We start from the raw sequence: 288,358 nt of genomic DNA, 5'->3' as shown, positions 1-288,358 counted from the left end.
TCTGTTGCATCTCCCGCACTGACAGCAGAACTGAGGCAGAAAGAGATGCTTTTTCAGAAAGTACCGAGGACCCCTGTAGGCTCTTATTATTACAGTGAAACCTGACTTAAACATCCACCATCCAAAGTCACCTAACAAAGGCTATGTATATACTGCAAATGCGTTCTTTTGAAAAAAATCAAAAGAACAGAGGGGTTTTTCCGACATTGGTAAACCTCTTTCTACAAGGAAGAAGCCTTTTTTCCAAAAGAGTTCTTTCAGAAAAAGGCGTGTATGGACTGGGAAGAGGGAGTTCTTTCAAAAGAAGAGGAGAGAGGAAAAAGCACAGGTGCCCTGGTGGCCACTCCATCCATAGTAATCACAGCTGAAATGTGAGATAGCGTCCATTCAGTGTGGACACTATCCTTTGGAAAAGCAGATCACTTTTTTGATGCGCTTTGGCAACATGAACGCTTTCTTTCGAAAGAAGTTTTTTCAGATGATCTCTTCTGTAAAAGCTTCTTTGGAAAGAATCCTGCAGTCTAGATGTGGTCAAAGAGAGTTGAGTTGAAGGGTTTGCATGCACGCTACTCCATAATGCATGTGCAATGTCATAGTCTTTAATTACATAGACACATAGGCTACGTCTACACTGGCCCCTTTTCCGAAAGGGGCATGCTAATTTGACAGGTCGTAATAGGGAAATCCGCGGGGGATTTAAATATCCCCCGCGGAATTTAAATAAAAATGTCTGCCGCTTTTTTCCGGCTTTTAGAAAAGCCGGAAAAGAGCGTCTACACTAGCCCCGATCCTCCGGAAAAAAGCCCTTTTCTGGAGCTCTCTTATTCCTACTTTGAAGTAGGAATAAGAGATCTCCGGAAAAGGGCTTTTTTCCGGAGGATCGGGGCCAGTGTAGACGCTCTTTTCCGGCTTTTCTAAAAGCCGGAAAAAAGCGGTGGACATTTTTATTTAAATGCCGCGGGGGATATTTAAATCCCCCGCGGATTTCCCTATTACGACCTGTCAAATTAGCATGCCCCTTTCGGAAAAGGGGCCAGTGTAGACATAGCCATACTGTTTCTCTAATAATACAGTAGAATATTTTTTTGTGCAGCCTTTTGCTACAGCATGTGTAACATCCTGTTAAACTATTTGATACATTGTATATGCGAAGAAGTGAAAATCTCATATGGCAGTACTGAAAATGTGATATGTTATATTATTTCTCAGCTAAAGCGGGATTTTAAAGAAATTTTTACTTCTTCATTTGCATTTTATGAAAAGTTTTGCTGTGGATTGCCCAGAAGATATGTACTGCATGGATATTAACATTATTATTAAATTACATAGCTTAGAGAAGAAATTATCATATTAAATCTACACCTCACTGCATCAATGTTAAATTTGTGGAATTCCATTGACTGCAACAGAATGATTCCAATGTAATGGGGGTGGGAGGGGAGAGAAGTAGGCTCTACATGAACAGACTTACTTTAGGTCAGTGGTCTCCAACCTTTTAAAGTATGAGTTCACTTTTTAAATTTAAGTGCAATCCAGGATCTACCTCAAACCCGAATACCCTTGCCCCACCTCCTTTGTGACCCTTCTCCAAGGCCCCGCCTCTACTCACTGCATCCCTTCTCCCTCTCCCTTCCTTCCTCCCTTTCATCAGGCAGGGGCAGAGGGTTGGGGTGCAGTTGGTGGTTCAGGGTACAGACTCTGTAAGGGAGTTTGGGTTCAGGGGGCTCAGGGCTAGAGAAGGGGCTTGGGGGGTAAAAGGGGTACATGACTGGGACACAGATTCAGGATACAAGCTCTAGCTGGACACTGCTTACCACAGGTGGCTCCTGTGTGATGGTGCAGTGGGGATAAGGAAAGCTCACCCCTGCACCTCTCTCAGAAGCAGCCTGCAAACTCCCTCTATCCCAAGCCCTGATGTGCACCCCCTCTATTCTGTGGAGATAGAATACAGGGTGGGAGAGGGAAACATCATGGCAAAGGGCAGGAGATGTGCAGTGGTGGGGAGAGGAGGCAGCTGAAGTGCTGCACTTGATAGCCTCTTGGCCAAACCAGTCAAGATCACCTGTCAGAGGCTCCAAGATCTACCAATAGATCCCAATCTACTGGTTGGTGACCACTGCTTTAGGTCATTGGGGATAACATAGCCACCCATGTCTACTGTTTGTAGAAGAAATTGCATGATGTTATATTATGTGATTTGAGATATAATAAGTAACCATGTAATTAAACAATGTAGTGTAATGCATATACCTGGGTGCACAGGATTGGGGTTGCATAAATATACACATACATTTTATTAATTATTTAGATTATGGTAGCACATCAGAGTCCCAGGCAAGTATCAGGATCTGATTGCAGGAGCGCTTTGCTATTATCTGCCTTAATGCTCTAGGAAGTAGCTTTCTGTATAGAATATATATTGAAGGTGTGTATAAATTCATCTGACCAGCATTTAAGAGCAGGATGAGCTTGCTACAGAAGTCCTAGGATGAATACCCAGACCCTTGTGATTTATAAGGATTCTGCTGGTTTTTGTTTTACATTTTTATACAGGATGATAGTTTCTAATCAAACAGAAGTGCCTGTGGTGGTCTGTGGTCGGAGAGGTGAGAGGCTATGTTTGTGTGTGAGGGGGAGTTTTAACTGTTTTCATCTTTTTTTAAAACCTTATTTGACGAGGCTTTGACCAACTCTGTGGTATTCATGTTCTACAGTGAAAGAACTCCCTTGCTTGTCATAAATTGCTGCCTAAAAGCAGTGCACCAGACCAGTTCAGATCTTTTGCCCTTTTAAAGTTTGATTTGAGGAACCAGAAGGGCAAAATAAGCTGTAAGATGATATGGCCATCTACTGATAGAAAACTGCATAACTGTAAAAGGCATCTGGAAGGAATGAAATACAAATTTCAATGCTTGATTAACTCACTAACTCTTATAAAGTCTGCAAAAGGGATAATGTGGACAAGAACAGATAAGATTTATGGAAGATCTAATTCATTTTTAAAAGTGCATTTAAATGGTTCATCATGGGATTGCTTCTTAGAGCTTATCTACAGATGAGAATTTACTGGAACAACTTTTTCAGTGGATATTCTTATTCCAAAATAAGATTGTCCACATGGAGAGTTATACCAGTTTAGCTATTACAGTAGAATTAGACCAGTATAGTTATCCACATACATTTTCTTGTGCAGACAATCACTTGGAATTATTTATGCATCTGTAGAAATTCAATAATTCAATGGACGTGTGAGTGTTCACCCAAGGATGTGGAACAAGATCTGCATTAGGCACAACTATCTGTGACCCGTGTAGTTCTGTGTGTACTCTGTGACACATGGCCCATTCAGTTCTTTTGGGAGAGTGTGCACAAAGAGGGAAATTAATATTAATCAAAATAAAATACATAATAGTAAAGACTTTTCCAAAATGGCTGCCTGTGTTAGGTTCCTCAGTCCTTTTTTAACATCTTTCAGCACCAACGCATTGAAAATAAGATCTTGGCCATTATCACGATTATGCCAATACTGATATTAAGACAACACTCTGAAATTAGCATAATGAGGCACTGGCCTTCAGTGTAAGCACTGTACAAACCATGTACAAAGACAGTGGATGGGATTCTGACCCTATTGATGTCCCTGGAAAACATTCGATTGACTTCAATGAGCCAAGATTTCACCCACAGTACCTGCCCCCAAAGAGTTTAGATTTTCCCATACTCTGTGGAAGCTTGAGGCTCAACACGTTGCACGGGTAACCTTGAAAGAGAATATTTAAAGGTACAGGACCAACGTAAGAGAACAAATTACTCATATGATGCTTCAATCAATTCTCTATTCAGTGTCCTATGGGATATCCCAAGGTGGCTTCCTTTGCTCCTGAAGAAATGTTAAATGCATGAGACTGTTCCCAATATCATTACAAACAGCTCAGAAACAGATGCAGTGTTCAGATACTACCACGGTGAATATTATATCAAAACCCATATAGAAACAGATGTGGAGGGAAAGAAATTTTTTTTTATAACATTTAATAGGTTATCTGTCAGTGTTGTTCATGACTCATGCAACTGTACCTTTATTGAACCCCAACAACATTACCATAATAATATGCAATATCGTAATTATCTTCAAGATTTTCTTTCTGATTCAATTCTGACAGCACAGCATGATGCATCATTCTCTTTTCTTTTCTCCTGGACTGAGAATCCATAGAAACCAAATTGCAAAATTTCCATGATTCTTGCTTAAAAATAATTCTCCTGGAGATGGGTCATGTCTCATATTTCAGGGGAGGTAGTTTCAAACATATCAAAGTTGCAGCTTGAAAAAAGGTAGCATCAGTTAGCACAAGATTTTAGCTATCAGCATTTAGGCAATTAATAAGAGTGGGGGGGGAAGGAAATAGTCTCTTTCAAACTCAGCAACAATGTGAGAATTATCAGAAATGAAGGTTAAAATCGGCCAGTTAGGCAGAATTTAAATGCCAGGCAGAAGATAAAAATGTAATATTTAGATAGATAGAGGCAGGCATCTGCTGTGACAGAGTGAGAGATGGGTATGGTATCCTTCAGTGAAAAGTGACATACTACGCTGACATGGGAACAGAAACTTACAATTTTCACACTGCAATGATTGGGGGCATTGTTCAGTTTTGATCATGCCTGAATATTATAAATATATACCAAGAAGTCAATAGACACATATATATTGAATATATTAAAAATTTTATATCAACAAATGTGTGTTCATAATAGAGTAGAAACACTTCTAAACAATTAAAACATACATTCTTCACTTTAAGATAAATGTCAGAAAAGAAACTGATTATGTAATATGGGCCAAATCTTGATGTTTAAGGTGCGTGTGATATTCCATTTATCTGAAATGTGCAAACTCATATAAGAGCTGAATTTGGATGTGTGTGTTGCTGTATAGCTTAGCTTTTGTATTAACCTGGAGGAGGAAGAATGAGTATAGTGAGAGTGTCCACAAACTGGAAAAGACTCAACTTTGGAAGACTGAGGAATTATTACTTCCATTCAGATCTATTTTCTGGATAGCTAAGGAGACCAAAGCTAAGTTCTGCTTTTTATATTCTATAAGGCTTTGTCAACACTATGAGATCATTTCAAAATAAGTTATTTTGAAATGGTAACCCCTGAAATAACTATTTCAAAATAGGCTTTATTTCTCATTAGTATCAAGGGTTATTATTTTGAAATAACAAGCATGTTATTTCAAAATAATTTCAAAATAATGGACTTAGTATGTGTAGATGCTTACTTTGTTGTTTTGAAATAAGGGGAGTTTTGAAATAACTCCCTGGTGTAGACATGCCCTATGTGTAGTCTGTGCTCTTTCATACACAGCAGCTTTTCGAAAGTATTGGAATGGGAAGTCATACAAATGCATATTGTATCGAGATACTTACTCATTTCCTAGCTCCCATTTGGAAAAGGTGGATAGGTATTTAGTTTTCAAGTGTTCATTTCCCAGCTGACCTGACTATACTCCTGCGCCAGTTGTTACTGCAGCCCTGTATTAGGAAATTCCCCATTTTGATAGCATACCAATTGGGCTGAATCCTTCACCCATTGAGGCTATATCTAGACTACACTGATCTAGTGGAAAAAGGTACGCAAATTGCACTCCGCAATTCGTGTACTTTTTTCCGATAGTTTTTTCAGAAGAGGTTTTTCCAAAATTTGGCCCATCTATAAATTTGGGCCAAATTTTGGAAAATCCTCTTCTTTTGGAACAGCTCTTCTTCCTCGTGGAAGGAGGAAGACAGGGCTTCAGAAAGAGAGCATCTGCTTTTCTGCAAAAAAAAAAAAAAAAAAAGCAGAAGAGCAAACTCATTCCCTGGACAAGGTGGATTTTTCCAGGATACCTCTGGTATCCCAAAAAAAACCCGTAGTGTAGACATAGCCTGAGGCCTTTTGAGTGATAGTGCCTTTAGACTCAGATTCTCAGCTGATGTAAATGTTCATAGTTCAATTAAAGACAATGACAATTTACACCCACTGCAGCTACAAGCCTTTAGCAATTCCTTTGCTCTGTCTTGTGGGTTTCTGTGATTTAAAACATTTATTCATCTAGTTTATTTGAAATACCTGTGGTGCCTCAATCATCCAATCAGCAAATAGGCGTGGAAACTACCAGAGAGTGGATGGCACTGGCCCAAGAAATGTTGTGATATGTATTATGGCAGATGTGGGTAACCAGGCTCACTGATAGGTAGGGCAAAAGGGGCAACTTCCCTATGGCTCAGCAATTCAAAAGGGCCCGTGGCTTCTGCCCACCACTGCCATTATAATGACAGCAGCAACAGCTGGAGCTGCAAGCCCTTTAAACACGACAAGAGCCCCACGTGGCACAATCTGGGTAGAGCTGAAGGCTGGCTGGAGGGGGGTGGTGCATTCCAAGTGGTGCTGAGGGCTGGCTACTCCTAGTCTTGCCCCTTCTGCCCGAGGCCCACCTCTTATAGGAGTGTAGAGCCCTTTCCCCTGAAATTCCATTAGCCCCCTTGTGAGCAACCACTGGCCAGCACACTCTCCATGAGTGAACAAAGAACCCCGTAGTCTTCATACCCCATGGACTGTCCCCCTGTCTGACACTAGGAAGGGAAAAAGTCTTCACTGTCCTTTTCTTTGGACTAAAAATGTTCGTCTCTACGGTGCTGCAGGACTATTTGTTGTTTTTTAATTTTTTTCAGTTACCAACTAACACGGCTACCCCCTCTGAAACTTTTGTTGTTGTTCTTGCCTGGCTAGGACATTAACACATCTTCCAGAGTGAGCTTTTTTGATTTTTTTCCACAACTTTGGTGAGATCTCCAGATCTGCACCTCAACCCAACCCAGTCCCATCCTTATGCACCTCTCCACTTAAATACTTTAAGAGGTTCTCTAAACTTGTTCTGGCTTTCTGACCCAGGACAAGCTGCATGGTAATTCATTTATTGAGCATAGTGGATTGATTAGATGTAATAAAGAGTGGCTGTCTGCAGTGACTATTTGGCACTTGGTTTGCATGCTTACTCCTCCAAACTCTGCTCCATAATTTTTGCCGCTGATGGTACCATACATATAAATATAGCCACTTCAGAACATTTCTGTTTTACGAGAACTTCCTCAAACACTGGAACTTCTACCCTGAAAATATAAGGACTGAGATTTGTCTGAGTCTCGCTAAAGAAGAATCAACTGGGACAAACACTGACATGAACAGCGTCCCTTTGTCTTGCCATCCTTCATTTCCTCTCAGACAAAGAAAAATCAAATTTGGGGAGGGGGGGGAAGTGTAAATTGACTCTCTCCTAGAATAATTAAAAGTGTAATGTGATGCCACATGGCCAAAGCTGTTGAAGTTCCCCAGTGCACCTACTGCATGATATAAAGCAGCTGGCTGGCTTTCAAAGATAAGAAACTGGCTGTTCAGCCTGCAGGGAAATTAGGGATCTGCCAGCATCACCATTTAGGAAGGAAGTGCCATCTTGTTACTGAGTACATGTTTGTTCACGTGGGGACAGTTTGCTCACAGGGGCCAGCAATTCAAAACAGCCATAGTGGCTGACCACAAAGATGTTCAAATATTAAAGCTAGTTGAAAAAAATTTTTTGAGCAGGGAACAAAATTGATGAAAAATGCTGCTTTGATTAAATCAAAATGTTATGTGTTTTGAACTCTGGAAAAGATCTATGACTAAATACTGTCTAATTAAGTTGCATTGTCCAGAGTACCTAACTGTAAACCAAACCCAAATCAAAGTTACTGTCAAATTTAACTTGAGCGATAGGGTACATCTACAGAGCAGTGTTATTTCGGAATAACGTTAGCCAGTGTCTATACTGTAAGCAGTTATTTTGACATAATGTCAAAATAATGTCAAGCTGGAGGACTTCTTACTCTGACTCCTGTAACCCTCACTTTACAAGGAATAAGGGAAGTCAGAGGAAGAGTGCTCTTTCTCAGACTTCCTGCTATGTAGACTGCGCCAAAAGCCAAAATAAGCTATTTCGACTTAAGCTACGCAATTGACATAGCTCAAGTTGTGTATCTTATTTAGGCTTTAGCCCTGTTGTGTAGATGTGCCCGTAGAGATGAAGGAGCTATCACTGTGTATAACACAACAGGGAGCCATAGCAAACACTTCACATTCATTTTCACCAGTAAATTATAAAATTGACCATATAAATTCAACTGTCATACAACTGTCAGCAGCATCTGATTAGCTGTCGAGAGTGGATAGAATCTCTGTGAGGTCTTGTTCACTGTCTTCCTGATTACATGCAGTATGTCTGGTGGGTCATTTTGGAGATGTACCTAAATATCGCAGGGCGGCAATAGCTGCCCTAGGGTTAAGGTTGTATAAAGACTTTCAGCATGACAGTGGAAAGAATGGGTTAATGTGTCTTTGAGTTTTAGTAAACATGAATTATAATCCTTATCAAACTCTGCCTGTACTATTAAGAAATCATAAGTACACATGAAGACCTTAACTTCCAGAAATCTAAAATCTTTGGGGAAATGTAATTAAACTACAATATATTTTAATATATGTAGACAGAACATACAAATGTAACGTTTACTAACTATCAACAGTGGATCAGAATTCAGTCTGGAAATATATTGTAAATAATTAGTATCATTAAATAAAATGTAAGTATATAAAAACAAAAGGGAGATTTCCTGAAATTGATTGAAATATTTGGTGACAATTACCTGACAGTTTCCCAGATTTTAAGAGTTTATTTATTTGATTAGTTCTACCTTAATTGAATATAAACAAAGCTTGCTTTCCTATTAATAATACAGAATTGACTATATTTAAAAGTCAGTTTTATTTTCAATAAATTGAGTCTATTTTTCATTTAGTTTGATTTATAGCTTTAATATTCCATTTTGGAAAATGAATATGCTCATTGCTCTGGTTATTTTCTAGTGTGATATTTTTCCCCCAGTAAGTTTGTGCTTTATACAAATGCAGTGGATGTAAATCCATTCTCCATTTAATTATATCTCATTGTATTGTATGTGCTGTTCCTGCTTGTAAAATTAGAGATAAAGGATGTGATTATTTACATCCTAAAGATCAGCGAGTCCTGTTCTTCAAATTATTCTTTTAAATATTGAAAATTAGATTTTTTGTGTGTGTGGATGATTTGAGCCTTTTTTTAAGGTACCCAGTGAGGCTGAATTTCACGTTAGGATGCTGGTGTGCATAACATGGGAATTTAAGAACTGAAATAACAAACCATTTAGTCTCTTAAGCCTAGTATTATGTCTTGGCCATTTTTTTTCTTTTTCCACACCCTTGAGCAACATAAATTTTGCTGACATAAGTAGTAGTGTAGATATGGCTTAAATGTTAACTCACCACTCCAGGGCATTCTTTGATTTGGGGTTAGATTTGTTTGGGTTCTCCAGAGGCCTTGAAGCCTTTTGGGCTCAGGTAAGGAGGCAAAGCCTCACTGCCATTCCATAAGGCTGCTTTATGGAGGGGAAGGGAAACAGACTGCTGTGCTGCTTTGACATTCATCTGCAGGGAGAGCCCACAGAGCTACTCATGATGCTTGGCAGCTGAGGTGGCTGTGGGAGAAATCGGAGGGAATTGCAATATGAGCAGGGATCAGCTCTGCTTTCCCACAACATTGTAATGTGGGATACATACCCACAATGCATTGTTCACACTGTTGATCATGGTGTGCCTTATGTGGACACAATCTGTCAACAAAGGGAGCAAGTGATTTTTGGATTTTTTTTCTTTTGGCTTTTGGGTGTGAACATAAACGTTGTCAACAAAACTTGGTAGTGTAGACAAAACCTTAAGCACCTTCTGTTGCATCTGTCTAGGGTGTATTTGCAACAAGGCTGTCAGTAATGATGGATCCACATAGGGATAAGCATAGATGATACAATCAAAATTCATATAGTGTATAGACATATTCCCAGATCATCACAGTTGCTCTACAATCACTTATCCATAGTTTGACCCAGAACTCTTTCCTGGAAGGATGCTGCTAGCTCAAACCTCATCCGTGAATATGAGTTCAAATTATATTCCCCAAAGTGGCTTATTTTTCATTTTATTTAAGCTCATATGTAGTTGTGCTTCCCAATCCTTCTGTTTAATTAGATCCGTCTGGATGTTCTAGGGATTTTTTGACATTTGGATAAGTTCTCGGAGATACATCAGTGTGTTTGAGTTTATGATATTAATTCTACTGGATCGAAAAATATTTCTATTCAAATATTCCTTTTTAATTAGCGATATAGAAACCTTGGCCTCAATCCCATAATGACTTCAAGAAAGGAAGCGTCTGTGAGGGTATCACTGAAGGATCAGGGCTATTGTCATACATATTATTTTAGTGTTTTTTGCTTCCCACTAAAAACACCTATTTTCATTTAAAAAAAAAAACCAAATTCCTGCCTAGTAAATATGTTGCTTGAATCTACTGCTGACCCAACTTTATATTGTAATATTATTATACATTTTATACCATATTATTATGCTTTTTCATGTGTCATTGGGACTGGAAAGCAACTAGAAGAGATTATCCTTAATGTTTAAAAGCTCAAATTCATCACATTAGCACAAATGTGCCTTTATTTCATAAGCAAGGAGCCAATATGAAATCAATTTGTTTAACTGTCCATTGTACGTTTGTATAAGTGACAAATAATGCACATGAAACCTATAAAAATGATTGCATATTTTTAAATAACATAATCTCATTTTTTTAATCTAGATTGAATTCCTCCTGCATAAATATTCAGAGGCAAGGTGTGGAGGGGCAAGTGAGGTCACATGTCCTTCCTGCACCCCCCAATTTCTGCCAGGATTCATATGCTCTGCTCTGAACCCTGCTGAATACCATTAGAACCATTCAATTATCCTCCCTCCCATCCCACTATCAACTATTATACTTCATCTCTGTAAGTATGTGATCTTTCAAATTGGCTAACTTAGCACTGTGGTTACATTTCTTATTGCAGTAAACTCACATTTCATAAGTCATGTAAGAGGACAAAATCCCAGCCCTCAGTGAACTTACAATTCATTGCAGTTCTGCTGTTGGGATACCTGGAGATACTGAAAAACAAAGTGTTTCTGCGAAGAAAAATGAAAGTAAAATAAATCAACTTTCATTCAAATTCCAGTCACAGTTAGTGAACAAGCACATATGCAGTTAGCGCAAGTTTCAGTACCCCACTCAAGTTGTCACATAATATGGCAACATCTTACAATCTACAAGTCTGATCCCACACAGTTGGCTCATACAAGTAATGGTATTGGCTTCTTGCATGAAGAAAGATCATAACCTGATTAAGGATTGAAAGATTGAGCCTTACCCCAGACATATATAAAAAATAGCATCAGCATGATATAATTCTGAATACAATGATAAATTGCAGTATGATTATTCTGAGACAGCTGCATACCTAAGATATGCTGTAGTTCTACTACATGATCTTTGTTTGTTTTTGGCTCTGATACTGACTTGCTCTCTGATGACACAAATGGTTTAACTTCTCTCTACATCAGTTTCTTCATCTTTGAGTGGGGAAAATAGAACTTCTCTGCATTACAGGGATGTTGTGAGGCTAAATGAATTCATTTCAGGGAAAAATTTGGAGATCCTTGAATATGGTCAGTTTAGAAGCCATAAAGTCAGAATAGTACCTAGCAGTTAGTAACTATGCCTAATACATGGAAATATTAGTTATGAGTGAGAATAAACACATTGGCTGTGTCTAGACTGCATCCCTTTTCTGTAAAAGGGATGCAAATTAGACACATCGCAATTGCAAATGAAGCGGGGATTTAAATCCCCCCCTGCTTCATTTGCATAAAAATGGCTGCCGCTTTTTTTCTGGCTCGGAGCTTTGCTGGAAAAAAGCGCCAGTCTAGACGCAGATCTTTCGGAAAATAAAGCCTTTTCCGAAAGATCTCTTATTCCTCTTAAAATAAAGAATAAGGGATCTTTTGGAAAAGGCTTTATTTTCCGAAAGATCCCCATCTAGACTGGCGCTTTTTTCCGGCAAAGCTCCGAGCCATTTTTAAGCAAATGAAGAAAAAAGTGGCAGCCATTTTTAAGCAAATGAAGCAGGGGGGATTTAAATCCCCGCTTCATTTGCAATTGTGATGTGTCTAATTTGCATCCCTTTTACGGAAAAGGGATGCAGCGTAGACATAGCCAGTGTTTATTTTACACTTAAAACAATCAGAATTGTTATTGAAATGTGTTCCCTTTATTTTAGGATGCCTCCCAGGCATCAGTTTCAATGACTACACACAACAAAAGTCACAGTAAAATTAAAATTTGGATTTGGCGGAGCCTGGAGCTCAATGGACTCATCCATAGGAAACAAGCAGACTACACGCGGAAAGAAGAGATATGAGTTGAAAGCCAGGAGCTGATCTTACACCGTTGTGTACCATGTAACTTACATTGAAGACAAGTGGAGTTGTGTTTGTGTAAGGCTGCAGGATCAACCAGGATCAACAAACATTTAGATGAATTTCAGAAGAAATGGAAGCATAGTTCAGACAAAGATATGTCCTGCCTTCTATTGCATAGAAGCATCTGGAAACCACAGATTGAACCTGTCTAGTCTTGCACTCTCTGGTCCAGCAACATCCATGGTCTGGCAGAATTTTATTTTTCTGGAGGTCCACTTATCATGGGTTTGGCCAACTTTCCCACAGCCCTGTGGTCCCATAAAGTTTGTTTGCTCTCAGTGTTCTGTGCTGTTATTTAGCTCTAATTTACCCCAAATGTTTTCTAAGAGCCCAGCAAGCAGTGGAAGGGTTGGTAATGATGCTAGACAATATTGACTTCCTGTGTTTCACAAATTCTCTGGTTCAAAACCAGTTAAGTCCCGAGGTTGCTGGATTAGAGAGGTTCAACCTGTTCACTCCTGTGAAGCAGCAGTGAGGATTTTTTCCCTAATGAACTAAAAAATGATGGAATTGATGCCAGATTAGCAATGCAATTTACATCCTAAAGAGTATGAAGTCCTCTGATTATCGGGGGATAATTCTCTGTCTTGCTGTAGAGCAACAGCCTGATCCAAAGCCATTTGAAGTCAACAGTGACATTCCCATTTGGAACAGCCTCCAGATGCATCTGATCACAAAACTACTTAGCCTGCCTGATACACTCCTTCCCTGGCTGTCAAGAGTGGGACACATTGCTGCTCACTCTCGAAGAAATGGCAGGGATGAAAATAGGGCCATGCAACAGGTCAAATGTTTGCTTTTTGGTTTTATATTAAGTACTCATATCAATAAATGACAGTAAAATAGCATCAAAGTAGGGAAGTTAATTACAATATTTTCTCTTTTTTTCTTTGTAATTAACTGCATCAAAATGAGGCAGATTGAGGATGCTGAGGACAAATTCAAATGTACAGTATGAACCACATTAAAACAGAATGTTGAGCCGTTTTAAGAGAAAGCAGGAAATCTACAATGTGCAAATGGAATCACGAAAAATTTCTGTCCTGCAAAGTTTCCTTTGTCTCCTTGTAGTCTGATCAAAAATAACACAAAACAATTTTAAAATGATGAACACTCTGTGCTCTTTAGTCCTTTGGTCATATAGCCAGTTAATTGGTTCTGTTACAAAATTCTGATAAGAAAACTGCCTGGTTTCCCAATCTGTTCATCTTGAAAGATTTCAGGTATTTTTAATGAAGAACATCTGTTACTTTTTTGCAGTCTTCACAGTGTACAATTCACTACATCTGGTTTCTTCACATTCTCACTATAGTAAATGTAAAAGTTGGCCATCAGTCCTTGCAGGCAGGTGATTTAGTGATCCTAGAGAATGAATTGACCTCACTTACCTTGAGCTGAATGGAGTGATAGGAAGCAAGTGACTGTATGGACATGAAGTAAGGAAAGCAGAGATTACTTAACAAGTATAATGTCAACCAGATCAAAAGTTAAGTATCAAGATAGTGAGGGTTTGTGTTCATCTCAGTGCAGAGAATCTATTTCTTCAGAGTTTGGAGATGAACTGTGTCCTTGGAGAACAATCTGTAGTCCTGTGGCACCTTAGAGATTAACAAAAATAAATAGTATCATGAGCTTTCGTGGCTAAAACCCACTTCTTCAAATGTGCTGGAGTGGAAATTACAAAACCAAGATACTTATAACAGGGAGGGTGGAAGTACCTGTCAATTGTAGGACCCGTGCTAATGAGGCTCATTAAGTGGGCTGAAAGTGTCCCATTAGCTTTTGATATAAAATGCAGTTGTTAGATGCAGGGGAGACTGGGAGACTCACCCTTGAAGAATAGCTGCTTTGTGGTTAATGGTTGCACTGAACGGGACTTGGAACAGTTGGAATAAATTCCTAACTCTGCACCAAATTTTCTATGACACCTTATGCATATCACCTCATCTTTCTGACTCAATTGCAAAATGGGGATAACACCAACTCCTCTCTCCCATCTCGTCCATTTGGGCTCCAATCATACAACTAGCTCTGCTATGAAATCCTTGAGCTCTGCAAAGATGTAGGGATCTGCCCATTTTTTGATCAGTTACAGGATTGTCAACTCCTTAGGGCGGGGACTATTCTTCACCATATGTAGATATATCACTTAACTCACTGGAGCCCTGAGCTTAGTTGGAGCCTCTAGGAACTTCTGTAATACCAATTTACATTGAATAGAATTTTCTCTCTCCATGGAAGAGTTTGAGTTCCATGATTTTACAAGTGAGAAATTTGTAGTGTCACAATCATCCTCAAAATACAGCAGTGATGTAGATTTAGGTCCTATTCTGGGTCTTCCACCAGCCTTTCAATGTCCTCTTCATTCAGAAATTCACTCTGGTCATACCTGACACCCCATAAAAAAATAGAAAAGCTCAAATGGTGACAGTGTCATAAGAACAATTGAAAGGCAAAGACTTAAATCTGATAAGACAGTTGCAGGATTTACTCAAGCAAACATCCCCTTTAAGGTGTCACAAAATGTACAATTTTAAATCAGGTGACTTTATTTTAGACTAGATTTATCCAGATTTACATTCAAATAATTTTATTTTGTCTTCATTTAAATCGTTGTTCTGGGGTGCAGTTGGGATGAGAAGTTCAGTATGCCAGCTGCCCTAGGGAGAGAGGACTACCCCAGCCCTCTCACACCATAGCAGCATGGGGCCAGGTGAGAGGCACCTCTCCATGGTCACTGCAGCTCTAGTGGGCACAGCTAGGGAAGGGGTGCATGTTCCCCTCCCCCAGCTGGGTCAAATCCAGGTTCATCTGCTCCCTGTGCTTCCCAGCCAGAGTGAGGAATACAACAAACTGTGCATTTTCCCTGGCTACCTTACAAAAGAACAGCCAGCAATGTCCCAGATGGGGGGCACTGCCAGTCAGCCTCTTTCACCTCTCTGGAGATTCTTTCTCTCTTTTGTATAGTATTATGCCTCCTGGTACAAATGTGGCTGGGGGGAGAGAAGAGCTTCAGACCCCCACCCTCCCTTAAGGATTAACTAGCTGGTAGTCCAAAGCTAGGAGACTAAGCATTGCCAATACAGATTAAATACAATATTGATAGATGAAAGTTCCAGCAAAAGTTTTATTGAACCTTACACCATGTATTTGCTATGAACATAGCCATGGACTACTACAAGATCACATCATTCTACAAGCGGGCTAACTAGTGTACCAGAAGACAGCCCTCACTCACTTAGAAAAATGAGTGTGTGCCGACATGCACGCATGCAGCATGCACACATACTTAGACTGAAGAGCAAGAATAGAAATGCTCCTTCCAAAGGGCTTGATGAATAGGTTATTAACAGATGTTGCTGTCAGAGGATTGCAGCCAAAAATGCTCTACCAGAGAAAAAGACAGGGTAGCGCTTCATCAGCATGCTTTTCCCTATCAGCTCAGGTCTGAAATCCCCCATCTTCCAGCCAGTAAAAGCTTTAAAATGTCCCCTTTTTCATATATGTAACCATGTGTAAATTGATAGAAGTGCTGCAGAAAAAGAAGTGAGGTCTATGAACCTTTCCCTCAACCTTTATTGGCTAGTAAAGGCCAACTAACAATGGAAAAAACATGGTGAGACAGAAAATTGGAACTGATATGAAACACGTGAATCTAGAAGTAAAATTGACCTGGCAACCACTAGAATGCAAAAATAGAGAGGGACTTGGTAAATCAATAACTGGCTCAAAGTCATATAGCTTCAGCTTTGTATTTGTAAATGGAGAATGTGGCATGATTTGTACTTGAATAAATGCAGTGAGCTAGAGTCTACTGTCACTTACATTGGTTTAAACTGCCATTGAAGGTGTAAGGTCACTGAAGATCAAAGGTGTTAGTCCTGAATTTATACTCATATAATTTAGCAGAATTTGGCTCAGTGAGCTTACTAGACTCAGAAAATGACGTTCGTATACACATTAGCCATCAGGGAAATGATATTTTCCTCATGAAAAGCAAGGTTCTATCCAAATGTACTGTTGTGTTCAAAACCAAGCTTTCTGCAGTGACTGCCAATCTGTCTGAAATCTAGCAGCCCTCCTCCCCTCTGCTTTCTCTTTGGGCTCTTCCCACCAGATCAGGAGAAAATACTGCATATTAATCCAATTTATCTGTCTTGTGCAAGAAGGATACAGCACTGTTGTTATAAATTCTGTCAGCACAGTCCAACACTCATAAGGTGAATTGATTTTTCATTCTCTGTCTCTGAGAGGTGAGCTTATTTCTTTAAGAAGAGAAGTCTGGATGCAACCTTGGTAAGCACTAAATCCAAAAAGCTTCTTGTTCTACAGTTGGATTGCTACCATTGCTCTTGTTTTTCTTTATATTTTGAATGGGTTTTCTTAATAAAAGTACACAGCAGGGCCAACAGCCACTGCAGATCCCCAGGCAAGATGTGGGGGCGGGGAGGCTAGCTCTGCAGCCCCGTAGAGGGCGAGACCTCAGGCAGAAGGGGCAGGGCTGGGGGCAGCCAGCCCTCAGCGCAGCCTGGACTGTGGCATATTCTTCCCTTTCTTCAGAGCTGCACTCGATTTGAAGGGCCCAGGACTCCTGGCCACTGCTGTTACTGCCACAGCAGTGGTGGCCGAGAGACCTTGGGCCCCTTTGAATTGCCAGGCCTTGGGGAAGTTGCCTCATTTTTCCTCCCCCTCTGCTGTCAGGATTGAAAGTACGTAGACCAAATGTTACCTAAGGGCTACTGGGCATAGCCAACAAGGTTAAGAGTGCCAATATTCAGTGAATAAGTTCACGTACTATAGGTGAGGTGCCACGTTAGAGACACGATACCTTTAAATCAGTTATAGTTGGGCATAAACACTCCCACTTCTGGAGTCTTTAGGAATAGTATACATTCTTCAGGTGTTTCTTCTATTTATGCTTTCAAAAGTCTAATGCATTTAGAGTTTGTGATAAGTGCAGTTGAAGTTTAATCATTATTTGTTAACACGTGTCAGAAACCAGGACATGGGCAATTATGCCCAGTGGTGGGAGCAGGAGTCAGTAGCCAAGAATAGGAGCCCAGGTTCAGAGCTGGAGTCAGATGCTAAAGGTCCAAGGCCAGGAATCAGAACTGAGCTAGGATACCTAAAGTGAGCAGATCTGAGACCAAGCAGGCACTTGAGTCTTCACAACCATAGACAACAAGGGTGCGTCTAGACTGGCAAGATTTTGCGCAAAATCTTTCTGCCTGTCTACACTGGCTGTGAGAATTTGCGCAAGAACACTGACTTTGTAATGTACAAAATCTGTGCTTCTTGCGCAAATACTTTGATGCTCCCACTCAGGCATAAGCCCTCTTGCGCAAGAATACTTGCGCAAGAGGGCGAGTGTAAACAGGAACATTAATTTCTTGCGCAAGAAAGCCCGATGGCTAAATGACCATCGGAGCTTTCTTGCGCAAGAGAGCATCTATACTGGGCACGGATGCTTTTGCGCAAGAGCAAATCTTTTGTGCAAAGGCACATGCCAGTATAGACGCTCTCTTGCGCAAATACTTTTAATGGAAAAACTTTTCCGTTAAAAGTATTTGTGCGAAATCATGCCACTCTAGACACAGCCCAATTGTTCTGGATAGTCACTAAACTGATGCTGCTGTTGGGTTTAAGAGCTAGTTTGCTGACTCTTCCCACCAATCTGGTAGTGTAGCCAATCACGCAGCCTATACAAGGTCAGCTGCACTTATTATTGTCCATAGACTGCTGCAGGTCCTGAGTCCTGACAATACCAACGAGTCTCACTGAGCATAAAAGAAAGGCCTCTGACTCAAGGTACGTGAAATCTAATTCATAGATAGCAAAGAGGGTGGAATTATGTAGAGTGGCAGAATTGAAAGATTGAGAGATATGGTTATGTTAGCTAAACATCTTGTTAGTTCTGTTTCTAATGATAACAGAATTATTTGAATTTGGAGCACTGTGTCTCTAGAAAGCAATTCTTATACTGGGAATAAACCTGGATGGCTGTGAGTACACTGGCACCCTTTTCCGGAAACGGGATGCTAATAAGACACTTCGGAATTGCAAATGCCGCGGGGATTTAAATTTTCCCCGCGGCATTTGCATGAACATGGCTGCCACTTTTTTCCGGCTCGGGGCTTGGCCGGAGAAAAGCGCCAGTCTAGATGGGATCTTTTGTAAAATAACGCCTTTTCCGAAAGATCCCTTATCAGGAATAAGGGATCTTCTGGAAAAGGCTTTATTTTCCGAAAGATCCCGTCTAGACTGGCGCTTTTCTCCGGCCAAGCCCCGAGCCGGAAAAAAGCGGCAGCCATGTTCATGCAAATGCCGCGGGGGAATATTTAAATCCCCCGCGGCATTTCCAATTCCGAAGTGTCTCATTAGCATCCCTTTTCCGGAAAAGGATGCCAATGTAGACACAGCCGATGGGAATGGGGAGGGGGGTCATATTTATTTCACCTGAGGAAAAACAGATCAACATCCCAGTTTAAGTAAATCTAGTAATTACACTAAATAAAGATCTTGCAAAACAGTCTGGACAGATCTGGGACTTGATCTAGGAAGCACATTAGGGACATGAAAAAAATCTCATCAGCCCAAAGTTGCTTCCGAGGACAACCTAAGATGTTTAGTTTCTCAAACAAAACATGAGATCTTGGTCAACTTAGCTACCAAGCATTTTAAATTCCATCAAAGTGGTGACAGTCAACATAACTGAAAAGGAACATGGCTTGGAGTACCTTGAAAATCATGAAAACTTTATTTTTTTTTCTCTTAAATTTGGCTTCAGAAAGCTTCACAGCAGCTTTGAGTTTCTATTTGGTACAATGCAGCATTCTCCTATGTAAGCATCATTTCTGCAACATCTTGAGAGCCACCTGTTTCATGCTGTGCCCTGTCCACTCCCATGGATTTCAGTGGGAGGTCCAGGTGCAATTATTCTGGGGAATTTCATCTTTTCCCCTCTGAACTCACTAAACATTTTTTCCCCAAAAAAATCCACGTGCTGTCTCCTTTGCTTCTTCTAGCATGGCATGTTTCCAACAAAACCAAAAATCCCCTCTCTCACACAACCCAATGAACATAGTAATCACAGATCCCCAAAATAAAATGTCTCCTTTCATACTACAATTGTCCTTATAAGATCACTGGTACCAAATAGATACATGCATTTCCACTCCAGTGAGTCAAATCATCTCACAGTAAGTTATTACCTATGTTTACGTAGCTTTGTTAGAGAGCTTGTACCCCGTTGTGATAAGTAACTGAACTAGGTTACAAGCTTTTCTAACTACCTTACTTATTAGCAATACTGGACTAAATCCTAATGTATTGGTGTAACTTACAGCTGTTTGAAATTTTTTTTATAAAATATAATTTTTCTGAATTATACAGTTTTGTCAAAGCCAAAATATGTTATAGGGACACATTGATTTTGACAAACTTTTCATGGAGAAGGAAGGAAGGAAGGAAGATTCGCTCATTCACTCACTCACTTTCCTTAAACTGGTTGTATTGACACTGGCCTGGGCTGAAAGAGATCCAGTTCAGATCTCTGCTTGAATTTTGGTCTCCTATAGCCTACAGCAGATGCATATTTCAGTCTGAAAATGGACATGTCAACACAATTCCATTTGTGTGAAAACGTCTGAAAGGTTTTGTTTTCATTCCCGTGTGGAACGAAAACAAATTCTGAAATCTCTAACGATACAGCCAAACTGAATTGTCATCCTTTGCTCAGCTCTAGTATCAATCCAAAATATCTCCACCAAAGCCAATAGAATTACTTAATACACATACTGAGACCAAAAAGAATTTAGCCCTTGGCATTGAGTTAGCTGCACTGTGCTAACACACACAGCACTGTCATTCCTCAATTTGAGTGAGGATTTCTTGGTCTACTTTTTGTCTGTGTCCTTGCAGATTTATGTGTGAGTTGTTAATGATTCTGTATGTTTCTGTATGTTCAGTATGAAGCTATTTAGTAGATGATAATTGAACAAACCTTGAAAATACAATAGCAGTCAGACAACAGAAGAAAGGGAGAGCAATATATCTACTGAACTGTAACTTGGAAAAGTGTGAGCTACTTACTGTTGCTACGAGTGACCTCTAGTGGTTCAAATTATCAACACTCGCTATCAGTGTGCACTATTGTAGCCACACTGGTCCCAGAATATATAAAATAAGGTGTGTGAAGTAATATCTTTTATTGGACCAACTTCTGTTGGTGAAAGAGACACACTTTTGAGCTATGAGGTGCTTTTCTTCTGAAAGCTTGAAAGTTTGTGTCTTTCACCAACAGAAGTTGGACAAAAAAAGTACTACCTCCCCCACCTTCACTTGCTATCAAAACATTTTTGTCAAATTAGAATCATAAGGACAAATTCTCCACATACTTACACTCTGCAGAACCACACAGAGATCACTGGAATTGCAGTAGGAGTAATTCAATGCATGATTAGCCATATACACAACTATACCTCATACATACAGTAAACTTCCGATAATCCGGAACCTATGGGACCCTAGGTGGTGCCAGATTATCGGATATGCTGGACTATCAGGAGGGACTATAAACTTGTTATATATATACTCTATACATTATATACTGTATATAAAGTGTTCATAACCCTTTTTATTCTACATACAGTATACTGTAATGTTTTAGTTTTCTTAACCCTTTTTTACCCTTTTTTCGCTCAGTTCAACTGCTGCTACTGTTACCTTGTGACTTGTTTTTTGCCGAAGCTCACTCGCTAGGCTCTTGTCATTTTGATGCCGGACTATCAGGAGTGCCGGACTATTGGAGTTTTACTGTATATTGAAAAATAGTTTCTGTTAAAGTCCTGACAGCATTTCCATGATTAATCTATCTGATATTTAGATCTTATCTTTAACCAGTGGACCTAATCCTGCACTGCCTTGCCCCTTATAGTTATTTATAACTATGCAAAAGGAGTACAAATTAGGTACAAAATGTTACTAAATCAGAATCTTCCTTTCACAGAGGCAACACACTTTACTCTTTTTTTTTTCCTGCACTTTACACAATGTGCAAAGCAGTGGAGAAGCAGATTCCTTATTTAGGTGCAAATGGGATACAATGGATCCAATCCTAGCAACATGAATAATTATTTCTGTGCAATATACATGAGCTGAACAAGCAGCTTTAAATCAGTGTTGTGTATATACAGAAACAGGAATATGTCAGGGTGAAAATCATAGGCATGGAAAAATGATCAGAGGATCAAGCCAGCTTTCTATCAGGAGCACAACATGCCCCCATTTAGGAGCTTAGGGCTTTGATCCTCAGCTACACATAGTTTGATGCAGCTGTGATAAAAAAGGAACAAAAGAGAATGTTAAGGTATTTTACTGTCTCCCTAATCCTAGGGCCAGCCATGAGCTGAATTGACCCCTCACATCAACAATGAGGGCTAGAATCATTCTGGTTTTCCAGACCACTGAAATATAGCATGCCTTCAGCCATCTCCTCTATCATAACTAATCCTTTTGTAAAACCTGCTAAGAAGCAGTTGGCCTCAGTGATTATCACTGGCAGTAAACGCTCTATATAATTTAACATGGTGGTTTTATTTTTAAAAAAGTTTATTTTTCTCAATTTTAAATGTGCTAGCTTTTTTGGTAGGACACAATAGAGGTATCTAAGCTATGGGTGAGCTACAGAAAATAAACAAAGCACTTCTGTTTTCTCCTTTCTCATAATATGAGGAGATGTTCAATAAAGTTAAAAGGTGAGCCTTTAAGAGGTTCAAGTGCCACTTATGGCACATCATATGCCTGGATTCTGCCCCGTTCCCTGTTGATTCACATGACTGTGAGCCAGGAGCTATGTCCATTGGGTAGAAGGAAGTGGGATAAAAAGCCACAGTAATAGAGTGGGACTATAGGAGTAGCATGCTTTCTTCTCCAGTCATTAGGAAGAAGATGGAGTGTGTCCTATATTAACACAGAGGCAAGCTGAAGAAGCTTGTGAAGGATCTGAGTTGCTCCCTACAGGCAGGGAACTGGGATTAGTATCTACCATATGCTCAATTAAAGAAGGCAACAGGAGGCAGGCAGTATAGAAGAAGCCGGAGGGGGCAAGGGGGAGAGAATGAAGAAGGGCTTTTGAGTGAAGAGGATAGTTGCTTCGTGGTTTGAGATCCTTAGGTTGAACCCTGAAATAGAAGGTGCTAGAATATTCTACCCCTCAGTGGTGTTACCTTAAGAGGCTGAACACAGAGTCCTGTGATGAAAATGAAAAGGACTGACCAACAGATGAGAGCAATACACCTAGATGGTGAAAAGGTGAGACACTCTATCACATCTCCCCTGATTCATTCCTTCTCTAAACAGTCCCAGTTTCTTCAGCCTCCTTCACCTTTCCATGCCTTTATTCACAGGACTTAGCTGCGTCTGGACCTCTTCTAGTGCTATTAAATCTCTTTTGAAATGCAGTAACTGAAACTGACCTCTCCTGTGTCTCTTTTCTGAGCAGTTACAGTTTACTTTAGGACCTATCAATATCAGAGTATTTCAGGAGAACCCCTTCAAGGTGCAATATTATCTCAGCTGAACCAGGATAAACAGGAGGAAACTTCTCAAAATCTTCTAGTGTAGAGAAGGCCTTAGAGATCAGCAACTGGCCTTAGTGTATTATTTTTAACCAGTCCTGCATGCATGGTGCTTTAGAGACAAATGAAAGACAACAACCCTGGGTCAGGAATATTTCTAACTGCTGTTGCTGTGAAACCTGTGGAGAGATGACTACACATGAGCGGTACAGAAGATGTACATGGTATAAATTCAAGAGCTTCTTTGGCTTCACATCATGGCAGTTCAGTTTTTCCAAATACTGTAAATGTATACCTTTGGTGCAGGAGTGTAAGTCAGCTTTGTGGAGGAGAGGGAAGCTGTTAGTTCATGACTTCAAGGATGCATAAGAGACTACAGGAGGTAATGTGAGAAAAAAACTGGAGCAGGGAGTCTTTTATCTATTGTAAGAAAAGCTGCTTCCATATCAGCAGAAGTGTGAGGTTCATGCATGCATTATTCAAAGCAGGAAACACTAAGCATTCTGCCTGACAGTATTTTATGTGTAATTTTTGTACAATGTGGTGATAGGTACCTTAGAAATACAATGTATTAAATTGAGATGCTGTGTGTGGTCCTTGCATTTATGCATGATCCTTATACATTTGCTGGTGGGAAGCATAACACTATTTCAAACTATACAAAAAACAAAATAAAATACAGGCAGTAATTCCTACCCTCCTGGGAAGTGGAGGGTTTATTTGATTTGGTAAGTTTTCTAATTAAGGAATTAAGTTCTTTGGACTCATACTTCATTGGACCATGTACTGGGTCCAGGTATAGGAGAAAGATGACATTGTCCTAATTCCTAAAAGCTCATAAACTTCAGTTAAACCAACTTTCAGTTCCACAAATAGGGTCTTTATCCTTGTGTCCTTACTCACTGAAATCTATGGGGAAGGCATGTCCAAAACTCCACTGTTCAACATGGATACAGGAACTTGTTCAACTGAATTTTGAAAATATCAGCAAAATAGCTTTAACCTTCTCTTAGTTTTCTGGGTTAGCCTCTAAACATTTCTGGCTTTTCAAATTTGGGCTTAACTTAGATTGCAAACAGGAGTAGGTGTCTATAGAGCAGGGGTGGGGAACCTTTTTTGGGTTAGGGGCTGCTGATCCACAGAAAAATCAGTTGGGGGCTGCACACAAGTGAGAAACAAAGAAAAAACCAACCAAACAACAACAACAAAAACCCGAACAAACCCCTTACTAATGTGGCCCTGATGGAGAAGGAGAAAGACACTCCCTACATTCCCCTCACACACCAGATCCTAGGAGGATTCAGACCGGTAGATTGTGTATGTTCCAGTCCCATGGGGTGGAGAGCAGGGGGCTGAAGCACCAGCATGGGCTCCCCAATGTTGAGGGGGATCCCTAAGGCTCAGGGGCTGGATCAAGGCAAGCAAGGGCTGCATCTTGCTCCCGCGCCTTAGGTTCCACATCCCTGTTATACAGTTTCAAGCATACTGCCAACAAATTAAAAGGTCAAACCTAAAAACACTTGCCCTACTTGTAAGCAAATATTCTTTATAAGGGTAAGCTAGCAGCTTCCTCTTATTGTCGGGGCACATGTCACAGGTTAGTTAATATACTACCTTTTCAGTCTAACTCTATAAGGCTGTACTTCACATTGACAAAGTATAAGGACCATATACAGATTCAAGAGTTAAATTGCTCTTCTTGTGTAAGGATTGCAAACTCAGACACTAGTTAGAGCCAGTTTTTACCTAAATTCTAAGTTAAGATTCCACTTTTCTGGAAGGTGATAGAGACCATTTCCTTGGCCTAGGGCATCCTATAGCTTCTTGGTACCCAGAAAAGGCTATCAAATATGCTTTCTCCATGTCCAAATGCCTAAATCATGCAGCATGTTGAAGAGTGCACTGAAGATGCAGCTGGTGATATGTTGGCTCACTCCAAAAACATATAGATGTACCTTCCACATCCTAATGACTTAACCAACTAACCTAACAATAGGTACTTATACAAATGCAAATTGTTCTTATTAGCCTCTTTTAACTTGAACAATCTAATTCGCTATTTTTTCTCTTTTTCCCCCTTTATTCCTCCCCCAACCCTCCCCTGCCTTCCCTTATTTATTCTTGGATCTGGACTTTTAATACTCCATTCATCTGAAGAAGTGTGTTGTGCCCACAAAAGCTCATGATACCATCTACATGTTTTGCTAGTCTTTAAGGTGCTGCGAGACTATTTGTTGTTTTTAAGTTTTTCCAGTTACTGACTAACTCAACTACCCCTCTGAAGCTTCCAAAAACATAGTCACATTTCCATTAATAGAACCCAAATGTATTTATTTTTACTAATGATGCTATTTCACCCTTAGAAAGCTAGCAGAAGATTAAATCTATTTTGCCTGATACTTTCAAAATTTAGTTGAATAAGTTGCAAAATTATTGCCCCATTTTAAGGTATGGGGACCATGTTTGTTATCTGGATGTAGTACTATGCCTTTAAATGCATTACATCAGGTTAATCATAAGATGTCTATATCTAACACAAAAGGAGTTGGATTTTTCTCACCCCACAGCTGCAGCTAATAAAAGCTGCTTGCTCTAATTGGGAGGTGACAAAATAAGGCTTATGGCTTCATCAAATCCTGCTGTGTTCCTTTTGAGTGCCTTAGGACTTTTCCTGTTGAAACACATTGTGCTGAACGTGATGGCATATGTTGGCTTCTGCAGGTGTAATAACTTCCCATCTGAGCCCTTAGCAGGGGTGGGCCAGCTACTTGCCTACGTTTGTTTCCCTTTATATTAGAACAAATTAAAATGTGTTTGACATTAGGGCAGTACTTTTAGAGAAAATAATGGTACTTTATGCTAGTTCCCAGGAAAGGAGGCTATTGCTTCAAGTGCCTGCTTGATGGAAGGTAGGAAAGAAAAGGCTTGTTTTCTTTCTGAGAATTTTTGACCTAAGATTCAAACAATATTGAGAATTGGGGGTGAAATTTAAACTGAGCCAGCACAAGCCCTAAATTGCACAAGCATAGTTGGTCCCTACTATTGAGAAAGGCACCATTTTGTTACAAAGCTGCCTTCTGGAGCTGAACAGCCTGATGTGGGATGCTTAAGTCTATATATGGGAATGCTACCCAAACTACCTTAGTCCTTTCCTCTTCACAGAGAGTATTCAAGGAACCAAGAATAGCGATTGATATTATTATAGGATGGAAACCACAGAGTACCTCTCCTTGTACTTCAGAGCAAACTGTGGGTTTGAAAGAGTAACTTCCTCTCACCCCCTCCTCCCCGTATATTGTATTGCTAACTTTGTTTTGAAATATAACTTGTAATATTTACATCAGTTTGCTGTGCCTGTTGAATGTTAACAAGACAAAGAAAATATGTACTAAAGGGATGCCTGAATAAATCCTGTTGCTGAAGACTTTGCTGATCTCAGATGAGCTTGGTTAGCTCTGCTACAGCCTCAGAAAAGATGTAAAATCATAACAAGGGAATCAAATTATTAGAATAACTTATCTTCCAGGGCTGAAATCCTGTTAACATCAATCCTTCCATTGATTTTTTTTTTTTTTTTTTTTTACTTAAATGGGGCTAGGATTTCATCTGAGATGTGTAACTGGGATAAATGAGTGTCTTTCTATAAATATTTGATAATACTACTAAAGAAAGTGGAATGTCTGAAAGCTTTTGGGGGGGAAAAATAGAAAAAAATGACTCGATAGGGGGATGGGGACTCACTCAGGCTGTGCTTTATCCCACATCTCTCTTGTTTATATTGGTTTCTCTTCTCTCTTTTTCAATGTAAATTTTGCACTGCTATTATCTCACTTTAGATCAAATCTTCCCTTTATGAATATGTAAGACAAGGCATAGTATAATGATGGTTTGCCACTGGACACTTCTAGAGTTCATATAGTTTCCAGTAAACAAGGGCAGATCAACTCAGAACATGAGCTGAGGGGGTCTCTTTGTGGCTGTAACTAACAGCTGTTTTGTATAATAATATCTCCTGTTTGAGAGGCTGAGAAAGAAGCCTATTCTGTGTAATAATCTTATTTGGAAAGATGGGAGAAACTGGTAACAAGTCACTACAGAACAATAAAGAAATAAAGCAGTTGTTCTTGGCCTTTTTGTCCCCTTCAGTCTAAAAACATTTTAAAGGAAAAAAAATTCTAGATGAATCTCAATCAATATACTATCTAAAAGCAGATGCAAATATTCAGCAGTAATAAAAACGATGGATATATCCACGCTGCAATAAAACATCTGCAGCTGGCCTGTGTCAGCTGATTTGGGCTTGCAAGACTTGGGCCATAAAGTCTCAGAGTAGATGCTCAGGTCAGTCTTACTGTAGTGTAGATGTACTATACTAAGGTCTGAACTTTGCCATCAGATGCCTGAGCAACAAAGTAACACTGATGGCTGTAAGAACTGCAGACATATCCAAATGCACAGTTTGTCCTTTCTGTCAAAATAAGGTATCCGATCCGATGAGGCCACTCTCCACTTAGATTAGTCCTGTCTCCTCACAAGAGGAGCTTTCTGAACAACTTGAGGCTCTGTCCTGGCATAATTCCATGAGTGGACATCAAGGTAGTCACCGTTGTATTTATTTATTAAAAAGGCTCTAAAAAGTCTTCCCCCCCCCTTTTTTTTATGGTGGAAATGCAAATGTAACACAGACAGAAACTAAGTGCAACTTCAGGCCAATCAATCCCTATCCTTCCATTTTGAACATGGAAGTCTTGTCAATACACTGATTAATTAAATTTCTTAATCAACACACTACTTTGCATCCACTACAATGCAGGTTTAATTTATATCATTGTAGAACTACTGTGCAGTTCAGCAAAACCAATGTGTGTTTAGTTTCTCTAATTAAGCAGTGCACTGACTGAAGGTTTTTTGTAGGGTGTTTGAGAGAGCGCGTGCGAGTGATTGGATGCTTTTTGGAGACCGTTGGAAAGTACCCAAGGAGAGTGACTATTCTAAATTATTAAACAATAATTTACTCCTTAATTTAGATAACTTCTGTCCTGTGTTTCACAATCAAATTTGCTTGTTTCAATCAATATTTGCAAAACACTTAGCAATCTCTACAAACAGCCTAAGTTTGCTCTGATACATGTGCACATTTGATAAAGAAATCAACGAGGCAAACATGGAGCCTAACAATGATATTTTACTGACAATTTTTTTTTCAGAGTAGAGCCAACATTGAATTACTAAAACTTCATTTTTAGAGATTTGTCAAACAGTAATTTTACAAGATCTGCTGATAACATTCAGTTACACAACTTATTTTGCCATCTCTTGGAGTTAAGACACTTCTATTGCAGTTATCATTGTGAGTTCCTTATGTGTGTTAAGGCCAAATTCTGATCTCATGCTGACTTTTGACACTGGAGTAATGAACTTGACAGGAGGTACTCTTGGCATTCCCCTCAAATGAGAGCAAAAAATTTGGTCTGTAAATGAACAATCACAGATTCATAGAATGCGCTTTTCTTTTCAGAAGTGTAGCTTACAGTACAATGCTTCACAATCTATTAATACTGTCATTATAATTTTGGTAATGTGTACCAATAAACTCACAGTTGTGTTGTAATCACGGTGGTCCCAGTATATTAGAGACCAGATGGGTGAGGTAATATTGCTTTTTAAACCAGTAAAAGAGATTAACTCACTCATCTTGTCTCTCTAATATAAACACACCCATTTAAAATGAGGTATCTTTTTTTTTTTTTCCTTTAATGAGCTCTGTCTCCTGTATCTTGCAGCCAAATCTTTACTGGAGAGCTAGGATACAGTCCCGTTTTTTCCCCTCCCTTAAAATGTATACCTAAATGTTTGGAAAGTCATGCTCTTTGTACTGTAACATTAGTTTGAAAATAAATTGCTAGGATTAAAGTGAAATTGTGGATGCTGTCCTGGAGCTAAGTGCCTGCCCCTTGTAGAATCAGTGCAAAGAGATGCTGCACTGCAGCTCATTTTGCCTTTTGTGTGTGCCTGCAAGAGACAGCACATGCTATTGCCAACCCCAGGTCGTCAAAAATCATCAGACCGGTTTAAATAGTTTTAGTCTTTTTTAAATTATTTTTACATGCAGTTTGGGTTGTTTGCCCAAATTACATGGTTAGTGACTAAAGCAGTGACGTGGGCATTAGATGTGGGATCCACGGAAGTACTTAAGGGACTAAACCATAGACTTAGGTGCCTAAGATGGGCTGCAGGTGACTTGGCTGTTGAGCCAGGGACTAGCCTCCTCCCTCCCCCTTGTGCTTGAGGCACCACTTCTTTTGTCCCCTCTCCTGCAGGAGACCAGAGCACCCCCCACTGCAGCCCATAGGCCCCAGCACTGGGCAGTGCAACCACAGTATCCCAGCCCTTGGAGCGCCAGCCAGCAGCAGCCCTGTCCTGATACCCTGGATGGCCACATGGGCATGGTCATGCACCAGGCGGGAAGCACATGCCTTAGCACCAGCCATCCCAAGTCTCTGAGGCAGGCTGCCCAGCTCCAGCCAGCCTGGGCCAGGGCAGAGCATTAGGAACTGGAAGAGGAGATCTGGGGGAGGAGTACTGGTGGGGCCATGACAGGCTGTTTGGGGAGACACAGCCTCCCCCCGTCTCTGATACCTGCTGCCCATAGCGCCTAAATTCATTTTGGCCCCACTGCGATCCACTATTCCCATCAAATCCTGTAGGGGCCTAAACTCTCTGATCACCCAAGTTTCCAAAATAAAAACCTCCACAGCACCTACGGTCTGCCTCTGGGAATGGGAACTGCTCCCTCCTTCTAGGCATCTCTGGATGCCTACCTAAGCCTCAGAGTGATCCACAAACCAGGGGTATGTCTAGACTATATGGCTTCATCGACGGAGCCATGTAAACTAGTTTACCCGGCATATGCAAAGAAACGAGGCTTACAGGATCGGTCGGCAAAGGTCTGCATCTAGACTGCCGTGCCGGATCAGCTGATCGTCGGCACAGCGCAGCGGCCATGTTTATTTTAATGAAGCGGGGATTATTTAAATCCCTGCTTCTTTGCCCATGCCAGATAAATTAGTTTACATGGCTCTGTCGACAGAGCCATGTAGTCTAGACATACCCCAGGGGATTTGCCAGGAAGGTGTGCTCAGAGTGCCTTCGGCATTCAAAAGCAGGCTGGAGGAGGGTGGTGTCCACTTAATAACTTTTAGCCCAATTACTGATGTTCTCATCAGGGGAGTACGGTTCATCATCAGTGGGAGACTTTGGTTCAATTTCACTTTTCGATGGCAGAGTGTGAGGACTTTAAACCGGGGTCTTCCACTTCTCAGGTGAATAATCTAACTTCTGGGCTAACAGTTATAGGGTTGACATGATCACCTCCTCCTTCTGGGTTTTTTTTTTCTGGAGCAAGGCAAGCACCTAACTTATTCCTACAAGAAACAAGGTGTTTAAGCCTGGAGAAGAGCTCCTGTTTGTGGATCTCTGAGACCTCGACACCTCATTGCAGCAAAGACATTAGGCATTTATTTTTGAGGAAAAAGCCAGGGTTTACAACATCAGTGTCCCCCACTGGCTAGCTTAGTTGTTGTTCCCATCCATTCCTAGGTGCCGTGATATACAGCATTGCAATGCTTACGTCTCTTTTCAAGATTCCACCCTTAGAGTCAATCAACACAAGACACATGATTCTTGGCTAACACATGATTATGATAACACATGATTCTTGGTAATCAGTGTGTTTCGCTCAACTTTCCTCAGCTGAAGTAAGAAGAAATTATATAACTTCTCTAGATGGCTTTCGGTCATTTTCTGCAATGATTTGACAATAATTTTGTCACATCTACAGTAGCAGTTAAACATTTTAACAGTTGATGAGGACTAGATGCGACCCATCATCATCAGTCATTAGTGTTTGAAAAAACTTTATTTGCAGGGGAAGGGCTTTTAAGGGTCTCTTTCAATCACTGTGTCTTATTGCTGTGACACTGAGGGTTCATTGACACAGTAAAATTTGGAAGGGTGAGTAATCTGAACTAAAGCCACTTTTATTCTGGAATATTGTGTTCAGGGGGTGACGTTTATATGGGCATAGATAAAGTTACTCCACTGTAGTTATGCCAATCACTTTTTTTCCTGTGTAGACAAACCCTAAAACCAAAATGAATGCTAAGAGCTAGGTTTCCACCAGTCTAATTAAATTAAAACCGTTAGTTAAACCAGAGGAACTTTCTTAGTTAAACCACGGGAAGTTTCTTATGTAGACAAGACTTGAACCTCTACAATTACTTTTAAGAAACCTCTTCCCATATCAAAATCTTTACCAGACTGTCCCTTGGACAAGTTTCATTGTCAACAAGCTCCAAGGAAAACAAGAAGAGTTACAAGAACGAAAATAGTCTGGAAAGGTTGAGAACCACTGCTTTAGTGCATTTAATAACAGAGCCAGATCCTCAAAAGATATTTAGGTTCTTAACTATCATTGCAAGTAATGTGGATTACTGTCTTAGGGCATGTCTACACTAGGAAATTATTTCAAAATAACTTATTTTGAAATAGCATGCCCACACTACAGAGAAGTCTTGAAATTAGTCCAAGGCAGGCTCCCTTAATGTGGACATGCTACCTTGACTTAGAGCCCCAGGAAGCACTGAGGAGTAATTACGTTGAATGCCTCTAGGGAATAGTTATTTCTAAATTGCAGTTGTGCGGTCACTCCACTACTGCTATTGTGAAATAACTATTTCAAAATTAGCATTATTCCTCATGGAAATTGGAAGTTATTACTTCGAAATAACCAGCTTCTTATTTCAAAATAACAGGCTTGATAGCGTTGATGCTCCACTTGTTGTTTCAAAATAAGGGAAGTTACTTCAAAATAACTTTCTAGTGTAGACCAGAGTATAATGACTTCTGTTCATCTGGGTAATCCTGACATTTGTTTTTACAGCTTTTCTGGCTTTTCCTAGAGCCTGTTGGCAAAAAAAAAGATACAAGATCTCTAGAAGACTTTCTAGCAAAATAATATAAAAATTAAAATAATTGATTTTTGCTGAAAAAAATACTGACATAACTTTCTCTAAAAATTTGTAGACAGAGAAGCAAGAAAACTATGATTATGAAATGTGCTTTCCTATAATGACATAATAAAAGAAGATAAAATTAAAATCTTGTCAAGTCCAAGACAAATTACTAATGTATGGAACTAGATGTGTTGTAAACTTTTGTTGAAAAGGAAGAACCCATTAAAATCAGATGTAAATTATTAGGAATGAATTATAATTGCACATCTGCGAAGAACACCCTGGACTAGTTTCACTGAGATTTTCCTGCGAGATCTGAATTCAAATGAAACCGTTACTAACATTGCAGTCAAGCAATAAAGTGAGCTAGAGAATAAACCAAACAAATAAAAATAAACTTTTATACTGGACTTGAAGTTCCATTAAAAAGGAGTAACTTGGGGTCTCCTTGTACATCTTCACTGGTCATGATTCAACTCTTCAGACCAGAGATGTCTTTTGATATGCCGGTGAAGTGGTCAGCAATGCTTGTGCATGCTCTAAAAGATCTGTTAATCACTATTTTATGTACTTATATGGTGAAAGCTTGGCCCATTGCAGCATTTGCAGTTTGACTATATCATTGCAGAGGAAAAGGAGGGGGGGAAGGGGGAAAGCAACCCTTCTCTTAGGGTGAAACTCAGCCTCTCCTACACAAATCTGAAGCAACTCTCTGTGGGGAGATTTACAATGCTGGTAGAAGAGAATGGACTCGCATATGCTACTGCTCTCCCCTTTGCACATCCTCCAAAGAGACTTGGGATAAGTGCATCTATAAAAGTTCAGATCCTGTACATTCTACTCATTTCTCAACCAGCAGAGGACGAGGAGGCTGAACTGAACACGATCCTTCTCCCACATCTTGATGGGCCTGAGTACCACCAGGAGCCTTCCATGCAGAACTATTTAGCAAGGAAATTTTTCACAGATCTATACTATGTTCCATCCACTGGAGGTGTAGGCCTAAGTATTCTTGATGATCCTTATAAAATTTAAGTATTTAAACACAGAAAACAGTTCTCCTTTCCTATGAGTTTTACATTTGGGCCCTGGTCTCACCAAAGGAGGATTGGAAAGTTTTGCAGGAGAAAGACCTTCAAAAGGCACTTCTGTTAATTGTTCATGGATCTGTTGAAATTAAGACTAAACACTCTTATTTCTAGCTTCAACGCTTCTATGGTGCTCAAACAGTTGAATTGTTGGATTTTCTTAGGAGTTTATGGTGATTAAATTCACTTCCTCTGAAGAATTATGTGGTGCAAAGACTTGAAAAAATGCTTCTGCTTGCCTGTGCTGCTTTCAGATGATCAGTGCATGCTGTGGTTAATACGCTGTCTTGCAATACTTCCCCTCAAACTTCAGCTTTTACCTCTGTTTCAGAAGTGAGACACTGAAGGCCTATTTTGCAAGGGCACAATTTGAGGGGAGGAGGAGGAATGGGGACTGTAGCTGCTCCCCCTAAAGTTTGACTCCTCCCCCCCCCCCCAATTTCATACTTGAATTCTGCTTAAAGCTGCATGCCCTAGCTCCAGAAGCAGTTCTTAATTGCAACAGAGTTTGAGCTGCTTACAGCTTTGCCTTTGGGGCAGGGAGTTTGTTATAAAAAGAGGATGGTAGGTGATTAAGAATAACAAAATACCGGGCATTCAAGTAATTGAAGGATCATTAGATCATCATGAAAATATTGCTAGGTACTTAAAAGATGGGGCGGGAGGGGGAAGTAGCAATGAGTGATAGGGCAACACAAGGGCAGATGGAATTCAGTATTGATAAATGCGAAGTAAAGCACTGTCAGCCGACGGTCAGGGCAGTGAGTCCCTTATGACCGGCTGAAGTTCTTTTAAATTGTGCTTGGTTCTGTTACAGCAACTGAAGGAGTCAGGTTAAAGCTTAAACAGTTACTATTTTATTGTTACAGGGTAAACTTAGCTGTTAAATGCTACTACTGTGTTACAGATAACACAGACACTACAAAGGACAGGACAGAAATTACACTAATAAGTTACTTACAGTCTCACCCCTGCGTTCCAGACTTGGCGTGGCCAGCGTCTTTCTCTCAATCCCTTGGGAAGAAGTAGGGCGAGGTTGGGCGTCCCACAGACCTCGGGAGACAATCAATACCTGCCAGCAGGTATAGATGATTGGAGCTCAAATTGGGTGGGCAACTCAACCCTCTTTATACCCCTTGGGTCACATGGGCTTCTTCCTGGTCTCAAGTGGCCAATCAGGAAAAATGGCTTTGAATGCCAAGTTTCCCACGAAGGGTGCAAAGCATAATTCACACCTGGGAAGATGCAGACAATGGGCACCTCTGGTATGTGATGGGCGAAGATTCCTCTCCCGAGACAGTGCAGGCGTGTCAATTACTGATACTAGCCATCACGGCGACGGGAGGCCTCCCAGTCGTCAGCTAGCCCATTTACTGTCTGGTTTTTGTTTATGGTAGAGTTAGGGACAGGCACCACACCTGCGTTCCCAGGGCATCAAAGGCTGACTGCCTTTCTCTTGCTCTCTGGGGGGGGAAAAACAAGATGGGGCTCGTGGAAAAACAAGATGGGGTTTTGTGTCTGGCTACATTGCACATGAAAAAATGTCAACTATATTGTACATACAAAAATGATGGGGTCTAAATTAGCTGTTACCGCACAAGAAGGTGGTCTTGGAATAATTGTGGGTAGTTCCCTGAAAATATCTGCTCAATGTGCAGTGGCAGTTATAAACGAAAAAGCTAACAATGTTGGGCATCATTAGGAAAATAATAGATAATACAGAAAATATTATAGTACAGGCAGTCCCCGGGTTACATGGATCCGACTTACATCGGATCCCTACTTACAAATGGGGTGAGGCAACCCTGCACTAGCTGCTTCCCCCCAGCAGACCAGGGAGACGCGAAGCTAGCGCCCCCTCCCCCCCCCCCCCCCCCAGCAGACCAGGGAGATGCAGAGCAGCTTTTCTCAGCAGACACCTCAGCTTGAGAATAAAGGACTGAGGGAAGTGAGGTGTGGGAGAATAAAACTGAGCTCTGGAGAAATGTTTGGCTAGAGTTTCCCGTACAATATGTACCAGTTCCGACTTACATACAAATTCAACTTAAGAACAAACCGACAGTCTCTATCTTGTACGCAACCCGGGGACTGCCTGTACCTCTATATAAAGTCATGGTATGCCCACACCTTGAATACTGCATGCAGATTTGGTTACCCCAATACAAAAAGTTATTTTTGATTTGGAAAAGGTACAGACATGATTAGGGGTAAGGAACAGCTTCTATATGAGGATAGATTAACAAGTCAGACTGGGACGTTTCAGCTTGGAAAAGAAATGACTAAAGGATTAGGTGTGGGATATATTAGAGGTCTAGAAAATAATGAATGTTGTGGAAAAATAGAATAAGGAAATGTTATTTATTCTTTCACTAACACAAGAAACTGACCCAAATAAATTTATAGGCAGCAGATTTAAAATAAATTATTTCTTCACAGTCAACCCAGTGGAACTTTTTGCCAGGAGATGGTGGAAAGGCCCAAACTATAACAGGGTTCCAATAAGAACAAAATGGCTGTGTCTACACTGGCACATTCTTGCACGAAAATGGCTGCTCTTGTGCAAAAACATGCCGCCTGTCTACACTGGCCGCACGTTCTTGCGCAAGTAAACTGATGTTATAGTATAAAAAATCAGGGTTTCTTGTGCGAGAACTCTGACGCTCCCTCTCAGGAAGAAGCCCTCTTGCACAAGAGCTCTTCCAGAAGAGGCCAGTGTAGACAGGCAACATGAATTTATTGCGCAAGAAGTCCCTGGTTAAAATGGCCATCAGAGCTTTCTTGCGGAAGAGAGCGTCTACGCTGCCATGGATGCTCTTGCGCAAAAGCACGTGCCAGTGTAGACGCTCTCTTATGAAAGAGTTTTTGCGCAAGAAGCTGCCAGTGTAGATGTAGCCATTAATAAGTTTGAGGATCGGTCCATCAATGGCTACTAGCCAGAATGGACAGGGATGGTGTCCCTAGCTTCTGTTTGTCAGACATTGGGAATGGATCATTTGATGATTGCCTCTCAGTTAATGCCTTCTTAAACACATGGCCACTGTTGGAAGATAGGATCTAGCCAGTCCACGGGAGAGGCAAATACCCCTCCTAAGGGTAAACCCTGCCTAGATCCACACCTTGTAGCTCAGAGCACTTTCCTAGAGGTGGGAGATCCTAGTCCAAATCTTTTCTCATGCTCAGTCAGAGGAGAATTAAACTTCATTTTCCTACATAACAAGCAACTGCTCTAACCCCTGAGTTGAAAGTTATAAGGAAGGTAGCACCTCTACCACTGCCAACTGGATTTGGGGTCCAGTAAAAATCTAGCCAAACTCTGAGCTCACCTACTGGACTGATCCCACACAGGAGATAAGCAGATACACACTTATTTAGAATGTGGGTAGGACAGTGTGCTGAAAAGCATGGGATGGACTAAGGTCTGGTAAGGTTAATCAATTTACGCGGCTTAGGTGTTGAGGCAGCAGTGTGCTTGTTAAGATGCAGACATTTATGTAGCAAAGGAACTTCCAGCCTGAAAATTTAGGCCCTCAGTGAACATTGGTGTCTACAGGGTTCGATGCAAGTTTTATAGATCACAGGGAGTGTCTAAATGCCCAACTCAGATGTCTACATTCCTTTGTGGCTATGGCCCCTAAATTGGCTGAAGCAAGATCTATCTAAAATTTCAGCTCTATTCATTATTCTGAACTTATATTTTAACAGCTTAACTAGGGTAAGTTGATTTTAAATCACCAAGCGGAAACTAAATCAGTGTGTGTGTTATTTTAAAAACCTCTTCCATTTATAATTACCTTCTGAAACAAGGTGCATTCTCATTGGTTGATATAACCATGTAACATTGTTTTTCAACTAAATGGAGCCTTCCATGTAGTTTTAGAACATCTCGCTGCTACCTAGGAGAGTATACATTGCTCTTAAATGCTATCCATTTAAGAAATTATATAGATCAATATTCAGATGATTAATTGTACATCTTGGTATGTTAGACATGATGATATATTCCTTATTTGCTAGATAGTTAACTTTCCCCCTCAATGTGTCAAGCTAATGTAAGAGGCATTTAATTAAAAAAGGCTGTCTTTTGTTTATCTAAAAGTTTGAAGAGGTAAGCAGTTTAGGCCTTAACATATTCAATTTAGGTTTCATTTTAAACAGTTTTATTTAACAACATTAAATAAAAATCCACTCTGAATTAAAAAAATATTTTTATCCTCAAGAGAAGAATCCTCTAATCTTGATATGCCCTACCTTTTGCAGATTGAATTTGTGTGTTTAGCAAAAGTATGGTCCTCCTTCCTTCCTCCCCTGCTTTGATTCTGGGAGAGCCCCAAATGAACAAGATGCTCTGCAAACCTAGAGGATAATACAGCCTCTGTCCCAAAGCACAGAACTCTCATCTGGAGACCAGCTGAAGGTGGGAAAGGCATGTGCAAAATAGGCAGGCGTGTCTCTTGAGAGAGCATTATGTTTGAGTTTTAAATTCAGAGCCACCTTTTAAAAATAAACTAGCTTTCTTACAAGCCTAAAGCCAGCTAGCTTTACAGAAGTTCCAGATCTTTCAGCCAGCTTGTGCTGCCTGGTTTGAGGAAAACTGACACCCTTTTGCATGTTTTCACCCTGAACACTATCTCTCCCAGTTTCCAGAGTTTTATTCTGGTTTCTGGGTCATTCAGCCCTAAAATAAGTCAGATTTGAGGACTGAAGATCTCCAGAGACTGCTTACACATAACACTGCAGATCTAAATCTCTGGATCTTGTACACATCTTGTGGTATTGAGCAGCTGTGGCTACTAAAATGTGGTGATGGTTTTTCAAAGAAAATGTAGGGTTTTTTTTTTAAGACAGGTAATAATCTAACACTCCTTCTAAAATCAAATTATTATCAGTTGTTGCCTGATAATCTTGTGGGTTTTTAAAATTATTTTAGGAGGGGAAATTTGACCGCCTTGATCAATGCAATTTAAAATTAGTCTTCTGAGTCCAATTTAATGTCTCTGTTCCCATTCCTCTTTCTCTAGAACCTTACAAACATCCTTAAAGGTGGTTTTGCATGAAATGGTTCCATGGGGACTTGTAGGTGAATAGCCTTTCTTACTCTGATATGTGGCTGCTAACCTCCTGGGCATGTGAGTGGTAATTTTTTTTCTTTCTTTCTTAAAATATCTCCAGCTGGATGTTCTTTTTAGCTGTGCCTGAGCAACTTATAAGGGGAGACCCACACAAGTTCTACTGGAGAAATCCTGCTTCAAGAAGGAGAGAAGAGAACAGCAGAATTATCATTGTAAGCAACTCCCATAGCATGCTAACTTAAGTGTGTTTCTGCGCTATACAGTTTTTAGCTACATGATTATGTCGACAGAACTCTGTCGCTAAGTCAGTGTGTGAGAATGCTGTTTGTTGGCATTTGCCAAAAAAATACATCTGCCCCAATGGGTGGGTTTCACTTTGTCAGCAGGATAGCACTCCTGCCAACAAAGAAGCATTTGCATGTGCACTTTGCTGTGGCAAAACTTTCTTGTTCATATTGTGGGGTTAAGCACCCATGAACAAGGCTAAGTCTAGACTGCAGGCTTTTTGCGGAAAAAATCTTCTGTGTAAGCTCTTTGCGCAAGAGCGTGTCCACACTGCAAAAGTGCATCGGAAAAGCGATGCGCTTTCGTGGAAGAGAGTGTCCAAACTGCATGGGCGCTCTCTCGGAAGAACGCTCTGATTTCCATTAACAGAATGGCCACCAGGGCACCTGTGCGTCTTCCGATTGGGTTTTTTGTGCAAAAACAGTCTTTTCCCGTCCACACACACATTTTTGTGCAAGAGCTCTTGTGCAAAAAGGAGTTATTCCTCATAAAAAGAGGAATACCTATACTGCAAAAACACATCTGTTCTGTTGATTCATTGTAAATGTTCTTGAACAAAAATGCACTTGAGGTGTGGACGCTCCACGGGTTTTCTTGCAATACTGGCCATTTTTGCACAAAACCCCTGTAGTGTAGACATAGCCCAACAGAAATTTTGTCTTAGTCTGTGTCTACACTGCTATTAGCGAGTTGGACAGCGTAGCTGCTGTTTGGCTCTTTTGCTGACAAAATACATTCACTCCCAATCGGTGGTTGTTAGCTTTGTTGGCAGGAGGGTGCTCCTGCTGACAAACTGCTGTTCACAAGTACTTGTCAACAAAAATTTGTCTTTCGGGGGTGGGGGAAGGGGAGAGGAGGGTGTCATTTTAATACCTCTGATAGTTTTTGACACAGCCTCCTTCAATGTAGATGAGGGCTATTGTAGCAAACGAGTTGTCCAGGTGCTGTTAGCTGTATGGCTAGTTAACCACAATCATACGCAATGTAGAACAGGACAGACCTTTGTCTGAGTCATACTTAACCAGTGTTGTTATGCTGCCATTTCCTCTATACTTGAAAGGAAACAACATGACTCAACAGTTTTATAGAAGTGGAAACGTTCATGGAGTGATGTAGGTCAACAGAAATACTCTACAATTCTCTGATTTGAGTTCCTTCCTCTTCCCAACTTGTATAAGATATTGCCAAGCTTTTTGCTTTAAAATTTGTGATGTTGGAACTGCTCAGCTTGCTAATACACACAAAATAAAATACTTCTCATAATACTTCATGACAGAATATATTAAGTACTTCTCAGCATAGTCAATTGGCTTGACTAAAGCTGTTTAAAAGCATCCTTCTACTGAAATATGTACCTTCCATCGAGTATTTTCACATTAAGACTGAAAAGTAGTAGTTCAACTTACTTTTGCCAGCTCTATTGAATACACTGGAACAGACCATAACTTCAAGTGTTTTAAATGGTTTATTCAGATTATGCAATCTTCTCAATACACTTTTGGTTTAATATAAAACATTTTCAAAAACTTTTCAGCTCTGAGGTAAAGTACTTTAGAGAAACACAAGAACACTTTTAAAAAATAAAGCAAAAGATCAGTAAATTTTTTTGGCAGGATAAATAGGAAAATATTTCCCCCTTACTTCAATGCTAATGATTCCAACACCAATACAAGTCAAACAGCAAAGTAATCCAGTCAGAAAGTTGAGTTTATTTCTGGGGCAAAATTCTGATTCCAGAGGCAATTTTGCTCAAGGAAGGATTTCAGGATAGGGATATTAAATTTTCAATTAATCAGCTAATCGAGTAGTTGATGGAATTCCATTGACTACTTAATTAGTCAATAAGGGGTGGGATGGGGCACTCACTATCCTGGCTGCGCCTTTGCCTTTTAAATGTATTAAGAGCTGCCTGTGGCTCTCACTACATTTAAAAGGCAGAGGCACAGAAGTCGGACCAGCGTGAACTTCAGTCTCCGCTCGCTCTCTTTTCCTGCTGCGCTTCTGCCTCCCCTGCCACCTTCTCTCTTCCGCAGTGACGGTACTGGGGAGGGAACTGGCTTTTAAGCCAGCTCCCCACAGCACCAGCTCCTGTCTCCCCCCCCTCCCCTTGCTGCCTCTGATAAAGATGTCACTTACATCCCTATTTCAGGATTGGATCTATATCAGTAAAAAAGGAAACTGCTCAGAATAGCTATTCTCCTGCCATTCTACCTCACCCACCCTCTACCATATAGAGGAAATAAAATCAAGCCTTACATTATTTCTTCCTGCTTTGTGGAGGAGAGAATGATCGTTCACCGCTGCATCATCCCATCTCTTACCTGAAGGGGGTCCCCCATCAAGTAATGCTCATCCTGCCATTTGAAGCAGGTTCCCTACCCATCCAAAAGAAAGCGCTCTCCAGGAGGTGCTTCGGAGTGCTGCCAGTAGAAGAAGAACTATGCTGATGCAGAGGATAGCTAAGATTGAGTGCATTCCAGAGATACTCAGTACCTGCTGGGATAGCTTGAGACACCGTCATGTTTAAAGAGCTAAGTCCCTTGCAAGATGGGGAAAGAGATCAGAATAGAATCTGAGGATTTCAAGGGAACTTTGATTTAAAACTTGGCAATTCATGGCTTTGGTGGGTTCTCCCTATACAAGAGATTTCACCCTCTGTTTACATGTTCTAGTAAGAGATTGCAAGACTGCATTACTCTTCAATATATTTATTTTTTTTACAGTTGCAAAGATATGATTTGGGAATGACAGGCAGCAGAGGTTATAGTTCTTAAGACATTATGAAGGAAGTTAATCGGAGTCTTCATCATCCAGGTATTCCTCCGCATTACTTATTGTTCGCATTGTATCTGAAAAGAAACCATTCTGCTTTAGCCAGGGAGAAAATCAGGCATAACACTAAACTTTTCAGTTTCAATTTTGGTGCTGTGGGTAGACACACTTAAACTCTAAATTAAAAAATGTGTGTGGAATTTCCTAGGGCTTAGGATATTTTTAAGTGAGTGCCTAGCCAGGAGCTGGTCAAATGGTCACATTTCCTACAGATGAAACATCCCATATACAGGGCTGGTGTGATTATCTGAAAGACCTAGTTTGAATGGGGCACTGCAGCCCAGGCTGCCGGCAGCTGCACAATGGGCCTAGGGCTCTGGCTCTGCCCATGTGGGGCTGCGATGGCTGCTCCCTCAGTTGTGCCCAGAGCTCCTGAGCTCGAAGTATGGGGGGCTGGGGGCTCTCACCACTGGAAGCCTCCTCTTCTCCCACAAGCAATGGGGGTGACTGCCACCATGAACAGCCTGTAGGTTTGTAATGTGCCTCAGGTAGGACATGCCACCCGGGCAGGTGGGGCCAATAATAAAGCATGGGTCTATGTGCAGGGGACCTGACTGCACACTCCTCACATTGGCCCTGTGCATCTATATATTGGTTGGACAAAGTTCAGGAGTTGGCATGCCCATTCAGCGCTCTTCATATGCAGCTCCGGGAGCCTGGCTGCCTGAAAAGCTTTGCGTGCCAGGAAGAGAAAGCTGGACACAATTTAAGTCTCTGTATTGGGAATGTAAAGTTTTGCACACTGAATATATGATTGTGGAACTAGAAAAGCTAAAATGGATGAGCTGTGGGAATATTATATTTTGACTAACAATACAGAGCATGTGTGAGCATAACTCCCTTTCTCAAGCCAGCAGGAGTCTGGGGAATATGTGAGGAGAATGGAGCAAGATGGTGGCGATAGGAGAAAAGTGATTTCTGTTTCTGGGGTCAACTTATGTATTTTGGGAGACACAGAACAAAGAAAGCAGGAAACAAACAATACCTTTCCCTTGTTTCTTTTTAAGCAGGGAAGCACAGGCAGCATTGGTAGCCATATCCAGAGCCAATTTCTTCTCATTGTTTTTTAAGTCTGTTCTTGCCCCTTTGGGAAAAAAAATTCCAATTATGTTCAGAAATACTGTCCTAGTAACCTACTATACCTATAATGCAATATAATAATATATATAAAATACAATAATAATATAATATAATATAATGAAACCACTCCTCGCACAAGTAGTCTGGTCAGAATGACCAGTGGTAAAAGGCTAATGGGGGGATTTATCCAAAGTCAACTGAAAGACATCTGTCAGGGATGGTGTAGGTGGAGCTTGGTCCTGCCTTGAGGGCGGGGGGCTGGACTCGATGACCTCTTGAGGTCCCTTCCAGTCCTATTATTCTATGATTCTATGCCCAGTGAGCTTCTATTTAGATGCTGTGAAGCTCTATTAGGTACTCTGATGCTCTACTAGGTTTATAAACCAATATTTGACTGCCACAGCCAAGTGAAATTTTACCCTGCATAGGTCATCCTGTTGCACAGACTAACTTCAAGGTTTGCATGGTTTACTGAGACACGCTGGACTAGCTAGGAACCATGACCAGGTTATAGATAACAAATTTGTAAAATATGCAAACTACAGACTCAGCAGTGATTTCCACACAGAAAGCAGTTTTGCCACACAGAGTACTGACATTGTGGTGAAGAGCTTTACCCTTTGCCAGTAGCATCTCTACAATATCTGCATAACCCTTCCAAGCAGCAGCATGCAAAGCTGTGTCTCCCAATTTGTTCTGTGGAGATAAAGGGAAAAGTAACAGGATTAGAACATAGGGGAAAAAAATCAGCTTGCATTAAGAAATAACAATAGCAGCACTGTAAATGTATGAACGGATACAGGATAAACTTCCTACCTGTTGATTTAGTTCTACATTCGGTTGGGTAAATAACACTTCCACTATATCTATGTAAAAGGAAGAAAAAAAGGAGAACTGCATGAAACCAAAACTTGCTTTCTTGTATTCCAAATCCAGTACTGAAGTCAGGCTTGCACAGAGAAAGGAACCAAACCTAATCAGTTAGAAAAAATCCATATCAGTAAAGCCTTTGATGACTTTGAGAAAGCACTATAGATTAGACCTCTCTGGTCCAGCACCCTCGGGACCTGACCTGTCCCAGATGAGGGATTTTGCCAAACCAGGGAAGGTCACTTTTGGATACCCTGCTGCTGGTCCAGTTGCCTGGCTCACTGGCCTCCCAGCCCGCTCCTCACTTCCTGCTGGGCAGCCATCAGGAGGAACCACCAGGCAGTCATGCGTGCTGTGCTGGGGCTCCAGAAGCCACCAGGCAGCCATATGCCGTGAATCCCTCCAGGCAGCCACACATGTCTCCCAACCCCCCTGGGCAGACCTGCTGCCACACGCTAGACAGCTCTGCAGTCAGCTCGCAGGGTTCCTTGCTACTGGTCCTCCACTGGGACATTCTGGTCCTGCAACATCCATACTGGACCATGGATGTTGCTGGACCAGAGAATCCCAGTTAAGAGCTTCAACCAGTACAAACAGATTTAGAAGTGGAACAGTAATGTAAACTTCAGTGACAAATACCACTTCCCCTCAGCAGCCTGCATTTCATCTCTCATTTTTGTGATTTAAGAATGTCTGTCTGCTTTTACAACTAAAGGATTTAAAGATGTCCTATGTACTGTATATATTAAAAAACCCTCTGAGATCAGCTCTCCTGACTTCAACTTTTGTTTGTTTTGCTATCCTTAATTACATTAAAGTTATAGACTTGGATACCCAATGCAACGTTAAGTAGTCACTGGTCTATTAGCTGAACAAAAGGAGAAACTAGAACATGATCAGTAGAGTTGAGTGTTATACTGTACCTTTGTGCCCACCATGGCAAGCCCAGTACAGAGCTGTGCTTCCAGCTTTGTCTAAACCATTGACACCAACTTGATTGTCCAAACATTCTCGCAACCAGCTCAAGTTGCCTGAAACAAATAGGAAAAAATACCCTGGTTTTTTTTAATTTGTTTTTGTTTGTTTTTGTTTTGCATAGTCACTGTTTCCAATAGAGATTTCGTTTTAAGAACTGAGGAGCAGAACCTTTAAGGGCATTTAGTTCTGTATGTATACTATGTTATGTTAGAACTTAATTTCTGTTTCTCAAACTCATTAGAAATAGTGGTGGATAATAATACTTATTGCTACAGGTTATGGGGCAAAAATAATCCAGCTACCATTAAGCATCTTGTTCAAAAGACAATATTTCCCCACCTTAAAGCTATTACTAATGGAGTACACATTACATATTGGCATTTACAATTTGACAAACTGTTCTTCTCCCCCTGCCTTTTTTTTTTTAAATTCCACTACTAAATTCAGAATGTAGATGCCAAATAATTTATTCAAAATATTCCAGTTAGTCAGCCAAAATATGCAGCGCAGCACATGGTCTTTGAAATTCAAATGCTTTTTGTTGGCATGTGCACACACATGCACCCCCCGCCCCCATTCCAGCATTAAAAAATTTAAATTCTCTAAATCATAAATCTAGGAGCGTCAGATTCCAAACCACTCACCCACCTCTTTTGGCAGCTTCATGCAATGGGTTATCAATGGACTCAGCTTGTTCAGCCACTGAAATGAAAAAACAAATTAGTTTCTGGTAAAGATTGGCTCTCTCTTTTTAAAAAAAAAAAAAAAAAAAAAAAAAGACTCTTGCTAATTAAGTCCGAGAGGCTAGTGTACAAAAGTGGATTTTGCACTTGTTCTGAAGGGCTGAGGTTAGTGGTCTTCCTGTCTCTTGTGAAAGTGGGTTCAAGAATAGTGGGTTAGTCAGAGACCGTTCTACTTCCTGAGTATATAAGCTCAATTCAAAATGTGATACCGAAGTTAGAGGACCTGGGATGAAATCCTGACCCTAATGGAAATCTACGGGGGGGGGGGGGGGGCAAATACCTCAAGATTCAAGTAGGCCAGAGTTTCATGGTTTTTTTTTTTTTTTTTCCTGAGCCTAATATAAGCTTGTGGAACGACAGTATGACTGTAATGAGCTGAATACCAGTATCTAGAGACCTGCACTATGAAGTCTGCATTTTTTGTGAGGCTCTCTCTCACTAAGGCTATGTCTATACTACTAGGCCTTTGCGCAAAAACGGCCCCTTTTGTGTAAAAACTGCAGAGTGTCCACATCTCAAGCGCGTTTTTGTGCAAAAAAACCCCCCAAACAAGCCAACCAATAAATCAACAGGATAGAGGGCTTTTGCGGGTAGAGTTAGTCCTCTCCCTCACAAGGAATAACTCCTTTTTGTGCTACAGCTCTCATGCAAAAAGGCTTGTGTGGATGCTCTGCAGAGGTTTCTTGCGAAAAAAGAGCCTATCAGAGAAAAAACACAGGTGCTCTGATGGCCATTCTGTTAATGGCAATCAGAGCTTTCTTGCGCAAGAGCGTCCATGCATGCCTTTTTGCGCTTTTGCGATGCGTGTTTGAGGTGTGGACGCACTTTTGCGCAAGAAGTTTTTGGGGAAGATCTCTTTTGCAAAAAGCTGCTTGCGCAAAAACCATGTAGTGTAGACAAAGCCTAAGACTTGAAATGAGGCATTGACTGGTGTTGGTGAAGATCAGCGGGTGGTGAAGAATGAACTCCAGATGCCCAGGTTAAAGCAAGTGTGTTTGGTGACCCTGGGCAGTATGTTGTTGCTGTGGGAAATGGCTAAGCTCGTGAAACTCCACAGCAGAGCAGCAGGAAGTTGGTTTGCAAATGGAAAGTGATTCAAACATTAGGCAATTTTGGGGAACATGACAATGGCATTCTATGGAACCTGGGGCTAGCAGTCTCCACTCTATATGAACGTTCTTTAATTCCATTGTCAAATCCTTGCCCCCATCCAAACCTTCTTTGGTCTTTCCCTTTATAACTGCCTTGTTTCCTATGCCAAAGTATTTAATTAACCTTCAGCAAAGCAAAAGTGCAAATCTGATTGTGCACGTAAGTGTTAAACAATGAATCTAGGGAGAGAGAAGCAAAATTTGATCATTGTAACTTAGTCACTCTGCAAATAGAATTTCTTAATTATACACTACAGCAAAGGAACTATAAAACGTGATCTATAACTTTACTTTTATATTCTATGTGGATTATATTTCTCCAAAAGCCTGATTTTTTTTTTTTTAAACCCCCATTATATTTTACTATTTCCATATGACCCTTTTTTTTTTTTTCTCAATTCCTGGTAATGATACAAGTATTCTGGCACTTAAGATCTCCCTATCATCAGTACTCTCAATGGTTCATTTCTTAAAGATACAGGAAGCCCAATTCAAAATGCAGAGTATCAGTGTTTTTGCTCCCTATTCGTTATTGGAGAAACCTAGAAATTCTAGTGTTGATTTATAAATCTCTTTCAAGCAATAGGCTCATGCTATCTCAAACATTTTCTGAGAACCGTCACAGTAGTTGATTATCCACCACAATTTATGTAAAAGATACATTTTCACAGTGACTGGCTCCTGCAAGAAAGGGAACAGGGCTCACAGTACCTAGCCCAATTACCTGTTGGCCTTCTAGGACAGCATATGGACTTCACAAAAGAGGGAGACAGCTGCAGATTGGTTCTCAGATGTCTGCAGAAAATCCAGTGAGTAAGAAGACTCCTGCAGGACCCTGAGTTAACAGGGAAAAGGCCTAACTCCATACAAGAAGTACTGGAAAGCAGGAAGACAAACCCTCCGGGAGGAAGGGCTGTGCCCAAATTGTGACTGGGCTGAAAGAAGGGAACTTTTAAGAGAGGACAGGCACTAAAGGATGAACTCAGGCTTACACAGTCTTCTATTTTTGAAGACTTTGTGTAGGACTTAATAAACTAGACTGCAATCAGGGATTTTTGTTCTTGCTTTGTTTTTATATATAAACTGCTTAGCCTTAATGGAGCCTGAGTTAAGAAGAAACTCATGTGAGCCTTTGATGAGCCTCTTGGTCAGAAGGGGGTGCTATAAGGCAGGTGTCCTCTTTGACAGATATGTATGGACTGAAGGTGTCAAAATAAGTCAGCTGTAGCCTTTAAACTCTTCCACAAAGGGCTATATAGAATAGTCACTCCTATCCAGGACAGGGTTAATCTTTTAAGATCACATTAGTTACGGCATTCCCCAAAGTATCAGAACAAAACCTGACAGCATACTCAAAGAGGGGGAACCAATAGTTAAAGCAAGAAGTAGGACAGAGAACTGTCCCCCTGTCTAGATAGTCTCACACGTTTGTATTTTTGTAAAATCTACATACAGTGTCTCCCTATGGTGTTATACATACTTGAGAAATGCTGATTAAATAGGTTGATGTACTTTGGTACTGGAAAACTTAATTGCATCATTGTTACCAGTGTCCAACAAAAAATTCTCTCTCAACATTTCGGCTGGTTCTACATTGGCACCCTTTTCCGGAAAAGAGATGCTAATGAGGGATCTTCCAGAAAAGGCTTTATTTTCCGAAAGATCCCATCTAGACTGGCGCTTTTCTCCGGCAAAGCCCCGAGCCAGAAAAAAGCGGCAGCCATGTTCATGCAAATGCTGTGAGGGATATTTAAATCCCCCACGGCATTTGCAATTCTGACTTGTCTCATTAGCATCCCTTTTCCGGAAAAGGGTGCCAATGTAGACACAGCCTTCTACTTTAGTTTCCTTCATATCTGTGACTGTTAGTGACATATCAACTAAAAGAAGAATAAATTCTAGACTTTACCATAGTTGCTTGGAATAAGTCCAGTCCTGCCTTTGCAGGTTCCTTTCCACCAATTTGTGTCGCTCTGGAAAGAAAGGGGGAGACAATTAAAAATGGTCTATTGTATTTTAAGTTTAGTCTACATGTGCCACTGCTACATGTAAATAATGCTACTCACCATATCTGAAATGTAGATGATATCCCCTTCTTCAAAATACAACTCATCTGGCTGGAAAAAAAACATGAATTTGTGTGAAGAAATAAAGCAAGTACAGGCAGTCCCTGGGTTACGTACAAGATAGGGATTGTAGGTTTGTTCTTAAGTTGAACTTGTATGCAAGTCGGAACTGGTACATATTGTAGGGGAAACTCTAGCCAAACATTTCTCCAGAGCTCAGTTTTTATTCTCCCACACCTCACTTCCCTCAGTCCTTTATTCTCAAGCTGAGGTGTCTGCTAAGAAAAGCCGCTCCGCGTCTCCCTAGTCTGCTGGGGGTGGGCGCTAGCTTCGCGTCTCCCTGGTCTGCTGGGGGGAAGCAGCTAGTGCGGGCTTGCCTCATCCCATTTGTAAGTATGGATCTGATGTAAGTCGGATCCATGTAACCCGGGGACTGCCTGTACATGAAAGGAGCACAGTATTTTTTAAGTTTTTGTGGTAATGTCATATCTCCTCCCCAAAACTCCAGTTTCAAGTCAACAGCTTGATAGTTATTTATATCCTCGGCAAATTAACCTATACTAAATGAGAAACTATAAGAACTGTGACAGTCAGTACTGGGTGAAGCATGTACACCTGATCACCTGCATAGCATGGATCGAGTGCAACAGTTCAAATAAGTTGGATGAGAGTAAACAGCATATAGACTTTTACAAAAATTCTTGTACACAATAAAACTTGGGGAAAATAATCTGTCACTTATTTGTACGTACAAATGACATTTTTTTTTTTAAACTCTGTGGATAAGGAATCTCTAAACTCGCTAATGATCTCAACAACTCACCACCTGGCTTGAAATGGTTTCCATTAGATGCCGAGATTAGTTTAGTTCAATGTCTCTGAGCAGCCTTACTATGAAAAGTGTTCCAACACCTCTGTAACAACTTCACTTTGTAAGGGAAGGAAAAGCAGAAGTAGGCATATGTGTGAAATCTTAGGGTGCTACATGAGCTGTCTCACCCTTATCATCAAAGATGACAATAGCTTACCATTTAATAGCCAGTTTCTTAAATGCTCTAATGATCACTTGCACTATTTTGGAAGCTGAAAGGGATTCTGGGTTAAATGAAGGGGATCCAAATTTGAGGTTGTTTGAGTAAGAGGTTTCTGATCTCTGCTTTCTTGCTCTCTCTCCTCTCCCCTGCCCCCCCCCCCGGGGGGGGGGGAATCACATGACCTAAAAGTGTTATGGTTCCTAACTTTTTGTGCATACCAGGGGCTCAAACTGTGGCTGTGTTCTTTCTTGCTCCCCCTGTCCGGAACAAAAATCACATGACCTAACAGTGTTATGGTTCTTAACTTTTTGTGCATACCAGGGGCTCAAACTGTGGTTGTGATCTTCCTCAAATTGATAACCATCCAATCAGGATTGATCTCAACTAGGATTTGGAGACCTCTGCCCAGTTGGAAAGCAGTACTTAAATACTTTGCATAAAAATTGGATCTTTAATTTGGCTTGAACCAAGCTGCTAAGCTACAGATGGCCATCTGTGTATATGCTGCAGGCAGGGATTCTATTGCAAATCAATGTATGTGGTTTAGTGTGACATCACAGTAAATGGGTGGCAATTGGACATGCCCAAGTAGCACCTATATAGTAGGAGTTTAGATGTGGATGTGGGCAGGTTTCTGAGAATGTGAGGTGTAGTTGCTCTCTGTTTGCATTCTTCAGCGGCATCCCCTGTAAGTTTCACTCCTACCCCCCCACCCCCACCTCAGCAAAAATTCTGGTTTTAAGAAACAATATATCAAAATGCTCTTAAAATCCACATGCATATTTCAAGTGTTTTGAAAATTGCTATCCTGTAACACTCTTGCCTAGTTTTCAGAGGCTTGAATATAATGACACTTAACATGCACTGTGAATGAACTTTAGTTCCCTGGACTTGAACAACAAATTTTATTCCTATTTGCCTGTTAGGGACCTGACACCTAGTCTAAGGCTTTATCTACACTTGCAATTGCTTGACAAAACTTTTGTTGTTCCTGGGCACTTAAAAAAAAAAATCTGTGCCCCAAATTTTGCTGCAGCAAGTGTGAATGCTGCTTTGTGAGGAACACTCTCCTACCCACAAAGCAAAAGCTAGAGGCTAGAAAACTTGAGGGCTAGAAGTATTTTGTCGGTGAAAGTGCCTACAAAGAGAATACACATGCACCAACTTTTAGGATATGTCTACATTACACAGCTTTTAGCTATGTCACTGACAATCAGGCACTGTAAATAAACACTGTTTGTTTGGCACTTTTGCTGACCAAAAAACTTCCACCCCTAAGAGTGATGTTTGCTTTGTTGGCAGGAGAGCGTTCCTGCTGACAAAGCACTAGTTACACTAGTACTTGCCATGGCAAAGCTTTTCCCATTCAGGGGAGGAGTTCAGCCTTGTCACTAAAAGCTGCAATGTATAGTCTAAAGAAGGCAGACTTCAAAAAGACAACTCACTCCTGTATTATCACCTTACTTATTGTAATAGGAAACCTTTTCCAAAAATACTCCTTTTATCTGGGGGGTTCTGCTACTGAAGGGCACCAAGTTCTTTCCAGTTCCCAAGTTCTTTCCAAGTTCTTTCCAGAGTCCCCGCTGGCCCCTCGCTCCCTGCCAGACTTCTGCTTTTGAACTGTAGCAAGAGCCAGGCAGGGCTTTTGCTATAGTTCAAAGGCGGAGGCACACACATAAACTAATCAAATAGTTGATGGGATTTCCATCAACTATTTGATTAGTTAATTGAAATTTAACATCCCTACTCCACAGTAGCCCTGCTGACAAAGGCTGCTTGGAAAATGTGTTTATTCAGTACATATACCAAATGAGAAACTTTTTAGGGGAGGTTTGGTTTGTTTCTCTCAGCTATCAATCAAAATAAACTAATTAAATGGGTACAGACAAGGAGCAAAAAATGTTAGCCCCTCAAACCTGCAACCATAATGGAGGGACAGAAGTTTAGCATTCATGGGAAAACGTGCTGTTTTTATTGTACACAAGTTCTATGCAATAACCCCAGTGGGCAACATAAATGCTCACTAGTCCCCTTTGGGAGGAGGGAAAAATTAGTGAGCTCAAGTCTGAGAATCTGCTAATCTTCTCCTGTAAACATGTGATATCAAGATGACACAAGCACTCACTGCATTACCTAAAAGAAGTTGAATATAAAGGCATCTGTGCAGGAGAAAGAAATAGACAGTGAATTCTTATTCAGTGCAGGAAACTAGTTATAGCTCTTAGACCTATAATTTCGTTTTTATTTATGCGGCAGTGTAATGAGGCTGTTTTTAGAGGTGAATGCATGAACCCACTTTGTTCTATGAGTGATCTAAAAACCTAAATACTTACAGTTCTGGGTTCAAACGTATACAGAGCCCTGAACACTTTGACTTGTCCTAAAAAAAAAAAGAAAACGTTAATGACAGAAAGCTGAAGATACTTTTCCCTTCTTTAAGGCAGAATACAGCATTACTGATATAGCTCACAAGAGTCAGAGTTGCACTTCCTCCCCCAGTCATATGCTGGTTTATTTTAAATTAAGAGCTCTTTATGTGATATTTTGTATCTATTAACTTTAGAGTCATGCTAAGGCTCTACGCAGTAGTATGGCTTTCATGATCAGCAGCTAGTCTGTCAGCTAAAAAGAACCTGCCCTCTCTGGAAGGACACAGGGCTCTCATTCTGCACTGTTACCGTCAGCTGGAGTTTTGCCATTGACTTGGAGGAGGTCCCCAAAAGCAGGTTCTGAGTCTGATCAAAGCCCATTCAAATCAATAGGAATCTTTCTCTGTCCTGACTCTCATGACGGTTGGATTGGGCCTTAAAACGCTGTGCAAAGGATAGAGGAATTAAGTCCCTAACAACATGGTGTTCTCTCACTCGCAATTTTTTTTAACAGACAATATATTTTTTTTTTCAAGAGCCTTAGAGAGAGAGAGAGAGAGAGAGAGAGAGATTGTGTACTATTGCATCTTTCCCCCATCCCACCAGGTGAGTGGTGGGGGAGGGGGAGATTCAGGTAGGGATTCTGCTTGGAGATTTAAATGAAAATGTTCAATATTATGATTGTTTTAATAGTAAAGTTTTGAGACAATCAAGACCAGAGCCTACCATGGGTGATTCTACTGCAGAGTATCCCAATCTAAATTCATAAAAACTGTAGAGCAAGCTCCTAACAAGACATGACAATTGCCTATACTGCATTACTTTTAAGAAAACAAAGTACAAAATAAATTATAGCAGAGGGAGTAGAAATCTTATGTAACTTATCAATGGTTCAAAGAATTGTTGAAACCTGTAGAACTCGCTGAAAAAAACACCTTACACTGACAATTATACAGTGGTTAGTTTTACACACTTGAATTTTTGATCATTAGTACTTTTACATAGTATTTCCAGTTCCTAAAATTATGGTGTTTCTCGTGTAGTGAATCAGAACAATTTGCACCCAAAATGCGGTGCAGTATGGTGTTGTATAATGGGAACCATGTTCTATGTTGTGCATCCTCACAAGCATTCATGAACTTAAAGCTGAGGTTTGGCACTGTAAAATAAACTTTGTTTACACATATTTCAAAAGAGGATCTTAAAACTACAAGCCAACTTGGAAGAATTAAACTATTTCCTTAGATGCATTACCCATATGTCCCCTCAGCATCTATAAGGAAGTAGGGATGTTAAATTTTGATGAATCAGCTAATCAAGTAGTTGATGAAATTTCCATCGAGTACTCAATTAGTCAATGGGGGGAGGGTGGTGCTTGCTATCCTGGCTATGCCTCTGCCTTTTAAAAGTAGTAAGAGCCACCTGCGGCTTTTACTACATTTAAAAGGCAGTGGCGCAACAGGGAAGCCAGGGTGAATGGGAACGGAAGCAATCCCCATTCGTGCTGTTTTCCCCTGCTGCACCTCTGCCTCCCCTGTCCATCCGCAGAGACGGTGCTGGTGGGAACTGGAAAAGCTCTGTAGTTTACACATAGCCTTTGAGTCCTGCTAGTAGGAAATAGGGGTGGTTTAAGTTGCTGTGTTTTAATATGTTAGGCATGCAGTGATGTGTGCAAGGAGTTTGTTGGAAATGGGTATTTAGCTGTGAAAGTGGCGAGGTTGATAGTCAATCTTATTTCACCTGGCAGTAAGCTCCAAAGTCCTGAATTAACTTTAAATATACACACACCGCTCAGGCTCTCACCAGATGCTATTCAGAAGAACATACTTACTGAGCTTCTGTTTTTAAAAGCCTACAGAGGCGTAACCTCCAGGACAAGCCTGTAGCACAGTCTTTCAGGCTTTTCATGGGATAATTATATTTAAAGGGCATATCTTCAGAAATAAACTCTACAAGCTTTGAGCTGCTAAATGCATATAGATACTGAAGGATATGACTTTTTTCCAATACAGTAAAACTCCATTAGTCCAGCATCCAATGCTCCGGGACTCCTGATGGTCCGGCACCATCAGGAACCCGGAAGTGCTGGGGCAGCCGGACAGGCTTCCCCCATTCAGCAGCTGCTGAAACCGACCAGCAGCTGAATCGGGGAAGCCGGGAGCAGAGCAGCTGGGGTGCTGCTGGGTTGGTCTCGTAGCGCTGCCCCTCGGGGCTGCGGGACCAACCCGGCAGCACCCCAGCTGCTCTTGGGGATGCCTGGGGCAGAGCAGCTGGAGTGCTGCCGGGTTGGTCCCGCAGCGCCAAAGGACGGGCTGATCTGTTTCAGCAGCGGCTGACTTGGGGACCCCTAGGGCAGAGCAGCTGGGGTCCTGCCTGGTTGGTCCCGCAGCGCCGAGGGGCGGCGCTACGGGACCAACCCGGCAGCACCCCAGCTGCTTTGCCCCAGGCAACGGGATTCAGCCGCTGCTGAAACTGAGCAGCAGCGTCAGTTTCACCAGCAGGCTGAATCTGGACGCCTGGGACAGAGCAGCTGGGGTGCTGCGGGGTTGGTCTCCTAGCACTGCCCCTTGGTGCTGCGGGACCAACCCGGCAGGACCCCAGCTGCTCTGCCCTAGGGGTCCCCAAGTCAGCCGCTGCTGAAACAGATCAGCGGCTGATTCCAGGAAGCCCCGGGCAGAGCAGCTCTGCCCCGGGCTTCCTGGAATCAGCCGCTGATCTGTTTCAGCAGCGGCTGAATCGGGGACCCCTAGGGCAGAGAAGCTGGGGTCCTGTCGGGTTGGTCCCGCAGCGCCATCCTTTGGTGCTGCGGGACCAACCCGGAAGCACTCCAGCTGCTCTGCCCCAGGCGTCCGCAAGAGCAGCTGGGGTGCTGCTGGGTTGGTCCCGCAGCCCCGAGGGGCAGCGCTACGGGACCAACCGGGCAGTACCCCAGCTGCTCTGTCCCAGGCGTCCCCAAGAGCAGCTGGGGTGCTGCTGGGTTGGTGCCGTAGCCCCGAGGGGCAGCGCTATGGGACCAACCCGGCAGCAGCTGAATCAGAGACGCCTGGGACAGAGCGGGACTATCGTAAGGGGGGGCTATGAGGGGTCTGGGCTGGCATCCCCTCCCACCCCACTCCAGACCCCTCATAGCCCCCCCTTCTGATAGTCCGGCATATTTGATAATCCGGCACCCCCTGGGTCCTAAAGGTGCCGGATTATCGGAAGTTTACTGTACATAACTTTATTCCTTTGCAGGGCTTGCAACAGACTTTGCTGGTCCCTGGGCACTGTGTGTGGGTGGGTGGGAGCTAGACTCCAGCCCCTGGAAGAAATGGAACTAACTTCCTCCAGTGAGCCCTCAGCACCACCTGAACCATGCCACATGGGGCTCCGGTGACAATTTATAGGGCCTGGGATTCCAGCTGCTGCTGCAGTAACAGCAGTTGCAGCCTGGAGCCCTGGGCCCTTTAAATTTTTATGCCCAGGAGCAACTTGCCACCTTTGCCCTCCCCCATCCTCTCCGTTGGTGGCCCTGCCCCTTAGCTGCATACACCACAACTTTAAAAATGTGAATAGGAAAGTAATATGGGACTTGATTAGACACATGAAAACTCTCTCACTCGTGAAAGTTCTCTACAGTCATTCCTGAGCTTTGAAACATGAAAGGTTCAAACCTCTTCACTTATAGTACATTTACACTACAGAGAAGATCGAAGCTGCCACTGTTCATCTTCCAGGTTTTGAATTAACGGATCTAGTGAAGACACGCTAATTCAAACTGAGAGGGGTACTCTGGTCCATGCCGGTAGTCCTGCTTCCACAAAGAGTAAGGGAAGTCAAAAGGAGAGTGTTCTCACTTTGACATCCTGCAGCATGGACAGCGCCAAAAGTCAAGTTAAGGTACTTCATCTATGCAATTAATGTAGCTGAAGTTGTGTAACTTAATTCAAACTTATTCCATACTCGTAGCTTATTCCAGAAAAGCGGCTGATTTTCCGGAATAAGTGGCCCAGTGTAGACATAGCCGTAGGGTTTATAGGCCTATTACAGGAGTGTGCAGGTGCGGTGCTGTGGTCTGTAATGTTCAGGAGAGCAGACTAGATGATCATAATGATCCATTCTTGCCTTAAAATGTAAGTCTATCACTGAACATATAAATTACTTGTTTACTGATGCTCTCTAATCAATGTCCCTCTTCTGCTACTTAAGGTAAAGGAGACAACTGAACTACATATGGCCACCGTGGCTCTTTCTAGACCACTGCTCTCATAAAAAGCTACTACTATGCAAGGAAACATGCTGCTCACAGAGATTTCCAAGTCTTACTTTCCAAATATGAAACTGGTTTGTTTGAAAGGCATTACTTAATGGCAAATAGTTTATGAAAATAAAATTCTTAATGAGCCTGTAGTGTCATAAAAGCAGCATTTTTTTAAGTGCCGTGAGTGTATTTTGTTTTAAAAAAAAAGCAAGATGAGTACCCATTAGTCAAGATTTTTATAGTGTAACTAAAAAAGGAAAATCTCACATTAGAAAAAAAAATTTCCTTTAAAACTACAAGATACTAAATTTTTGCGGTATTAATGGAGGATTGTTTTCAAATAAATGCCTAGTGTTTTCCTGACAAGAGGCTACAGTTTTCTCACACTAGGATTCTTCAAATCAGTTCTTTACTTCCCTCAATTCCAACTCTTCTGTACCATCCTGCTGCTTTTACATACTACTATGTAACAATCCCCTTCTATTACACCACTATTAAAGCATTCCCTGCCTTCCTCTTCTTAATCTCCACCTCTTAAAAATTATCCTTTATGCGTGAAGCTACTTATTTCAACATCTGAGTGAGGCTGAACTTCCGGAGAGGAAGGGGAGGAAAAGCTATCAACTCTGTTTGGTTAAAATAAGTTTTACTTCTACAGTAGAAGCGTAAGTTAGCTTGAGGAGCTGTTTGTTTCTTCTAAACAGAAGAAATAGTGAATGAACATTAAAAGTAAAGCAATCAACTAGCCTTTAGAAGAGCTGGGGCTTCACAAAGCAACTTGATGAAGCTCTTTATTAGAATTCAGGGGCCCAGTTTTCCTGTTGCAGGATTCAAAATAGTTCCCATTGAGTTATTCATATTCTCCCCAAGGAAAACAGGACTCAAGGGACCAAATTCTGCTTCCTATTGTGGCCACTGTGCATTGCGTGGCAACACCAAGCAACCAGAAAGCCATTTGAACCAAAGCGATGCCTGGAGTGTCATAAATCACCATCTCAGCACCTGGTATAGGGAGATTTGATGCAGCACCTCAGTGACCTCAGGCTTATTTAATTTTCTAAGCAACCAAACTAAGCCTGAACTAGCTCTAGAATCTTGTGCTTAAAGGTTGGCATACAGTCCTCCTCCTCCTTCTACCTATAAGGCTTCACTGGACATGGTACAAAATGGGCCTAGAACTTATTTGGTTAAGAAGGGCAAAAACTTTGACCCGGTACTCTGTTCTTGGATCATGCTATGGATATAGATGGGGCAAAGGATGGGAGAGGAACACCTGCCGGGTCTCAGAATAGCACTAAATCCAGTAGCTCTTGAATATTTCTTCTCCCTGAACTTCCTGATGAGTCAGGGAAATGGATATTGGAATAATTTGTTAGGTGCTTCCATGGTCATAAACATAATTTGAGTAGTGGGTAAAAGGAGAATATTCCTCTGAACAGAAAGTGAGTGAAGAGAAAAGGGTTAAGGGCTCTTTCCAGAGTTTCTAATCCTGACATATAAAATCCTGTGTAAATTGTTAACTGGTTACACTAAGGCTACGTCTAGACTGGCATGATTTTCTGGAAATGCTTTTAATGGAAAAGTTTTCCGTTAAAAGCATTTTCGGAAAAGAGCATCTAGATTGGCACGGACGCTTTTCCGCAAAAGCACTTTTTGCGGAAAAGCGTCTGTGGCCAATCTAGACGCGCTTTTGCGCAAAAAAGCCCCGATCGCCATTTTCCCAATCAGGGCTTTTTTGCGCAAAACATATCTCAGCTGTCTACATTGGCCCTTTTGCGCAAAACTTTTGCGCAAAAGGGACTTTTGCCTGAACGGGAGCAGCATAATATTTCTGCAAAAAGCACTGATTTCTTACAGTAAGAAGTCAGTGTTTTTGCGGAAATTCAAGCGGCCAGTGTAGACAGCTGGCAAGTTTTTCCAGAAAAGCGGCTGATTTTCCAGAAAAACTGGCCAGTCTAGACACAGCCTAGAGGTTTACCCAGTTAACTGTCCTCCGGGTCATGGGCTGGGGGAGGCAGGGCATGGTAGGCACTGGAGCAGCCCAAGCATAGTTCAACAGGCCCTACCCAGCTAGGCTGGAACAGCTACTTTCTCTCCTCCCCCCACTGACTGATCTGGCTGCTCCAGCCAGCCAATTATCAGTTACACCAGCTAGTAAGACAATGTTCATCAGATAACCAGTTAAACGTTTATATCCCTACTCTAATTAACACTGCAGACACACTCTTAATATTCCCAGTCTGTGCAATCTGAACTCATGACTCTCTCAGGTTTAAACCCAAAGGCTGAACCTCTCTGGTCCGGCAACATCCATGGTCCAATGTGATTTTACTTAGCTGGATGTCCACTTATCATGGCTGTGGCCAAGTTTCCTGTGCTCCCATCAAGTTTATTTGCAGCCACCAGTCCTGGTTCTCAGGCAAATTCTCTGGTTTGGCACCAGTCAGGTCCCAAGGAGGCTGGACTAGAGAGGTTCAACTGGTACCAATACTTACAATCCTGTTTGCAGCTGTGAAGACCTATTAGTGGTTGCTTTATCTGCATTAAAACAACTAACACTTAATAAAGTTGTTAAAAAAGGAACTAACCCTATGCATACGTTACACCACAAATGAGCTCATAACCTTATCCTGTATGCCTCACTTTTCCTCTTGCCATCTTTCTTCCTTATTCAATATCTCCTTTTCAACTTTAAAGTTCTTAGGGCAGGTCTTTCCTCTCCTCTATGAAGTGCTTTGCACACCTATGTGGTTATGTAATTAAAGAACTTATGGTATTTAAACTGGAGGCTGTAGACGTAAGGGCTGTGTCTACACTGAAACCCTTTTCCGTAAAAGGGATGCTAATGAGACACTTTGGAATTGCAAATTCCGCGGGGGATTTAAATGAACATGGCTGCCGCTTTTTTCCGGCTCGGGGTTTTGCCGGAGAAAAGCGCCAGTCTAGACGGGATCTTGCGGAAAATAAGCCCCTTTCCAGAAGATCCCTTATTCCTACTTTGAAAAAGCGGCAGCCATGTTCATGCAACTGCCGTGGGGGATATTTAAATCCCCTGCGGAATTTGCAATTCCGAAGTGTCTCATTAGCATCCCTTTTATGGAAAAGGGTGCCAGTGTAGACACAGCCAATGGGTTTTTTTAGCTGTTAACAGCACACTCCTAGAAGTTTGCCACGGATCAATGTACTATTCTAATTCAGAAACGCCACTGGACATAGCACAGTTCAAGAACACAGCTGGAAATGGCAATTCATTTTGTCAGGTTTGTAATTTTTGTAAATAGGACTAACATCCTCAAGACACAAATGTAAGTAAGTTAATAAACTCTGACAGGGCAATGTGGTTTGCTGACAAAACAGCTATTGAAAGAAAAAGGATGATCCAATGCATAGTCCTGACTACTGAAAATAATGGCAATTTTCATCTTTCTTCTATTCACCTCATTTGAATTGCTAAGAACAGATATATCTGGAAAAGAGCATAGTTTTACCATTCCTGCTTCCTAGCACACAAAGGATAGAGCTAGTAAAGCTATGGTAAGGGATAAAAAAGTAAAAATATTGCAGTCCCTTGTCCAGCAGAGAGACTTTTTCCACTGACCCAAGAACCAGGTTCTCAGCTTAACAATCTGAGGAACATGTTATATGATTTCTCAAAGACAATAGATGCCTGAACATGAAGTTATAGGTGACTGGGCAGAGGAAGACAGCACCCGATTTTACGTGCACAAATGAAGGCATAACAGATTGTGACAGGGTTACTAAACATACAAAGCTATTGTCCAATATTCAACTTTCAGATGTAAAGCAAAGATATCTATTTATCTAGGATTCTTTTTTTTTTAAAGTAACCATCATTTATTCCCTTCTCCCAGAGTTCTCAAACTTTTTTCTTAATGTGCACAATTTTTAACAGATTATCTCACAGTTCAGCCACTGGCCCATTTGTTATCATATGACATCTCTGGGCAGACTGCAGTTGTTGCTTGCCTGCCAAATAGATATTAGGAGAGTGCTTATGTATTTTTCAGCATCTTTACTGTGATTTTGTTTCTTTCTAAAAAAGCTAATCAACTATTTTTTCCTTCCTCCTGTTCCATTTCCATCTACTATTAGAAATGCTTCTCTGCCACCAGATCTGTCTCTTCTGGATATTCCTTTGATGCTGTTGGTTGTAATAGCTAATGACAGCTCCTGTTTTCTCTTCTACTTTACTTTCATAGTAGGAGCCCATCATAGCAGTAGTTAGGTTTGCTTCTCCTTATGTCAGCTTTACAGACTGGACACTTAGCAGTTGTGAATAACAAAAACCCAGCACAAGTGGGTGCTCCACCAGGAGAACAACTGCTACAGAGTACGCCATTGCTAAGGAAATTGTATCACTGGGTATGGTCTCCGACTTCTTTATAAGAGTGGATACCTTTCTGAAACATTTAGAACCACAAAGTGACTCATTGGACAATGCTAGTATTATAGACTAATACGAGTAGCTTTATCAAGAAGGAAAACACACTCCACTGACAGCCTCTTCCTGAAACGTCCTGACAGATTCTTACTGTGAAAACTTTGCCTGCACAAGGCACTCTCTTGAGAATTAAAGTCTAGAAATGTTCAGTCAATTAATACATTTCTTTGAGCATTCCTTTAGAAAGTATCTGAGAGAGAATTCAGTTTATAATTTCTTATCTGTACACATAGGTCTACAGAGTACAAAAATCCTTGAAAAACCTTTAAAAAAACTAAATTCTAACTAACCTGTCTAGTAAACTAATAATATAATTATGCTTAAAGACAAAAATTATCCATAGATATTTGTTTTAAGAGGGGGTCGACTTTGCTGGAAATCGTCTGAGTTTTGGATCAGCTATAATCTTTTATAGCAGTGGTCACCAACCAGTAGATCGGGGTCTACCTGTAGATCTTGGAGCCTCTGCTAAGTGATCCTGTCTGGTTTGGCCAGGAAGCTATCAAGTACTGGCACTTCTGTTGCCCTTTCACTGTCATGCTGCTCTGGCACTCTGCCTTGGAGCTGCCCCCCTTGGGAGCCTCCTGCTTGCTGTGCAGGGTGTGGGAGGGAGAAGAGGGGGGTGCTGATGTCAGGGTGTCCCTCTCTCCCTGCACTTCTGTGCCCTATCTCCACACAGAGAGAAGGGGATGGAGGGAGCTTGGCAATGCAAATCTCTGTCACTCACACTATGTGTGTGTGTCTGTCATTCTTACAAACACACACTCTCATCCCCCGACCCAACATACGGGGGGAATTGTTACTTCTTTTACTGCTTGCAAAGTGAGTTAGTTTTGGTTTTTGACTGTCCTGCCCTGAATCTCCTACACCCAACTTTCTGCCCCTGATGTGAGTCCCCCTGTTCAAATTCCTTCCCAAATCTTGCACCCTGAAACCCCTCCTGGATGCCAATCTCCCACCCTGGGATAAGCCTGGAGCCCCTCCTACACTCCAAACTCCTTGGCTTAAGACCAGAGCCTGCACTCCAACCCCCTACCCCACCTGGTGAAAATGAGAGGAGGGGAAGGAAGGGGGATGGAATGAGCAGGGTGAGGTTTTGGAGAAGGGGTGGAGCAGAGGCAGGGCCTTAAAGAAGGGAGAGGAAGGAAGTGGGGCAAGAGTATTAGAGTTTGAGATAGATCTTACGTTGCACTTAAATTGAAAAAGTTGTCTTGTGGTTAAAAAGGTTGGAGACCGCTGTTTTATAGGAAACCTAACAGTGATAGTCCAATCAGCATTTTTTAAGCCTTATTTACAAAGGGCTTCGCATTTAGCCAGGGAGGGGAATATCAGTCACAGGCTGAAACTTGGCATTTAAATTTTCAGCTGATTTTTCTTTTCTAGTCTTTACTGTACTCGTCACATCACTGGACTGCCTTCCATAGTTCATTGAGCAATATAGTATACAACTGTCACATTTGATCTCTCCTCCTATCCCCAGACAGAGAAGTGTTTCTTCTTTGGGTAGGGCTTTTTGTACTGTTTTGTACTTGTTGGGAGGGGAGGGGTGTTGTTTACATCTTCTATTAAATATAGCTGTTATGTGTATTTTATTAGAAAAGACATGTTCAAAACATGAGTCTTACATGTGGAGTGGAAACTAGTGAGGTTTGTAATGATCTTTACTTCCTCTAGGAGTTTTGTTCCTTGATTTTGGTCAAGTCTTACAGAAAGTTGTGTCTTCTGCACAGACAAGATTTATTTTTACTACTGAGTTCCACTTTGTCAGATGTGACAAACTGTCCACCACAGTCTCTGTTGTGCAGCTTTAATTTTTTTGGTGTCCTGATCTTGGAGTGCTTTCAAAATAAACACTGAGGCCTTGAATTTGATTCAAAATTCTATGGAAAGAACATAGGTCTTTCTATGGAAAGAACAGAGGTGACTTGCTCACAGCCTGAATGGTTGAGGGAATATGAGAGCATTTTGGAGTGGAGTGATAGTTTGCGTTGCCAGTTTCATGCCGAAGTATATTTGCATTGCTGCTGTCCAGCTACAAGGTGATGAAGGCAGGAATATTTATTTACCTACCTAGTGAGTGGTTTGTCTATTTGTTGTGGATGCAATAGTTTGATGAGGGAATGTCCATTTTCAGGTCCTACAAGAGATTTTCTTGCAAGACTTTAAACTAACAAATGCTCAGAAGTTACTTTTAAAATTGGCTATTTAGTCAACACCATCAACGAGGTACATTAAGTAGTTCAAGAAATATAAGTGGGCAAGACATTGGAGATGAAAAATATTTTAATGGACATGTGGTAATTTTATTAGAGATACTCATCATAACTCCACAATTAGAGTTGAGTTTTGCACTTAAAATAGATATTCATTCTCCTATGTGTTAAATACAACGTATATTCTCCCCCCAATGCAGTACTTAATACAGAATTTTCTGAGAATATAAAAATCTATTGTTACAGAGTTTGTTCCTAAATCTAATAATAAATGTAGGATGCGAAATCCCATTTAATTAGTTAACTGGTTAAAATTATATTTAACTGGTTAACTGATTAAAAAGAAAACACGGGGTGCTCTAACCCCGTGGGTCTGGAGTGGCCCCGGTGCCACAGGCAGGGGCTACTCCAGACTGGCCCAAGCAGACCCTGTCCAAGGTGGGCCCCCTATTAAAGGTGATGTATACTAGTTAACCTTTCACATCCCCAATAAGGATCTTATATATGCCACACAAATTAAAAGGCCAAATCCAGCAATTTACTCAGGAACTTAGTCCTTATTCAAGAACTTAGATTAAATGTATATAAGGGCTGAAGATATTCTTCTGCCCGGAGGCCCTTCCTTCTTCTACTAAGATAAACAGGAGAAGTTTCTGCTCTCCCTGTTTCCAAACACAAGAACAAGGGGATACTCAATGAAATTGAGAAGTGGCAAAGTCAATACTGATACTTTTTCAAAGCATAACTCAACTGTGGAACTCACAGAAATCATTGAGAACAATAATTTCACAATAGTCAGAGAGATTGGACATTTATATAGATAAGAATATCCTGAGTATTGCCAGTTAATGCTAAAAATATTATTCAAAGGGATAGAAAACATCATGTTTCAGGGCTCATCTCCACCTGTTAAGGATCATCCCACATTGATTCTCTGTGTGATTTCTTGCACCTTCCTGGAAATTGACAGGATGCTGGACTAGATGCACTATAAGTCTGATCCAATATGGTGATTTCTAAGTTCCAATGAAAATTTGTGTTGTTTATTAACAGAAACTACACTGATTAAAGGAGCCATTGTTAAATATGCATTCCTTCACAAAATGTGTATGTTTATAATTAAGTCCTACTGCCTTGAGTAAACAAAGCATATATTAATTATAGCTTTCAATTTCTTTTTTTTACAGAAATATTAAACTTCTTGATAAGTCACAACGTAGCTTTCCTTTATATAAGCATACAGACTGGTGTAGTTAATTTCTTCCTCTTTTTAAAAGAAAATTACATTACTTAAATATATTTTATCTAAATCTGAAAAGGGAGGAAAAAGCTGTACCGTTTATATAAAACCCTTAATCATTTCACACACTTATTTTAAAAAACACAAAGATCATTCTCTTCTAAACAGCAAATTAATTTTGGGATTAATCCTCTCCATGCATAATTTGTGCCCAAAATGAACCTAGGCCCTTCCAGGCTTGCCAGTTCAAAGCCTTGGCACTGGCCTTACGAAAACACTGAATCATCCTAATAGCATCTTTTCCTAAATTGAAATTTAAACAATAGGATACTGTAACACATTTGCAAAGAACAGAAAAGTCAAAAGTTTAAGGTTGACAACTCTGAACACTTAAGTCATATGTTCCCACTAGATCATACAAGAATCCAGGGTTCCTTCCAATGACTGAGTACAGTTTGTTTTCTGTTGAAAGTAGATCGAGTCTTCTGTTGCTTTGGCAATTTCAAACTAGCTTAACCAATAAAACCTTGAGAGTTATAAATCATTCTCTGATTTGTCATCAGTTACTGACACCACTAATGCTTTTTTGTAACGATGACGAAAACAGTTTAAATCTTTTTTTAAGACGTAAATGTAAGATTTACATTAAGTATTAAATCGCAGAATGCTATCGCAGGTACATCAAGCTGCTCCCAAGAAAAGTGCTTGTTAGGACACCTCTTCCCACGTGGAGGCACCATAATGACAATCAACTTCAACTTTCTAGCTCGACACGCCTTAGTTGAAGAAAAATTCTTGGTACATATGGTGCAGACTGTTCAGCAAGCAGAGCATTTTAACGGAGGCTTGTTCTCGTCTTTCCGCAACTGTTATGCAGCAGCGCGACCACTAAAAAGGGCTGTAAAATGATCCCAAGAATCAATACTAATTGCATTGGCTTCTGCCTCTTCCTCCTCGCCCCAAAAGCCTCATCGGGGAGGTTTAAGAACTCGCTCACTTCCTACTTCTCCTCGGCCACTAGCAAAGGCGCTCTGAAAGTGACAGCCCGAGCCCCACCTCCGATAGGAAAAAAAAGGAAGCCCCTGAGCCTAGACTAGAGACAGAACCTGGCGACCTGCCAACCAGAAGAGCCACCCTACCCCTCTCCTGAGCGCATCGTAAAGGACCCTCCTCCCCCCCCACCGGACTAATAAAAAAGGAGCAAGAAAAACAACGTCCACGTGTCAGTGGCAAAGCCCAGCTCCGTGTCTAGCACCGAGCGTAAGCTGCGATCTCGCAGCGTAGGGCCCGTGCAGCCGAGTGCAAGGCGGCGGCCGCTCCTGTGCAGGAGGAGCGCGGGGACGGGCCGCTCCCTCACCTGGTTTGGCTGGTTTAGGTGGCGGCTTGGACATCGCGGCGGCCGGGCTCAGCCCCTTGCTCCGCCTCCCCGCAAACTGCTCGTGGCCGGTCACCCCTCCTGCCCGGTAAGCCGCCCCCCTCGGCAGCGGGCGCGGGGCACCCAGCAGCGAGCCCCGGGGAATGCGCGGACTGCGGGCGCGGTGAGGAAGTCAGAGGCGCTGCTCCCTCTAGGGGCGGCTCCGGGAGCGGGCGGCCAGACTGGCTGCGGGGCTGGAGCCGCCAGCGCCAGGCAGCCAATCCTCGAGCGCGCTGCGCCAGCTCGGCGCCGCAGCCGGCCAATCCCGCCCACCGGAGAGAGCCGTCGGTGCAAGCTGCAGCTTGTCTCGGCGCTGTGGGGCCAGAGCGCTCGTGCTCGGGAGCCGGGGGAGCCGCTGGGCGCTGGCCCGCCGCTTTGTCCACCCGCCGGCGAAGCAGGGCTCAGTGGGGCGGCGGGTGACCTGGCTCGATAGTTCACTCGTGCGTAGCTCTGTGCTGCATAGCCTCGGTATTTTGCATTGCAGGCCAGCGCGCTGGGGAGGCGGCGGCAGAGGCCTCGACGGCTCAGGTAACATAAGGGGTGTGAGTGGCACCGCTGACATCGCGTGAAAGCCGAGCCACGGTTGCAGCAGCAGCGCCGTTCACATAGTTCCAATTCACTTGCTATGGGTGCCGGGGAGTCTACCTTCATGCTCCATGCTTACTTATCAGCTGTCGTGTGACCTAAGCCCTCCCATTTCAAAATCAGTGTTTCTATGCCCTTGTTAATTATACTCTTCCAAGTCATCCTAGGTCTACCCCTCTTTCTTGTTGGCATACTTGTGCAGAATATCCTTAAGCCGGGTGTATAGTTACTTGATCACACACTGGCTAGTGATTGTTCCTTCAGGTAGGCACTGCTGCCAAGTTAGAAGCTGAAGTTCAATTCTCTCCCAACCTTATTTATGTGTGTGTGTTCCTACATGTGTGATTTGTAACTGTGTCACTTCTAGGGTACATTTAGTCCTTTGCTCAAATACTCTAAATATGCCAACTTGTTTGAAGTGGCATGGTTAACAATTGCAACTGCAAAATTAAGGTACAAATTACAGTAAAACCTGTGTTGTCCACCATGCTCAGGGATTAAAGCATTCAGGTAATCTAAAAATTCCAATTATCTGAGGGTCCCGTTAATTTAGGAAAAACCAATGGACAATAATAGTAAAACTCAGGTTTTTAATATTGGTAGTTTTGTAGTGTGAGGCAGTTGGTCTCACATTTCAATTTTGAGATAAAGATGATTAGTATTTAAATAAAAAATTGAGCCAAACATGGTAAACCAAGTCAGGCCTGTGCGCATGAAGATGTGACAGTATTGTGGCTGAGGGCAATGCCAGTTAACAAAGTTTTCTGGTTAACTGTGCTGGATAACGAAGGTTTCACTGTATGTACATCTGTGCTGGCAGGAGAGGTGTCTTAATGTTTGGCATTGTAGGCCACTCATATTGAGTTTACACCTTGTTTAGCTTGATGACAGCCTCATCATCTACAATAAGATGGCATCTTTTTAATTTTTTCTTGGTCCAACTTCTGTTGGCAAAAGTTGTATTTCACACAGCGCTCTATCTCAAATTAGTCTCTTTCACCAACAAAAGTTGGTCCAATAAAAGATACTACCTCACCAGCACTGTCTCTCTGATATCCTTGTGATCAGCATGGCTAAGATTACACTGCAAACAAAATGCAGGACAATGTAGCACTTTAAAGACTAACAAGATGGTTTATTAGATGTTGAGCTTTCGTGGGCCAGACCCACTTCCTCAGATCAAAATCATATTTTTAACTGCCATTTTTTACTACCTACTCTTTTCCACTTTACTTTCCACAGGAGCACAAATAAAGTTGACTGTTTTATTTCCTTTTGTGATTATATTTGATACAGACAAGGATATAAATTACTGAGTTCAAAGTTCTTCAGATCTGTAGATGGTATCTGTCTTGCCATCTAGTGCTTTGTTTTGAGTCAAAGCTTACCTGCACTGAATAATCCTTATTGGTATTCATAGTAAAATATTTGTAGTTTGCTAACAGCTTGTATACACTTTAGAATACTCCAGTGCATGGCTGCACAATTGCAGAATTTCCTTGTATTTAGTACCTTTCTTCTGCTGGCATAAGTAATGCACCTTCCTAAGAGATGGTAGCTAGTTTGATGGAAGAATCTGGGGGTTAAGCTGGCTTGGGTGCTTTCCCCCTGGTTCTAATGACCCCTTTGCCCAAAGACCCACCCCCTTCTTCCTGTCCCTATCTCACCTCTTCCTGCCCGTTCCACCTTGCTCTGCTCCCCTTCCTTAAACAGGCCCCACCCTCCCTCAACCCCTTGTTCCCAGCACTTGCTGCATGCTGCTGATCTCAGCAGGTGGGCGGCACTGGTAGGGAGGGGAAGAGATGATCATGGGGGCTGCTGGTGAGTGCTGAGCACCCACTGTTTTTTTCCTGTGGGTGCTCCAGCCATGGAGCATCCACAGAGTCAATGCCTATGGGCTTAATTGTGCTCTTGAGGGGTGTATATTTTTCACACCTCTGAGCAACATACTTAAGCCAACTTCATTTTCTAGTTTAGATAATGTTTGGTGTATCTTCCTCCTGGAGAGGCTGGGTTGTAGGTTCCCAGTATATCAGCATAGGTACGCCTCTCAGGGATATAAAAAAAATACACATCACTGAGAGACATAGATATGACTTTGCTCCAGCAATAGACAGTGCTAGGTCAACAGAAGAAATGTTACATCAGTCTCGCTCAGGGGTGGGGAACCTTTTCTGTGTCATGGGCCATTGACTCACAGAAAAAAATAGTGGGGGGCTGCACCCGTTCAACTCTACTAACCCACCCGGGGGGTGGGGTGCTGAGGCTCAAGGTTTTCCCCTGCAACAAGGAGAACCAGGAATTGTAGGGGCTTCTCCCCTGCAGGGGGCGCCAAGACTCAGTACTTCCCCCACATGACAAGGGTGAGCCAGCACTTGCAGTTTTGGCAGCATGTAGAAGGGGATGGGGCTTCCTGTCTGCAGTGGGGTGAGCCAGCACTTGTGACTAGCCCCTTGAAGGGGTCCAGGAGTCAGAGCTTACCACTCATAGGGCTGGAATGCAAGCACTGGCTCGCCCTGCCACAGGAAGAAGCCCCAAGTCTCTGTTCTCCCCCTCCCTTCCTCTGCCTCTCTGGGGTGAGTTGAATGTGTGTGTTGTGATGAGCTGGATGAAATTGAGCAATGTGCCAAATCCAGCCCTCGGGCTGTGGGTTCCCTAACTTGATCTAGTTACCTCTTAAGGAGGTGGATTATATACAATGATGGGAAAATGCCTCCCATCAGCATAGTTAGTGTTTGCATAGAAGCGCTACACTGTTGCAGGTGCCTTAGTGTTTTTACTGTAGACATATCCTGAGTGTACCCTACAGTAATAACATCTGCTAAATATAGTGGAAATAATACCTTTCACATTTTAAGATCTTCAGACTATGCGATAAAGTTTGTGGGGTATCTGATTATCAGAAATGTTGACTACCATCACCAAAGTTAGTAGGAGTTCTGAATGCAAGTCAGGCCCTAATAAAGTATATCATGTAATAAGTAAATACACTTTTTATTTTGCCAATTGGGAAAAACTGAGGAACAGAAAGATGAGGAGGGTAGTCTGTCCTACGTCATCTAGCAAGTGTGTGAAAGAGAGAGGAATACAACTCAAATTGTCCAACTAATCAATCTTAAGCTGTAAACACTAGATCATGTTTCTCTAAGCATGAAACACAGGCTGAAATGTGGTGCTTGAATCCACATTATTTCTGTTAAGATTTTGACAGTTGTGTTTACTGCCATTGTCCTCAATGTATTTACTATCTTTATGTGATATGGTCCTGACAGTGGCCTGCTGGCTACTGCTATTAGCAACTAGTCGGTTTCATGTATGTTGAGTCTCCTTGCAGTATTATAGTCAATATTCCAGGTACACAGTAGTATACATCTCTTTGAAATGAAAATAATTTCTACATGGTCTGGCTACATGGCTGTATATGCTGAGGGGAGAGTTGCTTACTCTATTCTGTCTATTAGCAGTTGTGTCTATTAGCAGTATTAGAATGTTCCTTTAATATTTTTGGAATCACCCAAACCAGTATGGGATTTTGTCATTGCCTGCCCTATAATGTGGGGGCCTTAATGCTGTGCAGCTCTGATTCAATTCCCTGACACACTGGTAGCCTGCCCACAAGCACAATCTCTCACCAGCATAGTTATTCCTTTCAAGGTGACACCAATAGCTTTCCCATCCTAAGCTTCCCCAAATCTGTCCTCCTGGAATTCTTAAGTGCCAGACCTTCAAATCCTTCCCCTTTGGTACATCATCTGGCAAAGGCATGAAACCAGCCCCTCAAACACTAGCTTATTTTGGTATATATTTCAAACAGTTTACACACTAGAGACATGTTTAGGGTAGAAACAAACAGTTTATTTAATAGAGAAACCACAGATTCAAATATAAAATAGTAAGGGAAAGTAACACATACAGGATATGCTGAACATAAATGTACAAAGGTGCAACTGTAGGCTTTCAATTTCCGTATTAACATAATAGAAATGGTATTTTATTTGTCTATTGCTTTTTAACAGTTTCCCAGTGTATCCTAGATCAGTGGATTTCAAACTTTTTTTCTCATGACCCAGTTGAGGAAAACTGTTGATGTCCATGAGCTAACATAACTTGACTAGAGTGTGGGCTTCAGGGTAGGGCTAAGGATAAGAGCTTTGGGATGTAGGAAGGGCCTCTGGCTTTCGTGGGGGTTAAAGGCTGGGGCAGGAGGACCTTACCTTGAGTGGCTCCTGATTAGCAGTGCAATAGGGTGCTAAGGCAGGCTTCCTGCCTTTCCTGGCACCACAGACCATACTGTGCCCCAGAAGCAGCCAGCAGCAGGTTCCCAGCTAATGAGTGTGTGGAGCTAGTGTTCTGGGCAAGGGCAGGGCACAGAGCCCTGTGCGTTCTTCCCTCTACCCCATCCAGGAGCTGTGCCTGTTGCTGGCTTCTTCTGGGGAACTGCAGTTTGTAGTGCCAGGACAGGGAGGTAACCTGCTGTAGCACTCCATAGGTCACCTGATCACCCTGCAGCTATGAGATCCAGTGCCTGACATTTCATGAGCCAGTATTGGATTGCGACCCATAGTTTGAAAATCACTGCCTCCTGATTAAAGGGGAAGTGAGTGCTGCACACAGGGGCTGCTCTGGCATCCCACTCAGAGCATTTCCTGTCTGCAGGGTACCCTGCTTCCGCCCTCTGACCAGAGCAGTCTCTACCTGTGGGGTGTTGGGCTCACCACAGGCAGGAGTGGTACTGGATCAACCTCCCATGGGGCTGGAGCCAGCCCCCTGCCCACGTCAGACAGGGAGGTACTGCAGCCCTACCAGTTAACTTTCATAGGTAAAACCTTCACATCCCTGGTGCTGCCAGCATTGGGTATGTACCATCGGTATTGTTTGTAAGTTTTTGGGGAATGGCGCAACCTCTGTCCACCGTGAGCGTGGGCCTGCTGCAGGCAAATTTAGCTTAGCAGCAGCAGCCCCTGTTTATGGGGAGTCCAAGCTCCTCGCAGACAGGGGCTGCTGCTGGGGACTTGCCTCTGTCCGCAGGGAGTTTAGCAGCCTTTGTCTTTAGGGGGTCCATTGTGAAGAAAACTGGGGTGGCCGGAAGCTGGTCTGCATGGGAGCTGTTTTTTAAACTGGCTCCCTTTGCAGACAAGTTCTTGCCTGGCAGCCTGCACTGATAGAGAGGCAGCAGCACATGGTGGCAGGGAGCTTCCCAGGAGTGGGGTTGAAGTGCACTGGCTGCTGGACCCGCCCTTGGGGACTATAAAATAGTAGAGTAACGGACAGGAATGAATGCAGTTACTTGACTAATTCAATTAACCAATACCTAACATCCCTAGAAGGAACTTAAAAAAGAAGTGGGTTGTGCTCAGAAAAGCTCTTGGTACCATCTATATTTTTGTTAGTCTCTAAGGTGCTGCAGGTCTATTTGTTGTGTTTTAATTTTTTTCAGTTATAGACTAACATAGTTACACTTTGATCCCTAGAAAGGACTGTCCTTTTTTTGGTTGTGTGTTTGTATAGCTCCTAGCCCAAACATGGAGCAGGGCAATACTGTGCTATCATAGTACAATAGACTTCCAATAATCCGGAACCTATGGGACCTAGGTGGTGCCAGATTATCAGATATGCCGGACTATCAGGAGGTACTATAAGATGGTGATATATATACTGTATACATTATATACTGTATATAGTGTTCTTAACCCTTTTTATTGTACATACTGTATACAGTATACTGTAATGTTTTAGTGTTTTTAAGCCTTTTTTACCCTTTTTGCTCAGTTCAGCTGCTGCCGCTGTTACCTTGTGACTCATTTTTTGCTGAAGCTCAGTCACTAGGCTCTTGCCATTTTGATGCCGGACTATCAGGAGTGCCGGACTATTGAATGCTGGACTATTGGAGTTTTACTGTACAAGTACTTGTAAAGACATGAGAGAGTAATTTTGAAGAAGTCTTCCTTTTAATCGTTGAAAGGAATAGAACATTAGAAAATAAGTTACAGAAAATTCAAAATGGAATCAAGTGCTCATTCTTATGAATTAAATATAAGTACAAACCTGTAATTAATAGGATAACTACAAAACAGAATGGGAACTTACACTTTTTATAAAATTATTAATGTCCATTCCTGGTGTGAGTTGAGTTGAAAATGTTTTCATTTAAGCATCAACCTAAATTATTCTCATTTTGTTTTGCTTTGTTTGCTAAAATCTGTGCTGGTTCATCTTAAATACATGAAGGAGATGGATTTTCTTGACTGGATTATATTCATGAATAACAGTTACTCCTCCCATGTTTAGATAACCACAGTATTTCTTGTCCCACTGGGTCCCCTTACAGATGGCTATATTTTGAATACAGGCAGTCCCCGGGTTACGTACAAGATAGGGACTGTAGGTTTGTTCTTAAGTTGAATCTGTATGTAAGTCGGAACTGGCGTCCAGATTCAACTTAAGAACCCCAAGCATCCCCAAGTCAGCTGCTGCTGAAACTGATCAGAGGCTGATTCCAGGAAGCCTGGGGCAGAGCAACTCTGCCTCCGGCTTCCTGTAGTCAGCGCTGGTCAGTTTCAGCAGCGGCTGACTTGGGGACGCCTGGGGCAGAGCAGCTGGGGTGCTGCTGGGTTGCTCCAGTAGCACCGCTCCTCGCTCCTCGGCGCTACTGGACCAACCCAGCAGCACCCCAGCTGCTCTGCCCCAGGCGTCCTGATTCAGCCACTGCTGAAACTGACCAGCAGTGGCTGAATCAGGACCTGGGGCAGAGTAGCTGGGGTGCTGCCGGGTTGGTCCAGTAGTGCCCAGAGTGGCGCTGCAGGACCAATCGGCAGCACCCCAGCTGTTCTGCCCCAGGCGTCCTGATTCAGCCACTGCTGGTCAGATTCAGCAGCGGCTGAATCAGGACGCCTGGGGCAGAGCAGCTTGGGTGCTGCTGGGTTGGTCCAGTAGCGCCGAGGATTGGCGGCGCTACTGGACCAACCCAGCAGCACCCCAGCTGCTCTGCCCCAGGCGTCCCCAAGTCAGCCGCTGCTGAAACTGACCAGTGGCTGACTACAGGAAGCCTGAGGCAGAGTTGCTCTGCCCCGGGCTTCCTGGAATCAGCCGCTGATCAGTTTCAGCAGCAGCTGACTTGGGGATGCCTGGGGTTCTTAAGTTGAATCTGTATGTAAGTCAGAACTGGCGTCCAGATTCAGCCGCTGTTGAAACTGATCAGTTTCAGCAGCGGCTGAATCTGGACGCCAGTTCCGACTTACATACAGATTCAACTTAAGAACAAACCTACAGTCCCTATCTTGTACGTAACCTGGGGACTGCCTGTATATTAAAATGTTCCATCAGTCACTTTTATTTCTTCAGATAGTTGCTCATTGACATCTGTTCTCATATTTGATTTCTGAACAACTCTCACTATGGAGAGAGATTAAACCATTGGAACAACTTACAGTGTCTGTGGTGGAGTCTCCATTACTGGAAACTTTAAAATCAAGATTGGCTGTTAATCATGGGGCTTGTACAGTCCACAGGAGACACAAGGTTGTTTAGCTTTTTGGATCCCTCCCCTCACAATGTTTTTCCTTGGTAATAACTCAGTTCTCTTTTCTTCCCCAGCACTACTCCATGACAGCTTGATTGCAGTGAAGTGCAGTGCATCCTTTTTTTTTCTTCTTCAATTATATGTGGGAAAATCACAGGGTAAGGGGCTCCTTGATGTCTAACTGAGTTTCAGCAGGCCTGTTGTCAATCTGTATCGAAAAGGTGTCATGTAAGGTATCATATACAAACTGGTAACATGCTGGTCATTAATATTATTGTGTGGTGTGTACAGGAATGATACATGGAAAAATTATAAAGATATGGTGGAAATTAGGGATGCGGGCTGTGCACTATAAAGCTTAGCTTAGCTGTGTACTGCGAAATCTGCAGCAAAACTTCCTGGAGAATGGGCCCACCAGCCCTTGGAGCCCAGCTCCCGAGGAGGAGACTTTGCTGTCTCAGTGAAGTCTCCTACCTAGGAGCTGAGTGGGCAGCCCTTGCCCAACCCGCTTCCTGGGTCGGGATGTTTACACTCAAAAGACTAACCGTTTAACAGATAAGCAGATGCTTATTGGTTAACAGTGTTGGTTGCACTCTGCTCCCGGGGAGGAGGTTTCATTGTCCTGTCACAGCAAAGCTGCCTCTCCAAGAGCCAGCTGAGTGTAACCAATACCATTAACAGATAAGCATCACCCTCATTGGTTACTCGGTTGCACTCTAGCATCCTTGCTGGAAATAGGTTCTTAAAATCTATTTAGTAGGTGGGAATTAAGTCACTCCATCTTACACAAAGGAATGTGATTTTGCTTTCTTGCATGTACAGGCAGTATAAATAGAGCAAGAGGAGAGAACGAGGATATACTGACGTAAAAAGTAAACATAGCCATCAAATTAGCAAGATGGGGAGATAGAGACATTCATATGAGGGTGGCGGAAAGTGCAGAAATTATCATGGCACTATCTCCTTGGTGTATGCAGCAAGCTGAGCCCCCCTTCATCCAGTGAGGGCTTCCTGACGTTGAAGACAAAGATAATTTTGAAGATATAAGCAGTGTGTGCCAATTTGGCATCCTTCACCTGAAGAGAAAAAGAAACAAAGTGCTTTAGGCACTTGCCAGCCATGCTGGAAGAATAAGTGTGGTGAGAAATTGTTCTGAATAAGACTCGTTTGGTAAGTTAGATATTAGCCTTAAATGAATATTTTTACTTTGTAAATATTTCTATCCCTATCCCCTTTACTTGGTATCATTAAACATCTGTTCTTTGTTAATAAATGCAACCTTGTTTTGTTATTCAGTCATCTCAGTGCAGTATTTTAAACTGAAGAGAAAAAAATCCTCAGCCAGCCTAACATATTATTGATGCGTACTGTCTCTTTCAAGGAGCAGCAAACTTGAGAAGATTTTGTTAGTGCTATAGGAGAGGGCCTGAGCATTGCAGAAGAGATGGTTTTGGGTAGAAGAGGTGGTTTTGTGGAAAGCCAGGGATTGAAAGGGCTGCTTGTGCTTCCCTGCAAGGAGAAACCAGCTTTGTGGTAAGCCAGGGTGAAATTGTGCTGAAAGCAGGCTACTGGTATCAGAGCTCTATACCGCACAGAAGCCCCAGGGTTGCAGGACATGTTGTGACAACCCTTTTTATTGTTCTGAGTGAACCCCCCCAAAGTGTCAGAATGCCAAAGGAACAACTTCTCCAAAAGTTACAAAGACAAGACTTGAGATTTCTGATACTGTACTGTTAAATAAAATAAAAGCAGAAAATAAAGCTCTGAGAAGAAATTTCAGGTCTTCTTTGAAACAAAACAGGGCACAAAACTCATTTTCTCCTTCTTCTCTAGGTTACTTTCCTAGGACTCAGTTTCCAAACATTTCACTATTGAGCTGAATGGTCTTGTTTCCCACGGTGGAACAGTTAATGATACAGGTTGAACCTTTCTTGTCCAGCACTCTCTGGTCCAACAACATCCATGGTCTTGCATGATTTTAGTTAGCTGGATGTCTACTTACCATGAGTGTGGCCAAGTTTCCCACGGTCCCATAAAGTTTGTTTACAGCCACTAGTCCCGGCTGTCGGTGTCTGTGCTGTTATTTAGCTCTAATTTACCCTTAAATGCCCAGTAAGCAGTGGACATGTTGGTAATATTACTAGACAATACTGACCTCCCACGGTTTGGCAAATTCTCTGGTTTGGCATCAGTTAGGTCCTGAGGGTGCCAAAATAGAGACGTTCAACCTGTAATAAGAACTGTGCTTGGTAGTAAGCATTTGTTGGTTTGGGTATTAAAGATGCTCTTGTGGTAAAATCTTAAAGGTTCTGAAGACAATTGAATAGAAGTGATAGGGGTTGAAATTCTTTAAAAGGTCTTTTGTGGTAACTGATATTTTTTGGTTTGGGAATTTTGTCATTGTCCAAACTGTGTTCATTGATTGTTTTTATTTTAAAAAGTAGAAAGAAAGGGAATGGTCAGAACACAAATTATGAAAGTGTTCATCATTGGACTTGGAGGGTAAGTGCAAACCAGTTCGGTCTCTCTCAAAGCAAAAATGTAAGATTGCCTCAAATGTCATATTGCAGTCTAACAATCCCTCAAATGTCATATTGCAGTGTATGAATTGTGTGTGAATACAGCTGTCTTTAAAAACAAATTAAAAACTTAAGCTTAACACTGTCAATTTATTATATGTAATTTTTGATAACTTGTTCTACCCTCTGTCACAGATTGACCCTCTCAAACATCAGCTCTAGTCTTTGTCTTTTCCATAGTCATATAAGCCAACTAAAATGAATTAGGATAGGGGTAGAGAACTTTTTTTTGGCCAAGGGCCAGTGATCCACAGAAATATCAGTTGGGGGGGCTACACACAAGTAAGAAACAAGACAAAACTCACTTGGCTCCCAAAAAGCGCACACGCGCGCGCGCGCACACACACACACACACACAAAAGACACCTCACTCCTAGGGTTGCCAGGTGTCCGGGTTTGAACCGGACAGTCCAGTATTTGAGCTTTCTGTCTGAGAAACAAATTGAGAAAATACCGGACATATAAATGTCCAGTATTTTCTAATTAGGTAACTTTTTTTTTTTTAATTATCAGGAATATCAGTACGGCGTTGTGTAATGCCTGGCTGGTAGACACGCTCACACTGCCTGAACATGACTACCAGCCTGGCAGTATTCAATTACACAGTAGAGAGAAGGGGGGCGGGGAGGGATGGAATCCCCGGGGCCGGACTTGACTGCGTGCCCCGCCGGGACAGTGCACGGGACGGGCAGCACCCCAGGATCTGCGTGCACCCGGGCCAGCCCCGCTCCGTTCCCAGCTAGTCCCCCCCACCTTCCGTTCTGAGATCACGTATGGCTGGTATTTTTTTGAAACCCATCTGGTAACCCTACTCGCTCACACTCACCTCGGGTGCTGGGGCTCTGCTTATGCTCCAGGCCAACACTGGTGGGGAAGCCCGGTGCGAAGACTTACTTTTCTCTGGCCTGCAGCAAGCCAGGTGTTGGATCCGGTGCATAGGCAGGAGGTTCCCCAACCCTGAATTAGAAGATGAGTCATAGGACTGGAAGGGAGTTCAAGAGGTCATCTAATGTTGTCCTCTGCACTAATGCAGGATTAAGTATTTTTCAAACAAACGTTAGGAAACCGCAAACAGTATTTAATATTTTGAATAAAATTAGATCTTGTAATTGCTTTGACATTGCTCTCTTACATTATTCATTATTTTTGTCCTGACACATTGTTTGTTTCGTTTTCTAACTCAGTGTGACAAATGGGGGAAAAACAACACTGGCAAAACGACTTAGCAAACAGCTTCCAAACTGCAGTATTCTTTGTCAAGATGACTTCTTTAAGGTAACAGAGTTGATGGAAAGATGTCATACATAAAAGTAGACTTTAAATGTGGTTCCTGCAAGACAATATTTGTTTTCTTGCTCTACTAGTATGTGACTATTTAAAATGAATCCTGTTCATAATAATTTATATTGAATCTATATGGAGGATGGGTAAATAAAATTAAGAATGTTGTACTCATGTTTAAATGTTCAGTTGCCAGAAAAGATTAGGAACCTGACCAACAGAATAATTATCTTGCTGTGTCCTCCGGTATTATGTTAAAGGTGAGATAGAGAAACAAATGTATAACAGGCAATGTTTTGTGCTGCCACAATTTGTATTAATTTTGTAGTTCATTTTTCACTCTAGATAGAAAATACATACAAAATAGCAACAAAAATTTAAATACTGTTGTTTGTTTTCTTATCTCTTAAAAAAAATACAAAAGGATAATTGTTTCTATATCTAGATGAGTGAGAGCACCCAGTTCTTGTTCCTGGTATGGTTATTGTTCTTGAGTGAAATTGTAGTTTATACAAAAAGTTAATATTAAAATCCAGAGATGTTTGTGTTTATATGATATGGTATATATGTTCAATATCAATTTCAGTAGGTCAGTGTATAATTGGTACTATTTTGGGTGGCTATGGGAAAGATTACTTTTTAATTACTTTTTAATTACTTTTCCTATTGATACCACGTTTAAATTTAATGTTACGTTGCAATCCACTGTTTACGAAAAATACTGTGAATACGCTATTACTCTATTACTGTCTCCCCCCACGCCAAACACTTCTTTAGTTCCTTGTTTTCCCCCCTGCCCCTGCTACATTTTCTGCTTTGTATCTTATTCACCTAACCCTTCCTCCAGCCCACTCACACTGGCCTTTCAGCCTTTTACCCATCCCCACCATGACTATTACATAAGGCAATTCAGAGTAATGGGGTTACTATTGCCTTTTGACCTGATAACTGCCTTCAATACATATTTTCTCTCTAGCCAGAATCTGAAGTAGAAGTAGACGAACGTGGATTTAAGCAGTATGATGGTTAGTAGACTGGATATATTGCTCATGAACATTGTATTGAAATGTCAGCTGTAGTTTATTAACTTCTTTTTTTTTCTTTCTCAATAGTGGCGTCATTTGGGATGATCCTTTGCTATTTTTTATTTAAAAATTTTAGTGGGGTACGTCTGGCAATAAACGAAGAAAAATAATTTGATAGAGGATTTTTTCAGGGTGTTGGTTTAACCAAAAAAATGTTTTAAAAGGTCACAGTCGTCATATTGAACAGTATAATATATCAAACCTTGATTTGGCCATTATTCAATATTATTAATTTGGAATAGCAATAATATTTTCTTTCCTGCATTTATTACTGACTTTGTCTTTCTGCTTTGCAAATTAGCTAGCCCTTTGTTTCTACAGTAATAGATCTCACTTAGCATAGCAAATTATGAACATTTTTTCTGGTTATAGTATGTATCTAAAGTTCTGAGGAGCTGGTTCTCCAAACTGCTGCTTCCAGTGCTTTCCTTCCTAGATGCTAGTTGAACTGTCTGCAGCAGTCCTGATTCTCTGAAGTTCCTGGTGCCCAGGCACTATGGGCCCATAGAACATATCACCCTTGCTCATGATATCCTAAACTCCCAATGTGAAGTCACTGAGAGTCAAGGCTGCTTAGCACCTCCCACAATCAGATCCCAAATCAATCAAGATCTGATCCAAGTTTCAACCTTTTTCTTATGCAAGAAGTCTCTCTGCAAATGTGTTGCAGATTTTAACTAAAGATGAATCCAGATTGCAGTTTGAGATCTGTATCTAAACTTTAAATTCTAGGCTAGCCATGATTTCATTCAGTCCCTCTCTAATTAAAAACCTGCAATTTAATATCCTGTAGATAATCTTAAGATTTTTCTGTATTACTTGGGTATTTATGACATTAGCGTAAACCCAGAATTCTGTGTTTACTACCCACGTTCATCAGCAGTGTAACTTTCCGTTCATCTGGGACAGCTAGATGAAATCAGTTGGATGTTTTGGTTCATGTGTTCAAGTTCAGTGCTGTTGTTCAGGATTCCGGGACTAAATGAGAGTGTTAACGTTTAATTTTCCATTTATTTTAAATTAACACTACTTCTTAACACCTACGTTTAGGTAAACTACTTGTCAGGGCTCCTTCTTAACTCAGAAATAATGAAAGTTTTAAAAAGCCCAAATAAAATGCTTTAACTTAACCTTTTGTGTCCTTTCTAGTACTTGATGCTCTTTATATGGAGGAAATGGTGAGAACCATACACTCCTGGATGAAAAACCCGACTGACTCCTCTGTCTCAATAACAGAGTCAAAGAATACACATAAGAGTCTGAAAAGTACAGAGGATATTCACATTTTAATAGCTGAAGGTTTTCTTCTATATAACTATGAGTAAGCAACACTACCTTACCAATAACTTTAAAATGTCATGTTAATATAAACTGTAAGTGGAGGTGAATAAGGAAACAAAATGACCAAAGATACTATAATCTTAGGCCTCTTAATGAAGTATGGGATAGAAGATATTTTCTGACCATTCCGTATGAAGAATGCAAGAGGAGAAGGAGGTAATGCTTTAAAATTATTGCTCACTTCAGATCACCATGTCCTAGTATTCAAAAGATAGAAAAGTTCCTGTATGCCAGTGTGTTCTCTCACATCCACCAAATGTAACTACTCTTAAAGCTCCTTCGTGCTTTCTTGTGATTTTGATCAGGTAGTGAGCTCTGCCTGGCTGCTATTTCAGCCCTAAGGATTCCCAGGGATGTTTAAGCAGCATCTGTACCACTCAAATATATAGCTCAATTCATTATTTATTATTAATTATTGTGATGGTGGTGGGGGTACTAACCATTGTTCAGGCTGCCAACATACAGGCACAAAGTAAAAAGCCCCTCACTCGAAGAATTTAAAATATAAGTAAATTACAATATAACTGCACTTGAGCACTGTTCAAGAGGAGACAGAAACAGATAAAAACAAAGCATTTACTGTTGAGGTTACGAGAAGCTGTGGTACCACAAAGTTGCTCAGTGCAGAATTGATATGCCATTACATTGTGTATTATTTGAGTTAGATATTGACCCCTTTCTGCCTTCAGTTAGTATTGCAAATCTGTAGTTACTGATGCGAATATGTTTTTGATGGTGTTATTGTCGAACAGGGATATTCAATTTTGGAAGCCTTGGGGGCCATAATGATACTCTGAACACATGCAAATGCAGTGTGGTGCATGTGCATGCAAATATATATGTAAATAGCCTCTTTCACACTGATGGGCATGAATACAAAGATTAAGCCTTAAGTCACAGTGCCAGACCCAAATATGGCCAGTGTGAGCCAGTCAGCACCTCTCAGGCTCTACCCACAAGGCTAAGCAGCCAGCACTTCCCACAATGCCCCGGCGCTCTCTGCACCTCCTTCCTGGGGTCTAGATACGCCGACACCCTGTACCTGTCTGTTCCAGCCAGCCCATCCACTTGCATCTGTCAGTTCTCATTATGCCTGGGAGATGCCTTGCCGTTGTGGAGCATGTTCCCAGTGGAGGCCATGTTCAAAGGATCCCAGCTGGGGGCCGCGTGTTGAGCCCCGCGTAAACCCAAACTGTACCATGGGCTGCAAACAAACTGACTGCGTGCCGCGTGTTGAGTAGCCCTGTTGTAGAATGACACAAGTGTATCTCAGGTCAGAATTTGGTTCACTAATCACAGAACTACCATATTCATAATGGCTTATATTTTGAAGTGACTAGTAGATTTTGGGTGCCTTTCTTTCTAGAAGCCCAATTTAAGAAACTTTAAAGGAGCTCAGTCATCAAAAAGTGGGTATTCTGCATTTCTGAAAACCAGGCCCTCTAAGGAAGTGGCTCTAAATCAGAGGTGTGCATATCCTTGGGCTGTGTCTACATTGGCAAGTATTCTTGCACAAGAGGGCCAGTGTAGACAGCAACATTAATTTCTTGCGCAAGAAAGCCCGATGGCTAAAATGGCCACCGGAGCTTTCTTGCGCAAGAGAGCGTCCACACTGGCATGGATGCTTCTGCGCAAAAGCAAATCTTTTGCGCAAAGGCACATGCCAGTAAAGACGCTCTCTTGCGCAAATACTTTTAACGGAAAAACTTTTCCGTTAAAAGTATTTGCGCAAAATCATACCAGTGTAGACGCAGCCTTGAAGTCTTCCAGAGCAGTGGTGGGACATCGGTGGTCCACTGGCTGCCTCTATCAGAGGCTGCAATTTGGGCACAGGGCCAGAGGAGGATGCTGCAGAGTAGGGATGTTAAATATCATGTAACAGCATAGTCATGTAACTGCATAAATTATTCAGTAGTTCCTGAGGGCGGGGCCAGCAGTCTGCGCTCCAGCCCCACTCTGGGGAGCCTCCTGCCACTCTACGCTGCTGCCTCTCTATCAGAGGCAGCAGTGCGGGGTAGCAGGCGGGAGCTGGTCCACAGGGGGAGCCAGTTTAAAAACCAGCTCCCTTTGTGAACCAGCTGATACAGAGGCAGCAGCGCCTGTCCGTGAGGGGGTCCTAGCTTCTCATTGACGGAGGTTGCTCTGCGGGGAGCTTGGACCACCTGTATATAGGGGCTGCTGCTGTGAAGCAGCCTCCCCTTCTTTCCCTTGCCCCCACTTCCCCACTCTGCTGCCTCTGATTGGGGGGGGATGGGCGGCAGGCAGCACTGTGGAGCCAGTGCTGGGGGGGAACCCAGCTTAAAAGAGCCGTGGTGCCACCTGTCTCCCCTCATTGTCTCTGTAGGATGTGGCAAGATGGGGGCAGGCGGGTCTGTGGCAGCCCATACATGCAGAGACTGGAAAAGGGCAAATATTGTGCCCATCTATAAAAAGGGGAATAAGAACAACCCAGGAAACTACAGACCGGTCAGTTTAACGTCTGTCCCAGGGAAGATAATGGAGCAGGTAATTAAGGAAATCATATGCAAACACTTGGAAGGTAATAAAGTGATAGGGAATAGCCAGCATGGGTTTGTGAAGAACAAGTCATGCCAAACTAATCTGATAGCTTTCTTTGATAGGATAATGAGGCTTGTGGATAAGGGAGAAGCGGTGGATGTCATATACCTAGACTTTAGTAAGGCATTTGATACGGTCTCGCATGATATTCTTATTGATAAACTAGGCAAATATAACTTAGATAGGGCCACGATAAGGTGGGTGCATAATTGGCTGGATAACCGTAGTCAGAGAGTTGTTGTTAACGGTTCTAAATCCTGCTGGAAAGGGATAACAAGTGGAGTTCCGCAAGGGTCTGTTTTGGGACCCATACTGTTCAATATCTTCATCAATGATGTAGATAATGGGATAGAGAGTACGCTTTTTAAGTTTGCAGATGATACCAAACTGGGTGGGGTTGCAACTTCTTTGGAGGATAGGGACATAATTCAAAATGACCTTAGCAAGTTAGAGAAATGGTCAGAGGTAAACAGGATGAGGTTTAATAAAGAGAAATGCAAAGTGCTCCACTTTGGAACTGATTGTTCCTTCCTTACATACAAGATGGGAAGCGACTGTCTAGGAAGGAGCATGGCGGAAAGGGATCTAGGGGTCATAGTGGACTACAAGTTGAATATGAGTCAACAGTGTGATGCTGTTGCAAAAAAAGCAAATATGATTCTAGGTTGTATCAACAGGTGTGTTGTAAGCAAAACTCGTGAAGTCACTCTGCACTAGTTAGGCCTCAGCTGGAGTACTGTGTCCAGTTCTGGGCGCCACATTTCAAGAAAGATGTGGAGAAATTGGAAAGGGTACAGAGAAGAGCGACAAGAATGATTAAAGGTTTAGAGAACATGACCTATGAAGCCAGGCTTCATGAACTGGGCTTGTTTAGTTTGGAAAAAAGAAGATTAAGGGGGGACATGATAGCGGTTTTCAAATATCTAAAAGGGTGTCACAAGGAGGAAGGAGAAAATTTGTTCCTCTTGGTTACTAAGGACAGGACAAGGAGTAATGGGCTTAAAGTGCAGCAGGGGAGGTTTAGATTGGACATTAGGAAAATATTCCTAACTGTCAGGGTGGTCAAATATTGGAATAAATTGCCAAGGGAGGTGGTGGAATCTCCCTCTCTGGAGATATTTAAGAACAGGTTAGATAGACATCTGTCAGGGATGGTGTAGACGGAGCTTGGTCCTGCTTTGAGGGCGGGGGGCTGGACTCGATGACCTCCCGAGGTCCCTTCCAGTCCTATTATTCTATGATTCTATGGCTTGAAAACTGGCTCCCCATCTGTATCGGCTCCAGCCTGACCCTCCATCCTCCATGTTGCTGCCTCTCTACTGCTATATCAGAGGCAGCACGGTGGGGTGGAGGAAGGTAAGTGGAACGGTGCTTGTGGGAAGCCTAATTAAAGCCAGTTACTCACAGGCACTGGCTCTTCCCCTCCCCTCTCCCCCCCCCCCCCCCGATACAGAGGCAGCGAGGGGTGGGGGAGGGGTATGTGTATAGTTTATAGGATTAACCAATAAGGTCAGGCTTATTAGTTAGTTATCTACTCATCTAAATGCTAACATCCCTACTGTGGCGGGCCCAGTCTCCCTGTGGACAGACACTGCTCCATGGGATGCCTGCACAGTTTTTGTCCGCAGGGAGCTCAAGCCCCCCACAAACAGAAGATGCTGCCACAGAATAGCCTTAGTTCATGGCAGGCCCAGGCTCGTCATGGACAGAAGCCCCGTACCTGGAGACTATCAAATAATTGTGTAACTGCAAAGTTTTGATGTCATTACATGATTATTCAATTAATCAATAGCTAACATCCCTAGCTAGAACACTTTTATATTTTTATGTAAGATTTTGTAAAGCAGGCTTAAAATGAGGTGAAACTTGGTATATACAAGATAAATCAGACTCCTGAAAAGGATATGGTAGTCTGGAAAGATTGAGAGCCAGTGCTCTAAGATGTTGCAAGTTGAGCAACCAAAATCACTAGTCACTTCTGAAAATTTAGACCAATATGAAAAATATGAACTGTTATAGCATGTGGTTTGGCTATTCTTATACAATTTACTTATGCAACAAAGTTTTAATTAAGAAATAACCTCTTTTTCAATAAGAATCTGCTTTCTTACCCAGTTTTGGAGCTAAAATAATAGGCAGAAACAGGTGATTTGACGATGGTCACGTGGCTAATTTGCTAAATCCTATGGTCACTAAAGAGCCTCATTTGCTGTGACCATTAGAAACACAGCCTTACTTACTCTCTCTCAATATTTTGGATAGATATTTTCACTAAGTAAACAATGCAGAGTATATGAGCGTACACTAGGAAAAATGTAAAACTTTCATAGGAAATCAAATATATTTTTCTATAGTACCAGAGTTTATCAGCCGGCAGATCCACCAGGATACTTCGATGGACATGTATGGCCTATGTATCTGAAACATAAAAGGGAAATGGAAGAAAATACAAATAATATTGGTATGGCATGCATCATCTTTAAACATATTTAAAAATTAAATGTAGCAATTTTTGCAAATCACTTTTTCAGAATTCTTTTAGCATTTATGCAGCAGTTTTAGATGCATCTATCGTCTGTTCATGGATAAGTGATCTTTTATTCTGGAAAAATCTTGTAGTGATCAAGTCACCTTTGTGGGTTGTAGAAATTAACAAAAATGTATTGGCCATGTGACAAATCCATTTACATGTGTGTAGTGTTAACAAGAAAAATTCTAGGGCGCTTTATGGTTTATGGTATTGATGAATCAGAATGTGGCTTACAATTCTGATTGATATCTTAGAATAAATGTAATAGATTTCTCCAAATTGTACACAGTCGCATTGCCAGGCCATCACATAGTCTGACATGAGAAATATCGGTATTTTAGTGTTTTGATGGAGCTATGTAGGAAAATTTGCATAATGCTAAGATAATAATGTTATTAGAGCATGAGCCTCCAATATATAGTTTACTTCCTGCAAGGCAGTGGACGCTGAGCACATTCAGCTCACGTTGAATAGCAGTTAGGCATGCTCACACTTTTTGTGATCAGGTGCTAAGTTCTTCCTTCTATTATTGATCAATATCATACTAAAGATTTTTATTTATCAAAAAGGTTAATGATGAAGTTCATCCCCATTGAAAGAGACCCTGTGCATCAGGTAGGAGGGATACACAGAGGCTCTTATAGGCTCTCTACTCAGATGAACTGTGTCAAAATAAATGTGTGAATTAGATGAAGCACATGTTTCAAAATTAGTGGAAGTAACAGAGATAGGATAGATGGAGAGAATATAAACTCCCTTTAAAAAAAAAAAAACGGCCTTGATGGATCATCCCAAAACAGAGGTGTTCCTGTGGATCACTTTCAAATGGATTATGCTGGAATTATGGGACATATAAATCATACTTTATTCTTTAGCTGTGTCCTTGTTAGAGGTAACCTATTCTAATATAGATTTACAAATAAAATCTATTCCATCAAAGTATCTTTGCTTTTTAAATAAAGACGATAGCAAACCTGGCTAGCTCTCTCATTTTTAAAAGCTTTTTGTTTAAAAGTGAAAACCTTTACTCTATCTGTGGTAGAATCTGTTTGATAATGTTCTTTCTTTCGGGAGTGCTGCTGTTTTCTCTTGAGAGGCTGAATTATGGAACTTGTATTTTTTATTTAACTATGAAATGAAGTAGGAACTGATATCTTGTGCCTAGGGAGACAAACATCCCCACTATGTAGGCAGGAGATACTGAACTATTTTCCAAATTCTGGATTTTTTTTCTGAAAAACCGAAGAGAGGAGAATGAATGTAGGGTTCCAGAAAATGAAGTGTTTATTAAACAATCACCTGCAACATGGGTTCTTATGCAGCAATCTGAGAAAATGAGGTTTAACTGTTTGAAGTGAAGCTAGTAGTGCCCAATAAGAATGTTAAGGAATGGGTATTTTGCTAATTGTGTAGTGGATACAATTAGTATCAATTACATGATTAGTCGATAAGGGCAAGCTTGCTCTGGGACCACTGCACCTCTGTATTTTAAATGTAGTAAGATCCCGCTGGCTCTTACTACATTTAAAATGCAGAGGTACAGCAGTCCTGGATCTGTGCAAGCCGGGTCCAGCAGCCCCTGTTCGTGAGGGCTGGTGCCAGAGCAGCCTCCCCTCCAACTGCCTCTGATAGAGGCTGGGGAGGAGAGGGGGGGAAGAGGGAAGGAGGAATGACAAACAGGAGCCAGTGCTGGGGGGAGCTAGTTGTAGTTTGTTTTAATTACTAATATTGTGATTACTTTTCTTTTCTCTTCTTTTCTCTTCTGTCTCAGTTTATTTGGATGGAACAAAATCTGAGGAAGATCTTTTTTCACATGTGTATAATGATATAGTACAGGAGCTAGAAACATGGAAAAAGTAAGTCATCTTACAAGTAATTGGAATAGGACTGGAGAACTCCTTCATAAAAATCTATACTAATATTATGGGATAATGTAAATGCCTAGCATTTTAAGTCTTGTGTTACAAAACTTTTACGTTTTCCTAAATAGAAAGCAAAAATCTAAAGAAATAGGATAGCTGTGGTCTGATCTTAACCTTTGCTTTAAAATATGTAGAATCCCTGGAATCCCTGGAACCAGTATTGGCTTAGCAATTCATCCTTCTGTGGTAGGCTAATAGAATATATTAATCACTTAAGTAAAACTTAAAAAACTGGGCTCATGTTGGTGCTCCTTGGTCAAACTCTATTTAGAGTTGGATTTTGATGAGCTGCTTTGATCCCACTGAAAGTTATTTTATCATTTTAGATCTCCTCTGTGCTGTCACGTTTAAGTACCAATCTTTTTAGTAAAGATTCTGAAATGCCTAAATTCTGCAACACCCACTTTTCATAAGTGGAATAATTAGGTTAGTGGATTTATTTACAGCTAGGGTGAATATGAAGATTCTTCAACAGTAATTTACATATTGAAGAACGGGAAAATTTAGTAAATTTGATTTTGCTAATCCCGTATTTCATGTCTTTATTTGGTTTGCAGTTTTGGAATGACTTTCTTCTCTCTGAATTCCCGCAATCATATAGTGTATCTAGACTACATCCCTTTTTCAAGAAAGGGATGTAAATTAGGCACGTCGATATTGCAAATGAAGCCGGGATTTGAATTTCCCATGCTTCATTTGCATAATGGCAGCCGCCACTTTATTTCTAAATGGGGCTTTTTTGAAAAAAACCCGGCAGTTTAGATGGGGATCTTTCGAAAATAAAACCCTTTCTCAAAAGATTCTGTAAACCTCATTGGGGTTGGGGTCTGGGAGGAGGAAGAGTATGGGAGGAGACAGGGATTGGGAAGTTTTATCTGGTGCAGCTCCCGTTTGGCGGGGGGAATGGGTGGTTCTGCACCATCCTGCATTTGTAGGCACTGCCCCCCACCACGCCCATTGGCTGTAACTCCCAGCCAATGGAAACGGTGGGGGGGGGGGGGGGAAAGCTTGCAGGTGAGAGAAGGGACAGAGAGCTTCCTTGTGCTCACAGCGATGCAGCTCCCCGGTTGGGAGGGTAACCACAGCATGCAGAGCCACTTGCCTAAACAGAGCAATCCCAGAATGTAGCCCACAGGGGATTTAGTGGCTGCATTCCAGGGCCTGTGCTGCAGTCCCAAAAGCCCCTTTCATAATCTGACCCTGTCCATAGCACATGTAATAGGCATGCAGAGAAGGACATAGAAAAATACCAGCTATTCACATAAATTGAAAAATAAAAATTAAACAAAAATAATTAAAATACAATATATTGTGTGCATGTGCAATATCCTTATGGATGAGAGACACAATTAGTATCTTTTACTATCTACAAACAAAATGTAAATACTGGTTCTATACTTACTTTAAATCTGGAACAGATCAATAACTGGATAACCTTGCAGAGTTAAGAGAAATATTGAAAGTTTTTAGAGAAAGTAAACAATATATTACTTTCAGCCAAAAAAAAAAAAAAGTTTTGACAAGATTTGAGCAGTAGAAAGGAAAAATAGTATTTTGAACTTCAGGTGGGTGACAGGAATTGTGATAGACATATTGAAGATGCTATGTAATAGCTTAGAACTGGTATCTTTTATATTTTTAAGATTAGCCGGTCACAGCAAAACCGTGTGAGAAGTTGGGATTCTTTCCATTATGGATTAATAGTCAATTTGGATGGATTGCTTTGCCAGACACCATAAATCTATTGTATGTACAGTAGTAGTAGTTCTTACAAATCCATATTGTACAGTTGTTTGTTGTTCAGAGTGGCATTTGTAACCCCGCGTCAAACTGTAAACCTGATGTAATATAAAGAATTTGAAAATTAATATGTGAAAATATAGCCCTGGATATTTCATAAATATATTTTAATAAGTATACACAATGTGCATTATTTAATATGCAAGTAAAATAAAAATATTTTTGAAATTGAAAATCACAAATGCAAAGTAATTGCATGTTAGTAATATAGAAAAAAATGGAAGTAATAGCTAATAACATATTTTTAATATGTTCAATGACATGATGTGGTTAAAGAGGCAAAAGCCATTTTGGAAGCGTGTAAATAGAGATATTGCCCTTGAGACCAGAAAGAGAATTCTTTTTTTTTTTTTTTTTTTTAAACTTAACATGGTGCTTGTTAAACTATTGCTGGACGGTTTGGGACACTGTGGAAAGGATATAGATAATCTGAAGAACAATTACTAGGCTACTAGAAAGAGTTTTGGGATAAAAAAAGAGAGGTTGGTAATGGTTCAGATGCATCTGACAAAGTGGTTTTTACCCTTGAAAGCTTATGCTCAAATAAATCTGTTTAGGTTTTTTTGCAGATACAGACTAACATGGTTGCCCCTCTGAGATTCATCATAAATGCTTAGATTAGAAATAAATGAAAAGAAGAAATGTGATTAGAAAAGAGAAAAATTATATGGTTTAGAAAAGCTAAAGAATAGTGCCGCCACCTCTGTTGTATACAAATATATGCACACAGGGAGGACTTAAATCTATTTGAAAGCCAACTATCTTTTGAGGATTGTCTAGATATCGTAAAATCAAGAGTGCAAACCATCTAACCTTCCAGCCCAGTTCTGGTATTGTTCATTTTCAGGCATTTTGGTAGCACAGAGATGTATTTTTAATTGGGGTATTTTTAGTCTGATGACTATAATATAGTAGTCATCTTGACTGTCTGATAATGAATGCAATAGTAATACTATTAACTAGGAATGTTAACTATTGGGTATTTGTGTACATGTGTAACCACTTGAAATTTTAGTGGTTATACGTTTACATGCAGAGTGGGGGGAAGCGGGATCCGGGGCTTGTGGCGAGCCAGCTAAAAGCTGACTTCCCCGTGAGCACTGACTCCTGCCTGCCACCTCCCCTGCTGCCTCTGATAAAGAGGGAGCAGCAGGGGGTAGGCGACTCCGTGGGAGCCGATATGTATGGGGAGCTGGCTTGAAAGCTGCTTCACATGTAATGGCTCTCGCCTGCCTCCTACCCCCTTCACTGCTGCTTTTCTTTCAGAGGCAGCAGTGCAGGGAGGGGAGGGCAGGCAGATCCATGGGAGCCAGTGCTTATGGGCAGCCAGCTTTTAAGCCAGATTCCCCCAAACATCAGATTCCTCCTCGGTGGGAGGTGGCTCTTTGAAAGCCAGCACACGTGGAGGGCTGGCTTAAAAGCTGGCACCCTGCATTTGCTGGCTCCCACGTGACCCCGTCCTGCGGGAGTGTGTATAGTCAACAGGATTAACCAATAAGCCCAGGCTGATCAGTTAATCATGTAGTCAACTATACATTGACATCCCTACTGTTAACAGTAAACAGAAAATACATTTGTGGTGATCTATTAAAACAATGTACATGTATGCAGAATTATGTTCAAGATGAAATACTTTTTAATGTGAATTTCTATCTCAGTTTTTTATAAATAAAATACTTTAGTTGTGTTTTCTTGAATGGCTTGCAAGAATAATAAATGGTTTATATATAATACATTTTTCAGAGAGTTGTGCGGTCACATGATAATAAAGCAAGTGTGTATTAAAATAAGACGTTTCTGGCAAATATCAGCTAGTTTAAGTGCTCAGAAATTCTGGAGTCTATCCTTGGCTCTGGGGGTAGAAGTAAAATAAGGCAGAAAAAACTAAAATAGAAATGGGTATAACCTATTAACTAACAGTCCTCAAGAGCAATAATCTTTCAATAAATCTTTTTAGTTTGTAGCTGTATTTTTAAAGATATATTTGAGAGAGAGTGCATTATTGCATAGATCAGTGATTCTCAGCAATGGGTATGCATATTCCTGTGGGTACACAGAGGTCTTTTGGGGATACATCAAATCACTTAGATCCTTGCCTATTTTTACAACAGGCTACGTTAAAAAAAAAAATCTAGCAAAGTCTGCAGACAACTAGTGAAACTTCATGCAATGACTTGTAGCTGTAGACTATAAACTAAAATAAGCACAATATTTATATTCCAGTTCATTTATAATTATATGTTAAAAATACTGAAGTGTCTCAGCATACAATTACTAGAAAACTGCTTACTTTCTCATTTTTATGTCTGATTTTGTAAGTAAGTAGTTTGAGGTGAAACTTGGCGTATACAAGACAGTTCAGACTCCTACAAATGGGTGCAATAGTGTGGAATGGCTGAAGGACAGTTCCACAGATTACTTTTTTCTGAACTAGCTACTCTTTTTTTTCCCCTCCAGTTGAAGAATCTCATTAGATACCTCTGTACCCTTGAATATTCTTATATATTTTAAAAATACAAATGCTATATAGTAATATTGCAAAAGACAGATCTGTTTGTGTAACAGGTAGTGTTTCTGTCTTGTGCAGGAGCTCGTACCCAGTGTTGATAAAAACAGGCACTGTAAAATAGAACAATGGCCAAACACCTTTCATTTTCAGATGTACTGGATTTTGTGTGGCTGACCCTTGCCATCCTCCTCATTACCACCGGTTAGAATCAAACCACCTCCTTCCTTTCACACTCTCTGTTCTGACTTTTTGCTTTATACTCGGTTCCAAGACAGGGCTCCTCCTTCCTGCCCCAGTGGCAGTACTGCCCTGGAGTTAAAAAGGAGCAGCGCCTAATAGTGTTATAACAGCTATTGCAGCGTGAGTGTGTTACCTGGGCTGTTAGTAATGAAAGTAGGGTCGCCAAATAGGTGGAACTTTTTCTTTTATAGAAAACCCCTTTCTAACAATCTCTCATTTTCTATTTGGTCACCCTAAGTGGAGGGGAGCAGCAATCCCCCTCCCCTTTATATAAGGTCTGGCCCCTTTTCAAACGTACTTGTCAATGAAAAAATAGCCACCCCTGGCTCATTTCCCTCCCCTCCGCCGCCTTAGATACAAACTGTTGCTCCTTTCGCTGCTGCCGTTTGCCTCCTCCTGCGTGGGGCTGCCCTGCGCGCTACTGCTGCAGCCAGGCCGAGTCCCCGCCTCATTAGCCCTTCCCAAGGGCCCCTCCCTCGCTGGTATCTAGGACAAAGGACAGGAGTTGTGGATCCTACCACTAGAGGGCAGAGGTGACACACGCACGCTTCTTCATCACCTCCCCCCTCTACAGTTCGTGATTAAGCCCATGACCCTGCCCCTTCTCGCATTGTCTCGCGATAGCTCAGGCTCTAATAGGCAGGGTGGGAAGGGTTGTTCTGCGGCTGCGCGGGGCGGGCCCGTTGCGTTTCGCCGTTGGCGGGCGGTGCCTTGTGCCCCGCGTCACATAAAGCGAGCGCTCGAGGGGCCGCACGCGGCCTGGGCTGGAAGGCGCAGCTCGCGCTGCAGCCGCGGCGAGAAGGTCACGGCTCGGGCAGGGCGATGCTCAGCGGGTGCCGGCAGGAGGATGGGGGGGAGCAGCGGCCGTGGCGGGAGCGGGCGGGCTGCGAGGACGGGGAGGTTCCCTTCAGCAGCGAGCGGCGCAGGCGAAAGCAGCCGGCGCAGGGGACGGCGGCCAGGCATGAGGAAGAGGAGGAGGAGCGGCTGGAGGGGGAGCATTTTCGGAGAATTATCAACGCGTTCCGATACTACGGGTAACTGCTACCCTGCGCCTCGGAACTACAGAGACCCGCCCCCATCCCCCGCCCCCCTTCCCCGCCCCGGCCAGAGCCTGAGAGGACCCCTCCCTCTTACCGGTCGCACCGTGCCCAGGCCGAGCCCCTTGTCTCTCCCCAAATCCAAGGGCGGGTCTTCCCCGTCTTGAGCCCTAGAAACCAGCCACGAGCAGCGAGGAAGTCACTGCCTTATGTCACCTCCCGGGCCATTTCCTCCCATCCTCCCCCCAGCACCACCAGCGTGTGTATGCGCCCCATGGCTCCCTCTCCCCGTGACAGTCGTTTCCAGTTTTAACACCGTGGAAATACAAAACACAGAGAAGTGGGGCTGAACGCACCTACAGAAGCGACAGCAGAGCACGTTGGCCGAGCTGGTTCTTTGTTAGTTGGAGAAATATCTGAAGTGGTGTGTGTTGAAAGGTCTTCATAACTTCCCCCCTTGGAGGTGAAGTTGTTTAATTAGAGGAGATGAAGTGAGCTTCACCTTCAAAGGGTAAGTCATGAAGACTCTTCACCTTGAATAACAAATGTCAAAGTATATTATGTATTAACACTTATTTTGGACTGTTGATATTAATATTTACAGACCGTACAGACACATACAAAATGCCACTTAGCAGCATTATTTGCAATGCTGATGTTGAAGGATATAACTTTTGGACCATGTTTTCCTACCGGAATAGTGCTTTATGGACCTTCAAGAAGCAATAACAAAGAAAACTTCAAAAATAGTTTTCTACCTAAATGCGTAGAGCAGAGAAGAAACCTGAAATAAACCAACAAGAAATGGTTTAGAGAAAGTTGCTTATAGCAACACTAGTGACATTTTCTTGGAAACCATATTGTCTTCCATCACTTTAGAACCTTTTTAGCAAATTTAAATACATGAAGCAGATTTGGAATGTTAGCCACATTCCTTTCTATATTTCAATTGACTGATTTAATATTTGGGGCTTCTAAGTGAAGTTGTGTTTGGACTCTGTAAGGGGCCATTCATGATCTTTAAATTGTAGGAACACTTTCAAACAGCTTTAACCAGATTGTGTTGGAATGGATCCCACATTCAACAACTAGAGTCAATAAAACATGTTTCAAGGAGGTTTATTTTTACAAACTCCATACCAAAGTTGTCGAAATACAGACATTCTTCAGACAGTTCAAATGCTTAAATATAAAAATATGAAATGAGCAGCTTTCAATACCCATGTAAATTGTGAATGAAGCAACTTCTAATTCAGAGGAGTCGATGTCTACATGACTAACAGTGTTAGCAATCCTTAAGAAAGGGATAGGTAATAAGACAGAAAATATTATAATGCCTATATCTCTATAAATCTATTTCTAGGGAAGGCACACAACACATAGCCAGCCTGTGGAGTTTGTTGCCAGGAGATGTTGTAAAGACCAAAAGTAAAAGTGGGTTAAAAATACTTACATAAATTCATGGTGGATAGGTGCATCAAATGGCTTTTAGACAAGATGGTCAAGGATGCAGTCACTTGTTCTGGGTGTCCCTAAAACTTTGTTTGCCAGAAGCTGGGACTGGACAATGGGATGGGTCATTTGACAAATTGCTCTAAGTTCATTTGCTTTGCTGAGAGAGCCTGTTGATGCTGACAAAATACTCATAATCAAAACCCAACTTACATAAAACAAAACAAAAAATACAAAACCAAAAATGACAAATCCATCCAAAACCAACCTGGCCCCTGGAGCAACCGCTGTGTCTGACAGCCATTCACCATGCCTGACCACTCCAGAGCCCCCCTGCTGCTGTGCCCCAAGAACCACTCCTCGTGCCCAGCCCTTGCAGCTCCCCTCCCACCTACTGAGGCAGCAAGGGGAGAAGTGGGTGCTGAGGGGAGTTGGCTTAAAAGCTGTTTCCCCCCAGAACTGTCTCCGTGGGTGGGGGTCAGAGAAGGCAGAGGTGCAGGGGGGGGACCAGGTGCAAACTCTTGCTACATTTCAAAGGCAGAGATAGCGAGCACTCTCTTGTCCTCTTATCGACTAATTGAGTAGTTGATGGAAAGTCCATTGACTACTTGATTAGCTGATTAATCGAAATTTAACATCCTTAGTTCCACTGGGGCAGCCAGGAGGTGCTGTTAGCACCAGGCCCACCCACTCTGCAGTAAGCTGCCAGGAGAGGTGTGTGCCCTGAGCTGAAAGGGTGGGCGCAGGCTTGTTGAGAAGGCAGGAACTGGAGGGGAGAGCAAGGATTCAGGGGAATGAACTGGGGCTGCAGGAGAACTGAGAAAGGAAAGCGGGGACAGAGAGAGGAGCCCATGATTAAAGTAAAAAAAGGCCCTGTAAAGTGTCCTGGATACTACTGCAGAGGGCTTTTCTCTCTTCTGTAGTTTAGGTAATTTCTTCCTTCCACTTGACTCTCAGTTAAACAGGCCCCCTCTCCTGTCTCAGGCTTCCTTGCTTTGCTGAGAGACCCTGTTGATGATGGTGATGTAATGTAATTTTTCCCCTGTCCCGCGGGAGTGGGGGAGAATTTATATAGAGAGATAGCGGCATTATTTATGTTAATGAGGGTACCACGGAAAAAACTAAGGCCTTGATTGCTTAGAGATTTATCCACATACTAAATTTCCTATATTATGAGTAGGAATGTTAGATATCAGTTATTTTAGTAATTGTGTAGCTGCAACAATTTTTAGCAGTTGCACAGTTACTAAAATGCTCCCTCCAGGAGTGGGGCTAGCAACCTATATGCTTCCAGCCAACTCCCGGGAGCACCTGCCACTCCATGCTATTGCCACTATATGAGGCAGCAATGCAAGGTGGCAAGTGGAGTATGTCTGTGAGCAGAGCTGATTTTTAAACCCCGTGGACAGAAGCTGCTCCAGCATCCCACCTGCCCCCCCTTACCCCTTGTCATGCTGCTGCCTCTGATATTTAAGCCGGCTCCCTGGATCACTGGTGCTCCTTCCCACTCTGTGGGAGGCAGCATGGGGAGGAGTAGGTGGCTATGCACAGCTGGCACATGTGGAGAGCCGGCTTAAAAGCCCAGGCTTATCGGTTATTTGTTTAAACCAGAGGTGGGGAACCTTTTTGGGGACCATTAAACCACAGAAAAATCAGTAGGGCTGCACACAAGTGAGAAGCAAAACAAAAAAACAAGCTCTCACTGATGTGGTCCCTGACTGAAAAGGAGAAAGACACTCCCTACGTTACCTTCTCACTCCAGCCCTACGGAGGAGCAGTGGGGGGGAATGACTGGAGGGCCAGAATGGGCTCTCCAATGCTGGGGTGTGGGAGCTGTGAGCCTTGGAGCTAGATCCAGGCAAGCTGGGGGCTGCCTCCGACTCATGGACCTGGAGTTCCCCACCTCTGGATCAAAAGACTATACTCCAGCATCCCTAATTGTGAGTAGTGATGTGAAAGGTTAACCAGCTAACTGGTAAGCATCACCCTAAACAGTAATGCTTACCAATTCTGGTTAACCATAGGGGGCTGGAGCCAGAGCAACCCCTGTTTGTGGTGGACCCAGCCTCTCCACCGCAGGTTGAATGCTGGCTACCTGAGAGTGGGCTGCAGAGCCTGCAGTGAAGCTTCCTCCCTGGGAGTGGGGCTGACAGCTCTTGTAACCATTTAACCCCTGAAAATCTTAGCAATTACAGTTACCTTTTAACTGACTTTTTGTATCCTTAATTATGAGTAGTTCTGTCAATTTCCTTGGGTTATTGAGTGTGAAAAAGTAAGTATGTGCATAAGTCTTTATGGGATCATGGTTTGGATAGATGTATTGACAACAAAACTTCTTTCTTATAGTGATACTAAAAGTGAAGTGTGTTCCTTGTATTTTGTGCAGCAATGCAAAATTAAAAGTTTGATTTTTTCCAATGAGTCTATTTTTGTGAATTTCGATGGAATTAAATAGGGATGTAAATAATTAGCCAACTATATGATTAACTAATAAGCCTGGGAATATATTGTTGACTACTCACATTTCCTCCCCTCTCTCTTGCTGCCTTTATATCAGAGGCAGCAGGGGGAGAAGCAGGAGACAGTGCTGGTGTGGGGGAGGACAGCTGCTCCCTCCTGCTCGTACGCAGCAGCTCTGAGAGGAAGCTTGGACCCCCCATGGACAGGGGCTACGGCTAAACTAGCTTCTATCTGGGGCAGCCTAAGATGCCGCGGACTGAGGCTGCTTTGCGGTAGCCTCCCCCACAGCAGCCTCTGTCTGCGAGGAGCCCGGATCCTTCTTCCTCTCCCGCCACACGCGGGCTATTGTCACCCTGTGCTGCTGCCTCTGTATCAGAAGTCTACACTGATTTTAACATTAGGGATGTTAGATATCATGTAACTGAACAGTCAAGTAACTGCATGAATTCTTATTGGTTAATCACCAATTATATATTCCCTGGGGGTGGGGCTGGCAGCCAGTGCAATCCGGTCCCATTCCCGGGGAGCTCCCTACCATCCCGTGCTACTGCCTCTGTCTCAGAAGCAGCAGAGCGGGGTGTCAAGCAGCTTTTCTGTGTGGGGAGCTTGTTTTATAACTGGCTCCCCTCATGTACTGTCTCCTGCCTGGCATTCCACGCTGCTGCCTCTGATACAGGGATGGCAGGGGGCTCCCCTGGAATGGGGCCGGATTGCACTGGCTGCCAGCCCTGCCCTAAGGGAATATATAATTGTCGAGTAATTGATATGAATTCATGCAGTTACTTGACTATTCAGTTACCTGATATCTAACAATCCTAATGTTAAAATCAGTGCAGACTTCTGCTAGTGAACTAGTGCCATTTGTGGAGTATATAATAACTGCTTCATAATTTGCCATTTAAAATAACAAACATTTGATATAAATTTTGGTTAGAAATGTGGGTGGTTTTGGTTTGGTTAGAAAATTACTGAAATGAAATCTAGGATTTTCTAGTAAAAATGAAGACGTTTTCGCATCTGCAATCTGTGGCATCTTGAAGGGTGGGATCTTTGCATTTAGAGATGAAGCTACACACTGACCATTGTTAACTCTTTTATTTTCTAGAACTAATATGCATGAGCAAGTGAACAGAACAGAGAGACAGTTTAAATCCCTCCCAGATAACCAACAAAACCTGCTTCCTCAATTTCTTCTTCATCTGGACAAGATTCGGAAATGTATTGATCATAATCAAGAGATCCTACAGACCATTGTGAACGAGTGCAAACATATGTTTGAAAATAAAGAATATGGAGAAGATGTATGTTAAAACTGGACTTTTTCATATTTCAGAATTAAAAATTTCTGTACATTTTTATTTTTTTACATGTTTCTTCCTTTAGGTTTCCGTTTCTGTTCTGTCCCTCACCCTCTTTATGAATTCATATTTGCTTAATCACCTTTGCAGGTCTTATAGACATGATGAATCATATTGTATAGTTTTTCAATAAAGAAATCTCTAGCAATGTTTCTATATAGAGGTATAGTTAATTACTCAGAAGAACAGTACTTGTCTGCTATGGCATGTGTCAGTAATTATTCATATTAACAGATCAGTATGATAGAACTCCAGTGGAGTTCTAACTCTACCCTAGTTATTTTTTTTTAAAGTTGACTTTTCACTTGGTTGCATTGACATTATTGTTCTTTACAGTACTTTAGTTTTACAATATTTTGAATCACCAGTGGGTCTAGGTAAGTTAAGTATTTGTGATATAATAGTTCTGTACAATGTTAGCACAATTTCCTCCCATTTTAGCTACATTTTTCATTATGCTATATCTGTTTGTAATTAAGTTTTACACCTACAAAACTTAAGGGACTGGCAGTGATGGAAAGTCTTTTTTGTGGGGTTTGGTTTTGTTTTTGTTGGCTTTGGTGGTGGTTGTTTATCTATAGGCTGAGTACAGTTTTCTGGGCAGCTCCAGTGTGAGCTTCTCCATGCTGCCTCATGGATGACCTGGATAGAACTCCCTCTCAGAATGAGAGATTGTTTGGCCTCCACCCATTGCCCTGTCCTGGATAAGGACTATATGTTGTGCTGAATTATGCATTGGTTTTGAATTATATATTGGTTTTGTGATGTCACTTTGGTCTGTTGAGGGCAGAACTGATCCCACCAAACTCATTTTATATAGGACTGTAAACTGGATATGAGTCCTGGTCATGCTTGTCTGTTTCAGTATTCAAAGCTAAGGTTGTTTGATGTCTTAAATTTCTGGGTTAATTTTTTGTCTAACTTTTATTTGCCCTTTAATCAGGAAAATGGGAAGATTGTGCCAGCCTCAACGTTTGACATGGATAAATTAAAGTCCACTTTGAAACAGTTTGTAAGAGACTGGAGTGAAACGGGGAAACCTGAAAGAGATTCCTGCTACCAGCCAATCATTAATGAAATTGTAAAGAACTTTCCAAAAGAGAGATGGTAAATAGTGCTTTGTTTTTAAGATTTATTGTAAGAGAAAATACATAGGGCTTACATGGTTGCACGCAGCTTGTAAAATATTTGTAGAGGGTGGAAAAGGAAGCTTGGATTTTAAAATATTTTAAATTAGGTGCAAGCATTTGTGGGTTAATTGCATAAACAAATGTTTATCTGGTAAGGAAGTATAGTAGAATATACATTTTTAAATCTAGAACTAATAAAATAGAATTAAGTATTTTCTCTTTGTGGGCCAATATACCTAGCTCTAAATATAGTTCCAATTTGGCAGCTGCTGAGTGCCTATGTTAGGATCCATGTCCAACTTGCTTCAGTTGAAGAGGCCATAGTATGTGATCCCTTGGAGGAAAGAAGTAAAATGTGGTTATTCTTGGTGAGAGGGCCAAAGAAAGGAGTAAAAGGTTTCTATCATCCCTATCATAGCTTTATTATATTTACAGTCTTGTTTGCAAGTGTTCAGGCCCAATATTGATTTCAGACACAAGATATAATGCATCTTGAAAAATTCTCATGTGTTTGTGTGCATATCTTGAAAAGTGATTTGATTAAAAAGTGAGGCATGTTTGTGTGTCTGAAGGTAGGGTGAGGGCTGATATACTAACAACCTAAAAAGAGCACTTTTTAAAAAAAAACAAAAAGCAGTATGGTAATAAAATGAAAAACAACAACAAAAAACCCCCTCATTAATGACATCCATATCCTAAGTTTATTATAAATGTAAATGATTTGGTTACTATTTAAATCTGTGCAGTTGTCATAAATATACATAATTTCACTTTGAAACTTTAAGATGCTGTTTTAATAAGGAAAAACAATAATTAGCACTGACTATTGTATTTTAATTTCATTTGTGAATTTGGTGTTTATGAAAATGAGGACTGATAGCTCTGGCTAGAGCCTAAGCTTTCTACAGCTAATAGCTTCCTCATAACACCTCTCCTTCAACCTACTCTAGAAATACCTGCTTTCTACCTGACATTTGTTTTTCTACAGCAAAGACTGCTGGCTGTTACAGATAGCAAAGAGATTTTGATGTGATCAAATATCTGTGCTACAGAAATCAGCACTTTTTTTGGTTCGACTTTTCTTGAGGTAATGTCACTTAGCCAGTGACTCTCAACAGGAGTACACATATTCAGCTAATCTAGATCAGTGTTTCTCAACTTGGGGGTTCCAGACCCTGGGGAATCATGGATGTGTTTAAAGGGGTCACAAGTGTAGAGCTGGTATTGAGGACAGCAAATAGGACAATTGCCTAGGGTCCCATGTCACAGCGGGCTCTGTGAAGCTAAGTTACATGCTTCAGCCTAGGGATGTAAATGAGTAGTCTAGTATACAATTAACCCATAAGCCTAGTCTTATAGGTTAATCTTCTCGACTACTTGCATTCCCCCTCTCCTACTTCCCCTGACTCTGTATCAGAGGCAGCAGGGGTAGGGGGAGGAAGCAGGAGCTGGTGCTGGGGAGGAGCCGGCTTAAAAGCTGGTTCCCCCCAGTACTGCCTCTGCGGTGCTGCCTGCCCTCTCTACCCACCAGCTGGTCCACGAGGGGAGCTGGTTTTTAAACAGGCTCCCCTTGCAGACCAGCTCCTGCCTGGCGCTCTGGGATTGGCGCTGGAGCACACTGGGCTGCTGGCTATGCCCCTAGGGACTACAGAATGATCAAGTAACCCAGGGTTGGACAATAATTTTTGCCTGGGGACCACTTAAAAAAATGTTGAAGTAGCCCCGGGCCACCCTGGAAGGGGCGGGTCATAAACAAGGGGTGGGGCTACCCACCCACAGACCATGATTGGTTTGGGGTTGGGGGAGCCCCTTTGCCCCCCCTTTCCACTGGGCACCCATGCCCTGGAAGAGGCTTGGCATGCTCTCCCACCCCCAGGCCAGTTAGGGCCTGGGGCTGGGGGAGTAGCAGGGCCTCCGCAGGCTGGATCCACCTGCTTGGCGGGCCAGATCCATCTTATGGAGGCCCTTTTGCCCACCCCTGAAGTAACCAATAAGAATTCACGAGGTTACTTGGCTATTCTATTACTCGCTATCTAGCATTCCTGCTGCTTGTGGCTCAGGCTTCAAACAAGTGTGAAAAACAGGCTCAAGTATCACACTGAAATGTAAGTACAATATTTATATTCCAGTTGCTTTATTTTATAATTATATGGTAAAAATGAGAGAGCAATTTTTTCAGTGATTGTGTGCTTTGCTTTTTATTTTTCTGTCTGATTTTTTTAAGCAGGTAGATTTTAAGTAAGGTGAAACTAGGACTATACCATACAAATTAGACTCAGTAGTCTGGAAAGTTTGAGAATCAGTGACTTATCCCACTAAGATTTCATTTGAAGGTTAGATTTGTATAGTGCTTTCAAAAATATAACTTTAATACTCTTCCCTTGTTAGATACAAGGCATTCAGGAATGTCTTCTCTTATAGAAAAGGTACAGTAAGTTTAGTTTTTATAAGTTTATGTAAAGTTATACTTCTGTTTAGAAATTGCCTTAAAAGGTTATTAAAAATAGAAAAATCACCCTTTAATGCATTATTAATGGTTTTGAATGTTATAGGTATGTTAGTGTGGCTCAAGATCCATATTAGTGGCTTTTTCTTGTGAAATTTGAGCTTTGGTGTGTGACCAATCTTAAAGGCTAATGTGGGTTCTATATTTAACTTCATGGACTCCCTGTTTTAGTTTTGCTTTGTAGGCAGGCTATCCTGGTGTGACACTGCCAAAACCACTTGCAGTTCCTGTAACTGAATTAGCAACAGCAACTCTGAGGCTGTGTGTAGACTGCATCCCTTTTCCATAAAAGGGATGCAAATTAGACACGTCGCAATTGCAAATGAAGCGGGGATTTAAATCCCCCCCACTTCATTTGCATAAAAATGGCTGCTGCTTTTTTCCGGCTCAGAACTTTGCCGGAAAAAAGCACCAGTCTACACGTGGATCTTTCGGAAAATAAAGCCTTTTCCGAAAGATCACTTATTCCTCTTAAAATAAGGAATAAGGGATCTTTTGGAAAAGGCTTTATTTTCCGAAAGTTCCGCGTGAAAGTTTACGGAAAAGGGATGCAGTCTAGACACAGCCTGACTGAATTGCAGTTTTCTGTCTGAAAGCCAAATTGGATGAATGATGGAAAATATTTACTAAGCTTTTCACTTCAGTTGTCTTAAGTGAACTGTCTATACCAGGGAAAAGATGTAAATAGATTTAATTTTTTTTACTTGTAACCCACAGATGGAAGCAGTTACTTGTGAATAAATCCATTTATATTAAATATGAAAAATAGTGAAAATATATATATATATTTATTTATTCATTCTGTACTTAGAATAAGAACTTTAATTTTGAGAAAGGTGTAGTATGTTCTTCATTAATAATGCAAGTTAAGTCTGTTTCAACTGCAAAACTCACCCAAACCTTAACTATGGAGCCAAGACCATCAATGTTTTTATGTCAAATGGCTTTGATAGAGGAGACTGTACCTGACGAAACCATATTCAGAATACAGTAGTTAGTAGTATAACTGTTGCTGACCATACTTTTGAAATACAGTAAAGATATGGACTTGAGCCCCAAAACACTACTCAACTATGGAAATGCATGTGGTGCTTACATAAATTCTTTTTTCTCTTCAATATATCATATCTATGCTCCTAGCCAGGTTGTTTTTATTTGCTAGAATCTGGAAGACCTCTGGCTTCAGAATATCGTGCGTCTTTGGGGCAACAGATGCAATACAGAGTAGTACCCATCCCAAGCACCAACTTCCATAAGTTTGGGGGGATGCCCCACCCCACCTCTTCCCACCTAGATTCCCCCTTCCTCTGAATGCACCTCATCCTTGCCTCTACCCTCCCGCAAACCTCCCAAAATACTGTGAAACAGCTGATCAGTGGGAATGACGAGGGGAGGAGAGGCACTGGTCCTGCCATAGGAGCAGGGGACTGGACTCGATGACCTCTCGAGGTTCCTTCCAGTCCTAGTATTCTATGATCCCTAAGGTCTGCTGAAGGGCAGGAGGTGCTTGAGAAAGGAGAGGAGCTGATGGGGAACTGCTGGTGCAAGCTCAGAAACCACCAGTTTTTCTGTGTGGGTGCTCCAGCCTTGGAGCACCGATGGAGTCAGGGGGCCTATGGTACCCATTTTGTAAGTTCACCTACCTATTTTTTGGAATTTACTAGCAGTGTTCTTTTCCCAACATCCTTGCATGCTCTGTAGAAAAAAAAACTTGTATGGCAAAGAAGGCCTTCACCAGTTTACTCTCTTTGATGTTGATGGAGAACAGCTGCTTCCCTTCAGAGGAGGAATCTGCTTAAGATATGGAAGGGAATGCAAGGTTGCTCCTTCTGAGCAGAGCCGTGTTGAAGGTACTATTGCTGTTGAGCATGGGGCAGATGGGGTTTCCCTTTCCTGCCCTCAGAGTTGGGTGTAGAAGATTGGGGAGTGGGAATCTGAGAGATGTTGGAAGCGGAAAAATAAAATTTTGTTTCTGTTTGCGTTTGGTGGGAAAAGCAGCTACACAGAACCTTGGAATCACAGAAATGGGTAGAACTTCTGGCCAGACTTTGAAAATTGGACTGTTATCTAGCTATATACAGAGTTCATAACTCTTAAATTGCCAAGTATGGTCATATGTTCTACTGGATTTTTCTTTTATGGGAATCTGCTCTAAGTGCTCTTTCAGGATAAAATTCTTGGGTAGGAATGTGATCTCCCAGAGAGTACATTTAAGGAATGCTATCAAGTTTGGTAATGTCAACAGATTCACCTAGCTGTCAGAACTGATTAAGGGGAATATATTCACAAAACTGAAAGCTGGTCAATGTGAGAACTGTAGGGATACAAGTCCTCTTTTAGTTTCTTTTAACATTTATTTTGCTAGAATTGTACATGCAGTATCTAGAAAGGGTGTAAAATCCCAGTTAATCAGCTAATTGGTTAAACCTGAGGTTTAACTGAGTAAACAGGATCTTGCCCCTCCTCTCCCTCCATGTTGAACCCCTGCAGTGGCAGCAGGAGCCAGCAGCCCAGCGCATGGAGGGTAGCTTCTTCTCCCATCCCCACCCCTCTGAGTGCGGAGCTGTTGGTGCTGGCCCCCTTACGTTGGGGTGGAGGAAAGCAGAAAACCAGCAGCTCAGCACACAAGCAGGCTGGCTTCTGCTTCCATTGCCCTACAAGAGGTAACCAGCAGCAGTATCTGGCCCTGTCCAGTGGGCGAGGGGAAGGGCAGCTTTTGCTCCTGCCCCCTGTGCTTGGGGCCACTGCTGCCAGCTCCGCCATGCGGGTGGTTGGCTCCTAGCCCTTGTGGGGCTGGAACATCCTTTATGGTTGGCGGGCCGTTCCCGGATACTAGTTAACTCATTTAGGGTGATCCATACTAAGGATGTTAAAATGCGGTTAATTGACTAGTCGGTGGAATTTCAATCGACTAGTTGATAGGCACTTTTGCATTCCTCCTTTGAAGTGTAGAAGAGCCCTCCCCCGCTAGATATACGTTTCATAGGAGGAATGCAGAACTCCGCATATAGCTGAGGCCAACGGGAAGTCCCACTGATTCTGGGCTGAACGTGGGTGCCTTCTTTGAAATGCACAAGAGTCCCCAGCAGGACTCCATTTCTGTTTTAAAACTGGAGGGGATGAGGGGGAGGGTTAGGAGCTGTCCCACCCCCCAGCACATTCCCATCTGCCAGAAACCGGCCATTGGGAGCTGCTTGTTAGAATAACAGGCAGCTAAAAGGAATCACACCCCTTCTCCTGGACTCAGTTATTCATGAAGCACATGGCAGGCAGGCTGGCTAGGAAACATTTTAAGCTCGGCAGGCAGGCTAGTTGGCAGCTGGCAAGTAAGTTTAATGGCCACAGCCTGCTTCTGGCACCCCAGCCCTTTCCTGCCCCCTCCCTCCCTCAACATATCCAAACCCTCTGTCCCCCTCTTACACCCATACCCCCTACCAGGTCTGGCACCCCAATCTCCTGCCCAGATCACAATCCCCTCCTATCCTAGGTCACGTACCAAACCCCTGCACTCCAGTTCCCTGCCCTAGGTCACAACCGCCTGCTTCATCCCAACTCCTTCTTTGACTCCAGTCTCCCTTCTGCACCCAAGTCCTTTACCCCAAGCTCCCTTCTGCACCCAACCTCCATCCCAAACCCCGCATCTCCATTAATATCATGGAAGAGTGCGTCCCTTGACCACTTTCCAAAATCTTGGAGTGGCCCCCCCATCAAAAAGTATTGTCCACTCCTGAGCTAGATCATCCTGCTCTTAAATATCTCCATTGATGAAGATTCCACAATCTCTTCAGGCAATTTATTCCATTGTTTAACCACCTGACACTTAGGAAGTTTTTCCTAATGTCCAACCTAAACCTCCCTTGCTGCAATTTAAGTCCATTGTTTCTTGTTCTGTCATCAGAGGCCAAGGAGAGAAAATTTTCTCCACCCTCCTTGTAACACCCCTTTAGATACTTGAAAATTGCTATCATGTCCCCTCTCAGTCTTCTCTTTTCTAAAACTCAACAAGCCCAATTCTTTGTCTTCCCTCATAGGTCAGGTTTTCTAGACCTTTAATTATTTTTGTTGCTTTTCTCTGGGCCTTCTCCAATTTCTCCACCTCTTTCTTGAAATATGGTGCCCAGAACTGGCCACAGTACGCCAATTGAGGCCTAATCAGTGCAGAATAGAACGTATAGATAGATTGATTGGTTACTAAGGTGTGTCTCATATCAGTTAAGCAGTGTACTTTCTTGCTTATAAGAGGAAATAGAGATTCCGTGCTTTGGATGTCAGAAGAATTGTGTTCTGCTTGGGTAGGACTAAACTGTTAAGATCATTCTCACAGTTTATGGTAGTTGTAGTCAGGAGGAAAATTCTCTCTGTTTTTTCTCTAAGGATCTAAGTTTGAGGATCCTGTATACGTTTGTGTTATGACTTGGCCATTTTTGTGTCACTAAGCAGAGTACATACACATTCAATTACATCATATACAGCCTCTACAGTCTTTTTGGCTTGAGTGCTTGTCCTAGACATTTGTAAAATAGCAACTTGGCCTTCAGTGCATACCTTTGCCTCGCATTGTTGACCCTTAGCATTCTAGAGATGATGCCATATATGAGTGTGTGGTCATCCCAGTTCTCAGATATACTCCAACCTGGAGGTGGAATTGAACTCGTGAATCACCTTAAATAGAGTGTGTATGTGCAATCACTTGAAGAAGAAACAGTTACTAACCTAGCCTGTAACTGTTTTTGGACATGGTGCACGTATCCATTCAATAACTCACCCTATGTTCCCACTGTATTTATTCTCTCCAATAAAAAGGAACTAATGGGATTGGGTTGGCTCTGTCCTGTTTACCACCGTGCATTAGTGTGGGGCAGTAGATGGGTACTTCTGAGGGAAAATTTTCCAACAGTCACTGGGCACCAACACCTAAAATGGGAAGGACATGGGCAACAAGTATTTCACAGAACAAGTATTATAGAACAGGTTTCTAACTTTTTTTATTATTATTATTTCTAACCTGGGTTGAGGTAATAATCTTTTATTGGACCAACTTCTGTAGATGAGAAACAAAAGTCTACAGAAGTTGGTCCAATGAATGTTACCTGACCAACATGGCTACTACTACACTGCTTATGTGGCCTTTTTAAAATAAGGCAGTCTTTAAAGCTGGTTAGTACTTTGCTACCTTCTGAATTTGTCTCCTGAAAGCCAGTCTTTCCAAAGTTAGCTAACTTTCCCCACTCCTCTTTACGTTTTGGAAAGCTGGTTGGCAATTCTTTTTGCTCCCATTCTGGCCACCTGGTTGACAATATTCTGAAGACTGCATTTCGTTTCCTCTCACATCTGCATCTTGAAAATTAGGGTTTTGATGTCCTTCCTACCAGTCGGATACTGTTTTTAACTGTCTTTGTTATGTCTAGGTAATAAGTCTTTGACTTAAAGTTGACTTGCAAAGGGTGAGAAAGAAGATGAGTGCACACTATTTTTGCTTTTATGACATATAAAAGAGGCCTAACATTTTATCACCATTCCTTCCCCCATCGATTTTTGTCTGCTTGTTTTATTTTAGAAATATCGGGAGTATCAAATATTGCCTTTCTTGTTTTTATTGGTAGACTCCCTGCAGTGACTAAATATGGATTGGGAGCTATTTCAGTCTTTACGCAAAAGGGATGCCGAATCTCTAAAAAATACTTACGTTATATGTTAACAGTTTTTAATCATCTGCATACTTCCATGTCATTTTGCAAGGTGGGGCAGCCAAACGTACTGACCCACCAGGCCACATATGACAGTTTTCAGAAACTTAAGAGCTGGTAGTCAGGGGTCAGAGTTTCATCCCCTCTCCTTCTTGAAACCCAGTACCCCACCACTCTGCTTCAAGGCAGTGGTTCTGAACCTCCCTCTGCAGTCTAGTAAGTAGAGAATGGAGAGTTAGAGAGGCTCTCGGCTAACTGCACTTGAATCATAAAAGAGCTGCATGTGGCTTTGGAGCCACAGTTTGGTAACCCCATCATAAGGTTTCACTTATTTTATGTTTCTGATGTCAAACCGTGCTAGGACTGCAATTGTCTGTAGCTCTTAAGGAAAAGATAGCGTAAATAAGAACTGAATTTCTAATTTACAAAAACTTAGTAGGTTGTAACAGTCCATCAAGAAAAGCAAAAAAGGCACAAACCTGTGGTTTTTTTTCCTCTCTTGCAAGTCACTTTCACAAATAAATACAGTGTTTTTTTACAGAGATAGTCTAAATTAAAGTTAAGGAAACTATTTGAAAAATAGCTATCTTTTAATTTTGTATTACATTGCCACTCAGGATTGCCTAAGTGTGTATTATTTTACCTTTTATTCAGTGTGAATGTTATTTTTCACAAACCAGGTTTTTACCTGTAGTTTTTAATGCATTAAAAATAATTTTTAAGATTCCATAACTTATTCTATGACCGTATGAGGGTTTTTCCCCCTCACCCTGAAATACCTATTCTCAACTTGCGTGATGTGTCTATAGAAAAATTACAGTATACAAATTGAAAGGTCTTTAGGAATTATCTCTGTTTAAATATATGAAACCAACAATATTTAACCAGACCCATAGATATTTTATTAAGACGTATTGGATAAAGGATTAATTATTATTTTTTGTTTTGTTGCAGGGATCTCTCCAAAGTTAATGTCCTGGTACCTGGTGCTGGGCTAGGTAGATTGGCCTGGGAAATAGCTATGCTCGGTTATGCTTGCCAAGGAAATGAATGGAGCCTCTTTATGCTCTTTTCTTCTAATTTTGTACTCAACAGGTACTTAGCTTATATTTTACTTGCTGGTTGCAACCTATATGTACTAGGGAAACAGAAATCAATGGCCAGTCTTTTAACAAAGTAATAAATAACCAATCACAATAAATCCCTAAACCCCAAATCTAGGTAACAAGATCTTTTAGATCTCTTGTTTCCATGAAAAATATCTGGGAGAGGGTAGGAGGGAAGAATGGGAGTTTTTTCAAAATTTGACATGGATATTTATTATATCCTTACCTGTATGTCATAAAGATTATAGAAGCAAGAATTATTTGGTGCTTAAAGCAGTGAACTGGAACTTAAAAGATCTGGGTTCAGACACAGATTGCCTGCTTGATCTTGAGAAAATTATGTGATCTTTTTATGTGAGTTTTAAATCTGTAAAATGGCCATATTTCCCATCTATGTGATACTGAGGGAAAAAAATTAATGTTTAAGGAGTTTCTGATACTATGGTGATAAGTGCCAAAGAAAACTTAAAAATAAAATAGGTTGCATTTATTACTAAATGCCAAGATAAATTTCACAAGCTTTTCTTTAATTGTAGGTATACATATTTTGAATATTTGACAGAAAAATAATTTATTAATAAATGCCTCATTGCTATAAAATAGCAAAGTACTTATTAGGCAAGCTTTCTCTTCAAGCATCTTTATACATCTTCTTATTTCTTAAACTTAACTTCTATAGTGGATTCTGCAGCTGTGAGTTTAAGTGAGATTATGAGTTTATAAGATTTACACTATATAGAATTAGAAGCATGAGATATAGATGTCCTGTGTTCCATTTCCATTAATGGTAGATGTTAGTTATGTTGCTGAATGTAGTTATAGAAGGTAGCTAGATTCTCTGGTGACAAGCACAGTATAAAAACCTATATGGAATAGAATGAATGGTTTCCATAATTAATCTTCAGTTGACAAGTCAAAATCTAAATCAGGAATGCTACAGTCTTTCTTTATCCAACTGTCAGTCTGCTAGCTGGTGAGGTATTGTTGAAGATTTCTGTTTTGTACATTACCTGAAAAATTATATGAGCAGGAATCTGGTGTCATTTTTAATCAGTTTCTGGTTAGAACATAAGAACAGCCATATTGTATCAGACCAAAGGTCCATCTAGCTCAGTATCCTGTCTTCAGTGGTGAATATCAGATGCCTCAGAGGAACATCCTCTGGCAAAGAGTTCCACAGGTTGACTATGCACTGAGTGAAGAAAAACTTCCTTTTGTTTGTTTTAAACCTGCTGCTTATTAATTTCATTTGGTGACCCCAGAGGGAGGGACACAACAGGTAATCATCACGTGATCCCTTTCCTGTCATCCATTTCCAGACAGAGGCTAGGGACACCATTCCTACCCATCCTGGCTAATAGCTATTGATGGACCTAAACTTCATGAATCTATCTAGCTCTTTTTTGAATCGTGTTAAAGTCCTAGCCTTCACCATATCCTCTGGCAAGGAGTTCCACCGGTTGACTGCGCTGAGTGAAGAAAAACTTCCTTTTGTTTGTTTTAAATCTGCTGCCTATTAATTTCATTTGGTGACCCCTAGTTCTTATATTGTGGGAATAAGTGAATAACTTATTTTTATTCAGTTTTTTTCCACACCAGTCATGATTCCACGCCAGTCATGGTTAATGTTGTAGAAGGAACTCTCTGCAGAAGCTCTAAATTCAGAGTCTGTTCCAGCAAGATTATCAGTTTCACATATAAAATGACTTGCTAACCTGTTTTTTTCATCATTAAATATTTTCTCTTTTGATACTTGCATTTTTATGTTGTTCTTTCAAAAACACAGATATAAAAAACCACACCTCAGTGCTTAATTCGGTAAAAATTACTTTTTACTGTTTATAACCAGATTTAAAATATAGATAGCTTGCCTTTCCTTTGTCCATATCTTGCTTATCACATTTTGAAAAAAATAAATTATATGTTAAGTTTAAAAAATACGCAGGTAATGTTGCTAATTTTTGATAGACACTAAAATCCTGTCTAAATGTGTGCTTTTAGCATCAATTCAAACCTCTTTCATACTTCTAAACTGATATGGGCCATTAAAGTATAATTAAAATCACATGTATTTTTAGATATGCTTGCCATCAAATATTTTGTTCAGATTTGTATCTGAGTGAAGTTAGTATTTGTTTCAAAAGCATTATTGTATGCAAATTTAAGAACCATGGAGATTTGATGGGGAAAAAGAGAGAGAAGAATGGTCAGCTATTATCACAGTCCCAGGAAAGAAATAGCCAGACCTACCACCAAAGGGCTAGGTAGAGATAAGAGAATAAGAAAGCGGACGGGTGGGTGGGTGAGAGTAAGATATGATAACTATTGTGAATTGGAATGCCAGAAATATATAGGAGGCTATCACATCTATTATCTTCCAAGGTTCCAAAGGAACCAAATTAGCAGTAGGTTGGCTTAGCCATCTTAAGTGTGAAAGCACTTAATACCTTACTGCTTAGACTTTTTTTTTAATTGTGTATTACTATAACATTCAGGAACCTTAGTTATGGGCCAGGACACCATGGTAAAAGCATCGAACAGAAAAATGGTCCTTATCACAAAGAACTTACAGCCTAAGGCAGGGCTACTGAACTTTGAAGCCCCAGGGCAACAGTGATATTCACAGCACATGCCAAGAGCTGCAACTTAAATGTGGATGCATACACATGCAAATATATATGCAAATAGCTTCTTTCACACTGACAGGCATGAATACAAAGATTAAGGAAAAACTACACAACATGCAGGCCCCATTTAAGTCAGTTGCTGATATTAATAAAATGCAGTATTTACTCGATTTCCACCCATATGACAATGCTTATAATGAGCACAGACAGTCCAGGAATTTAACTATTAAAATGCATATCAACAGAAAACCATTATATTGACTCGCCACTATGGAGTGTGTTCCCAGTGGAGGCCATGTTCAAAGGATCCCATCCGTGGGCTGCGTGTTGAACCCCGCGTAAACCCAAACCGCACTGCGGGAAGCAAACAGGCCACAAGGTGCGTGTTGAGTAGCCCTGGTCTAAAGTTATGTCTACACTGTAGTTAAAAACCTATGACTGGCCTGTGCAATCTGACTTGGGCTCAGGCTAAGAGGTTATTTAATTGCAGTGTAGACATTTGTCTCAGGCTGTAGCGTAAGCTCTGGGACTCTGCAAGGTAGAAGGGTTCCAGAAGTCAGATTGCAGCCTGAGCCACAGCATACACACATGTTGATGAAAACAGGATGTCTCTAAAGCAGATGCATTTCTAATCAAAAGTTGTCCTGCCCTGATTCTGATTTGCGATGGGCGACACAACGGACTCCCAACATACACGCTGCAAATAAAGAGCTCCTTAATCTGAGTAAGTTGACATGCTATAGCTATGAATTTTTAATTGTCTCTATATATAAAAGAACTTTTCTGGTGGGACAACAGAGTGATGTAACTCTGTGTCCTGCTGTCCTTTCCCCCTCAGCTGCCTGGCATCCTTTCTCCCTCCATCTCTTTCCAGTGCTCTGTGGGGCAGGGAGCCTGCACTGCTGTTCCCTTCCCCCTCCTTCTCTCCCAGGCTGATTAAATGGTAGCATAGCAAAGCACTACCTTAAGGCTTTTTCCCTGCTCCTCTGATTGGCCATAATTGTGGCCAATAGCAGCAACAGGGGGTGGGTGTTTGGAAGTGGTGGGGACACAGAGCCATGTGCAGCCCTGGGGAGCTGCGCTAGGTAATCAGCCCCCATCACCCGACCTTGCATCACCAGCCCGCTCCTGCACCCTCCCAGACCCCAACCCCAAGCCTGCTTCTGCACCTGCCCAGACTTCCCACCTGCAGCCTTATCCTGCACCTTCCCTTTTGCCTACACCCCACACCTGCTTCACAGCAGCCCCCTCCTATACACTGAACTCCTCTTTTTCTGCTAACCGAAACCTGTTCGCCCAGGCCCCTGTAGGCTCTGGTGTACAAGGGCCTTCATTTTTCTGTGGAGTCGTGATCTCTGACCCCAAAGAAAGATTCTCCACTCCTGCTTTCTCTTCTCCTGAGAATTCAATTTTTCTGAGAAGATACGCTGGGATTTGGTGTCAAATGTTTCCTATTGTGCCAGGAAGCAATCCCAAGGAGACATGGTTAGTCCTGGTGCTCTGTTATCTAACACAATCTCATATTTCCCCAGAGTGCAACTTCTCTGGTATTAAAATCCAGAGCCAGAAAATATGCGGAGATTAAACTTAAACTCCTCATGATGAAGCGCTTACTATATTTGGCCTCTGCCCTGGCCAGGGGTGTCCCTCCATACATCAAGCTATGAATAAGTCTGCTGACTTGACTATCTGTGAATTGCACTCTTTGAGAGTTTTTAAGAGAGAGATCCAAAATTCCTCCCATAATAATCATAGACTGTCCCTCGAGTTTCTTCCGCCTCTAAGAAGTTGTGGTCTCTGATGACTGCTCCACTTAAGCACCCATGAGACTGCTGATTCTTCAGATGCTTTCAAATCTGAAGATTGTAGACCAGAAGTCCCCAAATTATGGAGCAGACTACCTGGGGGGCATGGAGAAACATTTGGATCAAGCTAAGGGGGGAACAGTTCAGGAGGTGGGGAGAAAATGCCCAGGTGTCTCAGCTGCTGTCCTCAGCCTTGGCCTTCTTAGCACTGCCTGCCCATCTCTTTCCCCCCTTCTCCAGAGCTGCTGCCTGTGTCTCTCTTCACCAAGTACTGAAGAAGCACATTCCGCTCTATTGTCATTGAAACAGTAATTCCTTCAGCCACTATTATTTCAGAGCAGGCCATGAACATGGTACCTATAACACTGGGTATCACAGGAATTTTGCTTTCTTCACAGTCTTCCTGTGTCCAAAATGCCTAACTCATCATTACAAAGCAATGCCATAAGCTGCTTGACATCCTTCATACAACTTTATATGTCTGTTACATTTGCTGTTAGAGACCCTGCTGGAGCATAAGTGCCTGATCTGTTGGATAGAAAATCATATTCATCACTACTTTGCAATTCAGAATTGCCAACTGCTAGCCATTAATGGTAAAGTACAGTCATACAAATTATGCCAAGCTGAATTCTTTTGTTGAACATTTATTATCAGAACACAGCTCAATTCCAAGCAATTATTGCAGAAGGCCAGCTTCTGACCAGAACATCTCTTTAGGCCTTCCTTGATGCTGCTGATGCTTCAGGTTGTTTGGTTTCTACAGTGGTATTTATGAGATGGGCATGCCATTTCTAGTTCTCAGTGCTAAACTGTTTGTTGATAGGATGGATGAATCTCTGCATACATTAAAGGATTCCAGGGCCACATTGCATTCTGTCAGGATTTATACACTGGCCCGTGAGAGAGTTTAGTAAGTTCCTCTTGGTGAAGAGATTTCATCTTGCCCTGGAGGTTTTTCGCATTCCTTGGTAGCATGGGGCACGGATCACATGCTGCATCTTGGGGTCTTTAAACTATTTGAAGACTTCAATATCCGAGATATAGGTAAGAGGATTATTCCAGGAGTGGGTGGGTGAGATTCTGTGGCCTGCATTGTGCAGGGGGTCGGACTAGATGATCATAATGGTCCTTTCTGACTTTAAAGTCTGTGAGTCTATGAATTCTCAATCTCTGGGGGAACTCATGAAAAAGAGGTTCAGGGAAGAAAACCACCTACTTCTCAAACTTTTACTACTCCCAATGGGCTTGGGAGTCAATCACTATGGACAAGTGGGTTTTGGAGGTCATCTCCTCAGGGTACTCCATCCATTTTACTTTTCTTACACTTGGCAACATCCTTTTTCCATTCCACTTTAAGGACTCCTTTCACAAGAACCTGCTATAAAATATAATATGCTCTCTCCTATATTTAAGTCATGTAGAATTGGTCCTGTGCTACACAGAAGGAAAGAGTTTTATTCCAGGTATTTCCTGGTTTAAAAAAAATGGAGGTTAGAAATCCATCCCAGATGTAAGGATATTAACATCTTTTTCAAAGGGCCAGAAATTCAAAATGGTGACATTTGCAGCAATAATTCTATCACTGGACCAAGGGCTTAGTTCTCAGCCTTCAGCACACCCATTTCCATCATGCAATCCAGTAATCTCATAGTCATACATTTTTATTTTGTTTTGGGGGCATTTACAGTACATGGTGCACCTTTTCAGCCTATATTTGGCCCCAGTGACCTTTTCAAAAATTAGTAGGGGCAGACCTCCACAGAAAAGGAAAGCTTGTTTTCTTATCTAGACATCTGACAGATTGCTCCCTGAACGTAACTTCAGATGCGTCTTGTGAAGCCACAGACCTCTTCCTCAGTTTGGGCCACCTATTGAATATTCAAAACATCAACCTTGACCCCTGTGCAAAAGTTGAAATTCATAGGCACTTATCTTGATTTAGGAGTGGCAAGGTAGATTTCTCAATTCATGGCCCTCCTACATAGTCAATACAATCCATATCACCCCCTCACACCTGTTGTGGTAAATGTCTTCAGCTGTTGGGGTATATGGCTGCTGGTACTTTCATTATGGACCATGCAAGATTGCTACAGATCTGCCTTCAGGGATGGCTCAGGACTGGTTAGTCACCAATGGACAGGCCAACTACACTATCCATTCCCACCTTCAAAGGTAATCTTTCAATTATTGGAATTACTATTGTACTGTCTGTGCAGCGAATCCCTTTCACCTGCCCCTCTCCCAATAGTGGCTGTCATGACACATGCATTCCTGTTGCCTGGGGAGCATATCTGGACACACATGGCCCAGAGCAGGTGGTCTCAAGAAACCACTATGCATATCAACCCCATGGAACTCAGAGCAGTCAAATATGCCTGTTTTTAGTTTCTATTGCTAATCGGGAGCACACAATTAAAGGTCATGTTGGACAACACGTTGTATATGTTTTATATCAACTTGCAAGGAGGGGCAAGATCCCCCACGTTTTGCATTGAGGCTATCGAACTTTGGAATTGGTGCATTCACAGTTAGATTGCTATCACTACACACCTTGCCTTCTGGAAGTTCAGAATCTGAGTGCAAATACATTTAGCAGGCACTTTTCTCAAGACCAAAAATGGGGGAGAGATTCTAATATACTTCTCCACATATTCCAGCAATGGGGCATTCCTGGAATAGAGTTATGTGCCATGGCAACAAACAAGAAAAGCACCTAGTTCTGTTTAGGCCAAAGGCTATTAGCCAGGGTAGGCAGGGATGGTGTCTCCCAAGCATCTGTTTATCAGAAGGTGGGAATGGGCAATGGGATAGATCAATTGATTAAATGTACTGTTCGTTTTCTCTTGGGCACCTGCAATTGAGTTGGGTTGAAAGACTGGATACTGGGCTAGATGAACCTTTGGTCTGATCCAGTATAGCGATTCTTATGCTCTTACAGTGTCACTGATCCTTCGGCGTTGCCTTTCACTTTCAATGGTTATCGGTTCTACTGTATGCATCCATCATCCTCCTCCTCCCCAAGTTTCCTAAGTTCTAGGAAACAAATCTTGCTGAACAATTCATATCCTTGGTTATCCCTTCACATTTCAGCTGTCCTTGATTATGCCTGTGCAATTCCATTAACGTTAGTGGGGCTTAGTGTAAATAACTGAGTGCAAAATTTTTCTGTAGAATGCTATTGGCCGATGCATTGAATAGAATGAAAACAGCTCCACTTCCTGATTCCAGCATGAGTCTATACGGATATCAGAGAAGCATCTTTTTTTTTATAAAGTGAGCTAGTGATTTGGAGTCATCGATACAATAAACAAGGGAACCCATACTGCTATTTTATTCACTTTTCATAGTTGAACTAGTAAGGGTTCCATGTTACTTTGCTATATGTTGGCCTACAAATCGTGGTATACAGAAACTAATGTCATGAGGCTATTAAGATTTATTGTAGTACTGCTAGGTTTATTTTAGGACTGTCAAGCGATTAAAAAATTTAAGCATGCTTAATTGTGCAATTAAAAATTTAATCTCTATTAATAGTGTTCACCTCCCTTTTGAAATGCCGCAGTGGCGTTTCGATGGGGCAGCGCTGCGTGGAGCCCGGGATCAGCTGGGGACTCCATCTGATCCCTAGCTCCATGTTGCAAAGCCCCTCTTGAAGTGCCACTCCGGCGCTTCAAAGGGGATTTGCAACAGTGGAGCCAGGAATCAGCTGGAGTCCCCAGCTCATCCCCGGCTCCTAATGCGCTGCCCCTTTAAAGCGCCAAAACGACACTTGAAAGGGGCAGCGCAAGCGGTGCCGGGGATCAGATGGAGCGTCCAGCTGATTCCCGGCTCTGCGTTGCAAAGCTGCTTTGAAGTGTCATTATGGCACTTCAAAGGGGCTTTGCAGATGTGGAGCTGGGGATCAGCTGGAAACTCCAGCTGATCCCTAGCTCCGCTTGTGCTGCTTCTTTGAAGTGCAGGAGCAGCATTTCAAAGGGGCAGCGCAGCATTAACACCTGCAATTAACACACACAAAATTAATACATTAATCTTGTTCTGCATTAATCACAGACGTTAATGCAGGTCAATTGACAGCCCTAGTTTATATGCTCAAGTGATATTAGTGTACAACTGCCCAATGGGAAATTATTTGACTTTGCAGATCTATTGAAATAATGTAAATACATACTTTGGTTTAAAGGATGACAGTTTCAGACAAATGTTTTCACTTTGCTATAGCACAAAGTCTTTTCTGACTCAAGAAAGGCAACTTCAGTAAGAATCTATAGGTTGGACCTCCCTGGTCTGGCATCCTTGGGACCTCACTAGTCCTGAACCAGAGATTTTGCCGGACCATTTCTGGCCCTCCAAGCCCAGCTCCTCCTAGCTTGGCCACTGACCTTCCTCTTCCCATCTCTGGCCCTGCTGGCCTCCCGGGCTCCCGCTTACCGGCAGCCCACTGAGATGCTATCCTCCCAGCCCTGCTGCAACACCCCAGAGTCCCGCCGCTGGGTTCCTAGCCTTACTGTGGCTGACTGCAGCCCCACTTCTAGGGCGCTCAGCCCTGCCGCAGCATCCCGTGGTCTCTTGGCTGGGGCGTCTGGCCCCACTGCGGCAGCCCACAATCCCTCCGTTGTCCCACGGCAGACTACTGCCTCACCTCTGGGATTCTTGGCCCCATACAGGCAGACCTTCCTGCATGCAACCTGGCTGGGCCCCCGACCCCCACAGAGCTCCTACCTCTGACCCTCCATTGGGACTTTGTGGTCTGGCATGGATCAAAGATGTTGCCAGACCACAGAGTCCCGGTTTAGAGAGGTTAAACTTGTAGAAGAAAAGTAGGTATTCTTAGGAAAACAAAAAAACAAGAAAGGACTTATGTCATCATCCTTTTCTTTAGAAAACAAACAAGTACACTCTTGTACAACAAACAAATGGGAATGGTTATGGCACAACAAAACACATATAATGGCAGTTTTCATTCATCTTTAAGGTTCTACCAAATTCATAGTCGTGTCATAGAGCATGAAATCTGATGGCCTCCTGTGAAATCTGGCCTTCTGTGTTGCTTTACCCTATACCATACAGATTTCACAGAGGATACCAACATTTCTCAAATTGGGGATCTTGACCCAAAAAGGAATTGCAGGAGAATCACAAGGTTATTTTATGAGGGTCATGGTATTGCCACCCTTACTTCAGTGCTGCCTTCAGAGCTGGGCATCTGGAGAGCAGTGTTTGTATCGCTGAAGGTAGCACTCCGCAAGCAGCAGCGTAGAAGTAAGGGTGGCAATACCATACTCATGATGCTGTAACTTCTGTATTATTGCTTTCAGAACTGAGTGGCCAGAGCTGTGACTGCTGACTATGGGCCAAGCTTTGCAGGCACCAGTGGAAATATCTTAGTATGCCATCATTCTACATAGCTGCTGCTGATGGCTCTGCCTTCAGAGCTGGGCTCTTGGCCAACAGCCACAACTCTCCAGTTGACAAGCTCTGAAGGCAGTGCTGCTGCCAGCATCTGTGCAGAAGTAAGTATTGTACAGTACCCCCTTACAGTAACCTTGCAATACTCCCCCCAACTGTTTTGGGTCACATTTATGATACTGTGAAATTTCAGATTTAAATATATGAAATGAAATTTGCCATTTTTAAAATCCTATGAACTGCAATATTAGTTTTCTTTGAAGATAAATGTAAATAGTACATGGTTAAAATACAAGAAGCAAAAAGAATAAACTCCCTTTCAGTAAAACTTAGTGTGTTTATTTGTCTTGAATTTATTTGTATTTTTTCATAGTAAAAAATTCTGGTGACTGTAGCACAGTAATAATGTAATGAATAATAAACTAAATAAAAACTTTCTGAAATACCTTATAACATCCAGATTATCAGCTAAATTAATCATACTTACTGAAAATCAAATTATTTTATACTTAATGTTATTGCAAGACACCTACTTTTCTAAGTAATACATGAGCAGCTAGTTGAAACTGAATCATTCTTTCATATTTTGCAGATGCTCTGAAATTAACTCTCTCAAACTTTATCCCTGGATTCATCAGTTTAGCAATAACAGGAGATCTGCAGATCAGATACGACCAGTTTATTTTCCTGATGTTGATCCCCACAGTCTTCCTTCTGGTGCAAATTTTTCTATGACAGCAGGGGATTTTCAAGAAATTTACTCAGAGTGCAGTAAGTAGAGAAATTAGAGGTCAGAATTCATGAACACGATAAATATAAACCCAGAATGGAAGAACCAAATTCTATTGCACTAAAACCAGATTATGGCTTGGATCATTAATGTAGGCACTAAAGTTTTACTAATGTGTTGCAACTAGATTCTTCTCAACCAAAATGAATTTGAAAGAAAAGTTATACATGTGTGTTATAGCATATTTAAGTGCCTCAATTCTATCCTTGTTATAGAGTTCTATATACTCCCTTTGTTTAATGAGAACCGTGATATCCTAGACAACTTTCCACACTGTGATCTTTTGTGCCTGTTCTTTCCTTGAATTAGAAGGTGATATTAAAGAAATGCACAATATAAATACTTTGTTTTTCATGGATATAAATGAAGTTCAGTTATTTATTCTTGCTTGATTTTAGAACTAAACAACATAGCAAAAAAATACTAAAATCATTATTTAAAAATGTCTAGGGTTTCCAGGATATCCTAAGGTTTATCAAGGATCACAATGTTCTTATCATTACAAACATCTTTGTTGTTAATGAAATCTGTCTGGAGAAATATTTTTATTGTAACTGATAATTTTCCCCTCAATTCATGTACAGAAAATAATTGTACTTACTGAAATATTTTCCATCTCAGTTCCTAGTACTAGTTAGACTGGAAGTGATAATGGATCTTTACTTGTACCTGTAGGTCACTTGTCTATACAAAATACTAAATGCCCAGCTAGCACTATTCCTATTGGCATCCCTGTTTGAGCCCACAATTCTCCTTCTTTAGAGCTAACAGGTTTTTGGCCTGTTTTAAAAAAAATCTTTGCCCTGTTAAAAGATGGTTTCTTAAGAAGTTTTCACAGGCATACTAGCTTATAGTCAGCTCCCTTCTTTTGCTCATATGTTTGCTATAAGCCAGAAATAAATCTATTTTTTTAATATTTATTTAAACATAACAGACTAATCTTCCATAACTTTAGAGAATATGGTTAGATGGAAAAGGGAGATCTGCACTTCAGAAGTTTTTCCCGAGGCATTAATTTAAAGGAAAGGTTAAATACAATAGAAAGTAGAAATATGTATGTTTGGGAAAAGATATTTCAAAATGAAATCCCCAAATATTTGGAGGGACAGCCTTTTCTTTCTGGTTTTTAAAAGTGCTAAAGCGACTGAGTCAGGGTACATTTTTGTTTTCTTTCTTTTGTATACACAGTAGTATCCATGCTAAAAATAATTAATTCAAAGTATTAGCTCTTGAGTCTTGTTTAATGGCAATCTGGCCCGAAGGGTACATGTACACTAGTACTTATTTGATCCCGTGCCCCCTTCTTTGTATATGTAATAGTTTACAACCCTGTACCTGCCACTCAAGTACATATACAGATACATATGGTTTATCTTGAATCATTTTCAGCTTCTTTGTTTTTCTTGAATCCCTCCATTCCCTGTGACATGAGTCAATGATCCAGTAGGAAGAGCAAAACCAAAACTGTAGTGTGCTCTGTGCTTACAGTTAAATATGCACATCACATTATAGCAACAGATTAATGTACAGATGGCAACAACATGTATAATATTATGAAAGCCTAATGAAAATATGTAAAAATGCACAGTACCATCAAATGCACAATGTTGTCTAAGGACCTGATATGTCCAGACCAATCAGCTTTGCTAATTATTCATTCCTTTGGGTAAAAATCTGCACAATACCCCCCCCCCCCCACCAGCTTCTCTCACATGCACTATTCCCTGCATAATGTATTCTCCATCCCCTCTGTTTTAGAATGTCTGGTCTACAGTGCAGTTAAAAATGCTGACTTGGACTTGCAGGGCTGAAAGTAAGAGGCTGTTTAAATGCAGTGTAGATATTCATGCTTGGACTGGTGCCCAGGCTCTAGGTAAGGTGAGAGAGTCCCAGAGCTCTTTCTGCAACTTGAACCCGAATAGCTGCCCCACACTTGAAGAGCCTGAGCCTGTATCAGCTGGTACAGGTCAGTCCAGGGTTTTTAATTCCAGCGTAGGCTTACTTATATTGTCTAGTTTTTGTAGTAATACAATATTATTAGTTTCCTTTCAATAAAATGTTAGAAAATATTCCATTTCTAGCCACTGTCTTTACTGTTAGGTGAAGATGATCTTAGGCATGATTAAATACCTATATACAGGGCTTGACAAATGGCAGCGAAACCTACTCGCCAGCCCCGCACTGCGCATGTGCAAGATCCGCATTGTGCGTGCGTGTGCCGCCAGTGAATGAGGGTGATTGGCTGAAATCTACTCGCCATGGGCGAGTAGATTCAGTGAGTTGTCGAGTCCTGCACCTCCCCCACCCCCGTGTGTGTGTGTGTGTGTGTGTGTGTGTGTGTATATATATATTCAATACTAAATGGTAAATACAAGCTAACTCTGAAGTCTTATGCAGCGCATCAATGTTAAAATCAGTAATGTGCTCTGTTACATTTTCTTTGTACAGATATATGGGACTGCATAGCAACCTGCTTCTTCATAGACACAGCTCATAATGTCATTGATTACATTGATACAATATGGAAAATCCTCAAACCAGGAGGAATATGGATAAATTTAGGTACATTTTTCATTTCCTTGCTCTCAGTTCTGTTGCCTGGCATGACCAGTGGCTCCTGGTGAGTAGGAGGAGCAGTTGCAGGAGAAGTCCTTCTCAGCATCAATAGCCATGGAATCAAAATTTTTTAGCTACCAAATTCTATCAAACCTCCACAGTCCATGAGTTAACAGTGATTTTCAGAGCCAGCAGTGATTTTCAGATTCATATAATTCAGTCTAATCTGGGTGAATTTTCATAAGTAAGCAAAATGAATTTCCCTGCCTCTGGACTGTACCCTCACAAGTGTCACATGCACACTCCAAAGCATTGAAGTTCTCAGTTTCATAAATTCTTTAGTCATTTCTTTTTTAACGTTGGCAAAACAATTCCTCTTATCCCCCATCTTTTTCTGTCATTGGGCTAGATCATTTGTTGCTGAAATTTTAGTTTGGTAAAACTGTAAGCAACTGAAAATGGGCTAATAATGGAAAATGGTAGAGAACCTAATTATAGGTAGCTAGTTCTACTTACTTGGGGAGGGAGGTGTTAAATCTTTTATTTGTTGACTTCATACTTATCCCAAATGCTAAGCGTGCTTCTGACAATAAAATTGGTTTTAGTGTTACTGAATTCCTTTATCTTTGTATTCTAGGTCCTCTCCTTTATCACTTTGAAAACTTGGCAAATGAACTTTCGATAGAATTGAGTTATGAGGATATAAAAAATGTTATATTAAAGTATGGATTTCACCTAGAGGTACGGATTAGATTGGAAGTAATACTTACTGGAGTAGACGGGTCAACCAAAACCATACATATTATGGCTTAACTCAATTTAATGATACAGATTTTTAACTTTGAGATGCTTTACATGTTTATGTTGCTGGTTGTATTCATAGTTTAAGGTGTTTGTTTTTTAATTCATTAAAATGCAAAAAACATGACTGTAAATACATAGCTGTGATGAGTGTGAAGAGGAGAAATAGATATTTTGGAGGGACATTTCCGAAAATATTCTGAAAACTTCAATTTTTATTTTCAGGTGGAGAAAGAATCTGTATTATCAACATACACTGTGAATGAACTATCAATGATGAAATACTACTATGAATGTGTGTTGTTTGTGGCTAGGAAACCAGAGTTGCAGTGTTTCAAATAGATTCTTCAGGAAAAAATGCTGGAGATGTTAAAATTGAAAACACACAGTGGACTAGGTAATGACTGGATACAACCTCAAATCAGTGGTGCCTTGTTTATTCTTAACAGGAATTTGAGAGTGTCTATTTTCTTAATATCTGTATTGCTATTCAGATATATACTGTGCCATGCATATTTGTACTGTACTTGTGAAAATGGAAGTATTCACCAGATTGCATAAATACATCCCATTTTTTGAGTTTTATACTTGTGTTTTATTGTCTGCCATGAAGTTGTCCTGATAAGACTGGTTTAATTAAAAATTGTTTCCATTTCATCTGCAGCTGTCTGTAATGTGCATAATCTATAGCTCTCAGGACCTGTTGGAAAGGATATATAATTCTGTGTTTGATATCAGAACTGGGAATATTCTTTCCACTGTGGATCTGAGGCTTAAAACAAAATATGCTATGTATTCTGCCTCAGTTTTTACACATAATTCTTTTTGTTTTCATTTTCCTTGTGGCTTTATGGATGTTGAGGTATAGTATGAACGCAGACACAGTTTAGAGAAGGCTTTCTTTACATCAGTTTAAAAAATAGAATTTACAAAAGCTGAAATTACTGAAAAGTGTTAATGTTGCTGGAAAGCTACATTCATTGTGACTTTTAGCGCTCCCAGGACCATTTTCTGTTAGACCGGAAATAGAAACATAAGATTTTAGAAACTCTATTTTTGGCTATGCTAAACTTAGCAATCTATTCTAATAGTTTGTTAGCTTTGGTAATTTGGATATTGGTATATGAAATCATAGTATGGAGTGAAGCAAAGCATCATGTCACAAAGAAGCAGGAGTAAATTAACTTTGAAATGGAAATAAGACTTGTTCTGTTAATGCAGGAACTGCACTCTCACTTTACCCATTTGAAGTTTACCAGTGTAACTTATCTGTTGCTTAAATAAAGTGTTTGAAGCATTTATTTTAAGGATTATTAGATGGAATGGAAAATTAGAATAATCAGAATCTTTGTTTAAAATTAAGAAAATCTTGCATGTAATCCCTTTGCCTTGCTTGAGAGCTGTCCCGGCCTGTGTCTTTGCAGAGCTCATCCCCCGCCACCCATCCATCACAACTTTTGTTGGCAGGAACTCCCTTCCCTTTCCATAAGACAGCTACTGCCCACCAACATAACCCAACTGCCCATCTCTTGGTGGCAGAAAGGAGTTAAGAACATTGTGCATTGGCCCAGGAAACCTGTAGGGATGATTGGGACCTGGCAAAGAGGAGAAGGAGAAGAACCAAACTCCAGCCCGTTGCGAGTAGGGTGAGGAATCCTGGCTCCTTGTCTCCTCTGCAAGTAGCACTGATTCCATCCTGGTCTGTAGGCACCTCTTCTCATTGCTTGCACACACAGCAGTAGCCAAGTAGGGCAGCCTGCATGTACTGCTCTGGCTGAGGGACACACAGGGTCATCTGGCTCAGTCCACTTCAGACAGCCTAAACTACCTGCTGAAGATGGAAGTCAGATAAAGGGGGACTGCCCAAGGAGTAGAGGGCATTCAAAGCTAATCTGAGGCTCACCAAAATCTGAAGGTCTTAGTACAATGTGGATAGTCTGAGGATGGCTCAGGGGGACCATCATCCTAAAGCAATGATCAGCTTTCCTTGCTCCACCAGTGTCTCAAAGTGCTTTACAAGCTGAATTGCATTGCTGGAAGTGAAGTTGGGGGACCCCTTATTCTATATAGGGGAGCTTTGCATTTCACAGCTGCATGAGGTTCAGGCAGGGGCTATTTCTGAAAACTGGTTCCAGTTCACTGAGTCCATCACAAAGTCAGGAAAAGCCAACTTTGGCAAAAGGCCAGGCTGGACTAGGTGTATATGGCCAAAGATGGGGTTAGCCAGAGGGTGGAGAGCTGGCTGTGAGATCCTGGGAAACTACTCTGCATTGCTCAGAAGAAATGACTGCAAACCTATGCTGAAATCCACTGGGCTGTGTATGCCAGTCCTTCTCACTCCCATGTTTTGTCTTTGCTACTGCTGTTGTTTCCAGAACTCTTAAACTGTACTCCAACAATATCAGCAGTTATGAGTTGGCTCTGCAACAATTCACATAGTTCTTCGAGGAGTATCCTTGTGGGTGGTCCATCTGAAGTGTCTTGTGCACCTCTGTGCCTCTAGTGGAAGAATTTAGGTAGCTGTGCCTTGAGAGGGCTGCGCACGGGGAGAAGCCCGCACGCACCAGTGTGGTTACTCTGCATGCGCAGCCAATTGTCCCTTCAGTTCCTTCTCTGCCGCTGCGGCTTCAATCGGAACCAATAGTGCTTACCTGAAATTTTTCAAATGTGTTAGATTAGAGTTAGTGTCGTTACTTGTAATAACTGTTAGATTGTTAAAATCTTTCTAATTGTTATTTTTTTAAAAACTTGATTAGTTTTTCAGCCTTTTTCCCTTTGGCCATTTTTCTTCGTGAGATACCTGGTTCCTCAGATTTCAAATGTTGCCTGTCCTGCGGCTTTCCATACCAGTTTGTCAGCCACTCACGGTGCAACAGGTGCCTGAGACAGGCACGCTCCACAAGTCGTGAACACTGTAAGCAGCTCATTGTGCACAGAAGAAAGGCCATGGAGCTCCAACTGAAGTTGCTCCTACTGGAAAATACCAAGCAGTCAGCCTTGGACCCCAAGTACTCCACACCACCAAGACAGCCATCCCAATCGGAAAAGGCAGCTCTCTGAGGGTTTAGCACCAGGGACTCTGTGTTGGACCACCAGTCCAAAAAGCGAGCCCACTCAGCTTCCAGAGGTGACTCACCTTTTAAAAAAAGGAGGAACCACCTCAGAAAATGTCAAGCGCCTGAGAGACAGGCACTGTGACTGTCAGGTACCAACACATCCTGAGGGGCTAAAGACTTTAGTAGAGAGGGCCAGCTGTAAGATACTGGGCAGAGCAAAATCCTGTATACACCACAGGCTCCGTTGGTACAATCCCTGGATAGATCAACTGTGAAGGAAGAGGATGACCCAAATGTCACTGAAGAAGACAACTCTGCCAGCTCTGCCTCCCTACCCACATTTCAGCTTCGTTGCCCGATGACACTATTATGCCCCCTCCCCCCATCTCAGGGGATGACTTCAAGTCGTTTCAAGAGCTGTATAAGAGGGTGGTAGAAGTGCTGGAGATCTCCCTAGTGAATCTACCGGAGATCCAGCACAAATGAACATACATATACTCTGTGCCTACCCCTCAGCTAAACTGGCACTGCCAATGAATCCAGCCCTGATGGACCCAACCAAATCCATCTGGCAGCCCTCTGCTACCAATCTATCAGTCTGTAAAAGATCAGACAGACTACTACGTAGTGCCACAAGGGGATGATTTCCTGTTTTCTCATCCTTCCTCAAATTCCCTGATGGTGAAGCAGTAAACCAGAAGGGGAAGCAAAGTACCACCTGGACCGCTCCTTACGACTGGCACTGGAAGCACTTAGACCTTTTTGGCAGAAAAGCTTACTCATCTGCCTTATTGCAGTTGTGCATTGCCAACTACACCCATTACATATTTGAGAAGATGTCATGCTTCCAAATCATAAGAGGGAGCAGTTTAAGGTGCCCATATCTCTTGCACTGTACTACAAGCAGCTTTGGATTCCTCTGTTACAGCGGCCTAATTGATTGCCATTGCCGTGGCTGAGATGTGTGTCTTGGCTCCATTTGTCCTGTTTCCCATAGGAGGTGCACTAATCTGTGGATGACCTGCCCTTTGAGGGTTCCAAGTTGTTTGCGGAGTCCGGGGACACTTCACTTCACACTCTTAAGGGCTCTCACTCAACTTTAAAGGCTCTGGGCATCCATGTCGCTGTAACTAAGAGAAAGCAGGGTAAATATTTTACTCAGATACAAGCCCCCTCATTCAGTTAACCACAGAGGCAATACGAGGCCAGGCGCAGGCAGTGCACACACTAGCCTTCAACATCCAGGAAAACGTTTTGAAGGTGTGGTTGAGGGTATGATAACCTCGATATCTCGAAGGCACCCAGACAGCGTGGCAATATTCAACAATCATCTGGCAACTTTCTACCACGTTTGGTGATCCATCACCCTGGACAGATGGATGTTGGAGATTGTCAAGGCTGGCTATCATCTCCCTTTTTCGTTTATCCCTCCAACCTACCCTCCCTCCCCATCCCTCTTCAGGGACTGATCTCACAAGTGCATCCTCAACCAGGAGCTCTACCATCTGCTCCAACTGGGAGTAATAGAGCTCCTGCCCTAGCATCACTTTTTTTACAACAAAGAAAACAGGAGGATGGAGACCAGTTCTTGGCCTAAGAAAGCTCAATTGCTACATACAATGCTTCAAGATGGTCACCCTTTCCACAATAATCCCTGCCTTAGAGAAACGAGATTGGTTATTGACCCTTGACCTCTACAAGATGCATACTTCAACATGTCAGTATGTCCAGCACACAGAAAATACCTTTGATTTACTGTGCACGACAAACATTTTCAATATAGGTGCCTCCCCTTCGGGCTCTTTACAGTACCACAAGTGTCTTCCAAAGTGCTCACCATGGTGGCAGTGTACCTGGGCAGCCTGACAGTCATCATCTTCCCATATCTCGATGACTGCCTACTAAAAGCACAGACTTATCAAGACACAGAAAGAGCAGTCAACATTACCAGGCCAACTTTTCAGAAACTGGGCTTACAGATGAATCTCCAAAAATGCAAACTGAAACCAACACAAAAGTTGGAGTTCACTGGGACTCACTTGGACTGCACAATGGTGATGGCCTCACTCCCACAACAAAGGTTCCAGGCAAACACAAAACTGATGGAAACAGCACAGAAAGGCCGTCAAGTTACCACAAAGCTATGCCTTCAACTATTGGGTCACATGGCGGCAGCCAATTTTGTGGTGAAACATGTCAGATTGCATAGGAGACCGCTCCAATTATGGCTACGGATAGTCTACTAACCACATCTCCACTGCATTGACAAAAGAATCTCAATCCAAAGTGAAGCAGTCTATCATGCTGGACAGATTCACTCAGTGTGTGCTAGTGGGTTCCTTTTCACCCAGAACCACCATCCATAACCCTTACGACAGATGCATCTCTTACGGGATGGGGTGTACATACTGGCCAACAGGTGGTGCAAGACCAATGGCCTCCAGAGTAGTCCAAGCTGCACATAAACATATTGGAACCACAAGCAGTAAGCAATTTCTGTCATCATTTCTTGCACCTAATTCACAACAGGACAGTACAGGTTTTTATGGACAATCTGACAACATTGTACTACATAAATCACCAGTGTGGAGCTAGATCTTCCCGTCTCTACTTGGATGTGGTTCAATTATGGAAATGGTGTATCGTACACAATATATACCTCCAGGCCACCTACTTACCAAACAAGGACAATACCATGACAGACAACCTCAGCAAACATTTCATTTTGAATCACAAATGAGAGAAGGATACTAGTCTACTCTCTCAGCTGTTCACTCATTGGGAATTCCGTGGTGGACTTGTTTGCAACCAATGCCAACACGAAGTGTCCACGCTACTATTCTAGTGTGGGCATTAGAACTCACTCTCTGGGGGATACCTTCACAGGAGCGCCCAGCTCTCCTACACAGTGCTCGACAAATGCGCTCGCCCGTGGCAAGTAGATTTTTCCAGCTGGCGAGTGCAGGGGCGGACTGGCCCGGTGGGCCATTGTGACGGGGGGCTGGCCGAAGCCCACACTACGGGCAGCGTGGCCCCATTCAATCCGCCGGCCGGTGGAAGAGCACAGTGCTGCTAGGAAGGGGGAAGTGTGGCGATTCTTCCCACCGGGCTGCCTGCGTGCAGCTCCAGCGCGAGGAGGCGGGGCAGGATGCCAGGATGCTTGCGTGACCTGGCCCCACTGATTTTAAAGGGCCACGGCAGCTCGGCTCTGGCTGCGTGTCCCTGGGAGCTGGCTGCGGCACGCAGCACAGCCAGGGCCAGCTCTGCCAGCTCCAGTCCTGCCACGGCCCCAGCCCCCCTTTGTCCCCACGCCTCCCCTGCACCCCGGACCCCCTGCTCTCCCTCTTCCCTGTGACCCTTTGGCTCTGCACTGCCCTTACACCCCGCACCCTGCTACCCCCGATCCCTGCCCCCTCCAGCTCTGTGCTGCCCATTCCCTGCACTGCCCCTAGACCCCGATCCCTCTGCCCCTCCCGTTCCCCGGGTCCCATTCTCCGTGCCTCCACAGCATCCTGCTACCCCTGCATCCCTCTGGCTCTGTGCCTCCCGTTCCTGTGCCACCCCTGTACTTCCCCACTGTTCCCTGCACTCCTCTGGCTCTGTGCTGTCCCTGCACCCTGCTCCCCCTGTAGGTCGGGAGTGAGGGGTGCTTGCCCATTGGGAGGGGCTGGACAAGGCTGCTGTGACCCAGCAGCAAGTGAAAGGAGGAGTTCACTTGAAGGGCCTTTGCCTTTATGGGAAAAAAAAGAAAATGCTATTTGTTATTTATAGGGCTAAAATGCTGGAACAAAAAAGAAAACAAACAAAAAAAACCATTGCAAAATGCAAACATGTAAAAGACAACAACAAAGGGGGGGCAGCAAAAAACCTAGAGCTGGCCCCTGGGGAGAGGAAGGGGCTGGGCTGGGCTGTGGGGAGAGGGAGGAGAGGGGAAAAATATGGGGAAGGGGCTTGTGCTGAGGGGAGGAGGGGAGGCGAAGAAGAAGAAAGGGGAAGGCACCAAGGGACAGGGATGCAGGAGAGACAAATGCCAGGGGGCCAAGTGCAGACAATGAGGTAAAGGGCAGAAGGGAAGGTGTCAGTGGGAGGGGGGGACAGGGTGATGCAGGGAGAGGAGAAGGTAAGGGCACTGGATGGGGAGGTGCTGGGAGAAGAGGTGGGCATGAGGAAGGTGGGGATGGAGCAAGGCATCTGTGAGGGCACAGGGGCATGAGGGGAACGAGGGCAGAGGGTGGTGAGGGGATGGGTATCAGGGAAAAAGAGAGCAAAGGGGGCGGGGGCAGTGAGGGAAGGGGAAGGCACCAGGAGGGTGCAGGTGCCAAGGGATTCTGGGGGTGAAGCAGAGGGCAGACACCTGCAGGGGAGGGACCAGCACCAGAGGAGAAAGGCATAGCAGGTGTGTAGAGGGAGGTTTTAGGAGAGGGGATGAGGAGGGATAGCTCACACCATCAGAGTGGGGCTACAGTAGGAGTGGGCACAGGGCAGAGAGAAGGGCTGGCGGAGGGGGGCAGGTCTCAGGAAGGCTGAGGGCAGTGAAAAGGGCAGGAGACAGGACAGCAGAGGGTGAGGGGTTGGGGGGCAGCAGGTACCAGGGGAGCTGATGGAGCAAGGGGAGGAGACATGGCAGCAGAGAGAAAAGGTAGAGGTTTATAAGATATTTATTAATAACCTGGGTGATATTTATTAATAATTTATTAGTAATTACTGTTCTTATTCTTATTAGGAATTTATGCCATTAAAAAACACTTTTTGTGGGGGTGGGTGGCGAGTCCCTTTTTTGTCTGGCAAGTAGGGTTTTCCATAATTTGTCGACCCCTGCTCATATGCATTCCCACGAATTTCACTTCCTCACCGAGTAATCCCAAAAATAAAACAAGGCCACAGTAATAATAGTTGCACCCTGCTGGCCTAGATAGATGTGGTATCCTTACCTGCTGCACATCTCTGCGAAAACTCCATGGTACTTCCAATATGTCCACATCTTCTGACTCAGAACAACAGTCAGATACAACATCCCTGTGTCCAGACTCTCCCTCTGCAAGTGTGATATCTGATTGGCTCACCTCAATAGAGGCAGCCTGTTCCAGACCAGTGCATCAAATTATTTTCAATAGTTGCAGGCCAACTACTAGATCATACCTATACAAAATGCACAGGTTCTCTGGGTGATACCTCAAGAAACAAATAGCTCCCATGTCTGCCTTGCTCCCTCTCGTACTGGAGTACCTATTCTCTCTGAAGAGGTCAGGGCTCTCTTTCAGTTCACCTGGCTGCAATAACTCTATATCACTTCCCAATAGAAGAGAAGTTGGTTTTCACTCATCCTACCATCAAAATGTTTTTGAGGGCATTCGAAATATTTAGCAGCCCCACTCTGGAACTTCAACCTAATGCTTAGGGGAAGAACTCGCAAGCGCTTCAAGCCCTTCGCTACGTGCTCTATTCTACACCCTCTATGAAAGTGGCGCAAGGAGAGTAGGGGCATTAAGTGATCTTTTGGCGGATCCACCCTTTATTTTGCAAGGACAAAGTCATTTTCCACCTGCACCCCAAATTCTTCCCTAAGGACCCAATTCCCTTTGCTCCCAATCCCATTTACTTACCTCTCTTCCCGAAACCACATGCAGATAGCATACAGACTGCATTGCACACACTGGATGTCCACAGGGTGGTTGCGTTTCATTAGATAGAACTAGACAGATACATAAATCAGCAAGATTATTTGTATCGACCACTAAAAGATCCAGAGGCATGGCACTTCTCAAACAGAGGTTATCCAGATGGCTCTCTGACCGCATAAGGCTGGCTTACCATATCTTTGGGCAGGACCATCCGCAACACCTACATGCTCGTTCCACAAGAGCAATAGCAATCTCTACAGCATACCTAAATAATCTATCTCAGGCGGACATATGCAGAGCTGCCACCTTGTCCCCCATTTGTTTATCAAACATTCATAGACTCAATCATAGAATACTAGAACTGGAAGGGACCTCGAGAGATCATCAAGTCCAGTCCTCTGCCTTCACAGCAGGACCAAGCACCGTCTAGACCATCCCTGATGTCTGTGTATCCTGCTCTTAAATATCCCCAGTGATAGAGATTCCACAACCTCCCTAGGCAATTTATTCCAATGTTTAACCATCCTGACACTTAGGAGGTTTTTTCTAATGTCCAACCTAAACCTCCCTTGCTGCAGTTTAAGCCCATTGCTGCTTTTGTTCTATCATCAGAGGCCAAGGAGCACAATTTTCCTCCCTGTGACACCGTTTTAGATACCTGAAAATGGCTATCATATCCCCTCTTAGTTTTCTCTTTTCCAAACTAAACATACCAAATTCCTTCAGCCTTCCCTCATAGCTCATGTTTTCTAAACCTTTAATCATTTTTGTTGCTCTTCTCTGGACCTTTTCCAATTTCTTTGCATCTTTCTTGAAATGTGGTGCCCAGAACTAGACACAATACTCCAATTGAGGCCTAATCAGTGCAGAGTAGAGTGGAAGAATTACTTGTCATGTCTTGCTCATGATATTCCTGTTAATGCATCCCAGAGTTGTTTGCTTTTTGTGCAACAGTGTCATACTGTTGACTCATATTTAACTTGTGGTCAGCTATGACCCCCTAGATTCCTTTCTGCCGTACTCCTTCCTAGATGGTCACTTCTCATTCTGTATGTGTCAAACAGATTGTTCCTTCCAAAGTGCAATACTTTGCATTTGTCCTTATTAAATTTCATCCTGTTTACCTCAGACCATTTCTTTAGTTTGTCCAGTTCATTTTGAGTTAAGACCCTATCCTCCAAAGCAGTTGCAATGCCTGCCAGCTTGATATATGCAAATTTATGTACTTGAAACTTACCTGTCGCAGGATACACACTTCAGCCAAACGATACTAGCTGCCATACATAATAGTTATGAGCCATCCTCCAACGATGAGTACTGCTTCATAATTGCCTAAGGTGGAGTACCCACATAGGCACTTCTCAAAAGAAAGAGAGATGGTTACTCACCTTGTGCAGTAACTGAAGTTCTTTGAGATGTTTGTACCTGTGGGTGCTCCACGACCTGCCCTTCCTTTCCTCTGCTTTGGAACTATTTATCTCTGGGGCAGAGAATGAACTAATTGAAGGGATGGTTAGCTGTTCTTGTGGAGTAGTCACACAGGCGCATGCTGGCTGCTCCACCTGCACAGCCCAGCAAGGGCACTGCTACTATATTCTCTGACTGGAGACGCATCAGCGTCCCAGACACCTAAGGTGGAGCACCCACAGGGACAATCATCTCGAAAAATCTCAGTTACTGCACAAGGTGAGTAACCCTCTCTTCTCACATTGTGGTATGAATCTTGGCAGAAATTGGGGAGGAAGGTACATGACCCTGCATGTTCTCCCTCCTCCCCTCATGGGTTGTCTCTGGCTATTAGCAAGAGCTATATTTCAGCATACCTGGGTTAATTGTTGGATACTTGCCACATGCACCGGTGCTGGAAGATTTTCTCTAAGTAGTACCTGTAGGGGCCTAGGTCTCAGGACCCCCTAGAGTAGCGCGCACATGTAGCACTATTTATGGTGCTCCCAGGCCCCTCTCTCCCTCCCTCAGTTCCTTTTTGCCATCTGTGCCAGTGCTTGGAATGCTCTGCGCCAATTCCGGCTCTAGCGTTATCATTCCCTCAAATTGTTTGAAAATAGTTTTTTCTGTGTGTTCTTATACAGTAGTTAACAGTTAATCCCTGTTCAGACTTAGCCTGAGGTTGGTCATGCCCTGTTCTCCTTGCTTTAAAGCCTGTGCTACATGCTGCAAGCCTGTGGTAGTTAGTGACCCGCATGCTAACTGCCTTTGTTGTTTGTATTTATACCACATCTTGGAAAAATGGAACTGAGTCTAAAACGGCCTGGGAGTGCCCTATATAGCACTTCATGTGCGTGCCACTCCAAGGGGTGCTGAGACCTCGGCCTCTACAGGTACTGTTGAGGAAACATCTTCCAGCACCAGTGCATGTGTCAAGTACACCCATTTATGTTGAATGGACATGAGCAACACATCTCAAAAAACACCAGTTACAGAACAGGTAACTGTCTTTTCCTTGGGACAAGGAAAGTTCTTGCTAAATTATATACTAATCCACAGATGGTAATTTCATACAAAAGAGATTGTTTGTTATTTCAAAGTTATACAAATATTTTCTATTAAGATATTATGTTGAGGAAGGAACAAATTAATCACTTTGTTCTCTTTGCCATAATGATTAATTTAGCTACACTATCATCCCCTTTGAAAATCCTTTTTAAAAAGTATGGTGGGGAATCAAGCCTTTTCCATGGAAAATGACACTAGATCACAGGTTTTTAACTTTTAAGGTGTGTTAAACTCACTCATCTGTCACCCCTTGGTATGGATAAGGTTGGTTTTAGCTTTCTGTGTAAGGCAGATATTTCATGTTTCCAGTTTTGTTTTAATTGAAAGTACAGTTCTAAAGTTAGCAAATGTATTTTTGCTTATGCCATTTTAAATCCTCTGTAGGAGAATAAAGCCTGCACATTTTAAAAAAGTGTTCCATACTGCTCCCTAGCCAGAAAAAATACTGGGACTAACAGCAGTCTTCAGTAAAGGTTTACTTGCAGATAGTCAACTTTCTATTCTTTACAAAAACACTAGAATTAAAAAGATTTGTTTCTTTATTAATAAAGATATTAGTGCAATCTCAATATTATATGGTAAATAAAAATAAATCCTTGCTGATTTTAGGATGCAACTGATGCTCTCCCGTGGCTTGTTTCTTTTTTTGGAGGGGGGAGGAGAGGGTCAGCATAATCTCTTGTAATTCTTTACATATGAATGTGTTCAAAAAGCCTCATTTTAAAATCTGTTGACATAAGTTATGTTTAGATTAAGTGTTGATTATACATTTCCATTTCATCTCTATGAAATCAATCACTTTTGTTCTATTTCTTTACGCATTTTTTTCGAGATCTGCACTGTGTAGTACTGATTGATTTTATTTAGATAATCATCTCCTAAAGTGTCAGCTTAGTCTCCTCTAAAACCTAAACCTTAAAAAAAGTTTGTAAATGGAATAAAGCTCCAAGCAACGTGAATGCCAATTTTAGATTCATCCCCACCAATCTCATGGGGTATGGCCCCCAGGAGGCAGATATTTAATGCTGGGTCTTGTGACTTTGGTATGCCCACAACTGGACTCTGGTAGTTGCTTCCCTGGCCTAAAATAAATACCATGATCGAAGTGTTGCTACTTTGCGCTGAGTTCCTAGCTCATAGCATGGGAAACAGGTGGGAGCGCAATGAATTACAGCCGGAGAGGGGGGAGAGACTGCAGCCTCCTACCCCCGCTCCAGGCCCGATCACTACTAAACCGGAGAGATCTCTTAGCAAGCCGCTACAAGAAAGGCGCGGGATTGGGGGGGGGGAGGGGGTGTTACATACAAGCGAGCCGCAGGGCAGGAGGTTCACGGTAACGGCCTAAGCGCGGGGCAGGGTCGAGGCTAGTTTTGCTGCTGTTGGCCGGGACGCAAGCTCCCCCGAGAGGGCGCTCCGGCGCGCGGAAGGGGCTGGAAGGCGAGAAGCCGGATACGCGCGTGGCCCCGCCCCCGGTGGCTCCCCGGGAGAGAAGCGCTTGGCCCACCGCGCGCGCGGCTCGCCAGTACCCACCGCTCCAGTGCTTGAGCCGCTCGCCCTCAGCCCCCTGATGGCCAAGCGGCGCGCGGAGCCGTTAGCGTGTCACGTGCCCTGGAAGCGCTTGCTACCCGAACCGCCCCCGCTGCTCCGCGCGCCCGGGCCCGCGAGGCGCCCGCGGGACGACCCCGAGCTCTGGAGCCCGGGCCGCGCGGCCCCCGGGGGCCTTGGCAAGAAGCGGAAGTTAGAGGAGGCCGAGGCGCCCCCGGGGAAGCGGCCCGGGCCCACGGGTAGCAGGCCCCACGGGGAGCCTGGAGACCCCCCCAGCCCGGGAGGGAGGCGGCGGCGGCAGCAGCGCGGGGGGGACGCGGGGCCTCGGCAGGAACAGGCGGTGCGGGGAGGCGGCGTCGGCTTGGGGGAGCGAAGCCCGGATCCTCGGGGGGAAGAGCAGGGACCCGAGGAGGTAAAGGTGCCGGGGTCGTGCTGATTGGGGAGGGGCGAGGCCGCAGTTACCGGCTCTGGGGGGGTCCCTGTTGTGGCCAGGGCGCTGCACGCACTGGGGGGAGAGACTAGTTCAGGCGGTTTGTCCCGCAGGGTAAGAACTAAGTCAGCGCAGGAAGCACAGGCTGCCCCTCTCCCCCCTTGCCCACCCCAGCTGCTCTCCTCGCCAAACTCTTGTGTGGCCACGTGGATGTGGCCAGCAAGTGGTGTTGAGCTTATCTGAAAGACCTCCTGGCTGTTGTGTGGCCACATACAGCTTCTCATCCCAACTGCTGCTGTGCAAATTGTTTGAAGGTTGAGCAATACTGTCTCTGCTTTTTAACCTCACATCTTTTGTAGCTGGACTAAACTAGTGTTCTGAGTGGTTCTTCAGGTGGGCGATGTACAAAGATGATCTTCGTCTCTAACCACAAAACCATATGTGCTGGAACTAGGGATTTTCCACCAGCCCTTGGCTTGAAGTAGTTTCCTTCCTATAAAGGGTTTACAGTTAAATGATTCAGCACCCCTACTATTCAAAATTGTTCCAGTACTACTGCACAAAATGTACTGGATTAACACAGGGTGCAGACCTCACTCTAATTTTAATAGATAAAATACCTTATTTCTAAGGTTTCTGTGTAGTTTGTGCCTCACTGTAAATGGAGTCTTCCATGGATTACACATGTCTTCTTAAAGGGCCTTTCCTCTCACTGGGGCTACAGAACCTAAATCACCGCTTTCCCTCTTTGCATTGCTCAATCTCCAGGCAGAAGGTAAAACCCAACTTTTCCTGAACTCAAGACAGTTTAATTTGACTTTACCATCAGAATGTATGCACAGAAGATCCCTAAAGATTTACCATGTTAATGGTTGATACCATTTCCGAATTATTAAATCCACAGAGTTGATGTTTCTCAGAGACTAATTTTTCCCTGACATATTTGTTCTGTGCAGTGATGCCAGAGGGACCCACTTGAAGCAATAGTAGGAAAAAGGTCAATTATCATTAAACCTATGGTGAGGTGATAATGATAAATGCAGATTTAAAAAAATGAAACAATGGCAAAGATAGACAACATTATTTTTTTTACATTATTTTTGCTGAAAGAAATTCCTAAATAAAACAACTAAAATCTCTTCCCAAGAATAAATCCTAGATCCTGGGGTAGAAAAGATCTATTCATTCATCTCTCTGCCATCTTAGATGTTTTAAGTGAAAATAGAAGCCTTTGTCCAAATTTCTTGGCAACTTAGTATTTTTATCATGCCAATTATAGACTTAAGACCCTAGTTTTAGGTATCCATTTTTGGAAATCTGGGTTCTTGAGCTATGTGCAACTGTGCTATATTGGAATTTATGATTTTCACATACAGTGTCATGTTCTCTTCTGCTCTTTTCCTCATGATCACAAGCATACATACGAAATGCATAGAATTATTCTACAAACAATGTTCCCTCTATTTTTTTCCATATTTGTGTGGTATACATTTTTGTGTGCACCAAAGCATTAATGTGCATTACCAGTAGAAAGAATGTAGGTGTAGGTGCTGTGCTAATCAGCTGGTCTACATTTGAATATCTCTTGTGTGGCCGCACAAGTGCACAGTTTACAGGAAACACTGTCCACAAATGACGTATGGAATGATATTTTGATTCTAATGTAAAACCCATATTAGGCCAAGCTTCATACTAGAACATATCTCTGAAAGAAGGAAGGAGAGACCCTTTATTGAGTGTTTTAGTAGCAGAAGTTGGTTTAAGGATTTTTATTGGAAGTACTGAGCTTGTTGTTGTTTTTACCTTACGTCACGGTATTTGTTAATTGTAATTATGTATACATTTTTTCATGTATAGAAGGCTGTAAACATTAGTGATGTTAACATGTAAATGACTACACAATTAACCAATAAGCCTGGGCTGACTATATGCACTCTCTTCCCCCCCGCCCCACTTGCTGCCTGTATCAGAGGCAGCAAGGGGGCGGGAGATGGGAGCCGGTGCCTGTGAGGATCTGGCTTGTATAAACATAATGCCATATTAAAATAAGTTTTGTCAAATTTACTAGTTTCCATAAATTTTGCTTGGGAATGCACCCTTTTTAATATCCTCCAGTTTCAAAGTTATCAGCTACGGCTATACACACTCCTAAAGAGGTGGAGTTTTTTGGTAACAGAATTACTTAATTACTCCAACTGTCTAACTCGTTTATTTGGGACCTAACTCTATCATTGATGTTTTTACTTCTCATAGATCTCCCAAACAGCAGCAGCATAAACTTGACCTGATTCACAATTGTATTGCTTCTTATAGATGTCATAACAGTAGCAAAACAGACTGGAATAGTTTAATTTCATGCTGATGCTTAGCAACGTGTGTAACTGTAGTTGTCCTAGAGCTGACTGTCTGCAGACTCAAGAAGACAGAATAATTTGTCACATAGGAGTTTATCTCTGCACTGGTAGAGTTAGAAAAACCAACTTTTTAAAACAAAATATTAAATTATACAGAAATTGATTGGGTAAGGCCTTTAGGCTTTCCACTATCATTGATGAATGGATTTTGAAGCTCTGTTTTGAAAATATTCCAAGGTTACAGAAAAGATCTGAGTCTTTTCCACACATTCTTTTTGCTAGGCTACATCTAGACTGGCCACATAAGACGGAAGAGGCATGCAAAGCAGGCAAATCAGAATAGGGAAATCCGCGGGGGATTTAAATATCACCCGCGGGATTTAAATAAACATGTCCGCCACTTTTTTTCCGGCTTGGGGAAAAGCCGGAAAAAAGCGCCTAGACTGGCGCGATCCTCCGGAATAAAGCCCTTTTCCGGAGGATCTCTTATTCCTATTTTCTTATTCCCTGAAAGTGCTTAATAGTATGACACCAAATGACTGTCTGATAATTCCATATAATTATTTGTTCACATTTTGTTCTCTTCTACTGCAGATCCTGCAGAGGTTGCAAAAGTTTATTATTTCAAAAGCCATGTCTGCACTGAATGTTATCAGTTCAGTAGTTAGAAATACCATGTTAATTTCAAACTCTGTTGAAACAATTTTTTTTTCATTTCTAATATTCTGAGTATTAGAAACAATAGAGTAAAACAAAATTAAACAGAAATATGTCATTTTAAGTTGTAACAGGAATAATTGTTTTTGCTTAGTCCCTTACTTTAGGAGAGAATCATGAGCTTGGAGCAACAAATTTTATATATAACAAATATTGTATATATTCCACAATGGATGAATTGAAGATTTACTTATGTTCCCTTTTTGTGGCCTGCGTTTCTTCAACAGAAACAGTCTTTGCATGGAGTGTCTCACTCCATTAGCTTTAGTGCTGCTTATTGGAGTAATGATCTTTAGCTAAAAACAGCAAGCAGGTTGCTGGGGAAAAAAACAGTTTTGTAACAAACTTGTCTGTAGAGTAAATCAGTCTAGTCTTATTAGTTGTTGTCTGCACTGCTTATCTTAACTTCATTATTAGGATTGCTTTGTTTGTATTTACATATGTGTAAATCTAGAAAGAAAAAATGAACAGAATATTGAAGATTTTTTCTTGTATTTTTCTTTCACTGTAGCTGCAGTTCTTTAAATAACTCTACCATAGATGCATTCAGTTGTCTTTTGGAGAAATATTTAGGGTTCTTTGACACTGACAGAAAAGTTCATGAATATTCCTTAAGCTAAGAAATGTCTTAGGAATTGACTTTTGAAATTGTCCACAGTATTCACATATATTGTGAAAGGCAACAAAGGAGAGTTTGCAATGAACAATATCGATTTGTGTAAACTTATAAAAAAGTGCAGAAATATTGCCTCTTAAATGTGTCATTGCAGGCATAAACTGAGCTACAGTAGCAAGTTTGCATGTAAGATACTCAAAGATAATATGAGAGTCCTCAGCAAAAATACTGAATTATACCAAAATCAGAAGCAAATTATTTGGTTAGAAGTGTCCGTTATTTTTAGTGTATTACATTTTCTTAAGAAAGTAAAATATATAACCCTAAAACCATCTGGGAAATGTCTGTTGACTGTTTATTTTGAAAGGGGGTTATTCTCTTCTTTCTACTGCAATGCTGTACATTAACACAGTGTTTTTATTTCCAAAGCACGAGGAAGAATTTTGGGAATACAACTCATTCCAGTACTGGAGAGCACCGGTACCTGCTATTGATCTGTCTGTCATTCTGGACTTAGATGGGGAGAACATGAGAGAATCAAGAACTACTTCCAGGACTGAAATCATAGAGACTGAAATGGAAACCTGAGTAATTAATTCCTAGTAGCAAATCTAGTTTGAGGAGGCTTGTTTCTATTTGAAGTCAGGTTTTTCCTACTTTGGAACAACATGTATGTTTCTGACATTTTTAAAAAGGAATGATATATTTTTGTCAGTTCACAGAAGAAAGGATGGGATTTACATTGAAGAAGGGCTATTATTGGACACTTGCCAATAAACTGGAAAGATGATTTTATCTATACAGTGAAGAGAAGGCTACTGACATGGGACTGGCAGAAATATTTGAAAACATGGATGTGTAACAATCTGTACAAAATCTGAATTTATTCCTGGACATTCATAGCCGGTAAACTGAATAGCTTTGATGCACTTCAGGTTGAAGACCAATGCCAACACTTTTCTCCTGTCCTGAATAGAAAGGATGTAGCTGGTATACATACATAAAAGTGAGGGTTTTTTTTAATGCCATGCATTTATTTTAAAAACTACAATACAACCACCTTTATAATCTTGTCTGATGTTTTTGCTTTAGTTGAACAAAAACTGAAGAAAAATCAGATAAAGGTATTTCTGTGCAAACCAGAAATGACCATGGTGGGATATTCTTTTCTGCTCAGAATTTCTAGAAGTTATTTCACCTTCTCACTAGTGATTCCTCAAAGGGTGGGTGATTTGTTGGTTTTTTTTCCCACATGCTCAAATTAGTGGTGTTCCTGTTCTTTGTGACAGTTTGAGGAGTTGAACTGCCTGAGATGTACAAAGCTGACAAAAAGAGAAATGTGAAATGATCAGGCACGCTTTTCCTGGGGTCAAGTGAATTGGGTCCTGGTCCTGCATAGACTTGAGCATGTGCATAACTTTTCATACCTATGTAGTCCCACTGCATTAATGTGCTGCTGCAGGATTGGGGACCTTAGTGCTCTTTTTTTTATTTGAGAACTTTTGTCAGTAGTAATTGACTAAAATTAGATGTCTTATCAGTGAACTTTGTTTTCGTGCGATTTGTCTCCAAATAGGGTGGCAACAAGAGATTTTTTTGTTCATATTACATCTGCTTTGAGAAGGTTTCTTGGTGGATTTTTTTTTAAATATTTTATTCAAGAACAGTCAAGCTTCCAATGTATATTCGAGCATTTTTGTATTTAAGTTAAATATCTCAGCTTTTATTCTGTCTTCAGAATATTACACTATTGTAACTTGTTATTGCTTGGATGTGTTTGTTTACAGTACCAAGTTGGATGGCCCATTTAATAAACATTTGGAAAATCCTTGTTAGTGTTCGTACTTTGTCTTCAGTTTTTACACTGTTTTCATCTTGGATCTTTTTTAGTGGTGTCCACAGCGGTGAGGAAAGGGGCTAGTTCTGGACATGGCATGAAGCTTTGGCTGGAAATGTTCTTCATCACATTGCTTCAGTGGATCCTGGTTCTCTCCTATGTTCCCCTTTGCTGCGTTCCCGTAACTAGATTTCTTGAACTCAAGTGACCAGATTGTGTTGGTTTTTATTTAATCAGACTTCATTTGCACTATAGCAAAACAAATTTCGTTTTAATCTTTTAATCCATATGTGATGCTACATTTCCTAAGGCAGTGGTCCCCAACCTTTTGAGGTTGTCGGGCGCCAGGGGGCGTGGCTGTTTGCCCGCCGGGCGCCAGCGGGCAGAGACACTTGCATGCCCGGGGGCAGCCCCCCCCCATAGCCGTATGCCCGGGGGTGGCTCCCCCCCATAGCCGCATGGCCGGGGGCGGCCCCCCCCATAGCCCTGGGGCCGGGGCCCCCTCCAAGGGCCGCGTGCCCGGGGCCGGCGCTCCTCCCCTCCCCCGCAAGTGCCGCGCGCCCGGGGCTGGTGCTCCCCCCCCCCCCCCCCTCCGCTCCGCAAGCGCCGCGTGCCCGGGGCCGGCGCTCCCCTCCCCGCAAGCGCTGCGCGCCCGGGGCCGGTGCTCACCGTGCGCCATGTGCCCGGGGCCAGGCCAGCCCTGAGCACCTGGCGGGCGCATGCAAATGCCCCCGTGGGCGCCATGGCGCCTGCGGGCACCGTGTTGGGGACCACGGTCCTAAGGTGTAGCTAATGTACTACATTAGCTACTATATAGCAGTCCTTTTTTAAACCCATGTTTATTTTGACAGTATAATTTTTAATTATTTATGTATTGTTACAGCATCTTGGATGTAAAAAAATCTTACTTGTGTATTTAAAGTTTATTTTCAGTAACTCTTGTATTTAGTGGAACTGAAAAGTAAGTATAAATCATTTTTTTTCTTTTTTTCCTATCATATTTATATTGTGTATTTGTTAACATCTTTGTTTGTGGTCAGTTCCTTTATTTCCATAAGTTCTTGTAGTTTGTGTACTCAAAAACAAAATAGAAAAATCACTTTTAAAAACAGGAAAACACTATAAAATCAAAACCAGTAAGGGAGTCAGGTGCAGTATCTAAAGCTACTTTTAATTTTTTTAAACAGATTTCTGGCAGTGTGTCTGTAAAACATGAATAACATGCACATTCACAGTTTAGTCATACTCCACTACCCAATTATTTAGCCACCTATTGAACAAGACACTGTCTAGAACCAGTTACTGTTTCAAAAGGAGCCTCAGTTACTTTCAAACTTATGGATAAGAAAATGGAGGCAGAAGGAAGAAGCAATTTTTTTTAAGTATGTGTTTTTTAAATGATACGTCTTACACTGCATGTGTAGAAAAGGCAAATTTGGTTGCTAGTGTGATAGGGAAGGGTAAAAAGCCTGTTAAAAGGGAAAAGGGGCAGCTGAGACAGGGAAGCTGCAAACTAACTAAGGGCCAGGTGAGCTGAAGTAGGCTGCCATTGGGCCTCTTTAAAAGCCTTCCCTAGGGGAGAAGGAGAGTGGAGGAGGAGCATGGAGAGGGGCAAACAACCTGGTGATAAGAAGACTCAGAGAAGTGGAACAGGAGGAACCTCTCCCCACTGCGGCCACACACGTCCCTAGGCTACTGTATGTGAGGGCTAGTGGGAGGGGGAGAGGGGAAGCGCTCGGGTCAGCCCTAGGGCCACCTGAGTTTCGCTCCAAGGATGGTACACTCCCCAGTCACCCCTGGTTCCATCCAGGAGACAGCCACGTAATGGGAATCTGAGAGCCCAGACCACGTCTGCCATATGTGCTCCCAGGCACTGTGTGGGGATTCATCTTGCTCCCTGTCAAACACCATTGATTAGCCCAAAGCCTCACAGCCTCCCCTGGCAGGGAGTTCCACAGGTTAACACAACACACGCGACCTCCACCCCCCCAAGGGGCTAGGACATAGACCGGTGATTACAATACATGGAGGCGCACCCTTCTCGGGGGGCACTGCTGTATGCAAACATACAACACGGGGGGGAGGGGAGAGTGGGCCCAAGCCACAGTACTGTGGTGTCACCTGGCCTCAGGGGCGGAGGGCATGGAGTGTGGGGCCGGTGGCCGGGCTGCCTTACTGACCCATCCTTTTCTCTGTTCCCTGCAGCGGGACCAAGTAGGAGCAGGGGACCCTCAAGCCCTGCAGCAGCGGCAGCACCCCCAGCCACCCAAGCCCCAAGACAGTGGGTCCGGCAGTGGGACCGACAGCTTAGGTGGCATGTGCAGGCCATCGAACGCATTGAGGCGGCCATCACCCGGCGGGTGGAGGCGGACATTGAGTGGCGCCAGCAGGCCTGGGGCCACTTCCAGGCCCGATGTGAGCGAGTGGCAGATGCCATCACTGCCCACATTGGGCATGCAGTGAACTACGGCATGGCAGTGCCCCATCCACCTGCCATCCCTCCCATAGCAATGCCTGCACCCCCTCCTCCTCCTGCCCCTCCTGCTGCTGCCCCTCCTGTTCTCGCAATGCCCCCTGCTCCTCCTGCCCCTCCTGCTCCCGCAATGCCCCCTCCTCCTGCCCAGCTCCCCGTGCTGGCTGCTCCAACACAGCCTGACCCCCATGCCCAGGTCCACCCCCGCAGAGGCAGTCGCAGGGGCCACTCCTCCCAGCAGTAGCTCCCCCCTCCCAGTTGAGATCCTCCTCCCGCCTCCCACCCTACAACCCTCCATCCATTGTAAATATAATAAAGTTCAAAATGTTGTGTTCCAAAAAAAAACTGTGTTGGTTGTTTATTGGGAGGGGAGGGAGACGTCAAGGGAGACAGAGGTGACCCTACTATGGGACCTGGGAGAACATCTCTGTCAGGGCCTCCTGGACGCACACCCCATCGTGGTGCGCCTAGCGGAAGCACCTGTGCGGGGCTGTTCGAAGGCCTGGTCCTCGCCTGCCATCCATGCCAGGAGGAAGGCCTCCCCCTTCTGCTCCACAAGATTGTGGAGCATGCAGCCACTACCTCAGGGACGTTCCGCTCACCCATCTCCAGAGAGGTGAGCAAACAGCGGAACTGGGCTTTCAGATGCCCCAAAGCGCACTCTACTTGGTTGCGGGCCCGGTTGAGGCAGTTGTTGAACCGTGCCCGGTTGTGCTCCATCCACCCCGTGTAGGGCTGCATTAGCCAGGGCAGCAAGGGGTAGGCCATGTCCCCCACAAGACACATGGGCATTGGCACATCCCCGACAGAAAATTCCCACTGGGGGAAGAAAGTGCCCACCTCCGGCCCGTCAAATAGGCCGGAGTTCCGTAGAATGCGGGCGTCGTGTACCCTGCCAGATCAGCCCGCATAAATGTCCAGGAAGCAGCCACGGTGGTCCACGAGGGCCTGGAATACGATGGAGGAGTACCCCTTTCTGTTTAGGAAATGGGCCGCTCGATGCTCCGGAGCACGGACGGGGATTTGGGTTGCATCCAGGGCTCCCCTGCAGTTGGGAAACCCCAGGGCAGCGAAGCCGGCCACCATAGCCTCCACGTCGCGCAGGCGGATGACTCTGGAGCAGGATGTCACTGATGGCATGGACGACCTTCAGAAGGGTGCAGAGAAATACAAGGGAACACATCACATAAGGCAGGGTGAGTGAGTGCTCCCTTGGGGGGCCCCCCCGTGATGCCCTTTGTCCTCTCACACACACGCACCAGGGCCCTCTTGCCCCATGGGCCATGCTCCCCCAGCAGGCCTGTGGAAGGGACGGATGGCCCAAACCCCTGCGTGACCCAGCCTGGAGTCTTGCCTGCCCCTTGGCATGGAGTGCAGCACCCTTCCCCCGCTCCACTCCCCCGGGACTTACCTGCATGAGGATGGCAATGACGGTCGATCTGCCCACCCCGAACTGGTTTGCCACTGATCGGTAGCTATCTGAGGTGGCCAGCTTCCAGAGTGCAATGGCGACCCTCTTGTCCACTGGGATTAGTGCCCACAGCCTGGTGGTGTTTCTCTGGAGCGCAGGGGCAAGCCAGGCACATAGCTCCGGGAACCTCTGCTTTCGCATGTGAAAGTTCCGGAGCCATTGCTGGTCATCCCATTGCCCCAGGATCAGCCGGTCCCACCAGTCAGTACTGGTGTCCAGTCTCCATAAGGACTTCTCCATGGTGGGGTGGGGATGGCACGGGGACACCATGGCCTCCCTGGTGAGGGAGTCCAGAGTGACCTGCGCCTCAAAGTCCTGAAGGAGAAGTGAAACAGCCTGGAGCAGCAGCTGCAGCCACTCCAAAATGGCCAGAAGGGGCCAGAGCAGGCACGAGGCCATCCCTGGCTTCATGGCACAACAAACAAGCAGAGATAAAAAAAATCAGCCAAAGGCAGAAGGCAGTGGTGTCCAATAAGGCAGAGGGCACCCACAAATAGAACTGCTAGAGCTGTCACTCCCTGCAAGAGGTCCTAAAGCTCGCAGCAGGAGAGAAACGGCTGTCTGGGGAGATCCCGTTAAGCATGTGTCTCAAAGGAGCTCCAGCCCCCGCCTCCGGAAAGGGCTGGTGCCCTTTTGCCCTCTTCAGAATGGTTCCAGGCTTCTGCTTTTGTGCAAAAGCGTCCCACCAATGTAGACGCTCTTTTGCACAAAAGCGCATCGTTCTTACGATGAGTCCTGGACCAATATAGACGCTCTCTTGTGCAAATACTCTAACGTAAAAACTCTTGCGTTAAAGACTATTTGTGCAAAATCATGCCAGTGTAGACGTAGCCAATCTGTCCAGAAGTCTCACTGCAAGGACACATATTCTTTAGTACAAGACTCATAGAGATTTTGTGGTAGAGTAGAACACAAATCATGTTTCTTAATGACTTGGGCACAGCATCCCTTTAAGCATTTAGTTGTCAAAGGAGGTCTTTATGAGAGAGGCATGCAAGACAGTACCAAAAGCCTTACTAAGGTCAAGATATTCCACATCTACCGCTTTCCCCAATACACAAGACTTGTTACACTGTCAAAAAAGCTAGGTTGGTTTAACACAATTTGTTTTTGTCAAGTCAGCATGGACTTAGCTACTTACTTTATTGTCTTCTAGGTGTTTTTACAATGTTTGATTATTAGCTCCATTATCTTTCCTGATACAGATGATAAGCTGACTGGTCTGTAATTCTGGTTGCCTTTATTCCCCTTTTTATCTTTTTCTAGTCCTCTGGAATCTCCCATCTTCCATTACTTTTTGAAGATAATTGCTAATAGCTCAGATAATTTCTTAGCTCAAAATATTGCGCACAAATTTTTTATTTTTTTTAACAGAATTCCCCCAGGAGCAAAGTATGTAGAAGATCCCTGGGGTGAATTCATGAGGGAAATGATGTGGGAAGACAATTATGGTAGGGGCATGTTAGCCCATAGTTCTTGCAAGTTTTCTTGAAGCATCTGTTATGGCATATCAGATTGGATGGACTGCTTGTGCAATATAGCAATTCTTATGTTACTGAGGTGATGTTAAATAACTTTTTGACCAACCTGTATGTTTGGCTGGGTTAATTTTTTCAGAGCAAAGTTATTACCATGATACTGTAGGTGGCAGTATACATACACAAACTATTGTAAAATGGAAAATTTTGTTTTCATTGGAATGTTATTCTGAACTGCTGCTGAAAATTCAAGTAAGTGACATCGTGAATGTTAATCATTTCTTTATTGTGATTCACAACTGAAGCCAGATCAAGTCACAAGTTCCTGATTAGAAGGTAACACAAGCATTTCAGTTTTATTACAGTAAAAACATTTCACCAGAGTTTTCAGAGTCCCTCATCCTGTTTCTTTCGCTCTCAAAGCTTTTCAGTTTAAGCACATGGAAATTTGTAGTAATTATTTCTTAGCACTGTTTCCATTAGTTGCAATTGCAAAGCAAGCTTTATCTGATTGTGTGGTGAATGGAAACTTCAGTCTAAAATTCAGTGGCTGAAGGCTACATGAAGTTTATTCGTTAGTCATAGGGATGAAGAAGGTAAGTATGTTAACTCATAAGAATGAAGGTTGTTGTGAGGAGCAATATTTAAGAATTTGAATATAGATAACAGGCATTTGAAATTTATGATGAAACTTATGTATGGCTTTAATATATGGTTCTGCTTTTAAGTAACTAGTGTTTGCTTAATTAAAATGATCTTGAATTAAAAGTGCATTTTTTTATTATAGAAGTTGATTTTAGTACAGCAAGTAATGCAATTTTTAATCATCAGTGTTTCTCTTATTGAACTGTTAATATGAAGATGATTTGAACACTTGTGCAGTGAAATGGTATGCAAAATTTTGAACAAATATACTTAAAACTATTCTTCCTAGATTAAGACCGTGCAAATCATCCTATAGTAAATCATTCTTGAGTGTTATGGATTGTTTCTTGGCTGCAATAAAAACAGTTGCTATTTCTTGTTAGCGTCTGAAAAGCTGAAAAATTGTTTTCTGATAATATCGGTTCATAACTGAGACTGTGTGAGCAATAGGACTGTTAACCTTTGGATTTTCTTGGAGTGACTGAACTGATGAAAGTGAGAATGGGGGCCTGTGAAGTATTGCATCACTTTTTTGTGTTTTATGTCAGAATTTTTAGGCATCTGATTTTAATATGGTGGAAAGAAAACTGGATGAAAAATATTAGGCCGTGGAAAAGAAATTAAAAGAAAGTTCTATAAAAACTTGAGGGAAAATGTTAATTATCTCTGCTTTTATATAGAGGATCATACACATGAACTAGACACTTTTACACAATATATGACACTACACAAATGAATTTTGTAATGCTCTTGTTTGGAACAATTCATAATACGTTTCTAATTACATTGAAAGATACAAAACCTTGAATCAAACCTTAAGTATAAAAACTCCTGTTTCGTTATAAAGGGAAAGTGAAAATGCATTTATTTTCTGAACTTTTATACTCCGGATTCTGTACATTTTTGATGATTTTTTCCTCTCCCTTTTCTTCTGGGATCTCAGACTGATAATTTTGCTTCTGATTATGTAAATGCTTTAAACATTAATTTGATAAATAAAAGATATAGACTAAATGCCACACAGATTTACAATTGTCAGTTAACCAGACAGTACAATTGACCAGACAGTACAATAAAATCTTGTTACTATGCTCATGTTAGAGAATGATTAATGTGCTTTTTAAACACTAATTTTTATGAACTGTGGAAAACCTATGGTTAAATGGTGGAGCACTATACTTTGGAGAAAACTTTGTACTTCCTTGTAGTTAACATGCAACTTAAGGGACAAATATATGACATGAAGGAGGAAAATTTGCAGCTTTTTTAGTAATCATGTACATCAATTTCCTTCAATGTTTAAAGCTACATTGCGCTTTCAGTTATACTCTGTAGTGATATCCCCCCAAAAAAACCCTTAAAAATGAATAATATCTAAATTGCAATTACTTTAAAAACTAGCTTGAACGGAAACCCAAATACTAAAATGCCTTAATCACAGGAGATATGATTGCACGGTGTAATTAGGAGGTAAGATTAAGGTTTCTTTGACACCTTAACTGTGCATTATCATTCAATTTAATTTGATTTGTTTTAAGTGTGGCTTTATCTTTGAATTTCCTGGTTTTATAATGTTTAGTGTTAGATTATTAGAACATTCTGTAATATGTATGTGAGAGGGGGAATGTGGTAGTTTTGATTGGTTGATGTTTTCTGTTGGTTTTTGCCCTTAAATTACAGAATACTACGCTCAATCTTAACTCATGTAGTCGGATTTTTTGTTGTTTGGTTTTTGTATTTTTTGTGGTGGTGTGAATATATGTATTCAGACTTGCCATTGATAAAAATCAGAGACATTTAATCTTTTAAAATCTGAATTTAAAGGTATGTGTGTTTTGTTTTTGTTTTATTCTACTATAATTGATAGCAATAGCATCAGTTTTTACAAGGGAAATACAGTATTCTAATTTACAGCTCAATCCTGCAGAAATTAAGAGAGTAATACTTTACTGCCATGAGACTTGCACACAATAGTGACTTCAGTAAGGCAATTCACAGTAATAAACACTAAACATAGTAACAAGTTGTTGCGGGATTAAGCCCTTTAGTCTCCGCAGATAAGTAATCAAGGAGACAACTTCCAATTATTTTAAATATATATTTATTTGTACTCTCCAAATCTATACAAACTTTGTATTTTTGGGGGGGGGGGGTCTTGTTATTTATTTATAAAGATAATTTTTAGTTCACCATAACAAATCAAAATACCAGTACTAGAAATCAATACCACTATTCAAATACACAATTAATATGCAAGCATATTGCTCCCTTTTATCTGTTCATAGGAGCACCATTTGCATAGCAAAGAGTAGAATTTGACTTGGAGCGTGTGTGTTACAATTTCTATTTAAAGTCAGGAAAAAAGAAAAATAATGCTTCAACAGATACTGTATTCTATTTTGAATTCATTGGGTTAAATCATGGTCTCCTTAAAGTTAGTGGCAAGATATAGCCAGGATTTCACTCAGGGGATTCAATACGTTCCTAAGAGCAGGAAAACTTAAATAGCTTTCTCAAAAACAATGAGCATAAATACCACTGGGACACCTACCATAATGGTAACTTTCTGCGCACCTAAAAAACTTAAAAGTAAATATATAAGATTATAGTAGGTTGTTTACTCAGTATCTCAGGATTAAGCTCTAAATTGCTTGTTAAATATTGATGAGGAAGTCGAATTTTAGGGGGTTTGTCTGGTTGTTGATGTATCTTTTTTTCTATTCTAGATCGTTTTAATCCAAATTAAAATATTTTTATCACCTTGATCCTTTGTATTATTATCAGTCCTTGGTACAGATTCAAGTTCATTTTTGTGTTATATCTGTGACATAGTTACTAAAACCAAATATTTCTGCCACTCGACACTAGAAATTATTACAATATAGTCATTGACAATAGGTACAACACAATATGACATTTCATTACTTTGCTGCTGAATGGAGAGCAACTTGAATTTACAGACTCTGTAGGTCATGATAAATACATTACCATTGTTGGAAAAACTTAATGTCCATGCTTCAGCACTTGTTTTTTTACATAGCTGCACTAGAGCTATTCAAGGAATATGGACTTGATCCTACAAAGCATCTAGATAGTAGGACAGATCTACATTATCCATCTCATGGAGTTTGATCTTGCAAATTCTTCCTCTTATGAGTAAAGACTGTTCATTCCCATGAGCATAGGTTTGAAGGATCAGAACCATGGAGAGGTACTAGAACTGTATATTTATTAGAGAAAGGATAGTTGCAGAAAGCAAAGTTATAAGTGTTAAATTTTAATTTTACAATTTAAAACATGAATGGATTGTTCATAAATAGTCTACCCACCATAGAAATATGAAATATCTGTAGCTACCATCCTCTGACTCCCAAACATGTTATATTCCTACCTACACCAATACATGTGATCAGAAAAATGTTGCACTTTACTAAGGCCCAGATACTTCAAATTTGCATGAATTTAGTACTTAAGTAATTTCATTTTAATCAGTGGGATTACTCAAGTGAGAAAAGTAGCACACATATATAAGTGCTTGAAGGACTAAAGTATTTGGTCCTTCGGTCTGACTGAATTGAACTCAGTGCAGAATCTAAGCTGGTGAGAACAAGGTGGCTGTGCCTTTGTATTCAGGAGTTAAAGGTACTTTAAAGTTTGCCCTCTTATGTCAGGATTTGCCTGGGCAACCGTCATAATTTTTAGGTAACTTTATTTTTGTAAAGAAATGATTTTTTTGATTTTTTGTTTAAACGAATGCCAAAAGATTTTGTAAACTCAAAACTTTTTAGCCCTAACTAGGCGGCTGCATCCCCTGAACGCTATTCTCACCAACCTCCCCCATCTGGCAGTAGGTGTCTGGCCGAGGGGAGGGTGCAAGAGCAGGCCGGGGGCAGGGTGTTTTGCAAGGGGGAAAAGGGGCAGGAGCAGGCTAGGGATGCAGGGTCTTCGTGGAGGGTGTGCGTGAGGGGGATGGGAGTGTGAGATCTCAGCAGGGTGGTGAATAAAGGGGATATTGGTGCAGAAGCGCTACCAGCCCCTGCTCTCCCACCTGAGCCAAGGCCACTCCAGCCACGACTCTCCTCAGGCTCTCTGCCCCCCACTGCTGGCTGCTAGACTGAGGCCATGCTAGCCCCAGCTTCCCCCCCCCCCCACCGTTTCCCCCAGCTGCTGGGGAGGGCTGAGCCCCAGCTCTCCCCCTGGCCACCGAGCCAAGGTCATGATGTGGCAGCCCTGGCTTTCCCCCCTCCCAGGGAAGTCTGGGCTGAGGCTCATGACAAAAATTGAAATTGCTGCTGATCAGTGTTACATTTTGGATGGTCCTCAGACCATGTAGAGATGTCTGTCAGCAAAATTGTGTTTACTGTTGTGTTAGCTGAATTTTCACCTAATATATTTGGTTATATTTACTGTGTCAGCTGCTAGGTTAACAGAAGAGCGAATTAAAATCTAATGTAAAATAAAAGTTCTAGGTAACACAAGGAAAGACAAAGTGAATTCAGGTTTTTTTTAAATATTCAAAATTAGATCTGGTAAATATTGAAGAAAAAGCTGCAAATATTTGTAAATTTTGTAAAATTCATATACACAAATATTTTTTTAATTTTTCACCTGGCTAGAAGACCCTGATGCATCAAAACTCTTAAGCGTGTGCTAAATGTTATTCAAATCAAAGCTGAAGCATGAACATAAGAACATAAGAATGGCCGTACTGGGTCAGACCAAAGGTCCATCTAGCCCAGTATCCTGTCTACTGACAGTGGCCAGCACCAGGTACCCCAGAGAGGGTTGACCGAAGACAATGATCAAGTGATTTGTCTCCTGCCATCCCTCTCCAGCCTCTGACAAACAGAGGCCAAGGACACCATTTTATCCCCTGGCTAATAGCCTTTTATGGACCTAACCTCCATGAATTTATCCAGCTTCTCTTTAAACTCTATTATAGTCCTAGCCTTCACAGCCTCCTCTGGCAAGGAGTTCCACAGGTTGACAACACGCTGTGTGAAGAAGAACTTCCTTTTATTAGTTTTAAACCTGCTACCCATTAATTTCATTTGGTGTCCTCTAGTTCTTCTATTATGGGAACTAATAAATAACTTTTCTTTATCAGCCCTCTCCACACCACTCATGATTTTATAGACCTCTATCATATCCCCCCTCAGTCTCCTCTTTTCTAAACTGAAAAGTCCCAGTCTCTTTAGCCTCTCCTCATATGGGACCTGTTCCAAACCCCTAATCGTTTTAGTTGCCCTTTTCTGAACCCTTTCCAAGGCCAAAATATCTTTTTTGAGGTGAGGAGACCACATCTGTACACAGTATTCAAGATGTGGGCGTACCATAGTTTTATACAGGGGCAGTAAGATGTTCTGGGTCTTATTTTCTATCCCTTTCCTAATAATTCCTAGCATCCTATTTGCCTTTTTGACCGTCGCTGCACACTGTGTGGAAGTTTTCAGAGAACTGTCCACGATAACTCCAAGATCTCTTATCTGATTTGTCATGCACTGTAGTACTTCTATAAATGAGGATCTAAAAATTATTTATCAAGAAATGTATGGGAAAAATATATTTTGATTAATTTTTTTACCAGTTCTATTTCTATTCCCATCATAACAGCTTTTTGCATTACATTAAAATTGAGTAATGCATTCAGATGATTAAAAAATTGAGTGTATAAGGTATACTGCATTGTGAAAAGCTTATAAATATAATTACCATTACATATATACAATTAATAGACCACATTTATCGTACTATTGGTGTCAATTTGTGGCCTGTACAAATTTCATTATGAACAATCATAATTATTTTAGAATTCTACCTGTAGTTTTAATGTTATGAAATTATCATTAACTCCTGATCTAAACTATTGTAGAGTATTGCTGTATATTTTAAAATAGCACAATCATTTTGGCGGTGGTAAGCTGCAGTTTTTTAAGGGTGAAATATTTCTATTGAAATGTAATACTTGTAGTAAGCTGACTTACTAGCCTCGAATACTGAAATTTGGCAAACTCACTGATTATGGCTATTGACTCTAGGAAATATTTTAAATAGAACTTTTCACTAAATGGTCTTTAGCTTTTTTAATTGAGTGCACTCTTAAGCTAAAAATATTACATTTGGTACATATTCTGATTACTGAAAAATGACATTTTAGGATAGACTGAATACTTTTTGGCTATGAAATAATTTGAAAAATATTTTATTAAAACTTATTACTTATTTCTTCTAGCTTTCCATACAGACATAACTAATAATCTGTTGGATGCTCAAAAGTTACAGTAAACATTATTAAAAGTCTCAGAGGGCAGCCGTGTTAGTCTGTAACTGGAAAAAAAAACTTTAAAAATAACACTGATCCTGTGGCACCTTAGAGACTAACCAAAAATATATAGATAGTATCATGAGGTTTCTGGGCACAACCCACTTCTTCAGATGACAAATATGGAGCAAGAGTTCAATTATAAAGCAGAAAAAGAGGGTAGAGTGGGAGGAGAAAAAATCTGTCAAAGTTTTAATAAGTGTTAATAAATGGCACTCATTAATTAATTTAAAGATGGCTATTCTCTTACAAAGTAATTTTAGGAATCAACTAGAGAGAGTCTGCGGAACTGGCCTTCATGCAAATTTGATACTCTCTCTCATGGCTTGAATAAAGACATGAACTGAATGGGTCATTATATGCAACACCCAAATGACATCAAAAGCTAAGTATGGGGCACGTACAGCCCACTAAGATTTGCCTCATTTAGCACAAACCCTTTGATGGGATTTTCCTGCTCTTTTTCTCCTCTATATCGCCGCAGTTTGTGGATGTTGCTGCTTAAAGATAAATGATACATTAAAGACAAAAGATGTGTAAATGGATTGTCTGGTCTTAAGGTGAGTCCCATGAGAATAACTCAATTTTTCTAGAAAAATCAGTAAAAGGGTTGTCTCATTAATTCACGCACAAGGAGATAATGTGGTAAAGGGGAAGAATCTACATAGATTCCCGATGATTACCATGATTTTTAAGTGGTCTTTGCGAGTAGTCCAAGCTGTAATAAACACTTGTAGCTGGCCTGTGTCAGCTGACTCATGCTCACAGGGCTCACACTGCAAGGTTGTAAAATTGTAGTGTCCCTGTTCAGGTGTGGACTGACACAAAGTCTGAGCTCCACCCCGACCCCTATATTGCAGCCCAAGCTCAAGTTAGCTGATGTGAGGTTAGATACATTGTGTCATACCAAATATCCGGACTTTAGAAATCTTTGTATTAGATATTGGTGAGCACAGTGCTGAAGTTTGTAACTGCGTGAAGTTGATGGAATATACTGACAATTTTTATTTGTATGCAATTAATACTAGAGGTAACCCACACTGAACTCTGTCAAATGCCAGGGAAAATGAATATCTGTTATGACTGAAAAAAATCATATAGTTTGTAATGAGATGTGAAAAGCATGAAACTGTAAAAGTGCCAAATGCTCTTGTCCCTTCACTGACATGAACACAGGCAGATGTGTGTTCCTAGGAAGACTCACAATGAAGCTTGTGGGTCTTTATGGGGTGCTAAGGTATACATGCTGTGCAACGCTTCCCACTGTAATATCCAGGTTTTAGATGCTTATAGTCTGGCAAAAATTAGGTTTGGGCTGAAAATTTCCATGCTGAGTGTCTGCCTCAGGCTGAATGTATCTTTTTATTTATTTGAAAATATCAACCAGAATGGTTCATCTGGTTCTGAGAATGGGGTAAAAGAAAAATGCCTTATTTTGCCCATAGTAAAAAGTTATGGTGATCTTTTCCTTTGGGAAACTTTAGTACCCTCATGTTTAGTAGTCAGAAATTTGGCAAGGGATTGCTTTTGCATTAGGGGGCATGGTTTTTGTTGTCCCCCTGAAAATCCACCAAATTTCGGTCAACCTGTAAGCCTTTCAAAAATGTAGCTTGCACATGCTCAAAAGAAAATTAATAACAGCTCAAATTCCATCCTTTTCATGGGGCATGCTCAAACCAAGGGCTAAATGGAATTTTTTTGGGGGGGGACCCTCCAAATTTAGCTTTATACCCTGCCTCGCTCTTTCAAACACTGTCCCCCACACACCCTTCTGCTTATACTTCATAAAAGCAACTGGAAGCTTCAAAGTGTATCGTGCTGGGATGGGGCAGTTGTGGCAGGAGGTGCAGCAAAGACACTTCAGCTTGGACGCACACCTTGCAGTGACTCATTGCTAATCTGGTGTGCAAATGAGCCACAGCTTGTCCTGTGAGCGCCCTGCAGAGCCCTCTGATTGAAGAAGATAATAAGCCATAAAGACAGATTGAGTCAGTAACAAGAGAAGTGGAACATTAACCACCTCATCTCCATCAGTGGTCCAAGGATCACGTCTTTATGGAGCCCAGCAGGAGATGGAGATACCCACTTGGAGGGACCTCCTCTTCTCGCAGCTAGACTCGGTGTGCAGGAGCAGCAGGCAGGCAGGGGGATGGCGACACCGTGCTCACGAAGGGCTTTCAGAGGGGGATGAGCAAAGAGATCGGCAAACCAGTCCAGCTTCTCAGCCCTGGGCGAGTAGGAGGAAGCAGGACGAGATGAAAGTCCCGCTGAAGGTAAAGCAAGCCCCGCCGTCACCTCGGGAGGGGGCACATTAGGCTGCGATCCTCAATCGCTCTATCTATTGCAGCTTCTCCTCCCCGGTCCCAGGGCTCGGGGCTTCCTTCCTCCCGGCTCCGCGGCTGTCACCGCTGCATTTACTCCATCGCAAGCTGTACCCGCCTTTCCACGCGCGGTAAAGTTGTTCTAGGCCGTGCAGCCCAGGAGTGTGGGTGGGTGCGCGAGTCTGGTTCTCCACGGCTTCGTTTTATTTCGTTTTCTGGGGCGCGGGGCGGGGGATTTCTATCATTGCTCTGCGTGGCGGTAGGGATGTGCGGGTGTAAAGTGCAGTGTAGTTACCCAGACTGAACCCTGGGGGTTGCGGCCAGTGGCAAAAATGGAGATGGGGACGCCTCTGAAAGGTTTCTGAACAAACACGGTCTTTGATCAGGCAAACCTTCCATTGACCTAAATGGTACTATCCTCTGAGTAAGCAAAGACTATGGTTTCCCTAGAGCAGTTGACCTAATGGATCTTCAGTGCTTTTAGATAAGACTTTTTTTTCTTTTTTTTTGCTAGTGTGGCTAATACCCCCAGTGTTTACTGAGTAGCTGTGTTTAATGAATAACGTTTACATTCATTTGTAGCCAACCACACGTTTAGCTTGAAAGTGAAAAATAACATGGGGGAGAGAATAGGCCCCTTGGGTCTCCATGCTGAAAGAGGAAAGTCAAACGCTAACCTGTTTCAATCTGGTCATTTTTGCATGATTTTCTAAAACAGTTTTGTGTTATGTTTGTGGAGCTAACCATTGCAGATATTTGTGTGGATATGGACTTGTACCATCAGATTCCCATTTTTAATTTAATTTTTATGTAATATTTGTGGTAATAGCCAAAGGCCTCAAGCAAAATCAATGTTCATTACACTACTACTGTACAATGGTATTGCCAATCCCAAACATTCAAATATTCCGAGTCAGGAACCCAAAACAGCTTGTGATTTTTCGCTATATACATTTGCCTTCTATTTTTTAACCATTAAGATTTCACTTTTCTGTGCAACTGTGATCTTTAGAAATTACATTTAAAAATAAGAGATAATTCAAGTGGGAAAAGCTCATGATACCATCTACTTTTTTGTTAGTCTCTAAGGTGCTGAAAGACTATTTGTTGTTTAAGTTTTTTCACATTCTGCAGTTTGAGATGGTCACAAGAGTTGGTGGCATGCTTTATACAGACCCATCTGAAGGGACAATGCTTGTGATCTATTGCTGAAGGATGCAAAACAGAATCAGTTCATGAAATTCAGTATTGTTGGTAGCCACTGATACGTATCTGAAGTGAAATATGATGCCTCTGTGCAAAGAATTATATGTATGATTATAATTTTAAAAGTATTAAAAATAATCCTGAGCACCAATAAAAAGAGGGGCCAGCACTTTACATCTTGTGTCTCTAAAGTTAGTATACTATATCCATATCTGGGCATCTGAAAAGAGGGCTGATTTTCAGTGGTACCGTGTGGTACAGCTCTCATGGAAGTCAATGGGAGTTGCAGTGCTCAGCATTGCTACAATCAGCTTACTTTTATTTAGGAGTTTAAATATGGCTTTAAGGACCTAACTTTTAGAATTCTAAGACTGGAATTATTAGCTATGGTTTAATTATTATTTTTTAAATGTAAAAACATTTGGTGTGTTCAAATCAATTTACTGGATTCCCTTTTGAATTGCTTGTGGTGTATTACAACAAACTGGGAGCCTACTGTGTTTATCTGAAGTGATTAAAGATCCAAGTAGTGGTACTTGAGGTCATTTGCTGCTTATCATGTTGTTAAACTTTATGGATTTTTCACCACAGCGCCAAACCATCAATAAACTCTCTCTAGAACACTCCCAACTTAGCTCAACTTCCTAGACATCACAATCAACTTCAGCAATGGAACTCTACAGGCAACTAGATACTAGAACACCTACTTTCACAGATCAAGTACCCATGCCAGACACATCTAGCAATTTGTCATCTACAAGAAGGCTCTCAGATGCCACAAAATATTTTCTGAAGAGGAAGTCCAGGATACACTTTACTGCACTTAAAATTGCCTTTACCAAACTAAGACACTCCACCAGAAAAGTAGATCACATCATTGAATGGGCCATCATACATCAAGAGAATCTGTTTCAATACAGGGTGTCCCTGCTATAAGTTGCCTTGATATATATTCATTTTACACTAAAGTCGTTGACACTTGTAGGAACTGATGCGTTATAAATCCTCTCATTCCGCACTCTTGAGTCTCATAAAAACAAATTTGTGCAAATGGAAGTCAGCCATGGGGAAAAAATTCCCCACTTTAAGTTGTTTCACTATAAGTCTAAGTTTTTTGGAATGTATCTTGGACTTATAGTGAGGATGGCCTGTACTGAAATAAAATCTCACACTGAAATCTATATGGGGCATTGTTGAACAACTACAACCTATGGGGACCATATCCTGAAACATCTTTCCTGAAGTCCCCTTTCTAGTTTTCAAGCAACCTCGCCTCTCCCCCCCCCCCCCCCCCCAGCCTCTCTAATACAGGAGTTCTCGGTCACAAAGTTATTACGTAGAGGTTGTGAGCTATCAGCCTCCTTTCTTAAACTTTGATTTGCCTTCAGCATTTATAATGGTGTTCAATATAAAAAAGTGTTTTTAATTTATAAGGGAAGGTCGCACTTTGAGTCTTACTGCACAAAAATGGGCACTAATGCAAAAGTTTGAGAATCACAGTCTTTAGCATCATCATAGAAACAAACTTCCCATGGACCAGGACATGCCAACTTAAAGCAGCACCAGACCGTACCAGAACAAACCCTCAGACACATCTTCTCTGCTACAATGATCAATATCCACCATTCCTTTCAAGATCCACAGATCCCACTCATGGTTATACCAACAAGAGGTATACCTTTTTGAGACCACTTTACCTTGAATGGTTCCTTGAAATATTTACTATTCTAAATCTCTTTCACCTCCTACTTAGCTGAAACACTCTGAGTACATTTCCTAGTCTTGAGGAAGAGCTCTCTGTAAACTGGAAAACATCCCTCTTATTAACAGAAGTTGTCCAATAAAAGATATTATCTCAACAACCTTATTTCTCTCTAATGTTGTGGGTCCAACACACCTACAATAGTACTGCAAGCAGCAATTAGCTAGTTGAGGTTTGATACTGAGTTTCTGTAATGGTCTTGTTCATTGATAAGAAATTGTTATTGAAGTCCTTATAACTGTTATATTCAGAAAAATAGAAGCTGTCCAGGGTCAGTTTAGTGCAGTATGTGGAGAGACAAGGTTGATGAGGTAATATTTTTTACTGGATCAACTTCTGTTGACGAAAGAGACCAAGGTTTTGGGCTTATGCAGAATAGGTACCAGATGCTAAAGAGGAAAGTGTAGGTATCTTGTATTTAGTTGGAGTTTTTTCCCCGTAACTCTCTCTCTCTCTCTCTCTCTCTCTCTCAGTTAATTTTATAAAATAATAGAAATGTAGGGCTGAAATAACCTGGAGAAGTCATCATGGTCAGCCTCCTGTGCTGAAACAGGACCAATTATACCTAGATTATCCTTAGCAAGCATTTGTCCAATGTATTCTTAAAAAAACTGTGATTCCGCAGTCTCCTTTAGAACATTATTCTACAAATTAACCATCCTAATAGGTTTTTCCTTAGTATCATGTGTGCTGACTCTGTAGGTGCTGTGTGGCTGGAGCATGCACCAGAAAGAAATAGTGATTAAAGTAATTGCTTCTTCTTGATTTGATGGTCTATAGTAGACTCCTCCCATGATGTCATCCTTATTTTTACCCATATTATTGTTATCCTTTCAACTGGTCTGCCTCTAACCTCATTCTGGACCCCAGAACAAATTAATATAGTCTGATGTATAATGCAACATATCCTACTGTCTGTAATACCTGAAAAAGCCACACTTTTACAACAATATTTCAGTTATACAATTTATTCCACTAAGCCTGTGTGATGCCAGTTAAGTCAGAATTTAGCTTATATACTAATATTTCCAATTCTTGTTTATTCTCCATACTCCTTGCATTTGTGCATAAGACATCTAAGATGTTGAGCAGACTCCCCCACTGCTTTCCCTCTTGGTGCTCTTATGATCCTGTTGTAATTTTTCAGATTTCCCCAACATCCAGTTCTCTTTTAAAGTAATCTGTTTTATGCTTATGCTTTTGTGACCTGCCCCTTTTGAATCTAGTGTAAAGCTATCCTCACTAGGCTGGCAAGTCAGTGTTCAAAGATGCTAGTCCCCTTCTTGGTTAGGTGCAACCCATCTGTCAAGGAAAACAAGGGAAGGGTACGTCTACACTTGCTTCCTAGTTCGAAATAGGGATGCACATGTAGCCAACCGAAATTGCTAATGAAGCGGGGATTTAAATATCCCACGCTTCATTAGCATAATCTCACCTGCGCGCTATTGCGCTCGCCAGTTGATTTGAACCAGGAAGTGCGCTCCGGGACATGTTAGTTTGAATCAAACCCCTTAACGCATCCCAGAGCACACTTCCTGGTTCAAATCAGCTGGCGAGCACAATAGCGCGCGGGCGAGATTATGCTAATGAAGTGTGGAATATTTAAATCCCCGCTTCATTAGCAATTTTGGTTGACTACATTTGCATCCCTAGTTTGAACTAGGGAGCAAGTGTAGATGTACCTGAAGACAATAGCAGTTTAAAATATTTTCTGATTTATATGTATGTGACAATTCAGGTGGAAGTCTAATATTAGTTTTAGAGACTAGACACTAGAGGATAACCAAAGTATACAGGTCAACATTCCCTCTGTCCATAAACAAAATCTGATTTCACTATATCTATCTCTGAGTGTCATGTGCATGCTATTGCAAAGTACTTACAGGACTTATTTAGCCTTGAGTAAAACTTCTAAATCCTCTTGAAAATGAGACTTTGTCTCCTAAGTCACTTTAGCATTTCTAAAAAGTATCTAAACCCTATTTTCAGAAGTAATACTTATGCCTCTAGTCAATGGCACCTTAGGGCCTAAGTCTCAGAGCTAAACTGCTGGGATAAGAAGAAGTAGTAGGAGAATGCTTCTGGGGAAGAAACAAGGTAAGAGAAGCTTGAAGGGGCTAGGAGAAGGGGCCAAGAAGCACGGGACTTGAGTAGCACCTGAGGGGCAGAAGAACTAGTGTGGGTATTTGATTGGGACTTGAAGTGGGACTTTTTTTCTTATTCCAGAAGGAGAGTGAATGATTGTAGGATTTGGCTGAGTCACAGAAAACCCTGAAAGGGAGTCTGGGAGAAAAAGCCAGTGGGGACTGACCATTGCAGACAACAAAGTGGCAAGTGGGTAGGAGGAAGGGGCTATGAAAGGCAAAGTCCTTGCAAGGCTACATCCAAGGATTGGTGGGTGTCTTGGGGTATGTCTACACTACCACCCTAGTTCGAACTAGGGTGGTTAATGTAGTCATACGAACTTGCAAATGAAGCCCGGGATTTGAATTTTCGGGTGCTGCCATTTTTAAATGTCCGCTAGTGCGGACTCCGTGCCCGCGGCTTCACGCGGCACGAACTAGATAGTTCGGAGTAGGAACTAGATAGTTCGGAGTGGGGCCAAGATGCATTTTTTGTACTTGTCAGATCTGGGGAACTGCTCCCCATTCTTATTCTTCCATCTCTACCCTAGTGTGCCGGCCACTGTACAAACAGAATACAAAACGACTGTCCTTGCCCCAAGGAGCTTATGGTATGACAAGAGGTAACAAGGCGGAGACAAAAAAAAAAAAAAAGATGGAAGGAGCATAGAAAACAAGATCAATGTGAGATGATTACTGATATAATATTGATCTTGATATTTAAGTAAACAAATATATTTTTTTCTTCCTAAATACTGGAATGTCTTAGTGAGGCTGTTGTATAACCAGGACTCCTGCATATTCTACTGTTAGTCAACAGGACAGTGGACTGGTTATAAAATAGTGCATATCACTGGGGCACCTGGGTAACTGTCTTTGGTTTTATGTGTAAGGGGGTTACAAGGTGACTCTCACCAACCCCTGCCTCAGGGAGGAAGGATTTTTCTGGAATGAAGCACTCATCTTCCTGACCCTCCAGTCTCTTTAGCTCCCCTCCCAATCATCTCAAAAAGCTCTGCCAGTCTCTGTTTTACCTTTCAGGTTAACCTTAGGAGCACTCAGAGCCCAAACTTTAAAAATAATTCCTCAGAAATACCCCAGCCCCCTCAGAAATCTGCCATCTACAAAGAGACAATATACATACCACCCTGTTAGATCAGCTGGGGAGCCACACTTTTATATATTGCAGTGAGATGAACTTATTAAAACAGCAGTATGTTCAATACGTTTACTAAAAGATGAAGAGATACCAAGTAAAAGTAATGGAAACAGATAATAGTTACAAATAAAACAAAACTATAACCTGTCTAGTGACACATGCTTAACAGGTGACAATCCTTGTCTAAGGCAATTTTCCACACACAGCCACCTCTCACCATCACCAACCCACATGACTGGAAATCCACCATTCATGGGTATAGATAGAAGATGCTGACCTCTTTCTTCTTTCAGTGATGGATAACCACAACGTCTCCGCTTCACTTTCTTATAGTTTAGTAATTAATTGAAATGTGACCTTGCGATTTGTTCCCCTCAATGTGAATGTCAATAACCTTATTTTGGGGTGGGAGTCTTCCTCTTGTTAATTTGCTTTTCCTACTGATTTTCAGATGCAAATGTAGTTCTGGTTGGCTTTGGCCTACCCTGCTGTTACAATCCAGACAGACAAATCAAAATTCCTTTGGCCAGACATTTGTTTCAGGGTTTGAGCATATTTTTATTATATACCTAATATGCAACTTTTTAATTGTAGCCTGTACATACTCCACACCATTATTAGGAAGACCAGTATGATAGACATTTTAATTTAATCCCTAACACGGTAGTCTTGGGAAACTATCAATTTATTTTTCTTTTTATACACTGTAGCAGCCCTGTGGCTCTCGGTCACTGACCATGAAGGACTGGCTGAAGGGGTGAGGTCTATCCCCAGCCCTGTCCCTTCCACTTGAGGGTCCTCCCCTGCTGAGAGTCTAAAGCCACCCCTCCTTTGGTAATGATGATGGGCCCGGTGCAGGGCATAGTAGTAAATAACAACAATTCTTTTATCCTGGGATAAGATTGAATTGGTAGAAGAGTTCTGCTGTCTGTGGAGAGTGATGACATTTAACCCTGCAAAGACATGTGGCCAGGCCACTTGATTCTGGAGCCCATTTTGGATCTTGTACTTTTCCACTCAAGGTGAGGAACGTTTGAACTGAACACAAAGCATTCCCACCTTGGGCAAAAAGGATATAAATATGGGAAAACAAACAATAGTGGTGGTTGCCAGATGACCTCCCACTTAACACCCAAGATGACTGCTGGAAACATCTGAGACTGAATAGGGAGAGGGATTGGGTGCAAGCTAGAAGGCTGTCTAGCTTGTGAAAGAGATGATTAGAACAGTTAGAGGTAAAAATTTGCATGTAATAAGTTTCTTAGTGTATTATAATTAGCTGGTGCTTTATTTTGGCTTAATAACTTATTTTGATCTGTTTTCACTTGCAATCACTTAAATCCTAGTGTTATCTATAATACACAAGTGTTTTTATTATTAAACCCCATGTAAAAACTTGCTACTGGGGGGCAGCAACCACTATGCAAATCTTTCTTTAGTTGGTAGAGGACTGACTTTATGAGCTTTCTCTGTGTAAGACTTTTATACAGAGTAAGATGGATCTTCTAGGAGTGTTGGCCCTCTTTGGGGCTATGTTCCTGGGTGCTGACAATGGCCTTATAGTTAAGCCCTCCCAGGGCTGAGCTGGTTCAGTGCCTGTGTTGCTGTGCTGGTGACTGTTACCCCAATTCTGTGCCTTATCTGGGAGAGAACAGAGCTTCTGGCCCAGCAGGACAGGATGGTGGGGTGCCCCAGAGCCTAGATAGATGGGCTCAGTGGCATGACCCACACATGGGGGGACAACTCCAAAGGAATCCTGGTGGCCAAACCCGTGCCACAGGCATCTAAGAAGGCAGGAGAAATACTTTTGAGAGTGTATATATTCAAAAAAATTGCTAAGAAATAATCTTGAAATAATCTTGTATCTTGAAACAGTTCTGTCATTTTAACTTTAATGGAAGGAAATGTAGAACAAAATGAACAAAAAACATGAAAGCCAAAGGGAATTGCAGGAGATAATCAGGTTTATAATGACAGTTTCGTATATTAACTGAAAGTTATGGTTTTAGAGTGTTGCTCATTGGAGAAGTTAGAAAAATGAAAGTATTTTTCATGAATATTTTTGCTAATTATTTTTTCTTCAGTGTTGTTTACATTTTGTTTATATGGAGATTTTTCTGAAGAGCTCTATTGCTTATCACGTTATATTTTACCGTTGTACACTGTCCTGGGGTAAGGTATGAATGGGAGTGATCAAAACAACAAAATGTATAGGTAATAATAGACATTCATTCTAGAATGAATGACACAAAGGGGAAAAACAAATATGCTGAGACCAGAGTTGGAAAGAAATTAGTAATGGGCATTGGGAATGGACAGTTGTTATTAAGAGTCTGATTTGGAGCATAAAACTTTTCTTACCAGTGGTGATGGTTGGGAAGAAAAGAATCTAGCTTGAATCTCGAAACCCAGTCTGAGTTTGCAAGGTTAGCATTTAGAAAGAGGCAGAATTGTGTCTTGACGACAAGTTAATTCATATTTTTAAAGTGCTTTGACCGCTTCCAAGTGCAATATGTTACAGAAAAATGGTGTGACTTGGCTCTTCACCTCAGAAGGGACATTTGTATACTTAATTGTGCTGACATATCCTGGTGAATGGCACTTCTGGTGTTACCTACTTTTCCTGAGTTTCTTATTCAATCAGTGAATAATGCTTACTGCCTGATCTTTATGGGGCTGAATATTTTCTGCAGACCTTTGTTTAGAAAGCTTGTTTGAGAGCAGGGCAAATGAATGTTATCTCTTGCTTATTAGTATTTAATTGGTGCAGTCTGGTGGAAAGTTTGGATTCTCTGGAAATCTTGGATTTATGTTAATCAGCAAAAAGGTGGGGGTAAAATAGATAACCCAAATGATCATTTGACACATGGTACGGTGAGTAGGGAGCTCAATATTAATTCAGTCATTGTCAAATAGCTGCCAATACATTAATGACTGTAGTCACACAGTAGCTCCATTCCTTATAAACCCATTACTCCACGTCTCCTCAGTGATCCCTTGCATATCTGGAACAGCATTGCAGCTCATGGCTAAGACTCCTGTGATGGTGTGGTGGCTTCTGTTTCACGCTGTCTGACCCAGGGCTGGATTACCCAATAGGCAGACTAAGCATGTGCTTAGGGCACCAGCAAAGCAGGGGCAACAAAATAAATAAATAAATTAATTAAATAAAAAGATTTTACGGCATTTTATTTTGAATTAAATATGGGGGGCACCATAATCTTTTCAGTGCTTAGGGCCTCTAAAGGTCTTAATCTGGCCCTGGTCTGACCCCATATTAAAGCTTTGGGAAGAGAAACTTTTGACATAGCGTGGTGATGTGGGGGCACAACAGTCCCTCACTGTTGCTATTAAATCTTACTGGGAACAGATTATTTTATTTTATTTTATTTTATTTTATTTTATTTTATTTTATTTTATTTTATTTTATTTTATTATCTGCCGTCACCCCATGTTAACCAAGTCTTGGAACAAACGGAGTGGTGTGACCATGTTTTATGCTTTGTGCCTATTTGATTTAAGAAAAACCTATTTTTTGACGAAGTTTGACCTGACCATATCCCTGGAAGTCATATTATATAACAGTATCAGGCAATAAAGATATTAGAGGCCTGTTTAAAAGCAAAGTGCAGTTTTCTAAACTCTACTCACGTGTCTGAAATATCTGACCCAAACTCTTCCAATTCTTGATTTAACCTAGTCGAAAATCTCCAAAGCCTCTTCTGAGGTGGGGAAATCCTAAGTATGAGGACCAAACCTAATCCTGAGTCTGGCCAGGTGTGAGAAGATAAAACTCCCTATAAAGTCCCTAACTATTTTTTCCTGAAAGAAAACTTCTCCATAGATATATTTCAGTTCTGCCTTGTTCCTGGCTGTGCATTTTTGCTCAGGTGAGACAAAGCAAAAAGGTAACTTCCCCAGAGAATCCAGGACTTGAGCCGGTGTTGAATCTCTCCAAAGGGAAGTAGGGATGGAATGGGACCAGCCTTTTCCTGGCCAGCCAGACCAAATGAGCCCATTCAAGAGGAAGTTTATTTTTCTGAAATATATATTCAGCACAACGATTGCCCTTCCAGCGACATCTGACTAGGATAACTAACAATCAAAGAGGAATCTGCCATATTGATTATTTTTGCCTTATTTAGGCCTTGACCATCTATAAGCTGTGTACTTTAAATAGCCCTACTGAAGCAAAGGATTAGCTTCTTGACTGTCTAACAATTGTTAATCAAAATATATTGTCCTTACTGGGCCACACAACTTTGTAATGTTGACCACAGCGTTGTGAAATTTAAGCGAGCAGATTGTAAAACACATAAAGGAGGTTTTTTGGATGGTTAGCAACAGGAAAGAATGAAACTAATTTATTACAATCTGTTTTAAATTCTAGCTGCCGAATTCTATAGTCCCTTTCTCATTTGTAAAATATATGCAGTATTCTTCTAGCTAATCTTTTTGGCTGATCATGGAATGAAAGTCTGGATGCCTCATCAAAGCATTAACTTAAGAAGCAGGCCTCCATAAATGTTATGGGCCAGATCCTTAGTTGTTATATACCATTAATACCAGCTGAGGATCTGGCTATATATGTAAATGAAAATATATCAGTATTTTCCACTTCCTTTAATGCAGGAACTAGAGTGCTAACCTTAGTTGATGGGGACAGTTTCAAACCTGTGTTTTATTTCTCCTAATTTTTGTATAGTTATGTTTATTTGGTTCTTTTTGTTCAATGTCTAAGGATCTAGACAGTGTCTCACGAGTATCATAACATCACAGAACCTGTAATGTATGTCATTAAACTTGTTTTAGTTTGATGTCAAAATAGTAATTTCACAAGTTCAGATTTATTGCATTGTGTTTTAACCACACTTCTTAAAACTGAATTCAGATGATCCTGAAACCCAAACTTTCAATTGTTGCCTGCTGTGTCTAACATGGAAATAAGGCAACCACAAAATATGTATATGTTTTATATTCTGTAGAAAGACTTGACCATTTCTACTAAAAATAATGTGTATAGAAATATTCATAGGGATGAATTTTTAGTTCTTTCCTCCTCCTTTTTGGTGCAAAGGGAAACTTTATTCCATCAACTGAGCTTTGAAATTTTTAGAATTTTAAATGCACTATTGAGAGTACTAGTGAATGGTTTAGGACAAGCCTAGTAAGAGTTCTGAAGAGGAATTACACAAGATACTTGAATGCTGCTGTAGGGTTGGTAGGTACTCTAGGACCTTCTGACCCTTTCCTCAGCTTTAAAAGGAAATTAATTGATCCTGCACCATTGAAGCAAATGGGAATTGTGCCATTGATCTTAATTGATATACGATTATGTCTTTAGAGCATGATCCAAAACCCATTGAACTCAATAAGAATTTTCTATTAATTTCTTCAGTTTTGACTCATTTTGATTACAATTAATGTGGTCAGCTACCTGAAGATTAACAGTTTTATGAGTTATTTAATCATTGAAAAATAAATGGTCATGCAATAATGGAATGCAGATACGTCATGGAAAGTACTCAGAACATCTGGTGTCTATTTTTATCTTTTATTTTTTTGAGAGCTATATATGTCCAATGCTACCTCAGAGTGGGTTGATGGTACTAAAAGCTGATGGTAAGGAATACAGATTTCAAACCTTCCTTTCTATATGTGTTATCTTGTTGAATTCTTTTTCTTTCTATGCTTCTGGATAACATGAAATTAAACATTGTCTTTTGGTGTTGAACATTTGACCAAATGGCTATGACGTGTTGTTTGATTTTTTTCCTACCCTTTTAAACTTAATAGTGTATGTTATCATTTGCACTGTCAGATGATGAAGAAGATTTAAAGTTAAGTAAACAAACTTCTCTTAATTCTATTCTCTTTTGGGCCCCAGCCTTAATCCAAAGCTTCTGATTTTGAATATTATGATTTTTAGGGGGCAAGGACCAATGTTCTCCTTAATCTTTTCAATCCATATGCAGATTTTTCCATCCATATGTGAAATAAAGGGTTGTTTAATGTGCACTGAGGCATGTTTGAATGTGTATCACCAGTAGTAGACACAAAAAAACCTAGCTGTGCGTGCTCTGCTAATCAGCTGAGAAACATTTGAATTTCTCCTGAGTGGTTGACCAAGTATACAGCATTCATGGCTCTGCCAGTGATCCTTATATGGATGATTTGAGTACGCTTGTTCTCCACTAAACTACATGCTACAGAACTGGATATGACAGCTGCAGCATATTATTTCAACTAAAGGAGTGCCTCTGGAAAAGCCTAAGGAAAGTCACCGGACACCTTGAGTTACTGATCTCTTGATCTTGAAAAGGAAAGTTATTCCTGTGACCTATTAGTGCTGCTCATAGATAGATGTGAAATCAGATTAGGATCTTGCCTGTCTCTCAGGGCTGAGCAAAGAAATATAGGGGTGGAAGGCATCTCAATTATCTACTACATCCCCTTGTGTTGAGGCAGTACTAAGTATATCTAGGCTTTTCCAACTTGTTTCATCTAACATGACCTTAAAAAGCTGCAGTGATGGAGATTCCACAACCTTCCATCATAACCTATTGCAGCTCCAAACTATCTTAATATTTTCCCTAATAGCTAACCTAAATCTCTCTTGCTGCAGGTTAAGTTGATTATCTATTTTCCTGCCTTCAGTGGACCTGGAGAACAATTGATCACTATCCTTTTTAATGTATGGAAAACTTTTATCAGTTTTCCCCTCAGTAATCTTTCTTTAAGACTGGACATGGCTAGTATTTTTAATCTTTCCTCATAGGTCAGTTTTTCTAAATCTTTGATAATGTTTGTTGCTCTCTTGTGGACCCTCCCAGTTTGTCCACATTTTTTCCAAAGCATGGCTTCCAAAACTGGGTGTGACGCTTCTGTGAGGCCTCATCAGTGTTGAGTAGAGAGGAACAGTTGCCACCCTTGTCTTAGACACAACAGCTCTAATAACACACCCCAGAATGCTAGGGTGTGTTTTTTTTTTTGCAAGTGCATCATGTTGTTGGCTTATACTCAATTTGTGATCCACTATAACCCCCAGACCATTTTCTGCAGTACTACTGCCTACACAATTATTCTCAATTTTGTATTTGTGTGTTTTGATTTTTTCCTTCCTAAAAGTACCACTTTGCACTCGTTTTTAGTAAATTTAATCTTGTTGATTGCACGCTAGTTCTCATTTTGAATTCTAATCTTGTCCTCCAAAATGCTTGCAACCTCTCATAGCTTGGTATCTTCTACCAATTTTATAAGCATATTTTTCACTCCATTATCCAAGTTGTTATAAAAATTATTGAAAAGTATGGAACCCATCCTTCTCTTGCTACTAATGAATTTATAAAGCCTCTTTATTGCCATTTGACCCTTGCTAGATATAACTCATTTTGTGGCTTAGCCTTTCTGATTTTGTCTGTAAGTGCTCATGCTTTTCTTTTGTATAATCCTTAGCAATTTGACCACGTTTCCACTTTTAGTAGGATTCCTTTTTGATGTCAGGTCATTTAAAGAGTTCCTAATAGACCCATATTGGACGATTACTATTGGTCCTATCTTTCCTTTGCATCAGAATAGCTTACTGTGTGGCCCTCTATATTGTGTCATTGAGAAACTGCCAGCTCCCCTGAATTCCTTTTTCTCTTATGGCGTGTAAACACTGGTACTTGATTGAATGCAAAAGGTTTTGACATGTGTGATTAACACTCCTGCCTCAGGACAACGAAGTTTTGCCATGGCAAGTGAAAGTGTGAACACGAAGTGTGAATGCTTTCCTGCTGACAAAGCAAAACTAGGGTAGAAGTATTTTGTCTGGAAAAGTGTTGACAAACAGTGTTCATGCAAGCTGACTTCTAGCAACAAGACTGTGACAAAGCTGGGTAGTGCAGACTTAGATTTTCTTAGATGCTTTCAGGTACAGCCTACCAAGGAAACGAGATTGAGCCCAGATATCTCATGTGGTATAGTACAACACTAATCAAGGAGCTACTGGGTCATTCTAACACAGTCATTTTAATTAATGAATTCAGCAAAATGAGTTCTTCCTCAAGGCAATAAGTAAAATAAATGAACATGCTGTTCTCTGCCACTTTTGATAGGCTTAGAATTTTATTTACAGGAATTAGTGGTGGATTTTTGGAATTCCCCTATATTATAATGGTGTTGATTCAATTTTTTGCTTCACTGCTCAAGAAATAAGGATGGAGTTATTTGGGAGGCATGAAGGTGTAATGGTTCCTAATAGGAATGTGTCCAAATGGTTTCTGAGAATTGCATTTACAAAACCTGCTATCAAATAATTAAACTAGTCCATGCAACTCCTATTCAACCTGTTCCTTGAACTGTATTTCTGTGCCTTCTTTTTAAAGTTTTATAATCAAATTTCTTTGAGATTATTAATGTTCCTGTGTACCTCTGAGCTCTTGTCAAACTCTGGGGATCATATTGCTTCATCAATTTTCTAAGATATAACTCGGCTCAATTAAATGTAGCAGATCCCAGATGAATATGTATACACATCAATACAATACATCTATTTTTCTACAAACTCAATTCGTAAGTTCCTGATTTAGCACCTACTAACATCAAAGGAAAGATTCCCATTGCTTTCAATGGGAGTCAAATGGGAACCTTTTAGATAAGTTCACCCAGTTCTTGGCGTTCTGTACATCAGACAAATCAACAGCCATAGATTTGTGTTTGGAATGATAATATTAAAGGATTTGGAGGTGAATTAAAAAAACCTGCCTGATTAAGCATCATATTTCTACTTACCAAATTGAGGAAGTTTAATCTGAGTTATAACAGAACTCTGCCTATATAAGGCTACAAACAGTATACTCTAGTACAATAATCAAATTACTGGCATTCTCATTTGTTTTTATTAACTACTGTTTTACATAGCTCGTAGTGTGATAGCCCCTTTGCCAATACTGTAAGTATGAAGGTTCCCCACCTCGATCTAAATAGATACTGTGCAGACAGGGAACTAGAAGTAAAAAAGCAAAGTGACAAGAGTGAAGTTCAGCATGAGATGATGACAATTATGGTCTTGCAAGAAATTGTGTGATTGAAAAAAACAGTGCAGTGCATATCAAACTCACTCAATTCTGTAGCCCTTCTCTAGGGGCCTTATACAATGGAAATGCTCAGGATGACCTCAGTAGAACTTGGATCAACTCCTGGGAGTGGCCTTTTTTCAGCGTGTCTCTAGTTTCAGATCAGTAAATGTTTAACTGGGGCAGACACAAGTCTTAATATCCACCTATAAATTGAGAAATTGCAATTCTCGCCTTCAAAAAAGTTTATTATGATTATTGAAAGCCTTCACTTTTCCAGGGTTACTGCAGATAGCCATATACAAGAAGGTGGAATGTTACAGATAAGCATAAATTTCTAATCTCACCCTGGTTCTGAGTTGTTCTAGATGTTAAGTCTTAAGTCTCCTCTGTATGAGATTTCATGTGTATTAAAAAGAAATGGACTCAAACAATCAAGTTCAGATTTAGATAGGACCTCACTGCCAATTCTAGAGTAGTTCTGAAGTTGTTCTGATGCAGGGTTCTGGTTTAGACTAATTGGTACTATTGATTGGTATTTGGTTTCCTGCCATCTTAGAGCAGTGGTTCACAAAGTGCGGTCCATGGACTTCACCACCTCCCCGGTGGTCCATGGTTTGAGCTCAGCCCCCCCTCCCATGAGATGGGGAGCCTGCGCTGCCTCTTCACTGTGTGGTGGAAAAAGGGGGCTGTGCTCCCCACCCCACCCTGCTGGGGGAACAGCAGCAAGGCTTTCCCAGCTGCTGCAATTGGTTGCTGCTACCTGGGCAGAGGTCTTGGCGGTGCCCTCTCCTGCTGCTGCAGCCCTGCATCCAGCCCCATGGGGAACCAGCTTCATTAGATGGGAGATCAGCATCCGCCTCCCCATGCTGTGCTGTGGCACTTGCCTGTAGGCCCCCTGCCTCCAGGTACTTCCCAAGAAAGGTACCATGCCAGCCACTGAAGAAGCCCTGGAAGTGGCAGGGCTTGCTCCACATGCTACAAGGCTGGGAAAGCACCCAGAGGAACCTGGAGGTCGTTCCCCAACAGAACCTGCCCATCCTGCATTCTGCTCAGTGGTGCAGGCAGCTGCATTTCCAAGGTGGGGAGGGCTGCTCTGTAGGGGAGCCATGCTGAGTGGGGCTCTTCCAGTTGCCAGCAGAGGGGGATGCCTGTCTCCCCAGTAGGTTGGGGGGGGGGGGTGCAGTCAGAAGGAGCAAGGTCACCCTTCACCAAAGAGCTGGAGAAATGCTTCTGTCTTGCATTGTGCCCAGTGCACCCCACCCCCTGGCTTGCTCTATACCATCACAAAAAATCTCAGAATTCCTGTGCTGACAAGGGACCATTTGGGTTGCCATAAACACAAAGCCAGTGCAGAGGACAACAGAGGAGCTCCCCCGCCCGTGCTGAAATGAGTAGCAATTCTAAACATTTGGTTTTCGGTTTAGAAACAATAGCCTGTAGGATTGTGCTACTTCTGGTAGCAATATATCATAAGAGCAGTTCCTGCTACCAGTAGCACAATCTCTCTACAAACCACTGGCCAATGGGAAAAGGGGGGGGGGAGCAAAGCCAGATAAGCATCCCCCCTCACGACCAGACCTCTGCACTCCAATCCCCTCATTCACTTCCTTCCCCCACCAAGACCTTGCACCCCCAGCTTGCTCCTTCTCCTTCCTGGCCACACTCTGCACCCTCCCTTGCTCCTACGTCCCTCCTGGCCAGACACCCTACCCCCAGTCCGTTCATGCTCCCTCCCTCCTGGTCAGACAACCTTCCTCCTGGCCACACAACCCCTCTGTGCTTCCCGCCTCACAGCCTGCTCCAGCACCCTCCTTCATGGACAGGCACCCTCACTTCTGGCTAGACATCCTCTGCCAAGCCCCCTCCTGCACCTTCCTTTGCTTCTGCACCTCCTCCTTGGCCAGACACCCTGCTCCTGCATCCACCATTGTTCCTGCATCTTTCCTCCTGGCTGCACACTATATCCTCCCTTGCTCTTACTCCCTCCCCCTGGCCAGACACCCTACTCCCAGCCTGCTTCTACACCCTCCCTCTCCCAGACCTAGCACTCTCATCCCCTCTTGAACCCTACCTCCCACCCAGGTAGTGCACACCCATCTCTATCTCATTCGCTGGCAACCCTGTCCCACACACTGAACCCCTCATTTTTGTCCCCAACCCAGAGCTTAAGCGGGGGTCCACAAAACCTACTAACTCCAGAACCCCAGAAAAGTAAATCTGGCCTATGGGAAGTCCTGAACCTCAGTCCTCTTTGTTCTTTCCTCATGGGGCTGGGGTGCCAAAGGAATGAGGTGTCTCAGTTGGGGGGGCACATCAGTGAAGGTTAGGGGTTTTTGGAGGTGTTTTTTGCTTTTTACTTGTGTGATCCCCAACTGATTTTTCTGTGGGTCAGTGGCCCCCAACCCAAAAAAGGTTCCCCACCCCTGCCATAAATAAAAAAAACATGGAAACCCTTTTTGTTGGACATAAATATTTTACTTTATTTAAAATGAAGTCTGATAACCTAACATGCAAAAGTTAAAACACTTAATCTGTTTAATAATTTAAATTAAACCATTCTCCCTAGCTGCAGCACTAGCAAAATGGCTTGGGCGTAATTATGTAATTAATGGTGAGTTTCCATTAGCAACTGGTGGTCCGTAGAAAGATTTGCGTTGAGCCCGGTGGTCCATGGGCAAAAAAGTTTGAGAATCACTGTCATAGAATAACAGAGAGATAAGGAAGGTGAGGTAATAATTTCTATTGGTCCCATAAAAGATGTTATTACTTCACCGACCTAAGACCCAGTAAGACCCAGAATATCTTACTGCCCCTGTATAAAACTATGGTATGCCCACATCTTGAATACTGTGTACAGATGTGGTCTCCTCACCTCAAAAAAGATATTTTGGCCTTGGAAAGGGTTCAGAAAAGGGCAACTAAAATGATTAGGGGTTTGGAACGGGTCCCATATGAGGAGAGGTTAAAGCAACTGGGACTTTTCAGTTTAGAAAAGAGGAGACTGAGGGGGGATATGATAGAGATATATAAAATCATGAGTGGTGTGGAGAGGGCCGATAAAGAAAAGTTATTTATTAGTTCCCTAAATAGAAGAACTAGAGGACACCAAAGGAAATTAATAGGGAGCAGGTTTAAAACTAATAAAAGAAAGTTCTTCTTCACACAGCATGTAGTCAACCTGTGGAACTCCTTGGCAGAGGAGGCTGTGAAGGCTAGGACTATAATAGAGTTTAAAGAGAAGCTAGAGAATTTCATGGAGGTTAGGTTCATAAAAGGCTATTAGCCAGGGGTTAAAATGGTGTCCTTGGCCTCTGTTTGTCAGAGGATGGAGAGGGATGGCAGGAGACAAATTGCTTGATCATTGTCTTCGGTCCACCCTCTCTGGGGCACCTGGTGCTGGCCACCTTCGGTAGACAGGATACTGGGCTAGATGGACCTTTGGTCTGACCCAGTACGGCCGTTCTTATGTTTTTATGACCTAGTATCTCTAATATCCAGGAACCAAAACTGCTTCAGTTATACCGCATACATATCATAGTGTAAAGTATTCTGAGATCTTTTACATATCCTGTACTATAGAAAATATGCAGTGATTGATTGTTTATTTCGCTTTCTGAGGCACAGGACTGTAATTATGTTTGGTATTATTTTTCAGTCCCAGAAATCTTGGATTGAAGGAGTCTTCAGTAAAAGAGAGTGTGCAAAAGTCATCCCCAGCTCAAAAGACCCACACAGGTATAGTTGTGGGTTTTGATTTTCTTTTTGTTATGTTTTAAAGAGAGTCAATAGATGTTATAGGGATACTTGAGTAGTTTGGATGCTCTTCTTATAATTTTTTGCAATGCCACATTTACATGAGTACTACATAGCCACTGTGGCCATGCAGACACTTGCATCAATATGTCATATGATGACTATTAGTGCATTTATTAATACATAACGATAGTTTGTGGTTCATAGAATTTAAAACCAGAAGTAACCATTTGATCATGGTGTCTTGCCTCCTGTATGTCACAGGCCATGAGATTTCAACCAGTTACCCCTGTATTAAGCCCAATAACTAGTGTTAGCTTAAAGCATTTCAGTGCTCAAGAAACTAAAATGTGTAATGCCTTGTAAAATTGATAACACCAGCTACAAGTATTAATAAGGTAACAGTGAACATTCTAAATATAACACTGAACCTTTGGACTAGATCTTCAGCTGATGAATACAGAAATAGACAAGTTTCAATGCCATTTCCTAAAATTTGTACATATCTTTTTTTTACCCAGTATTTAATAATTTGGCAAATCAAATGATTTTTGTATGCAGTAATACCCTGTTTTATTGACATATTCCTCCAGATGTCCTGCAGGATGCCAGATATGCCAGAACTTAATCAGGTAAGGCCTTATCTATATGAAGCTATGCTTTCTAAAATGAGCTGAAGAAACAATTGGGTTTCTTAATCTTGCTTTGTAGAAACCAGCATGGAGATGTAAAGGATGTCAGGCCATTAGGAAAGGGTTTTTTTTTTTTTGGTCTGTTTTCTTTTGATCTATTATTATGGAGAAGGAGAACACACTGGTCTTCATCTAGCTTTGTGGTTTTTAACAGGGTCCTGTTGTAGGCAGCTGATAGTCATGCTACTTAGGTTCATCATTAGATTTTTGATCCCACCTTTGAAATTAACATTAATACCATGCAGAGCTCTCATAAATGTGCATTTAAAATGTTATTGTAAAGGGCAGTTAGATTAGAAAGTTGACCTTCCTTGACACTTTCTCAGTATTGAAAGTCTGCTTCCCAGTTCTCCTACTATGATGTTTGCTGAATCTGGAAACAGAAACAAAACAGCTAAGAGTTACTGTTAAACCAATGGCTAACAAAAGGGTAAAAATAAAAACTGAGTTCAATGATTGGCTGCTTTTTGTTTTACTGTACAACCTAATGTGTGTGTATATATATATATATATATATATATATATATATATATATATATATATATATATACCAACTAATTAAAAATTTCAAAACAAAATATTTTTTGTTTTGATAAAAGTTGTGCACAAAGGTTAATTCTAAAGGATATTTCTGGCAAACTTCAAATAGGCATAAATATTGCAACGGATTAAACAGGATTTATTGGGACAGAAATACAACCAAGGTCTATTTTGGTCTAGAAATTATTCACAAATCATTCCAGATGGTACTAGTTATATTTGATATTTGTAAACATTGGCCTTATAGTTTTGGGCAAATTACTTTTCAAACTGCTGTCTGGTCTTAGAAGGATCATTAAAAGTTGGCAAACATTTCTGAGAGTGCTGGTGGTTATACAAATATTTGCAAATAATGAATAGCATCACCCCACAGATATCTGCTAATCAAATCTTAGTTGTTTAATTGTAAAATATATAGGTGAGTCTGTCTATTAGTCTACCAACTTTACTAAATACATTGGAAAGGCTGACACAGACTTCTGAGCAGCATCAATTTTCAAATAACACTATAACAGCTCTGTTAGGGTGCGTCTACACTGCACTGCTATTTGGAATAACTAGTATTATTCCTAAATAACAATGTGAGCATCTACCCAGTAATTCTGTTATTTTGAAATAATATTGAAATAACAGACGGCTTATTCTGACTTCTGTAAACCTCATTCTATGAGGAAAAACTCTTCTTCTGAAATAGCTATTTCGAAATAGCTGCAGTATGGATGCTCCACTGCTGCTATTTTGAAATAGCTCCTCACCAGGCCATTCTAAGTAATTTCTTCCCAGTGCTTCTTGGAGCTGTAAATCGGGATGGCACATTCACATTAGGGGAGCCTGCCTCGGACTAATTTTGAGGCTTTCCTGTAGTGTGTGTGCTCTATTTTGAAATAAGCTATTTCGGAATATATCTTCCAGAATAGCTTATTCCAAAATAACTGTTCAGTGTAGATGTACTCTTAGAGCCCTGCCTGACTCTCATGGATGCTCAGCAGGCTGCTGTATTGGATCCAAAGCTTTGGATCCCATATGCTTTTAAGTTTACTAATCTGAGCAGAATTCAGGAACTGTCTCCAGGTCTGGCTCTTAGATACACTCATGAAATATAAAGTCCAACTCCTGGAGTAGCTGCCCTAGACACCAAATTTCCACAGAAATGTAAGTATACCTTCTGCACAACTTCACCCTTGTGGGTACTCTGGTTTACTGCCTCACCCATCCGTGAGTTTGCGACTGTCAAAGGAAATAACTCACAGACTTTTAAACACAGATACAGCACAATAGATATAGAGAGCTATTTGGGGTGGGCAGAAGGGGAACTGCATGCAAGACCCTGCCTCAGTTTCCCACTCTCCTCCTGAGAGCTCTTATGATTGTAGTCAGTGTCCTTCCAGGGAATCTGTCCGAGCAGAACTTGGCCTTTAATGAAGTTCACATCCCTTCTATCAAATGACCCCTCTGTGGTCTCCAGGTCTTTTTTCAAGTGGTTCATTACCAACTTGAAGATCAGACTTGGAAAACTGGTTCCTGTGGACAACAGCCTGTTCACTGTTCTAGAAAGCTTCCATAAATCCCTTCAGGTTGACTCTTTTGATTATCCTCTATTCTTATCTGCTAAGTGAAAGAATTTCCCCAACACCACATGGGTATTTCAGTTCAAGATGGGGGGGGGCGCAGTGCAGACGTGAAGACATAGCACGTTTTACAATTAACACGGTGTATGCAAAGCACAGTAGGGTTTAATTAATATATATCCATGTACAGACATATCACAGAGTGTCTGTCTAACCTAGGCACTTGCAGCACTCCTTATCTGTGGAACATTTCTTATGTTTATAGTGCGTGTGTTATGCAGCCATTTCCTTTTCTGGAAATTGGCTCCCACTCAGGCAACATTTATGAAGCAATGACAGACTGTCACTATAATTGTCAAAGGATTGTAGACTGTGTAAACTGCAGTTTACATGACACCGTTTCCTAAATATAGCATTAAAAAGGGCACCGAGAAGGAGGAAAGCTCCTTGAGAGGGTCAGTCTGATCTGGCTGGGTCTGGTGCCTCTCTCATTTAATTTCTCTCTTCAGGACAAATCTTTGCGTTTAGTGCTGCTGCTGAGGCTTTCCCATTTTGCAGGAGGAGTGCCGATTTCCCTGCTTTGCAGTGACCTTGTAGAAAGGGTCTTTGTCGCAAGAATACTTCAGTCATTCTGAAACGGAGGGTTTTTTTTTAAAAAGACTAAGTTATCACAATGGGGAATGTGATACTGTCAGCATTACATTGAGAGCCCTACTTTGCAAACTCACTGACTCTGCTCTGGAGTTCCCAGCTTTCTCCTACTATTACAACTGGGTTTTGCAGCTGCATCATTTAAAGTGTTGAGGGCTCCTCTTTGACTCCTTTGTTCCTGCAAGGCAGGATTTCCCAAACTGCGACTTGCTATCCTTCTGTGTGCTAGCTTGAGCTCTCGCCTAAACACGACAAAGTAGCTCCTTTGAAATACATTATTATTGTTATTAGAACACTTTCTGTTACATGCACATTTACAATCAGTTGGCATACAGTAAATAACTGCATAATAGGTATTTAACCATATATTCCTAGTGTCCGATAGGTTGCTTATAAGCATCTATAACATCCATGGAATTATTTATAATAGTCTGTGTCACATACTAACTCATATAATTTATTAGCCATTTAAAAATGTTTATAAATATACCCTTAATATAAGGTGTGATTGTTGTTAGTAGAGCCACTCAGTTTTTACTGGATCCATGAGCTTCCATTAGAGTAATTTATGGTGGCAGATGATGAGTCACCCTCTCTTTGGGCAGGCTAAGTATTTAAGCACCTGCAGCAAGAGAAATAGCTGCTGGCATAATTCTGTAATGTGTAAGATGATTAGTGTATGGTGGTTTATTGTGTTGGATGAAATTGTCCCCAGCCTTTGCAAAACACAGTTAAGCTTTGATGAACCTGATTACTTCTCAGTGCTATGATTCCATTTCTTGCCTATGCCTGCTTAACCATAGCAAGTGCTTGCAATAACTGGCTCCTACAGGCCTTGGCTACTGGATTGTTTAATTGGGATTGCTGTTGGCTCTGTTATTCAGTATGATGCCTGAATCAATAATAACCTAAGTGTGTTAATGTGAATCCCATCAGACCTATGTACCAGAGCCAATAGGGGTTTTTCAGGACCACAAGAGAACAGAAATATGTCCAGATATGTCCCTTTTTCTTCCTTTCCATTAAAGAGTCACAAAAATTGTGCTACAACTTACAGATGTGTCAGTAACATTTCCAAGAAGTAAGGAATATATAATTCAGAATCAGAGAAGCCAGAACAGTGTGAGGAAGAGCTAAGCCCCAAGGACTACAGGGAAAATTCATTTCACTGCATGGCAATAATCTTACCACTGCACTCTTTCTATGACAACTGTTTTCCCTTGCTTAATTATTAGTTAATCAGCTAGTCTTGTATTTCAAACATGACTTCCCTCATATAGTACTAAGTCTGTCACAGTATAAAAAGAGAAGGTTAAAATGGATTGGTTATTTCAAACCTTACGATGCATCATTCTTTGTGTTAGAGACACCAGGAAGCCTGCATTTCAGATTTCTCAGCATCTGCACAAGGAGATGATTGTCCTAAGTTTTGTGTAAAATTACACTTCTATTGTGCAGAATGACACTATTTTAAACATTGACAATTCTCTTTTGTGAGATATATATAAAAAAGTCTACAATCATTAAATTTTTTTCAGTTCTATATTGCTTTTATGTTTATTCTTATTTCTTGCTATTTCCTCCTTCACTTGGTTAGATATTTTTTATCGTTCATGTTTTTTTCTTGCTCCCTATATTTGATACATATGCTTCTTTTTATAGCTATTTTTTCTCATTAACAAACCATCTCCATTTGTAATAATCAGATCTATTTTTAACAGTGTGGGGCAAACCTTAAAAGATTTAGGGGTTTGGCTCAGAAAAATGGCAACAATTTGAGATATTTGTCTGAACTATTCATTCCAGCTCCTGCCACTTCTCTTCTTCTCCCATCCCTCCCTTTTGCAACAGGTACAAGTTATTCTATAGTGCCAACTTCCCATGTTCAATTCTTCACAAGCAGAATCTGGAAAATCTGCAGGTATCCATGTACCATACATGTGGATTGGATGCGGCTACACATTTTGTATCTGTTCAGGACTTCACTTGCAAGAGTTCCTATCTCTCTGGAAGACTACCATAAATCTCTTATCTATGATCCCACTGTTTGGTTCTCCAGGTCTAGTCTTTACTGTGGACTTTGGATCAGCTATTGATTTAAAAGTTGTATGTGCTCTGTTTCAAAGGTGCTCAAGCACTGAGTGCAAATATTGGATGCTACTAGAGTACTAACTGAGGAGTGAGGCCAGGGGAAGGCAAAACTGAGGGGGTATGGTGGGATTGAGATTTATCAAAGCAGCCTGAATCTTTAACATTTGAGGTTCATTCAGGGAAATAATTGTTATTCAGACTAGTTTGTCCTTTCAATTAATTGGTTTGCTTATCCATGATTTTTGGAGCACTAAAAATACTCTTATCTTTAATGCAGGTAGACTGGCAAGATTTTTCCTATAGAACTAGACCCATTTAGAGGGAGAATGTTGCCAAGGGCATGGCTGATTTTAGAATATCACAAGAATATTTTAAAACCTGAAATGCTCTCAGAGAAGATGCCAGGTGTATTAATGAATTAAGCTAGAAGGTGAGATTAGGAACTTGTTGAATAACAATAAATCAGTGACTTCTGCTGTGGGTTTTCTATGCCAAGTACAATTCTTCTAATGTCTAATTAACATTCTATTGTACTTCAGTGGGCATACTTTACATTCAGTTAAGTAATAGCCAAGAGATTAAATAATATATAGATTCTTCTTAATCTCTATACTGTTAAAGGGCAATCTCTGTCCTTGTAATGGGGGTTCCTGGGTGCAAACAATACAAATAAATTAATTATCATCCATCTTAATATCCCAGTACTTACCTTAACTGCTGTCCAGAAATCTACACGGTTGAGCACAGCAAGCCTGAAATTTGGTTTTCTATTTAATTCAATATTCGTTTCTGGACTTGGCAAGCTATACAACCATTTGCAAAGTATAAGAAAGAGATAAGTTCCGGAGGTAGCTGTTATAATTTTTCCAGCATATGAATCACCATGTAGTGGTGTGTTTATGACATGTCTCTTTGTTCTTATTAATAGTTAGATTGATATATGGTGTGATGCCGTCTTTGCAGATATAGAAAGTGGTATTTAGGATAAGCTACTTAACACATGATTTTATTTTTAATTTGAGATGTTGCTGTGGACGGCTGATTGGAGATCATCCTGGGATAGATTGTAGTTTGCCTGTCTACCAGTCTAGCAGAGACCAGGGGAATGAAGAATGGTCTGTCCAAAAGCATACACATACAAGTCCTACTGACTCATTTGGAACAATCAATTTCCAGGATGGAGATCACACTTACCATGCCAAGGTTTGCCTATCAACTACAATTTTACTTGATTTTAACAATGCTGATTTAACATTTTTTTTTACTATGCTAATGCTAAAGAAATGGGACAAGTTAAAATTAGCATTAGGAGAACCTAAATCTGTTTGGTTCAAACAAGAAAGCAAACCAAGTTCAAAAGAGCCCAATAAAACATGCATACAGTGCCTTCATGTTACACTGTAGGTCTAAGAGCATAATGTAGTCAAATCTCATTCTGTAGACAAGTTAATGATGCAGAGGTAAAGGAGCTGTCATTAGATTTGTAAAAAGCTATGAAGTCATTATTTTAATGATGTCACCCTGTGTCATGATAGGAGAAAATGACTGAGCCCCAGGTATTCAGCCCTGGGTCCTCCAGTAGTTTGTATTATCAAACTATGTCATCAGAATTGGGTTGATTAGGTTATCATTCAAAAGCCCTTTCTCCCATAGTACCAAACCTGAAAAATATAGACAAATATGTACATTTATATTTAAGAAAATATTTAAAAATCAACTTTTTAAAATTCTAATATTAACACAAGGGTGTGTTGCTTTCACAGAAAGATACTGAACTTTGGTAATACTAGGGAAGTTAGCTTTGACAAGTAGGATTCAAAACATTTATTCACCAGAATTATTATTTTCTCAGTCTAAGGCACCACTCCTAGATGCATTATTACAGTGCTTCCTCTCTGGGCTATCCTTCTACTTTTCCAAACAAAGCAGGTGGATGTCCAAATATTTTCAGGGTAATGAATATCTGATCTTTGCACACAGGTATTTAATTAGCTGAAGGACTGTTTTGAGAGTGCATGGTATTTCACAGATAACTGTGACCAGTCCATCCTTTAAGATATATCCATGCTGCATAGAGGAGGGTAGTTTTGGATGCACCTAGTCATTCTGGAGCCATTCCATTTCTTGCTGATTTGCCCTCTTAATAGCAGGCAGAAACATATCCCTTATGGGTGGCCATTTTTCTCTTGTTTGTTTCTTGGAAAACATCCACCAATGTAGCACTGCAAGTTTTGCAAAATTGGTCTTCAAATACTGGACTTGACATATGAATGCTTCCAGTGCATTTATGACTCCAGCAGTAATGATCTCAGCTGTTCCTAGCACTTCTAGAGTGAGGAGAGCTTTGGGAAATTGAACTAAATGCCATTCAATAAAGTTGATGCAACTCATGAATTCCAGCTGAGCTGCGCAGTTTGCATCAGTAAAATCAGTGTTTGTTTTAGTTGCTTTTACCTTTTGAATGCAACACATTATGTTTATTTTTGGTGAAGCACTCAAGGTGATACACAATGTCATATGCATGGATGCCTTTTGGGCCCGTGCATCTATTCAACTTTACTTTCTATTCAGCGTTCTCCCTCAGAGTGTCTGCCTCATACCATTTTTCACCTGTCTTATGTGTTGAATGGTGCTTAATGGATGTCTCTAGGCTTCTCGCTTCCTATAGAATGCTTCTCAAAACACATGTTGTGCGTGACATATACGATAGTGTTATCTAGATCGGTGAGGAGCTGTATCAGCACTTGTCCTTTTACCTGGGGTGCCCTGCAATGCCTTGCTGTTATTGCTACCACCCTGGATCCCTCACAGTCACCAGCATTCAAATTCCTGATTGTCTGGCAGCATGCCAGCCACACTCTGTCTCTCACCTGGCATGGTTAGTTCTACAGGGTGATTCCAATACACTTCCAGTCCCAAATTTGTCCCTTAAAATGTACGTTTTGTTCTGTCCAGCAACAGACAGATCAGAGCTATTAGACAGCTATTAGATGTCCTGGACAGATCAGAGCTATTAAATCTGTTGTCCCTTTAAGGGGACAATATACAACTTGCACCTTAAAAAGCAATTTAATTCAAACACATTGGATTAAACAATAACACAAATTTATTAATAAAAAAGATAGGATTTTAAATGAGTATAAGTAATAAGGCATAAAACTCAGAAATAGTTATAAGGATAAAGATATAACAGTTCCTAGTATCTAACTTTACAAACTGTCCTTGGTTCAAGATAAAGTCCTTACCATACCCTTCCAACAGTATCCCTGATGAAAATCTTCAGGTCAGGGTCTCTTCCCTAAGACCCAACAGCTGTTTCTTTTGTTGCCTTAGGTGGAAGAAGGGAGAGGGACCAGGGGAGAGAGACGTTGGGGGTCTTTGCTCTTCACTTTTATACGTCAGCCCCTCTGACATAGTGCTATCTAGGCCCTGGTCTACATTAGGGAGTTATTTCGAAATAACTCCCCTTATTTCAAAATAACAAGCAGAGCATTCATACTACCAAACCTGTTACTTCAAAATAATGGGCTGGTTATTTTGAAATAATGGCTCCTATTTTCCATGAGGAATAACACTTATTTCAAAATAGTTATTTTGAAATAGCAGTGTCAAGGCTGTTCCCTACTCTGGCACTCGAGTGGGGTCAACCTGTCTCCACGCCACATGTGGGACTCTCTGTTGTACATGGGACCCTAAGAACCGTCTTCTGAACCCAGTCTAGCACAAACCTTCCTCCCGTACCTCAGGATAAGAGGGCTACTCGAAAAGTAACCATAGGTTCCCTCTTTACTGGACTGTCAAACTGAAATATCACTGTGCAAATGAGTCATCCCAACATACAGCACAGCAAAAAAACAAAAAACAAAAAAAACAACCACCTCCTCGGTCTCCTTCATCTCCTGAAGATTCTGACTCGGGGAATTTCTGTAGGAGCTGCTCTGAGAAGAACAAAGCAACCATGAAATGTGTTCTTCCCCCAAGCTGCCTTAAATCAGCAGGGTGCAACAGGGAAGACATTCCTCAGCACTTTGTTCCTCACCTTCATGGAGTGTAGCACATGGGATTTTTGTCAGCGTCTTGTTCTCCTGCTCCACTTCACATGGGATAATCAATACTGGCGTCCCCAACTCACCCTCACAAAGTGCAGTCTGGCAAATCAGACCTGTCTGTTTCTTCTCAGTGGGCCATATTCACAGCCTCACAAAGGGAATTTTTCCTGTTTAGGGCAGGAAGACCAGCAATCCAACTCAGAGCTAAATTCCCAAATAATAAAATATTTTTAAAAACCCAGAAGAAATAAAAGGATGGACTTTCAAGCAAGTCTGTGCTGGGCATTCTCAGACATGAAGGTCTTCAGATGCCTTAGATAAACTATCTGCCCTTCCTCCTGCACCCTGTGAGGGTAGAATAGGGATTTTCCTACCACACTTAAAGGACTAGAAAAACCATTGGGTTATCATCTTGCTGCTGAGGATCACTATCTCCTAATGTCCTATTGCAGGTTGCTATGCCACAGTCCCATGATCACCTCATCTCCACATCCTTCCCCAGCAATGGCTCTGGAGAGATGGGAAGGACTGCAGCCCATGACTGGCAGGCTATAATAGCCCTCTTGTCCTATGACTGCTGTTTCTTTCTACCCCCTCCTTTGGACACAAAAACTATCAGGGGACAAAGCCAATATAGATGAACAAAGAACTGGCATCTCACCCTATGAGCCCTAGCACATTTTCACAAGCAGTGCTAACATGGTTGGCCTCCCCCTCAATCCATTTAAAAAAAGAAAAGAGAAGCTTTAGAGCTTCTCCTTGGCGAGAGGTTAGGACAGACAGACAGATATGGGAGCAATAAAACCTGTCACTCACATAATGATGCCTTTACCTCAAATCTCTCTCTCTGGCTGCGTCTAGACTGGCAAGTTTTTCCGCAAAAGCAACTGTCTACACTGGCCGCTTGAATTTCCACAAGAACACTGGCGATCTCATGTAAGATTGTCAGTGTTCTTGCAGAAATGCTATGCTGCTCCCATTTGGGCAAAAGCCCTCTTGCGCAAATGCTTTTGTGCAAGAGGGCCAGTGTAGACAGCTAAAAACTGTTTTGCACAAAAAATCCCCGATCGGGATAATGGCGATCGGGGCTTTCTTGCACAAAACCGCGTCTAGATTGGCAAGGACACTTTTCCGCAAAAATTGCTTTTGGGAAAAGCATCCGTGCCAATCTAGATGCTCTTTTCCTCAAATGCTTTTAATGGAAAAACGTTTCCGTTAAAAGCATTTGCGGAAAATCATGCCAGTCTAGACGTAGCCTCTCTGTCTCTCACACACGGAGCTCTCAAGTCAAATCTCTCTCTGTCTCTCACACACACACGAGGAGCTCTCAAGTCAAGTATCATCAAAATTCAGGATGGAGCGTGGATTTTAATATCTGCCATCAGAAAAGATGACTGCATGACATCACTAAATGTGAAGTGTAGTACAGAGAGAGAAAGAGGCCCCAGAGTTTGTGAACCAAAGACAGGCCATGGATTAAAGCAGGTACTTACAAGTTCACTGCCCAGTACATGAACTTGGCAAAGTTGCTGCTAGGGCTGCTAGAATATAGGCACTCCTAATAAGTCGTAGGCACTAAAGATTCACTAAATACATTCCAGAAGGCTTGTGCAGCTGCTCCTCAATCTAACACAGAAGAAGATGGTTTGACAGAATAATGATCAGAGAGACAGCAGGAGCAAAGTAACAAACAGATGTCATGAAACAAGTACAGTGGTATATAGTTTGTTTCTCAGCCTATAAATGTCAGGGTACCTTGCCTTAGCTCTTAGTGTGGCCACAGCTGATTCTCTGGTAGCACTGGGAGATGCACTGCACCCCTGTGCCCTGCCAAAATTATAACTGTAAAATGGGGTGCCCTCCCATACCCCTCTCTAGGTGGCCCTCCTTGCACTCCCTCCTTCAGCAGGCACAAATCACCCCTGAGTATGGCAGAAGAGATAGCAGAGATTTCCGCTGCTACTGGGCCACTTCTTGCTACTGGGTCATTCCCTTTCCATCCAGAGAGGATATGAGATTGCTAAGACTGGTCGTGTATTAGAATCTTGGGAGTCTGCGCTCTTACGCCTCCTACAAAGAAATCAGCAAAGCAGCCACCTGGTCATCTGTCCAAACTGCTTTCAAATTGTACAGAATGGACATCAGTTGAGTTGATGCTGCCTTTGGTAGACAGCTTCTCCTTGCTATAGCATCCCAGTAATTATTAGGAAAGGATTATTGTCCTTTTACATCTATACATAATTGTATATAGTGGTTCCCCTCTCCCCCATTGTCTCTCTCAAGTGGACATGGCAAAATCCTAACGTCATGTATTTGAGGACCTCATTATAAATAATAATAGGGAAATTTATCGGGGCCTTATATGAAATTTTCCTATTTTGAAATAATGAGGTTGAGAGATTGAACCCATCCTGAATGGGTTGTTAACTGGAAAAGATTTGGGATTATTAACTGGCACTCAAAGTTTTATTGTTTATTGAATTCCTTGCTTTGCAGCAGTATTGTTCTATTTAGCCTTAATGCTTATTTTTCCTTACTGATATAGTAATTAATTCTCCTAGGCTGTGGAAGTGATTCAAATGGCAGTTTCTCACGGGTGGAGCCATACCTCCCCTGCCTCTGATAGGTTTGTCTGTGCCAAGACTGCACAGAGCAAAAACCCAGGAAAATTTGTAGGTGAGGTGTGGATATATTTCCTGGTATGAGTTTGTTGAAGTTTAGTATTTTGGTATTAGGGCCCAATTTGTATGCTTTTCTTTTTCATACCACAGGAGCAGCTATAGAATATCAGTGAGACCTTGCAAACTAGGGAGATTGAAATGGCTATGAATATGTCTCAATGAGTTGGACACTTTTACATTATTCTTAGCAGGTCTCATTTAAAAAAATCCCTTTTTAGTGACACACAAGAACTTTCACAACAAGGTCTTGAAGACTTTAGAACTGAGAACTTTCTAAGATGCAATATACACAAGTGTATTTCTTCCAGTATATTAGAACCTCTTATGATACCAAGATGGACCAGCTATTACATCTGATGGTGAAGGAATGGCAGATGGAGCTGCCAAAGCTAGTGATCTCTGTTCATGGAGGCATCCAAAACTTCAAACTTCCATCCAAGATCAAGCAGGTTTTCAGCAAAGGATTGGTCAAAGCAGCCGAGACAACAGGAGCATGGATAATAACAGAAGGCATCAATAGTGGTAATTCTTTTTATCTGTCTGCCTCTTCATCTAATCCTTGCTCTTTGTATTTCTTATATGTACAGATTTAAGGTACTTATGGAATGCAATCATTTAGGGTATTTATAATACAAAATAAGAAACAATAATTTGGAAATTTAAAAAAAACAGATATTTTTGAGGATATAGTAGACACAGGTGTGTCATCAGGCTGCTCCAGCTTTGATCAATATTCTTAGTACATTTTGTTAATAAAGACCTGACCATGTTATACGTGAAATAAGAAGCAAACTGCAGATCAGCTAGAGCTGGCTGGAGTGCTTGTTTTAGAATGGACTTTGATCTATTTTTGTGAAGTAGTTTGAACACTGTTACTGTATCAACTGGCAGCTATTTTGGTTAAGTGTTTTAAACAACATTTCATTTAGATTTCATTTCAATTTTTAGTTGTGTGCATTTTAAATTATGGCACTCACTTTAACCTGTGAATGCACTGAAACTTCCCTTCACTCTTTATATTCCTCAAATATTGAACTAATCTTGTATTTTTTGTTGTATTCAGTGTAATCCTCCCACTTAGGGAACATTCTGATTATGATGGATCTAAGAGAAGCTTACAAATAACATATGCTACTCTGCTATAGTGCAATATCCCTAATGGAAATGGTGATAACAATTAGTCTGTGTCTACACTGGCACGATCTCGTGCAAAAGCGGCCGCTCTTGCGCAAAAGCTTGCTGCCTGTCTATACTGGCCACGTGTTCTTGCGCAAGTAAACTGACGTTCTAATGTATAAAATCAGGGCTTCTTGTGCCACAACTCTGATGCTCCCGCTCAGGAATAAGCCCTCTTGTGCAAGAGCTCTTCCAGAAGAGGCCAGTGTAGACAGACAACATGAATTTCTTGTGCAAGAAAGCCTATGGTTAAAATGGCCATCAGAGCTTTCTTGCGCAAGAGAGCATCTATACTGCCATGGATGCTCTTGCACAAAAGCACATCTCTTGCGCAAAAGCACATGCCAGTGTAGACGCTCTCTTCTGGAAGAGCTTTTGCAGAAGAACTCTTCAGCAAAAGAGTTTTTGCGTGAGAATGCACCAGTGTAGATGTAGGTTAAGATTATAAAATCTGTGGGAGGGACTTTGCCATATCACTAAGCTCTTGGTCTTGACTTACTTAGTGAGATTACCATAGAAGAACTGTTCATAATATATAAATTATTAGATGAATTTAATAATTTTACTGTTATTTCTAAATGCTCTGCAAACATTTTAAAAAAGCTTGTTCAAAATTGTTGAGACACTTTATAAGCACGCAGATTTCAGTTGAGTTGTTTGCAATCTATTCACAATGGGCCAGATCCTCAACTCATGTAAATTAGTATAGCATCGTGAAAATGCATGAAACAATGCTGATTTGCACCAATTGAGGGTCAGGAAGGGCTTGTCTGCATAGTGACATTCAGGCAAATTAATCTAGATTAACTAAAGATATGAATTTAACCCACATTAAGTCCCCTGTTTTGAATACATTAGAGGAAGGACAGGAATACTGACAAAGAGAATTGGTGATCTTTATACTCTCATACATTTTTATACCAATTTTCTGGTGTAGGTGTTCGCCATTGATCAGGATCAGGCCATAAATAACTGGCTGGTATTCATCCTACTGTGGCCTGAGGAACTCAGTTTTGAAATTACTGTTTCATTGTCTATTGGGATAGGTTGGAAAGAGGTAATAGATAAGAGAAAGAAAGATGTATTAGTTCTCTTAGCTATTTTAAGATTAAAAAATGAGAAGGTCACAATCAAATTATTTTTTTATAATATTAAAATAATTGTAATTGTTGGTTGTAATAACCACTTGGAAATTTGAAATGTAAATGATTCCTTACAATTTTTTTCTTTTTTTTTAAACTTAAGTTATTTTGTTAATGTAAAATTTCTCCTGAGAGTGAGGCAATGAATATATATATGGAGGACTTTTATAAAATAATAGATTTATTCTGTCTGAAAATACACAAAAATAATTAGTTATTTTTGAAAAAAAGATTCACAAAAATCCATTCAAAGTTATTTAACAGCAAAAAATTAAAATTATAGTCAGTACTTTTAAAAGTAAACCTTAAAGAAGATATCCATTTTGATGTTATTTCTGAAAACACTTATGCTTAGCATTATGCATGTAACTAGTTCCATTGGTTACACAGATGGGTGATGTTAAACATGAGCAAGTTTGGAAAAATGGGGCACCATATCATTGTTTCAATTAATTAAACCTCACTATTCCTATAATCCATATGAAGTATAGCCATAAAGTGTATAATTATAATTGCACTCTAAGTAACTACAGAGTAAAATTACGTTTTGCAAACAACTTTGGAAGCGCTGGTCACAGTGGTGGATCAGGAATTCAAATGTAGAATAACAATAATGATTGTCTGTTTAGGAGTATCCAGGCATGTGGGGGATGCCTTGAAAGCTCATGCCTCTCAGCATTTGAGAAAGATCTGTGCCATTGGAATCCCTTCCTGGGGTATCATTGAGAACCAGAGGGACCTGATTGGAAAAGATGTGAGTTAATTAACTTTTTGTTCAGTCAATTGTACAAGAGTCTGTCAGCTTTTCTATCCATTTGTTGGATTCCTTTATAGTGTATTGTAATTTTTGGTGGCCAGATGGGACATTACCATGCATTATGGAAGATCTTGTCCAGCCCATGGGGGGCATAAAGGCATAAAACACCCATATTACAAGCTCCCATAAGGCACTTCAGCAACTCAATCAAATACAAACCTGAAATGAAATTTTGTATCAGTTTTTTCTAATAGAAAAATTGAAAAAAACCTGACTTTTTTCCTGTAAACAAGTTCAGTTTTGTAAAAACTACATTTCCCCTTAAAAGAAATGTTGTCACACAAGTCCTAATCAATGCAAATAGTATTAAATTCACACAAACTTTGTTTAATGACAATAAAGGATGACTTGGAATGTCCCACCAACTCAAACCCTAAAAAATATGTAAATAACAAATTAAGGGGAAATTCTCCTGCATTTCTTCCTGCTTTCATACTGTCTGCAAAACTCTTGATAATTCACTCCAGCATTTCATAAGGCTTTTCTCTTCCATTTCCGATGGATACAAAAGCAATATGTATGCAAACTTCCTCAGTTGTGCACTTGAGAGTATGAATAGGCTTTCTAAGTGCTATAGAAATACAAATTAATGATGATAATAATGAAAGCTTTGCTAAGGCTACCATTAAAATGTTATGCTAGAGAGAAAGCTATCACTGAGCTATCACTAAGAGAATTTTTTGTATTAATTTCCTATGGATTTTTTTATACAGGATTGGTGTATCTCAGTGGGTTAACCCCTGGGTCAAAGAGAGAAGGTTAGAGATGTCAATGGCTGAAATATAAAATGTCTGTAATTTGGTGTGTAACACTAAAATTTACAAATTGCAGGAGTTCTTAATATATATTGCACAGAGGTGAAGGTTTAATACCTTTTTTTAAAGATTTCCATTCTTCTGGAATTCAGAATGTAAAAAATGGCCATGAATGAATAAATAATCTGGGATCATGTATATATTCTCTAAAACATAGTAAGATTGCATAGTTGTCTTTCACAATATAGGGCCAGATGCTGATACTGTTGCTCACATTTTGGTAGTTTCTTAATCCTCAGATTGACTTCACATGGAGCAATATACTGTGAATAAATATACCAGTACATAGTGAGGCCAAGCTGTGGTACACAGAAAAAATTCTTTTGGACACTATCTTCTAACTCTTGACTACAATATACTTTCCACTGGAGTTCCATGAATGCTGAGAGTATAGACCTGTTGTAGTCCCCCATAGGATGACCAGGGGAATTTTCCCACTGGGGTGATAGTTACAGAAGTTTGCAATGTAACAATGAAGTATATAAAAGTCAGATGACTTACTTCGGCCTCTCTTGATTTTTCTTAGGTAATTTGCCTATATCAGACTCTCAGCAATCCTCTTAGCAAGCTGAGCACCCTCAATAGCATGCATTCCCATTTTGTACTAGCAGATGATGGCACTGTGGGCAAATATGGCAATGAGATGAAGCTCAGAAGGAATCTGGAGAAATACTTAAACCTTCAGAAAATACACACCAGTGAGTATTGCAATGTCAAATTTGTTACAGGTTAAAAGATTAAGATGCTGAGTACTTCCTATGCCTTCAATGTCTTGACTTTCAATGGGAAGGGAGATGGCTTGGCATCTTGAAGGATGGAGCAATAAATATTCACGGGGGAAAAAAGAAAAAGAGAAGGAAAGGAACACACGCCTTCGTTTTTGAATTCCCAGTATGAGACCTCTATGAGGAGTCTGATTTCCACACACTGAAAATCAGACTCATTTAAGGTTGATCAAGTTGGGCATCCAAACATTGAAAATGGTAACCTGGAGTTCTAGAAAGCCAGAGTAAAGCATGGCTTCCATTTCAGAGCTCTTTGTGGGTATGTCTACACTACAGAATTTTGTTGGAAAAACAGTTGTTTTTCCGACAAAGTTTGAGGAATGTCCACACTGCAACTATTCTTCTGCAAGAAAATCGAAAGAACAGAGGGTTTTTTCTGGTATTGGTAATCCTCATTCTATGAGGAAGAAGCATTTTTGCAAAAGAACTCTTGGACGGGGAAGAGGGAGTTCTTTTGCAAGAAGAGGAAAGAGGAAAAAGCACAAGTACCCTGGTGGCCATTCCGTTCATAGCAATCACAGCTTACATGCGAGAGGGTATCCATTCAGTCTGGAAGATCTTTTTCAAAAAAGCAGATCACTTTTTTTATTCACTTTTGCAGTGTGGACACTCTTTTTTGGAAGACATTTTTCTGGAAGATCTCTTCCAAAAAAAGCTTCTTTCAAAAGAAGCCTGTAGTCTAGACATAGCCTGTGACAGCACCAGAAACTTGCTCTGTTATCCACCAGAAAAAATTGTCAAATACAGTGAAATTCAGAGAAATGTATCCATGTTTTAGAGTTTTTCTGTGCAACTCTTCTGTCTTGCACAGCTGTCATTTCCACAGTTGGCAAACAGTGCAGTAATGGTTGCAAAGAGGAATTGACAAATGTCCAATCAATCTTTTGTGTCTGTTAAATAAACCAAAGGCAAGTTTTGCAGCTTTAATTTCCATTATAGAGTTGTTTGCACATATAATCCCTCAGTTATGTCTGAGTTATAACAAACCATAAGATATGTATTTATAGCCTGTGAAAATACTTTTTTCTTTACGTAATAAGACCATCATCAGTCATATTGGTCTAATCATCAAACCAGAGGGTTTGCTAGAAAGAAACACCATTAGGTGAACTGTACTATTTAGTTCCTTGCTTCCTTTTACTTATTATATCTTGTAAGCATAGAAACATATCCAAGAATCTCTTAAATTCATTCATGTTTTTTGTTTCCTGTTCAGTTTTCAATATTAAAAACAGAAAATTAGTAACTATTGCCTATTGGGTTTTTATTTGACATGTCCATTGCTGTTTTCTGTAATATTGCTCAACTATCAGCTGTTTCAAACTATTAAAATCACCTCTCCCCAAAATACATACCATATAGACAATTTAGAAAAACCCACCAACTTGCTCTTCAGTGTGTGCACAAATATTTATATGCATAATTTTTTGTCTATGCATGCACAAATTTTGCAACCATAACCCACAGTACTTGCTAAGGTAGGCCATGCAAGGGAAGGGCAGGTAGTCTGAGCTCCATTTCCTTCCTCGTGGGCCCATACTTGTAATCTTACCTAAAGATTCTCAATAATCTTTTGTATTAATGGCAGAGTTCCCTTGAGAGACAGCCTTGTAATGCCTCTGTTTTTATTGTTTTTATGAATTAAGACATCTCTCGCATGGTTTCTGAGATTTTTTTTGTGTGAGTCCAGGTTGACAGACCTATGCTTATGATATGTTCTATGGGAGTGATAACTTTGCTGTTAATAACTGGTTATGTGTGGATTGAAACAGGAATGGGCCAAGGTGTTCCAGTGGTTGGACTAGTGGTGGAAGGAGGCCCAAACGTGATCTTAATGGTTTGGGAGTATGTGAGAGATACTCCTGCGGTCCCTGTGGTGGTTTGCGAGGGCACTGGCAGAGCTGCAGATCTTCTGGCTTTTATTCATAAGCACACAGCAGATACTGGGTGAGTAGCTGCCAGCTGAACCACTTTTTTTATTGTGTGGTGGTAGTGAAAACGCCTGTCTCCAAATCAAAGACAATGGTGAGAAATACATTGAAGTAGTGTGTGCCAGGAACTCCAGAGTTCTGATACCACCCCAATGACAACCTCTCTACCCTCTGTGGCCTTTTCTTTGATCTAATCTCTCTTTCTGATTTCCCTTTTGTTTAAAAATAATGAGATTTGCACAAAAAATCATTAGATTATTTTTTGAGGATCAGTCTTTAAATTTTTTAAATTTTATTAAATTTTTTAAATTTTTAAATTTTGGAATCCCCTTGCACATCTCCAGAGTTGGTTTATTTGAGACAACTAGCATTGCACACCATCCTAAATATATTGGGCAAAGTGATTTCTGGCTGCTGCTGTGAAGGAGCACTCATTCACATATCTGCTTGTCCCTTGCAAAGCAATTAATTCTGTCCTTCTACCCAGACCCCATAACTTCAGTTCCCATCACTTAGCCTCTCAGTTTGCCCCATGCCAGTTCAGCTCCCCCCAGTCTCACATTTGCTTCTTCTGGGGTTCTTCATATTGTTATGTATAGCCCTTTCTGGGACGGGGTTAAGTTTGGAGGGCTTCTTATTCTAGAGTTAGTGTCTGGATGTGTAGGTCTCCATGTGCTATGGATAAAGTTTGGATCCATGCTTTTCCCTGGCATAAGTTTAGGTTGGAGACCTCTGACTGCAGTAATCTAGAGCTAGGACTGGAAACCATAGATTTTTCCAAAGTTAGGGTTGTGGCATGGTGGCCTCTCTGGGTGAGGGATCAAGTCGGAGACCATAGATATCCATAAGTTTGGGTTAGTTTTGAGACCCCTAGGCATCAGTGGGTCAACATTAAGACCTTGGGCCCATAGCACTGTCCAGTCTATAGTTAGTTTGTGATCCTAGGTGTCACTATGTTAATGTTAAGGTCTGGGTCTATAGGTTCCTTTAGTTAGAATGTTGTTTAGAACAGTCAGGGTATATCTACACTGTACCTGAAGCTCAAAATAAGTGACACATTTTGAGTGATGCAAACTGCGTAGTTTATTTCAAATTAATTTACGAAATAGCACCACATTTCGTAAAAAGCTGTCTACACAGCACTTATTTCAAAATAAATCACTGTTCTGAAATGTCCCTTACTCCTCGTGGAATGAGGTTTCTAGGGATGTTGGAATAGTGAACCCGTTATATTTTGAAATAATGGGCGCACTCAAAAGACGCGGAAGAGCCCGAAATAGCACTGCAGTGTAGACGTAGCCTCAGAGTCCTTTCTCTAGGCTTAGAGTTTGTATCCTTCTGTCTGAGATATTGCTATGGTTGGGACTAGGCTTGTGGTATGGTTTAGGGTTGAAGGCTGTAGCACACTCCCTATGCTATTATTATTAGCCGCATAGTTATGTCTAAGCTAGCATTATGGACTGGAAGTCTCCCCATGCACAGTTAGGTCTTGTAGTCTTAAGGTGTTGTTAGAATAGCATTAGGATTGGAGGGCATAATTCTCCTTGTATTGGGTTTGAGTTGGAAGTTGGAAGTCAGAAGTCTTCCCCCACCCCCAGCTAGAGTTGGAGTTGGAGGCATCTCCAGGCTATTGTTAAGGTTGGCTTCCATATGGCTTGCCGCGCTAGGTTTATATTTGGGTCCTGAATGTCTCACTGGCCTATGGTTATGATTCAGTCTTGTAGTCCTCACCATTCCAGGGTCAGGCGAGGTGCCTGTTGTCCTTTCTAGGTTAGGGTTGTGACTGGGAGTCTGTAGCCTTCCTTAGGCTAGAGCAGTTTTTGTGGTTAGTGGGGGCCAGTGTTAGGTCACTGACCATAATCCTACCCCGGTCCCTCTGGCTATCCCAACTCTAATCCTAGGCCTAAGACTTGTGGTTGCTATAAACCTGTAGTCTTCCTTGAGCTCCAGTATTTGTGGTCAGTGGCAGGGCTTCAGGCCAGTGTTAGGACACTAATACAACCCTATCTTCAATCTTAGGTCTGATTTCTGAGCTAGAACCTTAGGCTAAGGAGCTCTACTGTCCTGGGGCCAGCCGCCTACTTGATTCTTAATCTTTTCCTGGGTCTCCGTATGGCCTAAACCTTACCTGTGTCCCTGGCTCTTCATGGGTCTCAACTCTAGCCTAAGCCGAGAATCACAGATCAGTCTTGTCCCAGGTGCTAGCCCACAACTGCTATAGCTTCCAGTCCTGACACTAGTCTGGGTCTGCTGGTGGGCCCCAACTTCTACTCTATTCCAAAATGATCAACTCATTTCAGCCACAACATTATTTCAAGGGATGCTTGTAGGTGTCAGCCTGCATCTTATCCCAAGGGACCTATGAGCTCTATTGCAATGGAAATCTAGGATCCCTAATCCTATGGAAATCTATAGGCCCTAACATTAACTAAGTCCCACATTTATGCTCAACCTCAAACTAATCTCAGAGCCAGCGATGCACCTCAAATCTCAATACATGTGAACATTTTTGAATTACTTTTTTTTCCATGGGAAATGGTGTTTTTAATAAGTAAAAGTGTTGATAAAAAATTGTCAATTTAAAAAAAAAAATGTCATGGACCTTTATTCACAACATTGCCGTTATTTAAAAATTTGCGATACTGTATATATTTTGTTCAGTACCTTCTGTTGATGTTGCTGCTTAACTTTTTAGAATGTAATTTTTATGTATTTTGGTAATTTTTTATACCTTTTTTTTTGCCCACTTCTTTTAATTTTCTTCCACCTTTTACTTTTTTCCATTATTTTTCTTGTTGTTTAAAAGAAATAAATTTAAAAAGCTTACTGTAAATTAAAAGAAAGGAGAAATTAGAAAAAAGATAATAAGGGGGGGGGGGGAGGAAACAGTAAATGGAAAGTATAATACCAAGCAACTTAAATTATTTTCACAAAATTTAATTAAAAAGATAGAAAAATATTGCAAATGCAAGTTTGAAATGTTTTTCAAGAAATTGAAATTGGGTTAATTTTTTACCAACTTCATTCACAATTCTTTTCAAAACAGTTAGCTTTCTCATGATTGCATTTACATTGGTTCACAACATTTACATTCAGTATTACACAAATCTGTATATTGGTTATGCCCTGTCTTTGTTTTCATAGGTCATGCAGTAGAAGGTGAAGGCAATATGGTCCTGGAGACAAAAGTATGCTTTGTTGTATGCACTAGTCTACTCTGTTCTCACAAGTTTCTTCCATTGGAGTAACATCTGAGAAAGAGATGAGGCATCCAGTGGTACAATTAATTCTTGTCTGTGTGTTTTGTTCCTCAGAGACTTAGCCCCACAGCTGAAGGAGGAGATCTCAATAATGATTCAGAACACCTTTAATTTTGGGCAGCAACAGTCCATTCATTTACTACAAATGTTGATGGAGTGTATGGCATACAGAGAATCTGTGAGTATGACAGACTGTTGATTTGTATTATTGTCACTTATTTTGTTGTAAAACAACAATTTTGTTGTTGTTTATGGAATATATTGGCTTAGGCACAGTAAAGGTAGCAGGCCAAAGTTTGTCCTCAGTTACCCTTATACACGCTGATTGGGTTAAATGGAGGTTTCATAAGTGGTTCCTGTCCCAAACTGACTTTTCCCAGCCCTTTTAGGAGGCCCAAATGTTTCAGACCCATTCGTCCAGAGTCCTTAGGCTGGGAAGCAGCTCATGCTGGCACAGGCAGACTGATTGACCAGGGCTGGCTAGCAAGCCCCAGCCCCCCTGGCCCTTAAAGAGGCAGGCCACCTTTTTACACATCTTCCCTCCTTCCCTAGAGCTTTGTGTGCTCCCTGTGCAAGTTTTACCATTTATAACCATACATCAAGCCTGGACAGGCTGTTTTCCTAGCTGCCATACTTCTAGCTCTTCTCTTAGCTGGCTATTTTCTGAGACCAATTGGTCTTTTTCCCAGCACCTTTTCTTCATGTTGTAGATCTGGAGATAAAACCCCTTCTCGTCATCTTCCAGTGCCATTACTTGTAATTCCATGTTTTCCTTCAGCTAACTCCTCTTTCATAGTCTGCTGCGTGGCTTTTTCCAAGGCAGCCAATTTCACACATGGATTCTCCTTCCTGAGTGAGACAGGTGAGCTCTTGCTCCTGCTTTATGGCTTGTACCACAACATTCACATAGGAGTGCATCTCTTCCAGTCTTCCAACATTCACATAGGAGTGCATCTCTTTAAATGGAGCATCTCCTTCAACTTTGTCCATTGTCTCTCGGCTATAGAGATGAGGGCCTTCATGGGCACACCCTCTGGTACTGCATAGGTTCCTATCTCTTCTGTGACTGCAGTCCATTGCTTCTTCAGCCTCTGTGTTTGCCCTGCTATCTTCACAATGTTTTCCTGTGTTCACAGCCTTGAACTTTTTCTCCAGAACTGATAGCTGTTGCTGAAGGGCAGAAACTAGATTCTACAGATTCCTGTTTGCCTGTCCCTCTTGTGTCAGCTGTTTTACCAAGAAATTCCTTTATGCCTCTGTTGGCCTTAAATGGGTCTTGAGGGTCTGCTTCTGCAGTTTTTACTCCTGCTCACTATTCTTGGGCTCCTGCCCTTGCTACAATCCCTCTCCCCACTTTTTGAAGTTCTTTGTGTGACAGAGCCTTTTAGTATCTTCTGTTGCCTCACATGTAAAACATATCACCATTCCAAGGACTTACCCTCTTTCCTCTTTAAGGAGAAGGCAACCCTTTTGTGCTCCAATTTTCACTTGTGAAGCACACCAGAGCATTTCTTCCTGACCAGTGCTGGGGTTCTTGTAGCCACTGTTGCTTTTGTTGGCCTTCTGACAGCTGCAGGAGGAATGTCTGTGTTTGCTTGTGTTGTCACCAGGAGGAAGGAGGATGTTTTCCACTCCTTTCCCTATTGCAAAAAGGGGTTCACCAGGCCCCTCCATATATTATTTTTGTCAAGGTAGCTGTTCCCCAGCTGAGAGGATGTCTGTATCTCTCTGCCCCATAATCCTTCCTTGATTGGACTGCATGTCATGACTCCAACTTCTAGTACCAAGTTGCCACAGGCCATGCCTGCCCAGTAGTACTCATGATAGTGAGCATAACACTGCAGGCATTGCCTGCCTCAATTTCCCCTCACCAGGGTTATTTTTTGTTTCTCCTGGGGAGAAACATGGCTAAAATCTCCTGCTAAATCACTCTGAGCTCAGTCTTCGTTTGAGGTAATGTTTAGACAAACGAGGTTTTTTTTGGCCCTGTTTGGATTCTTCTTCAACCCATCCTGTGGGCTTCTGGGCTACCTTAAAGGGCAATTAGACACCACTTAATTGTGGTGTTGACACTTGAGCTGGAGGTTTGGGACCCTGGGCAGCGGGGGAGGGAGGGAGTGGGAGTCTAAGAGCTTGGAATCTGGCTCAAGCCCAAACATCTACACCACAATTAAACAGCCCCTTAGACCAAGCCCTATGAGCCTGAGTGAGCTGGCATGGGCCGACCTTGGGTTTTTAATTTCAGTGTAAATGTCCCCTATGCGTCTCTTCTCTGGGAGAAAATGCTGCTTCCCTAGAGTCCTTCCAGACCCTATTTCAGGGCTCTCCACGTAAGCCCATCTTATTCCTTGTGGTGTTCCTCCCCCAAACTGAGTTTTCTCAGTCCTTCTATGAGGCCCTTCAGGTTGTTACTTGACCCCATTAGTCAACCAGCTTAGGTTGAAAGGCAGCTAATTCTGGAGCAAGAGGGGCTGATTGAACTGGTCTGGCTAGCCCCAAGACACTTGGTCCCTAAACGGGCAGGCCACCATATTACAGAGTATTAAGATCTTCCATTATGTGAGTGGTAAGTAGGTAGGTGTCATTGTACAAATCTTAATGTCTCTGCTTTCCAGGCCATCCAAACAGTGTGAGATTCAGTGCTACATGATTAGCAATATGAGGATTTGCACACTAATTTTCTTGTACTAAGAGTCTATGTTTATGTCTATACTGTAATTAGACTCGGTCTCAGGGAGCATAGCTGTTAGGGGTCAGGAAGCACTCTGAGTTCTGGGACCCTCCTGATTTGTAGGGTCATATTGTCCAGGCACCAGCCAGAGCCTGAACATCTACACTGCAATTAAACAGCCCCGTGAGCTTGAGTCAGCTGGCATAGACTAGCCATGGGTTTTTAATGGCATTGTAGACATACCTTAAGGGAGCATCTACACAGCAGGGCTTAACTTGAAATAAGCTACACAAATAAGCTATGCAGTTGATGTAGCTCCATTTCAAAATAGCTCATTTTGAAATTGGGAGTGTCTACACAGCACTTATTTCAAAACAGAGCACTCTTCCTTCCACTTCCCTTATTCCTCATAAAATGAGGGTTACAGGAGTCGGAGTAAGAAGTCCTCTAGCTTGAGAGTATTTTGACGTTATTTTGAAATACCTACCTGTTGTGTGGACATGGACTAAGTTATTTTGAAATAATGTTGCTGTGTAGATGTTCCCTAAATGGTACATTTTCATTGTGGTGCACAAGGAGATACATTGATGTATAGATAGATCCCTGTGTTAACATTGCTGAAAGTTGTGCAACTTATTTCATTGCACACTAGATCAAGAACGAACCCCCGTATGTTTCTCTGGAAGGGCTTTTCCACCTTCCCCCTCCCAATAATGTGCTTTTGCAACACTGACAGATAACCATATTTGATGCAGAGTCAGAGGAGCAGCAGGACATTGATTTGGCAATCCTGACAGCACTCTTGAAAGGTACTTCTCTAACAATACTTCTGTTTTCCTATGATCTACAGATTCATTGACATGCCCTTTCAAAAAAAGGAGGGAAAAGAAGTTCATGTATGAAAGTTAATGATGCCTTTTCCTGTTCTCTAGGTACAAATATGTCTGCATCAGATCAGCTAAATTTGGCATTGGCATGGAATAGACTGGACATTGCCAAGAAACATATTTTGGTTTGTGGACAAGACTGGAAGGTACTTCTTACATTTTATTTCCCAGCAAGTATTTGTTTTTTATAGCAAGGCTTTTATTCTCCTTGGGTTTTCACCATTGCTTTGCATTTGTCAGACTCTGTCTGATGAGGAACTTGTAGTTTGAGTTTGGATACCTATCTGTTGGCACAAGCATTTTTAATTTTGCAAAATGCAAAGTTTTCTTAGGGAGCATTCAAGGTGGAATGCTCTAAGTTTTGTTCCTAATTTCTGTTTAGGTTCCTAATATACACTGATTTCAGTAGAAGGGAGGAGCCAAACTCCTTTGGAACATCCCACCCGCAGAGACAATAATGAGGAATGGGGTATAAAAATCTTACAGATGTTTTATCCATCCAGTGGACAGAGGTTTCTTGAATGTCATCTGAAATTGCCATATTTTTCTTTGACAATCTTTTCCCCCCTCTCTTGCTGGACATACTGCTGAACATATCTCCCTCTGGTGTCTGCTATAACTGTCACTAGATGGCCAGTCAACGGTGCTATATTACGTTGGCAGCAGACAGGATACTGGGCTAGATGGACCTTTGGTCTGACCCAGTATGGCTGTTCTTCTGTTCTTTATGTTCTCTTCACCTCATGGCTTCTGCTTGGGCTCAGGATGTCTGGGATTGCTGCTGCCGTTACCCCCTCTCCTCCCCTCTTCTCTGCTGCAGTTCCTGCCCAGGCTCTGGGCACTGCTGCTGCCTCCTTCTCCTCATGCCGCAACGGTGCCCGGGTTCTAGATGGGACTCAGGGCTTCCACCCCATGTGGCTCCTTCCTGGGTTCACCGCTCCGGCCCCCAGCTGCTGACTGAGCTCCAAGTTTCTACTCCCTTTCTTGCCATGTCTCTAGCTGGGACTTGGGATGCCCAGGACTGGTGCTTCAGCCTCCATGGCTTCTGTTGAGATTCAGGGCATCTGAGCTCTGGACTTAAGCCCACACAACACCTTCCACTTCATGGCTCCTGTCCAGGTTGAGAGACCCATTTTTTAAAGTTGTTTCAGGCCCTGGGCATAGGCCTCTTGGGCCCATGACTCAATTCACCTCTTGCCCTAAGCCTGACTAGCAGTTGAGAATGCCCCAAATAGTGGCTCCTAGCAGCACCGGGGAGAACTCACCCGCCTCCACCTCTGAGAACCTCCTCCACCTGCAGGAAACTGCAGCTGCTGCTTTCAGAGCTGGGCTCTGCAGGCAGCACAGAAGTGAGTATGGCAATCCTGCAACGCCCTTACAAAACAGCTTTGACATCCCGTAAAATCCACCTTTGGGCCAGGACCCCCATGGTTACAACACCAAGACGTTTCAGATATAAAAGTCTGAAATTGTGAAATGTAAAGACCCCATGGCTGTGAAATTGATCAAAGTGAACCGAGAATTTGGTAGGATCTTTTGCATAACAGAATATTAAACTGTATTATACTATTCAGTCACCAGGTGGCATTATGTATAAAATACCTTACTGCAATAATTCTTAGCCAGATCTGGCAGAGCATGAAAGGATCTTGTGATGAACACAACCTGGTGTGTATACGATAGTTCTGTAACCAGTCCTGGCTCCTGGAAGATTGGCTGGAAAGGCTTACGCAAAGGGATTTGATTTAGCCTCCTACAACTCTCCCCTCACTCTAAAAGTGTCAGTACGGCTGAGGCAGTCACTGCTGTGCACTGTTGTTCATATGCCAAGTTTACTATTTTAAGATCAACATTATGACACTTGTAGAGCTACATTGGTGGCTGTTTTCCAAGAAACAGACAAATTGAGAAAAATTGCCACTGACATAAGATACATGTATATCTGTTGTCAATAGGGAAATTATAAAGCAATGAAAAAGATCCATGATGACAGAGTGCATCAAAAGCTTTCCTTCCTTATTGTCACAGATGGGTTTTGGAGAAGGGACTAGGCACATTAGTTATGTGTGAAATGCCATGCACTCCCAAATCAATCTTTCAGCAAATGAAATGCTCCTGTGCAAAGATCAGATTCTCACCACCCTGCAAATATTTGGCCTTCACCCTGCCTTGGATGGCGTTATGTGAGTACAGTGTGGCTGAGGACCAGTGTGACAGCATGTCTGGCTGTGGTGCCCTAACTAAAGAGAACAGTGATAATGACAATGATGAATACAGGCCCGTACGCAGGTGTTTCTGCGGGGGATGCTTTTTGCGTAAATATGGACCACAAGGGTGTGAACTCATCCCTCCATGGTCCCACAAGTAAGCATGCTCCAGCCAGTTGGGGGAAGGCTGGGACTGATTCTGCCCCCCCAGAAGCAAGGCCAAAGCCTGCCCCCAGCTTCACTCCTGGGGAAAGGGGAAATCAGCCCCAGCTTACTTGGGGGACCACCCGGGGTGCGTTCACACCCTTCACAACCCCCCTGCATAAGGGGCGGGGGAATCCCTCCAACCCCAATCGCACAAACAGTAGTCCGAAGTGGTGAATTGTGGAGCCGGGTTCTGCAAGGCAAGAGGGGGTGAAGCATACATTGTATTTGTGTCATTATTGGCTTTCCAGACAGCTTGGCAGAGACCTGGGGCACTCGTTAGAATGCCACACTATCAACAGGCAAAACCCCACTCCTGGAAGCAGGCGAGGTTTAACTGGCTCCCATCTCTCACCTATTCGGTGGGGGGAACCTGGGAGCTCTGGCCGCCCGTCAGTCACGGCCTGGTGCCTTGGGGAGAAAGCAGTCCACACAGTGGCCAGAAATGAGCTTCTGCCAGGCTGAGGGCTGTTACAAGCTTGGCTTTTAGTTCAGGCCAGTTTCTAAGGCAGCACTGAGCTAGCTTAGGCCTTGGGATGCAGGGTAGGACCATTTCCCTCATCTCGGAGCTGGGACAGCTGAGCCACTGGGGCTATTGGACTTGCCCAAGGCCACCCAGGAAGTCTATGGCAGAGATGAAAAGGATTTGGGAATCCAGATGTTTCTGTTCTGACCATCAGACCCCATTTCCCTGCCAGAGCTAGGACTAGGACTCAGGAGTCCTGCTCCCAGTCCCCCTTGTCTAGCTTAACTCCACTCTCCTGACAGGGCTAGGAATAGGGCCTGACTGTCCTGGCACCTCCTCCTCCTTGCTCTAACCAAAGATAACCCTTAAGGGTAGGTAATGAAGGACGTGGTTCCATCCTGTTTCAGCCTTACCAATGCTGGAGCCCCAAAAGGCCCAGGTAAAAATGGAGCATTAGTGGCCCTGCTGGAGACAGCCCCTCTAACGCAACGGGGAGATGGAGGCTTCAGGGACAGAAATGTTATTCTGAGAATTTGACATACAAACATGGTGCTGGAACTAGCAGTAGGCGACCAGGCTGCGTTGTGTGGGGCAGGGCTAATGTTGCCATTGTTGGCAAAGCAAAGCCATGGCCTTTGATTACATTTCCCTTGCTGGGGAGTGAGCGGGACTCTGGCTTTTATCCCCTCTGTCAGGCAGTGTATCTAGTGGTTAGAGTAGTGAAACAGGTATTGGGGTTCCTGGGTCTACTCCTAGCTCAGTAGTGAAACAGGTGTTGGGGTTCCTGGGCCTACTCCTAACTCAGACATTGTCTAGTTGCCATGGTTTTTAGTGGATCTCTCTCTGTGGATCCAGTTGGCGGACTGCAGCACTCCCATTGGGAGCATCTGAAAAATCAGGCTGTTAGCCTCTGTGTGTCTGAGTTTCTCCTTCTTTACAGCAGGGGTAGTGACAGCTCTCCCCCTTGTAGAATGCTTTGTAATCCTTAGGTGGGCATGATTGCTCTTTCCCTTGAAAAGGCAGCGCCCATTAGTCACAGACAGGGAATGCCCACATGTGCCACCCTGCTAGCATGCTAGCATGAGCAGAGACTGCCAGTGTTTGTCCACTCACATGGGGCAGCCACCTTGCTGTGGGCTCCCCATGCACCAGGCCTGAGCAGATGTGAGCCCCCCAGTGTGGACAGGCCCAGCAGAGCAAGCAGTGGACAAATTGCATTGTATCGTGACTTTGCTTTTGTGGGCTGGGGTCTGTGCTGATCCTGCTGCAGGGATGAATCCAAGGCTGTGACCCTCTCCCCACATCACCCCCTGCAACCTGGGTCTTGTCCTGTCTCTTTAAATATGCAAAGTTGCTCATCACCCAGAACAATGCAGTGCTGTTAATCCCATCCCCCCCCCCCCCACACACACACAAGAGGTGTCAATAGATGAATGAAAGGGAGACAGGAGAACACAGCTACCTGAGCTGGGGGGCTAGTTGGGCAATCAACCCCCCCACCAACCTGACTCTTCTATGGATTAAACAACAACAAATGGTCTGGTAGCACTTTAAAATCTAACAAAATATGTAGATGGGATCATGAGCTTTTGTGGGCACAGCCCACTTCTTCAGATGACCATGACTTCTATGGAGTCAGAAACAGGCGGAGTGCAGAGTGGGAGTGCCCATGGTGCATGTGAGCAGGGATGGGATGTGTGATGGCTCATGTCTGTGTGCTCCTAGGGACCCAGCTGTCATTTGGGGTACGTGCATGATAATTAAAAAGCCCACGGCTAGCCGAGGGAAGGTTTGGGCTGATTTCTCCCTCCCTCCCCCATCTCCCAGGAATGAGGCCGGTGGTGGGGCTGGGTCCCGCTTGAGGGGAGAATCAGTCCCAGCTTTTGACCGGCTGGTCAGAGCATGGGGGAGGGAGGTTGGAGCAATGTGCTGCCCCAGCCTTCCCCAGCCCAGCATTAATTGGGACCATGAGGGATGCTTGGCCCCCCTCCCTCCCACCTGGAATAAATGTTTTCAGTCTTATGTGCCAAAATTAACTTCCCTAGGATAAACAATGGGTACCCATGTTAAAGTACAACGGTAGAAAAAATTATCTTTAAATATTTTTTCCAATATATTATTTACATAATGTTTCAAAGTTAGTCATGTATGCCACCATTGCATTTGGGAGGAGAGGGGGGGAGGAAGGGGAAGGGCTTTTGAATGATATCCAGCATGAAACTGTATTATTAATTATTTTTTTTGGAGGACCTGGAGCTGTAATGAGTGGGCAGGAGTTCCATTTGCCATGCCTCAGAGGGTGACAACATAAACCAGGGGAGCTGACAGCTTGATGGGCCCCTGGGGAAGGTGTGGGGGGGAGGGGAGTAGGAGTCGCTTTGTGCTCCCAGACGGGGCAGGGCCTTTGGTGGAAGAGCTGGGGCTGAGGACTGCTTCCACACTTCTGAGAGTACTATCCAAAAATTACAGGGAATCTTCTGTCATTTGGGTATTCCTGAACAACTTGTGAGTGACAATGGTACACAGTTTGTCTCTCAGGAGTTTGGAAATTTTATGAAAGCAAACGGGATCCATCATATCACTTCAGCACCGTATCACACGGCCACAAATGGATTGGCTGGAAGGTTTGTCCATACAATGAAACAAGCTTTGAAATCGGTTAGAGGACATTCACTCGTACAAAAGAGTCTGGACACCTTCTTACTATCCTATAGAAACACTCCTCACGCTACAACCAAAGTGTCCCCGGCTTTTCTAATGATGGGACATCAGCTACGCACGTGCTTTGATTTGCTGAAACCTTCAGAACCACGACAAATTGTGCAACGTCAGCAGGAAGGTCAAGTCATCAGGCGTGCATCCAGAGCAAAAGACCGAACCTTTAGTCCTGGACAGACAGTTTTGGCTCAGAGCTATGTTCCTAAATGGGTCCCTGCCACTATTATTGCTCAAACAGGACCTGTTTCCTATACTGTCCGGACTGCGAAAGATCTCATCTGGCGGCGGCATGTAGATCAGTTATTGACAGGTTATTCCTGCCCCCGAGGCACATCTCCAGTTGAGTTGCCCGTCCTTCCCACTGCTGGTGAGCTACCGTGTCAAGAATCACCTTCTCCTGACTCTCCTCCTCCATCACCACCAGCGGCGAACAATAACCTCCTCCCAGAGCAGGCTGATCCAACAGCCTCACCTATTCACACTTCAAGTTCCCAGCCCAGTGTCAGGCCTGCACCCATAACATCTTCGGGTGTGAGAATGCCAGATGTCCGCCGTAATCAACGGAGGCCTCCTCAACGGCTGGACCTTTAGTTGAGATTAACTCACAGATGGGGCAAAATAATCCCCAGGGTTAGCTGGGAACTTGAAGCGTTCTACCCTCATTTCATAGTTAGTTTTTGTTTTCTTAAAGGGACATTTTTATTAAGGGGGGAGGCATATGTTGTATATTGGGTTGTAGATATAGATCTTGTTGTTATGGTAACTGAGTAGGTCACTGGGGTCAGCCCAGCTATTCTGGGCTTGTTCTAGTGAGTTCTGTGCTATGCAATAAAATGGACACTTGCACCTACTCCAGCTCTCTGCCTTTCCACTGATTTCTTCCTATGCTGTGAAACTCCCCACGACATAACACAAACAAAAGTGCACACTTATGCATGGATTCTGGGCTATTTCCTTTTTAAAATGTTTTCAAAATTCAGTATGTAATGATTATAAGCAGCTGTCACTACATTTCTGCGTACATGTCAGCTCAGCATTAAATAGACTGTAAAGACTGTAACTCTAACTCTTAACCACATGGCTGTCTAACCCTTTTTAGATACACTGTCACCACACTGAATAACTGCTAATGGAAATCTAATCCTAGCATGGCCACTTGGAAAAATGTTTGAAACCACAGTAATTTAATAACATTACACAAAGTGCACAGCCACAGCGTGACAAATTTTAACACACATTACATCCACAGAGCATAAACCTGCACATTGGAAAAAGTACCTGTGTGCGCAAAATAGGTATGTATTGTTTCCCAGTTTGCACACCAAAACATGCATTTTGTGCACATAGTTGCCTATTTGTGTGGATATTTATATGTGTATATTTTGTAGCAGCAAAGTGGGTATTTTTGAAATTGGAGCCCACCATAGAAAATCCCGCTGAGTTAAATGAAAGTCCTATACCTGGAGCACTTTTAACATTGGGTCCTCCATTTTAATGTAGATACTGTTCTGTGTTACATGCTTTTCTTTTTTACCATCTTCAAATATAATCATCTGAAAGTTTATCTTTCCATACATTTGTTCTTTCCTTTAATGTAGCCCTTCTTTTAAATACCTTGGTTTCATATAGTTCCTCTCTTTTTTGTTATGTGTCAAACAAGACAATCTTTTCATTATAACAGATTAAATGTTGGAGCTGAAGTGACTTGAAAACAAGGACAATAACAAATGAACTGTCCAGTGCAATGGTATAAAGACAAATTAAAAGAAGTTTTTGTTCAGATCTGGTTTTCTACACTAGATTTTTACATAGATGCATCTTCTTACATATTTTTATTTTCTACAGTGCACAGGAAATACAAGGCCAGAGCATTGAGAGAGAGATCTTTAATGCCTGTTCAGGATTTGTTTTATTTTATGAAGAAGCATTTTTTTACATTCTCTTCTTTTCCTCCCCATCTCCCTCATCCTTTGAAGGTTGGCTCCCTGGAACAAGCAATGCTGGATGCTTTAGTGATGGACCGAGTGGACTTTGTAAAGTTGTTGATAGAGCACGGAGTGAATCTGCACCGTTTCCTTACTATCTGTCGACTAGAAGAACTCTATAATACAGTGAGTGCTTCAAACCCCATTGCAAAATAACTTCTAACTAGATGTAAAATACCTAGATAGTTAGTTATTGGATGGATAGAAAGACAAAGTACAGCTGCTCCCCAAGTTGCAAATGGTCGAGTTACGACCATTCACGCTTAGAACCAAAGCTTCCATGGAGCGGTTGTAAAGGCGGTTCCTGAATTATGAACGCGACCCATGCTTACGAACAGTGCGGTCGCGTGTAACTCAGTGGGGTCCGAGTTACGAATGGATCGAGTTACGGCCAAGTGTTTGGTCGGTAACTCATTTGTAACTTGGAGAGAAGCTGTAGCTAGAAACGGCAGGGATGGAAGGTCCCTGTTGTATAAAGTGAGTGGAAATGCTACCATTTACATTGCAATCTGTGAGACATAATATTTTATACTCTTGGGGCTCGTCTACACTGGCCCCTTTTCCGAAAGGGGCATGTTAATTTCACAGGTCGTAATAGGGAAATCCGCGGGGGATTTAAATATCCCCCGCGGCATTTAAATAAAAATGTCCGCCACTTTTTTCCGGCTTTTAGAAAAGCCGGAAAAGAGCGTCTACACTGGCCCCGATCCTCCGGAAAAAAGCCCTTTTCTGGAGGATCTTTTATTCCTACTTTGAAGTAGGACTTTGAAGTAGGAATAAGAGATCCTCCGGAAAAGGGCTTTTTTCCGGAGGATCGGGGCCAGTGTAGATGCTCTTTTCCGGCTTTTCTAAAAGCCGGAAAAAAGCGTCAGACATTTTTATTTAAATGCCGTGGGGGATATTTAAATCCCCCGCGGATTTCCCTATTACGACCTGTGAAATTAACATGCCCCTTTCGGAAAAGGGGCCAGTGTAGACGTAGCCTTGTTGTACTGGTGTAAACTTGTCTGAACAAGGACAACCCAACAGACTCTCAGTTCCTATCCTGTTTGAAATAAGTGTTTGTTTTTATTAACTAACTAGCCAATTAGCCCGTCATAAAACGGGATTTTCAGGTCTCTCCCCCACGTCAGTCTTTTCTCCTGAGCCTCTGGTCTCTCTCTCTCTCTTTCTCTCTCCTCCTCCTCCTGCCTCTCTCCTCCCCCCCAGCTCTTGTCCGCCTCCTGCCTTTCTCTCTCTCTCTTTCTCTTCTCCTCCCCCCCCCCCCCGCCTCTCACTCGGGGGACCGTGGAGTCCCAACGGCCGTTTGAACTCCGTACTCCCTGTGCTACACGGGGCCTGGAGCCACTGTCACGCTGCATGACACCGCCCCACCTGCCTTCCCCTCCTGCCATGGCGCTTGGCTGACTTCTGCGCTGCTCAGCTGGGACGCCACAGGGGAGCAAGTGGAGCAAGCGGCCATTTGGGCCCTGCACTCCCCATGCATCATGGGCCGCCCAGAGGGAACAGCCAGCATTTCAGCGTTACAGACTCAGAGACATTGGCCTACTATATATATGATGCTGAATTCAGAAGCACAACCTCTTTGAAAATTTAGCTCATAGGACCTGGCTCTCTGCTGCTCCATCCTTTGCATAGCCAGTTACGTCCAGACAAAGTAGGCCTATAAAGCTGCCAGATCAGAATATAAGGTATAAGTGGCTACAGAAAGTGCAAGCATGTAAATATCACAGATGCATGTCTAGTCTCCTGCAGCGCTGTCATCTTGCAATATGGGGTCCATAAAGATGTTTTAAAAAGTATTGCACCTAAATAATATCAACTAATTTAGTGCTTCCTAGGCCAAGACTAATTTTGCAACTACCATATGGAGAGATTTTTTTTCCAAAATAGCAAGAAGCTGGCTCACTTATATTAAATTTTCATTTGTATTTGAAATCCCACAAATATAGCCATTTTCTTCACCAGTTCCAGAAGGGCAGCCTATTTTACATCTCCTGTCATTTTATGAAATTGGTCACAAATCTGAGGAACTATGGCTTGTACTGAGTTGTATTACAATCTGTGGTACTGTTGGAGTAAGGTACAGGTTGAACATCTCTGGTCCAACAACAGCTGTGGTCCAGCATGATTTTAGATAGCCAGATGTCCACTTCTCATGGGTCAGGCTAAGTTTCCTGTGTCTCATAAAGTTTGTTTATAGCCATCAGTCCTGGTCCTCAGTGTTCTGTGTTGTTATTTAGCGCTAATTTACTCCTAAATGTCTTCTAAGAGCCCAGTAGGCAGAGGAAATGATGGTAATGCTGCTAGAATAACATTGACCTTCCGTGGTTCTCTGGTTCAGCAAATTCTCTGGTTCAGCATTCATCAGGTCCAAAGAGTGCCAGACTAGACTGGTTAAAATGAGGTATATCTAGTCTACAGAGTTTTTCTGGGATACCGGAGGTATCGTGAGAGATGCGTTTAGATTTTTATCTATGCTAGTAAATATTCTGCATATTAAACATTGTCATACAATTGAATTGAGAAAACATTTAGTTTCTTCTTAGGAGAGGCCCAGGACTGTGATAAGTTGCCAGGTGCAGTTTTGGATTAAAAGGCATTTGTACAACTGTGCAGGAATAAATACATAAATAAATAAATACCAAGGAACGTGTCTGCTTTTTCGAAAAAAATGTCAGAAAAGCATACGTGTTTTTCGGCAACCCTGTAAACCTCGTTTTATGAGGAAGAAGGAGTGTTCGAAAAGAAGGGTTTTTTTCTGACATTTGGCCCCGTGTAGATGGGCCAAATGTTGGAAAAACCTCTTTCGGAAGAAAAGCAGAAAAAAGATATGCAAACTACGGTTCTCAATTTGGGTATATTTTTCTGACTTTTCTTTGTAGTGTAGACACAGCCTAAGGGAATTGCAATCCAGCCCAAAGGATTGATCATTTTATGTCCTGCTAGGATGAATCATTATACACTTGCTGAGTAGTTTCAAAGCCCTTTTTTCAATCACCAAGCCATACCCTCTGCCTAAGGGCAAAATCCACTTCTTTGTCTTGGACTCATGGGGTTGAAGGAGGGGAACTGAAAGACCTCCAGCTTCACAATGCATGCAGATTTTGAAGACCCTGCTTCTGTTTTAGTTTTCTGTGGATTAATGCAGTCTATAAGGAGGACAAAAAGAGAGATGGAATATGAAGAGGTCCTACTCAGGAGTGTGAAGGGACGGATACCCCTAAGCCCTTTCTGCACTATGCCTAGGTGGTGAAATCTATTGTAACTTGTTTTCATTCATGTCTGAATAAAAGGTACTCAGCATATTTAACAAAGGATAACAGAACACAACATGTTTTCAATTTCACAAGAAGTATTAATGCTTGAGCTGATCAAAAATGGTGAACCTGTTTGAAAAAAATTCTTTGTTACAATTTTTTAATTGAGAGAGAAAAAAAAGGATGGGTAGAGGGAGAAGAAGAAGGAGCTCCCTCAATAAAATCTGATCTGAAAAAACAAATTACATTTTTCATTTTTGAAGAAAGGCTGTAGTTCCTCAGAAAATTGTAAATGAAAAATTTTGATTAGGTGTAACTATTATGTTATGATTTTGGGGCTGGTGATGATTGGGTCTATGTATCAGTCTTTCACTTCTGGGCAGCATGTTTCAAGCTGAATTTCATGAGAGGTTAGTTTAGATTTTTTTCTACGCTAGTGAATTTTCTGCATATTAAAAATTGTCATGCAATTGAATTGAGAAGACATTTAGTTTCTTCTTAGGAGAGGTCCAGGACTGTGATAAGTTGCCAGGTGCAGTTTTGGATTGAAAGGCATTTGTGCAGGAATAAATACTAATTATCTGGGGGAAATCTCTCACCATCTGTTTCATTGATTTTGAAATTAACACATAAACATGCACATTTGTTTATTTCTTTTTCTTTTGATTAACATGACAGAAACAAGGACCAACAAATCTACTTTTGCATCATCTTGTTCGAGATGTAAAACAGGTAATCTAAAACTGAAATTCTGGGCTTCACAGACTATCTAGTGACACAAATTGCTATCAATACTGTAGCATGTTTAGAATTAGAAATGATGGTTTAGTTATTACATTTTTATATCTACTGAATGAATTGTCTCTAGCCCATTAATTCCCCATAGCAGTTGATCTGTTGTACTGCTATGGAATGCTCTCCAGTGTTCTGTACCTTAATGGTACGGCTTACATTGACAACAGTTCAAATTCCCCTTAACTTAAATTACAAAAGTAACATTATTACCTAGCATCAAGGATTTAAGGAACTGTTGCTATAATTTTGCTACAGTTCATAATCTAAGCATTTTTTTCAGTCAAAACGATTGCTTTGTTCAATAGTGACAGCAAAATATTTTGATAGGATTTAACACACTTTCTGTATACTGCAGTGTTTAGATAGAAGAACAGAAGGTGATGGTGAATAATTATTGCTTAGAGTGGAATTAGCAACAGCCTTGAAACAGATCTAATCTGTTTCAAACTTTTGTTATATGTTGTATCTTGTGACATTGCAAACACAGGAAGGGCTGACATTGTTCTTTTTCATCTGATGGCAAGGACGAGAGATGATCAGATTTAAACTGGATTAATTTTGCTCTCTGTGCCAAGCTTATGCATCCTAGAGTAAAAGGAAGTCTTCTGACAACCTACTCACATATACCCTAGGAATTAGGTTGGATTAAGTAAGGTGCTCTATCTAACCCATAGGCTGATCAGATTTCAAGGGTAAACCAGGCCTTTAAGATCACCTCTCTTAGGCCAGGTCTACGCTATGTGAGAAATTAGATTTTAAGATGCACAACTCCAGCTACGAGAATAGCATAACTGGAATCAACATAACTTAAATTGAATTGCTCCAGAATCCCCACTGTGGGAGATCGATGGGAAAAGTTCTTCTATCAACTTCTTTACTCCTCATGACCCCGTAGAGTACTGGAGCTGACTTGGGTACTCTCAGTGTTTGGTTTAGCAGGTACTTACTAGACCTGCAAAATTGAATCGCAGGGTAAGTATAGAAAAGGCCTTAAGTAAGTAATATAAATTAATCCAGTGAGTCGCTTACTTCAAATCTTTTTTTCTCTTCCTGGATCCTATTTATCTGAGGGCCTATAGAATTTTAAAATTTTTTGAGCATGTCCAATCTAAACCTCCCCTGCTGTACTTTAAGCCCATTACTCCTTGTCCTGTCCTCAGAAACCAAGAGGAACAAATTTTCTCCTTCCTCCTTGTGACACCCTTGTAGATATTTGAAAACCACTATCATGTCCCCCCTTAATCTTCTTTTTTCCAAACTAAACAAGCCCAGTTCATGAAGCCTGGCTTCATAGGTCATGTTCTCTAAACCTTTAATCATTCTTGTCGCTCTTCTCTGTACCCTTTCCAATTTCTCCACATCTTTCTTGAAATGTGGCGCCCAGAACTGGATACAGTACTCCAGCTGAGGCCTAACTAGTGCAGAGTAGAGCGGCAGAATGACTTCACGTGTTTTGCTTACAACACACCTGTTGATACAACCTAGAATCATATTTGCTTTTTTTGCAACAGCATCACACTGTTGACTCATATTCAACTTGTGGTCCACTATGACCCCTAGATCCCTTTCCGCCATGCTGCTTCCTAGACAGTCGCTTCCCATCTTGTATGTATGGAACTGATTGTTCCTTCCTAAGTGGAGCACTTTGCATTTCTCTTTGTTAAACCTCATCCTGTTTACCTCTGACCATTTCTCTAACTTGCTAAGGTCATTTTGAATTATGCCCCTATCCTCCAAAGAAGTTGCAACCCCACCCAGTTTGGTATCATCTGCAAATTTAATAAGCGTACTCTCTATCCCAATATCTACATCATTGATGAAGATATTGAACAGTACGGGTCCCAAAACAGACCCTTGCGGAACTCCACTTGTTATCCCTTTCCAGCAGGATTTAGAACCATTAACAACAACTCTCTGACTACGGTTATCCAGCCAATTATGCACCCATCTTATCGTGGCCCTATCTAAGTTATATTTGCCTAGTTTATCAATAAGAATATCATGCGAGACCATATCAAATGCCTTACTAAAGTCTAGGTATATGACTTGTATATGGTTGTAACTGGAGTTGTCAGAAACCAGCGTAATAAAGTTCAGAGACTGGAATGAGGTTGGGAACAGGACACAGTTGATGCCAGGAATTAGGGACAAGGCCAGGATTCAGGTAGTGGATGGTAGTAGCTACAATGTAGAATTCACTTTGTATACAAACAACTGCCTAAGTTTCCTTCTGGATTAAATAGTCCAGTTGAATCAATTAGGGACTCTGGAGCTCCTCCAATCAGCTCCTTATGGGTGGTATCTTTAGTTAAGAGTAAGGTTTAGGGGTCCCAATTCTTCAGTCATAAGTAGAGCCATCAGTCGGTGGTGTGAATGTAGCAGCGGCCCACTCACTGGGGTCAGGGCTTCACACTGGATATGTAGGTTACCATAAACAATGGCATTATAAAATGTTGAAAGTGTTTGTCTTACAGAGCACCCTTCCTTTGGATTATAAGATATCATTGATTGATATCGGGCTGGTGATAGAAAATCTGATTGGTGGAGCTTATCGAAGCAGCTACACAAGGAAACATTTCAGAATTCTGTACAACAGTCTTTACAGAAAACGCAAGGTAATGTTAGTGTAATGGCAATTCATGTCATTGGGAATTACCAAAATATAACACTCATGCTTGTCTAATAAGAATTATAACGCTTTTCACTTCAAGTGTGGTTTTATTCTAAAAAGTAACGGCTAAAATGGCATTAATAGTAAAATGGCATTTGATCTATTTCACTAATTTCCATATCAATCTTAAGAACATAAGAATGGCCATACTGGGACAGACCAAATGTCTATCTAGCCCATCTATCCTGTCTTCCGGTAGTTACCAATGCCAGATACCCCAGAGGGAGTGAACAGAACAGGTAATCATCAAGTGATGCCTCTCCTATCATCCATTTCCAGTCTCTGACAAACAAGGGCTAGAGACATCATTCCTACCCATCCTGGTTAATACGTATTGATGGACCTAACCTCCATGAATTTATCTAGTTCTTTTTTGAACCTTGTTAAAGTCCTTGTCTTCATAATATCCTCTGGCAAGGAGTGTCACAAGTAGGCTATGTTCTGTATAAGAAAAACTTCATTTTGTTTGCTTTAAATCTGCACCTATTAATTTCATTTGGCGACCCCTAGTACTTATGTTATGGGAACAAGTAAATAACTTTTCCTCATTTACTTTCTCCATACCCGACATGATTTTATAGACCTCTATCATATCCTTCCTTAGTCACCTCTTTTTTTAAGCTGAAATTCCCAGTCTTTTTAATCTCTCTTCATAAGCACCCATTTCAAACCCCTAATCATTTTTTGTTGCCCTTTTCTGAAACTTTTCCAGTGTGATATATCTCTTTTGAGATGAGGCGACTACATCTGTATGCAGTATTCAACATGTGGGCATACCATGCTTTTATATAGAGGCAATAAGATGTTCTCTCTCTTATTCTCTATCTCTTTTTTTTAACGATTCCTAACTTCATTTTTGCTTTTTTTGACTGCCGCTGCACATTGAGTAGGTGTTTTCAGAGAACCATCCACAATGACTCTAACATCTCTCTCTTGAGTAATTATAGCTAAATTAGTCCCTATCATTTTGTATGTATAGTTGTGATTGTTTTTTCCAATGTGCATTACTTTGCATTTATCAATATTAAAATTAATTTGCCATTTTGTTGCCCTATCATGGAGTCCTACGGCCCAAGCACAAGAGTTCTAGTGGAGCCCTGGTGTGCAGCTCCCGGGAGCAAAGCTGGGACCTCAGCCAAGAGTAAAGGGGCCAGCACTGGCTCCCCTGGTCCAGCAAATTCCCTGGTTCAGGACTGGTCAGGCCCCAAAGGTGCTGGGCCAGGGATATTTAATCTGTATAACTCTGACTACACCAAAAAAAAAAAATAGATTGACTAAGAAGGTGCCTTTTTTTCCATGCTCAGTTTTCAGAGTAGAACTTTAGGAGCAGTACTGCCAAACTCCCACTGCATTGCCATCAGAATTAATGGAAAAGCTAAAACTGGTATGAGGAAATTAGAGGAAAACTATAGAATACAATTAGAGAATGAATGGGAAAAGATAGTTACCCAATTAATTTAATTAATAAAAAATATTGGAAGTGCTGGCTGACTACAAAACATCAATTTTCAGTACCTGGAGCACTCAAATATTACAAGTTTTTAATAGAGTTAAGTGGAACCAGATCTTCAAAAAAACCCAAACAAACATAGGAGCTGATGGAAATGGTATTAACAATTCACTTGGGTGGTCATCTTGCCTTGGAATAATTTTGAATGAAATCCCCAGAGATGGTACAGGTTGTACCTCCCTAATTCAGCATCTTCCAAACCAGGGAATCTTCTGTACCAGAAGAGCTTCTGCTGCCATTGGCTATGGGGCTCTGCTCTGGCACAGCAGAGGGGCTGACATTGAGTGAGTGAGTGAGGACTAGGAGGCTTTCGGGGGGAAGGGGGTAGGAGGGAAAGGGAGGGTAGCTGTAGAACCCCCAACCAGGGGCCAGGAGCGTGGTCCTGAAAGAGTACACCAAGCCCACGGCCACCAGGCTATGCCCTCAACCCTCACCACTGGCCATGGGGCTGTGCTCTTGGCTGCTAACTACGGGGCTCCACAGCACCCTGCCTCTTCTCCCAAGTATCCTGCAATCCCTGCTCAGTCAGTGGTGGCCTCTCTGCTGCTGCCAGCTGTGGGGCCCGCTTTGGTGGCAGCAGAGGGGCCAGCATTGACCAAGCAGGGACTGAGGAGTCGCTCGGGGGGAGAGTTGGTGGATCCAGAGCCCCAGGAGCACAGCCCTGCAGGAGCACACTGAACTCCACAGCAGCCAGGTTGCACTTTTAGCCCTACTGCCACCTGCAGAGCAGCTCTTTGGCCTGGACCAAGGGGTTTCTGCAGTCACCCTGCCTCTTCCCCTTAGTGTTCCCTATCTCCTGTCCTCCTTCTCTCTTCCTCCTTGAGCTTGAGTGCTGCAAATGAGCTATTTGCAATGCTCCAGAAGCTCTGGGAGGGTGCGGGGAAGAGTTGCTGAGCACGGGACTAGCTTTTCCCTGTAAATGCTCCCGCCCGGAAGGCTGACAGAATTGCTGGGTGCCTAGGGTAGGTGTTTGTGTGGGTCCCAGCTATGTGCTCCCATAAGGGGTGGGGCCTTGAGCAGAAGGGCCAGGCAGCCTTCAGTGCCACCCAGACCATGCCATGCCCCCTCCACCAGCGTTTAGCACCTCCCAGAGGAGATTTAAATGGCCTGAGTTTCCAGTTGATGCTGATGCTATTGTAGCAGCGGTGGCATCTAGGCACCTCAGGCCCTTTTGAGTCACCGGGCCCCCGGGCAGTTACCCTCCTTACCCCCCTCCCTCTGCCAGCAGGCCTGGCTCCATCTCAGGAGTACCCATGGGAATGCTGGACCATGGAGAGTTCCAGACTACAGAAGTCCAGACCACAGAGCTCAAATCTGTAGAGACATTTCCTGTCCAAAGGAATGTAAATAGGAGGTCCTATCAAATAGAGGTTCTTACATACATTATGGGTATTATCAACAAGAGTTCTGAGCAAATTCCAGCTTGGGTGTATTCTCTTAGAGTAAAATGAGAAAGAGGTCATTTTTCTTTGTTGTCATAGTTTCTAGAAACTCCCCAGTAATTATTAAGCTGGCGGGTAGATCACCAAGAGGAGCAACTTTAATCCCTAATTTGTATTTCTCTCTTTGTGTTCGGTGGAATGTCTTTGGAACCAGAGTGTGGTCTCCAGCTTTGCTCAGAGCCTTTCTCGTCACTCCTTTTGCCATAATAACCAGATGGGTAGCAGAGTTGGATCTGCTGAAAACACCTTGCATTCTCAGTTCATCAGAACAGCACAGCCATACAAATACAAGGTACTGTCATTGCTTGCTTGTGCTGGGAATTTGTTAGGGGTACAACAGATGGAAAAATAGATCAGTTTGTCAAGACAGTTATTGTAGACATGTGAGGGGCAGGCTAGGTGCTTGTCAAGCTTAACTCTCCCTAAACACCAGGTTGTATTGCACACAGCTCAAGAAGTACATTACTGCTCTTTTACAATACCAAGGTAAATCTCCAGTTGTTTCAATGAAACTCATTAACTTCCATCCCTCTGCTAATAAGGGCTTTTATCCTTTGAAATGTCACATTGCCAAAATCTAGTATGATGAAAAACTCTCTTATTTGGATGCAGGAGTAGGCATTCATTGCTCCAAACCTCTCAGAAACTTTTGTGTAAGTGGTAATAATGATCCCCTTGAGAAAAGAGCCGATCTTGTAAATTGCAAGCAGATGGCCAAATATTTTCTCGTGAAAGTAACTATGCCAGGTACAAATAACAAAGAATAATGTTTTTTTCTCAGGTAACTGAACATAAAACTAGAATCCTCCCTCTCCCCCCTCCCCAGGTCAGATTGGTAGAAAATTTGGACATTTTCACCTTCTTCTTCAGCATGGGGTCCTGAGTCACTTGCTGGTATGAACAAGAGTAGACGGTGGAGTCTCTGTAACTGGAAGTCTTTAAATCATGATTTGAGGATTTCAGAAACCAAGCCAGAGATGATGGGGGTACTTGAGATGTGGATGAGATTCTGTGGTCTGTTATGTGCAGGTCATACTAGATGATCATGATGGGCTCATCTGGTGTTAAAGTAATTGAGTCCATGGGACTTCACAAACTGCCCCCAGTAATTCTAGTGAACCTCATCAGAGAGCAGTTATTCATCAGAGTAGTGTCATGGAAGCCAACAGGAATTTCCCCCCAACTTGAATGTGCAACAGTTCAAGCTGAAACGCACCACACCACAAATATACAACTTACTGTAAATGTGATACACACATTAAAAATGATTTGATTTTTGCTAGTCCATTTTCTTCCATCAGTGAGACTAGCTAGTGACAAGTAAACTAGCGCACTAGCAAAATTAGGTTAATGAAATCAATAGGAGTAGAGGAGCTGAACATCAGGATCAGTATCTAAAAGCTGGGACACAGCTTCAGAATTTTGAAATTACACTGAATACCTCAGTGCACTTTGTGCTTTTGTTGATAAAAGCAGTTACTTACCTTCATAGTCTAAATATTATCTTAGCCATTCTTCTAGTGTTCATCTATATAATGGCTGAGGACCAATCAAATTGCTAATGCATTACATGGATTTAAAGGATGCGGCAACTTGCTCTGATTTTTTCTGCTATTTTACAGGAAAAGACAACTGCTTTTCATAAGTCTAGGAAGAAGTCAAAAGATGAACTCAGTTTCTTAGAGGACCACGAGTCAGCTGGCTTTGTGTACCCCTATAATGACCTCTTGGTTTGGGCAGTGTTAATGAAAAGACAGAAGATGGCAATGTTCTTCTGGCAGCATGGAGAAGAAGCCATGATCAAGGCAGTCGTGGCTTGCAAACTCTACAGAGCAATGGCACGTGAAGCCAAACAGAGCAACATGGTGGATGACACCTCAGAAGAACTGAAGAAGTACTCAGAGTAGGAGTTCTCCCTTTTCTACAATTAATAAAAATCTACAGTGTTTAGAGTAGTTAGAGCCAGTGGTTTCCAACCTTTTTAAGCACAAGATCATGTTTTGAATTTATGTCAATCCAGGATCTACCTCAAACCCAAATACCCTTGCTCTGCCTCCTTCCCTGAGGCCCTGCACCTACACTACCCCTTCTCTGAGGCCCCACCATGCTCACTCTGTGTAGATAGGGGACATGGAAACATTGACTTTCGTGCCCCCTTCCTCCACTTCTTCCACCTTGCACAGCAAGCAGGGCAGGGTGGAAGAAAGGCAGGACAGGAGCAGCCCAGCAATGTGGGGAGAGGCAGCTGAAGACAGCCTCCCAACCAAACCAGTCAGGATCACTTATCAGAGGCTCCAGGAACTACCAGTAGATCCTGATCTACTGGTTGGTGGCCACTGAGGTCGTGTTTGAGGCATAAGGATCTTGCACAAAAAGGAAACATCCACACTGCTTGTTTTTGCTCAAAAACTCCTAGCGCAAAAACGGATCGGAAGAGAGTATGCAAATGAAGTGCGAGAAGATGCTAATCTGTGCTTCGTTTGCATAGGCTCTTGAAGCAAAACTCGTAGTGTAGACATAGCCTGAATGAGACATTCTTCTTTCCATCAGCTAACCTATAAGATTAGTGGCAGCGTGTGCTGTGAAATATACAAGAAGCACTTTTTGCTACCTGCTCAGTTTAATATACAAAGAACACACAGAAAGGCCTGTCTACATGTGAATTTAAAGGAGTGTTGTAGGCATATATTAGCTAACTAGCAGGTGTGAAATATCTAAAGTTGAAAAGGACAATTGTCTGTAGCATCAAGCTAAACTGGTGAAATTAAAGCCTACACTGCCCTTTAGGATTTAACTTTACCAGTTTAGCATGCATTAAGGCCATATGCCATGTCTACATAAGGCTTTTCTGTCTATCTGTCGAAGAACTCTTCCTAAATAGTAATAGCTTGGACCACCAAATTTGGTATGCAGCTGCCATAATTTAAAGTAACATAAGGGTTTGGTTGTGCCAGGAAAATGGGATGTGCCTGTAATGGGATTGCTTCTCATAAAACTATCCAGAAAAGAGACAGAATCACAGGCAGGTAAAAGAGGCTGGCTGGGGGCACCTCCTCTGCTGGGACTGCCCCAGCCCTCAGCCTCCCATCCTGCCCCCCGGCACTTTTTAGGGAGGGCAGGAGGGAGGCTGACACTCTCCCACAATTCATACGGGAACATTATGGGCTGTAGCCTTCCCTCAGGACGCAAAGGGAAAGTGCACAGTTTGCTGCATTCCTCTTTCAGGTTGTGGAGCACAGGGGGAGATGAACCTAGACCTGCCCTAACTGGGGCACATGCACCCATTCCCCATCTGTGCCTGCTGGAGCTGCAGCAGCCATGGAGAAGTGCTTCTCACCTGGCTCTAAGCTGCTTTGATGAGAGAGGGTGGGGCTCTCCCCAGGGCAGTCTGCATGCTGACCCGTCAACCCCACCCCAGAGCAATGATTTCAATGAAGATATTTTATATTTCATTTTATTTTCCATGAAACAAACATTGAATTACAGATCTGAGCAACACTGGGTAAATCTTCTAATAGTGTATGTGTGTTACTTATCATGTACTAATATCCCACCTTAAATCCTAGTCTCTGTAAGGCTGAAGGGAGAAAAGTGTTGATATCATAGTGGAAAGAATCAAAGAAGTTACTTTGTAGAATAGTCCAAGCGATTTTATTGTGTCCTTCAATTTTTAAATTTTAGTTTCACTCTTTGAATAACTATTGAACATTCAGTATTTAGGTTTCTGTGTCATGAAATCAGGAAATGTACAACTGCTCCCTTATCAGGCGGTGCACCTTGAAGTTTATTGATGTAATGTACTGTACTTTCAGAGCCATAATGGAGCAGATTCAGAGCTCAAGGACAAAGTATCTTTGTTTACATGCAATTATAGGGCTCTGTTTAAAGCAAAGTTTATTCATTAAGGTGCTAAGCATCTTCAAACTCCAATTGAAAAGTACTCAGGATTAAACTCAGTCTAAGGCTGCTTATACAGGGTGCCTCTCTACTGTGCTGGCAAGTGCATTACTGCATGAAATAATAGGCTGAACTCTATGGCATGTGTGTGAAATCACCCAATGAGGATAATTAAAGGTCAGGGACCAGGAATGTATAGTAAGTCCTGTGGTTAACAGGAGAGATTTAGGAGCATAAGCTTTCGTGGGCAAAGACCCACTTCGTCAGATGCATGTTGACATGCATCTGACGAAGTGGGTCTTTACCCATGAAAGCTTATGCTCCTACACTTCAGTTAGTCTATAAGGTGCCACAGGACTCCTTGCCGCTTTTACAGATTCAGACTAACACAGCTACCCCTCTGATAGGAGAGATTTAGCTTTACTGCCCAAATTACTTGTAATCTGGGTGCAGTGCTGAGACCGTGTGAAGAGATGGGGAAGTCATAGTTAATACAATTTTGTATCTTGCCATATATGAAAGAAGCTTCTGAATTAGAGACATGACCCATGATCGTTTTCAGGGGTGATTGTTCCTCCTTACTGCAAAAGAGTGATTTTGTTTTTCTGTGTTGCTCTGTCTGTCCTAGTGAATTTGGACAGCTTGCTTTAGATGTGCTGGATAAGGCATTCAAACAGAATGAGCAGATGGCCATGAAACTACTGACCTATGAGCTGAAAAACTGGAGCAACTCAACTTGCCTGAAACTGGCCGTGTCAGTGGGGCTGCGGCCCTTTGTGTCGCACACTTGCACACAGATGTTACTAACTGATATGTGGATGGGACGCCTGAAGATGCGGAAGAACTCCTGGTTTAAGGTAAACTCACAGTAGTGCCACATCTAAACCTGAACAGGAAGCTTATGCTGAAGCATATGCTGCCCTTACACATAGCTAGGTTTTGCCCTCATTTAATGCTGACACAAGTAGCCCATTAAAGCCAGCATGCATGCTGAATGCACCTCCTTAGACTTGTGTTTCTCTTTTAGGTCATTCTAAGTATTCTTCTGCCTCCTACCATCTTGATGCTGGAATTTAAAAGCAAGGCAGAAATGTCTCATGTGCCGCAGCTCCAGGACTTTCATCAGTTCACATGGCATCACAGTGATCAGAGCCCATCCACTACTAAAGATGAGTTTTCTCTGGTTAGTTTGGCATCGCCTTTACCATTTATTATTTTCACATAACAGGGATAACATCTGGGATGGTAGTTGTCCATTGAAAACTTTTTGTCTTAAAATGTTGCAATGGTTAGAAAACTTCGGCTAGGTCTATTCTAAATCCGGCAGGTTGGCTTAAGGTACACAGTTTGAGCTATGTAAATAATGTAGCGGGAGTTGACATATCTTAAGCTGAGCTCAGCACTATCTCCACAGTGGAAGACTGATGGGAGAAATATTCCTGTTGACTTTCCTTACTCCTGACAGCAAGGAATACTAGTACTGACAAGGGTGCTCTCTGCATTCGATTTAATGGGTCTTTACTAGACCCACTAAATTGAACTCTGGAAAATCAATCGTCAGATTGTCAATCCTCTGGTAAGTGGAGGCACGGCCTTAGATTTAAAAAAAATATTACCATCTCCTTACTTGATTATTCTTCAACTAGCCTCATTGAAAACACTGGGATTATTTGTTGTTAAGATACTATTCATTATAAGTAAATTTGACACAGTGTGACTTTTAATATAATCACCAAACTCATGCACACTGGTGTCACGGTGGGATCATAGAAATACAGGGCTGGAAGGGACATTGAGAGGCCATCTAGCCTGCACCGTGGTCAGAGACCTTGACAGGTGTTTGCCCAACTCGAAGGACAGACAACCTGGATTGGAAGCCTGTTCCTGAGTTTAGAGTTAAAAAGATTTTCCACACACTCATCTCCCCGACATGTCCCCTTAAGCAGAGTATGGATCAGAGAGGATAAGGCATGGATGTGAGTTTAGCAGAGGGGAGGGGACATATGTCCAGGTGATTTCAGTTTTGGAATTTATTCCCCAAAAACTCTTCCCAGTCTTGAAATGAGCTTTAACATTTTCAGACTTTATCCACATTGTACAATAACTTTGGGCATGTGGTGGGAGGATACTAGCAGAGAACTGGTATCTCAACACACTGGAATAGACTCATAGACTTTAAGGTCAGAAGGGACCATTATGATCATCTAGTCTGACCCCCTGCACAGTACAGGCCACAGAATCTCACCCACCCCTCCTAGAATAATCCTCTCACCTATATCTCAGATATTGAAGCCGTCAAATACTTTGAAGACCACAAGATGCAGAGAATCCTCCAGCTGTGATCTGTACCCCATGCTACAGAGGAAGGCAAAAAACCTCCAGGGTCTCTGCCAATCTACCCTGGAGGAAAATTCCTTCCCGACCCCAAATATGGTGATCAGCTAAACCCTGAGCATGTGGGCAAGACTCACCAGCCAGACACTCAGAAAGTTCTCTATAGTAACTCCTATCATCTCTCCATTGACCTATTTCCCACTGATAATGAATGATCAATTAGTTACCAAGATCATGTTATCTCATCAAACTATTCCCTTCATAAACCCATCTAGATAGATCTTTTGAAACCAGATAGATCTTTTGCCCCCACTACTTCCCTTGGAAGGCCGTTCCAGAACTTCACTCCTCTAATGGTTAGAAACCTTCATCTAATGAAAGGTGCTGCATGGCTAGCTGGTGCTGGAGTGGGATTTACAAGCTATTAAACAAGTAGGCAATTTTAAATCAGGTTACCCCTTCCCACACCATGGCAGGGCCCAGCTTTTGGTGAGTCTGGCATAATCTGTTAAAACAATATGTATATATTCATTGAAAAATTTGGAAGGTTTAGCTATTGGTTGGGGCATTGGTCTGGAACTCAGGAGACATGGGTACTAGTAGAAACTTAGGCACACACTTCTTATGTGACCTTGGTCAAAGCACTGAATGTATCTTGTGTATCACTTCACCATCTGCAGTACTAAGGTAATACCACCTTACATCACAGCAGTATTGTGAGAATAAGATCCTTCAATGATTGTGAGATGGTTAGGGTGTTTATATGCTGAGAGTAGCTATATAAGAATATAGATAAATAAAATGTATGTATATTTAAATCGCTAATGTGTGTGTGTTTCACACAGATAAAGATATTAGAAGAACATTGTTGAAGTCAAGTGCTCAAAAGTTAGGAAATACCATTGTTAAGGTTGCCTGTGCAACTTTAATTTTGTCTGCTTATGCAACTGCATCACAATACAGGCTGTAATTACATGACCTCCTTCAGTCTCAGTTTCCTGCCTTCTACCTATGACTCCTTGTTTTTCATCCCCCATTTCCTTCCCTGCTCACAATCCAAGTATCTTTGCCGAGTCAGTCCCAATCTTTCCCAACCTACTTGTACCAATCTGCTCTCTTTACAGGCCTTGTTGAATCAGGGAACATCTTCCTCCACACTTCCACAGCCTGGCAGGGATTGAATGATTGACAGCACAGCAGAGACAGTCTTTCTTCCTTTAGGTGCTCTGATCCAGCACATTTCACAGCAGCCCAAAGCTGCAAATGGAAGAAAATCCTGTGGCTGTAGCATGCCCAGTGTGAACAGACTCTTCAGGAAATTTTGCTGTGATAAATCTAGGAAGTTGCTACTGAGCACATGTTTATAATTTCGCCACATTTAGGCAGTTTTTCACAGGGGCAGTGAAAGTCATATCCTTGGCACAAAGACCACCTCCAGCCAAATTTCAAATTTCTGCTCCAATGCATGGGAGTCTTAGAGTACTTCTACACTGCGGGCTAAAGTCAAATTAACTTCAGCTATGTTAATTGTGTAGCTGAAGTTGAAATAGCTTAACTCAGTTTTTGGCACGGTCTACACTGCAGGAAGTCAAAGGAAGAACACTCTTTCTTCTTCTTCCCTTACTCCACATGAAATGAGGTTACAGAATTCGGCATAAGAAGCTCGTTATTTTGAAATTATTTCAAAATAATGGGCTTGCTGTGTAGATGCACGCTGTTATTTCAAAATAACTCATGTTATTTTGAAATAACGCTGCTGTGTAGACATGCCCTTAGAGCTCTTCAAAGAAAATATTACCAGTTTTTTTATCATTGGTAATTCCCCCCCCCCCCCCACCACCTTATTTTTTGAAATGGCTGAACCATTTTGCCTGAAAATTTCCAGAATATTCCAGCTTGAAGCAGGTATCTCACATGGAACATTTTCAGGTTTGGCAAAATGAAAATCAACTTATAATCAGAAGTTATTAAGGCAACCTTGCTACTAGCCTTACCTATAATAAATACAAATAAATAAAAGTTTGGGACAGTTCTTTCACAGTTAACTTTCAATTTTTCTAAAATAAAATAAATTTCTCCAGAACTTCCTTAGAAACACAATAGACATGGCAATGCCAATTCTGAAGTGTTTCTCTCTGAGGCAGAAGAATGCTAGATGCGCTTGTGGCCTGTAGTGTCTGACTAATACAGTAAATTCAAAAAGGCCTTTTATAGGATAGATAACAGCTAGGATACAGAAGTAAGGCCAATTCTAATTATGGGCAGCCAGGACCCCTTGCAGGTATGTAAGAGGACAAAGTACAATGAATGTTATCTGATCTGTATGAGACAGGATGGTGGCTTCCTTTCTAGAGTAGCATATTGTTAGCTTAATAATTTATCAAGGTTTGAGTGTTCATTCTTTTCCCATAAACTATAAAAATTAGCTATGAATTTTCTGGAAGTGAGTTGAGATGAACAACAGTATATAAAAGCTACAGAAGTGTTCCAGGATATATAGATTCAGTACTAGTGCGTTTTTCACATGTGGTTGTAAATTATACTTCAGCCTGCTGAAACTAGAAATTATATCCTCTAGTGGGACAGTTTTCTCTTCTGTTGGCAGAAGCCATTATTAAGACTTTTAAGAAAATTGTATGGGTTGTGTCTAAACTGCACAATGCCATCAGTAGCCCTGAGAAGCATTGCACTTCTGAGATAACCCTGTATGTCACAATTCCTCCCCTGCTTCATTCTTGTACTGCAGATGGTGAGTAGTAAAATATCAATGGCCAATACCAAGAGCAAATTATGACTTCCTTCCTGTGCCAGCTCATCTGCACTGGTTAGTGAATGGAGGGCTTTGTCTATTGTTCCTTGGAAATAGCAAAGTAAACACCAAGGCTACGTCTATACTGCAATGCTATTTCGAGAGGCCAGAGTATCCTGAAATAGCTATCCTGTGTCTTCACAGCAAGCCTGTTATTTTGGGCTCGCTATTCTGACATCCCTATAAACCTCATCCTACAAGGAGTAAGGGACATTTCGGAATAGTGCTTTATTTCAAAATTCGGCACTGTGTAGACAGCACCAAATGACAAAATAAGCCATTTTGAAATAGCATCAAAATAAGATATGCAATTTGCGTAGCTTAAATTGTGTATCCTATTTCGAGTTACAGTGCTGTTTAGATGTACCTCAAAATGCCTGTGTGCCCAGAAGCATGTAAGAGTAGTGCTGACTCACTCATAATCCCTTAATTAGACACATCATCCAAATCACAATAAATCCCTTAAGATAACAATTTCACAGTCCTTTAGTTTTTCTTTCTATAACAAATTTTCTAAGAACAGTGCTTACCCATTTCAACCAGAAAGGACACTGTCTCAACGACTTAATTACCTGCATCCTGCTTCAAAGACCTTTTAAATCTGCACTTGAAAGGGAATCCTCTGAACTGTCATTCATGCTAAAATTCAACACTTTACGCGTGGGTCTCAACAAGCACTCTAGTTATCTTACCCATTACAAAGATAGCTTCCCCAATTATCACCTCTAATATCATTAGCTCACAGACATTTACCTTCCCCCCTCCCCCGCATCCCCCTTCTGTTCTGAAATTTGATTTGTCCTTTTCATATGTGTTCATTTTTTAAAATTGTATCCTTTGGTATATATGGTTGTGATTATTTTCTTCCACTATTTGATCTTAGGAAGTGGGTCTGGCCCACGAAAGCTCATCATCTTGTTAGTCTTTAAAGTGCTACATAGTCCTGTCTTTTGCTTCAGCTACACCAGACTAAGACGGCTACATTTCTACCACAGTGCTTACCAGTGTAATGTCTGGTGAACATCACAGTGATTTTATGTGAACATCAGTGGTTTTATAGTCACTGCATTTTTTTTCAGATTTAGAATGATTGCTATCCCCATTTCACCTATTGGGTGAGGTACAAAACTATTTAGGGACTTGCTCAAGGTCCCACAGGAAGTCTGTGTCAAAGCTGGAAATAGATCCAGATCTCCTGATTCTCAACCCAGTCCTTAACTGTAAGACCATCCTTTTGAAACTCAAAAGAATCTTGTGTATTTACAGATAAGTGTGGTGCTAAGAATATTATTTGGTGTTGCTTTTTGCAAAAGACAGTTGTAACTGCGACATGCTAATTGTTTCTGCATGTACCACACATTGTTTACTGTAGAGTTGCCTTTCCAAATTTTACCCATGTTTCTGCTAATGTACCGAATTGTTATATTTGTATAGCCTGTTGTCTGACTTGAAAACTGTTTCCTTTTGGAAAAGAATTATGATGCAGAAAAGGGACCCGAGAAGCCAGACAAAAGCCAGACCTTTTCCATCAACAGTGGACATGGAAGCCTTCCTGGGATTAGAAAAGTCTATGAATTCTACAGTGCTCCAATTGTCAAGTTCTGGTTTCATACGGTTAGTCATTGAAATAAGATTAACTAGATATTAATATTGTTGAAAGCATCTGTTAAACCTTTAAAGGAAGAAAGAGAAAGAGAGAGAGATAATGACTTCACCTACCACTGAAATGCAGCCACTTTTAGGGTGGCCAAAAAGGCCACTGCCTCCATTTTTCATCCTCACAATTTAATTGTAGGTGCAATTCTCGCTCTGGAGAACCAGTAGGATGAGCTCATAACTTTGGCTTGACTTCAGTGGGGCTCTGACCAGGTGCAACATTTTGCCTGAACATTGTAAATTGCAGCCTTCGTGTTTTTTGAATATGTGCTGCATATGCCCCAGAAAATTTTTTACCATGTTTTCTGTTTTGACAATAAATCAGTGGGATTTTTTTTAAAGATGTAGCCGAAGCAGAGACTCTCAAAATATGGTTGGGGAAGGAGTAAAATGAAGCGTAGTGGGGGGGGGGGGAGGCATCTCTCACCTCAACCCCATCCTGGACATAGATCTGTGCATGGGAGACAACCCACCCATGCACCTTGGGGCAGTTGAACCTTGGCAATGCCTCTCTTTCCCTCACCAGGTTGCCTTGGGGGACAACTGCAGAGAGCAGCTGTCTGGAAATACCAGCTTGTAGGAACAGAAGCAGCCTAAGTCAGGACCCCCTGGACATACCAGTCAGATCTGTACCATATTCCCTAACTTTCTTTCCTCTATGCTGATTATCTGTTTGCTCTGATCTTTCTCTTCCCTCATAGGCTATGTCTACATCTGGAGCTAGCCTGTGTAGACACAAGCTAGTGTGCTAAAAATATCTGTGGTAGCCCCAGTAGCTCAGGCAGCGGTGAGGGGACAGCATGGACTAGCCACCCATTGCATTTGTATGGCAGCTTCACTATTGTTAGTGTGCCAGCTCAATGAGACCTTGTATGAGTGTTTCTTCCTGTTCTCTAGCTGGCAATCACACCCCCAGCTTCAAGTGTAGATGTAACCACAGTCTTGTTACCTCAGCTTCACTCCAAAACTGCCCTCACCCCGACCAGTTCCCTTTCCCCTTCACTTTTCTATCCATGTAGCTGATCCTCTTCCAACTAATTCTCCTCCCCCGCTATACCAAAAAAAAAAAAAAAAAAAAAGAGAGGACTAACATGACAGTTGCTGCCATCCCATTGTTCACTCCTTCCCTTGCTCTGTGTCTATTTGGCTTGTTTAGAAAGTATCAACCCATTATTTCCTTGTATTTTCCCATCAGTCTGCCTGTACCCATCTGTTGTCTCTTCTCTTATACTAGGATTCTAAGCTTTTTTTGGGTAGGGACTGTCTTTTTTTTCTGTTTATACAACACTTAACTGTATCGGGGTCCATGTTCATGAATGGAGTTCTAGCAGCAATGGTCATACAGATAATAAAAACAAATGATGTTTAAGCTCTGGCGGACATTTTCTGGAAGGGACATAGCAATCTAAAGGGCTGACAGGAAATTTTTGGACTGAAGCTCTTAATAGTATCCCATTAATGTGACAAAATTTTGTTTAATTGAATAGTGCACTTGTTTTTCCCCTTTCTAGTAAGTTTCTAATTTCTTTGTCACAGCTGCCAATGCATATAGAATGTGTATTATGTATTCTGCAGATGGCATACTTGGCATTTCTCATGCTCTTCACCTACACTGTGTTGGTCAAAATGGAATCCAGGCCTAGTGTGCAAGAGTGGCTTGTAATAATCTACATTTTCACGACTGCCATGGAAAAAATCAGGGAGGTGAGCTCTTCCTTTTCCACTTTCTCTACTCTACATTTCTAGAAGACAAATTATAAATAATGGCTGCAGATTCTTAAATTCTGTTCCAAGGGATCCACGAGAAGAAATATGCATGACCTTTACTTTTCAGTGGTCCTAGTTAATTAAAAACTAAAGACTGTTTTTCTAAGGGAAGGTGCCTAATCTTTGTTTCCTAAATCCTTGTTTAGGAATCTAAGCCAGTAGGAGCAATCATGGGGCAAGAAACAGTTTTCTTGCTTCTCAAATATTTTTGAGAATTTAAACATATTTACTTTCCCAAATTAGGTTATAAAGTCAGTCTTGAAATTTTCCACAAACCAAAAACAGAAAACTTTTTTGATTTTAGTCAGTTGTTTCATTGTGATTATTTTAAAAAGAATCTTTTCAATTATGACTTTTTTTAACAGCCCACTGTTCAGTCTAATTAGCTTAAATTTCAATACAAAAAGTCATTTCAAACTGGAAATTTGGATTTTTTTTGTTTAAAATGTTGAAATTAAACATTTCAATTATTCTGAAATTGTTAAAAACAAAAAACAAAAAAAACCACCAGCTGCCAAGTCATGAGATTTAGGGATACCAACCTTGTTTTGGCAGTTATTTTGGTTGTGACAAACTGACTTTTTCTATGAAAACAGCTGTCAAATTTCTGATCAGTTATAATAGATACTGGTAGGTGCCTGCATATCTGAAAATTAATCTATCTTATTTAGATGACTAAATGTGGATGTGCAAGAGCCTAAATCAGTGGTGGGGAACTTGAGATCTGTGGGCTGCATGCGGCCCATTGGGGTTCCACCTGCGGCCCACCCACCCAGTCTCTGCTCCCTTCCTCCATGCCTGGGGCAATGAATCCCTACATTTACCTATTTGTCCTCCCCTTATGGTGCTTTTGTAACACAATAAATCAGCTGATTCACAGCCCTTCAAGCTCTGGGAGTGAGGGGGAGGAGCATTGACGGAGTGCAAATCAGCTGATTCATGGATTTCTGGAAGTGCTGGGAAAGAGGGGGAGGAGTAGGTAAGTGAAGGGTCTCCAGTGCCTGAGAGGTGTCAGGGAAGGGGGCAAAGAGGGGTCACAGCCCTCAGATGGAACCCCAGTTGGCTGCATGCACGCTGCAGGTTGCCCACCACTGGATTTCAAATTTGCAGCCCACTGAGCTGAAGCAGGGTCACTCATGCAGGCCCACTCACTAGCCTGGGTTGCCCATAGCTGGCCTAAATTAAGGCACCCATTTTTGAAAATCTTGGCTTGGGTCACTAGTTCATTGATAATGCAATATGGATTGGACCTCTAGGTCCCTGCTTTGATTGTGACATTGACTAGAAATTATTACCAGTTACAGCAGTTTGGTGATCTATTGTATGTAAAATACATAGGTGGTCTACTTCCAGTCTCTGTGAGTAAGAGGCCAGGTAATAAAAATGAACTTTAGATGATATTTTGTAAAATGTGAAACATTAATAATTTTTTAAAAATATTTTAATTTTTGAAAACATGAAAAAAGCATTCAGAATTAATTGCTATTGATTGACTAAATCAGCTGGCAACTCTAGTGGATGTCATGGCCTAGAAGCCAATTTTAAATTATCATGTTGTACTTTTTCTGCTAAGAAGGTATTTATTATGGAGCATGAAGCTTTCACTGCAGCTGTCTATGTTGCCTTATGCTCTGTGAAAAATAGAGGACTTTAGCCCCCCCAAATTGACAACATGGCACTTCACACATATACAGACGCGTCTACAAATATACTGTCAGGTACATTCAAGTGACATTGAAATTTGAACCTCTATGCTAAGTACAATCTGCACTCCAAAGCCTTGGATGAGTTAGGTGGCACAAACAGTGGAGTGTATGTTATTTCATGAGACGAGAGAGAAAATTCTCTTAATTTAACTGAGGTAGTTAGCTAAACAAACATTTTTATTTTATTTATATTTGTTTATTTATAAGTACCATACATATTTTTAATATGACATTGGAATGCTTTATTTATTGTTAGCAGTGAGTGGATACTCTTTGCCATTTTGTGATAATTTCTTTTAGTGAAAGTAGGGAATTCTGCTTGAACACCTTTATCTCTCAGCACAGAAGTAACTGTGAAGTCTGACCCCTGCAAAAAGAGGAAGAGGAGATTATGGTTTTCAAATGGCAGATGAAATATAGGGTAGAAAACGAAGTCTGAAACAGAGGTAGAAGCTGTCTGACTGGATATGAAGTTAAAGTGGCAAAAGGACATAAAAGATTATCTGTTTTTTTAAATCACAGCATGAAACACCAAACATCTCAGAAGTCATAGGTGTGATATGGCATGTCTTGTTTGTGGGTGCAGGAATCATGTCAATCAAGACTATTACATTTGACTTACTATTACAGGACTATGTAGCACTTTAAAGACTAACAAGATGGTTTATTAGATGATGAGCTTTCGTGGGCCATCATCTAATAAACCATCTTGTTAGTCTTTAAAGTGCTACATAGTCCTGTATTTTGCTTCAGCTACACCAGACTAACACGGCTACATTTCTATCACTATTTGACTTAGAGAATTTCTTAAATCCAAGTACCAGTTCTAGTCTACAGGAAAGTAACACTGTCTTACATGTGCAACTGATTGATTCCTCAGGGCCTTGTTATGTTTGACTCTGCAGCAGTGTTTCTCGATTGTATCAAGTAGCTATTGAAGCTTGAGGGCTGATCTTTGCAAATACTCATGTAAGTAATTGTACATATGCAAGTAGTCCCACTGATTTACCTGAAGTTACTCATATGAATACATTTTTGCAAGACCAGGGCCTAACATTTCAAAATCTCTCTTGTATTTGCTCCTTATCAGTTGGATCTTCCATAGCAGTGCATAATTGGCCTCAATCATGTAATGTGTAAAGGTCTTATTTATGGCCTTCCAAAGATTCCACTTCACACATTTGCTTAGTGAAGCTGAAAATCCCTTTGGGGCACCCTTACAGTTCAAGAAGCAAACATTTCAATCTTTACCTTCCCAGTTTCCAACACTCCCTTTTCAGGATTGGAATACAGAGATCTTTGCATGTCAGATCTAAACGAAAACACAATTACTTTCATCTCAGCAGGGTTGGAGCAAGGACTTTCCATGACCGGGGGGCATTTAAAATGATTTCAGTAGGTCACAACCATTTCTCCTCCAGACAAACCCCATATTGTTTACAAAAAATACATATGCGTAACAACTGTGTACAGCTTGCTCTTTTCTGCCATGGGATATATTCATTCGTGAATGAATTAAGAAGTGGAATTCATTTCTCAACAGAATACTAACCCTTTTGGAGGGAGGAGTGTCTAAGAAATATGACCATTATTCTTTCATTTCAAATTCCAGCCATCATGAAATCGCAGAGCATTAACCTTGTGAACTTTAATTGTGAAAATTTGTCAGAAATAAAATATTTCATGTACCAACTGATGGTTGACAGGTTGGGGGAGAGGATTTTACTGGCGTCTGTTATTTTTTCCAATTTCTGTTTAGATATTTATTTCAGAGCCAGGAAAGTTCAGCCAAAAGGTGAAGGTGTGGATTAATGAGTACTGGAACTTCACTGATTCCATAGCTATCATCCTGTTTGTGACTGGTTTTGGCTTGCGCTGGGTGGATCCTCCTTTTCAAACAGCAGGAAGGCTAATTTACTGCTTGGATATAATATTCTGGTATGCACGGCTCCTTGACTTCTTTGCTGTAAATCAACATGCAGGCCCATATCTGATGATGATTGGGAAAATGGTAAGTATTGGACTGCAGGGTAACATTTTTGCGCTTATGACATCAAAACTGATGGAAGGGTAATATTCAGAAAGGGACACAAAGCAGAATGGTGGCCAGACTATAACTGGGCTTACAATTTCTAAGTATTTTACTTACAAATTGTGACTCTTTCCATTCATGAGTTGTCCATGATCAGAGCATAGTTTTTGGTGATTTGTTAATTATTTGAATTTATCCATAGCAGACATTTTCTCTTGGTTCCTCAGAGACAGGTTGCATTTTAGCTGAATGTTCTGATAAACGGAGGAAAAAACAAACAAACCTCTCTTTGATTGTGGCAGACAGTGACTTATTACCTTAGATAATTCCCCTAGATTGTGAAAACTGTCTTATGTTTATTTTATATCTAGATTCAAATAATTCTATCCTATGTTTAGCAGGCAAAAGTTGTACTGAGTTAAGTTATTTTTTGAATCAGAATTGAACGGAACTACTGTATTTTCTTGAGAGAGATCTGTGGACTTCTGTTGTAATTTCCCTCACTTATTGGGAAATATCTTGTTAATACTTCACATTTCGTCTCACATAATAATTCAAGCCCAGTGTTTGAAGGCGAAATTCATCCCTGGGCAGGGGACCAGCGTGAACTGTTCAAATCTCACTTACATGCTGTAAGAAGGACATCAGGACTTGGTAGGCCTTATACTGGCTCTCTGAGGTGGCATGAATTTCACCTCTAGAGGATAGTAAGGCCAAGTCAATGTATGGAAAGAAAACCTGAACTTTCCTTCCCCCAAGAAATGATGATATTACATAAGAATGTAAGAGTGGCCATACGGGTCACAGCAAAGATCCAGCTAGCCCAATATTCTGTTTTCTGACAGTGCCAATGCCAATAGCTTCAGAGGGAATGAACAGAACAAGTAGTCATTAAGTGACCCATTTCCTGTTGCCCATTCCCAGATTCTCCAAGAATTTATCTAGTTCTTTTTTGAACACTGTTTATAATATTGACTTTCACAACATCCTCTGGCAAGGAGTTCCACAGGTTGGTTTTGTGTGTGTGTTGTGTGAAGAAATATTTCCTTTTGTTTGTTTTAAACTTGCTGCCTATCAATTTTATTTGGTGACCCAAAAAACAGGACTATGTAGCACTTTAAAGACTAACAAGATGGTTTATTAGGTGATGAGCTTTCGTGGGCCGGACCCACTTCCTCAGATCAAATAGTGGAAGAAAATTGGCATGACCATATATACCAAAGGATATAATCAAAAAAATGAACACATATGAAAAAAGGACAAATCAAATGTCAGAACAGGAGGTAAATGTCTGTGAGGTAATATTAGAGGTGATAATTGGGGAAGCTATCTTTGTAATGGGTAAGATAATTAGCGTCTTTGTTGAGACCTAGGTGTAAAGTGTCAAATTTAAGCATGAATGACAGTTCAGAGGATTCTCTTTCAAGTCTGGTGTTAAAATGTCTTTGAAGCAGGATGCAGGTAGTTAAGTCCTTGAGACAATGCCCTTTCTGGCTGAAATGGCAAGAAACTGTTTTTTCTTTGTGATCCTGTCTAATATCTGTTTTGTGTGCATTGATTCTTTGGCAAAGTGTCTGAGATGTTTGTCCAATGTACATAGCAGATGGACACTGTTGGCACATGATAGCATAAATTATATTTCTGGATGAGCAGGAATATGTGTTCTTGATCTTATAACTGAATTGGTTAAGTCCAATAATGGTATCAGCAGAGTGAATATGTGGACAAAGCTGGCAATGGAGTTTGTTGCAAGGGAAAGTTCCAGGGCTGATATTAGTGTGGTATGTCCTGTGGTTGTTGGTAAGAATCATCTTGAGGAGACTATGGGTCTGTGACCCCTATTTCTTGTGTTATGGGAAGGAGTAAATAACACCACCATATTTACTTCAGTGTTGCCAATTTTAGTAGGATGTATTACTGGAAATTACATGATATGAAATCATTTTAAATTAAAGATTAATCTTTGATTCCTGCAGACTCCAGGCCAATCCTGCAGGGTTGGCAACCCTGTTTCCACACCAGTCATGATTTTATAGATCTCTATCGTATCCCCCCTTTTCCAAACTGAAAAGTGCCAGTCTTATTAACCTCTCCTTATATAGAAGCTGTTCCACACCCCTAATAATTTTTGTTGCCCTTTTCTGTACCTTTTAAAATTCCAATTTGAGATGGGGTTCTTCAACATAGATTTATACAGTGGCAAAGTGTTATTTTATCCCTTTCTTAATGATTCCCAATATTCTGTTAGTTCTGGGGGTTTTTTTCTTCACAACTGCTGTACATTGAGTGGATGTTTTCAGGGAACTATTCACAATGACTCCTAAGATCTCCTTCTTGAGTAATAACAGCTAATTTAGACCCTCCATTATTTTACATGTGTAGTTGGGATTATATTTTCCAATGTGCATTACTTTGCATTTATCAACATTGAATTTCATCTGACATTTTGTTGACTCTTTTGAAGTTCTTTGCAGTCTGCTTTGGACATAACCAGCATTCCTGCTAATCTTTTCCATTGATGTGCAGAATAAATTTTATGTGCACTGAGGCATGTGTGAATGTGCACCACCAATAGAAACCACGTGGTAGGCACTCTGCTAACCAACTGGATGTCATTTGAATCTCTCCTGACTGGCCTCACAAACACACAGCTTACAGGGAACACTGGACTTAAATATATAGAGTAGTCTTGTATCAACTGCAAATTTTCCCATCTCACTTGGTTTATGAACATACTGGTCGTGATACGTTCTGAAAACTGCCCATTTATTCCCACCCTTTGTTTTCCTATCTTTTAACCACTCACTGAACAATGAGATGCTCTTCCCTCTTATCCCATGAGAACTCACTTTGCTTAAGAGCCTTTGGTGAAAGAACTTGTCAAAGGCTTTCTGAAAAATCTAAGTGCTCTGTATCTACTGGATCTCCCTTGTCCACATTCTAGTAGATTGGTTACGCATGATTTTTCTTTACAAAACTATGTTAACTCTTCCCTAGCTAATCATGTTAATCTCTGTGTTTGACAATTCTGTTCTTTACTATAGTATCAACCAGTTTGCCTGGTACTGAAGTTAAGTTTACTGGCCTGAAATTGTCAGGATCACCTATGGAGCCTTTTAAAAAATTTGGTGTTACATTATCTATCCTCCAGTAATCTGGCACAGAAGCTGATTTAAATGGTAGGTTAGATACCACAATTAGTAGTTATGAAGGTTTTGAAATTTCAGGTTTTTGAAATCTCTCTCACAATCTTAACCATGAAGACCGATGCAAAGAATTCATATAGCTTTTATGTATTATTATTTAAATGCATAGATGTGAAAGTTGTGATTTATACTCCCATTCATAATGAATGTCACTATTTTAATACCACTATTTGTATTTCATTTTTTCATGCAGACAGCAAACATGTTTTATATTGTGATTATGATGGCAATAGTGTTGCTGAGTTTTGGGGTATCACGAAAGGCAATTCTTTCTCCAGAAGAGCCTCCCACTTGGACGCTTGCACGAGATATTGTGTTCCAACCCTATTGGATGATGTTTGGTGAGGTTTATGCTGGAGAAATAGATGGTAAGCAGTCTTGATGGGACTACTAATGTGCTTAAAATTATGTGCTGAAGTGCTTTGCTGGATTCGGGACATACAGCTGGGGACAACTATAAAGTCCATACATTCTCAAAGGATTTTGATTTCAGTGTGTATTGAATGTTATCTGGCATTATAGTTCATGGTCCAAAAGAAGAATATTCCCTTTTCAATCTTCATTAAATTAGCTTTAGGGTTTCCAAATTTAACGTTGTGAATGAAAAGTTCCAAAGCCCAGGAGAGAGCATGTAGGAGCTGATGAAAAAGACTTTGTTACTCAGGGATTCTGCTATGGAATGAATTTCTAGAGAAGATTAAGTCAATCTAAAATCTGACCCTCTTGAATAAATGCTGCAGGGACTGTGCATCATAGCAAGAATTACATTGACATTGAAACTCCCCCATCTACCCAAAAAGCCCCCCACAAAAACCTGTAACCAAAAAAGTGTTATAATTTGAAGAGGTCTAAGAATTCTCTTGAAAACAGTGGGCAAGCTCCTCAGATGGTGTAAATTAGCACAGCTCCCCTAAGGTCACGGGGGTTCTGCTCTACACCAGGTGACATCTATCCTTCTATCCAATCTAGAAAGAAATGCATCTGAAATATTAGCCTACCATGGCTATACTGACTTATTTGGTAACTGTGGTTTTCATTTCCTTTCTGTGAAGCATGTGAACTAAATGAAGACTGCCCTCCTGGGTCCTTCCTTACGCCATTCCTCCAAGCTGTATACCTTTTTGTACAGTACATCATCATGGTCAACTTGCTGATTGCTTTCTTTAAGTAAGTACCAATTAAATGTTGTAAAACCAAAACCCGGGATACACTGCTAATTATTGTGCTTGTAGTCAGGTGGAGGTTTCTGTCATTTGGTGCAATCTCATCCATCCTAAAAAAAAAATGCTGATTTTTATAATTATTTTTATTAGGGATGTAATAGTATAGTTGATTAACCGATAAGCAAAAACTTACAGGTTAATGCTATAGACTACACACATTTCCTCTCTGCCTCTCCCTGCCAGTACATTTTTTAGTAGGCTAGCCAGCAACAGTTCCGGGACAGGTCTGGGACCTCCCTCTGCTGTGGCTCTGCATTTACAGGCAACCTGCCTCACTCCTGGCTCATGCTGGGCCTGGTATCTACCCCCTTTCAGCTCAGCATTTCAAGTGTATTAAGAGCTGGGTGGGCAGGCAGCCCAGCTCAGTTCTGGCTTGCGCTGGGTCCGGGAGCTCAGACTGCCCCCCAGACCGGGACTGCTTCCACCCCTCAATGCTGCCTCTTTCTCAGAAGCAGCAGCACAGGGCAAAAGGCACTCGGTCCAGAGAGGAGCTGGTTTTTAAACTGGCTCCTCTCATGGACCAGCTCCCACCTGGCACCCTGGGCTGCTGCTTCTGATACAGTGGCTGCCAGCCCTGCCCATGGGGACTATAGAATAGTTGATTAACCAATAAAATTTCCCTCAAGTGTTCGACTATTCAATTAACCGATATTTAACATCCCTCATTTTTATGAATCATAGGATGAATGTAACTCTGGCATCCTCTGCATCCAAACGTGAGGGGGTGCCACAGCCAAAGACAGAGTAATCACTTCAATTTCTCTTCTAGTTTGATGGTGCAATTTTAATAAGAGGCTCCCTGGAGACCCCTCCATTACTCTGAGGTCAATTTCTCCTGACTGATCATGCAAAAGAACAATGCATATGACTAGAACATTGGTAGTGAAGAACAATCCACACCTTCTAAACAATTAGTTTTTTCTTCTGTGGTTTCAATATTTCAGTGGAGAAATCTTTCAAATCTATTTCCAGCCATAGATTTAAAAATCAGCTTGAAGAAATCCAGTGATTAGAAGTTCAAGGCAAATGAATAATCAACGTCCATCTTTTGTTTCCATTCCCAAACAGAAATTTCCATTCTGAAACTGTGGCAATGCATGTATTTCTTTTTTATATATAGTTGTTAAACTTCAGTTGTGAAATACATTTTGATTTATTTCTATGTTTAAGTCTTCAGTAGCAAAGATGTGCTAAACCCAGCATTTCTGCACTTGGTTTCTTTCTCATGGGAGGCAAAAATTAGTTCTCGTCAGTACAAGCTTGGCAGTATATTTAATTGTTCTCTCAAAAGCAGAACTTTTTGGATCTTCAGAAGCCAAGTGTGATCAGGAAATTATAAATAGATTGAAATGAATGCTGGGCCGCTGGAGTGAAGGTCACTTTCCAGTTCATTGGCCTGTTGTTCTGTAATAAACTGTTGGATGTTTTTTCACTGTTAAGCTTAGCAGTATCACTGTCCCCAAAGAACCTTTAGAAAAGGAGAGTCTTTTGAACTGCTGCCAGCTGCTGTAGGTTCTTGGTGGAAGGAGACACAGAGAATGACATGGAGGAACAAGTACTGAAGAACAATTTTCATTCTGCTACATTGTTGTGTGACAACCTTTTCCATGGGTACTGCTCCTAATTCCTACATTTAATCCTGTTCAAATATTCAAGCACTGTTGAATTCATGAGACTATTTGGCAGGGGAGGAGGGAATTTAAGATTGTCAAAGCCACCTCAGTGGGGTTTGATATATAATTCCCATTAATTTAAATTTTTGGATATGCAGATCTCTGGAGCAACTTTGAAAATGTCAGCCCTCTGTGTGTTGTTGTGTTAACTGCATCAACCTGCTGTTGCTTTGTTAAATTTAAATGCTGAAGGTATTTACCCCATTTTAGGATCGGGCCCTTTAATTCAACAGCGCCATGTATCTGCTGATAGGTAGATTTCTCAGATGAAGTCTCCCTTTTCCTCCCCTCTCTTTCTGTTTTACAGTAATGTTTATTATGACATGAAATCCATATCAAACAAGCTCTGGAAATACAACCGTTACCGCTACATCATGATGTATCACCAGAAGCCATGGCTGCCTCCACCTTTCATCATTCTGAGCCACATCGGCCTCCTCATAAACCATCTCTGCCACCATCGTCACCCAAATGAGCTGGATCAAGAGGAAGGAGACGTTGGACTAAGTAAGCAAGATGGCAGGTTTTCCAGGCCTTTGCTGGTGGGCCTATAGAAAAAGGTGATCAGGGATGTTTGGCTAGTTTCCCATCGCCTTTTTGGTAGGCTTATCAGTGAAAGGGATGTGGTTGAGATTTGTACCGTGACACGTAATTTGGCTATCAACCCAAACTAGTAAGGAGTTGTGTCACTATCTACCTTGCAACTGTGGGTGTCCTTAAATGCTATGCTGCTGATGCTAACAGCTCACATATGAGCATTTAGGTTACACCCTTGCTTCCACCATACATTTACTTTTTGCAGAGTGACCTCAATATTGCACACAGTTCTGAATTTTATCCATACCATCTGCGGATATGACAATTTGCTAAGGTTCCCAGGACTGTGAGTTACAGTTTTACCCACTTTGCCTAAGCAAGTGCGAGTTTTTGCTACTATTAAATGTTGTGATAACTCCCTAACACAGCAGCTTTTCTCCAGCAACCTAATAGGATTCTGCCAATCCGAACCTTTCCTTGCAGGGCTAAAGATAGAAAGGGTTACAAGCAAACCAAGGTAAAGACACACTTATAGACTAAAAATTAATTTAAGCAAGTTACAATCTTTACCTCGCCTATATTTGGCTCCCAAAGATTGATTGAAGGATCCTCTTGACTGAAGGATCAAATGTTCTCTAGTTTCAAAAGCTCTGGACCCTTGAATCCCTGAAGTGATAGTCAACTCAGATGTCTTTTTGTCTCCCTTATATCACCCTCAAAGTTCATGGTCTCTGTTCCCAGAGCCAGGAAGGCTTCCTGCTAATCTTACTATCCTGTGAAAATCCTATCCCTTGGCTGATTCACATGTGTTAGATTAGTCTCTGACACCTTATTCACTAGGGTATGCTGTGATGGTTTCTGAGACCATTGCCACTTGTTTGCCCTTGAGCCCTTATCCATTAATTTCCCAAGAACTCATCTTGACTCTGAACTCATCGTTGAGGTTTGTTTATTGCCATACAGTCAAACTCCATGGAGCTGATCAGATTCATGTGTGGTCGGGTACAGACTATACTACACATGCCAAGTACAAAATTATTAATCAGCTTATATATCCGTTCTACATTGTATCACACACTCTGTAACTGGTTCATTAGGTTCTGGGAACCAATTCTTCCACAGATCACAAACTGTTCATGCGCCACACGTATGCTATGTGTTACACATTGCTTATTGCCCTGCTATCTCTTTTCTGTTAACTACATATTTTTCATATTTACAAGGCTACTGTGAATTCCTACTTTGTTCATTGTTGCACTTCCTTACTCAGAATAAACTTACTTACATTCCACACATTTTTTTCTTTTAGAGATATAACTTATTCAGTTTAATCATATTTCATTCTCTTTGTGGTTATTCTTAAGATGTATTACCCAGCAGCATATTTGAACCATGTATTGGAGGCTAATGTCCCTTAGAAAAGTGCACTGTAGGTTGATTATCATTGTAATGATGGTATATCCACCTCACTATTGTGTGTGTGTATATGAGTTAGGTGATGAGTACCAGCTGTTCCAAAGTGTGTTCTGCTAATTTCTGATTTTATTTCTGCTATTTACTGAATCAAATGAATTACAAATTTATTACTGTATCAACCACATTCAATAGCCTTGGACATATGATTATTTATTTATTTATGTATTTATTTATTAATTATTGTGTTCAGCAGTTCAGGCCAATAAGCTTTTAAGATCCAGGCTGATGGGAGGGCTTTCAGTTACATTATAACAAAAAGAGTTAGAAAGTTTGTATTACCACAGGAAGCTATGGTGTAAAACATGGCTTAGGCCGAATAATATTCCTTTAGTCCATAATGGAAGTGGTTCCTTTTAGCCACTATGCACTACTTTCCATTCTCAGTATATACATAATTTTTATTTTGCCAGCTTCCCAGCATCACATCCATACGGTGCAGTTCGCAGACTGTTGTAGCACATGCCAGCAATTCTGTAAGATATTACACATGCACATGTAAACATTAAAAAACAGGTGCAAACAGCAGCACAAATCTGGGATTTTGCAGACACAATCATTGTATTATAATAGTATTTGACAAGGGGCAACAACTTAGGGTGGAAAAAAAATCTTTGAGCCATAGACTTCCTGCGTGATCTCGAACAAATTGTTTAATTCCCCATCTGTAATATTGGGAAATATCTCCCTACTTCACAGGATTGTATCTACATTCATCACTTTTAAAATCAGACAAGGCCATTAAGGTCTTGTAGTGTGATCTCCATCATAGTGCAAGCCATACACCCTAATCCAATGAGACAATACTCAGTATTGAGAGAATAAAATTCATTAATGATTGAGGTGCTAAGGTACTATGTGATAAGGCCCTACAAATATGTAAATAAACAGGGATGTCCAATAGTTAATAGTGCTCAGGAATCTATGCCTGATTCTTTAGGGATGAAATTTCTGACTCGTGCACCTGACCTATGGTGTAGTGCTATAAGCAGGTGCTATAAGCAAGTCCTTCTTGGCTGCTATAGCAATAAAATAATGATGACAAGAAGCATAAAATTTGATGACTGCTATCTCAACTTGAGTATAGCTGCTTATAGATATAAAGGAGCTATAAAACAGAACTATGCCAAAGATTTGGTTCTATAAATGAACAATATAAATTCATGTTAATTTCCTGCCCATATATAAAATATCCTCTTTAAATTAGACATCAGTGTTAAAGTTAGTCAGTTTGAGGAAACTCTTCTCTACAGTAATTGGCAATGTTATGCTTTTTGGAATCCAGTGGATTGCAGTATGCATTCTTGATGCCTATATGGGGTCTTTTGCAAATATGTTTCAGTCTATGGCTATTCTGGACTTGGTGTGTTGATATCAGTCTGGGTCAGCACTGATTACGGAACCCAAATCCAGGGTTAACTAGTCAGAAAGTAACCACTTCATGGCCAGTCTTTGTTTCAGCTCCTGTGCTGTGGAAGAAGGCAGCATCATTCCTGTGGAATATTTGCATGGCATAAGTGAATAAACTAGCACATGGGTCAATTTTGTTTGCAGAAAGTCTCAAAGGGGTAGCCATGTTAGTCTGTAACTTTAAAGACAACAGAGTCGTCCTGTGGCACCTTTGGGTACATCTATACAGCAGGCTTAAACTCAGAATAAGCTATGTGATTTGAGCTATGCGAATTAAGTCGAAATAACTTATTTTGAATTTGAGCACGTCTACACAGCACTTATTTCGAAATAGAGCACTTTTCCTCCAATTTTCCTTAATCCTTGTAAAATAAGGGTTACAGGAGTCGGAGTAAGAAGTCTTCCAGCTGGACATTATTTCGACATTATGTTGAAATAGCTGCTTGTGTGTAGACACGCACTTTGTTGTTTCAAAATAAGGTCAGTTATTCTGAAATAACGGTGCTGTGTAGATGTGGTTAGAGACTAAAAAAAAATGGTATTGTGATCTTTCGTGGGTGAAACCCACTTCTTCAGATGAGCTGGAATGGGAAAGAGGGAACCCAGAATTTATAACAGAAAAAGAAGGGAGAGGGAGAAAAAAAAATGTACCTGTCAATTGTTGTGCCAGTGCTAATGGGGGTAATTGAGTGGGCTGGAAGTACATGAGGTAACAGAAAATGTAAGAGCCAACTAGCTCAGTTGAAGGATCTTTGAATAGAGAGGTTATTAACACTTTTCCCAGACGTACCATTATTTCAGGTATTTGAATTTGCATATAAAGCCAAAACTGTGTCCACCACAGCTTGGCAAGTTTTTTCTGCCTCAAGTCAAAGTTTTGTAGAGCAGTTTCTAACCAGGACATAGTGAAACAGTGCCACCCTGTGGAAAAGGAGTGCATATGCAAAGATGTGGTGAGTAATTCAGGCAGGAGCACAAAGATCATGGGAAGGCGATATTAGCTTATTGAGTATACATTCCCTGCAAAGAAGGATGTAAGACTCCAGCAGAGGATATACCATGTATTACAAAGACACAATACATTTTTAGTGTCAGCCTTATCTATCCATTAACTCTCAGTTTCCACACAGTTAGTCTTTAAAGTGCTACATAGTCCTGAGCTTACACACATCTTGAGTCTCCATATAGAAGCACAGTTTCAAGAAAGGAATGACAATGTACTTCAACAGTTTTTCTCTTTTAGTAAACTAGGAGCAATGAATTTCTTAGCTGGCATCAAACATACCAACAATTATCTCATTTGCTTAGAACTGTACCTGAGTGATGAGGAGTTAAAGAAACTTCACGAATTTGAAGAGCAGTGTGTGGAGAGATACTTCCATGAAAAGAGTGAAAGTTTGCATTCCAGTGATAGTGAAAGGATTCGCGTGACAAAAGAAAGGTATGAGGGATTTGCTGCTGCTGAAGCCTACCTAAAACAAGATATCCAAAGCCATATAAAAAACTGTTGGCTAGCTCAGTGATTCTCAACTATATATATATATATATAGTACCACTTTACCTCACACACACACAAAATATAAGTATCTCCAGTACCTACAGTTTTCAGACACACAAAATTTTTTTCTACCATTGCAACACATTTGTTTAAACAACTTAATTGTAGCCAAGCGGGCGATGAAATTTTTGGTTGTAAAAAGTACAAAAATAATAAAGCACTGTAAAACTTAAAAATTCAGTTTTCTCCAAATTTCAGTTGCGTTGACTTACCCCCCAGACTTCTTTCGAGTACCCCGAGGGTACTTGTACCACTGATTGAGAAACACTGGGCTAATATTTTGGGTACAAATTAGGGTTGCTCCAATATGTGTGTGCAGGGAAAAAGGAACGGGCTTATATAACCCTTTCTCTCACCTTGCACCCATAAGGTTTAAACAAAATGCAAAATGTGGCTGCCTAATGCCTCTGGCAGAAATGCACTCCCACACGTATTCAGTACATTAACAGTTGAGGATGTGGCTAGAGAGTTGCACCATTTTACCTTTGCAGATTACGTACCACTAAGAATATGGCAGAGGTGTAGTGCAACATGGCCACTGCTGAGCTCTGCTGAAAATCTCATATGAAGTGTCACCATTGTGCTATTAGGATACATCTGTTTGGCCTGCCAAAATGTATCCCACTTAACACCTGGACTTCATTTTCCACATACCAAACCAAAATGTATACAACAAAATGAACGAGTCTTGTAAAAATGGCCAATAACAAAATACATTTGACCAAATAGTAAACTACTGTTATACCAGGAAGATTTGAGTTATTGAAATATGAACTGATAAAGAATATATCAGTTAAATGAAAATGTATTAAGCAGAATTGAAAGAATCCCTCTTAAAGGATTCTTAAAGGATGCTGCTTAGATCAATAACAGTTTTGAATCACCAAGGCTTCTTTGTAGCATGATTTCAGTTAATCAGAGCTGCTGGTGTAGATTTTTTGGGGATATCCAAATAGATTGCATCCTTTAGATACTTTGCTGCTAAAAGAATCCAGTTGCTCTTGTATACTGCCTGTTCCTAGTTTAATGCATTCGTAATTGGTAAGATGACATAGAGATTATATGATCTGATATTTCTATAACTAGAATTATGAAAATTGTTTAGTAAAATTAACTTACCGAATCATTTCAGGTTGGGAATGTCTCACAATGTATATTAGGGGCTTGAAGGCCTGAACATACTTTGCTTGTCTATCTAAATTCTAGAGAGAAAGTAAAAAGTAGCATTCAGATATATAATACATGAACCAAAATTCTTTCCCTACTAGGATTCTACATGTAAGAAATGAAAACAACAGATCTGTAGATAGTGAGCTCTTTTAGAGTTGTTTGGTTTTGCATAAGAATGGAGGAAAGAAGGAAGGAAGATACCTCTGAAGACAGAAGGGCTCATAAACAATTCACCAATCCTTTTCTGGTCTCTTGTTTTTCATCATCACTAATTTTGTGCCAGGGAGTGGTGACTGATTTGAATAGAAAAATTGGTGTAAAATTTATTTAGGTTTTCTAGCTTTTAGCCAAGTACTGATGAATGGTAGAATGAGGTTAGTTTATTATCACATGGAGGTGTTTATGAAGATGTAAGTCACTATAGAAAAATAGAAGTGGATTGTTCAATTATAGAATGGTAAAGATTTTCTCTTCCTCTGTTTTAATTCATCAAATGGAATAAAGGAATACAACAATACAAAGATTTCTGTTTTAGTATATTAATTTGTGTGCATTTTTTCCCCTTAGAGTGGAGGAGATGTTTTCGCTGCTGAAAGAAGTGCATGAGAAGGTGTTCTACATCAAAGATTCTTTGCTTTCCCTGGACAGCCAATTAGGACACCTGCAGGACCTTTCTGCCTTAACTGTCGATACCCTAAAAGTCATTTCTGCTGTAGACACGTTGCAAGTGGAGGAGGCCCTGCTGGCTGATACAAAGCATCGAGCCTGTAGGAAACTACCACATAGCTGGAATAATGCCATATATTCAAAAGCTTTGAGCAGCTTGGAATGTTTGAATGACAAGAATCATAACTACTACAGCATGCCTCCTTCTCTTCTAAGGAGCTTGGCAAGGAATCAGTGGCCATCAGAAAGCCATGGTCATGTTGTTGAATCTAGGGACATCAAGGAAATGAAGATAGCAGGCATTCAGGAGCAGCAAGAAATAGAAAGTGACACACTCACCTCTGGGGTATCCTCAGAGTGTAAATCAACCCCTAGATATGGGCAATTCCTTTTGGTCCCTACTGAGCATGAGGGAGCTGCTTTCTCTGAAGAGGTCCACTTGAATTTGTCCCTTCCAAGCACTCCTGCCAACTATAGACAAGATGAATTTGCAGCTAAGCCACAAAATAACCACAGTAGCACTGTGCTGCACCAAAGTTTGCAGAGTACCAATCAAACAGAAAAAAAGGCAGAACATTGCCAAGAGAGACAATGGGACTCTATTATTCAGTTACCATCTGAGAAGGACGATGGGCTGGTAGTGGACCTCTCTGTGAATCCCCAGCCTTCTGCCATTGGCAAGGAGAGCTCAGTGCCCGCACATAGCCACAGTGAGGAAGCCAGAGGTGGTTATGTGAACTGGGGATTCTCTGAAGGGGATGAAAAAGGCGTTTTATGCAGTGATGAAAGGGAGCAATCATGCATGCATTCCACCTGCAACAGTGACTGCAATTGCACCCGCAGTACCTCACAGCATGTCCAGATAAAAGCATCTAAGTCCTTCTCTTACAACTCCCACAAATCAGGTTATGAGAGTGACACCTCAGAGCCTGAGCCCTTGCACCAGCGCAGCACCTCCTTCTGGATCAACCCACTCAGGAGAGACTGGACTTTCCGCAAGAGCAGCAGCTTTCAGTTTCACAGAGGAGAGAAAGTAGGAAAAACCTGCAAAACCAAAGGTAGTGAGAATATTGTATTACAACAGCATCTTTCACTGAGGTTTGGGAGCGGCTTGGAAGGAAAGGGAGGAAACTGTTCTTCATTTTAATATTATTTATTGAACCTTCACTTTCTAAACCTCTGTATTACAATATTTAATTGAGTTTCCCTTGGCCCTCAGAGCTGTCAAAATCGGCTGAGCAGATCCAGTCTGTGTGGACAGAAGCAAAGCAACAGAACAGTGACAGACAATCGCAGAAGGACAAGAAGAAACAACAAATGCTTCAAGTGCCAGTAAGTCCTGGTGTAAGCACAATGCTGTGTTCTTTATCTGTCTTGTTAGTGGCAGTACTGTAGTAGGGGATGGTAACGTTAGCATTTAATACCCACTGGGGTTTTAGCCCTGGAAAAGTATTGAAGTTATGACTAACCTGGAAAGCCCCAAGCTAATTAATCCTAAATCTATTGTCTTGCTTTGTTTTTGTTGAAATTTTCTTTATAATGTTTAGGGGGCTCACTCCTACACACACTGAAGTCAATAGGGGGTTTACCATTGATTTCAAAGGGTGCAGGCTCAAGCCGTAGGTCAGTTTTTTATGCTAAGAACTCTACCCTCATAAGGAACTTGAATAGCATCTGGGGCATAGGAAGGGGAGCTGTTTCAATCATGCCACTAGCTTCTGACAGTCAAGATGCCAGCCTGCATAGAAAAAAGAAAAAAAAACCCTTTTTTTTGCCTCTGGCCTGCAGCAATCCACTGTCCCCTTCCCTGAATCCTAACCGCGTTTGATGAGAGTATGGTGTTCATCATTTTTTTACAGATTCCAACATCCTCATGAGCTGGAGAACTGTTACCCCCCTATTAGTAACTAGAAAATTAAAGCAGAGGAAGGTTTAATTCCATTATTAAATATTAGCTTATTGTGTGGCTTTAGGAGAGTTATGAATCGAACCTCGGAGTGCTGATTCCTAGCGCTAGACAACATGATAAGTAATTATATTTTAAAGATTGTACATGGAAAAAAGTCACAGGACTTTCGTTTCAAATATCAATTGACTAATTTTTTAACATTTTCTATATGTGTGGAATGTGTCTTCTTGCAATGTGTAACAAATATATTAAAAAAGTCAACTTTATTGTATTTCATAGTGAATAGAGTTGTGGACTGGAATGGAGAAAACCCTAAGGTTAATCTTCTCTCTCCTATCACTTGCCATCTGTGTAAGGCCTGGTCTACATTGGAACCTTAGTCTAAAATAATGCCTCCCCCCGCTCCAGGTTGAATTTGTAAACAAAGTGTCCACATTACCACACCCATTATTTTAGAATAAGGGGGTGTAGAATTCAAAACTCTGTAGTCCTGCTTTTCATGAGGAATAATGTTATTCCCAAACTTGTAAGTCCAAAATAACGTTAGTGTGGACACTCCGGTGCTGCTAATTTGAACTAATTGGTCCCCGGGGGGTGGGGGGGGGGGGGAAGAGGGGGAGAGGCAGGCTCCCCACAGCTCCCCCAGAATGCTTCCTGGGGTTCTGAGTCCCAGGTAACATGTCCACATTAACAGAGCTTGCCTTAGGCTACATTACATTTTTCCCCATAGTGAGAACAGGGAAATCTGAATTTGTAAAATTAGCTGCCCAGAAGACAAATTTAGTAAATTCAAAATAATCTCCTAATGTAGACATGGCCTAACTGATCTGTTTTCTATGTCTTAGTTTACCAATCTACAGTAAAGGAAGAACAATACAGGGCAACCTGAAAAAAAATGAGTTATCTGAAAGATCTATTGGACACCAAAAATCTTCAGGTTCCTTTTGGCTCTTCCACAAAATATTATGTGCTGAATTGCTTTACCATATAAGCATGTCAGCCAGGTTTTCTTCCCTCACAGCTCTGACCTTCCTTGCCCCTGAACTGCCCCTTTTTGAATTATCTGGCATTAGGCAAGCTTGTAAACCACGTCCATTACTTGAGCTCATTTTTTTTCTGAAGCTCTGTAATCTGAAACGAGGCATGAGGGGCATTTCAGGGATGTTTTGATCAGGGAGGTTAGGATAACTCCTAGGTTAGGATGAGTACACTGCACTTGTCTTTCCCAAGGAAATATTTTGAGACTTATTTCACATTGTAAAGCCTTTGGAGACCTTATGCAAGCAAAAATAATTATTGTTGGAATTCCTCTTGCAATGATTCTAAGAACTATGCCACAGAAGAGCTGCAGAACTGCTTGTCTTATACTACTGAGTATGATTTTGTCTGTCTCATGCTAGATGATTACAGTGGATGGTTGTCCCCAGGGCACCCAAATGAGTTCGGAGCCAGCAGAAAGCTGTTTCGTGGGTGAAGAGACATACAACAAGAACTGGCTAGCTGTATCTAACTTCAGTCCACTAAGTATATAACTCTCTTCAGCTTCTGAATAAACCAGTGACAGTTCATGAACCTAACATGTCCCTAACTTTTACTGCCTCATTAGGGAAATTATAGGCTCGGATTGTGAACACACACTCATTGCCTCCATGCAAACAGATGGGCAGACAGAAACATGGAGTGGGTAGAATTTGGGTTCCATCTTCCTGCAATGTGCTGGCCACCACAGCTGAACAGTTCCAGGAGTTGGAGCACTAATAACTTGCTGCTGTTGTGGTACAAAAGCCGATTACTATCTCACAGGAGTATGCAGGGATAAGGAATGGAACAGTGTCTCTATGAGGAATGATTCTTGGCCTGGGGAATTTCTGGAGTATCTCAGCATCTAACTGTACGAGCACAATCTTAACTACTCTTAGCAATTTTGAAGGGGTTTATGGCCATTGTTATTTCTATGATAATGTATATGTTGGTAGATTAGCTGGTTTTTTTGGTAATTTGCATCCATTTAATGTACCAGCCTTCCATTTGCAGCACAGTGGGTAATTGGCCTTAAATTCTTAAATCACTTAGATGTCATTTCTCAAAATACATTCTTCATGGAGAGGTACATTTCTGTCACTTGTATTTGAGGGATAATTTCTAAGTAATGCATGCAATGTAGTCATAGCCATGTTGATCCCAGAACATTAGAGACACAAGCTGGGTGAGGTAATATCTATAACTGGACCAACTTCTGTTGGTGAGAGAGACAAGCTTTTGAGCTCCAAAAGGCTCTGCTTCAGATCTAGGTCAAGTTCTAAGGACTCTTGTGTAGTAGTGATTCCCCGGCTCTCATTATATAGTCCTCATTTTAAGAATAAGATTCTCCCACAGGTCGCCTCATCTTCTACACAGGTCTTTACACAACTCTTAAACTACGTTTTGCAGGCCACCAGGAAAAGTGCTATAGTGGACTTGTGCTCTTCAGATCACAATATGAAAAGGCTTGGGGTACCGTGAAACCTGTAGGCTAGCAGAAACCTGTAGGCTCTGCTTCTGTTTCCACTGTTGCTTTTATATCGTTGGCATTGAGAGCAATGCAATCCATATACATTATCATATTTAGTTTATAGGTTTTCAGTTCAGGCTTAGGAATATATATTCTTTGGTTGCTTTCTTGGCTAGGTTTGGAGCGACTCCGTTACATGCACCAGAAAATGAAAAATCAAGAAACTGGTAGGCACTCTTTGCAATTCTGGGACTCTCTGAGGCAATGGCAAGAGGTAAGACCTGAGGATGTAACGTCGGCCAAATGCTTGATTCATGTAAATTATTATAGCTTCCCTACAGCTACAGTGATTTTCACCATCTGAGCTTCTCTCTAATGAGACACCTTTTTGATATGCCGAATTTCATTTCATGCTGGCCAGGCACATCCCTGTTAGTAAATGAATGCTTGACATCAATCAACACTTAAGAATAATTAATAAAGTAGGATATTAAACTAGTGAATCATGAAATGGGAGTATGTATGAAGAGAGATGAGCATTTACTAATAACTAGCCAACAAGCCCGTCATAAGATGGAATTTTCAGGTCTTTCCTCCACGTCGGTCTTCTCTCCTGAGCCTCCGGTCTCTCTCTCTCTTCCTCCTACTGTCTTCCCCCCCGCCTCTCTCTCAGCTCTCTTCTGCCTCTCTCTCTGTCTCTCTCTTTCTCTTCTCCTCCCCCTCCTGCCTCTCACTCGGGGGACCGTGGAGCCTAAATGGCTGTTTGAGCACCTCACTCTCCGTGCTGCATGGGGAGCGCGGAGCCCAAACAGTTGCTTGCGCCATGGCAAGAGGCGAAAGGGGGCGGGGTGGTGACGTTCACGACCAGGGGGCAGGGCCTGGAGCCACTGTCACGCCGCACGTCACTGAACTGCCCCCCTTCGCCTCCTGCCATGGCGCTCGGCTGACTTCTGTGCCGCTCAGCCGGGCCACCGCGGGAGAGCAAGCAGCCGTTTGGGCCCCGCACTCCCCATGGAGCATGGGCCGCCCAGAGGGAACAGCCAGCATTAAAGGCAACAGCGGCGCCCAGAGGGAACAGCCAGCATTTCGGCATTACAGACTCTTAGACACTGGGCTACTATATATATGATTCTCTAGGCCATTAAGCAAATATATAGCCTGGTGTTGAATGTGTGAGCAGAGGTGATTAGAGAACTTAGGCAGTCTTTGGTAAGTTCATCTTTTTAGCTGTTTGGTGACAGTATTTATTTCATGCAGAGTGGGAGTTCTATATTTGTTCAAGTGCAGAGATGTTTCTTATTGTACTTAGCTTGGTCTTCTTAACCTCTGTTTTTTAAAAAATATGATTTATCAGATTTGATTTGTGGCCTTAGAGGATATAAGTCCAGATCCTTAGCGTGTGTCAATCGGTATGGCTCCATTGATGTTAATGGAGCAATGACAATTTACATCTGCTAAAAATCTAGGCCAGAGTTTAGAAAAGAATGTGAGCAAGATGCTGGTTTTGCAGGAGTATCTGTTCTAAAATGGCCTGGGTGATAGCACAAATTGCATCTTTCAACTCCTTGTAGGAAGCAGACCAGAAGTAAAAATGGAAATTAACAAAAAATAAATTGAGTATTGAAGTTGGGAAATTGTCCTTTCTTTCTTTCTCAGGATCAATTCATTTTAGGGATGGGAGCACATTTCCTAAGCTGATTTTTTTTAAAAGTTGCTTTTCACTAGAAATGCTATTTCATTCGTTGTTACTCTTATCTTTCCCCCCTTATACAATGAAAGCAGACTAGACAGTTGAACTTTTGTTTCTAATCAGTTTCACTTTTTGATTCTTGCGTAGTATCAGTGTTGTAGTTTGAGTTCCAAACACTACAAAGTAAGTTTAATTTTAAACAAGAGAATTTTATATCGAGGAAAAGAAATGATAGAAACATTTCTAGTGATCATCGATTCTGTAAAAACTTATTTTGGGGGTTAAATTAATTTGACAATTAAGCTTTAAAATAGGAGCCATGGAGCTGGACGCATAATGTATAGATGCTTTCTTGGGGATGATGTACTAAAATATTAAATAATCTGAATCTTCAAAGCAAGGATTTTAAGGTGGTTTAGGTAAAACTCAAGGGAGGTGTTATTTCTTAAAATAAGAAAAGTCCCATTGACTTCAACAGGAGTGAGCAAGGCCAACATGAATCACATGGGAAATCCTGCTTTGAATGACTTAATATTTGAAAATGTGGGGTCTGATTTACAGATGTGCTGAGTAGCCATTCCTCCCATTGATTTCAACTGGGGTCATGGAATCAAATTACGTCTCCTAATTGTAGTTACATTGCTGCATTTGCCATGTGATAACAATGGTTTGGACACCATACATTTTTAAAAAACAAATTTTCCCTGGGTCAGTGCTTCTCAAATAGGGGGCCAACAGAATTGCCTGGCCCCTGGGCAAGGTGTGTGGGGAGGGTCATCCTGGCTTCATGCTCCTCAAAGACGAAGGGAATCAGGCAGAAGGAGCAGGGCTGGAGCAGCTGCCCCTAAGCTCTGCCCAGAGCTTGCTGCACCACCTAATCAGCCCTTAGTGCTGCCCAAAGCATGTCCCATGGCCCTCTAGTGGTGATTTAAATGGCCCCGGACTCTGACAGTCGTTGCTCCTGCAGTAGCAGTGGCTGGCCGAGAGCCTCAGAACCTTTTAAATCACTGAGTCCTCTAAGGACAACTGCTCTCTTTGGTCCCCTTCCTCTCTGCCATTAGTAGGCCTGTTCTCAGACCTATCTGTGGATGCCCCTTCTGCATACTTTATCTTTTTTTCCTGGGTAAAAATCTCTTTTCAGCCCTTTATTCTAACTGGCCAAAACCAGCTGGGACCAAGTCACCAGTTGCTAAATTCCACAGTATTCAGGCCATTGTCCTGGGCCCGGTACTGGGTGAGGTCACGTTTGGCCTTCTGCAACAACAGATACCCTCCCACAGCCTTTCGTTAAACAGGTAGCCCTTAGGGAAAACTGAGACATACATCGCACTCATGCAAGCCATTAAGAAAATCCCTCACTTAGTCACACCATGTTACAGTGTAACACTTTAGGACACATCTTATTTTAAAGAACCTATCCATGAAATATTTATTTCCAACATTTTATGTTTCTTCTATAAGGGGAAGTTCCCTAATGGTTTTTATACTGAAAGGCCTTCCACATACATTTAGAGTTTTTCCACTATGGAGTCTGATATGACAATTTCATGTTCTAAATAAGTATAGGTTTACTAGAGCTGTGAGATCCTTCAATTTCTGTGAGATCACCAATGGCAAGCCAGTACAAGTGTAAGTGTTTGTGGGGTTTGGAAGTTTTGTGAGCTGTTCTGATTAAGCACATAAATAGTGATATATAGATTCTGGCCATAACAGCACTTTAATTCTTTTTAGGATTTGAATAATGGCATAATTGGGACAACCACGAAGAATAATCTGAGCAGGAATTCCTCGTATGTATTCCTAACTGTTTTAAGATACTTGCCATTGTACCTACTACAAAAGCAGATCCTATTGTGGCCCATTTCTGTAGATATTGCATATTTCCATTTTAGTTCAATAACACGTTTAGCATGAGGAATTTGTGTTTATGTAAAATAAAGGATTCGGGCAACAGACATTTTCAATCAAATAAAGGTTTATTGTTTATTATAAAAGTTAATTAATTGCAATATAACATCTAGCTTTAGAAGGAACATAGATGCTTTTATTTTTTTTTACCAATATTATCTAATTTTTTCATTTAGTCACTCAGACTATGTCTAGGCTGCAAGGTTCAACTGGAAAAAAAAATGCAATTTGCGGTATGCAAATTGCACATCTTTTTTTGTTTTACTGCTGAAAGAGGCTTTTCCAAAATTTGGGACGTCTACACGGCACCAAATTTTAGAAAAAACCTGCTCTTTTGATGCAACCCTTATGCCTCATAGAACAAGGTTTACAGGGATGGTGAAAGAGCTCATCCGCTTTTTTGAAAATTTTTCTGAAAAAGCAGATGCGTTCCTTGGATGTGGCATTGCTTTTCTGGGATACCAGAGTCACCACAGCATCTTAACTACTTATTCTACACTACTGAGCATAAAAGACAACATTCGCTTTTGCTGCATAAATTGTGTATTTCTTTTTGAAATAACAAAAATCCAGCTTTACTGAAAGACTGTCATTTCCTGATTAAAATACTTTGTCTTAACTCTGCACTGGCAATATGTCTGTCTACACTTGCAAAATATTTGGCATGCATGCTATAAAGAAATGTTTGGTGATGGTGAATCTCTAATCATAGTGAAATAAAACCATACTGGCTTGAAAAGTGTCTTGGGTTTTCTTTATTCCTTCAAACTTCTTGGGTGTTTTTTGAGCTTGCTTGATAATTATGTTAATGTTTGTGGTACTTTCATGTGTGCTTCTCTCTCTCTCTTCTTCCGCCTTTTTCCCTGTCTCTTGATTTCATCGCTGCAGTATACATCGCTATTACTTAGGCTATGTCTAGACTGCAAGCCTCTTTCGAAAGAGAGCGTCTAGACTGCACGCGGAACTTTCGAAAGAGCAAGCCGCTTTTTCGAAAGAAAGCACCCAGTGAGTCTGGATGCTCTCTTTCGAAGAAGCCCTATTTACATTCAAGAACGCCTTCTTTCGAAAGAAGCACTTTCGAAAGAAGGCGTTCTTCCTTGTGAAATGAGGTTTACCGCCGTCGAAAGAAAAGCCGCGTTCTTTCGATTTAATTTCGAAAGAACGCGGCTGCAGTCTGAAGTTTTTTCGGAAAAAGGCTACTTTTCCCGAAAACCCCCCTGAGTCTGGACACAGCCTTAGTGACATTCCTGATAAAATAAATAAAAAGCATAAAGCAGTTGCTGCATTTCATGTGATTTCAACATGGGAAGGGAAAAAATACTGTTTTATTTAACAATCCATAGTGGCATACTTGCAGGCAATAGCCAATCTTCAGATATGCTAAACTGAGCTAACTCACAGGGCCTGATTCTGCTGTCATGTACTCTGGTCTGACTGCAGTAGAATTACTCAATTTACATCCATATGAGAGAAGAATCATGTCAATAATCTTTTATCTTTTTATCACCCCCTCCAGCAAATACCTTCAGTTCCTTGAGACCACAGATATTTTTACATAACAGTAGCATTAGGGTTTACAATAAACCTTCCCCATATATCAGCTAACAAAGTGCAAAACAACTGCAAAATTTAAATTTCATTTTTAGATTTAGATTTACTGATTTCATCCAGTAGGGAGCAGTGGGATGCATACCAGACAGTACAAAAAACCCAGGTTAAAATTTAACAGCAGATAATCCACCCGCCACTCATATCTGATTGAAGTGCTCTGTAAACAATATTGTTATGATATAAACAAGACAGTGACCCAGAATTGTAATTTGTAAGCACGAATCAGAGGGAGGAAAATGCAGAGACTGCTGTTCCTTAGTAACAAGTGGTCGGTTGTATGTCAAAACAACAAACAACTTTATGTGTTTTATGGAGTAAGCTTAAATCTTTGTGGGTTTGAATTCAACCAGTTCAAATCCTTTCATGTCATTGCTTTTTAACCACAGAAAAGCTTGAAGCATAATTTTCTATGCTTGATTCTAAAACAGGTCGAGAAGTTCAAACGGGGTCGACAGTAAGTTTTTGATTGTTATTTGTCTTTAATTTGTTTTTGTTAATCTTACTTTCATAATTCTGAAGTACGTAACTAGAGGAGAAGTGGTTCCATTATAAACATGGAGGATAAAGAGGAGGAGGGTTTACGATCATTATACCCAACAAAAAGAATAGTGTCTCTACAGCTTACTAAAGGTTGAACCTCTCTAGTCCAGCATTTTCTGGTTTTGCAACATCCATGATCCATCTGCTCATGGTGGGGGGGGGGGGGAGGGGAGCAAGAGCCACTCCTGGCCTATGTCCTCGCTTTGTGCCCATGTTCTTGCCCAGCAGACCCTCTACCTAGGGCAAGACAGAGGCTTTGAGGCTCCCTACAGCTGCCTGGGAGGCTGTTTCTATGACCAGGACAGCAGCAGAGGCTCCAAGGCTGCCCGGCTAGAGATGCATAGGGGCAAGAGCTTCATGAGCAACTATAGGGAGCTGCAGATCCTTCATCTTCTTCCTACTGTCATACATCCTCAGGAAAATCAAGGTGACAGTAATCTTAACAGCTGAGGCAGTTTTGATTTTTGATGGCTATCCAGGTGACCTCACATCCATGCATTCATTTATGGACATCAGCAAAGCTACTGTCACAGAAGGGGGACAGAACCCAGCATCCCAACCCTCCCTTCTGCTTGGGCAATGGAGTTAGAAAGATCCTGTTTGAAGAAGGTCTGAGCCATCTGCCTCAATAGCCGGAAGCCCTCCATGTGGATGTGTTACATAGCCAAAAGGAAGCTCTTTTCTCTTTGGTGTCATGAATATCAATTGTTCCTAGAAGACGCTGTGATTATCCTCAGTGCCAGACCGAGCCATACTTGCACCCCAGGCAGCAGGCGTGTGGCACATGTGCAGCCCCACCCCTGGGCACGCAGTGCCTGATTGACATGGTAAGGGGTGCCCCCGGGTGAGCGGCACATGCGTGGCCACGCCCCCGGGCACCAACCTATTGGGGGCCTCTGATTGAAGTGGTAAGGGGCATGTGGTGTATGCGCGGCTCCTCCCCCGGGTGCGCGGCACCCCTTACCACTACAATCAGGCGCTCCCCTATATATTGGCACCCTGGGTAGCTGCCTGGCTAACCCCCTCCTTAATCTAGCCCTGATTCTCCTTATCCTGGACTATCTTCTCTCTTTTAAATCTTTGGGCTTCTCACTGAATTCACCTCACAGCCATTAATGTCTTCTATCCTCTAGTGGAAAAAAAATAAAATGTTCAATTTTTACCTACTCTACAGCTTTTATATATATATATATATATTAGAAAATACATAATGAAAATATTTCCACTGGTGGTGTCAAGGTCAGTGCTGTCTTGTTTGAATCTGGTTCTGTTTAAACCGTGGCCTCCTGTTTCCTATTGTGTTTATCATCTACTCATGAAGACCCCTTGAGACAGAAAGATAGGCAAATTAGGGACTTATTATACCTCCACCTTATATCAAAGACAAAGTACCCCAGTTCCTGGGTAAATGGAGAGCAGGTGCACCCACAGTGAACAAAAAGAACTCCATTTATTACAAGATAAGTAACCTTCCTTTTCCATTGGAACAAAATAATTTAAAGTAGATAATAGAAATATTTCCATTACTCTTAGATAATACAAGGCTTATTTTTATAAGATGCATTTTGGGACCAAATTTGACCTGACGGTGTCTCTTAAAATTAATTTTGCCAATAATTTTTTGTTTATATTTTATACCATTCTAGGTGTCATGGGTTAATGGACCTGTATTATTATAACATCAGTTTAATAGTATAGTTAATGGAATGCATACTAACTGGGTATAGAGCTGCAAAAATCATGTCTTTGGGATGCTGTGAAGCATGATGGACAGCAAAGTGCTTTTAACATCTCCGAGGTGTAATTGGCTTAGAAAAACTACATGCCCTAGGGGTTAATATAGCTAGTCTCCCTTCATTTCCTTCTATAAATAAGTTGTATGGCTATATTAAATTGATGACTGAAAACTGCCAACATACCATACATTATAATGTACTTAAAGTCAATTAGTGATTCCTCTCTTTAGAATGCCGAGCCAGTAATTCTGATTAATCTGTTTCATGACAAACTTGAAGGGAATAAATTCAAAATCATGCATTTATCTCTGCTATAATAATTAACATAATGATCCTTTTAAAATAATTTCAGAAATCTCAGTCTCCTTGAAAACACCTCAGGACCTGCACCATCATTATTCCGGTAAGCAGAACAGCTGAGCTCCTGGGCTCATTATTAAGCTGTGAACATTGTGGTAATATTTTTTTTATTTTTATGCATGCCTTAATTTACCTCTGTGCTTTGTATTAATATGAACTGAATGTCAATGAAAGGGACAAGGGGTTAGACTCATGTAGCTATCTAATTAGAGATCAGAGTCCCTAACAAACTAAACAAAGCTATGCACTCAGTAGAGGATCCAGAAGAGAGAATGGAAATCCCAGTGTCTGGAATAGTCACATGTCTACATTGCAAGGTGAACCCAAGGTTCACGCTCAAGCTTAACTCTCCTGCCATCTACATATAAATTGTACTAACCCAGAGGTCGGATCCAGAGACCCTATGTGAGTTGTGGGTCTGAGCCTGAGTGAAGCTGGGCCCCAGGGTTCAAGCCCTATTGCTTTACAGTATAGATACAGCCCCACAGAACTCATGCTCTTGGTGTCCACTAAAAGCATTCATCATCCACAATCCCACAGGTAGATTTTCTTTGTTCTCTGGACTGGCAAACTGGATAGTTTGCTGGATAGTCAAGCTTTTCCACATAGCCCCATTTTGGAAGACCACCAAGAGGTCTAGGTTATGGGAGGTTGGACACAGGTCTGCATTGTAGAGGCTGGTTCCCAATCCAGAGTTTAGCAATTCCTAATTGAGGTTACCAATGTGTGTACACACTAAAGTCCTAGGTTAACAAACCCAGAGTCTGCTAACTCAAGTTCTACTCACTCTGGATTTACATTGCAGTGTAGATTTACCCTTAGGGATTAATAGATGAGCAAAGGGCCTGGGGAGCACAGGGGAAAGGTGTCAGGGAAGTGAGCTCATTGGGTGTGGCTAGTCAGCATCTAGATACCTGCAAATGGTCCAACCCAGCCAACGTACCTCAAGCTGCAGGGCTGTTTCATTGCTGTGTAACTTCATTCTGGGTCTGGCTGGAGCCTGAGTTTTGGGATCCTCCCACTGAACAGAAAACTGAGCCTGGATGTTTACACAGCAGAGAGAGAGCTTGGCAGCGCAAGCACTGTGATCCCAAGTCAGCTGACACAGGCCAGCCACAGGTTTCTAATTGCTGTGTATGCCCAGAGATGCAGGCAGGCCGGCTGCGGAAAGGGGCGAGTCAAAGGAGGCAACTGCTCCCAGGGCTCAGTGATTCAAAGGGATCTGGGGCTCCAGCCACTACAACTGTAGTGGCAGTGGCCAGAGCCCAGAACCCTTTAAATTGCTGCTGGAGTGCCATGCAGGTGGGTTATGGACAGCTCTTAGGGCTGCCTGAGGAGGTGGGGTGCTGAACAGTGTGCTCCAGGCAGCTCGGGGCGGGGTGGGGCGGGAGGACGCTGCAGTCCTGGTAGTGCTAAGGGCCAGCTGCCTTCAGCTCTGTCCCTACGGCCCTCAACCTTGCTCCTTTCTGGAGCACAGAGTCATTTCCCCCCCGCACCCCTTCTCAGTGGCCCAGTATGGCTGTTGGCTCCCTGGATACAGGTCTCTCACCTGGACTGAAGGCAATGAAACAGACAGAAAGGAGGCAGAGATGGTTACTACAGCAGCATGGCTCAAGGGATCCCTGGCTTTAGACTATATAGACTACTTCTTAACCTTTCCTGTCCTAAGGGCTTTCAGAGTCTATATGTCAAGTGACTAATAAATTGTTACCTTGCTTTGAAAAGGCTGCCTGGTGTCATGACAAATATTTACTCAGATCATTGCATCCTGAAAGGGTAAAGAACAAATTTTCCACTGTTGACTACACTGACTGCAGGGAGCCACAGAGAGAGACAAGAACTGCTAGCAAGCAAAGGCCCAGTTTTGGAGTCCGCGTGGTCCACGGGCCTGCCCCTATGTAGCAGTGTGGCTCTTTGGGGTTTGGCACAACAGACTCCATGAATCTGTAAAACTGTCTTTGTCTGTCATCTTCTGTGGTTCCCGCTTTGTAGCATTCCACCCCACTGCAAGCTGTCTATTCATTTCATATCTAGCAATATAGTGAGGCCATTTCAGATATTTGTTGGCAAATGATGATAAAGAAAAAAATAGGCCCTGACAATTAAACACTTATTTTCACAATTGATGAAATCTTAAGGAACTGAGCTATTCTTCCCAGAAAAGAGAGGGGCAATAGTTTGTTCATAGCTGTTCCCTCCAATCTTGATGAAATATAGTATTAATTGCACTTTCTCCCTTTCTTCTTGCCTGCTGGAGTGGATTTCTTCAATTAACTTGTACTGGACTCAAATTCTGTTTATATACTTATGAACACATTGGAGGTCTGGTAGGGAATAAATCTTCTGGATACTGTGATTGCCCACTATGCTGTTTTATTTCTAAAATTAGATTGTGCATAGACTTACAAAGCTACAGGTTTCTCTACTTTCTGGTGAGAATAATCTAGAACCTACCAGCAGATGTCCCTGTAGACCACGCTACCTTAGACCTTTTCACCAGAACCCTTGAGGAAGACAGAAGCAAGTGTACAGCTACGTGAAGTTCAGAGATTGTGCTGTAGTTACAGTGAATAGCAGCCAATATTTTCATTCCAGGGACAGGCACAGCTCTACTTGAATGCCAGTGACAAATCTGCCTCAGTGTCTATTTGTGCATATAATTTAATTAGATGATGTTTTTCAATGCAATCTAGAATCGGTTCCATTGTATGCTGAGTAAAATAAGATGTTTCCAGAGGCTTCTGTGTTATTTTGTATTTCATTTGTAATGCTAGGATGCAGGGTCACCAACTGAGGTAAGGGACTGCCACTGCTACTATGGAACTGGCAGTGGCAGGAACCTTGGGCCACTGGCAGTACAGGCCAGGCATTCCTGAAGGGCTGGTTTGGTGATGCTAGCTTCCAACCCCGCCCCTTCCACCAGAGGTCCTGCCTCTTCTGAGGGCATGAAACCACTCCCTCAGCTTCCCAAGGGGACCAGCAATTATTTTGGCAGCCTTGGAGAATAGATGTGTCTGCAGCAGTGGGTGGGACTCTGCGAATGTGGGTTCAGTTCAGGATTTTACCACAGACTTCCTGGATGACTTTGGGTAAATCTTTCCTTGCCTCAGCTCACACATCTCTAAACTCTGGCTAACTGGACCTCTCTGACGCTTAGATTCTGCGAGGATAAATCCATAAATATTTGGTTGTTGCACACATGTTATAGTGCTGAAGGCCATATACACATACAGAGAAAAGGCTGGCCACCACAAAATGTACTTGTTTTGTAATATTACAATAAAGCACCATCAAATATCTCTGAAAATCAACCAGGTCAATGCTAGCCCAAAACTGTCTGTTTTGTCTGCAGCTGTTGAAAGGAACAACCTAATGAGGCTTGCTCATACTATACCATTTACACCAGTCCAGTTCTTTGGTGAGTGCCATTTTCTCTCCTGTGTTTTGAAATTATTATAATTACAGCATGGATTATTTTTAAAGAATGTGGTTAAGAAACCTCTTAGGTTGGATTAATCTAGGCAGATCTAACTTACATTTATTTTCTGAAAGGAACACTTATCATACTGGTTATTATGGATTTCTTTTTTAGGCCCATATCGCTCCCCACTTGTTGTATAGGGAGCCCAGGTGCCTATTTCAGGTCATGTCTACACTAAAAAGGAAAGTCAAATCAAGATACACAACTCCAGTTAGGTGAATTATGTTGCTGGAGTCAATGTATCTTGCTTTGAATTTCCTTGCCGTCCCCACAGCAGAGAAAGCCAACGGGAACAAATGCTCCTGACTGGATTTCCTAACTCCTCACAGAAGTGGGAGTACTGGCTGCTGATGGGCATCCTCTGAGTTTGATTTAGCGAGTCTTAACTAGACAGACTAAATCGAACTCTGGAAGATCAATCGTGGTAGCTTCAATCTTTCATTTAGTGAAGACATGGCCTCAGGCTTTGTGGTTTGCAGTGTAATTCCAGTGACTTTCTAGATGCCTGGAAGTTAAGCGTTGCATTGTTGAGTGCTGCAAAGCTTAAGTTCCTTTGTAGATCCAGGTCCTTCTTCCATGTCACTTTGAGACTAGACTCTCCTGTGCAGGGTGCTCTGAGACTGAAATCTACTGTGTCAGCTCATGTGTCTCTTACTATTGCCCCTTTCCACTTGACTTCTTCCCTCACCCATTATTTATATGGCTTTGATTATAAAGTTTTTAATCCTCTGCTTGTCAAGTTATTTTGTGTGGAGAGAATTCCAAACAATAAAACTGATTGATTCATAATTTGAAGGATTTTTATTTTTGTCCATTTATTAGCAGTTCCGGTTTTATTAAAAAAATAGCACAGCTTTCTACAGTAATCAGCCCTGAGACATTGCTACATCTTATGATAAAACTTAGGGCCTGAAACTCCACTCTCTTAAATTGATTCAGCTGATATCAAGTCTGTGTAATGGAGTGGCGAATCAGACCTCTAGTATCTTGGGACCATTAGTGCAGACTATGTTCACTGGATGTTGTATCAAATGAACTTAAGACATAGAAATAGTACCTGTAAATGTTTAATTATTTTATCAATAATTCTGGTCATTAATCTATTAACTTGAACATTTGTACACAGTGGGCCAGATTTTCAGTCTGGCTCATACTTAACCTCACTTAGTAGCACCTGTAATTATTTGTGTGTACAGACAATGCAAGATATTAAGTACCTGAAGATATTCTGAGATTGGGTACTTTGTATGTCTATATTATAGCAACTGCTTCTGCAAATAATCTCAGTCACAAAAAGGGAAGGCAGGTTTTAAAACTCTGGCCTATTATATTAGCTTCTGGAAGATAATAATGAATAATTTCCCCCTGACTACAGGTCAAAGGCAGAATACCACCACAACTACATAGTGAGACAGTGTAGAAGAGTGAGTGAGCTGAATCTTACTTGATGCTTTTTGCATGCAAAATGATGCTGTTGAGTGGGAGACTGAAATTTTGTGCAATAGAGATAGGAAGGTCAAATTCTTAATTTAAAATAGTAAACTTCATTTAATTTAAAATAATAAATGCTATGATTATTTGTCTTAATTACTTCTCATCACTTAGTTTATATTAAAACAGAACCCTAAATATTTTAGGAAATTTACTGTCTTTTCTCAGTTCAGATAACTCATTGATTCCCACCATGTATGTGCTAGTTTGAGCCAAATTCTGCTTCTCTTGCTCCTGTTGTTTAGCCTCTGATTTCTCCAATAACCCAGCCAAAATCAATGGGACTGTCATGAGCAAAGTGCTACTCAGTGTGTGTCAGAGTGGCAAAATCCAGCCATTAGCATTTATAGTTGTCAAGAAGATAAAGGTGTTACCTCCTAATGGCAAGCAAGATCAAAAGGGAAAAATGCTATGAGTAGTATTGATCTTAATTGTTTTCTGGAAGATAAAAAAAATCTTGCTAAAGATTCTTCTTTTATATAAATACAGACAAAGAGCAGGAGAGAAAAGTCTCAGCATATTTTGATTTTAATTTCAGTGTAACCAATTATAGACCAGGGATTGGTGTTTAAAAACCAATTATAGACCAGGGATTGGTGTTTAAAAACAACAATTAGACCCAATCATCCAAAAAATCCAATGAACTTGCTGCTACTGGGAAAAGCCACTAAAGAAAAGAAAATGATCACAGCTATGTTTGATAAGATCCACTGGTTTAAATCAACATGGTTTGTATGTGTTGAAGCATGTGTGAAGGCTAGAATTCATCCCTGTGAAGAAGGCCATACAAACTCTGTACTATGTATGTCCTCAAAGTAGAGAGACAATGTCATTTAAGGAATGTATAGCTCTCGAGCTGGCCCTGTGAACAGGGTTGAATGTGACTTTTGGTAATCAACAGAAAACATGGATGATATTTCAGAAATACAGGGGTTTTTTTTTCAGGTAGTGAAGTGGAAACCCAAATGACTAGGTACTGTCAAGTGAGAAAGTTCTATGCAATGGTAGGGGAAGAAATGTAATGTTTTAAAATGATGTTGCTATGGTCTGTGATCTTGATAAATAAAACTTCTTTTGACTTCAGCTGGAGAGGAGGTGACAATCTATAGGCTAGAAGAGAGCTCGCCTTTGAACCTAGATAAAAGCATGTCATCCTGGTCACAGCGTGGGATGGCTGCGCTGATCCAAGTCTTGTCCCAAGAGGAGATGGATGGAGGCCTCCGTAGAGCCATGAAGGTCATGTGTACCTGGTCTGAGAATAATATATTGAAGCTGGGACAAATCTTCATTGTGAAGTCTTTTCTTCCTGAGGTGGTTAGGACGTGGCAGACAATCTTTCAGGAAGGCACAGTGCTACATCTTTGCCTGAGGGTGAGTCTAAACCTGGAGGGAAACTGTCCAGTCCAGTTTGGCAGGTATATACAGACCTTCTAGCCTATAGATTTGCTACATGTAAACACCGCCAGCCTGGAGTGACCCACTGTTTAATTATTGTTATCTTTTTGGAGAGAGGGGCTTGAAAAAAATCCATTTCCTATTAATGATTAGGAAGGAAGATTCCCTTTCCTTATATATTCCGGCCTTTCTTATGTTAAAGCAATACTTGTAAATTTGTTTTTTATTTAGGAAATACAACAGCAAAGGGCTGCTCAGAAGCTGATCTATACCTTCAACCAAGTGAAGCCACAGAGCATTCCATATTCCCCAAGGTAGGCAAACTGCGGTACTAAATTCAAGAGTGCGGTACTAAATTCTAAATACAACCTTTTGCAATTGTTGAGTGCTGGATGCAGGAGTTTTTCAGGGGCACCTCTCAACTAGGGAACTTAGTCTGTTTCTGTGGCTACGTCTAGACTGCAGGCTTCTTTTCTAGAAGAGATCTTCCGGAAAAGCTTATTTAGAAAGAGAGCGTCCACACAGCAAAAGCACAAGGATGAAGCAATGTACTTTTTTGAAATATAGCATCCACATTGATTGGACACTATCTCGCATTTCAGTTGTGATTAGTCTGGACCGAGTGGCCATCAGGGCACCTGTGTTATTTCCTGGAGGCCTCTTCTTTTGAAAGAACGCCCTCTTCTTCCTTTTCGGAAAAAGGTTCTTCCTCATAGAATGAGATTTACCGCCGTCAGAAAAATCCCTCCGTTCTTTCCACTTTGTTGAAAGAACTCAATGGCAGTGTAGATGCAAGTATTGTTTTTCTGGAAAAATGGCCATTTTTACTGTCTTTCAAGGTCTGTTTTCTTCTCTGTGTCATTTTTAGGAGAGGGTAGGTTAATAATATTTAACTGGGTGGGTAAAAAAACAAGTGGTCCTGTGGCACCTTAGAAACTAACATAAATATATATAATATGAGCTTTCATGTGCAAAAAAACCAAAACATTTTTAGGACATATAAAGGATTTGAAGGTATGCATTAACTTGGGCAGATTGGTGAGGTGTCAATCTAGAAGAAATTGTGTCCATGCTTTTAACCTTTATAAAGTGCATAAAGCTTATACCAGGCACTAATTAAAGGGAGACAAATAAATCAAATAGATATATATGAATTAGAAAAATTGCAGAATTTTTCTAGAAGTAGTATCTGTTACTTGTTTATGCTGAAGAAGTTCTTCTGAAAGAAGGGCCTGATCCAAAGTCCGTTGAAAAATAATTGGAAATACGGCCATTGGTTTCAATGGGCTTTGGAAAAGGCCTCTACTAAGCAAACTCGAAAGCAAAGTGTTTGTGAGACAACAGGCAGTCTTCTAATTTTCTGAGCACGCTGCTCTGCGATAGGGCTGCTTTAGTGTTGTGTGAGTGGAAAATATTTTCAGGTTTGCAAACTATGGTTTTCAGGGGCTGAAGAAAGAGTGCATGTAAAAAATCACTTCTATTTTAACATCACCATAGACCCATATTCATTTAGTAAAATGGACCATACTTTGCTACTGAGTGCTTTCAATAACATTTCTTTTACTCAGAACTTTACAGGGTCTGGTGGCAATTTAAAGGGCCTGGGACCCCAAGCGTTGGGCTCCAGGGCAACTGCCTTCTTTGTTCCCCCCCACCCTGTTAGAAGCTCTGACTGCCACTATCCATGCTTATGCAGCTATTTATAGTTGCGCTAGATCAATGGGAGCTACTGTAAGTATGTGTATGTAAACAGAGCTAGCACCTTTAACTTGTAGCTAGATATAGCTATAGAGATTAGCTATGTACTCAGGAGAAGGCAGATCTCTAGAATAACAATAGCATTCCCTGCTTTCCTTAGAGTACTCTTCCTGTCTGCTGACACTTTTTTTTTTATATTAGGGCTTTGTTTTGAGATCATTCTCTGAAATATTGACTCCAGTATATTATATCTCTCAGGAATGACTTCCTGCTACCTACCATTTGCTACCTTCTGCTGTTGAGATTTTTCTGAGAGGTGTGAAATTTGTAAGTGGTGGAGTGGTCTCAAACTTTTCAGTATATCTGCTTTGCTCTGAAATAATTGTAATCTTATTGTGAGGACACTCATCACTCTGCCAGCTTTTGACTGTCAGCATTTTTACCCACAGGTTTCTGGAGGTTTTCTTAATATATTGCCATTCAGCCAATCAGTGGCTGACCATTGAGAAATACATGACGGGTGAATTCCGCAAATATAACAACAACAACGGGGATGAGATAATCCCCAGCAATTTGCTGGAAGAGATGATGTTGGCCTTCTCTCATTGGACCTACGAGTATACCCGAGGGGAGCTCCTTGTTCTGGATTTGCAAGGTGACTGCCAAAATGCAGTTTATTATATATTTTAGAGCTGCCACTAAGAAAACAACATTAAATTTGACTTGGCAAAAGAGAGACAAATTCTATTCTATTCTATTCTATTCTATTCTATTCTATTCTATTCTATTCTATTCTATTCTATTCTATTCTATTCATGTCAATCCTGAGCAACTCCAGAGACATCATTGGTGTTACTCTGAATGTATATAGTTGTAAATGAGAATGATATCTAGCCCTATATATCTAGTTTAGGTGTACAAGACCAGGAACTAAAATAATGCATGGTAACATTTCAATTGGCTGTATAAAAAACACTTCACATGTTGATGTTGAGTAAGAATGTTAAATATTTGTGACAAACACACATCATTCACCTCAGATCTTTGAAAACAGGTATCAGCTATTTATATTTTTTCATGAATATAACTGTAAATAGTTTAATTAAGTTGCAGTTCTGAGCATGATTTACAGAGTCAAAAGAGCAGAGTGTGGCATAATCACAATACAATGAATGTGTATAGTGGAATGTGCTGTATTTTAAAATAATCATTTGACAATGTTCAGAAAATGAACACCATCTATCAAGCAGTTTAAATATCACTGGGTTCTCATTCTTGTCAAGGGCAATATATACTGCCAGACATAAGTTTATCATGTTTATATTTTACAGAAGTGGTGAATTACAGTAAGACTTCCCTGCCAAGCAAAACAAACCATTAAGTCCATGCTTGCCTTCATTGGTTTTGATCTGCAAATTAGGAAATCTGTGTATCTTTGCTAACAATATAGAGTAGTAGTTTTGGGAAGTATCCCGAAATAGCAACACCGCATCTTTAAAAGTGCCTGTTATTTCCCGAAATAGAGGGTTCGCTATTCCGGCGTCTCTGTAACCCTCATTCCATGAGGATTAAGGAATTTGTTGGAATAGTGCGCGGTCTACACAGCACCAAATTTCAAAATAAACTCTTTCAACTTTGACTCAGAATAAGCTACGCAATTTGCAGAGCACAAATTGTGTAGCTTATTCTGACAGAAGGGTGCAGTCTAGACACACCCATAATGGAACTGAACCACACATCCTCCCTTATTTTTAAAATTGATGGACCAGTACCACTGACTTTCAGATGAAAAAGGAAAGCGTGTGCATAAATCTTTGCAGAACTGGGGTACTCATTTCCATCCCTAACCAGGAAACAGAAGTGTGAAAACACACAGAATTATTTACAGCACAAAATTCTTTTGAACCTCAGAAAAGGTCTGAGTTAGGTGCGAGCCAGTGTTCAATTTGTCCATAATAGATTAGCTGTCCCTAAACTGGAGCTCTCTAATCAGAATAATCAGAGGAGTGCTCTCTGATCAGTGTCCTGATGGAATTCCTGGCAGAACAGCCTATCTGTTGGAAACCTGCAACTAAAGGGAGAGAGAGAAAGAGTGTGTGTAAAATCTCTTACACTATATATAACTATTTACCTGTATCCATTGCAGAACATGAGTTCATCACTAATGGACCATAGGAGTTAAAATAATTGGATGTGAATGTTAGTGGATGTTTTCCTGTACATTAGAAGCCAATGATTTTTAAAATAGAATCCCATAAGCCCCAGTGAGGCATTAGTTTGGGGAGAGGAATTTAACACAAAGGAACTAGTTCTTCCATTGATTTACTGCAAAATGCCTATTAGCACTGATGGGAGCTACCTATCTAACTTTACTGTAACCCCCACCAGAAGGTCAGGATAGAATGGATCCCAGAATTCTCACAGCGCAATGGCTAAATAAGGGGACATACTCTGATACCTTTACTCACTTTGAATAGTACCTTTCAATATGAATAGCCCTATTGATCAGTAGGGTTTTAATAGTGAACTAAGGTGCTATTCAACATGAGTACAGGGCTCAGAATTTGGCCTCATTTTACTGTAGTTAGAATAGTTTGGGCAACTCTTTCCATGGTTTCATAGTATAGAGCCATTTGGGTAATTTTCTAGTCTATTCATTGATAAATCTAAGAGCATGTAATATGAGGAATGAAATGAGAACAATTAGCTGTCATTTGCTAACAAATAGCTGCAACTTTTTATTTTTTCCGAAAGTATACATTTAGACTCTACAAAGGAAATTGATATGGAGATTGGTTATGATTTCATGACATTTTAAAAAGTTTTTGCTTGTAACATTCTCTCTAATTTACTGTAGGTGTGGGGGAAGACCTTACTGATCCATCTGTTATTAAACCTGAAGGCAAGCAGTAAGTTTGTCATTTTATTAGATGTCATTTCTAATACATTAGGTGCATTTGTAATTCATTTCAGATGATCTACAGCTAATGGTATAGTTACATGGACAGTTACATTCACAGTGAGAGCTTTCACTTTTTTATTGTAGTCAGGAGTTAAATACCTGATTCGAACATAGTAGTTTTGTTTCTTTCCCAGATGGTGGAGTTCCAACTGGATAATTATAGGACAACGGGGAAGGGGCTGGGCATGCAAGATTCCTAGCTTCACAACAGGACTCTTTTTATGTATGCAACACTTTATATACGATATCTCTGATCCATTTGGGGGGAGACAGTAGTTTTGTTTCCTGGCATTTTGTGGTACTTAAGTATAATTTTTGTTGCTAGATTTGATTTACAAGTGTCTGGCTAGTACTTCTGGCTAGGGGTATACAGGAAATCACACTAGATGATCTGGTAGTCCCTTCTGGCTTTACACTTTTAAACTCGGGGCATGTCTACACAAATGTTTAATTCACAGCAAGCTGTGGTGTGAATATACTGCATACTGACTCTCCATGTGGGTTCGGCCAACATGCTCACAAGTTTGTTAGTTTACTTTAATCTACTTGTGTTTCAAGGTGGAGTAGATCAGAGCATACGTATGTACTGTTAGAGTCTTCAGGGACAGTTAGGGCATGTCTACACTGGGGAGTTATTTCAAAATAACTACCTTTGTTTCAAAAGAACAAGGTGAGCCTCCAAACTACCAAGCCTGTTGTTTCAAAATAATGGGCTTGTTATTTTGAAATAACTCCTGCTTGTGAAGAAGAATAAGCTTATTTTAAAATACTTATTTTGGGAATTATTATTTCAAAATAACTTTTCAAAATAACCTAGTAGTTTGGACATAGCCAAAGGTATCACAGGACTGTCCGATGTTTTCCATTATGTATTTGTGCCCTGCCAAGTACGATGCCTCAATACAGGAGAGAGGTTTCTAAATAAAGAGATAAATAAATGTAGTGTAATTGACGATTGATCACAAAGAGTCCACAGAAGATGCTGAAAGTTAGGACTTGTCTACATGCCTGTTACTCTGCTGCAAGTCAGAGCATGAAGCTACATCAGACTAGCTTGCCACTCTCGTAGGGCATGTCTACACTACAGGGCAAAGGTCAAACTATAATATGCAATTTCAGCTATGTCTATTGTGTAGCTGAAGTCAAAATAGCTTAATTTGGCTTTTGGCACTGTCTACACAGCAGGAAGGCGAAGGAAGAACACTCTTCCTTCAAATTCCCATACTGCTTATGAAATGAGAGTTACAGAAGTTGGAGTAAGAAGTCTTCCAGCTCGTCGTTATTTCAAAATAATGGCTTGCTATGTAGACGCACACTTTGTTATTTCAAAATAACGTCAGTTATTCTGAAATAACACTGCTGTTTAGACGTATCCTTAGTGTGCAACAGGCCAATTCAAGAGTAGATTCACACTCTAGGTTCCTCTGAACTGGGTGTTTGAGTGGACAAACTCTTAATTCAGCTGGAGGCTCCACGTCAGTGAGGCTTCACACAGACAGAAGACTCTGTTTGTATGGATCTCAGAGTGTTGTATCAAATCTTGCCTGCAGTTAGATGTTACAATAATCTATGTAAGAGGTATGTATCACTAACCCAGTTTCATGAAAGGAGAAACCGAAGTTCAGAGACATTAAACGACATGTCCTAGACACAAAACAGGTCAATTCCAGAACTAGGATTAAAAACTTGATCTTCTGTTTCCAAAACCATTATTATTAATAATACCATTTGTATTATCAATAACATTAATAATTAATTAAAATGCACAATATTAGTAAGTAGTTATATGATTATTGATACTATATATGTATTATTGCAAAAATGTGCTAGGTGTTTATAACAAATACAAGATAATCTACTTTTGACCCCTCATACTGGCCTTACTCATACTGGCCCACATTCACAGTATCCAGAGTCTGTATGAGTCAACAGAAAGTCTTGCCATCCTTCTCCTACCAGAAGCCAAATGGAAATTCCTGAGCCAGAGGAGGCAGAGATGGAGGAATTGGTTGCTTCAGTCTCACTGTGTTGTCCCGATGATTATAGACAATTCCAGGAACTAGTCCAGAGAGGGGTAGATGAGCTGCACATCCCCTAAAGGAAGTTCAGGAATCCAAGCTTCTGGGCCTTCTACAGACTATAGGATCTAGTCGGTAGCGCTCCCAGTGAATGAAGCCATACTGGAACCAGCAAAAACTGTATGGGAAATGTCAGCTTTCTGTGCCCCTTTCTGCAAGGATGGCAGAAAAACTCTAGTGCGTGATCAAAAAGGGAACAGAAGTGTTGTTTTCCCATGCTTCCTTGAACTCCTTGTTTATCCAAGTGGTCATGGAAATGTCCAAGGGCCACCTCAGCTGATTAGGGAGCCAAATATTTTGACCTTTTGGGAAATATGGTGTCCCCCAGCCTTCATTTCAGAATTTCTAACTACCAGGCCTTTTTAGAACTATTCCTCGTTCTTGGACTGCAAACACCAATTATCCCAGAAGAAAAGGGCTCAATTTCAAGCCTTTATTGATGAGGTCAGATTAGCTGCAGGAACCTTGTTACAAGCAGTGTTCAATGCTCAGTGGTTTGAAATCCATGGTGACTGCTATAACGATGAACCAGGAATCTTGGCAGCATTCTGCTGGGCTCCTCAGGGAAGTATAGCAAACTATACAGGCTTGCCTTTCAGTGAAGTCAGTCTTTTTAATGAGAAATCTTTCCATTCACTAGAGGACTTTAGAGCGGCAACTCTCTGTTCCCTGGGTATGTATTCATCAGCCCCCTCTCCATGGATCAACACCTTGTAGTGGTAGAGAAGCTTGCGTGTTCCAATGATTCCCAAGAGTGATGCTGCCTGGAGTCACGTACTCCATTAGTACATTCCCATGGCAGAAAGGTCCAAGGCGAGGTTCCAGACAGGTGTCTTCAGCGGCAGACCAGATGGAGGATAACTGCACAATAAAGTTGAAACTGTTGTGTAATGTTACAGCAGCTGTGAAGGCAGATGAAGGCTGCAGCAGACAGAGGATTTCCAATCATCATGGTGTCCATGCCATTGGTTTCAAACCCTCTGTCAAGGACAGTGTGGTGACTGTTGTGCACCATTCTCCCCACTTTAAAAGAAGGCCTGCACAGGCATCTTCCAGTTTTGGGGAAAACAACACCTGCACAAGTCAAAAGTCCAGTGGCGATTGGCAAATGGCAACAGAAGTAGGACAATGGGATCCATGGAAGTTTCTAGTCACAGAGGGTATGTCTACACTACCACCCTAGTTCGAACTAGGGTGGTTAATGTAGGCAACCGGAGTTGCAAATGAAGCCCGGGATTTGAATTTCCCGGGCTTCATTTGCATGTTGCCGGGCGCCGCCATTTTTAAATGTCCGCTAGTTCGGACTCTGTGCCCGCGGCTGCACGCGGCACGAACTAGGTAGTTTGGATTATGCTTCCTATTCCAAACTACCTGTACTTCTCGTACATGCAAATGAAGCCTGGGAAATTCAAATCCCGGGCTTCATTTGCAACTCCGGTTGCCTACATTAACCAACCTAGTTCAAACTAGGGTGGTAGTGTAGACATACCCTGACTGACACAAAAGCGGTGGGTGTGTGATTCAGTCATCTTGCTCAAGGATTGAGGCAGGTTGAGCATTTTGGCTGCTGTACCCACGATTGAGCAGTCCTCTTTAAGACCTATTCCGCTCAGTAGGGACAAAAAATGTGCTCTAAAAATAGCCTTGTCTCTTTTCCCATAATATAAGAAGTAGGGGACACCAAATAAAATTAATGGGCAGCAGGTTTAAAACAAATAAAAGGAAGTTCTTCACACAGTGCATAGTCAACTTGTGGAACTCCTTGCCTGAGGAGGTTGTGAAGGCTAGGACTATACCAGGGTTTAAAAGAGAACTAGATAAATTCATGAAGGTTAAGTTCATTAATGGCTATTAGCCAGACTAGGTAAGGAATAGTGTCCCTAACCTCTGTTTGTCAGAGGGTGGAGATGAATGGCAGGAGAGAGATCGCTTGATCATTACCTGTTCAGTTCACTCCCTCTGGGGCACCTGGCATTGATCACTGTTGGCATACAGGGTACTAGGCTGGATAGACCTTTGGTCTGACCTAGTATGGCCATTCTTATGTTCTTACGTTTCTCCTGGCTGGATAGCTGCAGGATTACCATCCCAGCAGTGAAAAATGTGAGAAATTTGTCAACTTTGGAAATTGGAATATACATACCCTGATGGACAACTCAGGCTGTGACCAACCAGAGTGATGTACAACTATCATTGCTCTTGAATTGAATTGGTTTAGCATCAATATTGCTGCCTTGTCTGAAACTAGAAGAGTTGATGAAGGGCAGGGGAGGGAGGAGAAAGGAGAATATACCTATTTCTGGAAGGGAAAATCTTTAGATGAACCTCAGTTGTATGGAGTAGGCTTTGCTATAAGGAACAAACTCATAAGGTGCATCTCTGGGCTGCCAGCAGGCATCAATGAGTGGCTTATGACATTTCCAATTCCAAAAACTAACAGGTAACTATTGTGAGAGCCTATGCACCAACAATGGATGCCGATGAGGATTTAAAGGAAGATTTCTACACTCAGTTGGAAACCATTTTATCGAAGACCTCTAAAGAAGATAAGATTATTCTTCTGGGGGATTTCAATGCATGTGTTGGATGAGACTCAGACCTGTGGAAAGGAACAATCAGGAAAGAAGGAGTTGGCAAAGGAAATTCACATGGAATCCTGCTTCTTACCAAGAGTGCTGACCATGGACTTATCATCAGAAACACCCTTTTTCGAAAATTAAGATTGACTCCCAATGGAGGCTGTAAAAGTAGCAGATCAGGCACCAAAAAAGGTTCAAGATCTGAAGAAACCCATTAAGCGTAACTACTTTGAAGAAGCCATAGAAGAAAAGTTTCTATCAGAGTTTCTGGAAGAAATTGAGGAACATTGGAACCAGCTGAAGCCATTAATTTTTGCTGGAAAGAACATTTTGAAGATCTTAATCATAATTCTATGGTTGCAGATGAAGGTCTTGAGCAAATCCCCCAACGACCTTCTAGGGATGAGCTCAGAAACCTTTTCAATTTGTATGAAGTATTCAGTGCCATCAAGCAGATGAAGAACAACATGGCAGCAGGTGTAGATGGGATTCCCACTAAAATCTTTAAAGAGGGTGGACCAAAGTTAATTCAGAAGCTTAGCCTGTTTATCCTTAAAATCTGGATAAAGCACGTGATACCCAGTGAAATGAGGGATGCCTTGATTGTTACCCTCTTTTAAAAAGGGGGATAAAGTGGACTGTGGAAACTATCATGGTATCTCTCTCCGTGCTGTTGCAGGCAAAGTTCTGGCATGGGTCCTTGCAACCCGTTTGCTGCCCTGTCAGAAGAAATTTTACCAGAGTCACAGAGTGGCTTCCGACCATGTCTCAGAACTGTGGATATGATCTTCATTGCATGGCAGCTGCAAGAGAAGGGTCGTGAGCAAAATTGACCATTGTACATGGCTTTTATTGATCTAAAGCCTTTGTCTTAATGAGCCGCTCTGTGCTGTACTTTTGAAGATTGGATGTCTTGATAAATACATCAGTGTCCTGAAGTTGCTTTATGACAACATGAAACTGACTTTTTTGAGCAGCACTGGCTCCCAGAGTGAACCTTTCAAAGTTCAAACAGGAGTCAAACTGCTGAACCTGAAAACATCTCTCCTCACTGTACTAGAACTTGTGGTTCAAGGATCAGCCTTATTAGCCACCAGAGGATCCATAACTCCCATGGAAGATGATCGTACTCAGCAATAAGTGATTGCCCATCATAAACCAGCCCTGAAGAGGCAGTACCATAAGCAACCATAGCAGCAGATGACATCCTTCTACCTTCAGTTCTTGGTACGAGCCACCTCACAAATGTCAGAAAGTGTAGAAATCAAGATACCCTACCCCATCCAGCTCTACTGGAATAACCCAGCCTCCCTTCCCAGACAAAAGATTCTTTTGATAGGATGATGGGGAACGACAAATTAATGTTGATGCCATCTTCATCCAGTTCTGATATCCCCTTTTGTGGATGCCTACCATAGTTTTTCTATGCAGGTTGTGCATAATCCTTGCACATTGGTTTGGATTTGCCTTATTCTCCTAGGGTCACATAACACAGCTACTTATGTAATGCTATTTGTCCACTTTCACTGTCTGTACGCTTGGTTTTGAGCAGCATGTAAACAGAGCAAACACAGCAGGAACACTGCAGTGACAATATCCAATAAGATAAGGGCCTCTCTGATTCGATGGAAAGATTCTGCAGAAGTATGCATGGGCATTTCTTTCCTATCCCCTGTCTACACGAATAGGACAATAATCACAGCTGTCTGCTTATTAGGTTGGAGGACTCACATGGACCGTCACATAGCATGGGACACTTGAATGCCCTGGAACCAGAATGCTTCTCAGTCGTGTGGAACTCAGAGCAGCTGGAGAATCATCTTACCATTAATCCAATCTTATACTCTCCCATATCGTCAGACAATATGACAACTGTATTCTATGTGAACAGGGAGGAATGAGTTCCATTTCCTTGTGTACAGTAGTGGTCAATGTATGTAACTGGAAGAATCACAAACAGACCAGAGTGTTACCGAGGCTGTTTGTTGCCATCGTGGAATGAAACAATGGTTCTACAAACAACTCTATTTCCTTCATCATCACACCCTCCTTCTCTTTAAGTACTACTTGTCAGTTACCTACCATGGAATAGACATAGGGACCAACAATCAAAGAAGACAGGGAAGTTACTTATTCTTTATAAATGGAATTCTTTGTACCCTCCTTCCCCTGTGGTAAAGATCACGTGTGATTTGTAGTAATAAAAGGAACTGAAGAGACATTGGTCCATCCTTCCCATCAGGGCCGGCTTTAGGCCGATTCCCCTGATTCCCCTGAATCGGGCTCTGGGCCTAAGAGGGGGCCTAAGAGGGCCCCGCTCCCAGTTGCGTGGTGTGTGCGCTGTGCCCCGGGTGCGCTGTGCGTGCATGGCCCCGTCCCCGCAAATCGGGCCCCGCACTTCCTAAAGCTGGCCCTGCTTCCCATTATACATTCAACACAGAGCATGAGATGAGCAAGGACATGGACCAATAGATATTGCGGTCTCAGGCACATATAATGCATGTATACACACCCATAAGGGTAAAAACAGATAGGAACCACACATCTTGAAGAACTCCAGTTATGAAGAGTAAAAACTTTCTTTTACTAACGGGCACTTAGAGCATTACAACCAGATTAATAAAAATGAAGTATATACTTTGTATTTAAAGAATGAATAAAATCTTTTTGGTTTGTGCTTTCATCTCCAGAAATAGACAGGTATCCGATGTGCTAGCTAAAGATAAGTTAGAACAGACACTGATTAATGAAGGAAAAAAATCAGTTTGCTTTTCATGTGTTACTAGAAATCTTAAGAAATGCAAAAAAAAAAAAAAGTATTGTTTTGACTTGGTGATCTGAGAGAATATGACAATGAAGCCATAGATGGAGTCTGTATGCAGCCAACAATATACTTGTGCAAAGTAATTATTTCAGAGATCTCTTTCTTTAAAAAAAACCCCACCCAAACTTTAAAATACACTCTTAATGTTCTCCTCCGCTCACCCACCAGGGAAAAGTTTCAGCAATATCCGGATTTGTTTTAGGTTTTCATTTATGATACCTTATTTCTCCAAAAATTGTGCACTGCTTGAAAAGTTGCTTGCAAGACACAAAGGCATGTCTTTGAGCTTACGTTCTCTTAGATACCCAGAAAAGAGTGGATGACATCTGACAGATGGGGCTGATGCATATTTAGTACTACCAAAATCATAATAATTATAATATGTTGTTTCTTTAGTTTCCATTGATTACAGGGCTTAGTTTTAAGTAATTTGTGTGGGGGATTTCAATGCCTGCTCCCTTATGATGATATGCTGCAATTTCTCACAAGAATACTATAGTTTTCTGTACACTAGTTCAGTGATGAAAAGTACAGAAATATTTAGACAGGGTAGTTAATGGACTAAACCCAGGGTCAGATCTTTAGCTGCTATAAATCAGCATAACTTCATTGACTCAAATAGAGCTAAACTTCTCAAAGCCAGCCAAGAATGTGACCCATGTGCTGTACATGGAGTGTGCAGTGTGAAAATTGGTATAGTTTGGATTCCAACCCAAAATAGCAATTGCTGATACTCAGTGCCAGGAAAATACAGGGTCAGTGTCCCAGACACTGTTTCAGTCCCTGCAGTCTCATGTGTTTTCCTGCACACCAGAGCTCTGGGAGGCATTCTCTGATGAATAGTGCCTCCTTGTACTGTTGACATGATGTCACATTTTTCACTGCCAACAGCACTAGGCTATGCATGAGCAAGCACAGCAGAAATGATTCAGAGGTGCTGTAAATAGGGGTTTAAGGTTTGAGTTAGTAGATAAGGATGAGCAGCGTCAGCCTGGTATAATTTACATCTGGAGAGAGCTGACATATAGGACTGTAGTAAGAAAATCATGCCACAGGAGGATATAAAAAGATATGACAAAGAAGATGGTGGTGGTGAAAGGCAGTCAGAGTTAGAACTCTCACTACAGGCAGGTGGCTGGGGGCACCAACAGCAAACGGGCTTATCTGTCTTCTCAAGAGACTCATTGTCATGTCTCTGAAGGGCCAAAAACCCTTTTCTAGTACACTTGGCCAGAACTGGGCTTCCCAGTCATGTTGCTGGACAGCTCATCTACATGGATTGACTATAGGGTTTCCAGATCCAAAAGCATTAACTTGTATAACTTGATGAGGCAGCATCAGATTCCTCAGTCTTTTTGTGGTTTAGGCACTGGGGAGAGGGCGGGAACAGAGTCACACTGCACTAGCACAGACATGCTCCTTTACTTAGAAGAGTGTGTATGACTGTAGCTTGTTGGCACTTTACCAGGTTGGACAAAGAGCCAGAAATGATGACCAAGAGTCATGTTGTTTAAAATGCTTTGATGGCACTTTAATACTACTCAGCGTTTACTCTATTTCTGGGGCACTAAGGAACCATAGAGGTCACTAGAATTCGTTCTAGTTTAGTTATTTCCATTGAATGAACCAGGGAACAGTCATTGCTCATCAGCCAGACACCAAGTTATCAGGCCTTCCATTCTAAGTTTGGCATGTTTCTATCACACCCACTGTATTTCTCTCCAGGGGAAATGGGGATTCATTATATATATGGGAAAAGTCAATTTTTGTCCATGCTCTTTTTTGAAAGCTGCTTTCTGTGGATATGATTGATATGTTTTTGTGTGGAGAGTAGAGATTTGTGAGAGTCAGATTCTTTTTTTTCAGGTCTGCTTTTCTCAGCTATAATTGAATTCAGATTTTTAAAATGTGTTGTTTCCACACTACATGTCATTAAAATAAAATATTAGCTTTCATAAAGTTTCTTTGGAAGTGTTCCCTCTGTGCTCTGTTCCGTGATGTCTAGCATGTCAATTAAATCCTTGAGAATAATGGTGGAGAAATATTAAAATTAATGAACACTGATCTTTCAGACTACATTAAGAATCTGTTATAATTATGCAGTTCTTCTAATACATGTCTGATTTATCTTACTTCTATTTGTTATTTTGTCAGCTTCATGTAGACTATGGGGTGTGTTACCACATTTGAATTTGGTTACACTACCGAATTGCCCAGAAAGTGAAGAAATAAAGAAACGAGTACAGTTGGAAGCAGATAATTAAAGAGCCTTGTTTACCAGCAATGAACTGTATTCTTAACAGTCCTAGACTTCTAACAGGTGTTGGTGTAAACAGAGCTTGGCTTATTTTAGGAAACCTCTTTCTGTTTGCAAATGCTGAAACTGTATTTGTTAAGCTGATGTGTTCCTAAATCAGGCCAAAGTTCTATTTAATTTCACCTTTTTCGCCCTTTTTCTCAGTGGTCACTTCATTCTAAAGAGTAGAATTCCCAGGGATAACACATAAAGAACATCCTTCCTTTAACTATGAGCTCACTGATTTTCTATTGTTCCTTCCAGATCTGGAGGGATGGTGTTTGGACCAGCAAACCTAGGGGAACATGCAATTAAAAACTTCATTGCAAAGCACCGTTGTAACTCCTGCTGCAGGAAGCTGAAACTTCCTGGTATGTGCTGTGGAATTTTATATTTTCCTAAGTAAATTCATCTTAAGAACAGTGTCCTGGAGAAGCTGGTATGGGTGACACATTGGCAATATCATATCCTATTTCCAGACTATGTCCACCTTTCTAACTGCAAAATAATGAAGGTCCTGAAATGACTAAGAATAGGTATTTACTTAGAGCGCTAGTGAGTTATCATGAAGTATCAAGTTATCTTTTTTTTTTTTTTTTTTTTTTTTTTTAAAGTAAAGCTGATGATCTGGAGCTCCCTGTCTATGTACAGGTGAAGCTGCATTGCACTGATCGGCATTCTACTTTCCCCTCCCTTTTTTTTTTTTTTGTCTTGCCATTGCTTTTAAATTAGAAGCTGTCAGTCAGTGGTCTGGAGTTCATAATGTAAACACTTACCATTAAAACACACATTAAATTATTTTCTTCTCCATGTGAAATAATAGATATTTATTGGGATCAGTACAGTTCCCAAGCAATCGTTTTAAGTGTTTAAATAAGTATCTGAGGAACTCCATAAAAATCAGCAATGCATCAGCCCCCAGAGAGATCTCCATGAGTCTTTCTCTTCTTGCAGATGTTGACTTCAAACCTGGCTCTCTACATCACAGCTTTTGCTTTTCCACTTATTTGGAACCATCCATCACATAAATGATAGTTGTTAGAAATATACTTTTCAGTGTAATGCAGATCTGATCAGTTTTTCAATATGATGCAGTTTTACAGGGCTCAGAGTGTCAAAAATAATTGCAGTTGTGGGTGAAAAGTGTCATATGATGTCAGGTGAAAGAGAGAATTGCTATCTCTGTATTTTTTTTCTAATGAAAAGTACTTTGTTTTCAATAGCTGCCTAATTCTGAATCACCTCCATCCCTAGAGGTGTTTAAGTCTCGGCTTGACAAAGCCCTGGCCAGGTTGATTTAGTTGGGATTGGTCCTGCCTAGAGCAGGGGGCTGGACTTGATGACCTTCTGAGGTCTCTTCCAGTTCTATGGTTCTATGATTCTAGGAGTTATAATAATACCTTTAAGATCGCTTGCCTTTGTGGCCAATGGATGGCGGGATGGGGGAGAAAGGGGCAAGGCTTGCCAATGATTGACTAATAAGGCAGAACAGTGGAGAATACATGTGTGCACATTCCCTACCTGCTTCTGTCTTTCCATGGGTCCTACTCTAGTGCATCTCCTCCCATTCTTCTCTGACCTCTCCTAGGAAGCCTCTGGTCAGTGCAGCATCTTCCACTCCCCACTGCACAACCTAGGGTTAATATGCCCCTTACTCTCATCTTCAGAATCTGGCTCTTGCCCATGTCACTGAATTTGTTTCCCCCCACAGATATGAAAAGAAATGACTACACTCCTGCAAGGCTCGATCCAGCTGTCAAAGGGGAGACACAAGCAGGAGCAAGAAGCACTGTTGCTACTGAAGACAAGCCTCTGGAAAATTATACCCGTTTATGAGCAAGTAGGATGGTGTCTGGCCTTTAGAGCCCTTGAAAACACTCCTTACTTAGTTTTGTCACCTGTCAGTCTAAGAACAAAATGTAGGGTATAGCTATACTGTACCCACAGGGTATGACCGTGGGTTGAACAGACATTTGTGAGCTAGCAGGTCCCAGAAGAGTGAAACGGTGACAGCAGGAGTTTCAATGTGGCTTGCATGAGCCTGCCTCGAACCTTGGCTAGTTATTCATGGGGAAAGCCCACCTTACTATAGGTTTACCATTCTGGCACCCAGATTAGATGGAGTGAGTATATCTCCTCAAGCTACAATCACTCCCTTTGATTAAATTATAGACATATCCAGAAATGCATAAGAGTGAAATTGCTCCATCGCTTAATATCCTATGGGCAAGTGGGACACATGTTTTCCAAAGGAAATTCTTAGTTACACACCTCAGTGCACTGATGTTTTTTTTTTTTACTTGATTCCAGTGCAGCTCAGTAAAGAGCCTGGACCAAGGAGCTGCCTCACCTGCTAACAAAGTTCATTTATACTTCAGTGCCTTAGCTGGAAATATAGTATGAAGCTGAATGATGTTTATTTTTTAAAAGATGTATTTTCCCAATTAGGAATTATAGGATGCTTATTTCTCTGCTACTTTTACGTGATTCCTGTTTTCAGTAAAACAAAGCATGTATGCATATGTATAATTTTATAGCTGTATATGTGGCCCTCCTGTGTTCTGTGTGGAGAAAACTGGAAAAATATTTTGGTGATTCTGTAGTACAAGCTGGATGACGTGAAAGGCCATCTGAAAACAGAGAGAAAGAACCTTCAATGTATGTAGGTGCCTAAATCCCGCAGGATTTAAGTGCTGAAGTACTTCTCGATATCTGGGCTCATGTGTTTGAGTCACATAAACAAGAGTCCCCATTCTGAGTGTTTGGGAGGGGACTGCACTGTGGAAGAAGGGCCTATTCCTGCATTCTTTTCATATCCCAAAATCCTATTAGAGTGAAAAATGTAACGAAACTGCCCCTCTTTCCAATTTCCAAAAGGTGAATTCATTAGCTGCACAATCATCATACTCATGAAAATGTTTCAATTTTTAACTAGGATTTTGTCTTTCTTGAAAAACGTCAGTAATTTGGAACAGAAAGTCTCAAATCTTTAAGTTTTAAGATACACTAGAAAATTGAAAAGGCCTAATGAATAATATAAAATTACGCTCACTTGGGCGTTTTGTGGAATATTGTAGGTACTTGGTTTTTCTCCTGAAGTATGATTGAATAGGTGTAGAGATACACTTTCTTTACACTCTTTTCTACTGAGATCCAGTGTTAGATCAAAGACTTATGCATATGCTTAAATTGTGCACTGTGATTCCAATGGAGCTACTCTCAGCAGGTACAAGGATGAATGTCTTGGCAGGATTGGGGCTGTAGTGACATCAGTGTTGCACTACCTAAAACTTTTAGCAACTCTTCAGTCAAATCCCAAATCTTGCATTAATTGATTTCTTTTTTCTAAATGGCTGGTACTAGGAATGCCAAAATGTTAAACTTCAACGGACAGGAAACTTCAAAATAACAACTCTTACAAATGTTTTTCTCTACACTATCTATTTTTTATAGCTGGTGAACCACTCATTGCAGAAGTCTCCATGAGACTTTGAATGTCTGGGAGCTGTGAACAAAGACACTCTAGTTTACTCTGTGGCACAATATTGAAATACCACATGATTGCTCCAGTAATGTGTTTCCTGTGCAGCATATCTTTTAAAATATGCACTGTAGCAGACCATTACAGTTCAGTGCATAGCATACTTTGGATAATATTCTAGCTCCACTGAAATCAAAAGGACTTTTACCATTGACTTCAATAGGTTCAAGATTTCACCCTGGAATCTAGTGTTTTTTATTAATTGGGGCTTGACCGTGCTGCCATTGCAGTTAATGGCAAAACTCCCATTAATTTCACTTAGAGCAGCATTGGGCCTCACCTTTACAAGAATTTTGCAGTTAGATAATGTATATGTAGATGCTAGCAGGGTCTGAAAGAGTTCTGCCTTACAAGTTAGCAGGGAGATGGAGAGATTTCAGGAGCAAACTGCATTTACTTAGACACATCCATTCTGCCTAGATATCCAGCAGATAGTGGTGCTCCTCAAAGTGATCAATTTAGACTGGTGTTGGATTACAAATTGCTTTAGTACTGAAAGCAGGGGTAGTGAAGTGTTATCAGTATTATCTTTACTGTATGAATAAAAGGTTTTCAAAGGGGTAGCTGAGTTAGTCTGTAACTGGAAAAAACTTTAAAAAACAATGAATAGTCTTGCAGCACCTTAGAGACTTAACAAAAATGTAAATGGTGTCATGAGCTTTTGTGGGCGCAGCCCACTTCTTCAGATGAATGGAGTAAGGGGTCCGGTTTTCAAATAAATAAAGGGGAACAGAATGCTGCTTAACCTGTCCAGAATGAGGAAGTGGTCCTCATCTGAAAAGCCTTGTTAAGCCAGGGGCTTGAACACCAGACTTCTGTGAAAGTACAAGGAATGGGGAGAGGAGCTTGGACGTATGAACTCTCTCTAAGGAGGCTCAGTGTGGCTTAACCTTTTCTTCCCCACTGTTCAAAGGTAGAGATAAACAGGGGGCTTTTTGTTGTTGTCAAAAGAGCAGAAATCACTTGTGGCGGGGCACAATATTTGAATGTAGTGTGAAAGCCACAGGCAAAGCTATTGGTGTACCTACCTGGCATTGGCTTATTTGTTCCCTATCCAAACATGTTACAAATAAATGCTTTTCCACCAGACTCTAGCATGTAGCCACATGAGCCCTGAAGAGTTAAAAATGTAAAGAAAAAACCCACTCAAGGAAAAAAAAACCCAACCCTGTGTCTCATTCCTAGCAAAGAAAACTTTGACTTGCTTTATGTGTCAGGAGTTTAGGTAGGAAACAGAAACCTTCCATTTCTCAGTCCGTCACAGAACAGGGTCAATGCAGCGTAAATGCAACCTGTTGCAATATAATGTAATTTCAGCAGTTGTTGCCAAGTGCTTACGTTAGCCAACGTGAGTCAGCCAGGTTTGATTTCCCCTCTCCCCCATCTGCAGAAGCACGCCAAAGAGCTCTACCACTTCAGCTGTGAAAGTACCCGGAGGTATGTTGTTTTTGCCATGAAAATAGCCCATGGGGGGTAAACAATGTTGTAAACCCATACTAGAATGTTGGTGAGTCATCCAAGTTTTGGGAGTAGAATATGGACGAGTGATGAGACATTGTTCATTCCAATGTAAGGCTTGCCCTGTCCAGGATGGCTGTGGAGAATGAATCTGGGACTGTTAAAGCTGAAAGCATGAGCTTCTTATTACTTGAACAAAAAGGCCATACTGTGTTGGGGAAGGGGAGGAAAGGAGGGGCGGGGAGAAGGTTTACAGGATGTAGTGTGCCATATTTCACCTCACAGACAATACGGCAAAGATTTAGGTTCTATGCCTAGCTCTCCTTGCAGTGATCTTGTCCCACCCCAGAGTTATCCAAGCTATAAAATGGAGGAATTATATGTCCCCAAAGGTAGAGCTACACAGCCATTGTTAATAAGGAGAGTGAAATGCACAGAAAGGTGAAGAGCAGTCAGTAGATAAGCTGGTATTAGCACCCCTGGGCTCTTATTTGGCAGTTCACTGCATGTTCCCTTAGACCAGCAGTTCTCAGCCTCTGGCCTGCAGGCCACATGCAACTCAACTGGCACAAAGCTGCACCACAGAAGTTCCCAGTTGCCCTGCTGCATATCAGGCTCCTGTGGGGTCCTGGTCCAGGCTGCCCTGACCCTGAGTGCAGGATCCCAGAAAGCAGCTTCTACCCAGCCCTGCACAACAGGGTCCGTGGTCCTGGCTGTCCCTTGGAACTGAGTGGCAGGGTTGGGGGTCCTGCCTGCCCCCCAAGTCTGAGCTGCAGGGTAAGGATCTGAGCAGCCATCTTCTACCTGGCATGATCCAATATCGGGGTCTTGGCTGTCTCAGAAGTCACCATGCAGTAGGATTTTGGGTTAGGATTCCTCCCCCCACTCCCACTCCACACCAGCTTTCTACTCCTGGCCCCACTCTGTGGAAGGATCTCTGGGCATAGGGTGCTGAGCATAGGGGTTTGTGAGGGTAGTTGCAGAGGCACTGTGATTCTCAACCTGTGGCCCAGGTAACCTGTGGTAGATAGTGATAAATAGGTTGGGAATCACTGGCCTAGATACTGTATTAAATGGCGGGGGAGGAGAGAGAGAAAATCTCTTTCCCGTTATATTTCATGTCAATAGCATATAGGAATGAATGCGTAACAGAAGTTGGCAGCTCTGCTGATTGCAGGCTTTTGGTCCCAAATGGTTCTCTAACTCTAGCAGCTTTTACTGCTGAACTCACATTTTGGGACAATCTGAGGAAAGCCAAACTAGAAGGATTTCTCTGGGTACAGACTCCGCCTTTGATACACCACTAAGCATCCTGGAACAGAGTAGGTGCCCATTATGAAAATATACAGGGCAGTAATTAATATGAACATGGCTTTACTGGGGGAACTAATCCCTTTACATAGAGGAAGTATTCCACATGTGTTGTAGGCTTAGAGAGCTGAGTGCTTCAGAAGTGCAGTAATTAGCATTACTATCATTGTTTGGCTCAACTGACCCCCCATTGCGTGTGTATGTACACGCACAGATAATTTCTGTCACAAAGAGCTGTTGTCTAAGGACATAATAATAAAAGGTGACTTCGTTCACCTTTCACAATGTTCGATGTCTGTTCGGTGGAAATATCTGATCCCAAAATACAATCAAGATGCCCTTTGAGAATAATGGTGTGGTTCAGTGAGAACTACAAGCAGGAGGCCCCATTTGCAAAGCATCAAAGAGCATGCCAAGAAAATCCTACCGTGCAGAATCTCAGCACCTTGGTCAATTGACATGGGCATGTGGGGCTAAAAACAGCAGTTCAGAGATTCCCATTTGGGTTCAGGTTCCAAACCTTCTGCCTCGCCGTGTTCTGGAGCCCAACTCTCGCCAAAGTGGCAATAGTCTACACTGCTGTTTTTAGCCCATGTCCCGCAAGCCTAATGGATTTTCTACGCTTCCAATGTTACAGCGTCACAGCTGCACCACTGAAACAGTTCAGTGTGGACACTCCTTACGCCAATGGGCAGGATTCTGCCTTCAGTGCAGGCAATCCACCTCCTGAGAGGCAGCCACTAGGTTGACAGAATACTGCCGTCTACACAAGCATTTATGTTGGCTGAATGATGTTGCCCACTAGTATTGTTTTTGTCACACCCCGGAGCAACATAGTCAGGGTCACCTTATGGTTCCTGGTGTCTTATGCAGCCCGAGCACCTGCACCCCTCCCCTCATGGTAGTGAGGAGGGCAGCCACTCTGTGGGGGGTGGGTGTTCCCTTTGTGCTGCAGGGCCAGAGCTGGCCAGGCTCAGCGCAGGGAGGTGGGTGGGGAGCATGCAGGGGGTGCCAGATGAGAAGCAACAGGAGCTGCATGCCAGAGGCTGAGCAGCTGGCTGAAGACAGGTGGCAGTTTCCCTTTGCCTATGAGTGGCAGCTGGCTGCAGTTCCTGGAGAGGAAGGCTGATGGTGGCTGGGACTAGCCATTGGAGCTGGAGCTGCCCACACTTTGCTGGCCCATCATGGCTGCGGGTGCAACATGCAGCTGTGTATGCCTAAGGATATCCCTGGACATAGTGATGACAACTTAATTTCCTAATATAAATCAGGCCTTGGAGAGCTGACATGGGCTTTGAGACGTGGTGCTGAAGATTTTGCTTTGCAGTGTAGACATAGTGCCTGCGGCCTAAGCCCCGCTGAAACTTCAATGTCCTTTAGGTGCTTGTTGCCTACTATCATTATGTGTATAATTTGTGTGTGAGAGAGCGTGCCAATGAGGCCCGAAGACAGGGGGGATATTGCGAATAGGTATTAGATTACTTCAGGTAATAACTATTACGTAAATAATAAGAAGAAAAAAGACTGCTATTGGATAAGCTACATTATGGCAAATTAAACTTTTCCCCCTCTTTTCTAAATTAGCTACAACCCAGCTAGCAGGCAAATAAGCAGTGATGTACAAGTGACTATTTATATAAGAAGCCTATTAATATACAGCACAAATGAGAATCCTGTGGAGAGTCTAATTCATTTCCCACACTGAATGACCATAATCACTGTACGGTTTAGCCGTGTCAACAGTTAGGTATTGGGGAGTGTTGTAGTTTGTATGCTGTAGTGAATGATGTAAAACCCTGATTTTATGTAAGGCAGCTAATTGCCACATGTCTTTGAGAACATACTTAACATAAAAGCCTGGTTCAAATTATTTAGCACTCCTGTTAATCCTCCATTTATTTTCAGAGTTGGTTTTGACTTCACATGTGAAACATTTACAGTTATTCGCCATGCAATAGCTGAATGAAGTGACAATGTTTGTTCTATAAATCTGTGGTTGGGTACCTGTCCAAGTGCAGCGTACAAAGTATCTAATGGTTCTACGGCATTAGTTAAAACAGAGTGAGCGAGTGAGCATCTGTGTACACAACTTTGGTCAAGATGTCACCACTTATTACAGTCCTTGCCTTTGCTCTCATTAAGCTCAAAGAGGTAACAGTCATTGAAGTCAGAATACTGACCCCTTTTCTGGTTTCAACTGAGCCTAACTTTAAGCATGTAAGCAATATGGCTGAAGAGAAAGTCACCACTGAAGGTTGGCCGGCAAACTTTTTAAAAACACAACTTACTCTGTGTCCACTAGGCTCTGAGTCCTGGTTAAAATCTTGTTAAAACCTTGCTAATTTAAAACACCAGATTTCTGAGTCTAGGCATGACTTCCTTTTTTTTGCTCCCTGTAATTCCCAGCAGCTGCAAACAAAGGTCTCTAAACCTCGCCACTTCCTGGGCAATGGCTATCAAAGGCCTCTGGCTCAAGGTGGTCAAAAAATTAAAGTACATATAAAGATACATTGGTCAGAAATGGGTTCAGACA

General features: G+C 41.6%; 4 protein-coding genes and 1 long non-coding RNA gene across 9 annotated transcripts; 3 read left to right on the top strand and 2 right to left on the bottom strand.

The window, feature by feature from the left end:
- Positions 1 to 39,950: 39,950 nt before the first annotated feature.
- On the bottom strand, positions 39,951 to 65,359 carry OSTF1 (osteoclast stimulating factor 1). The gene is made up of 10 exons (XM_006137809.4): positions 65,140 to 65,359; positions 51,592 to 51,638; positions 48,225 to 48,275; positions 48,068 to 48,131; positions 44,913 to 44,966; positions 44,210 to 44,317; positions 43,233 to 43,282; positions 43,034 to 43,112; positions 42,322 to 42,420; positions 39,951 to 41,353 (listed from the first exon to the last, which is right to left on the bottom strand). Exons 1-10 carry the CDS (start codon positions 65,171 to 65,173, stop codon positions 41,295 to 41,297), a joined length of 645 nt encoding a protein of 214 aa, XP_006137871.1. The 5' UTR covers positions 65,174 to 65,359; the 3' UTR covers positions 39,951 to 41,294.
- Positions 65,360 to 73,331: 7,972 nt separating this feature from the next.
- Positions 73,332 to 123,171, top strand: CARNMT1 (carnosine N-methyltransferase 1). 3 transcript variants are annotated; one of them, XM_089779238.1, is made up of 15 exons: positions 73,332 to 73,458; positions 75,742 to 75,802; positions 77,064 to 77,154; positions 78,137 to 78,185; positions 79,395 to 79,566; positions 79,671 to 79,742; positions 84,500 to 84,611; positions 88,246 to 88,343; positions 97,201 to 97,396; positions 98,397 to 98,560; positions 107,731 to 107,871; positions 118,316 to 118,494; positions 120,962 to 121,075; positions 121,707 to 121,810; positions 122,096 to 123,171. In XM_089779238.1, the coding sequence occupies exons 1-15, from the start codon at positions 73,332 to 73,334 to the stop codon at positions 122,210 to 122,212; spliced, it is 1,797 nt and encodes a 598-aa protein (XP_089635364.1). In that variant the 3' UTR covers positions 122,213 to 123,171. The 3 variants fall into 3 exon arrangements, with proteins under 3 accessions (XP_089635364.1, XP_075787833.1, XP_025034655.1); XM_075931718.2 differs by lacking the exons at positions 73,332 to 73,458; positions 75,742 to 75,802; positions 77,064 to 77,154; ... (3 more) ...; positions 84,500 to 84,611; positions 88,246 to 88,343 and adding an exon at positions 91,831 to 92,180; XM_025178870.3 differs by lacking the exons at positions 73,332 to 73,458; positions 75,742 to 75,802; positions 77,064 to 77,154; ... (3 more) ...; positions 84,500 to 84,611; positions 88,246 to 88,343 and adding an exon at positions 92,286 to 92,694.
- Positions 73,452 to 92,406, bottom strand: LOC102451398 (uncharacterized). Of its 3 annotated transcripts, none has more exons than XR_012904689.2 (6): positions 92,281 to 92,406; positions 91,445 to 91,632; positions 84,503 to 84,563; positions 80,592 to 80,829; positions 76,706 to 76,836; positions 73,452 to 74,376 (listed from the first exon to the last, which is right to left on the bottom strand). It is a non-coding gene; the product is annotated as an uncharacterized LOC102451398 (long non-coding RNA). The 3 variants fall into 3 exon arrangements; XR_012904691.2 differs by having other exon boundaries at positions 80,629 to 80,829; XR_016349864.1 differs by having other exon boundaries at positions 80,629 to 80,829; positions 91,509 to 91,632.
- Positions 123,172 to 134,431: 11,260 nt separating the features above from the next.
- Positions 134,432 to 140,554, top strand: C6H9orf40 (chromosome 6 C9orf40 homolog). The gene is made up of 2 exons (XM_075931727.2): positions 134,432 to 135,018; positions 139,153 to 140,554. The coding sequence occupies exons 1-2, from the start codon at positions 134,629 to 134,631 to the stop codon at positions 139,309 to 139,311; spliced, it is 549 nt and encodes a 182-aa protein (XP_075787842.1). The 5' UTR covers positions 134,432 to 134,628; the 3' UTR covers positions 139,312 to 140,554.
- Positions 140,555 to 155,020: 14,466 nt separating this feature from the next.
- On the top strand, positions 155,021 to 287,680 carry TRPM6 (transient receptor potential cation channel subfamily M member 6). Its single transcript, XM_089779237.1, has 39 exons — positions 155,021 to 155,222; positions 174,238 to 174,317; positions 174,929 to 174,967; positions 180,900 to 181,080; positions 186,916 to 187,129; positions 189,555 to 189,679; positions 191,084 to 191,255; positions 193,115 to 193,289; positions 196,588 to 196,711; positions 199,941 to 200,013; positions 200,137 to 200,237; positions 207,663 to 207,797; positions 211,610 to 211,663; positions 214,201 to 214,341; positions 217,504 to 217,641; positions 218,972 to 219,252; positions 221,875 to 222,103; positions 222,274 to 222,429; positions 227,863 to 228,003; positions 229,621 to 229,749; positions 233,278 to 233,529; positions 236,950 to 237,124; positions 237,809 to 237,923; positions 239,960 to 240,159; positions 244,381 to 244,513; positions 246,368 to 247,524; positions 247,686 to 247,798; positions 249,776 to 249,899; positions 251,043 to 251,140; positions 254,288 to 254,346; positions 256,504 to 256,529; positions 258,704 to 258,754; positions 262,064 to 262,129; positions 264,768 to 265,054; positions 265,310 to 265,392; positions 267,226 to 267,431; positions 269,634 to 269,685; positions 279,780 to 279,886; positions 281,227 to 287,680. The coding sequence occupies exons 1-39, from the start codon at positions 155,022 to 155,024 to the stop codon at positions 281,349 to 281,351; spliced, it is 6,318 nt and encodes a 2,105-aa protein (XP_089635363.1). The 5' UTR covers position 155,021; the 3' UTR covers positions 281,352 to 287,680.
- The last annotated feature ends 678 nt before the right edge of the window (positions 287,681 to 288,358 follow it).

This window comes from Pelodiscus sinensis, chromosome 6, assembly GCF_052426305.1.
Source record: "Pelodiscus sinensis isolate ZL-2025 chromosome 6, ASM5242630v1, whole genome shotgun sequence".
In the NCBI taxonomy this organism is placed as follows: domain Eukaryota; kingdom Metazoa; phylum Chordata; order Testudines; family Trionychidae; genus Pelodiscus; species Pelodiscus sinensis.
Note: the sequence above shows the minus strand (reverse complement) of the source record. Positions and strands in the feature narration are given on the sequence as shown.

Coding starts and splice junctions, on each gene's coding strand:
- OSTF1 (XM_006137809.4), bottom strand. CDS start 65,173: ATGTCCAAGCCGCCACCTAAACCAGCCAAACCAG. Junction 43,283..44,209: donor TTGCCATGGTGGGCACAAAG/GTACAGTATAAC, acceptor CCTTTTACATAG/ATATAGTGGAAGTGTTATTT. Junction 43,113..43,232: donor ATGTAGAACTAAATCAACAG/GTAGGAAGTTTA, acceptor TTATCTCCACAG/AACAAATTGGGAGACACAGC.
- TRPM6 (XM_089779237.1), top strand. CDS start 155,022: ATGGAGATACCCACTTGGAGGGACCTCCTCTTCTCGCAGCTAGACTCG. Junction 217,642..218,971: donor CACAGCCATACAAATACAAG/GTACTGTCATTG, acceptor GCTATTTTACAG/GAAAAGACAACTGCTTTTCA. Junction 222,104..222,273: donor GGAAGAACTCCTGGTTTAAG/GTAAACTCACAG, acceptor TTTCTCTTTTAG/GTCATTCTAAGTATTCTTCT.
- CARNMT1 (XM_089779238.1), top strand. CDS start 73,332: ATGTTTTTCCTTGGTAATAACTCAGTTCTCTTTTCTTCCCCAGCACTA. Junction 79,567..79,670: donor TTTCTTCTATATAACTATGA/GTAAGCAACACT, acceptor CTATAATCTTAG/GCCTCTTAATGAAGTATGGG. Junction 98,561..107,730: donor AACTTTCCAAAAGAGAGATG/GTAAATAGTGCT, acceptor GTTTTGTTGCAG/GGATCTCTCCAAAGTTAATG.
- C6H9orf40 (XM_075931727.2), top strand. CDS start 134,629: ATGGCCAAGCGGCGCGCGGAGCCGTTAGCGTGTCACGTGCCCTGGAAG. Junction 135,019..139,152: donor AAGAGCAGGGACCCGAGGAG/GTAAAGGTGCCG, acceptor TTATTTCCAAAG/CACGAGGAAGAATTTTGGGA.